This window comes from Balaenoptera physalus (assembly GCF_965194825.1).
Source record: "Balaenoptera physalus genome assembly, chromosome: 5".
NCBI classification, from domain to species: Eukaryota; Metazoa; Chordata; class Mammalia; order Artiodactyla; family Balaenopteridae; genus Balaenoptera; species Balaenoptera physalus.
In genome coordinates this window covers 87,416,428-87,664,135 of record NC_138884.1, presented here as the reverse complement: position 1 = coordinate 87,664,135, position 247,708 = coordinate 87,416,428, and the positions used below count along the sequence as shown (strand labels likewise).

The window sequence follows — 247,708 nt, the reverse complement described above, 5'->3', positions numbered from 1 at the left end:
CAAACAAACTACAAGCTTCCCAGATCCTGGACCAGCAAGTACATTTTTTTTCTAGTTCCCTTCTCACAGAGGCACAGTCCTTTTCAGGTGTCTTGTACACTAAGGAATTAAGATAGGACACCATAAATAAGAACAAGAGACTTGAAAAAAGGATCCAATAGAAATTTTAGGGGAGAAAAAATAAAAAAACAAAGACGAGTGAATCAGTTCCAACTCCCTGCCTCCTATCAGCCTGGGGCCATATTTCCAGGTGCCCATGCATGGCTGTGTGTGTGTGTGTGTGTGTGTGTGTGTGTGTGTGTGTGTGTGTGTGTGTGTGTGTGAGAGAGAGAGAGACAGAGAGAGAGAGAGAGAGAGAGATGTTAAACCCCAGTCCTTGAGGCCTACACTTGGTCTCATACCTTCCTGAGGCCACGGGGGTTCCAGCAGCTGCTTTCTGCTCTTCTCAATTTACCAAGGAAAATTTTTTTTTTAACACTTAGGAAATTTTCTTTTCTTTGGAGTTCAACTGTCCATTTAAAAACATTTTGTTCTGTTTTACCTAGCACTAATGTCCATGTGAATTCTAAGCGTCCTCCACACCTGCACAGTCTACATGCTTCCAGAACTGGCCCAGCGCTGACTGCTTTCCTGCACACCCCACTAGTTCCAGAAAAATCTCATTTTGGAAGAACAGGGTTTGAAGGAATTTTGAAAGACTTCCAAATTGTTAAATTTTAACTTGAAAAATGTTACTGGCTTTGAAGAAGCTTTCCTGTCCTTGCTGGAAAAACCTTGACCATTTAAAAGAGAAAAATGTCTCAGACTTTTTCTTTACAGCAATCATTACACTGCTTCTGAAGCAGCATAAATGCTGAATTCCTGGAGTCTTAGTTTCCAAAAAGATTGGAGTTATTTGAAATAGTCTATTAGGTTAGTATCCTGTTCTCCCTGCAAAGAGATGGAATAGGGAAGAAAGCTGTTAAGATCCAGAGAAGAAGGAAAAGGAGACAAATTGCAACACTGAAATATAGCAATAATGGCAGCTCTACTACACGCCAGATTTTAAGTATTTTACCTTTACTAACTCATTAATTCTATTGACAACATTGTAAGGTAATTACGGTTACTTTTATCCCCATCTCATGGTTGGAGACACTGAGAACCAACAGAAGTCAGGTAAGTAATTTGCCTAAGTTTACAAAGCCTAGGCAGTGATCCATGGCCACCTGAGGCTGGTCAGTGTGACAGGAATGGGGTCTTTCTTCAAAAGAGCATTCAAACCTAAAGGAGTTTCTGTGGTTATGGAACATCAAAGGGAAAATTTTAGCACAGATTTGTGGAGTCTTGTCACTGGTTATAGGAAGAAATGACTTGTGATAATTGGTAGGTGACATTGATATCCAAGTGTGATCTTGTAGCATGCCACGTGTAACTGGATTTTTGAAGCCCAGGATGGGTAACCTGACACAGAAAATACTCACAACTCGAAAGAATCTCTCTGGGTACTAAGAATAGTTGTAGATGTTATCCTGACACACAGTGTGTTAATCTTGGAGAACTCATGGAATATGGGAAAATTGCCAGGAAATATAGATTTGGAAAATACATTACCCACCTGTATTAGTTAGCTTTTGCTGCATAAGTAAACACCCCAGGGCTTCCCTGGTGACGCAGTGGTTGGGAATCCACCTGCCAGTGCAGGGGACACAGGTTCGAGCCCTGGTCCGGGAAGATCCCACATGCCGCGGAGCGGCTGGGCCCGTGCACCACGGCTGCTGAGCCTGCGCTCTAGAGCCCGCGAGCCACAGCTACTGAGGCCTGCGCGCCTGGAGCCCGTGCTCTGCAGCAAGAGAGGAAAAAAAAAAAAAAAAAAGGAAAACACCCCAAAAATGAGTGACTTAAGGCAACTGCCATTTAACTAGCCCATCCTGCCTCTTTCTTCAGTCTCTTCTTGCCCTTGTGTTTGGGAGCCATTTTGCAAACCAACATTGCCGAATCAATGCCCTTCAATTCCGCTGTCTTCTCAGCTCTGTTAAAATTGTTGCTCTCAAAGACGAGAACCTTCTAACTGCCCAATTTCCACACATTCTCCTTGACTTCCCAAGAGCTCCTAACCTGAGATCAAAGTTTCTCCAACGATTCTGTGCATAGAATGCAAAGAGTCAGTGAACTTGGATGGAAAATAAAAACACTTTTTAAGTTACTTCTAGCAGTTCTAACTAAAATTTAGAAATTCCTTCAATTATGAATGCAGGCAACAAACCACAGAAGTATCATCAGGTCCTGCAACTTTGTCATCAATAGAAATCACCTATGTTCATGTCACATTTCAGCTGCCACAGGTATCTCAGACTATCATATATCCTCATCACCACAAAATCATGGTAGTTATTAGACCCTATTAGACCCGTGGCCAGATTTTGTTATTTAATATGTTGATAATGAAGCACATATTGACCCCTTATCTGATACGTGGTTTGCAAATGTTTTCCCCATTCCATAGGTTGCCTTTTCGTTTTGTTGATGGTTTCCTCTGTTGTGCAGGAAATTTTTAGTTTGACGTAGTAATTCTTACATTTTTAAATGATTGAAAAAAGATTTTTTTTAAGAATAATAGTTCCTGATATGCAAAAATTCATGGAATTCCAATGGCAGTATCCATATTCACTAGGACACAACAATATTCATTTGCTTACTTGTTATGGCTACATTTGCACTATAATGACAAAGCTGAAAGTTGGAACAGAGATGGAATGGCCTGCAAAGGCTAAAAGCCTTACTAAATAGGCCGTTAAGAAAAGTTTGTTGACCCTGAGTTAGAAAAGCTTAAAATCCTGAAGACAGAAACGATGTCTCACATTTCTTTACATCACTTCAGTGTCTCGTCCAAGTCCATACAAAGAATCACTAATCAACAAATCTCTCTGCTGGTTGACTCTTCTAAGCCTTTTGTGGTACATACCTGCCAATCTGGGAATCTTGGTAAATTCTAACTCCATCTCAATTTTTTCTCTAAGCTTCAAATTTAAGGACTCAAGTTCCTTTCCTTTGAATAATAGGAGAACTTCATCTTACATTTTATTTTTAGCAACGGGAAAATGAGAAGAGGGCCGAATGTCTCTAGCTCGGCTTTACTAAGTAGTGAAGCAAGCTCCCACTATAATGCTGTTGCACAATAGGAAGTACTAGGCAATAGAAAAAGTGATCAAAAGGAGACTACCCTGCAGCGCATTTCTTCAGTATGCACTGATAAGGGGAACCTTGATTCAGTTCAATGGACATTCCCCCAAGCTAAAGGGGGGGAGGTCAGAGGAGCCCAGCAGAAGCACCGCCCTCCCATAGAATACCTTGCAACAAGGAAGGTTATTCTGAAAGCCAGGGAAATAACCAGATTCTCTTTATGTCTTCTTAAAACAACAACAACAACTCTGTACACTACCACCCTCAAAAACAGTCATTGTAAAAGCCAGTAATATGTTATAGAGGAAAAGAATTAGGCTTGGAGGCAGAACATCTAGGTTAAAATTCCAATTTCTCCCCCACAAGTTTTCTGCCTTAGGAGAATTCAAATGCTCTAAGCCTAAATCTCTTCATGTATGTAATGAGGGAAAGAGGGAAAATAACACTACCTTTGAGGGCCTCCAAGAAGGTTAAGTACCGCGAGATGTCAATTACAAAGCACTACACACTGCACACTTGCAGATACCATGTCAGGGGATGAGGAACGAGAGCATCTGGTACAGTGTAGAGCTGGAGGCTGTACCAAGCAAGTTGATATGTCCTTTGCCTGGCCTTTCTTTCATTCGTTCACTCATACATTCATTCATGTCTGCTAGATCCCAGAAATGATTGAAGGGGGCTTAAATGCGTGCAAGGCAACAAAAAATTTAACAATAAATAAATAAGAAAATAGGGCTAAAGGAAGAGAATGTAGGTGAAGTTGAATGAAGCTAGGAGTAAGGTAGAAAGCCAGTGCTCCCAAGACTTTGGATTTTACAAACCAGTAAAATTTCCCCCCCAAACTGGGAACTGAGAAAACATGCTATCATGTTCTTTTGCCAGGTAAAGACATTAAAAAACAAAACTAAAACAAGCAAACAGAAGCTTCTACCATTGACGCTCACCATCATTTCATAAAAGAAAGACTTTCTTTGTTAATAGCTACAAAGCAGGAAGAATGTGATCTCATAATACAGGATAGGCCAGTTTAGTCTTATGAAATTATACATTGTTATTCATATTTTGTCTTAGATGGATGAAAATTGGCACAAGCTGGCAAGGGCTTAGAACGAGTACTTGTGACTTTATACAAAATGACCTGGATACTTGCCAAGCAATGGACCCCTTGAACCCATTTGTCAGTCCAGGGATGGAAATACAACTAGTTGCTCAAGGAAAGAACAGTTATTCCTGGTGGAGCACCGTGAGAAACTACTTCCTGGATTCTCCTTGAAAGGACATTGTGTAAGGTATTAAACAATATCTCAGACTGAAAAGAGCCTTTTTATAAAATGTATCCCCCCAATATTGGCAAATGGGATCATGTCAAAGTACAACTCGATAAAAGAAAATTTTCTGGATACAGTCTAGGCAAACTGCTCTTCACTTGGGTTGATCTGATACAGGAACTGATTTTAGAGGATACAGATGCTAGAGGGCCAGTTGGACTGTATAGCTTTCAGGAAGTTTTCCAAAATGATCTTCTCCTTAACCAAATTTTTGACAAACATTGAGCGTGGATGAGTTCTCAGTTGTTCCAAGACTTTGCAATCCTTGTAGAGTATATTGGAAAATCTGATCCTCTGTTGAGGATAAACAAGGAGTCACATGCTTTAACAATAGCTCACTTTGGGGGAAGGACTGACATATCTCCTAGGACAGTTGAGAAACTTGATGAGGGTGCAAGGGGTAAACAGAGGGAAACCTAAAATGTTTCTAACCTAAGGGAAGTATTACACAGACATTCAGTGAATTCACAAATGTCATGTGTTACAAGTTATTTTCATTCATTCGGCACATATTTATTGAATGCCCATTACATGCTGGGCTCTATGCACTGGAGATACAGCTGGGAATAAAACAGGAAAAAATTTCTGCCCTCATAGAGGGGGAGCAGGGTGGAAACAGATGACAGATAAGAAATGCAAGTGACTAAAACAGTATCTTAGAGGGTGATAAATGCTCTGGAGCAATATAAAACTGGAAAGGGGGATGAGAAGTCTAAGTGTGTGTTTCCATTTTCAAAAGGTTAGTCAGAGAAGGCCTCAGAGAGAAGGTAGTATTTAAACAAAGACTAAAGAAGGTGCAGTAAGTAGGGGTGGGGTGAGGGGGGCCAATGTGAATATCTAAGGGAAGAGCATGACCAGCAGAGGGAATAGTGAGTGCAAAGGCCCTGTGGCAGGAGTGTCCCTGACAGGCCTGAGTAGCAGCAAGGCCAATATGGCTAGAGCAGAGTGAGCCAAGACTGGTAGCAGACCATAAAGTCAGAGGAAGTGGTGTGGGGATGGGGAAAGGGGAAGGTCCCATAAACTCCATAACCATTATAAGGACTTTGGTTTTGACTCTGGGAAATCTGGGAAGCCATGGGAAGATTCTAAGCAGAGCAGTGACATGGCCCAACTAATATCTTCACAGATTCACTTGGCTGCTGTATTGACAATAGACTGTAGGGGGGCAAGGGCAGCAGCAGGGAGACCAGTTAGCCGCCTACTGCATTTTCTAAATGAGATTACACATTAAGTACCAGCAAGGTCATAATGGCATCTGGAATCAAATAAAGTGGGGGTCTTGCAGTGCTGGAAGTTTAGTCATCTTACCAGTCTGGGTAAAATCCCTGAGATCCGTAACTCTGACAACTTACAAAGAGATTCTCAGAGACTTTAGACAAATGTAGATATAACAAAAGGTGGCGTGCTATCTAACAATTGCTCAGTTTGTGCTTGATGCTGCAGCCCACCAAACCAGCTCAGGTGGGAAGGGGGAAGCCCATGGAAAGGCTGGATAATGTCAGAGAGCTGTGTGGGACGGCTGCTTGTGACGAGCAATGATTTAACAAGTAGGAGCGGGAGCTGAAAAGGCAAGTGGAACCAGTGCCCAGAGTTCTATCTGCTTTGTCTATAAAAGGAGAGGAGGCTCTCACAGCAGCCACGCTGGGGCTTGAGGACGTAGCTCACTCGTTCTCACACCGCACGGATTTATGCCTTCTCATCCATTGCAAGCACAAGTGCAAGTACAAGTTCTCCCGGGCAGTAACATTTTTGTTTATTTTAATAGGTGAAATTTCAAAAATTTACATCGGTTATCTGCTTGTTTTATTTATTTACTCCACTATATTTTATCATTCTCAAGCCTTTTGGAAAGCAATTTCAAGGCCCTTGTATTGTAGGCAAGTCAATGTAATGTACTCTTCGCTCTTGACTTCATTATCTTGTCGTGAAGAATGTTTCTTACAGCTCATAAAGATACTTGGGCATGACTTATGTACTCTTTAGATGCTAATAGTCATGCCTTGGGTTGGCAGGATTGGCAAGTTACCCAGCATTGGTGCTGCAATGCTGCCTCTTCCTAGCCCCAGGCAGGCACGCTGCTTCATCTCACAGCCTTCCCCACTGAGCTCAGACTTGCCTTAGAAACCTTCTCCCCCGAGGGCTCCAGGAAGCCACCACCGAACAACCAGTGAACCACTTTACTCTCCTAGGGTTCTATCCAATACAATCTTAATATCTTGCCTGTACACCAATTTTGGAAATAGACACACTAGTTTAAAACTCTTACCTTATTTTGTATATTTGGAAGTTAGGTGAAAACATATCATAGCAATAATCAGAGTTTGGATTTCCAACTAATATGAACATTTAAATAAGTAACTGATGGATGTAATAATGATGAGTAATTTTATTTTATTTTATTTTATTTAAATTTTATTTATTTATTTATTTATTTATGGCTGTGTTGGGTCTTCGTTTCTGTGCGAGGGCTTTCTCTAGTTGTGGCAAGTGGGGGCCGCTCTTCATCGCGGTGCGCAGGCCTCTCACTATCGCGGCCTCTCTTGTTGCGGAGCACAGGCTCCAGATGCGCAGGCTCAGTAGTTGTGGCTTACGGGCCCAGCCGCTCCGCGGCATGTGGGATCTTCCCAGACCAGGGCTCGAACCCGTGTCCCCTGCATTGGCAGGCAGACTCTCAACCACTGCGCCACCAGGGAAGCCAGTAATTTTATTAAAGGTCTCTTTTCTACATTAACCAAAGGCTTTTCATTCTAGATTTATATATGGTCCCCTTAACTTTTTAAAAGTAAAGTGGCCTCTGTTTTCTTTCAGCCTCTGGGCCTCCCAACTTGATTTAATGGTGCCAGTGGTTCACAAGTTTTTAGAGCTCCGCAACCATCTTAAAGCTGATATCAGTGCTCCTGGTTTTTGGGAATGAACAACTAATTATGGGGCAAATAGCTAAATTAAGAAAGAATCTATAGGGGAAGCCCCCCCAAAATGATCCATGGCAGGATTTCAGGAGAATCAGGGGCTGGAAGCAGAGTCACAACAGTGTCTGACCCATTCCCTGTCTGGTTTTGTTAATGGTGACAAAGAACTACCATCTCGGGCCCCAGAGAGCTCTCTGTTGCCATCACCAAGGCCCTGCTGCCCCAGCCTCTGCCTTGGCGGCGTACCAGCCCTGCTGGGAGTCACACATCTGTGTGACAAGGGAAAGGAGCCACACATCTATGTGACAAGGGAAAGGAGCCACTTTCCTCCTAGAGCAATGGCGCTTGCAGGTAAGAGCTGGGTTGTCACTCTTACCTTTCTGCTCTGCACATGGATGTCCCCTTCCTGTTCAACAGTCTTTATCCTGCCGTGCCAGGAACACCATTAGTCCCAAAGCCCCCTTTGTTATTTCTTCCGGAGCTGCTAGAAATGAGTGCCAATGAGGTTGATGGCAGGCTCTCCTCTACTCTCTGAGACAATGCTTTGCAGCAAAAAAGTTTGAAAATGTTTATCCCATATTATAAAGGGAGTTCTGTTTTCAGGAAGCTAAAAGTATTATAAAATCCCTTGTTATTATCCCTAGGGCACTAACTGACCCTGGGAACTGGAAAAGTGATGCAGAAATCACTGCTTCTCACAAGGTCGTGACGCTTCCCTAACTCAGGTTACGGGGTCAGGGAAATGGTCATTTGCCACTAAATTGTAAACCTCTGAGCCACAACTTGCTAGATTACAGCAGTGGAGTGGAGGGAAGGAATATTATGAGAGACATGGGGCCTGGGCCTGCCTCTGTACCCCACCCCTTCCACTTCCTACCTTTGTGACCTGATTAGCACACCATCTGGCTGCCTACCTCTACCTAAGCTTTCCTGCACTCTGGGACTGGGGGTGTGGATGGAGTGGGTGTGGAGGGGATTAATGAGGAAACGCAAAGGGAGTAAAAGGCAGGATGGAAGGGAGTTCTGGCCAGGATGTTCTGTGTGCAGCGTCCAGTCTTGACCTGACCAGTGTTGTTAGGTAATAGTTTCAACTATCATCTGGCCGGTCGTGTATGAAAGGCAGTTTGGGGACGTCAGCGAAATGGATGAATGTGCCTGTCTTGACATCTAGCACTCTGGAGGTAAGTGTGCTCAGCAGGCTGCTGCAGAGAGGGGACGAGAACTGTACGAGTGAGTTGGAGACAAAAATGGGGAATGATTATGGTGTGATCCGAGAGGTAACAATACGTTTTAACTGGTTTACCTGGTCTTATAACCTAATGAAGAACAATTTCCATAACCCAATAAACATTCTAATCATTAGAGTATTTATGTCTGCATATATTCCTTACCTCTTTTTTTAAAATGAGGTTTTATTCACAATAAGTGATTAACCAAATTACATGCTTAGTTTTATTTTATTTATTTATGTTTATTTATTTATTTTTGGCTGTGTTGGGTCTTCGTTGCTGCACGTAGGCTTTCTCTAGTTTTGGCAAGTGGGGGCTGCTCTTCATTGCAGTGCGCAGGCTTCTCATTGCCGTGGCTTCTCTTGTCGCGGAGCACGGGCTCTAGGTGTATGGGCTTCAGTAATTGTGGCACATGGGCTTCAGTAGTTGTGGTGCATGGGCTTAGTTGCTCCGCGGCATGTGAGATCTTCCCGGACCAGGGCTCGAACCCGTGTCCTCTGCATTGGCAGGCAGATTCTTAACCACTGCGCCACCAAGGAAGTCCCCTTACCTCTTTTTTTAAAAAGATTTGAGGCTAAGTACACAAACAACTGTGCTATAACAAAGAATGAATTGAGTGCTACAAGACAGCTACACAGTGACCAGAGAGGAAGTGTTATAACAGTCTTTGGATCTAGATCCCAGAACCTACTAGTTCTGTGGTCCAAAGAGGCATTAACCTCTTAGTTTCCTCATTAGTCAAGTGGATTTAATCATCTCTGCCCTAAAGAATTTTTGTGAAGATTAGAGACAATATATATAAAGTGGCTTCCACAATGCCCCAAATAGACTAGCCCCTCAGTGAATAATAGCTACCAGTATTATAAGCTTTAAATAAAGCTGTGGATAAAACTTTTGTATCCCACTTAAATATAACTCCCTGGGATGTGAGCATCCAGCGGAATGGGATCAGGGACCATAAGGTAGTCCTAATCAAAAGGCTCCAATTGCCTGGGACTTCCCTGCTGGTCCAGTGGTTGAGACTTCCCCTGCCGGGCGTGTGGGTTCAATCCCTGGTCAGGGAGCTGGGATCCCACGTGCCTCCTGGCCAAGAAACAATATTGTAACAAATTCAATAGAGACTTTGAGATTGGCCCGCATAAAAAATAAAAAAAAAAAAAGTCTTAAAAAAAAAAAGTCTCCAAGAGCCTCCTCAGCTTCTAGCAACTCACTGTTCCTGGAGGGAGAAGGGAGGAAGGAGGGAGGGGAGAACCTTGGACCTGTATTTGCATCCTGAGCCACGGTAACAATAGCTGCTGCCATCCATTGAGGTCCATATATGTGCCACTGTGCTAAGCACTTTACGTACACTTTGCCATTGTATCCTCACAATGGTCTCATAAAGTGTGTACTGGTCCCATTTTACAGGTAAAAGAATGGAGACCAGAGGTCCAGCGGCTTGTCTAAGCCCACCAAGTGGTAGAGTTGGGACTTGGGTTCACGTCCAACCCTGCAGCTCAAATTCAGCTACTTCCCTAAAGTTAGCCTGCAGCTAACACTAAGCAAAAAATCCTGAAAGATGCCGTCGCCTTCTGCGGCTGCCTACCCCCCTCCCCACCTACCCCACGTCCATCTCCCTCTTCTTCCTGCTTTCCCCTCTCTGCTAAGTCCCCCACTTTCCTCAGATCCCTCTACCTACCCCCGGGAGTGAAAGTGCCCCCTTTTACCTGGTGGGACAGGGATTTGGGAGGTTTGCCTGTTTCCTGCACACTGCCATCTAATCCTAGGAGCCCGCTTTCTCAGATGTCTTACATCTCCCTGGTGTCTCTCCTAGGCCGCTGGGAATTTCTCCAAACCTGACTCGAGGGTTGGGAACACCGAGGTGTGTGTGTGTGTGTATGTGTGTGTGTGTGTGAGAGAGAAGAGAGAGAAACGTGCGTGCGCTAGACCAGGAGGACGGGGAAAAGCGCCCAGTCTGGCCTCTGCGTCACTCCGCAGTTGTTCGGGAATGGGTTTACTGGTGTTTAATAGGGCAGGGCACTTCAGCCTCCGGCTATTCCCTGAGTCCCCGATTTTCGACCCTTGCCTGCAAGCGCCGCGTAGGATGCCAGTGCCGAATTCACTCCCTGCCTAGGACGGGAAGAAAGGGTGATGCGGGGGAGAGTCAGGTGGCTTGATCGCCTTGCTGTGTTCTGTGCAGTTTCCACCTGGTCCATTTCTGAGAGAGAAGGCGAGAGTGCAGATGAGGCGAGGCTACTGCAGGGGAGCGAAGAGCGGGCTGGCAGTGCCACCTGCTGAGAGCCGCGCAGGCGGAGAGCGCGGCGGGCAGTGCCACCTGCTATAAATAGGCCGCCGAAGACAGGGTGTGCGACCGTACATCCCTCCTCGAGGGCCTTAATCACGCGCGGGGCTGCGCGTCCCCGGAGCCCTAGGCGTTCGGCGGCCAAGACCCTGCTCTGGGGCTGGGTGGGGGCGGCGCCCGGTACACCCTCTCCCGGGCCGGGACTGGAGGCCGGGGGGGCGGGTTGAGGATGGACCGCTGGGGAGGGGAGAGATAGCGAAGGGAGGAAGGCCGCGACGGACCCGCACTGCAGCAGCTGTTGTCCGTGTGGGACTCGCCCGTCCCGGCCATGCCGCTCGCGAGTCAAACGGCGCAGTGGAGAGGGAGGAAGCATCGCTTCTCCCTCTTAGGTCCCTGGGGACCGAGTTGGGAGATCCCGGGTTCTGCCCTCCCCTCGCCTCCCCCGCGCTCGCCCTGCAGCGGAGGAGGAAACGCGAGCCGCGCGCAGACACCTCCGCCGCCGCCGCCGTCCCCGCGCCTCGGTGCCTGTTGCTACCACCGCCGCCGCGGGACCCGCCGTGTCCTCAGCCGGCAGGAGAAGAGGCGGGAACCTTCCCGGCGCCCCGCGGCGGGAAGAGAGCGGCCCGCCGGGCGCGATGCGCGCCCCGCCCGCCCAGGCCGTCCCCGGGCTTCCCCCAGCACCTGCGCGCCGCGGCCGGGCCCCAGGCTCCGAGCGCGCCGCCGCACAGGTAGGCGCTTCCTGGGGCCTCACCCACGCCAGCCCGCCGGCTCCTCGCTGGGCATCCCGGCCGACCCCAACCCCAGCAGGCCCCTGCGCGGCCGGGCCCGCGGAAAAGCTGGAATCGAGCGCTCCAGGGGCGTTCCTGCTGTCCTTGCCGCGCGGGGGTCTCTCGGGGGGAGGAAGTTCACTGCCACCTCGTTGTCCCCTACTTGGAAGAAAGCGAAACTCGTTCTTCGTGTTAAGAACGACCCTGGAGCTCCTGCAGGCACCCTCCCTCTGCCCCGCCCTTCACTCCCGCTCGCAGTCCTCGCATCTCCCCCCTCGCCGCTCCCGCCTCGTATCTCTAGGGCTAGTGTGTTTGTTTGTAAGGCGACCAGACGGAGGAAGGGCGGTCAGAGTGACCCCAGGCCACCCTGTAAAAGTTCAGGGTACTTTGCAGTAGCAACTTTGGCAGCTCCACCAGTGCGCTCAACTTTACTTTCTATGGGCACATCCTGTACCAGGCATTTTGAAACCCTGCTTAATTGTTTCTAGCAGCTTCCTGATCGGTCTGTGATTATGAGACCCCCTCAAACTTCGCCACACGTTGTTGTTGTGGGTGTGAGTGTGTGTGTGTGTGTTTAAAAGGGATGTCATTAACTTTGAAATCCACCTAGAGGCGGCTTTACGTGTGGCGATTTCATTTAAATAGATTGTTCTCTGGTAGTTACTTAAAAAGGAAAAAAAAAATCGAAACTGATGATTGTTCCTCCCACCAAACAGTTTAGTTTTCAGAGTGCCCTACATTAATTCATGTGTATTCACTTCATAGATCGCTCGTTCTTCCTTTTAGATAATTGGGTGATTTCATTTATTAATATAATCAGACTTTGAAAGAGCATTTTTAAATGACCTGGTTTAAATGGGTCACATCCACGAAACTCAGCTATCTCTACAAGTCCAAACTTCTAAACTTTTTGCTCTGTCCTGAAACGGAACTGCAGAGGCCTTGATAAAAACCCCTTCTTTGGGAAAGCAGAAATTCATTCTCTTCCCCAGACGTGAGATGAGATTGGTGGGAGCTGAAGCACGGCCACCTCCGGGTTTTGTTGTGTTTTGGGAGCCTGCTGTGGGTGGGAGGGGTCGGGATAAGGAATGAACCGAGAGCTGTTCCAAGAGGCTGCGAATCCACCTTGCAGAATGACTCTTCATGTTTCTGAACACTTGATGTTCTGTCACTATCTTGGTCAGGGATCCCTGAAACAGCTGGGTTCCGCACCGTTTCCTAGAGCTGAGATGGCTTCTCTTGCTTGGGGAGGAGGTATGCCTCCTGCTCGTCTCCTTCCTGGGAACCTTGAAGAATGTCTTAAGGGATAAGGACATTGCATGAAAAAGTTTGCATAAAATAGGATTGACTGGGAATTCTCCTGGTCCAGTGGTTAGGCCTCTGCACCTGCACTGCAGGGGGCCTGGGTTTGATCCCTGGTGGGGGAACTAAGATCCTGAAAAGCCCGGTGTGGCCAATAAATAAATAAAAATAGAATAATTAGTAAAAATTAAAAAAAAAATAAAATAGGACTGACTGCTTTTGTAAACAGGTGTTTTACAGCTCTTTGAAGTGGAAAGCTCTGGCAGTCTTGAATCTGCCAGTTTCTTTTTTTTCCTACCAAGGTATAGGGAAATAAGGCCATAAAAAGTGCTTGCTCTCCAGATTTCTCTATTAAGTACCCATTGACAAAACATGAGCTACTGGATAGTGAGCGCAGCTGTGAATTAAAGGGCGCTGTGGAAATGTTTAGGGGAAATTTTCTGAAGTGAACACAGTGGAGTATCATGAGATTATCAGCTGAGTGCAAGGAGATATAGAAGGACTAAGTGTGGCTCAAAGTAGTAAATGAAATAAGTGATATTTAAGATAAATGCCTTTATGTGGATTTGTCCAGCCACTGGCAAACCAGTAAAATGGGGGAAATGTTCATTGGTGTAGGTATAAATTATTAGCATCAAAGTAAAGTTTTGCAAATGGAACTCTCCACTTAGTCTACCTGTATCTTTCCCACTGAGAGCTCTGGAGGTTTCTCCTTTCGCTATGGTAACATTTCTGCTTGGGTGCAGCCATGTCCGTGTTAACCTTTTGTCCCATGTGACATTGTTTGTCATAGTACCAGGCGGTTTGAGGAAGAAAAGGGCAACTCTGAAGAAATAATTCAGCTTGCCCCTCTTCCCTTATTACCAGCTGTTGATGGTCTCTGTGTCCCACTTCCCTAGGAGGCGACCTTCACCTGGGTGAAGTGGAGGGACCTGTGTTCGAATCCTGCTTCTGCCACTTGCTGCTAGTATGACCTTGGGCAAGTGACCTCGTTTTTCTGTGCCAGCAACTTCCTTCTGGTCTCTCATCTTTCAGTTGGAGCTGATAATGATCATTATAGTCCATAATAGTCCTTATTTGGATATGATCAATAATGGTCCTTATTGGCCAGGGTTGTTGTGAGAGCTAAACCTGTTAACAGACTCACAGTTAGTGGTATTATGTGTTAACAGTTAATATTATTACTTTTAGGAGAATAACTTAAAGCAGCCATGCAGCAGGGAGGGTTAGACATAACCCCTAGAGGCCAGCTAGGCCCTCCCCCCAACCCCTTTGTCCTGTGTAATACAGTAGAAGAGAATACAAGAAGTGACAGTGGCATTCTAAAGGACTAGGCTTGAATTAGCTCTGATTTATATGGGAAGGGAATCACTCAAAACAGCATTACTTTATGTGTCAAATTAGAGAGGCAAAGCCTGGTACTGGAGCATCCTTGATGATGTGAATGTTAGAAGCACTGACTCCAGGAGCTCTGCGTGATAGTGAAATAGCCGACGGCTCCAAAGATCTTTGGGACTTGTGGGCGATTCCTGGGTGAGCAGCACACTGCTCTGATTGGGTAGGATTCTGTGCAGGAAATGGACAAAGAGCTGAGCCAAGCCAGTGGTCCCACTGCATGAGATTATTCAGGTGGCAGAATAATCCTGTTCAGCCTCATGCCTACTCTATCTAGGGTAAAGAACGGAAAAATTAAGTCATTGATTCTCAAGGGGAAATGAGTGGCCACTCGGGGTTCCCTGTCTATCCTGAAGGCCCCTGACAGCTAATCAGTACTGACTGGCTCCTAACCTGGCCTGGAGCTAGAAGCTTCCAACAGCCCTCCTTCATCCATCTATCTCGCCCTTCTCCCCTCCCACCAGCATTCTGAGGAGGTGAGAGGGGAGGCTGGGCCAGGGGATGTGGTATGGTTAGCTACTGGAAAGTCCCCATCCTACTCTCTGTGATTTGCTGGGAGGGAGTGGAGGGGGGCCTGGGAAGAGAGGGGGTTCCCAGTGGTGGCCAGCTGACTCCCACCATCCCCTCTCTCTCTCTTCCTGATTAATAAACCCCACCCTTTCTTCACGTACCTCTCCCATGTTTATATTCTTGAAGGGAAGATGAGAGCAGCTTTCTATCCCCACACAATGCTGGGGACATTTGGTATTATACATTATGAAAATGAGATTCACCAGATTTTAGAGACAGAAGAAAACTTGAGGATGGTCTTGTTCCATTCTTTTATAAGAATAAACTTGAGATTTGGAGAAGTAACTTGTTTTCTCAACTTCACACTTGAAAGTGCTTTCGTAAGAAAACTGAGGTTCTCTGCAGCACGTGGATGGGAGTCAGGGGCTTGGATTGTCCTAATTCTGTCACCAAACTTGGACAAGCCATTTGGCTTCTCCAGTTTCCTCATTTCCCTCACATATGAGGGAAATTTCTGAGTGGCTTGAAAGGACCTTTCTAGCTTTAAAATTTTGTGATTCTAGGTGCATGCTTCCAGGGATACTTAGCATATTTTGTGATTCTAGGTGCATGCTTCCAGGGATACTTAGCATATTTTGTGATTCTAGGTGCATGCTTCCAGGGATACTTAGCATAGCAGGACTCACTGACAAGGTTATTGGAACTGTTCTAATAAAAGAGTATCTTTGTGTTTTGAGTTCTACCATGTTTATGGGCTGAGGTGGGTGGGAGTTGTGTGGAACGCAGACGGTCTCTGTAAGGGATAGGGCCTGTCCACAGGTGACTCTACTACTGAGAACACGACTAGATGCTCACTGGAATAACAGATCAGAGTATTTCTTTTCTCTTTTTCTTGAGGACATTACTTTTTAATGCACAGAATAATAACAGGTAGATCATGATGATATCATAATGATAATTTTGAATTAAGAAAAGGACAATTTATTTTATTTCTTCTGTGTAAAGCATGTTACTTATGTTTACCAGGTTCTACTTAAGAATTTAAACAATGAAATGCATACATATGTAATTTATTTTTTAAATTCTGTTAAAATATAGTTAAAAAATCACACACAGAGATAAATCTTATTTATTTGAAAACATTCTCTTATATGAATTATTTAGCCGTTTGTGCTGGGTACCTAAGATTTCTACCCCCAAAATTAGACAGAATTAGCGGAGAAGTAATTCTTTAAGAAGTGTGGCACTATCAGCTCTTCCTTCCCCTGAAGTCCCTAAATAATAAAATTTACAGGTTCATTTTATTCAAGACCCCTATGGCAGTGTTTGGGAAATAATCGTTTGGGTGAAATAGGACAAGCACTTAGATTCTGTTCCTCTTCTTACGTTTTCCTTGTAGTCCCTCTTACCTGTCCATGGCACTGCCCTTGCCATGCAAATCTAGTAGAAATCAGTGAAGGCTGTCTCAGATCAGAGTATTTCTTACTGAGGTCTGAGACACAAGAGGCTTCCTGGAATAAGTGGCTCTACCTGGGTCCTAAAGGATGGTCACAGATTGTGTGCAGATGATGTGGATTGAGATGGCTTAAAAAATAATCTGATGGTTTGTTAGGATTATTCGAATGGTTCTTCTGTTTCATGGAACTTTTTTTTCTTTTTTTAAATTTAATTTTATTTATGTTCTTTTTCTTTTTTTATTTTATTATTTTTAAATTTTTGGCTGCATTGGGTCTTCATTGCTTTGCGTGGGCTTTCTCTAGTTGCTGTGAGCAACTACTCTTGGTTGCGATGCACGGGGTTCTCACTGTGGTGGCTCCTCTTGTTGCAGAGCATGGGCTCTAGGCACGCGGGCTTCAGTAGTTGTGGCACGCGGGCTCAGTAGTTGTGGCTCGCGGGCTCTGGAGCACAGGCTCAGTAGTTGTGGCGCACGGGCTTAGTTGCTCGGTGGCATGTGGGATCTTCCCGGACCAGGGCTTGAACCCGTGTCCCCTGCATTGGCAGGCGGACTCTCAACCACTGCGCCACCAGGGAAGCCCTATTTATTTTCTTATACAGCAGGTTCTTATTAGTCATCCATTTTATACACATCAGTGTATACATGTCAATCCCAATCTAACAATTCATCACACCACCACCACCCCCCACCGCTTTCCCCCCTTGATGTCCATACGTTTGTTCTCTACATCTGTGTCTCAATTTCTGCCCTGCAAACTGGTTCATCTGTACCATTTTTCTAGGTTCCACATATATGCGTTAATATACGATATTTGTTTTTCTCTTTCTGACTTACTTCACTCTGTATGACAGTCTCTAGATCCATCCACGTCTCTACAAATGACCCAATTTCGTTCCTTTTTATGGCTAAGTAATATTCCGTTGTATATATGTACCACTTCTTCTTTATCCATTTGTCTGTCAATGGGCATTTAGGGTGCTTCCATGACCTGCCTATTGTAAATAGTGCTGCAGTGAACATTGGGGTGCATGTGTCTTTTTGAATTACGGTTTTCTCTGGGCATATGCCCAGTAGTGGGATTGCTGGGTCATATGGTAATTCTACTTTTAGTTTTTTAAGGGACCTCCATACTGTCCTCCATAGTGTCTGTATCAATTTACATTCCCACCAACAGTGCAAGAGGGTTCCCTTTTCTCCACACCCTCTCCAGCATTTGTTGTTTCTAGATTTTCTGATGATGCCCATTCTAACCAGTGTGAGGTGATACCTCACTGTAGTTTTGATTTGCATTTCTCTAATAATTACTGATGTTGAGCTGCTTTTCTTGTGCTTCTTGGCCACCTGTATGTCTTCTTTGGAGAAATGTCTATATAGGTCTTCTGCCCATTTTTTGGATTGGGTTGTTTGTTTCTTTAATATTGAGCTGCATGAGCTGTTTATATATTTTGGAGATTAATCCTTTGTCCGTTGATTCATTTGCAAATACTTTCTCCCATTCTGAGGGCTGTCTTTTTGTCTTGTTTGTAGTTTCCTTTGCTTTGCAAAAGCTTTTAAGTTTCATTAGGTCCCATTTGTTGATTTTTGTTTTTATTTCCATTGCTCTAGGAGGTGGATCAAAGAAGATCTTGCTGTGATTTATGTCAAAGAGTGTTCTTCCTAGTTTTCCTCTAAGAGTTTTATAGTGTCTGGTTTTACATTTAGAGCTCGAATCCATTTTGAGTTTATTTTTTGTATGGTGTTAGGGAGTGTTCTAATTTCATTCTTTTACATGTAACTGTCCAGTTTTCCCAGCACCACTTATTGAAGAGACTGTCTTTTTTCCATTGTATATCCTTGCCTTCTTTGTCATAGATTAGTTGACCGTAGGTGTGTGGGTTTATCTCTGGGCTTTCTATCCTGTTCCACTGATCTATATTTCTGTTTCTGTGCCAGTACCATACTGTCTTGATTACTGTAGCTTTGTAGTATAGCCTGAAGTCAGGGTGTCTGATTCCTCCAGCTCTGTTTTTTTCCCTCAAGACTGCTTTGGCTTATTGGGGTCTTTTGTGTCTCCATACAAATTTTAAGATTTTTCGTTCTAGTTCTGTAAAAAATGCCAATGGTAATTTGATGGGGATTGCATTGAATCTGTCAATTGCTTTGGGTAGCATAGTCATTTTCACAATATTGATTCTTCCAATCCATGAACATGGTATATCTCTACATCTGTTTGTATCATCTTTAATTTCTTTCATCAGTGTCTTATAGTTTTCTGCATACAGGTCTTTTGTCTCCCTAGGTAGGTTTATTCCTAGGTATTTTATTCTTTTTGTTGCAATGATAAATGAGAGTGTTTCCTTAATTTCTCTTTCAGATTTTTCATCATTAGTGTATGGGAATGCAAGAGATTTCTGTGCATTAATTTTGTATCCTGCAACTTTACCAAATTCATTGATTAGCTCTAGTAGTTTTCTGGTGGCATCTTTAGGATTCTCTATGTATAGTGTCATGTCATCTGCAAACAGTGACAGTTTTACTTCTTCTTTTCCAATTTGTATTCCTTTTATTTCTTTGTCTTCTCTGATTGCCGTGGCTAAGACTTCCAAAACTATGTTGAATAATAGTGGTGAGAGTGGACATCCTTGTCATGTTCCTCGTCTTAGTGGAAATGCTTTCAGTTTTTCACCATTCAGAATGATGTTTGCTGTGGGTTTTTTGTATATGGCCTTTATCATGTTGAGGTAGGTTCCCTCTATGCCCACTTTCTGGAGAGGTTTTATCATAAATGGGTGTTGAATTTTGTCAAAAGCTTTTTCTGCATCTATTGAGATGATCATATGGTTTTTATTCTTCAGTTTGTTAATACGGTGTATCACATTGATTGATTTGCGTATATTAAAGAATCCTTGCATTCCTGGGATAAACCCCGCTTGATCATGGTGTATGATCCTTTTAATGTGCTCTTGGATTCTGTTTGCTAGTATTTTGTTGAGGATTTTTGCATCTGTATTCATCAGTGATATTGGTCTGTAATTTTCTTTATTTGTGATATCTTTTTCTGGTTTTGGTATCAGGGTGATGGTGGCCTCATAGAATGAGCTTGGGAGTGTTCCTTCCTCTGCAGTTTTTTGCAAGAGTTTGAGAAGGATGGGTGTTACCTCCTCTCTAAATGTTTGATAGAATCCACCTGTGAAGCCATCTGGTCCTGGACTTTTGTTTGTTGGAAGATTTTTAATCACAGTTTCAATTTCATGACTTGTGATTGGTCTGTTCATATTTTCTATTTCTTCCTGGTTCAGTCTTGGAAGTTTATACCTTTCTAAGAATTTGTCCATTTTATTGGCATAGAGCTGCTTGTAGTAGTCTCTTAGGATGCTTTGTATTTCTGCAGTGTCTGTTTTAATTTCTCCTTTTTCATTTCTAATTTTATTGATAAATAAAATTAATTTAAAATTTTATTAAAACAAAATTTTAATTAATAAGATTTTATTACAATTAAAATTTTAATAAATAAAATTTATTAATCAATAAAATAAAATTTTATTGATTAATAAATTAATTTTATTGATTTGAATAAATCCCTCATCTTCTCCCTCTTTTTCTTGATGAGTCTGGCTAATGGTTTATCAATTTTGTTATCTTCTCAAAGAACCAGCTTTTAGTTTTATTGATCTTTGCTACTGATTTCTTTGTTTCTGTTTCTTTTATTTCTGCTCTGATCTTTATGATTTCTTTCCTTCTGCTAACTTTGGGTTTTCTTTGTTCTTCTTTCTCTAGTTACTTTAGGTGTAAGGTTAGATTGTTTATTTGATATTTTTCTTGTTTCTTGAGGTAGGCTTGTATTGCTATAAACTTCCCTCTTAGAACTGCTTTTGCTGCATCCCATAGGTTTTGGATCGTCGTGTTTTCATTATCATTTGTCTCTACATATTTTTTGATTTCCTCTTTGATTTCTTCAGTGATCTCTCGGTTATTTAGTAACGTATTGTTTAGCCTCCATGTGTTTGTGTTTTTTACCATTTTTTCCCTGTAACTGATTTCTAATCTCATAGTGTTGTGGTCAGAAAAGATGCTTGATATGATTTCAATTTTCTTAAATTTACTGAGGCTTGATTTGTGACCCAAGATGTGATCTATCCTAGAGAATGTTCTGTGCGCATTTGAGAAGAAAGTGTAATCAGCTGTTTTTGGATGGAATGTCCTATAAATATCATTTAAATCTGTCTGGTCTATTGTGTCATTTAAAGCTGTGTTTCCTTATTAATTTTCTGTCTGAATGATCTGTCCATTGGTGTAAGTGAGGTGTTAAAGTCCCCCACTATTATTGTGTTACTGTCGATTTCCTCTTTTATACCTGTTAGCAGTTGCCTTATGTATTGAGGTGCTCTATGTTGGGCGCATATATATTTATAATTCTTATATCTTCTTTTTGGATTGCTCCCTTGATCGTTATGTAGTGTCCTTCTTTGTCTCTTATAATAGTCTTTATTTTAAAGTCTATTTTATCTGACATGAGTATTGCTCTTCCAGCTTTCTTTTGAATTCCGTTTGCATGGAATATCTTTTTCCATCCGCTCACTTTCAGTCTGAATGTGTCCCTAGGTCTGAAGTGGATCTCTTGTAGACAGCATATATATGGGTCTTATTTTTGTATTCATTTAGCGAGCCTGTGTCTTTTGGTTGGAGCATTTAATCCAATCATGTTTAAGGTAATTATCGATATGTATGTTCTTATTACCATTTTCTTAATTGTAATGGGTTTGTTTTTGTAGGTCCTTTTCTCCTCTTGTGTTTCCCACTCAGAGAAGTTCCTTTAGCATTTTTTGTAGAGCTTGTTTGGTGGTGCTGAATTCTCTTAGCTTTTGCTTGTCTGTAAAGCTTTTGATTTCTCCATTGAATCTGAATGAGATCCTTGCCGGGTTGAGTAATCTTGGTTGTAGGTTCTTCCCTTTCATCACTTTAAATATGTCATGCCAGTCCCTTCTTGCTTGTAGAGTTTCTGCTGAGAAATCAGCTGTTAACCTTATGGGAGTTCCCTTGTATGTTATTTGTCGTTTTTCCCTTGTTGCTTTCAATAATTTTTCTTTGTCTTTAATTTTTGTCAATTTGATTACTATGTTCTCCGTGTGTTTCTCCTTGGGATTATCCTGCCTTTGACTCTCTGTGCTTCCTGGACTTGGGTGGCTATTTCCTTTCCCATGTTAGAGAAGCTTTCGACTATAATCTCTTCAAATATTTTCTCTGGTCCTTTCTCTCTCTCTTCTCCTTCTGGGACCTCTGTAATGCGAATGTTGTTGCGTTTAATGTTGTCCCAGAGGTCTCTTAGGCTGTCTTCATTTCTTTTCAATCTTTTTTCTTTATTCTGTTCCATGGCAGTGAATTCCACCAGTCTGTCTTCTGGGTCACTTATCGTTCTTCTGCCTCAGTTATTCTGCTATGGATTCCTTCTAGTGTATTTTTTATTTCAGTTATTGTATTGTTCATCTCTGTTTGTTTGTTCTTTAATTCTTGTAGCTATTTGTTCTTTAATTCTTCTAGGTCTTTGTTAAACATTTCTTGCATCTTGTCAATCTTTGCCTCCATTCTTTTTCCAAGGTCCTGGATCATCTTCACTATCATTATTCTGAATTCTTTTTCTAGAAGGTTGCCTATCTCCACTTCATTTAGTTGTTTTTCTGGGGTTTTATCTTGTTCCTTCATCTGGTACGTAGACCTCTGCCTTTTCATCTTGTCTATCTTTCTGTGAATGTGGTTTTTGTTCTGCAGGCTGCAGGATTGTAGTTCTTCTTGCTTCTGCTGTCTGCCCTCTGGTTGATGAGGCTATCTAAGAGGCTTGTACAAGTTTCCTGATGGGAGGGACTGGTGGTGGGTAGAGCTGGCTGTTGCTCTGGTGGGCAGAGCTCAGTAAAACTTGAATCCACTTGTCTGCTGATGGGTGGGGCTGAGTTCCCTCCCTGTTCGTTGTGTGGCCTGAGGCAACCCAGCACTTGAGTCTACCTGGGCTCTTTGGTGGGGCTAATGGCGGACTCTGGGAGGGCTCACACCAAGGAGTACTTCCCAGAACTTCTGCTGCCAGTGTCCATGTCCTCACAGTAAGACACAGCCAGCCCCTGCCTCTGCAGGAGACCCTTCAAGACTAGCAGATAGGTCTGGTTCGGTCTCCTATGGGGCCACCGCTCCTTCCCCTGGGTCCTGATGCGCACACTACTTTGTGTGTGCCCTCCAAGAGTGGAGTCTCTGTTTCCCCTAGTCCTGTCAACGTCCTGCAATCAAATCCCACTAGCCTTCAAAGTCTGATTCTCTAGGAATTCCTCCTCCCGTTGCCAGACCCCAGGGTCAGAAGCCTGATGTGGGGCTCAGAACCTTCACTCCAGTGGGTGGACTTCTGTGGTATAAGTGTTCTCCAGTTTGTGAGTCACCCACCCCGCAGTTATGGGATTTGATTTTATTGTCGTTGCGGCCCTCCTACCATCTCATTGTGGCTTCTCCTTTGTCTTTGGATGTGGGGTATCTTTTTTGGTGAGTTCCAGTGTCTTCCTGTTGATGACTGTTCAGCAGTTAGTTGTGATTCTGGTGCTCTCACAAGAGGGAGTGAAAGCACATCCTTCTACTCCGCCGTCTTGCTATCTAATCCTCATGGAACTTTTTATTGAACAGTAAATAATTACCTAGTCTAAGTTACCATGAATCTTATGTCAGCAGAATCTGAATTGTTTATAAATAATTATGACTATGTCTGAAGTAGAACTTACTATTTCATAGTTTATTAACAGTGTTAAGGTCCAATCTATTTTTTACAAAGAAACTATGATGTGCTCCAGCTGGTTGAAAAGTGAAAACTCAAGGCATCCAAATACTTTTGTCAGTGAAATGGCAGAACTAATTTGATGACTGATTATTTACCAAATGATTCAAATGATTAAATTGTGTATTTTTTTTTTTTTGCACTATGCATATATTCCCTTACAAGAAAACAAAGTAATTCTGCTACCCTTGTTGCCACCATTTTAATAACTGCCTCATCTACACTAACTGATAGATCTTGGGCCTATCCTTCGTAATAATTCTAGTACTGCTTTAAACATGTCTTGGGATTACCAGCTGTCAACAGTTAGAACTTCAAACAGATTCAGTTATAGGAGTGGAAGCTGAGCCTGACATTTAATGCCACTTTCACCTGTAGGTGAGAGAAAAAAAGGAGAGAGACAGAGACTATTATTTATGGGGTTATATGAACTTCAAGTCTGTTTTCATCATCAAGAGAAGCTGTACTTTAAAGGAAAAGAGACAGGGAATACACTTTCATGAAATACTTTAGCACTCTAAATAAAATATGGGTTTATTTCTGAACTTCTGAACATTTAAAGTTAAAAAATAAGCCCTTAACTATGTTCAAATTATATTATAAAAATTAATTCTTAGGATATATGCATATATATCACACACAGAAACATAGAGTAAAAAGAATAGACTTCAGTTCTAGTTCAGAAAAGGTTTAGAATTTGAATACTGGTTTTAGAGACCCCAAACCTTATGAGTTTAAGAAGCTTACAGACTTGTTGAGGGACACCTATTCAAACTTTTAAAAGTAAATATGATGATAGGTACAAAGTGCAGCAGGACATGGTGATGGATGCCCTAAATCACCTTGCAAGGAAGAGGTGATAGTTGCTTGAACTAGGACTTGTATATGAGTTGGGATTAGGTTAGAGGACAAGAGTGGGAGTCATTGGGAGAGTCTTCTTGGGTCTATCATGATTCTATTTTGTGAGCAGAGGCACTGACTGCTTTGTTCTGGACTACCTTTTCAATTTTTTTTTTTTTTTTTTAATAGCAACAGCCATGGAAGATAGAATTAGTGTCTCTCTCTGGAGGACACTCCAGAATTGAAGGACAGACATGCTTACTCCCCACTATAAAATATTCAGTCCCCCAAAACTCAGGTGCCTTTCCTGTAACCCACTGTGGGTCAGGGAACCAACACAAATGCTGCCTCTGTGGCTACCGCTATTGCTCTGAGTAATAAATTGTGCTTTGTCTCTGACCCGGAAGTCTCATGTCCTCTACCAGGAGGCTAACTTGGGGCAACCTAACTTGTGGCAGCCTGACTTGTTAGCTTGCAAGTAGGGTAATCTCTCAGGCCCTCTACAGTTGGTGCCAGGCATTGTGTTCCTGGGAGAGAGAACAGTATGCACTGTGGCACAGAGGTGTGAGAAATCACATCTCATATGGGGAACTGTGCCTAGTTACCTATCTTCAGAGCCAAAAAGTGCATGGAGGAGGGCATTTTAGGGGAGAATATGTAGTTGGAGATATAGACAGGACCAGATTCTGAAGAGATCCTAAATGCCTTGTAGAGGAGTTTGGATTTTATGGGGGCTGTGATTAAGGAATTTTAGCAGAGGAGTGATGTGGTCCATTTTATGGGTTAGTTGAATTACTCTAGGAAATATGTGAAGGCTGGATTGAAGATGGGGGCACCTTTTCTCCAGCTGAGAAAAGATAAGATATATTTAGATTTGAAGTCAGTTTAGAAGTAGTGATAGGGTGAAGAAGGGATCTGAATGACTATCTTAGTCCGTTCAGGCTGCTGTCACAGAACATCACAGACTGGGTAGTTTATAACAACAGAAACTTATTTCTCACTGTTCTGGAGGATGGGAAGGCCAAGGTCAAGGTGCTGGTGGATTCAGTATCTGGTGGTGGCTGGCTTCCTGGTTCATGGACTGCTATCTTTTCCCTGTGTCCTCACATGGTAGAAGGGGAAAGAGAGCTCTTTGGGTCTCTTATAAGGGCACTAATCCTATTCATATGGGTTCACCTCCCAAAGGCTCCACCTCCAAACACTATCACAATGGGGATTAGGATTTCAACATATGAATGGAGGGAGGATGGACACAAACATTCAGTCTACAGCAATGACTCCTTGGCTTTTGACTGGGCCAATAAAATAAATCGTGATGCTGTTGCAGAGATGTAGCTTATGGGAAGGAAGAGAAGTTCTGGAAAGCAGGGAGATGAGACTGAATTAGTTTTAAAACAGCTAAATTGAGGCTGAGGTGCTATCTGGGTAGGATATCCAGATAGAAATACTTAATAGACTATCCTGATCTGGAACTCAGGAAGGAGACAAACATATGGGAATCATCAGGGTTTATGTGGTAGATGCATTCTTGTGCAGCGTTTAGGAGGACAGGTTGAGAATCAGGTGCAAACTCAAATCACCTGTGATAAGCAACTCACGCTCTCTGGACCTCAGTTTCCTAGGTCGTAAAAATGGCAATAATAGTAGTCTTTAACTGAGACCAAGGTGAGAGATGAAGGGTGTTATGAAAATGAAATGAGAACACTTGCCAAGTGCCTGGTACCTAATGAAAGTAAGCTGTTATCGGTGGCAGCAGGAGTATTAGAATGTGGTCACTGGCATCAAGAGATTAGGTGAAATTGTCCAAAGGATGCAGGTGGAATGAGGGGAGAGGATGGAGTCAAGCAAGGGCGAAAAGCCATTAAGGAACTGAAAAGAAGCAACCAGAGAGGTAAGAGGAGAACCAGGAGAGTTTCAAGCAGGATGGAGTGGTCAACATTGAGAAATTCGTCAGAAGGGACAAGGCAGCTAAGGACTAAAAGTCCCCCTTTGAATTTCACAACCAGAGGATGTGGGCGACCCTAATGGGAGCAATTGCGGGGGCTCTTCATTACTTCTGGCTGCAATCTAGATTGTGGATGGGCAGGAGGGAGTAGAGACAGCAAGTGTAGACTTTACCTTGAAGACAGTTGTGTAGGGAAAGAAGAGTTGAGGCCGGGGGAGTTTTGAGGTCAAGGGAAAATATCTTTTTTTTTTGGATGGGAGAGACTTCATTCACTCTCTTAAGATATCTATTGAGCCTATTCTGAGTCAGGCTCTGTGGGTGAATAAGATGCAGTCTCCGTCTTCATAGAATTTCTTCTTAGCATGTGTATATATGATCAGGGAATACATGAGAGAATGAAGGTCCAGGGAGCAAATGAGTAAAGAATAGGGCTTGAGATCCTGTAGACAACTCAGCTTTGGACAGAAGGGTTTTGTCATCCAGTGGAGCAGGAAGGTGTTAAGATACATCAAATGTGGTTTCTGAAAATCACCCATAGAGAAGGAAAAATTACCCACTGTTGAGTTTGGGTCCTAGTACAGGAAACACCCTCTATTGATGAGGAGATGCAAGGTGTTGGGGTGCTTATAGTACATGAACGAAACAAAATATTTATGATGGTGTTCAGAACATAATAGTTGCCAAGTACATGTCAATGGAATTTGAATTGGTGATTCAGAGCCTCTGGGCTACATCAGGGAGAGCCTTTTTTTTTTTTTCTGGCCGCGGCTGGGTGGCATGTGGGATCTTAGTTCCCCGACCAGGGATGGAACCCGTGCCGTCTGCATTGGGAGTGCAGAGTCTTAACCACTGGACCGCCAGGGAAGTCAGGAAGAGCATTTTAAAACTTCAGTGGTATCATAAGTGATAAGGTCAGTTGTTGAAAACTGGACTGGTTCAATAGACTGTGATGATAGAGAGCTGATATTTTTTTCTTGCAAGATTACTTTTTTGGGGGGAGCCACCAGTACTGAATTTGATCATCTTAAAAAATTCCTTGAAAGTATGTTAAATAATGCAGCAGGGTTTAAAGCTGTCCAAGCAGCACTATATTGTTTTCTATGGTGCTGGCCTTTGTTGGCTCTATGAGGCTTATGTTTAACCGGAGTCTCCCAGGTGGGATCTTTGTAACCCATAGTGAGTGTGACAGTTACGGCATTTTCAGGTTTTATATGTAATACAATTTCAAGAAAGCTCTTTCTAGGCAGAGCAGCTTATGTGAACTAATATCTATTTCTTCCTCTATTTGGGTTTCAGCCTCTTAAGCTCTGAAATGCTGTGACTTCATTAAATTCTAATGCCTCTGTTTTTCTCCTGCAGGATTCTGCATCAGAAGCATGTAAAATAGATTGCTTGGTCTAAAATAGAAAACAGTGGCAATGTTTTGCTGAGTTTCCAGACCTTTCCCAACATGGAACCAATAACCTTCACAGCAAGGAAACATCCGTTTCCTAGCGAGGTCTCGGTGGAATATAGCCTCCAGCTGGTGGGTTTCTTGCCCGTGCATTCTCTGACCACCATGCCCATGCTGCCTTGGGTCGTGGCAGAGGTGCGAAGGCTCAGCGGGCAGTCCTCCAAAAAGGAGTCTGGTACCAAGCAAGTCCGCCTTTGTGTTTCGCCCTCCGGACTGAGATGTGAGCCTGAGCCAGGAAAAAGTCAACAATGGGATCCACTGATCTGTTCCAGCATCTTCGAGTGTAAGCCTCAGCGAGTTCACAAACTGATTCATAACAGTCACGACCCAAGTTATTTTGCTTGTCTGATTAAAGACGATGCAGCCAATCAGCAGAGTATCTGCTATGTGCTCAAAGCCGATGGTCAAACAAAAGTAAGTGGAGGTGGGGATCAAAAAGATGAAGGTGTGGCTGGATAGTTTTTGTTGTACAGGATCAGAACATTTATTTTAAGATACTGGAATTAATAAGGAGTTAATGCTGTAGTTATACATAGATTTTTTTCACTGGATTTTCGGTTCATGGGGGTAGGTTCCTTATAGTCTTGAAGAACATTTGATAATAGATATTAAAATGAGAAGTTTATGAGTTCAAAAATTCAACAGAGAAATCTTTCTAAACGTACACATAAGAGCTGAACTACTAGGATTCAGATCATTTAAGATGTGTGTTCTAAAGCAGTGCTTCTCAAACAGAAATGTGCATATGAATGACCTGGGGATCTTGTTAAAATGCAAAATCTGATCCAGTAGGTCTGGGGTGGACCTTGAGAGTCTGCATTTCTAACAAGCCTCCAGGTGACTCGGGCGCTGCTCCTTTGAAGACTGCACTTTGAGTAGCAAAGTTCTAGATCAGCGAGCTCCACATTTTTGATCTTGTTAACAAAAATATATTTATTTATAAGCCGTATGAGAGTATTATTAGGCAGTTTACCAAGGTATCATATTCACTTAGGCGGAGACCATTGGTAAAAAATAGTGGATATGAATCTAAGTTTTGATACTTTCAGGTTTTTTTTTTTTTTTGGCTAACTTCATGTCTGATCTGACCAGCTTTTTGTTATATCTTATGATACGGGTGAGAAAGATATTATATGAGAAATGGTAAAAAAAAATATCACCAGCTCTACTATTTTCCCATTTATTTGTGCTTGTATTGTTGCTAGCATTTTTTTGCAGTTCTGTGCAGGAGTCATTCAAAGACACTTGGCCATTTTGTGAGGGTTACTTTAGATACAGTTGAAAATATAATCCTGACAGTCACTTTCTCAATTCGGCCCATGTAAACTGGCTACAGAAAGCAAGCAAGCAGGCGAGGGCCTTGCTGCTAACCCCACAAGCGGAGGAATGCCCATGCTAGGGCTTGAGTGCCTCGCCGGCCTGTGTGGCTGTCTGCCCCTCGCACTGGAGCAGACTCTGAGGATGCTAATGCCAATCCTTGTGGTAAATGTCAGTAAATAGAAAGAGAAATGCTGATGTTTTCTCCCTGCACCCCACTGGGTTTTTTTTTTGCATACCCTCCATGATGCACGAACCTCATTTGGAAATTAATGTTCTTGGTGACTAAGTGGATTTGTGGAGACTCACTTTTGTTTGTTCTTTCCTTGGTTCTTTCACTCATTCAGATTGTTGCTCCAGGTACTGGGTGGGAAGATGTAATACAGGCTAGAAGGGAGACAGAGCGGCAGCAGGTAAATACCACGTGGCCTGTGGACAGGGCGTGACGGGAAGACAGAGACTGGGGCTTAACACACTGGAGTGTAAGGAAGGCTTTTTGAAATAATGGCTCATCTGGAGCTAAAAACCACTATTTTATGCACAGAATAGGATATCTTCTTAATAAAAAGCATTCGATGTTATTGTTCATGCATCTCAGGTGGGACAGCGTCCCGGTTCAGAGGGACTAACTTCCGGGATTCCAGTCCTATCTGCCACCTGTAAACTAGGTGGCCTCAGGCAACACTGAGCCTGTTTCCTTATCTGTAAAATGGGGATAAGTATAGTCTCTATCTCGTAGAGTTGCTGGGAGGACTAAATGAACTAGAATGGAACCTAAAACTAGTAAGCATTTGTGGCTATAAAAATTTTTCACTAAAGAAAGTTTTACCAGAAGCAGATTACATGCTAATTTCACTTCTAGTCTTAAGTAAAAAGAAAAAGAGACCAAGATGAGCGTCTTAAGCTCTCAGGATGAGATCCTGGTCATCCTTGAGCAACATTTTTATAAACTAGACACTTAAAAAACTGCATAAGTAAATTTAATGGCTGCTCTTATTTGGACAAATTCCAGAATGAAAATTAGAGGACTGAACAGCCTGTACTCCGTGCCAGCTCTATATAAGGACTGAGTTTCCTTGGGGGGAGTTTTTGCATGGAATAGTTGTTCAACACTTTACACTTTTGACTCCTTCCCAAAATCTTTTATAGCCATCTGAGAACAGGCTTCTAGCCAGTTATTCAGCTACCTGACAGGAGGAGAGATTTATAACTAAATTCTGGAACTGGGGCTTCGAGTCGTGCTGAAAGTAAAGAATTGGCCTTACTCTGTGTTCTAAAAAGCCACGGTAGAAATATGAATCTGTTCTTAAGTTATTTTTGGCTTGCTTACAAGTTTTACAAACAAATTGCCAGTACTCAGAGTAATAAATTACTGTCATCCCGCTGGTTTTATAAAAGAGTAATTTGTAACATAAGCATCTCAATCAGTGATTCTCCTGTTGTCGGAAACTGAATGGTAAACCAAATTGGCCCCGATTCTAGCTGACATGATATCCTTCATGTTCTTGGGACATCCTGGCACAGTATCTCATAGCAGAAAATTATCTGCTGTAGGAGCATGTTAACCTATGTCATCATTTCTCCTATTTGTAGCGTTTGCTCAGTGAAATAATTCTGTAGATTATGGCCTCTTCTAAATAAATGAGGTCAGTATCCACCTGTATTTGTCAGAAAAGATATATGCATTTACTGCCAGGGTCATAAGCGCAAAACTACTGTGCGAGAGGAAACCCTTTGAGCAGTATATAAATTAACATATTGAAGAAGATCTAGGGAGAAGAGACACGAAAAGGAATAGTTTTATAAGCACAACATGAGATTCTGTTTCCCATTGTATGTTCCATAGAATATGCTCAAGGTGTTCCACACAGAAAGGCTTCCATGATCAGAATATATTAGGGCAGCATCTCAAACTTTTTGATCTGAAGACCCTTTTCACTCTAAAAAATTATTGAGTATCCCAAAGAGTTTAATGTGTGTTATATCTATTAATACTTTTATATTAGAAATTAAAACTGAAAAATTATAAAGGTTTTAATTTATTGGAAAACAAAATAAGCCCCATATATGTTAGCCTAAATAATATTTTTTTGTGAAAAATAATTGTATTTTCCCAAAAATTTAGTGATAAGAGTGGCGTAGTTTTACTTTTTGTTTGTTTGGTTTTTTGCAAATCTTTTTCATGTCTGGATCAATAGTCAACTATTAATTCTCAGCTGCTTCTCCACTCATTCTTTTGTGATATGTTGTTTTGGTTGAGCATATGAAGAAAATTTGGCATCACACAGATTTGTAGTAGGAAAAAGGAGAAATATTTTATAACCTTTTTAGAAAATTGTGGATATTTTTCTTTAATACTATACCAAAACTCGACAAATGGTAGTTTCTTAAAGGTTTGTTGCAATATGAAATCTGAAACCATATCAAAGCACTTTTTGCACTTTGTTATATTAAAATCCATTAGTCTGTCTTGTGCTTTAATGAATCTTTTAAGCATGAAAGATTCTATAACATCATGCATTGATTATTTGGAAAATATTGGTTCACAGAGTTGTACAGACCACACTCTGAGAACTGCTGTATTAGGGAAACACTGTACTTTCTATTGCACTCTTGAATTGTACATTAGTTCATTAAATCCCCAAGTTTATTGGACCATAGATTACATTTTCTCATAACTTCCAAGAACATCCCTCAGCACACATGTGAACACAGTGGCATAAGGTTGTGGGTTGAAGTTTAGTTTTGAGTTAGGGTCTGTGGCAGGAAATGAAAAGATCCACTCTGGAAAACATATGGATGCATGGGTGACCCTGACTAGGTCTTTACCCCATCACATGGCAAAGAAATCAAGAGTTCCTCCTGGACTCAGCCCTAGAAAAAGTGTAAAGTCTTAGAAAATTATCTCAAGATTCTTTCCTTCTCCAGTTCTTCAGCTTTGTCTCTTCTAAGAAAAACATCAGATTTGCCACTTCCTTGAGTATTACTGTAGATCACTCAGAAGAGTATTTACATTTTAATCCTTTTTTTAATCTACAAAGTAAAAAGCTCTGCTTCCTTTAAGAGACTTTCCAGCAATGAGTTGCAGGCAGCAGAAGTGTTGGGCTGAGGCTTCTGACATTGTATGTTGCTGTCTTATGCCAATAAAAGGAAAGAATGGATTTTGAATGGAGAATGGCAAGGATTATTGAGCTGGTAATAAGTGGAGGAGAAGTGTAGGCTGGTGTTCAGTGGGCAGTACGTGGGACCCAGGGTAAGGCAGAAATTGGGTGTGTGGAACTAGTTTTGCTATAAGTGCCCATTCTTCTTCAGGTGACTTATCATACCTATAACCTGTCCTGGCTTTTCAAACACTGTTCCTGACTTTAGTCAGATCTGATCTTCCGGATCTGGTGTCCAGTCTGGGCACAGCGCAGGGGTTTCATAGCTGTGATGGGGTTGGTGTCATTAATGCAACCGTGCTTACAGGCCTCCCCTTCTGCACCCTCCCTAAGAGCATCTTGGACTTGTTAGAATCTTGCTAGCTTCATTCCTCCTTCTCCCAAGGAGGAAGTGTTATCTCTTGCTGGGACATAATAAAGTACTAAACCCTTAGGGATTAGGAGGAGGGAAAAGTGTGGCCAAGGAGCTTGGGCTGGGGGGTGGAGGAGCTGGAGTAACTGCATGGGAAGTAGACTTCTAGAAAGAAGTCTTCTTCTAGAAGAGGACTTTACTAAATGTTACTGAGGAAGATGTGTTTGAGAGAATGTCAATGTCCTTTGAAAGAGTGGGTTTCCTTTTCCATGATTTTTGACAACGAAACTTCATTTCTTGAGGATGATCTATATCTGAGACTGAACCCTGTGGGCTCCCATACTGCTAATTTTAAGAGTACTTAACTATTTATAGACTTAATTTAAGATCAATAAAGGTTTCCTTTTGAATTTTCAGTAAAGAACCAGTGTATTCTCTCATGAGGCCCTGGAAGCACACTGTCTTTCTCAGTAACTTATGGACAGCGACCTCACCCAGATTCTCTGGATTCGTTGTGTTGCATATCAATCGAAAAGGTGGTCTGAAGTTGTTTTCCTTTGATTAGCAGGATTAATGCTCAAGTCCCCTATATTAAAAGCCCAAGTTGCTTTGGCTGAGTTTTATGATTTAATTAACAAGTTTTAAAAAATTTGTTTTTGATCGTAGCTTTGTTTCAGTTGCATTTTACCCATTACTCATTGATCTTAATAATTCCCCATCTGCTTGGAATTTTAAGTTAATGACTTAAAATATGCACCACTTATTTAAGGATTTTCAGTAGAGGCTGGCTTCAGTGGCGTCTCTTGCTTGGCTGTTACATTTGCCGGCTGGTTACTTTCTTTCTTTGCTGGAGCAAAGATCGAAATTATAACATTGAGCTGGAGCGTTTTGTTCCTGAGGGTGATTATCCTGAAGCTCATAGTATTATTTTGCAGCTCTTCTTATCTACCACCCTTTCTGTATTGGGTCTTCATTTCTAAATATCAGACAATAGTCTTTCCTTGCTACTCAGGGAATGGTTCTGAGAAGGCTTTGTGGCGTATGTTTTGGAGGATTTTTAAATCGATGTTAAAATTGCCACTGGGCATCTTTAATCCATTCTGGTTGTTATGTAAGGTTTCATTTGGGGGCCCACTCGGCGGCTATGACTCAGTGATGGTTGCACAGAGCAGTGTGTCCATGTCAGCCCATCAGCACTTGACTGTCTGTCACACTAGACAGAAGTCGGTTGCTGGGTGCAGAGATTGGCAGGGATTCTTTTTCATCTATAAAAAGAATGTCCCGGACTGCATGAACTCCAAAGTATTTGTTGGAAGGTTTGGGTCCATGACACAGGACCGATTATGTAATTTATTTTTGACTTTGAAAAAGGAGTCTGAGGGTTTCGGAAGCATCCACCTTGTGATAAGTGCTTAGATAACTTTTTAGAAGTCTTTATTTTCAATGCATATCACTTTCTGTAGCTTTGCATTTTTCACCAAATGCTTTGCATTTGATAATTATTTTTATAATATAAATCTGTTCCTAAGAATAGACTTTACAAGTATCTTGAACCTAAAGTTGACTTGTATCTAAAAAGGATTTATTTATAGCCTAGACCTCCACTGTCCAGTACAATAATCAGTAGTCATCTATGGCTATTGAGCACTTGCAGTGTGGCTGGTCTGAATTGAGATGTACTATGTCAAAACAGTGGATTTCAAAGACTTGGTTTGAAAAAAGGAATGTAAAAATATCTTAGTAATTTTCTATATTGGTTACATGTTGAAATTATAATATTTTCTATATATTGGGTTAAATCAAATATAATACTAAAATTAATTTCACCTTTCTGAATGTGCCTACAAGAAAATTTAAAATTACATATGTAGCTTGCATCCTCCTTTTACTAGTCAGGTCTCGACTAGTTACCTAGCAAGGATTTCTGGAAATAATTTGAACACTTATCACAGAGTGACGTCAAGTTTCCCCCTTTTCTTTGCTGCCTTCTGCTTGTTAATGATAGAATTTTGCTCAAAGTTACTCTGAAAAAACCACATTAAAAACTGGGACCTGGGGACTTCCTTGGTGGTCCAGTGGTTAAGACTCCGCACTACATCAGCGGGTGTGGGTTTGATAGGACCTGTTTTTTCCTTTTTTTTTTTTTGGCCACGCCATGTGGCTTGCGGAATCTTCGCTCCCTGACCAGGGCTCGAAACTGCGGCCTAGGCAGTGAAAGCATGGAGTCCTAACCACTGGACCGCCAGGGAATTCAAGAACCTATTTTTAATTCTAGATGCATATTGCAGTGGATAATTGCTCTGTGGGCCACTAATCTGGGATATGGTTAAAGAGATAAATCTCTTGTTTCTGCTTTTTCTCTTATTTGAATATTTTTCTTTCTTCTGGATGCTTAGGGGTCCACCCCACTTACTGCTGCCTGTGATCCTGAACCAACAACCAGAGCCAGCAACTGGAGAGCTGGCCTGGCTCAGAGAAAGCCTCAGAAGAGGCTGGATTGGGGGTGGGGCTCGGGGGAGGAGCCTGATGCAGGACATACCAGAAAACTTACATGTGGCTTCAGGGCAGCCCGTTGTGCAGGAGCCCTTTTCTGGCTGCTTCAGTTCCAGCAGGACATCAGACGTCTTCCTTTCCTGTGGTCAAGTGATGTAGGTATTTGAAATGTTGCAGGTTTTTTTTTTTTTTAACATCTTTATTAGAATATAATTGCTTCACAATGGTGTGTTAGTTTCTGCTTTATAACAAAGTGAATCAGCTATACATACGCATATATCCCCGTATCTCCTCCCTCTTGCGTCTCCCTCCCACCCTCCCTATCCCACCCCTCTAGGTGGACACAAAACACAGAGCTGATCTCCCTGTGCTATGCAGCTGCTTCCCACTAGCTATCTATTTTACATTTGGTAGTGTATATATGTCCATGCCACTCTCTCACTTCGTCTCAGCTTACCCTTCCCCCTCCCGTGTCCTCAAGTCCATTCTCTATGTCTGCGTCTTTATTCCTGTCCTGCCCCTAGGTTCTTCAGAACCATTTTTTTTTTTTTAGATTCCATATGTATGTGTTAGCATACGGTATTTGTTTTTCTCCTTCTGACTTCCTTCACTCTATATGACAGACTCTAGGTCCATCCACCTCACTACCAATGACTCAGTTTTGTTCCTTTTTATGGCTGAGTAATATTCCATTGTATATATGCCACATCTTCTTTATCCATTCATCTGTCAGTGGATACTTAGGTTGCTTCCATGTCCTGGCTATTGTAAACAGAGCTACAATGAACATGAAATGTTGCAGATTTTACATTAATTCTTTCTTTGGAATGCAACCAGTGTACCATGTACTTGGTTGGGGGCTAGGGTACAAAATCAAGCTACGATTGTCCCCTTAAGAAGTAGCATGATGCTTTAGATGCTTTATATGCCAAATATAGATTCTGAATGTGGCACTGCCAGGAGTCAGCAAACATCTGTTAAGTTATGAAAGAGCAAATTTGAGTGACTGGGAGGAGGCCTAGTGTAATAAGCGTCTGCAGTTGTGAAAAGCTGCTGTGTATAAAAAGAAATAGACAAATTCTGAATTGCTCCAGAGGGTAGAACCAGGAACAAGAGAAATTTCTAGAGGCAGATTTTTGGCTCCTCCTCACAATGATAGCCATCAAATAATTAAATGGGTTCTATTGAACAGTAGACGTGGATGGAGGTTTCACCTGGCAAGACATCACCTTCCTCTGTCCACATGCCCCATTGTGAGGAAGGTACTACCTGACAACGTCTGCTTGAATTTCAGACAACTGAGTTGTTCCTAAACCTCATATGCTGAGATGAAGTTGTTTCCTGTAATGTCTAGTTGTTTGTCATAGATCTGTCTTCTGGAAGGACCCTCCGGAATGTAATGCATTTTCCATGAGACATTTGAGTGGGTTTTAAAGACCCCCTAGGAATTTTCCAGGGTGATGAGTTGGGTGCAGATTTTTTTTTTAACTTTTTATTTTATATTGGAATATAGCCGGTTAACAATGTTGTGATAGTTTCAGGCACACTGCAAAGGGACTCAGCCATACATATACATGTATCCATTTTCCCCCAAACTCCCCTCAGTTGGGTGCAGATTGAATGGATGTCCTAAGTAGAGGATATAGCATGTGCCAAGCCAGAGCGGGACAAGTGCAGAGATGTCCACTGTGGCTGGAGCTGCTGCGATTAATGTTTTGCAAATTGCATGGTCAGAGATGAGACGGGAAGGAAAGGCTGGGGTCAGATTTTACAGGGCTTGGTCTGCCTTGCTAAGGGTGTTGGGTGTTCTTCTTAAGAAGGTTGTGCTGTAAGTGTCAGTCATGAGAGGCATTAATCAGGGAAGTGAAATAACTGGATTTGTTTTTAGATTTTGGAGTGGAGGATGGAGTAGAGGGATGAGCGACAGAGGAGGGAAGCCAGTTAGGAGGCTATTGCAGTAGTCTTGTGAAAAATCAAACAGTGTCTTTTTTTTTTTTGAAATATTTATTTATTTATTTGGCTGCACTGGTTCTTAGTTGTGGCATGTAGGCTCTTAGTTGCAGCATGTGGGATCCAGTTCCCTGACCAGGGATCGAACCCGGGCCCCCTGCATTGGGAGTGTGGAGTCTTAGCCACTGCAGCACCAGGGAAGTCCCCAAGCAGTGTCTTGATCCATAATTATCATGTGAAGTGGCTTGTTCCTGATGAACCCATGTTGATGTCTTCCGATCACTTTCCCCTCTGCTCCCAGAAAGGTTTTAATAGTTTGTTTATTGGCCTCTGATGGAAGAAAAAGTCAGTCAGATTCTGATTTCCTGTCCTACTGATGCTGACCTGCTTGGTTCCTAAGGAATGATATAAAAAATAACATAGAAGTGAAATTCCTGATCTGCTTCTGCTTGGTCTTCTAAAATGTATATCCTGGTACCTCTCATCTTACAAACAAACCCTCCCCTAACCTCGTTTCCCATTCGAGCTTCCTCCAGTTACTGGCCCAAATTTCTGCTCCATTCTTCAAGAGTTGCCATGGTGGCTACCTTTGCTTCCACTCACCCATTTTCTCCTTAGGTTCACCAATTGGACTTCTGTCCTGACCATATTCCACTGATGGCTCTTATCATGTCACCCGCTGCCTCCAGCTTGTGAAATCTGGTGATCCGTTCTCTGCATTTCTCTTATCCAGTTTCTCAGTAGCTTTTGGCATAGTTGACAGGGGAGTGTTTCTTCTGTTTTAAAACACTCTCTTCTCTTGGCTTTTGGAAAACCACACCCTCCTGTTTTCCCTTTGACTACAATAGTGGTTTCTACCCAGTTTCCTTTGTTCTTCTTCTTCTTTTTTTTTTATTTTTATTTTTTATTTATTTATTTTTGGCTGTGTTGGGTCTTCGTTTCTGTGCGAGGGCTTTCTCTAGTTGCGGCAAGTGGGGGCCACTCTTCATCACGGTGCGCGGGCCTCTCACTATCGCGGCCTCTTTTGTTGCGGAGCACAGACTCCAGACGCGCAGACTCAGTAATTGTGGCTCACGGGCCCAGTTGCTCCGTGGCATGTGAGATCTTCCCAGACCAGGGCTCGAACCCATGTCCTCTGCATTGGCAGGCAGATTCTCAACCACTGCGCCACCAGGGAAGCCCTGTTCTTCTTCTTCTTAATTCTGAGTTTTATGTCCCTTGAGACTCAGCCTTCTATATTTCTCTTCTAGACACTCTTTCCAGATGAACTCGTCATAGCATTAAATACCACCTATTTGATGTTGACTCCCAAAGTTAATTTATTGCTTAGACTCACCGATGAGTTCCAGACTTGTCTACCCAGCTCCAAACTTGGCATTTCTACTTAGCTGTTAAATAGACATCTCAAACTCAACATGGTTAAAATAGAACCCTTGAATTTACTCCCCACCAACCCATGGCTTTCCCAGTCTTCTACAGCTCTTACGTGACAATGACAGTTGCTACAGCCAAAATCTAGGAGTCATCTTTCTCCTAGATTTTCTCCTAGATTTCTCTCTTTCCTTCACACTCTTATCCAAATTATTCAAGACCCATTCCAAATCTGTCACTTCTCTGATTCCGTGGCTAATCCCGAGCCCACAGCTCCACCATCTGTCATCTGGAATGCTGCAGTACTTCCTAACTTTTCTCCCTGTTTCCTTTCTTGCTTCTTCTTTCCACTAAGCAAACATCCAGGGCATCTCTAGAAAACCTATCAATTCATGCCACTCCCCTGCTCAAAACCTCTCTAGCGACTTCCCCATGTATTTAGACTAAAATCCTGGATCTTTGCTGGGGTTTCCACATGGATCTCATTTTTCACACTCTTTCCAGTACTCTCTGGACCCCAGCCACCCTGGTGTTCACTTTACTAAAAGATGACAACCTCCTTTGTCACATGGGGTCTTTGTATTTGTTGTTGCCTCTGCCTGGAAGGCTCTGCTCCCAGCTCTTCATGTGGTTAGTTCCTTAGATCATTATGAACTCAGTTCAACCTCGACCTCTGGCATCCCAGTGGAAAGTACTCCCGCACCAGTCACTGACACTTCATCCAGTTTTAATGTCTTTGTAGCACTTACCAGTATCTGGAATTATCTTGTTGGTTCATATGCTTCCTTGTTTACCGTCTCCCCACCTGCCTGAGAAACAAGAGAGCAGGGCCCTTGCATGTCTTGTTCCTGGCCAGACCCTGGCACCCAGAACCATTCCTGCTACAGAGTGGGTGCTTCATGAACGAATGAGTGGATGTTACCTTTTTGTATTCATTCTTGGGGATGTGCCCCCCTTTTTTATTTTTAGTTTTTTAGTCAAATCTCATCTGGAAACCCTCTATGCAGTCATATTAGTTTATTTCTTTGTTCTTCTTCTCCTTCCTTCCTCATCAGGACAGATTTCTCTTGTTCAGTCAGGATTTCAGTCTTAGATACCATCCCTCTCTTCCCATCCCTCCTGAGCCTCTTTCCCCTCAGAGTCTTTGCTCATAAGATAATATTCATTGGCTCTCAGCTCACAGTTCTCCTCTTTGATTTTTATGAACACAAATTTTGGGGACATTTATTGGTGATAGTTTTTTTTTTTTTTAGAATGTCTTAAATTTTATTTATCAGTTCTGAAGGAAAATGTCAAAACTATTTCAGCAGCCTTGATTCTTTTTAAGCCAAATCTTATGTCCCTACTGCCTCCACCTAACGAAATTAACTCAAGAACAGCCTCTATTGGATGCTGTCTTTGCATATTAACGCCCCAGGAGAAGAGAATCTATTTTTCAGCTGGAATAGTTGTCACTATTAACATTTACTTGGTAGCAAGTAAGAAAACTGAATTGTCCTTTAATTGGACATGCATTTGTTGACAGGATAACGCATTCGCTGGCCGTCTGCACTGGACAGCTGGTGCTTTCGTCCACTCCCATCCCTCCCGGTCTTTTGCTGGAAAGAGGACCTCCTTCCTTTGGGGAGTGTAGCCCCTCCTCTCCATGGGAGTCCAGGATGGGTCACTCCTTATTCTCTGTTCTGTCCCAAGTGGTCAACAACGGGGTGAAATAGGTCCCAGGGAGACAATCCTGTGAATTTCCTATGTGGACTCCAGGAGGAAGATTCTGTCCCTGTTCTAGATGCCTGAGGCTGAGATATTGGATATCTGAATCTTTCTAGTGGCATACCTCACTGTCCCCTGCCACAGGGAGACAGAAGATGATAATGTCCATTACCAGGGAATTATTATTGGTGATAGTTTGGGGAAATATTTCATGATTGCTGAATAGTCTTTACTACTGGTTAACTTTGTGGTGTGTAAGTTAAGTCCTTTTAGCTGTGATTTGAGCCCATATTTTTTGGCATCAACTTTGTTTTCTCCCCAAATAAATACATTTTCTGATTATAGAGGCATTTATGCTGAATATAAAAAAAATAGTACAAAGAGTTAAAATTAAAAGTTCCGTTTAATCCCACCTCCTAGAGAGAAACCAACATTAATAGATTGGTATATATCCTTATAGATTTTATTCTTTTATTATACAAACAAATGTTTCTATATGTAATCAATTTATATATTCATTTCTACGCATATCTTTTTAAACTCAGCCTCCCTTTCGATCTCTATCTATATAATAGAAAATATATGCACACACGTAGGTATAGATATAGGTATATTTTAGACATTTTTTATTGTAGTAGAGATGCATCCTTTTGAGTGACTGCACAGTTTTGTGCACCAGGAAGAAAGGAAAGGCTAGTTTCATGACTGGCAGAAGTGCTGTCAGATGACAGCATCATCTTTGTTAAGTTTTGATGAGCCATTTTGGTAATGAAAGGAGAGCATGGCCAGGATGGGTTGGAAGTGACTCAAAGATGTGTGATCTGCCTACCATAAGAAAGACACAAGATTTGGAGCAACAGAAGCAAAAATAAGCAAGTGGAACTACATCAAACTAAAAGACTTCCGCACAGCAAGGGAAACCGTTAGCAAAATGAAAAGACAACCTGTGGAATGGGAGAAAATATTTGCAAGGTGTATATCTGATAAGGGGTTAATATCTAAAGCAGCGGTCCCCAACCTTTTTGGCACCAGGGACCAGTTTTGTGGAAGACAATTTTTCCACACACTAGGGGGTGTGGGGGTGTGGTGGGGGATGGTTCACGTGGTGATGCGAGCGATGGGGAGAGATGGGGAGCGGTGGGGAGAGGTGGGGAGTGGTGGGGAGCAATGGGGAGCGGTGGGGAGCGGCAGATGAAGCTTTGCTCGTTCACCCACCGCTCACCTCCTGCTGGCAGCTGGGTTCCTAACAGGCCGCAGACCGGTACCAGTCCACAGCCTGGGATTTGGGGACCCCTGATCTAAAGTATATAAAGAACTTATACAACTCAATTTAAAAAAAAGCAATTTGATTAAAAAATGGACAGAGAAACTGAACAGACATTTTTCCAAAGAAGACATACAGATGGTCAACAGGTACGTGAAAAGGTGCTCAGTATCACTAATCATCAGCGAAATGCAAATCAAAACCACAATGAGATATCACCTCACACCTGTTAGTATGGCTGTCATCAAAAAGACAAAAGATAAGTGTTGGCTTGGATATGGAGAAAAGGAAACCCTTGTGCACTGTTGGTGGAATGTAAATTGGTGCAACCACTGTGGAAAACAGTATGGAGGTTCCTGAAAAAATTTAAAACAGTACTACTGTGTAATCCAGCAATCCCACATCTGGGTATATATACAAAAGAAATGAAAACAGGATCTCAGTATATCTGTTCTTCCATGTTCATTGCAGCATTATTCACAATAGCTAAGATATGGAAACAACCTATGTGTCCATTAGCAGATGAATGGGTAAAGAAGATGTTATATATATCCACACACACACACACACACACACACACACACACACACACACACTGGAATATTATTCAGTCATGAGAAAGAAAGAAATTCTGTAATTTGTGACAACATGGGTGGACCTTGAGGGCATGATGCTAAGTGAAACAAGTTAGACAGAGAAAGACAAATCCTGTGTGATATTACTTATATATGGAATCTAAAAATACTGAAGTCATTGAAAGAGAGAGTACAATGGTGGTTATCAGGAGCTGAAGGTGGGGGAAATGGAGAGATGGTGGTCCAAGAGTATAAACTTCCAGTTAAAAGGTGAATAAATCCTGGGGATCTAATGTACAGCATGGTGATTATAGTTACTGATGCTGTATTATATACTTGAAAGTTGCTAAGAGAATAGATCTTAAATGTTCTCACCACAAAAAAGAAATGGTAATTATGTAATGAGATAGAGGTGTTAACTAGCCTTATGGTGGTAATCATTTTGCAATATATGTGTATCAAATCAACAGGATATACTTAAACTTACACAGTGTTATATGTCAATTATACTTCAATAAAGCTGGAAAAAAGATACAAGAAGAACAATACTAAAATAAAATCCCCAATAAAAATAATAACAATAACAAAAAAAGATTTTGGAGAGAGCCAAGCCTCAACAGGATGGGATGGTGAGGCCGAAGGGCAATTCCTGTCTTTGATGGTAGAGTTGGGGGAATGATGAAGGTCTTCTAAGGACCGGAAGCTTAGTATTAGTTGTGAGTTAGTTGCTATGTTGATTATGTTGCAGTAATCTCTCTCTCTCTCTTTCTCCCACCATGGCCTTCCCTTTCTGATGTCCCCAAACAGCTATTACAGTCTATGACACATAAGAGCATAAGAGATCATGTGAGCATTGTTTGCATACATCAAAGAAAAAGGGCTATGTGGTATGTGGCACACAGTGAACAGAGAAGGGACGAGTTATAAGAGTGATAAAAAGGAAGACAGGGGAGAGAACCAGTGTTCCCTGGGGGCTGGAATCTGGAGGCAGAGGGAACAGGAGGAGCCGTGGACTCCCAGGAACCCTTGGAGAATTTGGGGTGGATGCTGGGCTTCTCTTTCCCCAGGGGAAGAGATTTTGATCCAATTTTTTAGTCTCCTAAATGGCAGAATGACCCCTGCTGCCATCTGGCCTATATATGGATGTACCATAATTTAGCCCAACCCTTATTAATGGTCATTTAGATTTTCCCCACTTTCCTATCTTTGTTATAGTTTTCTCTGCAACCAAAATCTTGCAGAGCTTTGTATCTGCTTCTAAGCAGTTATAGTTATTTAATATAGATTAATAGAAACAATGCTGCCTCCCTCGAAAAACAGACTAAGAATATTTTGAATATGATCCCCTTCGCAGCAGGCATGGCTTGTAGCCCATAGTTGCCCTGTGTTAGTTCCCTGATGTTAAATTTTAAACCAGATCACATTTTAATTATGGTGGCACGCTTTAATGGGATTCACAGCTTAAAAAAAACAACTGGAGATAATTTGCACACACATGTGCATAAATGTCACAGCCTTGTGATTTCCATTCTCAAAGCTTCATTTATAACACTTGGATTTCTGAAATCTGTTCTTGCCTTTCTCCTTCCATGATATTCTGGGTTTTCTCAGGACTGCTCATAGTAAATGAGGTGACTACCACTGACTTTTACAATGCAGAAGAAAAAAAGAAAAATCGTTTTATATTGGCAAGTTGTATTTGGCATTTGTGTTTTAAGAAGAAAATTAAATTACACTAAAGGTTTGAGGTTTTTCTTTTTTGGCTTTTATGTTTTAAATAGTGAACAAACCAATGCCATTATGGAGTGTTTCTGGCATTTTCTGTGTAAAGCTAGACTTACAATTTTTGATCAGTATCCAAAACCAGATGTACCAATGTATACTTCATCTATCAACTAACTTTAAATGATACTATTTTTAAAAATAGATATACAAATATACTATTTTAAACTTCTTATTACATATCTGGTATATATAATACTTAAAAATGTTAATTAGCATAATTCAACATAATTGTTCAATAACTTTTCCTTTAAGGTTTTAGATGATATTTTACTTCTTATTGCAAATGTCAACAACAGGGTGAAAGATGTGAAAGAAGATGATTCCTATATAGAGGCTTGAAGACTTACTCTCACTTTCTTTTTTTAAACTGGAAATGTGCATCTTGGAAATGAAAGTTTCAAAAGAAGCAATAACCCAAAGAATTTTAAGATTATAGATTTTAATTTGTCAGACAATTTCTATGCAGTTAACTACTAGGAAAAGAACAACTGCTAGGTCCTAGATGCCTTAGAATTCAACCCCTCTTTTTTCTTTCATCTGCATTGGGTCTTCGTTGTTGCACGTGGGCTTTCTCTAGTTGCGGCGAGCGGGGGCTACTCTTTGTTGAGGTGCGCGGGCTTCTCATTGCGGTGGCTTCTCTTGTTGCGGAGCACGGGCTCCAGGCGCGCGGGCTTCAGTAGTTGCAGCATGCGGGCTCAGTAGTTGTGGCTTGTGGGCTCCAGAGTGCAGGCTCAGTTGTTGTGGTGCACGGGCTTAGTTGGTCCGTGGCATGTGGGATCTTCCCGGACCAGGGATGGCAGATTCCTAACCACTGCGCCACCAGGGAAGTCCCTCTATCCCTCTTTTGATATTGAGGAAACTGAGGCGCAATGTCAATTTCACTGCTATTTGGTGTGTCCTGGCACTAGAAACCAACCTTCTGATTTTCCCTGCACGACTCTAATTACAGAGTGGGAATATTGGTGAGGTTCAGGCAACCCTGTTGAACTCAGTACAGGAGGAGCTTTGACCCATAGCCAAATATACGATCCTGTTCCTTTAAGCCCTCATGACTCATTCATGTGCTAAATGCTGGTAAGCAACAAAACCAAACCATGGACCCTAACCAAACCAGCCTCATCTGTGGTGATTGCCTAAGACTCCCTCACTTTGCTCCCACTCCTGTCCTCTGTTGGTAGACATTAATTCTTTTTGCCAAAGCAGCATCTGTTCTTAATTTATCAACATCCCTTCCTTATGGTTCACTGAGGGGACTCATGGCTAATCAGCATATTCTGTTACCTTGGCCTCAATGATTGGTTCAGGGGTGGGTTTATGATCCAAGCCAGGCAAATCAGAGTCAATTCTGGAAAAGGAGTCTCTCTGCTGGGGCTGCTGAAGATCATGTGGCCCCTGCCTGCAAAGAGCCTGGGAGAATGAAGCCAACATGGAGGCAGCACAGGGGTGGATGTGTTGCTGGATTCTGATGATATCATCTGCTCACAAGATCCAGCCTGTCTGGAGCTGGAGCTCTCCCCACACTTTCGATGCACGAGCCAATAAAGTCCCCAGTTATGTTTAATCCTTTTGAGTGGCAGTTGCAACCACAACAGCCTTAACTAACATTTTCCTTTTTGCAGCCCCATTTTCCCCCTGTGTCTTGATTTGACTCACCAAGTTTGATCCTCAGATTCTCTCGGATTTGCTTCAGCCCAGTCCTCTTACTCAAGTTTGCCGTACCTTGCTTGTTCCTGTCCCATCAGCCAGTCCTTCCCTGTCGCCCCTTACCAAACACTCTCATGGGATATTTTCTCATCACTCTGCTAGGAGTCAGAGCTTATGAGTTTATGAGCTGCCTGTGCTTTGTATGAACTGACTATTGATATTATTAATGATGACAGAAGAAATTTCTACCATTAACCCAGCACTTTTTTATTGTGATAAGATATACATAAGATTCACCATTTTAACCATTATTAGGTATATAATCCAGTGGCATTAAGTACATCTACTATGTGGTGCAACTATCACCGCTATTCATTTCCAGGACTTTTTCATCATCCCAAACAGAAATTCTGTAGCCATTAAAAATAATTCCCAATTTCTCCCTCTCCCTAATAACCTCCATTATACTTATTCTCTATGAATTTGCCTGTTCTAGGTATCTCATATAAGTGGACTCATATAATATTTTTTTCTTTTATATCTAACTTATTTCACTTAGCATAATATTTTCAAGGTTTATCTGTGTTGTAGCACGTATCAGAATTTCTTTCCTTCTTAAGGCTGAATAATATTCCATTGTGTGTATATCCCACGTTTTGTTTATCAATGCGTCTGTTGATACATACTTGGGCTATTTCTACTTCTTGACTACTTTGAGTAATGCTGCTATGAACACTGATACACAAGCGTCCCTTTGAATCCCTGATTTCAATTCTTTTGGGTATAAACCCAGAAGTGGAATCACTGGATCAACCCAGCACTTTGTATGTGCCAGGCACTGCGCTATATGTATGTTATGCTCATTATTTTATTTAACATTCACAACAACTTTATGAAGTAGTAGTATTATTCCTACTTTACAGTTAAGGAAACTGAGGCTCAGAGAAATTAACATGACCAAGGACACATCCTTTTCCATGAGCAACCAATACCTGTTGGACTCCAGAGGCTGTGCTCTTAGAATGCTGAGGCTACTATAAAATCAGCCCTCAGTCTCCTCAAGAAGCGCACGTGGAGCACATGCTGTGTGTCAGGTGCTGGATCAAATGCTGGAGTACGTAGTCACGTGTTCATCACGCCTGGAGTGCTGGTTAGTGAATCGAGAGGAGGTGCAGTCACCCTGTTCCATGTAGCCTGGCCCAGGAGGTGCCTGGCCCGTCTTTCACTCACGGCGTCTTATCTTCTCCATTCACCCAGCCAGTGACCCATTCTGCCAGACTCTTTCAGAGCTGCTTCCTTGCAAGAATCCAGTCCTGTCTGGAGGTGGAGGGAACAAGGAAACAAGCTAAGGAAAAAAGAAAATTATATATTTTTTCTGATTATAAAAACGACACATAACCGTTACAGACAACTTGGGAAAACAGTAGAAACACAGAGCAAAGAAAACAGAAATCACCCTATAATCAAGCTATTCAGAGATAATTGTTTTTAATGAAAGTTTAAAATAAATTAATAAGATGCTATATTATCCTCTATTAGAAAAGATCAAAGTAGTTTGGTATCAATTTACTCTGTAAAACAAAGGGGAGAAATCGGCCCCTGAAAGTCCCCCCCAGCTACCTCTAATATGTTTAAATTACTCAATTCCGTTACTGCAGATTTATGCCTTCCTATTTGAAGGGCATTCATCCTGCAGAATTTGCCAGATGGTGCCCTGCAAACTCTATGATTATCCATCATCATTAGGAGGAAATGCTCCATAATCTGTCAGCATTAACTTTAACTATTTGGAAGGAATGTGCGTGCTTTGGAAGAAAGGTCCCACGTGAGGAAAACATAGAAGGAGGCTTCCCTGGAGAAGACGGTGGATTCTAGCAGTAGTTTCAGGACACAGACTCCCTCCCTTCGTGCCTCTGTAGCATCCTCTCGGCCTCCTATCCCTGTAGGTCAGGTTGCAGTGACTCCTTCTTACTGCTCTCCAGAGCTGCTAAAGCCATATGGCACCTTTGTCCAAATTAGAAAAAGGCACCCCTTCCTTCCTGTGGCAGGAGGTGGCCGTGCTCTACGGTGTGGCCGGTGGAACGGTGCTGAGTTCACTTTCCACCTGCTTCCTTGGCTGGGCACCCTTGTTCAGTGAACAGCACCAAAAACTCTGTTTAATGGTCCTGGCTCTGCCCTTTTGAGTTTCATCCCTCTCTGGGGATGTGGAAGCTATAGATATTCTAGGTCTAGGTGATGCAGCACCCGCTGTAGATGAGCCCTGGTGACGTGGGCCTCAACTTGACTCGTATTTATTGAGCTCTTACTAGCCAAGCCTAGTCCCCATGGAAAGCTACCTGCTTCTCACCTTCTCTTTGGCCACTGCCACCAACTCTGTCTTTTAGAGACTAGAACTTTCAACAGAGTCCTCTGAGTCTCAGTTGAATTTATTGGAAGTTGTTTTCTCTACAGGTGCTTGAAATATCACTGCGTAATTACTGAATTCGCAGCTATTCAAATGAACAGACTCCTAATGTAGTCACAGACACATCAGCTAAATCTTCCAAAACCATGGCCCCGTCTAAAACTCTCCTCATTTCTAATTTTTTTTTCACTTGAAGCTAAAGTCCACTCTCCTTCTGCTAAAACAAATTCTGTTTCTTCTTTGGATTTTGGTTCTTAAACTTGCCAAGGCTGCTTGGTGTCAAGCCTCTCCCTCTTTTCAGCTACACCTGAAGAGTCTCTCTCTTATAACTAGTGCTGTTTAACTCATATTTTCTGTGGTCTTGGGAGCCCAGATCCATGGCTCCAGCTGTACTAAGCACCCCTAGTTTTTGCTTTACCACAGTGATGTTTGTTATTATGTCTTAGGCGTGAATGAATTTTTCATGTTAGAAACGATCTGTGTGCTATTATGCAGATGAGATGTAATTCTGTGGAGCATCTCAAATTTTGTGATACAGCATTAAGCTGAGCTGCTTAAATACAAATCCTTGTGTTTTGTCCAGTTAATGCACCCTCAAAAATATGGGTAGGATGAAATTCAGGTTATTATTGTCCCTTCACAAAAATGATAGTGATTGCTGTATGTATGGCAAATGTAATAAAAACTGCACTCTAGAGCTGAAGGATGTTGGGAAACTGTGCCTCAGTTTCCTAATCTGCAAAATGGGAATAATAACAATACCACTATCTTGAATTGTTGCAAGGATGAAATGAGTTAAACGTGAAGTGCTTAGAATAGGGCCTGGCACATAGTAAGAGCTACTAGCATGTAAATGTTAGCTATGACATAAAAACTACTGTATGATTATCTTTTGGAAGCCAGACAAAATTTAGGTATGCATTTTTATAATGTAGTATTCCTTTTTTAATGCTTTGGCCAAGCTAATTTTGATTAAATCCAACAGTGACAAATACCAAATGTTTAAATGTTTTAAAGCAGAGTGGTGTTTTGTTTTGTTTTGTTTTGCAAACGTTTGATAATTGAATTACCCTAGGAGTTTTCCTTTTCAGGTGGGATGTATTTGTCAGTGTCAACATAAGCATAATAAGTAGGACCTTAATATTTCTTCCTTTTACATCTGATTGTTGAGTCTCTGTTTCTGTTACTCTTCCTTAATCCCTGTGGCAAGATCCTCTGCTCTGTTTTGCTTCTTGCACAGTTTGTTTGGATTCTGCTCTTTCTCTTCCTCACTGCATAAGGCAGCCAGCTCTTGCAGTTGGTAAACTTTAGAAAATTTAGATCTTGATATTGCAGCTTGTCTGTGCACAATAAACAGCCAACCTATGCCAATTTTCTTCCAGGCTCTTTTTGGCCCAGGAGTGACAACTGGTCTCTCTGGTCAGGAATGCTGCATGCTCCTTGGTGGGTGGCCAGAATCTGAGCTGAAATAGAAGAAATTCAACTTTCCACTATTCCAGTCATTTCTATTGCAGAAAATAATATCATCATAACTTTGAGAAATTGATGAAAGCCAGTTAATTTCCTATTTCACACTACAGTAGTTATTTTTAACAAGTAAGTTCTTGAAATTCAAGGTCATACAAACCCTAGGCAGGATTACCTGAAGCGCTGTGAGCTCTTCCTGAACAGTCTCTAGGCTTGGTTTAGGAACTGTGGGCAGGAAACAAAGAATTTATTTCTGGACTGCTAGTTGAAACCCATCATCACCTCCCTTTATCTACTGGTGCTTTAAATTTGTCATGATGAAACTATAAGTTGGCTTAATGTAAAATGTAAAACCGTACCCAGTAATTTGTATCTTTCTAATCTTTTTTTGATAATTTCATAAGTGACTAGTGGTATCTGTAGTTAAGGGACCAGAGAAACTTTTTCTTTCTGTATATATAGTCTAGCATTTATCTATTTATCTACCAATCCAGCTCTTGAACCAGAAACGATCATGGGTGATTTATACGTGCACATAAAATACACCACTATTCCATGATTAAAAGTTGGGTGACAGAGGAAAGAAACACAATGATAAGGACGTAATATTGAGTCAGACAAGAAAGCTAAAGTGCAATATCAGGACTTCCCTGGTGGCACAGTGATTCAGAATCTGCCTGCCAATGCGGGGGACACGGGTTCAAGCCCTGGTCCAAGAAGATCCCACATGCTGTGGAGCAACTAAGCCTGTGCGCCACGGCTGCTGAGCCTGCGCTCTAGAGCTTGTGAGCCACAACTACTGAATCCCGTGCACCTAGAGCCTGTGCTCCACACGAGAGAGGCCACCGCAATGAGAAGCCTGCGCGCTGCAGGGAAGAGTAGACCCCACTCGCCGCAACTGGAGAGGCCCACGCGCAGCAACGAAGACCCAATGCAGCCAAAAAAAAAAAAAGTAAATTAAAAAAAATGCAATATCATGTAGCATTACACCAGCGGTTTCAGAGTTTAGAGGGCATTGGCCTCTCGGTGGGAGTATTTGTTTAAAATGCAGGTTCCTTGGCCTCACCGCAGGAACTCTGACACCCACGTTGTTAACACATGCCCCCAGGGGATTCTGCTGCTGTGGTGTAGCCATACTCTAGAAGCACTGACCTATTTACTTACTGCCAATGGGTAAATTTGGCTCCCACCTTTCTGACTGTCAACATGAAAAGGGAAGACTGTCTTTTCATAGTGTGCAGAAGATAACATCTCTGGCATAAGGTATAAAGGAAGGTTTAACTATACTTACATCAACTCTAATACCTGAATAGGACCTTGACTTGAATAGGAATTCAGGAAGGAAATGTCTTCTCTAGTCCTCCCTCACATGAAATAAGTCAACGAGTCTATTGTATTCAATTAAATGGTATTAACTGACCTTTTGGCAATGTGTACCAAAGTCTCTTAGGGAGAAAGGAATAGAAGGAAAAAAAAAGTGGGGCTGTGGGAGGGGGAACTGGGAAAATAGTTTGGTATTATCTACCAAAAAAGTGAATATGTTGCATACTCTATAAGCCAGCGGTTCCATTCCTAAGAATATACCCTATGAATCTGTGAACACTAATGCCAGGAAACAGGAACGGAAAGTTTATAGCAGCATAGTTTATAATAACCAAAAATTGGAAACAACTCAAATGCCCAACTCTACTGCTTCAGCAGTAGAAGGGAACAATTGTGGACGATGGAATACTAAACAGCAACAAAAATGAATCAACTCCAGTTATGTGCAGAAACATGAATGGATTTTAAAAACATATTGCTGATCAAAGGAAAACCAGATAGAAGAAAATTCCATATAAATTTCAAAGTGGGTGAATAAAGAGAACTGATACATTATTTAGGGTCGCATACTTAGAATTGGGAATCATTACCATTCCAGGGGAAGAAGGAATTGGGATCATGAAGGGACACATGGAGGTCTCGGGGCAGATGACAGTCATTTATTTCTTGTGATTTCCCCAGTTTTATTGAGCTATAACTGACGTACATTACTGTATAAATTTAAGGTGTACAGGGTAATGAGTTGACTTTCATACGTCATGAAATGACAACCACAGTAAGTTTAGTGAGCGTCCATCATCTCATATAGACACAAACAAAAGAGAAAGAGAAAACATTTTTCCCCTTGTGATGAGAACCCTTAGGACTTACTCCCTTAACTTTCCTGTATATCATATGGCAGCGTTAGCTACAGTCATCATGTTGTACACTACATCCCTAGTATTTATCTTATATCTGGAAGTTTGTATCTTTTGATCACCTTCTCCAATTTCCCCCTCCTGTCTCTACCTACCACCTCTGGTAACTACAATGGTAACTACCAATCTGATCCTTTTTCTATGAGGTTTTTTTTGTTTTTGTTTTAAGATTCCACATATAAGTAAGATCATACAGTATTTGTCTTACTCTGTGTGGCTAATTTCACTTAGCATAATGCCCTCAAGGTCCATTCATGTTGTTGCAAATGACAGGATTTCTTTGTCTTTTTAATAGCTGAATAATATTCCATTGTGTATATATAGATATACCATAGCTTCTTTATCCATTCATCCATCAATGGACCCATAGGTTTTTTCCATGTCTTGGCTATTGTAAATAATGCTTCTATGAATATGGGGGTGCAGATCTCTCTTTGACATAGTGGTTTGGGGTTTTTTGGGAGGTATTTCCAGAAGTGGAATTGCTGGTTCATATGGCAGTTCTCATTCATTTCTTTATTTGGGTGGTAATTATATATGTGCCTGTTTTAATATATTTTGATAAGCGGTTTCGTGTACTTTTCTGTATGTGTGTTATTTTTCACAATAAAGAAGTTTTTTAAATGTTGAGGGAATGTCATCAACAGGTTCATGGATAAACAAATGGTGGTATATCCATTCAGTGGGATATGACTTTGCAATAAAAAGGAGTAAAGTATTAATACATTCAACAAATGGATGATCTCAAAATCACTATGCTGAGTAAGCCACTCAAAAGAGGTTATACTGTATGATTCCATTTATATAAAATTCTAGACAATGGAAACTATTCTATAGTGACAGAAAGTAGCTCAGCTCAGTGATGACCTGGGAACTGGGTTGGGTAGGAATGGGAGGAAGAATTTACAAAGGACATGATGAAACTTTTGGGGGTGATGAAGATCTTTATTATCTTAATCATGGTGATGATTTTGCAGGTATATACAAATGTCAAAATTTATCAAATTATGCTCTTTAAATATATGCAGATTATCGTAGGTCAATTATACCTCAATAAAGCTGTTAAAAAAATGTTGAGGTGAGAAAAATAAGGTGTTAGAAATGCCAGAGAAATGGAACTAACCATTAGGACCGAAGAATTGGTCGTAACCAAGCCTTCTCACAGCTAAGGGTGGAAACCCTTCATGCCAAGCGTGAGTGAGAAGCACCATGGCCTTGGATGTGGCCAGTCACCAGGACCTGGTTACTTGATGGGGATAACCATCCGTTGACTCACTGTACCTTCATTGCTTCATTTGTAAGTTGGACATAAATACCTTTCTTCTCGTAATCTTTTATAGAGTAAGGGGAAAAGAGAAGAAATCTCACACTGGCCAATTTAGTTGCTCACAGGCAGTTTCTTCAGAGTTCAGACAAGAAGGCTTTGAAGGAGAATTGAGCAAAGTCTCTGGATCCACCTGTCTTCCACGTTTTTCTTCCATTAATGTAAATCATTCTGAGATGGCTAACAGTGTTTTGTTGTAAGCGCTGATCCACTGAGCTGTTAGACAGAAGACTGTTGTTCTCATAACACAGAGGGCTCTCCCTGTCTGCAGATTCCATATCTGCGGGTTCCAGATCCGTGGATTCAACCATGAATCTAAAAATATTCAGGAAAAAAATTCCAGAAACGTCCAAGAAGCAAAACTTGAATTTGCCATGCAGCAAACTATTCTTGAATTTGCACTGGCAACTATTTACATAGCATTTACATTGTATTAGTTATTATAAGTAATCTAGATATGATTTAAAGTATAAGGGAGGATGTGTGTAGGTTATATGGAAATACTACACCATTTTATACAAGGGATTTGAGCATCTGTGGATTTTGGTATCCAAGGAGGGCCCTGGAACCTATCGCCCACAGATACCGAGGGACGACTATATGCACACTTTTTAAAATACAAAATTTTCAAGGAAGTGTATTATATTTCTGTGTTAAATCTTTGGAAACTCACTAACATAATCTATTTGGAAGGCAGATCTATATGTTGATAGAGCATGAATATTTGTATCCACAGAGAGCACAGATATTCATGAGCTCAACAAATTCAACTGCACTGTGTATTATTCCCTTTTTATACTTTAGCTTTAATTGTTTCTCAGATAAATTTAAATAAAATCATTTCTTGGAATCATACCTAACTCAAAGTAAAATACTAAATGCCAAGTATTTTTTTTAGACTATCTTTTGTTGGGGGGGGGGCGGCAGTTTATTTATTTATTTATTTATTTATTGGCCACGCCGAGGGGCCTGCGGGATCCTCGTTCCCCGACCAGGGATTGAACTCGCGCCCTCAGCAATGAAAGCATGGGGTGCTAACTCCTGGACCGCCAGGGAATTCCCCATGCCAAGTATTTAAACTGACTAGATAAAAGATTTGGAATAAACTTTTTAAAGGTAGGATAAACTAAGTTATTAAACCTTTCCTGAAAATTCTAAGCTCTGTGGTTACAGGTTTCTAGAAGGATCAGTAACACTTTTAAGCGAATCTGCTTTAATCATCTGAAGATTTGATATTGAATGAAATAAATACAAAACATGTACTTGTTTTTCTAAAGGAATATGTGCCAGATATTAAAATAGATAATAATAAATTATTAAACTATAGGCATACCTCATTTTATTGCACTTCACTGTACTGCACTTTGCAGATATTGCATGTTTTACAAATTGAAGGATTGTGGCAACCCCCCGTCGAACAAGTCTGTTGGTACCTTTTTTCCAACAGCATTTGCTCATTTCATGTCTCTGTGTCGTATTTTGGTAATTCTCACAATATTTCAAACTTTTTCATTATTATTGTATTTGTTATGGTGATCTATGGTCAGTGATCTTTGATTTTACTGCTGTGATTTGCTGAAGGCTCAGGTGATGGTTAGCCATTTTTAGCAATAGAGTGTTTTTAAATTAAGGTATGTACATTTTTTAGACATAATGCTATTGCACACTTAATAGACTATCAGTATAGTGTAAGCATAACTTTTACATGCACTGGGAAATCAAAAAATTCGTGTGACTTGCCTTATTGTGATACTTGCTTTATTGCAGTTCAATTAGAGACCATTCAGTTTATTCAATTAGAGACCATCTAAGTTTTTTTTTTTTAAGATTTAATTTTATTTATTTTTGGCTGCGTTGGGTCTTTGTGGCTGCACGCGGGCTTTCTCTAGTTGTGGCGAGTGGGGGCTACTCTTCCTTGCGGTGCGCGGGCTTCTCCTTGCGGTGGCTTCTCTTGTTGCAGAGCACCGACTCTAGGTGTGCACGGGCTTCAGTAGTTGTGGTGCACGGGCTTAGTTGTTCCACGGCATGTGGGATCTTCCTGTACCAGGGATCGAACCCGTGTGCCCTGCATTAGCAGGCGGATTCTTGTCCCCTGCGCCACCAGAGAAGTCCCGAGACCATCTAACTGAACCTGCAGTATCTCCGAAGTATGCCTGTATATGTGATGAAAAGGTGAGAAATTAGGCACATTCACAAGATAAAAACTCCCTCTAATAAAGGCAGAGAAAACCATACTGAGTTACACTTTGAGTACTCTTCCTTTCCTACGGAGAAAGAATGTATTAGGAGACTTTGTGATACTGGTTTTATATAAGGATAATGATGGCCGTTACCATTACTTCCATGCCTACTTTATGCCATTCTCCACCACAGGTATGTAGGTATTTTATTTCCAATTGTCACACAAATTCCCGAGAATGAAGTACTGTTGTCCCCACTCGTGCCAGATGTTTTACAAACTTATCCTTTTATTTATTTATTTATTTATTTATTTATTTATTTGGCTGCACTGCCCCGCATGTGGGGTCTTAATTCCCCAACCAGGGATTGAACTCGTGCCCCCTGCAGTGGAAGCGTGGAGTCTTAACCACTGGACCGCCAGGGAAGTCCCTACAAACTCATCCTTTAATGTAAAATAACTTTTACTCTTTCCTGTGCCTCAAATCTAATTTACTTTGCCCTGATGATAGTAACTGACCAGGATAGAGAAATAATTTTTGAAATAATGAATTAGATCTAAAAGTTCTGTATCTGTTCCATTTTTTCCCCCATCAGATTCAGTCGGTAGGATTTTGACTAACAAATTTGGAATCATCTGAGAAAGTCTTAAACTCATTTGTCATTGTTTTTTCCCCAGTGGCAGCTAAAGATTGCATTCATGGGCTTTTGCCAGAATAAACAGTCTGAATCTTCAGTGAGGTCTCTGGAACCTAACTCCCAGTCATTTCTAAAGGATGTGTCAAGACTGGACCTCTTTAGTTTGCCCTTTACAGAAATAGCTTCTGTTAGGTCTCTATAACTGATTCCTTTCATGGTGCATTGTGTAGCCCACTAAACGTAGAGAGAATATACAATCTTTCTCATTTCTGAGCTTTTTTTTTTTAAATTTAATTTAATTTATTTTTTTACACAGCAGGTTCTTATTAGTCATCCATTTTATACACATCAGTGTATACATGTCAATCCCAATCTCCCAATTCAGCACACCACCACCCCCACCCGCCACTGCTTTCCCCCCTTGGTGTCCATACGTTTGTTCTCTACATCTGTGTCTCAATTTCTACCCTGCAAACCGGTTCATCTGTACCATTTTTCTAGGTTCCACATACATGTGTTAATATGCAATATTTGTTTTTCTCTTTCTGACTTACTTCACTCTGTATGACAGTCTCTAGATTCATCCATGTCTCTACAAATGACCCAATTTCATTCCTTTTTATGGCTGAGCAATATTCCATTGTATATATGTACCACTTCTTCTTTATCCATTCGTCTGTCGATGGGCATTTAGGTTGCTTCCATGACCTGCCTATTGTAAATAGTGCTGCAGTGAACACTGGGGTGCATGTGTCTTTTTGAATTACGGTTTTCTCTGGGTATATGCGCAGTAGTGGGATTGCTGGGTCATAGGGTAATTCTACTTTTAGTTTTTTAAGGAACCTCCATACTGTCCTCCATAGTGGCTGTATCAATTTACATTCCCACCAACAGTGCAAGAGGGTTCCCTTTTCTCCACGCCCTCTCCAGCATTTGTTCTTTGTAGATTTTCTGATGATGCCCATTCTAACTGGTGTGAGGTGATACCTCATTGTAGTTTTGATTTGCATTTCTCTAATAATTAGTGATGTTGAGCCGCTTTTCATGTGCTTCTTAGCCATCTGTATGTCCTCTTTGGAGAAATGTCTATATAGGTCTTCTGCCCATTTTTGATTGGGTTGTTTGTTTTTTTAATATTGAGCTGCATGAGCTGTTTATATATTTTGGAGATTAATCCTTTGTCCATTGATTCATTTGCAAATATTTTCTCCCATTCTGTGGGTTTTCTTTTCGTATTGTTTGTAGTTTCCTTTGCTTTGCAAAAGCTTTTAAGTTTCATTAAGTCCCATTTGTTTATTTTTGTTTTTATTTCCATTGCTCTAGGAGGTGGATCAAAAAAGACCTTGCTGTGATTTATGTCAAAGAGTGTTCTGCCTATGTTTTCCTCTAAGAGTTTTATAGTGTCCAGTCTTACCTTTAGGTCTCTAATCCATTTTGAGTTTATTTTTGTGTATGGTGTTAGAGAGTGTTCTAATTTCATTCTTTTACATGTAGCTGTCCAGTTTTCCCAGCACCACTTATTGAGGAGACTGTCTTTTCTCCATTGTATATCCTTGCCTCCTTTGTCATAGATTAGTTGACCATAGGTACGTGGGTTTATCTCTGGGATTTCTATCCTGTTCCATTGATCTATATTTCTGTTTTTGTGCCAGTACCATATTGTCTTGATTACTGTAGCTTTGTAGTATAGTCTGAAGTCAGGGAGTCTGATTCCTCCAGCTCCATTTATTTCCCTCAAGACTGCTTTGGCTATTCGGGGTCTTTTGTGTCTCCATACAAATTTTAAGATTTTTTTTGTTCTAGTTCTGTAAAAAATGCCATTGGTAATTTGATAGGGATTGCATTGAATCTGTAGATTGCTTTGGGTAGTATAGTCATTTTCACAATATTGATTCTTCCAATTCAAGAACATGGTATATCTCTCCATCTGTTGGTATCATCTTTAATTTCTTTCAACAGTGTCTTATAGTTTTCTGCATACAGGTCTTTTGTCTCCCTAGGTAGGTTTGTTCCTAGATATTTTATTCTTTTTGTTGCAATGGTAAATGGGAGTGTTTCCTTAATTTCTCTTTCAGATTTTTCATCATTAGTGTATAGGAATGCAAGAGATTTCTATGCATTACTTTTGTATCCTGCAACTTTACCAAATTCATTGATTAGCTCTAGTAGTTTTCTGGTGGCATCTTTAGGATTCTCTATGTATAGTATCATGTCATCTGCAAACAGTGACAGTTTTACTTCTTCTTTTCCAATTTGTATTCCTTTTATTTCTTTTTCTTCTCTGATTGCTGTGGCTAGGACTTCCAAAACTATGTTGAATAATTGTGGCGAGAGTGGACAGCCTTGTCTTGTTCCTGATCTTAGAGGGAATGCTTTCAGTTTTTCACCATTGAGAATGATGTTTGCTGTGGGTTTGTCGTATATGGTCTTTATTATGTTGAGGTAGGTTCCCTCTGTGCCCACTTTCTGGAGAGTTTTTATCATAAATGGGTGTTGAATTTTGTCAAAAGCTTTTTCTGCATCTATTGAGATGATCGTATGGTTTTTATTCTTCAATTTGTTAATATGGTGTATCACATTGATTGATTTGCATCTATTGAAGAATCCTTGCATCCCTCGGATAAATCCCACTTGATCATGGTGTATGATCCTTTTAATGTGTTGTTGGATTCTGTTTGCTAGTATTTTGTTGAGGATTTTTGCATGTATATTCATCAGTGATATTGGTGTACAATTTTCTTTGTGTTATCTTTTTCTGGTTTTGGTATCAGGGTGATGGTGGCCTCATAGAATGAGTTTGGGAGTGTTCCTTCCTCTGCAATTTTTTGGAAGAGTTTGAGCAGGATGGGTGTTAGCTCTTCTCTAAATGTTTGATAGAATTCACCAGTGAAGCCATCTGGTCCTGGACTTTTGTTTGTTGGAAGATTTTTAATCACAGTTTCAATTTCATGACTTGTGATTGGTCTGTTCATATTTTCTATTTCTTCCTGGTTCAGTCTTGGAAGTTTATACCTTTCTAAGAATTTGTCCATTTCTTCCAGGTTGTCCATTTTATTGGCATAGGGTTGCTTGTAGTAGTCTCTTAGGATGCTTTGTATTTCTGCAGTGTCTGTTGTAACTTCTCCTTTTTCATTTCTAATTTTATTGATTTGAGTCCTCTCCCTCTTTTTCTTGATGAGTCTGGCTAATGGTTTCTCAATTTTGTTTATCTTCTCAAAGAACCAGCTTTTAGTTTTATTGATCTTTGCTATTGTTTTCTTTGTTTCTATTTCATTTATTTCTGCTCTGATCTTTATGATTTCTTTCCTTCTGCTAACTTTGGGTTTTGTTTATTCTTCTTTCTCTAGTTCCTTTAGGTGTAAGGTTAGATTGTTTATTTGAGATTTTTCTTGTTTCTTGAGGTAGGCTTGTATAGCTATAAACTTCCCTCTTAGAACTGCTTTTGCTGCATCCCATAGGTTTTGGATTGTTGTGTTTTCATTGTCATTTGTCTCTAGGTTATTTTTGATTTCCTCTTTGATTTCTTCAGTGATCTCTTGGTTATTTAGTAACGTATTGTTTAGCCTCCATGTGTTTGTGTTTTTTACCATTTTTTCCCTGTAACTGATTTCTAATCTCATAGTGTTGTGGTCAGAAAAGATGCTTGATATGATTTCAATTTTCTTAAATTTACTGAGGCTTGATTTGCAACCCAAGATGTGATCTATCTTAGAGAACGTTCCATGCACACTTGAGAAGAAAGTGTAATCTGCTGTTTTTTGATGGAATGTCCTATACATACCAATTAAATCTATCTGGTCTATTGTGTCACCTAAAACTTGTGTTTCCTTATTAGTTTTCTGTCTGAATGATCTGTCCATTGGTGTAAGTGAGGTGTTAAAGTCCCCCACTATTATTATGTTACTGTCGATTTCCTCTTTTATAGCTATTAGCAGTTGACTTATGTATTGAGGTGCTCCTATGTTGGGTGCATATATATTTATAATTGTTATATCTTCTTCTTGGATTGATCCCTTGATCATTATGTAGTGTCTTTCTTTGTCTCTTGTAACATTCTTTATTTTAATGTCTATTTTATCTGATATGAGTATTGCTACTCCAGCTTTCTTTTGATTTCCGTTTGCATGGAATATCTTTTTCCATCCGCTCACTTTCAGTCTGAATGTGTCCCTAGGTCTGAAGTGGGTCTCTTGTAGACAGCATATATATGGGTCTTGTTTTTGTATCCATTCAACAAGCCTGTGTCTTTTGGTTGCAGCGTTTAATCCATTCACGTTTAAGGTAATTATCAATATGTATATTCCTATTACCATTTTCTTAATTGTAATGGGTTTGTTTTTGTAGGTCCTTTTCTTCTCTTGTGTTTCCCACTTAGAGAAGTTCCTTTAGCATTTGTTGTAGAGCTGGTTTGGTGGTGCTGAATTCTCTTAGCTTTTGCTTGTCTGTAAAGCTTTTGATTTCTCCATCGAATCTGAATGAGATCCTTGCCGGGTTGAGTAATCTTGGTTGTAGGTTCTTCCCTTTCATCTCTTTAAGTATATCATGCCACTCCCTTCTGGCTTGTAGAGTTTCTGCTGAGAAATCAGCTGTTAACCTTATGGGAGTTCCCTTGTAGGTTATTTGTCGTTTTTCCCTTGTTCCTGTCAATAATTTCTCTTTGTCTTTAATTATTACCAATTTTATTAATGTGTGTCTCTGCATGTTTCTCCTTGGGTTTATCCTGCCTGGGACTCTCTGCACATCCTGGACTTGGGTGGCTATTTCCTTTCCCATGTTAGGGAAGTTTTTGACTATAATATCTTCAAATATTTTCTCGGGTCCTTTCTCTCCCTCTTCTCCTTCTGGGACCCCTATAATGTGAAGGTTGTTGCGTTCAATGTTGTCCCAGAGGTATCTTAGGCTGTCTTCATTTCTTTTCATTCTTTTTTCTTTATTCTCTTCCACAGCAATGAAATCCACCATTCTGTCTTCCAGGTCACTTATCTGTTCGTCTGCCTCAGTCATTCTGCTATGGATGCCTTCTAGTGTATTCTTCATTTCAGTTAGTGTATTGTTCATCTCTGTTTGTTTGTTCTTTAATTCTTCTAGGTCTTTGTTAAACATTTCTTGCATGTTCTCAATGTTTGCCTCCATTCTTTTTCCGAGGTCCTGGATCATCTTCACTATCATTATTCTGAATTCTTTTTCTGGAAGGTTGCCTATCTCCACTTCATTTAGTTGTTTTTCTGGGGTTTTATCTTGTTCCTTCATCTGGTACATAGACCTTTGTCTTTTCATCTTGTCTATCTTTCTGTAAATGTGGTTTTTGTTCTGCAGGCTGCAGGATTGTAGTTCTTCTTGCTTCTGCTGTCTGCCCTCTGGTGGATAAGGCTATCTAAGAGGCTTGTGCAAGTTTCCTGATGGGAGGGACTGGTGGTGGGTAGAGCTGGGTGTTGCTCTGGTGGGCAGAGCTCAGTAAAACTTGAATCCACTTGTCTGCTGATGGGTGGGGCTGAGTTCCCTCCCTGTTGGTTGTGTGGCCTGAGGCAACCCAACACTTGAGCCTACCCGGGCTCTTTGGTGGGGCTAATGGCGGACTCTGGGAGGGCTCACACCAAGGAGTACTTCCCAGAACTTCTGCTGCCAGTGTCCATGTCCTCACAGTAAGACGCAGCCAGCCCCCGCCTCTTCAGGAGACCCTTCAAGATTAGCAGGTAGGTCTGGTTCAGTCTCCTATGGGGCCACCGCTCCTTCCCCTGGGTCCTGATGCACTCACTACTTTGCGTGTGCCCTCCAAGAGTGAAGTTTCTGTTTCCCCTAGTCCTGTCAAAGTCCTGCAATCAAATCCCACTAGCCTTCAAAGTCTGATTCTCTAGGAGTTCCTCCTCCCATTGCCAGACCCTAGGGTCAGAAGCCTGATGTGGGGCTCAGAACCTTCACTCTAGTGGGTGGACTTGTGTGGTATAAGTGTTCTCCAGTTTGTGAGTCACCCACCCAGCAGTTATGGGTTTTGATTTTATTGTGATTGCGCCCCTCCTTCCGCCTCATTGTGGCTTCTCCTTTGTCTTTGGATGTGGGGTATCTTTTTTGGTGAGTTCCAGTGTCTTCCTTTCGATGATTGTTCAGCAGTTAGTTGTGATTCTGGTGTTCTTGCAAGAGGGAGTGAGAGCACGTCCTTCTACTCTGCCATCTTGAACCAATCTCTGTGAGCTTTTAATTGATGTGGAACATTAAGAATTACCAGTGATGTTTCATAATTGTACTGCTTTAATGCATTCATCAGGCTGGAAGTCATATGAAATCAACTTTTATTGTTCTCATTGATACTTGGGAAAAAAATTTTTACAAGGCTTTCAGGATGGAAAAAGGCACTAGAAAACCAAAAGTGCAAATCTACTTGAAATATAAAGCTATTCTTTTAAGGGCGATTTGATTTGACATTTTAAGTCTTCTGAGCAGGAATTGCCCTGATAAGGTTTCAATTCAAGCTCCTTCATTTTACAGATAAGGAAACTTTGACTCAAAGAAGCTATGTGCTGCCAGGCAGTGGCAGAGTTGGGACTGGAACCCAGGACTCCAGCCTTCCAGCCCTCACAAAGCAATTTCTAAATGACTTTCACATAAAATATAATTTTAAAAGAGTTTATTTAATAACCTTAAAACTTAATAAATTTTAAAAAGTTTTAAAATTTCTGTTGGAATACTGTATTGTACTACATGTGATACCAGGTGGTTAAAACACAATATATTACCTACTTTCCAAACTGAGCTTGGAAAATTTTTATACCTACAGCTATACACACACACATATATACTCACACACACAAATATATACACGCATACACACACCTACATATATATACACCTGCACACATATTTACCTATACATATACAGTATACATAACACATATATGCCAATGCACGCACATACGTATATTTGTGTATATATACATAGACATAGACACATGTTTGTGTGTGTGTACATATACACACTCCTATATGTATACACACAAACATATATGTATCTATACACACACACATATACATAGCAGAATAGTAGAAAATAAGAGCTCTGGAATCAGGCAGACTTCCAACTCTACTCATATTGGCTTTGTTTCCTCAGACAAATATGTGAACTTTTAAAATCTAAGTTTTACCATTTGTAAAATAGGGAAAATAATACTATTCTTAGACAGACTGTGAGAAACAATATAAATAATACATTAAGTATTTAGCACATTGTCTGCCATCTAATAAACTTTCAATAAATATTAATAGCTCATGTTGTGAACAAAATGTCCAAAACGTTGCATAATGAGTAAACTTAAGAAAAGGTAGGTATGTTTCACTATCTTGACCTCCAAGTTGATCATAATCATCATGACAGGCTGGGTACCTCTGGTTTGGGGACTGGGCCTAAACCAAGAGAAGTGGCATAGTTTTATTCATTTGGGAAAAAAAGGGCTTTTAAACAGAGGGTGGCGTTCTCAGTCCTGATCTATGGTGAATGGAGAAAAACATCTCAGGAGCCTAGGAGGTGGGAGAGCAAGATGGGCTGTTGAATAGCCCTGTCCCAGGTCAAAGGTGAGCAGAAGCCACCCGTGTTGCATGTGTTCAGTGTAAATGAAGACACTACACATGTCAGTTTGTACTGTGTGAACAGTGACCCTCTGGATCAACTGGAGAAAGCTGGTGCATGAGAAGCTTTGCCAAGAGGGCTCCAGTGTGTTATGGTCTGAATTCTGAGGCTGCAGGGGTGTGAGTGTGAAAGCGAGAGGAGCCAGACTGATTGGAACCTGGAAAGGTCCACTGGCAGGACAGCTGTTGGTCTGGAAACATATCCAGGAGCCAAGACCAGAAACTCAGAATGAGTCAGAAAAGACACGGACACCACAGTGCAAGGTGTCCCCGGGCCTGTGCCAGGAGCAAATGTACATCAGGCTGCCCAGACAACCCCCAGGCTGAAGGTGGGTCCAAGACCAAGAACAAGGTTAGCCAGGAGTGAATCCAAGAATTTGGTCACAAGCCAGAGGGAATGAAGAGAGAAGTAAATCACAGGCCTGACCAGGGCAAGGACAGATTTGTAGGGAGGAGATGAAGGTGTGTTGCTTCTACTGTCATCTGTTCCCAGATATTCCCTGTACAGAGTTTGTGCCCACAGACCTGAAAGTTGATGCAAATGACTTCTGACAAAAAGAAGGCAGCAGAGTGAGCAGAAGGAAAAAAGGGTTTGTTTTTCTTAGGATGGAAACCTGAGTTAGCCAGTAGAGAGGAGTCGGACAAAGGCTAATTTGCAGAGGTTTCTCTGAGTCAGAGGCTAGGGCAGGAGTGGGCTTTCTCTGTAGGCTTCACTTTATCTACTGATAAATGTTGCTCTTCTGCAGGTTTCTGTCATAGACTTGCTTCTCTTCCCACCTATATGGGTCAGAGTAGGCTTGGTTTTGCTGCAGTAACAAATGATCCCCAAATCTCAGTGACTTGCAACAGCACGCATTTATCTCTTGCTCTAGCTACATATTCATCGTGAGCTGGCTATCACTTGGTTACTCGTAATCTTTATCCTGAGGTCCAGGCTGACTGTGCAGACTCTTTCTGGAATGTTGCTGCTCATCATAGCAAATGGAAAAGAGACCAGGCAGCACCCTGAGCTGACCTTAAAGCCTCTGCACAGAAGGGAGGTGACACATATCATTTCCATTCATTGGTCAAAGCAAGTCATGTGAGCAAGCCTGACATCAAGGCGGCAAAATTGAATCCTTCCCCAGGAAGGGGCAATGAATCTTTATAAGAATAACACAGTCTACCCCATGATTATATTGACCCCAGGGGCATCTCACTACTCCCAGACCTCAGTCACTGCTCATATGATCCTAGCTCCGGTCCCCTGGCTCAGATCACTGTGCTGAAATCCAGGCCCACATCTGCAGCTGCCAATCAGGCAGTTCTCCTTGGTCACTTTAAACTGAACACGACCAAACTAGAGTCATTTCCTCTTCAGCATTTCGTTTGATTAAAGGCCTACCATCCACCTGGTTACCCAGATCAGACACTTGGGGGTCATCTGTGACTTCTCTCTCTCCTTATTCACCTCATATCCACCCATCACACAGAAAGTCTTTTTGATTGTACCCAATACGTGTCCCTTGAATATTTCTGCTTCTTTTCATCTCTCCTACCCCTACTAGTTCAGGATGTAGTTTTTTTATTCTGGACTAGTTTGGTGAGCTCTGAAATAATCCCGATGCCTCTGTATTTCTCCTCCCCAGTTCATTCCTCCTGGCATCTGGTGATCTTTCTAATTTGCAGGACCAACAATACACCCTTCTATTGCCACCTCTGCTTGAGCTCTTAAGCAGGTGGCTTCTGACTGTTCTGAGAAAAAAGCTGTGAAGCGCTAATAAGGTTCTTCATCTGCCTCTCCACTCGCACCTTAACCAATATCCACCCCTCACAACCGCTTATGTTTCTTGCCTCCACCGTACTGAACCCCTGCCATTTGCCCTAATGTGCTGTGCCCTCTCTCACTTCTAGAATATTGTGTGTGTTGTTCCTTCTGACTTATGCTCTATATCCTCATCAGTTGGCTAACTTTAACTCACCCCTCAGATCTCAGCTTAAACATCATTTCCCCCAGGAAGCCTTCTCTGGCCCCTTCCTAAACCAGGTATGGTGTTCCTGTTATGTATTTCTATGGCACCGTACTTCCTTTTCTCTGGTACAGATCACCCTTTAGAGCTTACTTAAATGTCTGTTGTCTGTCTTTGCTGCCTCACTGTAATCTCTGAGGGCAGTGACTGCTTCAGCATTATGTCTCCAACTCCTGGCAGAGTGTCTCCAATAGTCTAGGAGCTGGCAAGTGATTTTGGAATAACCATGAATGACCGTTTGTGGTGTCAAACAGTAGGTCTGGCCTGAACTCAAGAGCAAGGCCAGGAAGACATGAAAAGGTCCTTACTTCCTTAATGTCAAGGGAAACTGAGAAAGGCCAGCTTGGCTTAGGGCTAGAGAGATAGTATCAAAGTAAAACAGACTTCCAGAGAAGGGTAAAGGAGGGACAGGGCTGGGAAGAAGTGAGATCCACTAGGCTACAACGTCCTCGAGGCGGTGGATTTTTGTTTTGTTCACGGCAGAACCCCTGGGCCTAGAACGGTGTTGGACACATATTAGGCAGTTAATAAATACTTTATTGGATGAATGAATGAACAAATTCTGGGTCAGAATTCTTGGCTCCAGGAACCAGCCCTTGCTGACCAAAGCAGAAAAAGAATTTATTGGAAGGATATAGGATAGTTCTCGGAATCAATGTAAAGACCCGAGAATCCAGCCTCGCAAATGAACAGCAACCGAGGGGAGCCTGCCAGGTGGAACCACGGCCAAGGTTGCAGCACAGGAATACCTGCTAAGGACACTACCTCTGGCACCCCTGCTACCAGACGCCACCATCCTCGGCAGTGCCACTACTGGCCACTAGCTGTGGCACTGCTGGACTCCAGTGACACTGCCCTCCTTGTGAGTCAGATCTCACTGACCCTGTGACCTGACTTTACACCTTCAAGATTCAAATCTTGGACAGGAATAAATACGTGATTGGCTGGCAGAACCAACGTTGACTGCCTGTGCATTAGTTGCCAGAAAATGAGAGAGAGTGAATATTTGTCCCCTGTCAGCAGAGGGGGCCATGCTGCCACCTGTTTTAGAATTTCTCCCTAAATAAGACAGTCATTCAATGCTGGGCAGCCTAAAAAGCTTTAAGTGTCCACTGTGGGAGGACTGGACAGAAAAATTCAGAACCAATAAAAATATTTTTCCATGTAAAACATTTTACCATAAATGCTCACTGTAAAAAACTCAATCAATTCAGAAATGTGTAAAGTATAAAGTCCCTCTCTACTTCCCAATCCTTATTCCACTCAAAACATAACCACACTTATCAGTTGGGAATAGGTTCTCATTTCTTCAAGAGACTTCTTGGATAAGAATTGTTTCTTCAACTGTGTACAGGACTGGACTTCAGAGTTATTACCGGGTGCTTAGAATTTATATGTAAGGCTTGTAGTCTGATATTTTTTACTTGGAAATAAAGTGGCTGCTTGGAGTCTCTAGGCCTGGCCACGTCTGGCATTCCTGGGGGTTCATATTCCCAGAGGGAGGCTACCTGTCCTATGAAGGGTAAGCCATTTGCTTTGCACGTACTGTGTTAAATATTACTAGGTATTTCTTGCTTGGGAGAGATCAGGGATGTGATGGCATCTGTCATTTTGATAGGTAAGCAAAATTTGGAGGGAAGGTATTCCCTCTGCCTTTGCCCAAGTTGATTTGAAGGGCCAAAGGGATAACCTCCTATTTGGGATGTCACATGTAGAGAGCTGTGTTCTTAAAAAAAACCAAAATTATCTGAAATAATATTTTGCTGAGATTTAAAAAAAATTAAAGTTCTGGAACCAACCCATTTTCAACTGACCTCCAGGGCAATTATTCTGGGTGTGTAGCTGTTAATTATCCCTGTTGTGTTGGTGGTTGCCTGGTCTGCAGCACCCAAGAAGCAGTGCTCAGGTGCCCTGCAGAGGTTGGCAGTGCAAACCTAAGGCTCTTTTATATCAGACAACTACACACAAAGACAGAGAACTGGGGCTCAAATAAGCAATTTGAATTTTAACAAAGTAAGACTGGTTGTTAAAAATCTTATTTGTAAGAAATATATGAAAAAGTACGTTAAAGTTGTAAACAGAATAAAATACTTAAGTGCATCTTAATAAATACGTCTCAGGTTGTTGCATGGCTGACCCAAATTGGTCATCGAGTTTGGCTCCAAAATAAAACCTTGGACTGGTATTCAGAGACCCCTCTCTGAAGAACCTAGGAGCAAAAGCTAGCACCCTGGTCCAGCCTACTTTGCTCTGTGTTATCACATACATCTATGGAAGATGTTACATGTGTAATTTTAGAAGTACCATGCCATGTACTTCTTCTTTACCAAACAAACAGCCCACAGTATTTCTACACAGCAGGGAGCAGATACCATGAGATTATGATGTGACATCCGGGATTCCCATACAAAGCCTTTATGTCTGAAATCAATGCCATATTAGTACCTAAACTTAGCAGTTCTGTTTTACACTTGTGAAATGAAATACATTTTAGGTCTTTTTCATAGAATCTAGTGAACGGATATGGGTTGAAATTTTAAAATGTGGATTCATTGAGACAATTTCAGGTTGGAATCACAGCCAAAATAAAAGTCAGCTGTGATTCATTCGGAAGCATGGATATTTTGAGTGTTGACAGCAGAGACGGGCCTTCATTCAAAATATTATTTTGCCACGTGTTTATAGCCAAGCTGGAACGAATACGACAGAAAGCCGTACTATTTTGTTTCTGCAAAGAAACATTGGCTCTTTAAAAGAAGGTGCCAGGTAAAGTGGTAACATTTAAAAAATAGGTGAAAGCAATACACTTTGATATCTTAATTTGAATTTAATTTGTTCTTGCTTTGGTGTCTTGACTGTTATACAGACAATCTGAATTGACTAGAAGTGTTGGAAAAGCCCATATCATATGAATCTGTTAAAATAATACCCTCGTTTTGTCTGAGCAGGAAGTGAACGATTCTGTCATATCAGCAAGGAGAGGCTAGACCGTGACTGGGGCATTGAAGGGTCAGCAGTGGCCCCAGGTAAATAATTAGAGGCATCAGCTATGGAAAGAGGAAGCTGAGTTGTGGTGGCTGCAGTGGGAGCTGTAGAGGGAGCAGCAGGGGACCAGTGTCTGGAGAGGGTGTGTGGGAGTGGAAGTTGTGATGATGCCAAAGCTATCTGTCTTTTCAGCCCGGGGACTACAAGCCAGGTGTTCTAATAGGCTTTATAAAATTTTTGTACAGCCACAGGGATCTAAGTGGAAATGAAAATACATGTGCCCACAAAGTCTTGTGTACCAATGCTCCTAGCAGCTTTATATGTAATAGCCCAAAATGGAAAATAGCCTTGAAACTGAGAACAATCCAGATGTCCAGCAACAGGTGGCAAGTAAAATGCTACTTACCAATAAAAAGGATGCACATAGCAAGGAGGAAAATCTCAAAATCATTTGCTGAGTGAGACAAGCTCTCCCCTCACCAATACAAAGAGTACACACTATATCATTCCATTTATATTCTATATAAAACTCTAGAAAATGGGATGGGGCAGAGGGAAGGATGGATTGCAATGGGGCACAAGAATTTTGGGGGGTGATGGAAATGTTTGGTAAATTGCACTGGTTTCACAGATATGTTCATATGTCAAAACATATCAAATTATGTGGTCAGCGGTGGGGGGAAGGGGCCTCATGACCCTCAGCTAGAGAAGACAAGACATGATGACACTTAGCGAGATGGCAAAGTGCACCTTATGGTTATAAATTAACAAACTTCAAAAGGGGTATTTGAAAGGAATGTTCAAAACAAATATTTGAAAGAGATCAGGGTATCTGCTCAGTAAAGCACTTAGGATCTGTAAAGTGATTATAGTATTTGTCCAAAGGGATTAAGTACTGAAGATCTAGAAAGAGGTCACAGTCTTTGCCTGGATGAGTAAGGCAGTAAGTTACAAGTTTTAGCTTTCAGAATATTACCATGAAGTTCAGGCTCAGATGATAATGGACATGTACTTTACCATGCCACCCCACTCTGCCAGTGTACAAATCTATACATTAGTACCTAAGAGTCCTCGGACTATGAATAAGCCTTTCCCTGGATTCTAATTGCTCACCATTACTGTGGTGAGATTTGAAGGAGATGGAGGAGGAGGGGGAAGATCTACCTGGAAAGCAAAAGTGAGCTACCAGCGTTGGCAAGGCTGACACCGTCACAGAACCTGTGGTCACTCATAGCCTGGAGGCTTCCAGTTCATACCAGTGGCCCTGAGATTATTTATTTATTCATACCGGTATCCTCACACTGTTCTTTGAGATTTTTGTTTTGGTTTTTACTGAATCAGTTGTGGAGGTCATAGGGTGGTTTTAGATCTTCACTTTTACAGTGTGTGACTTCAAGTTCTGCTGATTTGGCGGGGGTGGGGTGCGGGTCAGGGGGGGCGAGGGGAGGCTGATATTCTTGTGCAAAGTCGTTGTTAGAATTTGAATGAAAACCTCCATCTCTGAAGTCCTGGTTTTTCAGTTTTCCCTTATATCCTTGTTGTTTGCACAGATTTTGCGATGGTGTTGGGTTGATTGGGGCCACAGCTAAATTATGCTCATTTACAGTGGAAATCAAAGCAGTCAACACATTTGATGGATGATATGCTGATTGACGTGCAGCCTGTGACAGCTGCAGGTACTTATCGCCCACACTCATATCCTCCATCCCCCTCCCACCCTGGCCCTCGACATATCTTGCATTCAAATCCGATAATTGAGTGCCTTTTCTGGCAAGTTTGGGCTGAAAAGTATGAATGCTAAATTTCAGAGTAATATTTTTAAAAATACATGGAAATACAATGTGATATGAAAAGCACATTGTTAAGTGATGAAATAGAATCAGGTAGGAATTTCTTGAAGAGATAAGAGAGGGATGGTATAATCTTATAACCTGAGAGTGAGCATGAATAATTCTTATGAGCTCAGTTTTAAGCTGGTACGTGTTAATATCAAGCTTTATAAAAAATGTGTCAAAGTGCCATGTGCAATTAAGGGTTAATCAAGGAGAGGCACATGCATGTCATTACTGGCAAAGAACGCTGTTTATGTAGTTTTTAATTTCACATTACTGAAATGGAACACAACTATAATATAATATATAAAATCTACTAGGGAATTCAATAATTTTGCAATTAAATTTCAAGTCTTTCAAAATCATTTTGCCTGTTAAACATGTCGCTGTAATTGTTTAAGAATGACTTGAAATATCAAAAAAACAAACAACCCAATCCAAAAATGGGCAGAAGACCTAAATAGACATTTCTCCAAAGAAGATATACAGATTGCCAACAAACACATGAAAGAATGCTCAACATCATTAATCATTAGAGAAATGCAAATCAAAACTACGATGAGATATCATCTCACACCGGTCAGAATGGCCATCATCAAAAAATCTAGAAACAATAAATGCTGGAGAGGGTGTGGAGAAAAGGGAACACTCTTGCACTGTTGGTGGGAATGTAAATTGATATAGCCACTATGGAGAACAGTATGGAGGTTCCTTAAAAAACTAAAAATAGAACTACCATATGACCCAGCAATCCCACTACTGAGCATAAACCCTGAGAAAACCATAATTCAAAAAGAGTCATGTATTACAATGTTCATTGCAGCACTATTTACAATAGTCAGGACATGGAAGCAACCTAAGTGTCCATCAACAGATGAATGGATAAAGAAGATGTGGCACATATATACAATGGAATATTACTCAGCCATAAAAAGAAATGAAATTGAGTTATTTGTAGTGAGGTGGATGGACCTAGAGTCTGTCATACAGAGTGAAGTAAGTCAGAAAGAGAAAAACAAATACCGTATGCTAACACATATATATGGAATCTAAGGAAAAAAAAAAAAAGGTCATGAATAACCTAGGGGCAAGACGGGAATAAAGACACAGACTTACTAGAGAATGGACTTGAGGATATGGGGAGGGGGGAGGGTAAGCTGTGACAAAGTGAGAGAGTAGCATGGACATATATACACTACCAGACGTAAAATAGATAGCTGGTGGGAAGCAGCCGCATGGCACAGGGAGATCAGCTTGGTGCTTTGTGACCACCTAGAGGGGTGGGATAGGGAAGGAGGGAGGGAGGGAGATGCAAGAGTGAAGAGATACGGGAACATGTGTGTATGTATAACTGATTCACTTTGTTATAAGGCAGAAACTAATGCACCATTGTAAGGCAATTATACTCCAATAAAGATGTTAAAAAAAAAAAAAAAAGAACGACTTGAATAAATGATCCTAGAGAAACATATATGGGAGTAAGTGCAAATAAGTTAATGAGTGAAAAAAGTGACCCAGGTTGATGTGTAGAATAGTGGTAAAATCTACAGAAGCTCCTTCAGGAAAAGGTTGAGGGACTTCCCTGGCGGTCCAGTGGTTAAGACTCTAAGCTTCCACTGCAGGGGGCACAGGTTCGATCCCTGGTCGGGGAACTAAGATCCCGCACGCCATGCAGCACGGCCAAATAAATAAATAAAAACCACTTAAAAAAAAAAAAAAGGTTGAGCATGAGGCAGGCCCAAGAGGTTGTTCATATGCATTGAGAAGTTTGGATGGTTAGTGTGATTAGCCTGGTATGTGGGGAGCGACAGTAGGCAGTAAGGATGAGTTCCGCTGAAAGTAATGGAATGTCCAGTTTGTAGTGGTTTACATCCTCATTTCTCTAAATGTGGTCCTTGGACAGCAGCATCACCTGGGAGTCTGTTGTTTTGTTTTTTTTAATAAGTTTATTTATTTATTTTTGGCTGCGTTGGGTCTTCCTTGCTGCGCGCGGGCTTTCTCTAGTTGTGGTGAGCAGGGGCTACTCTTTGTTGTGGTGCGCAGGCTTCTCACTGCGGTGGCTTTTCTTGTTGCAGAGCACAGGCTCTAGGCGTGCGGGCTTCAGTAGTTGTGGCTCACGGGCTCTAGAGCACAGGCTCAGTAGTTGTGGCGCACGGGCTTAGTTGCTCCATGGCACGTGGGATCTTCCTGGACCAGGGCTCGAACCCGTGTCCCCTGCATTGGCAGGCGGATTCTTAAACACTGAGCCACCAGGGAAGTCCCTTTAACTCTGTTTTAATTTTTATTTATTTGAAAAATACTGTAAAGCACAAGCAAGTTAAGAGCCATATAAGAGTAATTACATAAGAGTAATCTGGTAAGTTTAAGAAATTGTAAAAAGTAAAATAGGAAAAAAGTAAATAGGCATTTATTGTTTTGTTCATTGTTTCTTTCTTCACTAGGATGTAAGTTTTGTTGAGGGCAGGGACTTTTTTGTTTGTTAACAGATATATCCTCATAGCCTACACAGTATCTGGCCCAAATAGGTGCTCAATAAATATTTGTGATAAATGAATGAATTTCCAGCAGATTATCCTCGTTGTGCTTTACTTTAACACATTTGAAATCTCCAAATGTTTTTTCCCTGTACCTCTCTTCTGTGCCTTTCCCCCTTGGCCTCATACAGTGTGTTCAAGGGGGTCAACTAGTTTTAATATTAATCTAGAGAAAAGGGAAGTACAGTAATGAATTCCCCCAGAGAGGTCACTTGATACCTGTCACAGTGAAACATAAAGGATATTGTTACCTGGTCCTTGAGGTTAGCTGCAGCACTCCCTCCCTCCCCTTGCATGCAGGCCCAAGCTGACCAAACGGACGTTTAGACTCCCTTTGTAGGTTGGGAGAACTTAGCTGTTGAGTTTGTGTAATATCACAGCAGCAGGACAATATGGCAGGCATATCCCTTCCTTTCCGAAGGAAGGAAAGAGATGACTACATATGACCCACGATATTGTGTGACACTTTCATCCCTCACAACCAGGGAGGGATAAAGTAATAAATAAAATCATCATTTTAGAAAGGAGGACATTGATCTCACCACAAGAATGTAATAAGAAAGGGAAACAGTTGAGATTCCAACACAGCTTTTCTGACTCCAAACTCCATTTTTTTTAATCCTACACCACGTTTTCGTGAAAGTTCAGAACAGATTGTTTGACGTTTCTTTTTCTTCGTCATTACTTTGAAAAGGTCAATTCTGACATTTGATTTACATTTCCCGACAAGCCACGTATCATTTTCCTCCTCCCCTTCCTTCCTCTTTTCCTGCCGTTTTCATTTCTTGCATTTATAAGGCAATAGATGATAGTTTTTCATGATGTGCTGGAGATGGTATATTGTATTGAAAATGCCATACAAATAAAATTATAAGTAGTCACCGGTGGAAACCTACACTGGAAAATATGATTTCAGCTATAGTTCTATGTTTTTTAAAATGCTATTTTTGCTAATCTCTACTTAGAGCCACAGAAACAGATGGCTACATTTGCTGGATTTGTTGCTAGTTTTTAAGCTTCCTTTTCTCATATACATTTATGGTGACTAAGTTTACTTTTAAAAACATATGCTAAGAAGAATGACATATTTTTCAGATTGAAGTTGTTTAGGAAAAAAGTATGCCTAAGAAACAGTCTGTAAAATCAAAAGAGGCGGATTTATCTCCTAGAAAACCCATTCTCTGATCAGGCTATTTCATCTCCAAAGCTTTCTGGCCTGTCTACCTCCCATTCCCAGCCAATAAATGCCAAACTCCTTAGCTTGGTGGTCAAGGGCCTTGCCCATCTGGTCTCAGATGATTTTTCAGACTTTTCCCTCTAATTCCAAGGTTTTGTGTTCTCTTCTCCAACAAAATAGGACTGTTTATTTTTACGACATAGTCAAGCTTTCCTCTTTTTGCTCACCTCTGTTTCTTTTACCCGAAGAGTTTTTTTCTTTCTTTACTTAAGTAAAGCGTTTATTCCATCTCTCCTAGCTCAAATACCACCCCTTCCAGAAAGCTTTCCTGGATTGGATTTGCTCTCACACCTCTAGACCTCACCAGTTTATCTGTTCTTTAGGACACTTATACTACATCTTTTACTTTATTCTGCCCAAATTCAGAGAACCATTTTAAGGCTATTCGTTTCTGTAAAATGAATGTGTCAAAACACTTTGAAAGAAAGCAGTAGCAATAGTTTCTGTTAACGGTATAATGGTAAAAGTTTGCAGACAGGTGGGCTGCAGACTTTTTAAATTTGTCAACCCTAGTGTTTGAAGCAAAGCAATTCCAGCTGAATGCCTGCAGCTTGGCATGTACCCTGTGTTCCCTAGCGTCCCCACTCCCTGTTGCCTTCCACCTGGCATTTCACATATATATATATATTCACTGCCTGACCTCAAGTTCAATGCTGCATGTGGCTGTTAATTACTCGATACATACCAGGTCCAAGTCATGGCTCTGTCATTTCCTAGCTAGTTGTCTCGGGTTAGAAGTAAGAGTTCTGTTAATATCTTTGAATGGCCTTTGTATTTGAGATGGGCCTTATGCAAAGAAACAGGTATGTTTTTGCACATGGACATGGGTCAGAGATTCCTGGAATGCACTGGAAAACAAGCATATTTATTATTGAACTGAAAGAACTCCCTGCAAAACTGCCTTCAACTTATCTCTAGGACTTAGTAACAGAAGTGACCCTTTGCTGCTGTGAATCAAGAGGCTGGACTGGGTTGGAGGAGGGTTGGCAAATGGATGCGGTCAGTACCACCCTCCTGTGTCCTGTGCCCATGCCAGACCTCATTACCTATGACATCACCGCTGAGCCCAGACAGGGCCTTGTGACTCTATCACCACTAAGTGCTAGATTTCTGCTCCCAACAGATGAGAGTTGGCAAAAGAGAGAAGTCAGGGTGAAAAATAATTTGGCACCTCACAGTTAGAAGAACGTTGGGGCACTGCTTTAGTCAGAAATGGAAGACTTGGCTTTACTCAAGGTTAGTAAGAAGTGAAACCGTGTATCCGAAAGTACATTATAAATTAGGAAATGCTATAAATGTTGCTCTTTGTTTATTGGTTGCCCTCCGCTTTACCTAAGTGCTTTTGATCATTTCAAATGCCTGAACGATGGGCGTTAGCTCCATTTTATGGTTGTGGAAATAGGGCTTGGATGTTAAGTAAACTGGCCCAGGTCTCCAGGTTCACAGTACGCCGTGCGCTGAGACCCCGCCCAGCTCTGTCTGACCTGGGGCTTCCCTCTTTGCAGGAGGTCACGTGGCTCCCAGATCACGCTCTAGACATGTAAGTTAGTTATTACGACAACAATTTCTGCTATAATTAACATTCTACTTAAATATAAAGTGGGTCACGTTCCTTCTTATTCTCCCGAACTGTCACCTGGTTCTACCCTCCTTCCATACTGAGGCTCCTACTCTGGGGGATGTGTGAACAAGATTTGCTCCCGCAGAGAAATCAGCAGACAGGAAGTAGCAAAGGATAAAGGAGAAAAGGCCGAGGTCAGGTCAAGAGCTTCCCACATCGTCTCTTTCCAGTCTTGCAGGAACAAGATAGAAGCCTTAAGGAGGTCCTAGAAGCCAAAGGAGATAATCAAGAGAAGGCTGAGAGTGAAGTGGAATGCTGAAAAAATAGGAAACACATTTGCAGGTTGGACTAACATTGATTATCTTAAAATGTCCGCATGGTTAAATAATACTCATGAACTCTCATCTTGCTTCTAACGTCTTATAACTTAAAGCAGCTTTATGCCCGTGTCTTGGATTCTGTACAAAGTTTTGGTAGATGTCTGATGTCAATCTAGATCACCTGCGAGGCTTAAGGAATTGCTCCGTGATTGCTGAATTCCAGGATTTAGTGAGCTTTCTAAATCAGGAATTGGTATTTATTGTATGTGTTAGTAGTTTTGCTGCTGCTACTGAAAGTGGGTGATAGTTATGTCTCCGAGCATCTTATTTCACAAAAAGTCGGCTAGATATGGCTGCTTAAGAACCATATGAGGCAGCCAGAGGCCAAGGGTCCAGAAACCTTCCCAAGCAAAGGATGCTCAAGAGTTGACCTCCAGAAGAGATACAAAGTCTCAGCCCTAGACTGCCACACTGTTCCTTATAGAAGAGTCATAATTTTGTGACCTTCTCTCCCCCTCACATTTCTCCCTGGAGGTTTGTTAAGTTCAAAAATTCGAGACAGATCATAAAATGTTTGAAAAATAATTATAAGTGGTTCTTTATTCACATTTTTTTGAATCTAAAGGTCATCCTTGATCATTCTCTCTCACTCATACTCTACCTTCCATCTATTTGTGAGTCCTGTTGGTTCTGTTTCCAAAATATGCCTTGAGTCCATCTGCTTCTACCTAATTTTCACTGTCACTATCCTGATCCAAGCCACCATCACAATGGCCTCCTAACTGGAGAACTGGTCTCTTGTTCTCACCTCTGACTCCAGTTTTCCTTTCTCTATTTAATGGTCAGAGTAACTGAGTAAAGAATTCAATCATGTAACTCCACTACCTAACCCACCAATAGTTCCCCATGACATTTAGAAGAAAGTACAGCACCTTACCATAGCCTTCAAGGCCTTGAGAAATCTGTCCCTTGCCTTTATCTTGAGCCATTTTCTACCTGACTCTCTCTGCTCTACCCAGAGATACTTTTTTCCTTCCATTCACAGAGCCTTTGCACAAGCTTTTCTCCTAACTTGTGCCATGGCTGACTCATTTGGGTCTCAGTTTTAGTGTTAATAGAGGCCTATTGACTACACATTCTAAAGTTAAGTCCCTTGCCCACGAGCCTTTCTCTCCCACATTACCTTGTTCCCTTCCTTCATGGCACTTAGCCATACTGTGTAATTACACATTTCGCTGGTTTCCTTATTTGCTTATTGCCTGTCTTCTCTACTAGACTGTGAACTCTTTGAGGGCAGAGACCGTGTCTGGTTGGTTCACCATGAAGACTAAGTACTTACTCTTTCCCAGGAGCTGACCCTCTGGTGGGTTCTCTATGTAAGTAATCTTTTTCTTTGGTCAGTGTGCCACGCAAAGATGAGTTTCTATTAGGTGTGGGCATAAGCTCCTGCCTATCCATTGCCACCTTCACCAGAACTGGGTTTCATCTATGAAAGAGGACATCATATTGTGTGAATGCCAGGGCCCTGTTCTCCTGCAGCTTTCATATCTCTGTGTTTCAAACTCAGGCCAAGCACCACAGGCATATCCTATGACAGGACTGGAAGTATTGCTGGCGTCAGAATCCCTGGGTCTTAACCCCACCTCCTCCACTGACGGGCCGTGGACTTTGTGCAAGCTATGTAACTTCCAAAATTTTACCCCTTAAAACTGTCGTTAGAGACACTAAATGTGTCTAACTTCTGTTTAAATGTTTAGATGTTTAATGTTTAAATGTTTACTATCTAAATTCAAATGAAATTCTTAGCTTAATACACAGTAAGCACCTAAATGATATTTGTTACAGTAGAAGCTGAATAAATATTTGTTCAATGAATGAATGAATAAATTTCTTAGCCTCTCAGACTTCAGTTTCATCACCTGTAAATAAAGAGGTTTTAACAGGATGATAACTTTCCAGTCTGTGGATTTAGTTATGAGGATGTTAATAGTTGTGATAATTTTTGGTTATTATTTTGATTTTTTTTCAGGATTATTATGAGGAATGATAAAAAGTCAAATTCTAAACTGAAATAAAGCAAGTTGAACAAAAAACTGAATAGAAATGAAAATGTTTTAAAAATCACCCTAAATCCAATGATAACCTGGTCTTTGATTTAAAGTATGTCTGTCTTCAGCACAGGGCTTGCAGCTTCTCTGAGGGTCTTTAACATCTCCAGGACAGTAATTAATCATTTAGTGTCGGTATCTCTTCGGCAATGAACATGAACTCTTCTTTTCAGACATCTGTTTGCATATGCTGCCCTTGGCCTTGGAATATGAAACCATTAAGAAAATACAAGCCAGGTCCTCTGCTAAAGTCAATAAAAAAGCATTTGGTTGAAGGTGTGCATATTTAAGAGACTACACTCATCTTTTAACTGATTGTCTTAATAGTATTGTTTCTAAACAATTGTTAAGTCAAAGAACAATTGGTAAGAATTAATATCCAGAATATATAGTGGATTTCTACAAATCAATTTTTTAAAAAAGACAATCCAGTAGAAAAATGGCCTGACAATGTGAATAGGCAATTTACAGAGGAGGAAACTTGAAGAGCCATTTGACATATGAAAAGATGGGCAACTCACTAGCAACTAGGGAAAGGCAGACTCTTTAATTAATTTATTTATTTTATTTTTATTTTTGGGTGCATTGGGTCTTTGTTGCTGCGCACGGGCTTTCTCTAGCTGCGGCGAACGGGGGCTACTCTTCGTTGCGGTGTGCGTGCTTCTCATTGCGGTGGCTTCTCTTTTTGCGGAGCACAGGCTCTAGGCACGGGGGCTCAGTAGTTGTGGTGCTTAGTTGCTCCGCGGCATGTGGGATCTTCCTAGACCGGGGGTCAAACCCATGTCCCCTGCATTGGCAGGCAGATTCTTAACCACTGCGCCACCAGGGAAGTCCCAGAGAAAGGCAGATTAAAGTAAGAAAAATAACATATCACACTGTAGATTAGCAAAATTTAAGAGCTTGGTAACATCAGGATTGGTGAGGATGTGAGGAAACAGGAGCATAAATATTCAGGTGGGAGTATAAATTGGCCCAGTGGCAGCAGAATGTGGCCATGTGCGTACAGCTGGAGATGTGAATACCCTTACCCCAGCAATTCCATTTCTAGGGATACATCATGGACACGTGCACGAAGAGACAAGGATGTTGCTGCTATGGCAAAAAAAAAAAAAGGTGGGGGGGGTTCTAAATTTCCATCAAAAAGGGAAGAGATAATTAAATTGTACAATAATCTTGCAACTTAATACAATTGAATACCATTCAGCAGTTAAAATAACAGTGCTGAATATAAAAAAGCAATTTCTAAAAGAATATATATACTATGACACCATGTAGGAAAAAATGTAAAAGTACAAAATGCTACTTTATATTGTTTGTGGATTGATACCTATGTGGTTAATATTTAAAAACAGAGGCAGGGGGAAGATAAACCCAGTGCAGGATGGTGGTTACCTCTGGGGATGGAGGGGAAGAGCTCTATAAGCAACATTTTACTTCTTTTAAAAAAATGTACATAATGTGCAAAATATTTAGAACTGTTAAAGCTGGGTGGTAGCTACCTGTGTATCTGTCATATTATTCTCTTTAATTTTTTTGACATATTTTATAATAAAGGAGAAAACCTTAGAAAACAAGAATGCCATACGTAATAAAAAGTCCAGTATCCGATTCTACTCCTTTGTAGATTAGTGATCATCTTTTACCCTGCAGTGGGTAATTTCTACTTGGCCTTTGGGTGTGTTCTTAAGCCCTTCAGCCTCACATGCTGCTTGCAAGTCTTAGACCACTCCCCACCTCCGGGCCACCTCCCCCAAATGCCTTCTCTGCATGCTTTCTTAGCAACCTCTCTTTTCCTTCTAGGAGCACTTCTCACTTGGTCATGCAGTTTCCTGTTTGCTTGCTGTATGGGCCCACTGGACCCTATGACGTTCCTCTGGGGGCAGGCGGCTTGTTTACTGTAGCATCCCTAGGGACGGGTGTGTGAATGTGTGCAATAGATATTTATCAAGTGACTTCGTGAATTAATGGAGATAACTTCAGTGGCTTAAGTTCCATTGCTGTGCACATGGTGGGCCAGGGTTGGATACCTGAAATCACTGCTGGTTGGATTAAAACTATAAAGCAGCATTTGTTGGCCCAGAGGCGCTCTGTGCCTCTTTCTTGGATTTGGCCAGCTGTGGGCCCTTGGAGAGGAAGAGCACGGTGATGATTTTCTCATAAGGAAAACTTGTCCTGGATCCACTGATACATCCAATCCAAGAATCAGATTCTCATTAAGCTATGCAAGGGCCATACCCCATCCAGCTGAATTTCCTGGGCACTGGGAGGTCAGGGTCCCCAGCCCATCAGCCAGGCCAGCTTTTTACAGGGAGGACCACTGCTCCCACCTCCCCAACACCCAACGGCCCAGTCCATGCTTTGTTCTGGCTTCAGGTCGGGTGTGTCTTGCCAGCCCCCAGCGTGGCCTCATTGGGGAGCCTGCTGCAGCCTCACTTCCTTCTTACTAGCCCCTGGCCCAGCTGGACCCTTGGGAAGGGCCCTGCTGCCTTAGCCTCAAAGAGAACTAACTTTTTTCCCTTCCCTTTCTCTCTTATTCATTTGTTGATTCATTAAAATTTGCTACCATTTCAAGCTCACATCCATCTAGTCTAGCTGGCACTGGCTCAGCCCCTGGCTCTAAGAGAGAGGCAGAACTTCTGCCCTGACAGAGCCCGCTGTTGGCTGCAAGCTGGTGGCTGTCTCGAGAACCTCTCCTGGCTAGACCAGGTACCTGAAATCTTAGAGCACAAAGCTCTGTGTTGATAGCACTTAGGGCCGTTTGCTTTCCTGACATTGCAGAGAGAGCCTCAGCTCTACCCAAGGAAGACCTTGGGTGAATGATTGATTTTACGTTGCTCAACCTCTGCTTCCTTGCTTGCAAAATAATAAATAACAGCTTGCAGCAGAGTTTTGAGATATTTAGGGTAGTAAAGTGGTTAAGTTGACATAGTGCTTGAGCCCGAATCCTGGTTCTGCCCCTTCAGTTTCCCCATCCTAAACAGGGTAATCCGGGTCCCAGCCTCATGCATTGTAAATGCTTAGAACAAATGCCTGATCCCTAAAGAGCGCAATTCAAAGGTTAGCTGGTGTTAGCAGTATCAGGTAGACAGTAAGCACTCGATACACATCATGTTCTATTACTATTATTAGTACTTGTCTTAGTCTGTTTGAGATGCTATAACAAAAATGTACCAAAAAAAAAATATATATATATATACAAACACACGCAGACTGGGTTGCTTATAAACAGCAGCAATTTATTTCTCACAGTTCTGGAGGCTGGGAAGTCCCAGATCAAGGTGCTGGCAGATTCGGCTTCCTAGTTCATAGGCAGCTGTCTTTTTGCTGTATCCTCACATGGTGGAAGGGAAGAAAGATCTCTCTGGAGTCTCTTTTATAAGGGCATTAATCCCATTCATGAGGGCTTCACCTTCATGACCTAATCATCCCCAAAGGCCCTGGGGGATTGGTTTGTTTTTTTTAAAATAAATTTATTTATTTATTTATTTTTGGCTGTGTTGGGTCTTCGTTGCTGCGCATGGGCTTTCTCTAGTTGCGGTGAGTGGGGGCTACTCTTTGTTGTGGTGCGCGGGCTTCTCATTGCGGTGGCTTCTCTTTTTGCGGAGCACGGGCTCTGGGCATGCGGGCTTCAGTAGTTGTGGCGCGAGGGCTCATTAGTTGTGGCTCGCTGGCTCTTGAGTGCAGGCTCAGTAGTTGTGGCGCACGGGCTTACTTGCTCCACGGCATGTGGGGTCTTCCCAGACCAGGGCTGGAACCCATGCCCCCTGCATTGGCCGGCGGATTCTTAACCACTGTGCCACCAGGGAAGTCTGGGATTGGGTTTTAACATAGGAGTTTTGGGAGGATGCAAACATTCATTCTATAGCATTCTGTCTCTGATCCCCCCAAATTCATGTCTTTCTTATATGCAAAATACATTCATTACATCCTACCATCAACTCAAAAGTCTAAAGTCCAAAGCCTCATCTAAATATCATCTAAATCAGGTATGGGTGAGAGTCAAGATATGATTCAACCTGAGGCAAATTCTCTCTAGCTGTGAACCTGTGAAATCAAACAAGTTACATATTTCTGGAGTACAATGGTGGGCCAGGTGTAGGATAGACAATCCTATTCCAAAAGAGAGAAATCAAGAGAGAAGAAGGTGATAGGGCCCAAGTAAGTCGAAACTACAAGGCAAACTCCATGAGATCTTAAGGCTTTAGAATAATCCTCTTTGGCTTGATTCTCTGCCCGTCAGCCCCACTGGGGCACAGGTCCCACCTTCTGGACACAGTGGGGCAGAAGTTCTGCCCCTACAGCTTTGCAGGGAGGGGTCTGACCCCCAGGGCTCTGGGAGGTCCAGCCCCCATGGCTTTGGAGTTGTGAGCATTAATGAGAATATATGAAAGCACTTGGCGTGTAATACGTGCTCAGTGGATGTTGTTCCTTCCTGACCCTCGATCTTGGAGAAGGAGTACCTCAAACAGGAGGCAGGTGACCCCTCCACTGTACTGTAGGCATTTGTTCTTGTCATCTTTCCCCCTGAGGCAAGAAACCAACTGTAAGTTGGAAAAGTTCCAAGTTGGCACCCTTGAGACCTTGAGACTGGGGAGCAGGTATGTTTTATTTCTACCTTGACCCTGAGCTAAGGCTGCCAGGAACAAACTCATCATGGGCATTTAATTTAGTACATATTCCATAGCGTTCCTGAGGGAAGGTTGGAAGGGACCTTGGAGATCATGAGTCTAACCTCCAAAATTTACAAGGTGAAAACAGGTCCAGAGATGCAACATGAGCCGCCTGAGGTCACACAGCCAGTCGTGGGCAAGTAGAAGCTAGCTGTGCCCACCTGGATGCCCAACCCCCTGTTCCTCCTGGGCTGTCTCTGAAGCCACGCTGCCTCCGCAGAGAGAAAGGCTCCAAAGGGCTGGGTGCAAATCAATCTGGCCGCTTTAGATAAATTCTGACCATCATCTGAAGGTTGAATTTATCTTCACCTCACTCAGAGCATAACGTCTACCATGTTTGAAAAACTCCAGGTGAGGAGAGCCGTGTTCAGGCTTCTCCACTTATAAGCAAGAAACGAAAGGTGATTCCAACACAAATGGAAAAGAAAAGCCATTTCCTCCTTCTTGTATCTTCTCAGCCTTTGCATAGCCTGTCAAAGCCAACATAAGTTATGTACCTTCTCCAGCTGTGTAGAGAGACCAGGAAGCAGGTGCTGGTTTATTTTATAACCTATGCATTCCTTTGCTAAGCGGTGAGCCCAGAGAGACTTTTTATCTGAAAGTTTTTAGAGGAGCATGGACTTAAGAACATAGCACGTGGATCTTAGCTTCCGGAAAGTATACTCGTTCGGTGCACCTGAGCATTGTGCCGAGCAGAGTCAGGCACACGCCTCTTGGGGAGGTGTGAGTGTACATGGCTTGGTGGACTTTTTATCGGAATCTCAAGCTCTGGTGAGGAAACAGATACGAACTGTTTTGCATGACTGTGCAGAGTGCGCGGCTCTGTACCAGGCACAGGTATCCGACATGGAAGAGTCACCCTGCCCCTTTCTGGGTGCTTGCTCTGCAGTTCTGATGCAAAATACGGAAGCGCACGCGCAAAATACTGAGAGCATTGACAGAGAGTTTCACTGATGTTTAAAACCTGGTTTTTTTCAAGGGTTTCTTAAGAGCAGTTTTAGGTTCACAGCAAAATTGAGCAGAAGGTATTTCCCATATATCCCGCCCCCCCAACAAATGCATAGCCTGCCGCGTTATCAACATCCCTATCCCTCACCAGAATGGTACATTTGTAACAGTTGGCAAACCTTCACTGACACATCATTATCACCCAAAGTCCATAGTTTACATTAGGATGCACTCTTGGTGTCGTACATTGTATGGGTTTGGACAGATGTATGTATATCTATACATACATCCATAATGATGGGTATGTATCTGTCATTATAATACCATACAGAGTACTGTCACTGCCCTAAAAGTCCTCTGTGCTCTGCCTACTCATCCCTTCTCTCCCACCCCCAACCCCAGGCAACCACTGATCTTTCTACTGTCTCCATAGTTTTGCCTTTTCCAGAATGCCATATATAGCTGGAATCATGCAGTATGTAGTGTCTTCAGATTGACTTCTTTCACTTAGTAATGTACACTTAAGGTTCCTCCATGTCTTTTCATGGCTGGATCACTCATTTCTTTTTAGCACTGAATCACATTCCATTGTCTCTATGTACCACAGTTTATCCATTCACCTCCTAAAGGACGTCTTGGTTTATTCCAAGCTTTTTTTTTTTTAAATTAATTAATTAATTAATTTATTTTTGGCTGTGTTGGGTCTTCGTTTCTGCGCGAGGGCTTTCTCTAGTTGCGGCAAGCGGGGGCCACTCTTCATCGCGGTGCGCGGGCCTCTCACCGTCGTGGCCTCTCTTGTTGCGGAGCACAGGCTCCAGACGCGCAGGCTCAGTAGTTGTGGCTCACGGGCCCAGCTGCTCCGCAGCATGTGGGATCTTCCCAGACCAGGGCTCGAACCCGTGTCCCCTGCATTGGCAGGCAGATTCCTAACCACTGCGCCACCAGGGAGCCCTATTCCAAGTTTTGGTAATCATGAATGAAGATGCTATAAACAGCGGTGTGCAGGTTTTTGTGTGGACATAAATTTTCAACTCAGTTGGGTAAATAACAAGGAGTGCGATTGCTGGATTGAAACATAACACATTTAAAGAACTGGATGAAATTGAACAAATAAATTGTTTTAGAAGTGAGAAATCACTCTAATCAAGCGTAAACTAGACCACCTTTTTGGGGGGAAAAAAGGAAATTATGATTTAGTATGAAAGAAGGGGAAAAGGAAGCTTTGGTCTGATTTTTATTCACTAATAGATTTGACCAGGAAACAGGAATTGACATTTTTCAGTCTAATTTTTTAAGAAAAAACATAACTTTCAGTGTAGGAAAAAAAAGTTATTTTCTGGTGAAATTAGTGCTACGCTAAGTGGTGTTTTTCATGTTCCTATTAGAAATTATAATTAAAATATCTGCGTTGAAAGCTAAGCATCTCTGTTTAGTTTTAACACAGGGTGAGGATATCAAAAATCTTTTGACTCCAAATTTTCACTGTGTTTTCTTTTATGAGCTCACTGCCACTGGGTTTTTCCATGAATTTGAAACGTGTGTGTGCAATGCTTTGGAAAGATTATTTGCTTAAACTTTATAGACTGAGCTAAAAATAGAAAAACACTGTTTCTATTTTTGGAATGTCTTACCAGCTAAAAAGTGAACACAGTTGCTGTGTATATTAAGCAAAATATTGAGATGAGAACAGATATTTCAATAGCAAAATATATTAATTTAGCTGTTTTTGAAATGTCACAGTGAAACGAATTGATTGTTATTTCTACTGAAGAGAGAAGTTTGTGTCATAAAGTAAATTTCTGTTCTAATAAGACTGCTGAGTGCAGAGAGAAAAAAAGCCATCCCCAAAATGTTCACTGGTGTGAACTTTATTTTTGGGGGGATTTGTTACTCTCTGGTTCCCTCTAGAGCTCTAGAGTTACAAGTTCAATGGCTCCCTTTTTACACTGCAGAGACTTCTCAGGATTTCTAGCTGGGCTTCATCCAGTTTTTATTTATTTATTTATTTTGGCTGTGCCTCACCACTTGCGGGACCTTAGTTCCCTGACCAGGGAATTGAACCTGGGTCCTTGGCAGTGAAAGCGCCGAGTCCTAACCACTGGACCACCAGGGAATTCCCAGCCAGCTTTTAATATTGCAATGTAGTGAAGGTGGCTGGAGCTTGAGAACACTAAAAATGTTCTTGTTAAATTTGTTTACTGTTATTCTGGCTAACAAACTACAACTTGATGCACAAAATGCAAACATGACATCAGAGACCTTAATTTAAACGTTGACACAGCTCTATCAAAGTAGAGTGTTCTTCAGCTAATTCCCTGAATTTATTGTCTACCTCCAAATAAGTCTTCACAAAATTTATCTTTCCACTCTGTACTTTCACTTATTCACCAATTTATTGAGCATCCTTTGCTCTCAGGTTGGTCTTCAAATAGTCTTGCCACCCAAAGACTCCATTTTGAATCTGGCATCATTTAAAATGTGAGTACAAGTGTGTGCTTGAGAGAAAGCAAGAGATGTAGACAGGTAATGAGACACAGTGTGTGTGGGGAAGAGAAAAGCGAGATTAGCAGTGTGAGTGAGCAGGACCCATTTCTTAGGGAGGAACATCTGAACTCTCTGAAAGTGTGACAGGCTAGTAATGCTTGTGCACACCAAGTCTCTGCCCGGAATGACAGGAATTTACCAGCGAAACTTGGATAATTCACGGCATGGCTTATAGAGTGAAAGTAACAAATGGAGCACAGTCATACCGCTAGACATAGCAACCCATAAAAAGGGAGAGGAAAATATTGAGATATGTCGGGGGGCCCACCCGTGCCAGAATTAGTTTTGGCTAACACACAATCCCTTCTTTGCTCTCAACTGTTTGTCTATAAACCCAGCCATGAACTTGAGATCTCCAGCCCATCACTTCTGTTCTGTTTCTGTATTTATAATAGTCATACTGTATTAGGAGTCTCCAGAAAACCAGAACCAATAGGATATATTAGAGAGAGATATATAAGAGGAGATTTATTATAGTAATTGGCTCATGTGGTTATGGAGACCAAGAAGTCCCATGATCTGCCGTCTGCAAGCTGGAGAACCAGGAAAGCCAGTGGTGTATTTCAGTACAAGTCTGAAGGCTTGAGAATCGGGAGGGCTGATGGTGTAAGTCTTGGTCTGAATCTAAAGGCCTGAGAACCAGGAGCACTGATGTCTGATGGCAGGAGAAGATGGCGGTCTCAGCTCAAGCAGAAAGAGAGAGAGAGAGAGAGAGAGAGCGCATTCTCTCTTCCTCCACCTTTTTGTTCTATTCAGAACTTCAATGGATTGGATAATGTCCACCAAACATTGATGAGGGCGATCTTCTTTACTCAGTTGACCAGTTCAAATGCTAATCTCTTCCAGAGATACCCTCACAGACACACCAGAAATAATGTTGACCAGCTATCTGGGCAGCCCTTAGTGACACATGAAGATTAACCATCACACATACCCATCATCAACCTACAACAATCACTGCTACTGCTGCTACTGAAGTTTCTTCTCCTTCTCCTTCTTCTTCTTCTTCTTCTCGTTCTCGTTCTCCTTCTCCTTCTCCTTCTTCTTCCCCTTCCCCTCCTCCCCCTCCTCATCCTCCTCCTTCTCCTATAGCTAACATCCCTAACATTTCCTAAGCACCTACTGTGTGCAAGGATTCAGTCTGAGTGCTTTATATGCATCCCATTTAATCCTGAAACTAGCCCTTTGAAGTGTGGGTTCCATTGTTATACAAGCTTAGGGAGATAATTTATGTAAAGTCATTAAACCATCATCACATAGAGGGATTTTAAAAATTGAGATATAATTCACATGCCATGAAATTTGGGGGTTTAGTATATTCACAAAGTTTTGTAACCATAACATAACCACTCTCTAATTCCAAAATATTTTCATCACCTCTAAAAGAAACCTCATACTCTTTAGCAGTCACTCTCCATGTTTCCTGCTCCCTAATCCCTGGAAACTACGAATCTTTCTTTCTCTTTCGATTTGTCTATTCTGGATATTTCTTATAAATGGAACTATACAATATATAGTATTTTGTGTCTGGCTTCTTTCACTTAGCATACTGTTTTCAAGGTCCATTTACGTTGTAGCATGCATTAGTACTTTATCACTTTTTATGACCAAATAATACTCTGTTGTGTGGGTACACTATCCATTCATCAGTCGATGGACATTTGGGTTGTTTCCACTTTTTAGCCATTATGGATAATGCTATTGTGAACATTCATTACAATTGTTTTCATAGACATATGTTTTCAATTTATACAGAGGGACTTTTTTCATGACTTTTCTGGATTTGATAGTATCTCAGCAAATATTTTTTCTGGGGACTTCCCTTGTGGTGCAGTGGATAAGACTCCGCGCTCCCAATGCAGGGGGCCGGGGTTCGATCCCTGGTCAGGGAACTAGATCCCATGTGCATGCCGCAACTAAGAGTTCTCATGCCACAGCTGAGGAGCCTGCCTGCCGCAACTAAGACCCGGTGCAACCAAATAAATAAATAAATATTTTAAAAAAATATTTTTTCTGGAAACAAATTTTTATGCCAGTGAGGGATGACTGCACACCCCCAAACTACCATTTACTAAAACGCTCTCTCTGCAATGTGAGCTCTGATTTCTATTCTATCTGTCCTGGTAAGGCTCGATTTTCAGAGGTGAGCACCAATCCTTCATGCCAGCTGGTCCTTCTTCCTGGAAAACCCACTCCCTCATCTCCATCTGTAAAAGTCCTGATGTCTTCCAGCCAGGATGCTGGCTCTTCCTTTGCAGCCGGAAGTTATCTTTCGTTCCTTTGGGACTCAGTGGAGCTTCACCTGGGCCCTTCTCTTGGCACTTTCCACTCTTCCCTCCTACGCTGTGTGCCTATGCTTCAGGTCTGATCATCTTTGCTATTCCTTGCTAGGACACGTGTTTGCTTTACACAATAGGTGCTAATGAATATTCATGAACTGATTCTTGATCAGTTGCTGTGATATCGTGATTTATAATAGGATATATATTTTTGGGCTTTGTCCCCCTTTCCGGCACAGAGCTCCTAAAACCCTTGGAATTTCCTGCGAAGAGAACAATGAAGGTGTCTTTTGTTATGTTAATCAGTTGACTTTTGGAAAGCCCCTAGGTCCCTTTAGCATGCAGGTTGGTTGCTAGGGGAACCAACCTTGTGATTAGAAGGTTGAAACTTTCAGTCCCACCCCCTGAACTCCGCGCGGAAGGGAGAGGGGCTGGAGAGTGAGTTCAGTCGCCAAAGGCCTATGTATGAAGCCTCCATAAAAACCCAAAAGGATGGGGTTTGGAGAGCTTCGGGGTTGGTAAACAGGTGCAGGTTTGAGGAGAGTGGTATTTGAGAAAGAGCATGGAAAGTTCCCCCCCGCCGCACCTTGTTCCCCATAACTTGCCCTGTGCATCTCTTTCATTCTGCTGTTCCTGAGTTATATCCTTTTATAATAAACTGGTGATCTAGTAAGTAAAATGTTTCCCTGAGTTCTGTGAGCTACTCTAGCAAATTAATTGAACCCAAGGATGGGGTCATTGGAACCGGTTGGTCAGAGGCACAGGTGACACCCTGGACTTGGGATTGGTGTCTGAAGTGGGGAGGGAGGGCAGTCTTGTAGGACTGAGCCCTTATTCTTTGGGATCTGATACAATCTCCAGGTAGACAGTGTCAGAATTGAGTTGAATTGTAGGACACTTAGCTGGTGTCCCGGAATAGCATGGTGATGTGGGAAGAAAAGCCAAAACAAAACACATTGTAACTGCTGTCAGAATCCTAGTTACCAAGTGCCAAGTGGTTCTGATTCACTTGAAACCAAGTCTCGAGTTTCCTTGTGGAGTTGGTGTCACAATGGCTCTATTTTTAACCAGGTCTTGTGGCGGGGAGGAACAGGTTGCAGAGTGAGGTCATGCTTCCTACCTCTGCGCCCTCCACATTTCAGTTGGTGGAGAGCTGCCTGTCAGCATCTCCTGAACTCTCAGGAGGTATTGCTGTCCTTGACCCTTGCTCCTCTTCAAAGGAGGAACCCAGAAGGGCAGGAGTGTCAAGTTTATTTGGGGAGTTATGATCAGGCTTAGTAGATGAGCACCTCTTCCAGTTCCTGGGTTTACCCCCCCTTTTTAGTCCTCCTTTAATGTCTCAGGAAAACTGATGGTGAGACATTAAAGCTTCCTTTTAAAGTTACTTAGACAGTAGTCTCAGATTTTCTGTAGAACCTACTTATTTAGATCTCTGCAGTCCTAGTCAGATAGCCTATTGCTCTCCACAGAGCAACTTTTTTTTTTTTTTTTTTTTAAACAAGGGATCTAGAACTATGCAAGCGGTTGGTTCTCAATCCTGGCTGATAATCAGAATCTCTCTCTCTCTCCCTGCCCCCCCTCACTCTCTCTCTCTCTCACACAGACACACACACACACACACACACACACACACACGATACACACTCCTCCAAGCTCACACATTTTGCTTGGCTGGGTGGAGTGTTTTAATAATTGAGCATGCATTCTCCATGGATGCATGCGACAGTTCATTCATTCCTTATTGTCTCACACCTGGCCCTCTGTACACATTTATGTGACCTACCTGCTCTTTGAGGTCTCTGAGCATTCCACCCTGCCACAGAGCAGCCAAATCATCTGCCCTCCTTCCTCACCCACTCGCCTTGTCATCACAGGTAACTCTGATAGAAAATCAGCGCTGGGAACCATCAGCATCTTTGAGCAATGATTATTCTGTCTGTAAGCGTTCTTGATTCTGGCTGAAAAAGAATCAATGGGGAGCTATTAAAAATTACCCATGCCCCCTCTACGTACAGTCCTTCCCTGGGGGAATATACAGTTTCTTAGAGAAGGATACATTTTTCGGATCAGAGAAATAGATTTTAAGGAAAATTGTTTTGAATGTGAGATCTGTTAGACTGTCTGATGTAAAAGTTTCCCTTTAATGAACTTCCAGATTATAATAGAATTTCTGTTGGCAAGCTACATGTTGGCAGGGAATGAAGAACTTTCATGTAATATTTAGTGTGAGAGCCCCAGACGTTACTATCAAGTCCACCCATTGGAAAGGTTCTTATGTTCCCATTAAATGAGTGATTCTGCCCAGATCAGGCAGGGAGACCTGGAGCAGATGGAGATGGAGACCTGAGTCTAAAATCATGTAAGGTTTAGGCAAGTGCAAACCAGAAACTGCAGGAGACTCCACATTGATGTGTATATACATGGAGAATTGGGTCCAGGTTTAGTTATTTAATTAATTAATTAATTAATTAATTTTTGGCTGTGTTGGGTCTTCATTGCTGCGCGCCGGCTTTTCTCTAATTGCGATGAGCATGGGCTACTCTTCTTTGCGGTCATTGCGGTGGCTTCTCTTGTTGCGGAGCACGGGCTTTAGGCGTGCGGGCTTCAGTAGTTGTGGCACGTGGGCTCAGTAGCTGTGGCTCGTGGGCTCTAGAGCGCAGGCTCAGTAGTTGTGGCACACGGGCTTAGTTGCTCCGTGGCATGTGGGATCTTCCCAGACCAGGGCTCAAACCCATGTCCCCTGCATTGGCAGGAGGATTCTTAACCACTGCGCCACCAGGGAAGTCCAGGGGTCCAGGTTTAAACAATGAAGCCTGGATGTCCCTATTTCACCTGTCATATTGTAACTGTCATATTCAGGATTTAGTCTTAAACTTTTTTTTTGCAAGAAGTGCAATTTTCCTTCTAAATTTAATGTAATTTCTCTTTTTTGCCTTCTTACCTCCTGCTGAAGAAGTAGAAAGTTTATCTCAGTCAGTTGGAGGTAATTCAGGTTTCTGTAGTCCATTTCGAGTTCTCCTCATCCTTTTCCCTGAGTTGCTTCTCAGTCCTGGGCATTTTCGTAGAGCTCAGGCTAGGGATTGGAGTGATGGTGTGTGGTGACATTTGTCATCCATCCAGCTTATCATGCCTGGTCCTCAGCTGCCCAGCCACTCCCATCACAACGATGTTGACTCCCCGTAGTTCTCCAGGTCTCTCTCTGCTGAGCTAGTTCACGCCATCGCAAGGATGAAGGACAGTTTTAGCTGTTCTCTCCAGGGGCTGTTGGTCACTTACATTATTTTAAGGCCAATGTCAGTGAATCTCATATACTAGTGCATTTCAAACTTTATGTATATCCTAGCCACCTGAAGTCATGGTAAAATGAAGGTTCTGACTCTGTAGGACGGGATATTAGGGCAGGGTCTGAGAGTCTGCATTTCTAACAATTGCCAGGTGATGCCAAGGCAGCTGGTCCATGGATCACACTTTGAGTAGTGAGGCTGTGGTGGCCATAAAGGCTCTTACTTTGATGGAGCTCTCAGCCTCTATCTCTTCCACTTGCTTGGGTAAGTAATGTGATAACAGAGAAAGATTTGGTTAAATGGCTGCAAATGCACTCCCATTTTCCACCTCTTAATTTCTTTTGGGAACATCACTGCTGAAAAGAATGAAAGAATAGCACTTCCCTAAGATGCTCTGAAGGCCCTTTTCAAGTACCCAGGGAGGCTTTGTTAGAATGCTATCACTCTTGACTTTCACCATGCCTTTATCATTTATCTTGTTCCCATGTACCCTACCTGGGAGGAGAAAAAAAAGATAACACCCCTCCCTCCACTGTGGTCCTCTCTTGGTATTTATGTCCTTGTGTAATCCCCTTACCTTGAGTGTGGACTAGACTGAATGCGGCAGAAGTCTTGGGATGTCACTTCTGAGATTAGTTTATAAAACCATTGACTTCCTTCTTGGACACGTGCTTTTTCTTGGATCACTTGTGCTAGGGGATGCAGGCTGCCTTACTGTGAGCAGCCCTACGGGGAGAACCACATGCTGCAGGAAGAAACTGAGGCCTTAAGTCCAAGAGCCTGCAAGGAACTGAATCCTGGGAACAACTATGAGCTTGAAAGTGGATCCTTCAGTCCCAGTCTTGAGATGACTGCAGCCCCGGCTAACAGACCTTGAGTCAGAGGGACCAGCTAAGATGCTCCCCGGATTTTTGACCCACAGAAACTGTTGTTTCCAGCTTCATAGTTTTGGGGTAATTTGTTATGCAGCAATAGATAATGAACCCACCTAACTCAGATGCCAGGCATTTGGGGAACTTCATTAAAATGTCCTACTGGCCTGTCATGAAGATAAGGCACAATTAATATGACAAGAGGAAAGAAGCAAAATTATGGGGTTAGGGTGGCTATTTGGCTTGAGGAACTCAGTGAGTGGCTCCATATGACACTTATATTTACACATCGGTTATTAATGTGTCCTTTGGCCTTTTTTATTTTTCCAATGTGCAACCCTTGGGTGTCTGAGTTCGAAACTCAGCTTAACCTCTGTACCTATAAACTGACTACACTGCTTATCATCTTGCCTTGGGAGAGAAGAAAACTGGTGAAACCAACATTTCTCACGTTGCTGAAACCTCCCAGCTGGCAGGAACTGAAGGTTCTTTTTCCACTGCCCCTTTTCTAGTCTCAACAGCTGAGTTTTCTGGCTCCAAGAAAACCACCTTTGATTATATAAAGGTATTAGGAGTTAGGGGAACACTAGCCCTTTTGTTACCAGCAATCCGGAGCGTTTAGGAAGAAACGCTGCGGGGCCGACGGTAACCCCTGGAACGCTGGGCGGGCTTTGTGTTTGCTCCAACTCTGGGGCTTTTACCGAACCTCAAGGAGAGGAATTCCTAGTTTTCTGAAAGTTGGGCGAAACGGACCCCAGAGGCCTAGAAAGCCGCGTCCCAGCCGTTAGGGCTTACGACTCCTCCCCCAGTAGCCGCGCAGCCGGGGGCGTCCCGGAGGAGGGCGACCCCCGCGGGTCCCAACTTCCCGCCGCCAGCCGAGCGTGGGGGGTGGGCGGGGGTGGGGGCGGGGCCGGCCGCGCTCCCTCCCCTCCGCTCCCCTCCCCCACTCTCCCCACCCACTTCCCTTTCTCGGCCGGGCAGCCCTGCGGGCGCGACCTCTCTGGGCAGTGACGAGCGGGGAGGAGCCCGCCGCCGCCGCAGCCGCCGCCGCCGCCGCCGCCGCCGCGGTGGGAGCCATGCCCGGGCCCAGCCGCGCCCCGAGCCCGCCCCCGGCTGCCCGCCGCCCCTCGGGCCGGCGGCGGGAGTGAGCGGGAGCTGCGGGCGACGAGCCTCCGCCCGGCCCGCGATGTCACCATTGTTCAGCTGGGTGGCCAAGGTAGGCGGCGTCGGGGCCGCGTCGGGACGGCGCCCTTTACGGTAGCTGACGGCCCGGGAGCCGGCGTCCGGGCGGGCGCGGCTTGGGGAATCTTGGTAACCGTCGGGCCGCGGGGAGTGCGGAGCGCGGAGAGCGCCCGCGGCCTTGAGGGGGAACCCGACTGCGGCGGGGGCGCCCCGCTGCCCGAGGACCGCTGCCGGAGAGCGGCCGAGGCGGCTCGGGTCTTTCACCAGGTGGTTCTCATTCATTAGCGTTTCTTCCCCGTGGGGCGAACGGGCCAGTGGCGTCACGCCCACTTCACAGGTGGGGAGAGTGAGGCTCGACGCCGGGCGGGTGGGCTTCTCCGGCTCCCGAAGTCCCCCCACCGCACGCCGCGGATTCGCCGCGAGGTGTTTCCCGGCGGCGGGACCTCGCGCGTCAGCCTCCCGGGTACAGGTTTGTGCTCGGTTGTCTGGGATAGTGCACTGAGGATTCCCGGAGGCTGAACTTGGTGCGCTTAGAGGATGTCTGTCTTTTGTTTTTAACTCGCTGGTTTCCAGGGGCAGGTTTTGGAGTCTGAATTTTAGTACATGTGCTGCCGAAGCGAGCACGGAGTCTGAATTTTAAACGTAAGTTCTTTCTATTTCCTTAAAGTTTTATTTTTAGAACATTGGCGCCTTCAGAATCACTAAGCGTTACGAGTCCGGGCCGATTCCGCTATCGCAAAGATGAAGGGATTGGAGTGGATTTCTAGAGTTCTCATCAGTTTGAGAAGGCAGTAATAGAATAATACCCTCCCGGAGTACCAGGTGTTTGTGTGTTTTGAATGATGCAGCTCTCAAAGCTTCCACAGGTCGGCGGGTTAATGGGGCACCTTCCTCGCGCCCCACGGGCTCCTCTCTTTGCCAGCCCCTTCGCGGAGCTCGCTCTTGGTGTATGGCAGGTTGGTTGAGCAATAAACTCATAGTGGGAGAACCCATTAGCCGTTCTGTGACCCTTTACAAATAATAGGTGGTGGTATCTCTAGTTATGATGCAGCGCTTTTAGAGTGTTAAAGTACATTTTTATAAATACCTATATATGAGACAGATAAAGCTTTGCCTATCATTTAAGTGGTAATAAACTGGAGACACAGAAACCGGATAACACGAGTTATTAGACGGGCACTACCCATCCTCACCAGAATCTTCATTTCCTGAAACATAGCTAGTAGTAAAGTGAAGTGACTTTCAAACAAGTTGTGAGTTGTTATAAGGTAGTTTTGTACTGAAGAAAAATTAATAATGCCCAGGTTTTCTGGCTTGAAGTGATAGCTAATTGGCTTTTATAAATAATGCTAAAATTTAAGAATGTTATATAGTTTAAAAAGTAATTCAGGGTGTGTATATTACTCATTCTCGCTTGAGGATTTGAGTCTACTTTTGTTATACACTGCAAGGCCAAAAGGAGGAAAAAAATAGACTCATTGTGTTGTTTTATTCGAAAATCAAGAGGTAAATCTAAGAAAACCTTACTGCTAGTACTGTTTTATAGTTTTATTTATTTTCCTAAAACATATTTAATAAGATCCTTTTCACTTATAGGAGTGAGGCAGACTTTTGTTTACATTGGCCTACAGAGGTGATGGTGAAAACAGCAAGCCAAAGCCTTATTTAAAAAAGAAATCAAGGATTGTCAGCTTTCTGAAACTGGCAGTACTTTTGAAAAGCTCATGTAAAAAATGAACAGCATGTTGATAACTTGATCTGAGTTCTGAATCATGTCATTCCAAATTTGTTTAAACTACAGAACAACAACAAAAAACTATGAAATTTTTTGGAGTAAAGTTATGTCAGTTGTCATCATAATTTTTAAAAATGTAGTTCTTTTGTATTTTATTTTTTCTAGGTGTTGTGCTATTGTAAATTGCATCCTGTAATTGATTTTTGTAGACAATGTGTTATTCTGTGAGAGCTTTTAGAATATGAAGTTACTCTTTGAGAGTTCATTTCTTGGGGTTATAGATTGTAAGAGTGGCTTTCTGTGGAACCTGTTTGGTGTTCAGTTCAGAGACAAGTCATTAACACACTTTGCATTTTAGACTAGGAAATGTTTTAAAAGTAGAAACAAGAGGCACAGATAATACACAGAACTGTATACTCCCAAAGTGCATTTATATTAGATTTTAGAATAACCCTTCAAGAACACATAAATGCATCTGAGCACACACCTCACACAAACACTTGCACATCTAATTCCTACTTTGACCTTTGTAAACTGCAGCCCAACACCTGTTAGGGAAGAAAGGGAGTGGGTGTCACTTGATGCAGGTGGTTACCTGAACATTAACTTGTTTTTCTTGGGTGATGCATTTAGTAGTGTGTGAATACTGAACATGTAGAGTAATTTCATGGTGTAAGAATAAAGCCAAAATAAAGAAGAATTTTATTTCAAAGAGATTATCTGTTAAAGGAAAAATTAAGATACACTTTTTAAAATTAGACATGTCCTGGAACATTAAGGCAGGTGTGCATTATATTAAAATGAGGCCAGGCTTATAGAGGTGTGGTTTCTTGATTAGTCTTTCACTGGGGACACTGGAGTTTGTTTTTTTTTTAAAAATAAATTTATCTATTTATTTATGGCTGTGTTGGGTGTTTGTTGCTGCACACGGGCTTTCTCTGGTTGTGGCGAGCGGGGGCTACTCTTCATTGCGGTGTGAGGGCTTCTGATTGCGGTGGCTTCTCTTGCTGCGGAGCACGGGCTCCAGATGCACGGGCTTCAGTAGTTGTGGCTCGCAGGCTCTAGAGCGCAGGCTCAGTAGTTGTGGCGCATGGGCTTAGTTGCTCTGCGGCGTGTGGGATCTTCCCAGGCCAGGGCTGGGAACCCATGTCCCCTGCATTGGCAGGTGGATTCTTAACCACTGCGCCACCAGGGAAGTCCCAACAGTGGAGTTTTTACATAGATTACAGTATATAAATAAAAACAAGTTTCTCTAGCTTTGTGATTTTTATACTAAGTCCACAGACATCCCTGGCAGTTCTGAGTATTTCTGTTGATTGTTTCTATGCCTCCACTTACCTATTGGTGAAGACTAACAGCAACAGAACTGCCAGGTAACTTTCTGAATTCCCTTGGATCTGCACCCGCCTGTAAAGATGATGGCTAACATTACTGCTAGTATCTCAAATTAGTGGATTTAAAAAATATATATGTCAGTTTATCAGATGAAATGGAAAATGGGACCTAAATATAGCTAAATTTGCTGTGTTCTCAAATCCAAGTCCAGTTTCATATAGCTCATGCCTTGTATTAAGCTATTTTCCAGCGCTTATATATGTATTCAGCAGATATTTAGTGGGTGCCTTCTGTGTACCAGGCACTGTTCATGCCCTGAAGGAGTTAGTTCATTTTGTGCCAAAGGTTTATCTTTTAAAAATGTGCGGGCCTTCCCTGATGGTCCACTGGTTAAGACTTGTGCTCCCAATGCAGGGGGCCCGGGTTCGATCCCTGGTCAGGGAAATAGATCCCACATGCCGCAACGAAGATCCCACGTGCCTCAACCAAGACCCGGCGCAGCCAAATAAATAAATATTTAAAAAATGTGCACACTGAAGCTTTGTAAGCCAAATATTTAAAAATGCATTAGGGAAGGAGTCCTTTTGTAAACTTGTACTCAATCACTGATTAATATTTTATGTAAAACCAGGTTTTTCATATTTTGGCTTTGCTTAAAACGTGGGTTTTATAGCCATTATTCATTCAACAAGTTATTTAACAAATGTGTTCAACACGGATACAGTTATTGAGCACCTACTATGTGCCGGGTACTGTTTGAGGAGCTGGAGTTGAGCAGTGAATAGGCAGACCAGGTGCCTGTTTTCATGGCGTTCAAATTCTAGGTGGGAGAGACAGTGAAGAAGGAAACAAGCATAAGCAAGGTAATTGCAGATGGTGGTGAGTATTAGGAAGGCAAGTTAGCAGGGTGGTTTGGTTGAGAGTGCGTGGGGCCTGGGTGGCAGGGAGGTGGCATTTCACCTGAGTGGTAAGAGGGCCCTGAAGATGTTCCAGGGGGAGGGAGCAGTGGGGAACAGGCCTGGAGGTGGGCCTGGTAGAGCAGCAGGAAGAAGGCAGGTGAAGCGTGGAGAGCTGGGCCCTGAGTCGGGGAGGGCTGATCTGGGCCAGGCTGTGGAGGGCTCTGCAGGCACTGTGCAGGGTTTGCTTGTAAGTGCTGTGGGCGTGAAAGCGAGGAGTGATGTCTGCTTTGGGTGGAAGCCAAGGGCACCGCTTAGGAGGCTGGTGTGGTCAGGCAGAAGGCGGTAGTGATACCTCAGATACATATGAAATGATTGTGACCCAGCGTCTGAGGTTGGTGCAAGTGACTGAGTAACAAACTGCTTCTTCTGTGTTGAATACAAGCACAGTTTGTGCTTTGCTTAGCTGCCTCTAACCACAGCTCGCAGGCACACTTGTGTCCTGGCGTTGGGCTTACTTACTTACCTTTGAGGTTTCCTGCAGACTGGATCAGCCCACCTTGGGTGCCTCTGACCAGTTGGACTTATTCTTCTGTCTGTTAGCGCACAGCAGCCTTCCTGGAAGGTGTGAATCTGCCTGTAGCTAGTATGTAGGCGGCAGTTCTGTTGTCTTGCTTCAAGTCATTCTGATGTCGGTTTGTTGCTGAGGTTGTGTCCTAGGTTGTGATGGAAAATTTTAAAATATGTATTAACATTTTTTTTGTCTGTAGACTTATATTACTTTTAATTAGTGCATGTTTGAGTTGAATGAAGAGGGAAGAACTTGTAGTCAAGCCACTCCTTGAATTTGAAAAATTTGCTGTGTCTGCTAAGCAGAGCTGGTGTAGCCCCGACCAGGAGGATTTCAGCGGCGCTCCTGTAGGGTGCTTGCTGGGTAGTGGCAGCAGCCTCTCTCTGCGCTTCGGGAGCTCTAGTTGCTTAGAGTGACAATAATTCGGGCACACGTTGGTTTTAGGAGTAGAGAACGGAGAAAAGCAGGGGTAGAAACCCCACCTAATCCACAACGGAACACTGCCTGGAGCAGATCTCATAATGAGAAGAAAGCAAATTATAGTTTGTTCTCCCGAGACAGATAGCTAATCCGATTTTAGCCTAAATGTGCCTCTGCAGTGATCTTCCATTTCTGACTGACTAAGCCCTTCTCGTCTTCATCCCTTCCCTGAAGCATCTCTCATTCATTCATTCACTGATTGGATGAGCATACTAAACTGGGTAGAAAATAACCCCTAGGCATTTCCTCTGCCCTGGAGGAGCTCCTCTGGCAGGGGAGGGTAGACATCAGCTAGCTGGGCTGTGCCACGGGAGAGCCGGGAGGGGCTCCTGCCCCTTCACAAGGTGGCCAAGGAGGAGGTAGCCGGGGAGGGGCAGGCAGGGTGTGCCAGGGTAGCACATGCAGAGGCCTGCAGGCGTGTTGGAGGAAGCCCAGTGACAGGCTGTTGGTCAGGCTGGCAGGAAATCTGCTGTAGGGGGTAGCAGAGGGTGAGCTGAACAGATGTGCTGGGACGAGGATGTGCATGGCACACAGACCCCTTCACAGGAGCTGGCATTTTATCTTGGGGCAGTGGGGACCCTCAGGGACCAAAGCTGATCTCTCCCCAAACTCTTGTAGCTGCGTAGTCTATCCTGTGTATCCTTCGTTGCAGTTATTTGAATATTTTATCTCCTTAGCCTGTAAGCTCTATGAAAACAGAGGTGGCGTTGCCATGTATACCAGTGCATACAGATCGCTTGGGCATCTTGTTAAAATGTAGTTCTACTTTAGTAGGTCTGGGATGGAACTCAAAATTCTGCATTTCCAACAAGCTCACAGGTGATGATGCTAATGCTGCCAGTCTGGGGACCACACTTTGAGGAGCAAGGTTCTCAGTTTAAATATTTTCTGTTATACCTACGATTAGACATGGGAGCTGCTCATAGTTTTTGGAACAAATGCCATGATTTCAGAATAGCCACTTGTATCTGGGAGGACAATAGTGGAAATAGTGTCCCATGAAATAAAACTTAAAAAAAAAAATCAACCTCTTTGAAAATTGGGTGTTTGGAGAATAGGAGTGAAAGGAAAATTTTGCATTGCATACTCTTGCACTGTTTAAAAAATTTGAACATTTTAGGTATTAACTATTCAGCTTATCAAATTAAAAAAATACTTTGATGGCCTTTCCTCTTTTTGAGGATGTTTAACTTTGCCCCAAATACCATTAGGATATTATAATAGACTAGGCATCAGATTATTATTGAAAAATAGACTCAAATTGCCCCCTTTCTTTTTTTAAATGGACTTTATTTTTTGAGCAATTTTAGGTTCATGGCAAAATTGAGCAAAAGGTACAGAGATTTCCCATACAGCCTCCGTTCCCACACATGGAAGAGCCTCCCCTATCATCAATATCCCCAATCAGTGTGGTACATTAGTCACAATTGATGAACTTGCATTGACACATCATTATCACCCAAAGTCCATGTTTTACACTGTGGTTCATTATTGGCGTTGTACATTCCACGCATTTGGACAAATGTATAATGGCATGTATCTGTAATATCACACCAAATAGTTTCCCTGCCCTAAAAATTGTCTGTGCTCTGCCTATTCATCCCTTCCTTCTTCCAACCCCTGGCAGCCGCTGATCTTTATAGTTTTGCCTTTTCCAGAACGTCATATAGTTGGAATCATAAAGTATGTATCCTTTTCAGATTGGCTTCCTTCACTTAATAATGTACATTTAAGTTTCTCCAGTGCCTTTCATGGCTGGATCACTCATTTCTTTTTAGCACTGAATAATATCCCATTGTCTGGATGGACCACAGTTTATCTGTTCATCTATAGAAGGACATTTCAGTTGCTTCCAAGTTTTGGCTGTTATGAATAAAGCTGCTATAAACATCTTTGTGTGGGTTTTTGTGTGGACATACGTTTTCAACTCCTTTGGGTAAACATCAGGGAGAACGATTGTGGGATCATATGGTGAGAGTAAGTTTAGTTTTGTAAGAAGCTGCCAAACTGCTTTCCAGAGTGGTTGTACCCTTTTGCATTTCTACCAGCAATGAATGAGAGTTCCTTTTACTCCACATCCTCATCAGCATTTGGTATTGTCGGTGTTCCAGATTGTGGCCATTTGAATAGGTGTGTAACGGTATCTCATTGTTGCTTTAATTTGCATTTTCCTAATGACATGTGATGTGGAGCCCTTCCTTTCTTTTGATAACTTTTAAAGAGTAGAAATAATAAATTAGTCTTTTTGAATTTTCTTTCATAATATATGTATTGGTATTCAGGAACATTTATAAAAGTTATAGAAAAGGAAAAAATTATTTGCTTATATTTGTGAATCTAGACTTAAGTACCTTTCATTTTTCCATTATTTCTGTTACCTCTATATTTGCTATTGGAAGAGTGATGAACCAGCAGTCTATACTGTTTGTTAGATTTACAAGAAAGATGTGGTGAAAAAGAATTTTCTTAGTTTTCATGACCTTTGGTACTTATGCAGATTATTTTTATATCTGTCACGTGTTACGATGGGATTAGACTCACAGGGCTTGTTCACTTTGGTTGAGCTGGGGGCTAAGTTAACTTTGCTGAGCCTTTCTCACCTATAAAATTAATAATGTGTTCTGTATTTATCTCTTTTTTTATAGGTCCTATTTTAAAATAAAATAATGTCAAAATTTGCTTAAGAAATTATGAAGAGCGTCTGCAAACGTAAACTATTTAAAATGTGGTTGAGTTTGCAGTTTAAGTCTGTGGTTTTTTTTGAATGCGTGGTGGTAAGTGCTGTGGATCCAGAGAAGAGTAGGACACAGGCTCAGCCTTTGAGCAGCTTGCAGTTTAGCAGGGAGAGGGCCCCTGTGAAGATAATTTAATTTAGTGGGATAATACAGTTGTATGCACAGGGGGTCACTCAGCCGGGGAGTCTGGGGAGACTTTAGAGGAGAGGCTATCTGAACTCAGTCTTTATTTATTTATTTATTTGTTTTGGCCACGCCGGGTCTTAGTTGCAGCATGCAGGCTCTTAGTTGCGGCATGCGTGCGGGATCTAGTTCCCCTACCAGGGATCAAACCTGGGCCCCCTGCATGGGGAGTGCGGAGTCTTACCCACTGGACCACCAGGGAGGACCCTGAGCTAAGTCTTTAAAGAAAGATGATTGAGTTGTAGGTCATCGATGTGATAGATTATGAAAAAGAATAGTTAGGATATACTCTTGGTAGTTTTCTAGCATGTTTTGGAATTATTCAGGGTTGCTCTCTAACTCTGTTCGCCTTTCTTTTGAGACCAATGATTTTTTAACCTTAAGGACGGCACATCCCATTAAGTAAATTACCCAGATACAGGGAGATTGAGAATTAAGAGCAACCCTTTGTTTCATCCCAGCACACCCTAGGGCATGGACACACCTGTTGGTAATTGTGGCACAGTGGTCATTCTAATGTAACCAGAATGTAATTCTATTTTCTCTTCTACATGAGGAAACTGAGACCCAGGGCAATTAGGTGACTTAATATAGATCGTATAGCTAGTTGGGGCAGAACTAAACCCAAGGTCCCAGACCCCTTGGTTTTGCACACCTTGTTAATGTTGCCCTGTTGATTTGTTTGTACTTTTCTCTAAATTATTTTTCTAAAATCAAAAGTATGCATGTCTATCAATAGGTTGTAGTTAAGAATATTTTATTTAGTCACCTGACTTTATGCATATGCATTTCAGAGTAGGTCAAGGGGCCTGCAAGGAAAAAGGCAAAGAAAAGAAGCATGAAGTGAGTAGTCTTTTGGGGTGGATGGAGATTCTCTGACGTGACACATGAAGGGTGTCATTGTCGTAAATGCTCAAGAGCCTGGGAGGCCTGACCAGCTGTGTGAACTGTGTGTAGGAAGAAACCAGGGCCTGAGTATTTCAAGAGAGTGGAAGTTGCCAAAGTCCAGTGTGGTGACATAGCTCCCCCAGTACTGGGCTCCTGTTCCCAGGAGGGCGTCCTGTGGGACATGAAGCAGGTGTGTATACCGTATCTCTTCTCCTCCAGTAAGGGAGAGTGAGTTTTCTCAGAGAAATGTCACTTGCAGAGCGGATTTATAGTGTTAATGCAACCGGGGAAAGGAAGAGATGATTACATTTTTGAGCAGTTAATATGTGCCAGCCATTGTTTTGGGAGTAGTCAGCTTCCAAGTAATCCTGGAAGTAGTGGTATTATTCCTTTCCTCCTTTTTTGGGAAAGATGTATGAAGAAACTGAAGTTCACAGAAGTTAGGCAACTTGTCATAGCCACTAAGATTAAAGCTTGAACTGTCTGGTTCTGAATTCATGTTTTATCTGTTGTACCTATGCTACTCTGTAATAAATGGATTACAGCACATGTTCAGGATACGAAACAAGGGTGGTCAGAACTTAGAAAAATATTCTTTCCCACTGAAAGACTGAACTTTTTTTTCTCCCATTGGTGAGAGGTAAAAAACATTCAAATTGGCTGCCTTTAAAAATAGGTGTATAAGATTGAAGCTATTCAAGAAGGAGCTCATATTTTTTGAATGCCCGAATTTCATGGTGTTCTTGGTTAGGGAGGGAAGAAAACAGGAAATAAGAGGAAAATCACCAATAGAAAATTGAAGATGGGTCAAAATTGGGGAATGTTAGGGCAATTAAATGAAAGACCGAAAGAGGTCAGTTTTGAGGTGACCGTAAGGCTGAGTTTTCAATTTTCTTGTTGACTTGAGTTTTGAGCTTTAGAGAAATATCACTTATTATCTGATGTTCTTTTCCAAGCACCATGGAGCCATGCTTTGTAGTTATTCAGCTTCTCTGGAAAGTGCTCTTTATGTTAGGAATGATTCCAGAGCGTCCTGCCACAGTGGCGTCTCCTCCAGCCTGCGACAGGACACCAGACGGGAAGTTAAAGGCATGGGTCGGAGGCCCAGGTTTGCCTGTGTTGCTGTTTAGCCTTGGCTCGATGCCATGGGAGTGGTGATCTTTGCCCTGCTGCCCACCACGTAGTCCTGTTTGGGTGTCACATGAGATGAGGTGAGTGAATGTAAACTGTCAAGCACTCTTTAGGGTGAGCTCGTCTAGGCAATGGGGTGGATGTAGCCGTATGTTTCCATTAAATTTCTTGACTTATACTTCAGGTTACACTTCCCTGGGCCTTTGGTCTCATAGAACATCATGTTGAAGGATCACGATGATTGTTCTCAGTTTGGAATGTCTCTGTTACTGCAAGTCAGGGCGGTCATCTTAGACTGTCCACCTTTGATACGGAAGAGAGGGCTCCTGGAGCCAGTGGCCTAGGACAGATCCCCTCTCCATCTGTTCCCAGTGGAGGTGCCACCTTGGACACGTCCCTTCTGTTTGTGCATGAATGTGTTCATCCTTAAAATTGGGGATAAGAGCCATCTTCCAGGCTGTTGAGGATTTATCCACATAACATACTTAGAACAATGTCTGGCTTAGATTAAACACTTAATAAGAGTGAGCCATCACCGTCATCTTCTTCATTGCATTTAGGGGGTGGAGATGACCTTTACAGTTGATTATTAGTTCTGTTCCCTCTTTTGAAAGATGGTAACATTGGGTCCTCCAGAGGTGAGGTGGTTTCCCCAAAGTCACAGCTGAGATTAAAACAAGGTGTTCTGACTCTTAGTCCAGAGCGCTTTGCAGCTCTTTGCATCACTTGGTACTCAGCATGATACTGAGACTTTTTCCTGTTGTTTTATCACATTCTTCATGAATTAAACATAAGCCCTGGTTCACGAGTACAGAACAAGAGCAAAATGCTTTCGTCAGACCACAAGTCATTTAGATCCGATAAGGGGATAGAGGGGCAGAGAGAATTACACAGGCCTCTGCCACCAGCCGCCTGTGTGACCGCACCCAGGGTCACAACTCTGCCTTGATTTCCCATTCCCTAAAATAGAGGTAGGGAGCAGCTGCTGCACTGTTTCTGAAGTACTTTTCATCTCTCAAAATACTGTGAAGAATTTCTTCACTGCCAGGGCTGTTGAAGTCCAGGAAATAGTGTGCCAACCAAAGATGTAGATTCTCCAATTTTGGAAAACTTTAAAAATAGGAAGGAAGTTTATTTGTTTAGCAGAGTTCATAATTGTAGGCCCGCCTAAGGCAGAGACTCAGCCAAATGAGTATTTTGCGGAAGTTCTTTTCACAGGGTGGACCCAGAGGAAATCAGTCATTAGGTGAAAATAAATCCTAAGATCTTTGAGACAGTATTTGCTTAGAGACATTTACACATGCTATTGTGGTGGTCTCTATTGTGTCAGGCTTTTTGTTTTCTTACACATGTAAGTTTCCAAACTTAAAATATTAGAGCTTTAATTGTAAAATGTGACTTCAGAAACACAAACCATAAACCTGCTTATGAGTAATGAGTTTGTGGCCCCTTGTGTTTTGATTATTACCAAATTAATTGTATAATGAGCATGAAGTTTGCTAGTGCTTTTGGTATGGTCAGAACCCTCTTTTAGTTCCCAAGATAGTCATATGACTGTTTCTAGGTGAATGGAAGGGATTCTCTTCCCACATTTGAAAATGTATGAATTTAGAGTACAGTGGAGTTTCAGTCAAGGCAGTATCACCCAATTTTAGGGTAGCTGAAAGAACATAGTACCAGGGTTTGATTTTTATAAATTCTGTAGTGTTTAAACTAGTTGAGATTGTAATCTCTGGATCTTTTCCCCCAGAGGAAGAGCTCAATGAGCTAGACCACCAGAGCACACGATACTGTTTTAATTATTTTGCGGTTACCACACTACTTAGGGGAATCCTGTGGTATTTCCAGATATTTTCGGCCAAGATATACAGCTTCTCTTTCAAGTTCAGTGTCAGTCACCACACATCGATCGTGCATCTTCTCTGTGCCAGACACTTGGGACACAGATGAGAAAGACACAATTCCTGCCTCTGGGAGGGGCAGGTGGGTGTGTGCAGTGGTCCTTACACAGAAGCTGCAGAGCCCAGTGGGCTGGGGGGGCGCTCAGCCTCTGAGTAGTCTTCTGGTCCACGGAGGTAATCGTTTCCCAAATGCAGTAAGTCCCACTTGACCGTCTCCCTGTTGACTTTAATCAGCAGGCATAGTCAGAACCGACTGTACACTGTTAGCTTAAATGTTGTCCTTCTCAAAAGGAGCCCCAGAGATGTGGTTTGGACGTAGGTGTTACGAAAAGCCTGTAGTGTCCTGGAGCGCCTCTCTCTGCAGCTTTTCGGGGCTCTGTAGATCTAACAGTTTTTTGCTTTAATCTTGATTGAATAAACAGGCAGTAGAGCGCAGCCGGCTCCCCTCTCTGGGGGAGAGGGCGAGTCTGCTCTCAAGCCCCTGGGGCCGACCCCAGGCTGGGCAACAGAGTCCTTCACATCCGCACAGTATTAGCGGTTAAACTGGGAAGTGTAACCAGTGGGGCTTGTGAGTCTAAGTCACTAGAAATGTGGGCACTGTGCTCTTTTTTTTTTTTTTTTAATTTGGTGGGCTTAGAGGTTTTAGTCTAATAAGGACATTTCAAGCCGAAGTCTCTCTTTCATCCCTGTTAAAAGCAAATCACGGGGACCTGGTGTGGTCTAGAAAAAGAGCCCTGAAGGGGGGAGGTCTGGCTCTGTCTCGCCCGGCCTATGACTGGAGGCCTGTCGTCCCAGGCCTCTGAGGCTTTGTTTCCTGAGAAGACGAACAGATTAAATGAGAGGTTTGAGAGTCCCATCCAGGGAGTGAGCAGGAACGTTTGAAGGGAAGAAGCAGTATGAGCAAAGGCATGGAGGCGGACATCCAAATGAGAAGCCCAGAATGTGTGTGAGTGGAGCCGAGTGGACCTCCCTCCCTGCCAAAGATGGTGAATTAGGGAGTTCACAGGGAAGAGGTGGTTGGAGCACCTGCATGGAGGGCTCTGCAGGTCAGGCTGGGAGGTTGGTATTTTGGTAGTGATTGGAGCCCTAGAAAGTTTGTTGAGTGGTAGGCTGATGAGATCCAAGCTGGGCTTCTGGAAGACGAGGCTGCCAGTGGAGAGTGGGTGGGTGGGTTTATGTATCGGGAGAAGCCAGAGGCAGGACTGGGGGTCTTGCTGTCGTCTGAGTTAAGTGTGGGCCTAGACCAGTGCTTGAGGTTTTGGGCTCCTAGTGAGAGACTGTACCTTGATGGCTTATTGAAAAATGGAGAAAGAGAGAAGATTAGAAGGCACTTTCCAGGCTTTCAAACTACTTGCCTGGAAGGCATTTGGGAAACAAGGAAATGAGAGAGACCTGTTTTAGGGCAAAGAGGATGAGCTTGATTTGGATGTTTTAAGGTCAAGGTGTCCAAAGTCTGGGTGATTCTTAGAGAGGTGATTAGAAATTTGAGTCAAGTTTAGGAATGAATTCAGACTTAAGATGTACACTAAATTATCTTTGTCGGCCTTGGGGAGTGGGTGAGGTCCCTGGAGATAGAGTAGAGAGAAAAGCAGAACCCTATGAAGAGTCTTCCCTGAGATGCCTGTGAAATGGAGGTGCATTTTACTAATACAGTCTAAAGGAGAGAATTACACTAACAAGATTTCCTTATCCCTTCCCTCCCCTTAGGGCTTATCTTTATTTTATTTTTTTCCTCTTACCCTTGTAAACCAAGATGAAGTCCCACTTTTGAAAATGTCTTTTGGATTCAGAGACTGCAGTTCCTGCTTGGTAGGTGGAATGTAGAGATCAGAGTTGAGTTTTAGCGAGGCACAGAGGCTTCTCGGTGCCCGTGAGCCGTCCCCTTGGCATGGGAGAAACGACAAAGCCTTGGACACGTTCCCAAGCAGCTCTTGGCCGGCGCAAGCGAGCTTTTATCTCTTGTCAGCCTTGGTTTCGGTGTTGGTTCTCTAGGAATGTTCCTGATTGTAAAATATCTGGTCTCATGAAGATGAAGTCAGTCGAGGAGCCTGGGGGAGTGGTGGTGGTGGGGGGGGGGGAGGAGCCGCGCTGTCAGACTGCCGGTTGGGAGGTGCCGCTCCGGGGCGCTTGGAGGGGGCAGGTCGCGATGCCTGTCTGTTGGAGGGCCCTAGACTCGGGGGCTTGGAGGTCTGAGCCGCCTGGCCGTGCTCCCCCACCCCCCAGGAGGCTCAGCGTCCCCAGGACGTCCCTGCCCTTCTACACAGCTCAAACGGAAAGACAGATTGTTGTATTCTGAGCAGAACTCTCTCTCACTTGTGTCTCACCTTCTTTCCTTCCCGTGAGAGACAGAGAGGGAGAGAGAGAGAGAGAGAGCGCGCGCGTGCGAGGCTGTGCCTTTTCCCTGCGACAGACTTGCAAAGGCAGTGGTGAGTTTCCGTCTTCCCTGCCCGAGCTGCAAGCCCATAGCTCCGTCCTCCAGCCTCCGTTCGTGGATTTGCAGCCACCTTGCGACTCTTATTGCCTCTGCTTTTAAAGTCTTCTGAAACCGAAAATGAAACTTGCTGTGTGGCATGATGGGCAGGGAGGACAGTGGGGCTGTGACCCCTTTAACGTGAGGATGACATTTCTCCTACTGCCATAGGCTTTTCTTTCCTTTTTCATTCTTTTGATATTCAGGCTGTTCTGTTGGCTTATCCTGGGCTTACAGTCAACTAAAATCTGTAAATCTTTTTCACATGAACTTTGGCATGCTGGGTCTACCCTGTGGGTACCTTCCCAGCTGAGAGTTTATAATATTTTATACATATCACCATGTTCCTGATGTTGGGATTTTTTTGTGTTTTTTTGGTATTTTCATTCTATTAGCCAATTTATTTGTATAGCATAGTAGGATTTTGGAACTGGAAGTGATTTAAAGAGTACTGCAGTTCATTCCTTTCAGTGTGACACATGAGTCCCTGGTCTTGGAGAAACTGCCAGTGGAGGGATGGTTGGGTGCTTGGACAAGATTGGATTTTCATTCTCACACACCAGGAGTGTAGGCGGGTCAGGGAGGAGGACAACCGTTAGCTGAGGGCTGGGCACCCTTAGGAGTTGATACTTGGACAGCTTCATTCTCTGTGCAACTTTACACTGTTTCATTTTTGTTTTGTGTTCTTTCTTTTTGATTGATTTCCTTCATCTCTAAATTCAGGAAGAAAGTATTTGCCACTTAATTCTGCTTTTGAGGTATCTTGTGCTAGGATACAGTCTGAGTTTTTTAAACATTTATTGAAGTTATCTAACGTAACTTCTGAGAAAGTCAAGGACCAGCAAATAGTATTGTTACTGTCATACTTGGTAAACATAAAGTATAAAATATGTTAGGTGGAAAATAGATCAGGCCAGTTCTAACAAGTATCCTTTACTGGCCAGAGTTCTGATGTGCCTGTTGATCAAGATGAAAGAAAGGGGATGGCCACTTGGTGAGTACAGTTTATTTCCAAAAATGGACTGAGATGATATGAGAGTAAAGACCTGTTTCTACCACTCATCTGAATGAAATTTGGGATTCTTGAACATATATGATAGGTTTTATTCAAGAATGCAGTTAATGCTGTAAAAGCTAGTGTGGTGCAGTATTTTAAAACTGTAAATAATATGGTTTATAAGTAATATTTATAAGCCATACCAGAACCCCTTCTGGCAGTTAAGTCTGGCAGTCATGCATTAGTAAGTTTAAATTTCTAACATGCTCCTGGAAACTACTATGGATCTCACAGATGTGGGTGACAGGGCTGTGAATGGGCTGCCAGGTAAGTTTGTGCAGGTTGCATACTGCACAAAAGCATCCAGCCGACAGGGCAAGCAGGGGCTGAGATCCAGCCCACACTTGGCATACCAGTCTTTTTGTTTGTGAGGCTGGGGAGGACAGGGGTTTTTGGCTTTCAGTAATTTGAACAAAGGCACCGTATATGCAGAGGGTAGCCCTATGCTATAAATTATTTTGTGTTTATAAAAATTAATATTGATGTTGTCAAGGTGGTTCTATACTCTGTCCACAAATGTTATAATTTGAATTAGATTGATTTTACTGCAAGTCCTAGGAAGTAGCAAGAGTATTTATCTAAGAGGGCTAATGGTTTATCTAAACTCAAGTTTGAACTGTCAGCTTCATAAAACAGGCCAGTTCTTACTATTATCACAATTTTTATTTAAGCTACAAATTTTTGTCTTAAGTAATTACCTATGCATATAAAAGGGCAGTCTTTTGAATATCGCTTTTAGACTGTCGTCTAAAGTTTTTAGTTTCTGTGGATATGGAAGTTTATTTTTCAGATGGTGTCCCATGACTTAAATTTTGTGTGTTATGTAGTGAAGCATTTGGGGGCACTTAGAAATGTATGCTGAAATTCTACATTGAAAATCATTTATCATATGTTTAGAATGAAGATTTTTTTCCTCCAAATAATTTTGTCCCTGGAAGTCTTTATCTAATAAAATTAGACAGTAACCTCTAACATTTCTTAAAGTTTAAGAAAAATGTACTCTTTTAAAATTAACCTTTTTGTGAGATTGCAAAAGCAATGTATGTAAATACAGAAAAATAACATGTTGATAAGCAAAAATAAGAAACGACTGAATTTCTGCTACCCAGAGATAACCATGGGCGGTCCCTTCCAGATCGTTATTGATAAGCACTGTTTAAAATTGCATCTCTTTTGCTGAAAATAAGTAGAAGAGATAGCAGCTCTTCACACATACATACTCTTAAAAAAACCTGTCAGAGTTTTGGCCCAGAATGCCAGAATGGAGTGGGTGCACGGGGTGGGCACTTGTTCTCTGGGCTGCAGCACACGCTACTTACACAACTTCCATGCTTCCTTCAGGAATAAAATGACCTTGAAAAGAGAGAGAACTCATATGCATGAATAGGGAATTGTAATTTGTATTCAGATTTCTGGATTTTTTTTTTTGGTCTCAGTGGGTGGTTCTCCCATCCAACCAGTCATCTCTCACTCACATCCAGTGAATTACTAATTCTTGCCTGTTTGACCTTCGGAATTGTGCTTTGCCTCATCGTCTTCTCTCCATTTGTACTGCCACAGCCCTAGCTGGAGGACGGTCGTTTCTTCCTCTCAGATGCTCCTTTGTTCACACGTGGATTCGTTTATTCGGTCTGATGTGAGGAAAAGGGCCAGGCACTGGGGTGACAAGGCCCTTGGTTCCGGGGCTGAGCTTCTCAGCGGGGTGAGGGCAGGGGACTAAGCCATTCCTGCTGCAGCAGCCTCCTGCCTGGCACTCTCCTCCTGCTGTTTTGTCCATCACACGCATTCTCTCCACAGCAGCCGTGGGATCTGTTGGACACTCTGCTGGCCCAGCCTCACCTGTGTCAGCCTCCCGCCATGTGCTAGGCGAGGGGAGCGCCCTCCTTGCCTCTCCTGACCAGCCTCGACTCCATGAAGACTCAGCCCGGGGCTCCTCTCCTCCTGTCCTGCCCTCTCCTCCCTTCACTGATGACCCGAGGCCCGTGCCGCTCCCGTGGCCTCCAGTGCCTGGTTTTCTAAAAAGTGCTGTGTTTCTGCCCCACTGAGATGGTCACGTTCATCGACAGCCCCAGTGCCCAGCACTGATCCGGAAGAGTCTGTGTTTCTGTAACATGGAAATAGCGTGGTTTTCCTCGGAGGGTTGGTGTGAGCATTCAGCGAGGTCATCTATGTGAAGCACGGTGTCTGGCACGCAGTTGGCTTCCATGAGTGGGGGGTTAGTGCCCGAGATATGATATTAACTTAAACTACTTGATTCGATGAAGGTCTCAGAAGTTCAGCTTTTCCCCGGACAGTGTGCGTATGATTGTATAGAATATTGGTGTCACGCTTTCTCTACCTGATATTAGGTAAGGTTCATGAAAATAGTCATTTTATTTTTTGTTTCTTTCATTTTAACCTATGCAGTTTTCCTGCCTGACTTTGGTGTATTTTCAAATAAACATATTTAAATTAAGGTTAATTAGATTACATTATTTACTTTACACTTTAAGGTAGAGAAACAGAAAAGTGCCGTTCACTTGCCTCTCACATTAAAGTGTGTGTGTTCAGTAAACACTGACACAAACCTGCAGGGTCCACAGAAATGAATCAAACGACACCCCATTCCCAGCCCCAGATGTCAGTGCTGTGACCTGTATTACCACAGCGGGCCGGGGCCCGTGGGCGTGGAGGTGCTTGAACTGTGTCTGGAAGAATCAGCAGATGGTAGTGGAGAGTCGATGGAAGAACATTCTAGAGTAAAGTCTCCGCTGCTTGCCTGCAGTTGTCAAATGTGAGCTGCAGCCTAAATGACAGTTTCTTCAGTTTCTTGAAATGGGGATTCAAAGGTATTTATTTTGTCATATTTTCCTACCCTCCCATTGGCAGGGATAACGTAAAGTTGACAGTTGAAAATTATTTTCATTTGTTTGTATATTAGACTAAATTGTCATAATCAAGGACTAGCTAGGCAATACATCACATCAGACTGAAATTGAGTACTTATGTGAAAAGAGTTGTAATGTTTTTATATTGATGAAGAATTTACATTACATAGAAATTAATTCCGTAACTCTAAGTAATGGACATTTGAGTTTTAACCCACTTAGATTTTGCTTCCCTTATGGGCTGCATCATAACATTGTAATTTCCCTTTGTAGACTTTGATGGCTAAAGCTTCTGGTCTAGTTTTCCCATTTTCAGCTAGATTTATGTGTGCATTGGGGTGGTGGGATGGCTTTGTTTTATTATTCATCTATGCGGTATATACACACCGTGGTCCTGCAAGAGATGGCTGGCGGTGGTGGTGATCTTATCTTTGAGTTAATTGTAGCTGGTCCCTCCGCTGCACCTGCCCCCCGACACCCCCACTTCCTTAAGTCTAAGAATCCTTAACCTGGAATCTGAGGATGGAAGTTGGGAGTGGGGGTCCCTGAACTTGGATGGGGAAAAAAATTCACCTTTATTTCCACTAACCTTTAACTGCAGTTTAACGTCTTCAGTTATGAGTCATCACCCTCCCCGTAGCGTTAGGAACTCCTGTGATAGTAACATCAATAAAATCACGTGTTTTCATGTTGCATTATAGTTGCTGCCCATCTCTCAGAAATACTGTATATGCTCATCATTACTTTGAATTATGGTAGATACACGATTTGCCGCTAGACCTTGTTAAGTTTGGTGATAAGCACATAATGCCTTATCGTGAGTATTTGGATAATTCCCTCTTGGTATAATTCTTTTGTATTGCTTTGTGTAAATGCCTATGGCATTTAAAAATATTACTCTGAGAAGGGTCCGTAGGAGTTTGTCAGAGGGGGTCTGTGGCACAGCGAGTTTAGGAGCCTCTGCTTTGGTCCCTGGGGTGCATTTGAGAGAGCATACCAACATTTACTTTGGGAGGACTGGTAGGAATGTGGGGTATGTAATTAAAAGCTGAGATACCATCTCTCATTCCCATACACCCTGGCCTGTTGCCTTAACCCCTGGCAGCACGGAGCTTTGCACAGCCTTGGTAGCTCTTGTGGTCATTGTAATGTACGCTCACTACAAAAAAAAAGCGTTAAAGTACATTCTCTGTAGGCTTTGAAAAAATACGCTAAATGATTCCCATCCAAAGATGGTTAAAATAAAAATAGCTTAGGTGCTTAAAGGGGCAGCCTCCAGCTGTCTAGAAAAATCTTATAATCCGAAAAGATTTAGTCTCAGTGTTTCTGGTTTGCTATTTTTACAGCATTTGTTCCTTCTGCAAATATTTGTTGCATGTATACTATGCACAGGCATTGTGCTGGAGATTCCACAGATTTATCATGGTTTCTCTTCTAAGGTCTACTTGAGATATCTCTTATCACTTAAAAACCTTGAAATCACTAAACTTTCATTTTCAATTGCAGTCATTCATACATTGAGCAAACTTACTGAATACTTGCTGTATGCCAGGCACTGTCCTAGGTACTTTGGGCTGTATCAGTGAGCAAAATAGACAATAATTTTGCTGTCTTAGAGCTGACGTTCAAGCATTTAGGTGTTTTATGCTCTGAAGTTTGTAGGGCTGTCCTGAAAGTGCCACAGAAACTGTTTGCCACTCACAGACCTGTGTAGTTTTGTAAGGTAGTGGTTTTCACTCTCTGTTCCTGTGGGCCTTGTGACACCTCAGGGCTGGCAGGAGGAAGGAGAAGGGAATGTCCTCCTTCCCCAGCTCCATTTTAATCAGAGCTTTGCTACTCTTATATTTTGGGGATTGCTGGGAAGTTGGGGGTGGGGTGAGCTGGGAGAGAGTTCTGTTGCCTACAGGATGTTTGGAAATTTGGTTACATTAAAAATGTGATTGGCATTATCTGCGGCTGGCTGATATGGAATAAATTTTTGTCACTTATTACCAGTTCTGTACTGAAAAGCAGTTGGAATAATAGCAAGCTCATTGCCTTTAGGTACTGTTACTTTAATAATGGAGAGTTGACCTTTTCTTACTCGGCAAATGTGAAGGTCACAGTTGGCATTTTTTGGAAGCTAATATGTGCTAGGCTGTACACTAACAACTTTCACATTGTTTAATTTTCTCCTCAAAACAACCTAAAAGGGTAGCTGGTAATATCCAATTGTGATATAAGAGGATGCTGAGCTTCTAAGAAGCTGGGTGTCTTGCTCAAACTTGCGCATGAAGTGGCAGAGTTTGGAGCTTATTTTGGCATTTCAGCTCCAGAATTCCCTGTAGGAACTGTCAGTGTAGTAGATTCATGGCTTCAGCTGGGGCAGGAGTTAGGGCCGACTTTTTCTATCTTTTTAAAGTTTATTCTGTTTCTGCTCCCACATGCCCTCTCCTCCCCATCTCCCTCCGCATGGAATGTTTCTCTGTGGTCTAAAAAGCAATACTGGGTTCACTCTCGTCTCTCTTACTTACCTCCCCCCCTCCTTCCCATATGCACACAAACACTTCATGCTCTAAACGTGGCTAGGGGGAGTCAAAGCGGTGTATGCAAAGTTTGGGATGCTCCTCACACGTTTGCCAGAATGGCTTCTGATGGAGCAGAGTTCATGACAGCTAGCATGAGGTTAATTGGAATTGGATCCTGAATAGGTAAAAAAAAAAAAATTTTTTTTTTTTGGTATTTCCATTGTGTACAGTGTTTGCAGTGAATGAAATTGATGCTGTGATCGGAAAGGAATGAGATGGTTCTAGAATGGGTTGACACTACGCCCATGATGATAAATGCAGAACACTGTGATCCTTCTTTTTTTTTTAAGTAAAGGAAATGACCATTTAGTATACACAAGCAACCATAGGTAAGAAAAAAACCCGCTAACTGTGCTATTTCTGGGCTTGGGATTATAGGCAACTTTAACTTTATATGTTTTTGTATTTTTCTTTTATATGGATGTGTATTAAGCTTGTTATTGAAAATAAAAGATGGCTAAAGAGTACATTCTGCTGCTGAGTTTAAAAGGGAGTCTGGGGACTTCCCTAGCAGTCCGGTGGTTAAGACTCCTTGCTTCCATTGCAGGGGACGTGGTCCGGGAACTGTGGGTTCATGAACTGTGGGTTGGGTGGGCCTGTGTGTCCCACCTAACAAGTTTAATATGTTTGGTCCTGGGTGATTTTAGGTAGAAGCAAAACGGTATTGGTGCCCAGTGCTCTAGCTGGTTTCACTGTTTTGTTTATAAATGCACACTATGTGACCAAATACTCCTTTATTGAAGATCTCAGTGAAAAAATTTCAAAAGGGCATCATTTATAGAAAGTAATTATGGCATGTGTCCTGGAGAAGGAACCAGCGCTCTGTTTAATGGTTTCTTATAGCACATTTATACGTTTTTAGTTCCCCTGCCTTGTAGAAAAGAGACCGCAGTGTCCCTTTTCAAAGATTATGTAGCATACATAACTAATACCGGGTGATTGCTATGGTTAACTGCTAGTTCATTATATTTGTGAATGTTTCGTAATCTTGGAGAGATTATTTTGAAGTAAACTTTAATCAAGATTATAGAGTAGCATTTCTTATAAGGCATTTGCTCTTATGTGTTTAATAATCTGAGACCTCTGAAATACAGTGAATTTATTTGCAAATCAAATTTGATTTGCCCTTAAATGGTATAAATAGCTTGTCAGATATCTGTGTGGCGAGTCTTGTGCTTTTGTCTTCACTAGTTTGTTCATCTGTGCTGTGAGCAGGGTCTGGATCTGTGCAGTTGGGCTGCTTTATTGCTGTTCACAGCTTGCCTAGGGTCTTAATAATCCCATGGATTTTGGGTGTGATGGTGTAGCGGGCAGGGAGAGGAGTGCATTCCTTACCTCGGGACATGACAGAGGACAGGTGGTAAGAGAGCTGAGAGCTGTCAGGTGCTTCTGAAAACTGCAGGTGCCAGGGCCCCACCTCCACAGGCTGCTTCACCTCAACTGATGGAAAGTAGTCACTCGTTTTTAAAATTATTGGCAATTCTAATGTGCGGCCACATTTGAGTTGCGAATCAGTGCATTAAATGAAGAGGGTTGGACTTTGAGGACTCATGTTCCCAGGTTGAACATCCAGTGATTTCTGTCAGTGTTTATGCTGACCACTGAAAATGTCTTGGCTTTTAAAACGTGTTCTAGAAAACTTACGAAACAACTTCATAATCTTACAGCAATGTCTTCTCCTACTCTTCCTTTCTTCTCCCACCTTCTTTTGTTAGCTCCTGCAGCTATTAAATCACTTCTTGAGTTGGATTTTAGTCTCATTGTTTTAAATGTTTGTAGAAAAGTGCCAGTTTAGCCAGAAGGTTGTAGTGAACCTTTTCAAACGATTATTTTGGAATATGACGCTGGGTTTTGTGTTTGCATTGCATCTTTCCATGGGGTTTAAAAGCTACTAAGATAAGAGTTTATCCAGTTTGCCATATCAGAACTAGAGTGGTTGAATACTACTACTTCTGTTTGACCTGGAGGAGAGAAAGATGAGGCAGTCCTGACTGAGGGTGTGAGGCCTGCGTTAGGGGCCAGCAGTCATCAGCGTTTCTGACGTGCCAGGCGCTTCCCCAGCCAGCTCACAGCACGTTTGATCTTTCTTTTGGGAAGATGTAATGCGTTCATCTGCCCTTTGGCTAATTGTAAGCGCACAGCAGGAGTGCAGGCATTGGTTCCCTTTGAGGAGCCACGACAGACCTCTCCTGGGGACCAGCCTTCTCCAGCGCGCATTGGAAATTGTACATGCAGATGTGTCTCCTCCTCCCTGCACTGTGAACCTCTACTAAGGCCAGGAGGAATCTCGTCTTATTCACTGTATGAGGTGTATTCACATCTTTATTTCCAATCTAGTCTTGACAGCCTGGACCGTTGTTGGGTAATATGAATGCTCATGCATGTCTTATATAGAGAGCATCAGACAGCTGTCTTATTCTCTTTAAATAACTTAAGTATGGAGCACTAGTTAGAAGGTATTTTCTTAGGCGTTTTGTATGAAATTCAAGGCATGTAAGATAGAGTGAGGAGACAGTTTAATTTTGTTTTCTTCCCCTATTTACCTTGTTTATGACCAACAAATACAAATAACCACTCATCAACAAAAACAAAACACAAGTCTGTTCCTTCTGGAAAATAATTATGTGGAATGATTATTTTCTGTTCGAAGTGCTTGTTTTAACTCCTTGCAGTGTAGGAACATTTAATCTAACGGACAAAACACAGTGTGGCCTGCCATGTTTTTGCAATTTTGGAATGCTTTAATCTTAAATAACAGGATGAAATGCTGGAGTTCTAAATGCAAATATGGGCTGCTTTAGATTCATTTAATATTTTATTTGTTACTAGTTGGCAGAAAAACAAAAGTGTAAACGTACAGTAAAATGGCTTTTTGTTCTAAATACTGTTTCAGGAGCTCTTTCCTAAGTCCTTGTGAATAAAATTACACTTGCCGTGTGTTTATAATCCTTTAAAATCCTCAAATCCTTACAAAGAAACTTGACCCACAGGTTTAAATAAGGGCTTTATTTACAGAAATGAATATTTCTAATTCTCTTAGAGTATCATTTTCTGGCTACTTATACAACAATATTCACTCAAGCCTGCTACAGAAACTTCATACTATACTGTGTATTTGTTAGTATGTGAATTCAAAAGAAACTTGTTTTGGCTGTGAAATAAGTGCAGACTTGCTTTAAAATTGACCTTTAGCATAAATTCAAATCGGTTGACAGAAGAGCAGTTCAGTAAATTTTTATATGTCTAAAAGAGGGCCTGTTTCTTCGTTATTGGCGATTCATTTCAATTTACATTTTTGTTGTGATTCCTGTTATTGAAAGAAAACCAAATCTCAAGCCCTCATGGAATTTATCTCAGCAAAATGCTTTTCAGATTCTTGTTTTTGCTGCAGTTAGTTGATTTACTTTATCTGCTTATCTGCAATCAGAAATGACGTAGATATTATTGCTGTGACTAAACTAAAAAAAGATTTTTTTAAAAGTACCCAGATCATATCGTGGGAATAAACTCCACTGACCTCAGCCTATTTGCCCTGAAAGGGTCTGTATATTTGCAGTAAATATTGTAACTTGAAGTATACGTTCTCATAGACTAAAGTGTCACCTTGAGACATTTTTCAGTTGCTTGCTTACTTTGGACGGTCACTGTGGGCATCCCCCCTTTACTTTATGTATGTCTGTCTGTAAGCTGCCAACTTCAGCAGACCCGTCTCAGCCCTTCGTTTATTTTCAGCCCCCTCCTCTCCCTTCCTTGAGGAAGGAGTGCTTGTTTCCTTTGCCATCTCTGTCATCATCCTTGCCTGCCTGCCTGTGCTCCTGCTTCTCTGCCTGTGATTCCTCAGTTTCTTTATACCTGAAATGTTGGTGTATCCTGAACATCTCATCTTTGCCCTCTTCCTTTACTTTCCCTTTTTCTGTTCTCAAGGCGTCAGCCACCTCCGGTCTGTGTACATGTGCTGGTGATGTCCGGTCTAGATCTCCTTTCTTGGACTCCAGGCTGGCTTGTCCAGCTGCCCACTAGATGCCTTTACTTTCAAGTCCTCCTGGTCGTACTCAGCATGGACAGGAGCAGAGCTCACTGTAATCTCTCCTCAAGCCTGCTGCTTCTGTATTCCCTACTGAAGAAGTCTAAGCCAGAGCCCTGTGAGTCCCGTGCAGTCTTCCACACCCTCAATGTCCCTGTCTGGGTAATCACCAAGTCTTGTGGGTCTGTCTTCCAGAATCTTTCACGCAGCCTTTCTCTCTGTCTTCAGTGCTTGCTGCTTAGTTCAGGTTCCCAGCAAACCCCATCTCTGTTACTGTAAAGGGTTCTAACCAAACTTCCCTCCAGGCCCCACTCCCTTCCCAGGCAGAGGGCTACCTTGTGTTCATCTCACACTTCTGAATCCCTACCTTCTGGCATCCAGTCATACCAAGGACAACGTTTGAAAATAAAATGAAGTAAGTGGCCCAGTTCCCTTACGTAACAAGCAACAGTGTAGGTGAGTCTAGGACAGAATTATAAAGAATAGAGAATTCAGGGGCTTCCCTGTGGCGCAGTGGTTAAGAATCCGCCTGCCAATGCAGGGGACACGGGTTCGATCGCTGGTCCAGAAGATCCCACATGCCGCAGAGCAGCTAAGCCTGTGCGCCACAACTGCTGAGCCTGTGCTCTAGAGCCCGTGCACTGCAACTACTGAGCCTGTGTGCCACAACTACTGAAGCCTACGCGCCTAGAGCCCGGGCTCCGCAACAAGAGAAGCCACCACCGTGAGAAGCCTGCGCACCACAACGAAGAGTAGCCCCCTCTCGCAACCAGAGAAGAGCCCATGTGCAGCAATGAAGACCCAACACAGCCAAAAATAAAATAAATAAATTTATAAAAAAAAAAAAGAATAGAGAATTCAGGATTTCATCACAAGTGGACAGTATGCCTTCGTTTTTCTTTTTAAAAAATTTTTTTATATAATTTTTGAAGGTTACTTTCCACTTACAGTTACTACAAAATATTGACTGTATTCCCTGTGTTCTACAGTACATCCTTGAGCCCATCTTACACCCAGTAGTTTGTACCTCCCGCTCCCCTACCCTTATGTTGCTACTCTCCCCACTGGTAACCACTAGTTCTCTATGTCTGTAAGTCTGCTTCTTTCTTGTTATAGTCACTAATTTGTTGTATTTTTTAGACTTCACATATAAGTGACATCATATACATATAAGTGATTTTCTCTGACTTATTTCACTTAACATAATGCCCTCCAAATCCATCCACGTTGCTGCAGATGGTAAACTTTCATTCTTTTTTATGGCTGAGTAGTATTCCATTGTATATATATACACCACCTATTCTTTATCCATTCATGTGTTGATGGACACTTAGATTTTTTCCATGTCTTGGCAATTGTAAATAATGCTGCTGTGAACATTGGGGTGCATGTATCTTTTCAAATTCATTTTTGTTTTTCTCAGATGTATACCCAGTAGTGGAATTGCTGGGTCATATGCTAGTTCTATTTTTAGCTTTTTGAGAAACCTCCATACTGTTTTCCACAGTGGCTGCACGAATTTACATTCCCACCAACAGTGTATGAGGGTTGGCTTTTCCCCACATCCTTGCCAACATTTGTTATGTGTGTTCTTTTTGATGATAGCTGTTCTGTTACAGGTGTGAGATCATTGTGGTTTTGATTTGTATTTCCCTGATGATTAGTGATGTTGAGCATCTTTTCCTGTGCCTGTTGGCCATCTGCCTTTCTTCTTTGGAAAAATGTCTATTCTTCTGCCCATTTTTAAAATTGGGTTTTTTTTTTTTGATGTTAAGTTGTATGAGCTGTTTATATATGTTAGATATTAATCCCTTATTGGTCATATCATTTGCAAATATTTTCTCCCATCTACTAGATTGTCTTTGTTTTGTCAGTGGTGTCCTTTGTTGTGCAAAAGCTTTTAAGTTTAATTAGGTCCCATTTGTTTGTCTTCACTTTTATTCCCTTTAGCAGATGGATCCAAAAAAATATTGCTTCAATTTATGTCAAAGAGTGTTCTGCCTATGTTTTCCTCTAGGAGTTTTATAGTATCCATTCTTACATTTAGGCCTTTAAGCCATTCTGAGTTTATTTTTGTATATGTGTTAGAGAATGTTCTGATTTCATTCTTTTACATGTAGTTGTCCAGTTTTCCCAGCACCACTTATTGAAGAAACTGTCTTTTCTCCATTGTATATTCTTGCCTCCTTTGTCATAGATATTGTAGATTAATTGACCATAAGTGTATGGGTTTATTTCTGGTTTTTCTATCCTGTTATTATTGATCTGTATGTCTGTTTTTGTGTCAGTACAAAATCATACTGTTTTGATTACTGTAGCTTTGTAATATAATCTGAAGTCAGGGAGCATGATTCCTCCATCTCTGTTCTTCTTTCTCAAGATTGTTTGGCTATTCGGGGTCATTTGTGTTTCCATATACATTTTAAAATTATTTGTTCTAGTTCTGTGAAAAATGCCATTGGTAGTTTGATAGGGATTGCACTGAATCTGTAGATTGCTTTGGGTAGTATAGTCATTTTAACAATATTGATTCTTCCAATCCAAAAACACGGTATGTCTTTCCATCTGTCTGTGTTGTCTTCAATTTCTTTCATCAGCATCTTAATAGTTTTTGGAGTACAGGTCTTTCGCCTCCTTAGGTATGTTTATTCCTAGGTATTTTATTCTTTTTGATGCAATGGTAAATGAGATTGTTTCCTTAATTTCTGTTTCTGATAATTTGTTGTTATTGTATAGAAATGCAACAGATTTCTGTGTATTAATTTTCTTTAATTAATTTATTTTTGGCTGCATTGGGTCTTTGTTGCTGCATGCGGGATTTCTCTAGTTGCGGTGAGCGGAGGCTACCCTTGGTTGTGGTGTGCGGGCTTCTCATTGCGGTGGTTTCTCTTGTTGCAGAGCATGGGCTCTAGGCGCATGGGCTTCAGTAGTTGTGGCACATGGGCTCAGTAGTTGTGGCACATGGGCTTAGTTGCTCTGCAGCATGTGGGATTTTCCCGGACCAGGGCTCGAACCCATGTCCCCTGCATTGGCAGGCGGATTCTTAACCACTGCGCCACCAGGGAAGTCCCCAGTGTATTAATTTTGTATCCTGAAACATTACCGAATTCATTGATGAGCTCTTGTAGTTTTCTGGTGGCATCTTTAGGATTTTCTATGTATAGTGTCATGTCATCTGCAAATATTGACAGTTTTACTTCTTCCTTTCCAATTTGGATTCTTTTATTTCTTTTTCTTTGATTGCTTGGCTAGGACTTCCAAAACTGTGTTGAATAAAAGTGACGAGAGTGGACATCCTTGTCTTGTTCCTGATCTTAGAGTGAATGCTTTCAGCTTATCACTGTTGAGTGTGATGTTAGCTGTGGGTTTGTCATATGCCTTCATTTTTCAAAAAACGGTGCTCAGGTCTGTTCTGGTTAAGGGAACTAAACTATCAAAGTTTTACAAACTTAGGCACATGTGGAGCCCACTTTTTATTTAGTCTCCTAGTATACTTGAATGACTTACAGAAATGTTTTAAAAACATTAGATTTTTAACTATTTATAATTTATTGTTGAAACTGTGTTTGGCAATATGCCTTCAAATATTCTGAAATTGTTATATTCTTGTCAGGATCCCTGAGATTTTTTTTAACCCCAATTATCTCCTTGATACCCATATTCACACAGCTCACTAGAGCAGGGAGAGGGAGGCACTTGTCTTTGACTAAAGCGTGTCTTTTGAAGGTTCTAATCAAAGGATAGGAGAGATTGGTGGTAGGACAAACGACCACAGCTCAACTCTGACCAAGGACGATGTACTCTTTAGCCTCCTCTGACCCTGTGAAGCGAGGGAACAAGCAAGTTCTCTACTTTGTGTCTTACTTGTGTTTGTACCTTTTATTACTGAGTCACCATAAATTCACATGACTTCACACATTTTCTGTCCCCTTTGATATGTAATGAAAGACACCATTCATTACTCTCTTCAGATGCAGTGGAAGACCCAGCATATAGAAATGTCAGTTATTGTTTAAAAAAAAAGCCTCAAAAGACTGAGTAAGCTTTGAATTTTCTGTTCAGAGAGTGGGGTTAATAATTAGGAAGATTCACGTGACTCCTGATAAAATAATTTTACCCACTTGCTCAGAAAAGCGGCAAGGTTTTTACTTGCATAAATCGTTTTTCTTTTTTTTTTGAAAAAGTCATTATTCTTTACCCTTACAGAAACAACTTTTACCTGAAAAATCTTGTAAGCATTTTTTTTCCCCCAGAGGAAAAACAGGCTGTTTTTGCTAAGTTCCTGTAGTGACTGGTTGGCAAAGGTGTGAATGAAATCTAGACTTTCTACTTTCTTCTCTCTGTCCTGTCTTTTATATTGATGAACAATTTTTAGGCCTCCACAGAATGTGTAATTATTTGTCAGTGGAGGAATAAGCTACAGCTCAAGCAAATACTCAGTGCACATGGTTGCTTGATGTTGAAATTCTGGCTTCCTTAGCGTCATTTAGGTCTTATGCTTCAGGAATTAATTTTTTAAAACAAAAAATCTCTGAAGATAAAACTGACTTTTTGTACGATAAAATATCTTGAAAGGATATATCTTAATCTTTATGGCAGAGATTATCTTTAAGGTGTGCTTGATACGAAATCACAAAGAGAAAAGTCTTTTGAGTCGTTGGGTCTTTGGGGATTATGTTATGAACACAGAATATAAGCTTGCTTTTTAAAATCCACTAAAACCACCCCCCTTTACTGTATGTATTGATCTTTGACTTGAATTGAAAAGGGGTTTGGTTTTCTTTTCCCTCTATAATGTCATTAAAAAGACATTGGGCCTATGGGTATTGGGTCTTAAATTGGATTTTCTTACAAAGAGAAAAGGAAAAAATGGCTTTGGGTGTTAGGGCATAACAAAAACTAGGCCCTTCCTTATGAAAATTGAATCTGTGCCTGTCTTGTGTTAGTACTGAGGCTGTACATCATCCGGATGATTGCACAGATGCTTATTCATGCGGTTGAGGTCTCATCTCGGTCTGTGGCTTCTTTGAGGGATCTTGTCAGAAGCTAATGATGAGAGGGTGTAGCAGTAGTGCCGACAGTAGCACACGAGACCCTTTTGTTCATTCTCTTGATCATGACTTTACATTAGGAATCAAAGGCTTTTAGAAGCTTAGTGGAAAGAAGCCCCAGTGTGTTGCCCTGATGATGATACTGTCATGGGTTGCTTACTCCTTGATTGAAACCTCCTAGCTGTGTAGTCAATAGTGTTCAACTATCGGGGAATATAAGACTGAGGAATAAATTGTTAGTTGTCATTAGAGAAAATAATGATGTTATGATTAGAAGAAAGGTTGTACAAGATAATTACAGTCTTGTTCTCCTCATCCCATCATTTATTTTGGAAGACTTGATGCACTGCCAAGACGCACTGCCATGAAATCTAGAATAACTGCATAATGTTTTGGTGGCAGCTTCCCGGAGAAGAACTTTGGCTTTCGAGTGGGGGGACCAGCCTGGGTTTGACTTGCCACATGTGGCTGTGTGGCTGAGAGCTCCTCACTTAAGCTTGCAGGGTGTTGGGCACATGAATCCTTTAGCATAGCCTCAGCGTGGAAGAGGTGCTTAGTAAATACTTTTCCCCTTCTTGTCTCTGTGAAGTTGCGCATTTCCCTCTCCTGGTCCCAGATTCCCAGTGGGATCCTCCTTCAGGCCGGTGCGATGGAACACGCCGTGTGCCGATGGGGAGGGGAGAGCATGGCGTTGGCTCCTGTGGATGCGGGCCCCGGGCGCGCCAACCACTGCGGGTTCCAAATAACACTCCTTCCTTGCCTGGCAGGTGCCTGAGATCATCAGCTCCATCCGGCAGGCCGGAAAGATCGCCCGCCAGGAGGAGCTCCGCTGCCCTTCCGAGTTCGATGACACGTTCGCCAAGAAGTTCGAGGTGCTGTTCTGCGGCCGCGTGGCGGTGGCGCACAGGAAGGCCCCGCCCGCCCTGATCGACGAGTGCATCGAGGGCTTCAGCCACGTGAGCGGCGGCGGCTTCTCCTCCTCGGATCAGCTCCGGGCTGCGCGGCAGCCGCCGGCGGACCAGGAGCGGGGCCCGCGGCCGATGCGCAAGTCCTTCTCCCAGCCCGGGCTGCGCTCCTTGGCTTTCAGGAAGGAGTTTCAGGATGCAGGCCTGCGGAGTAGTAGTTTTTTCAGCTCCTTTGAGGAAAACGACATCGAGAACCACCTGATTAGTGGACACAGTATTGTGCAGCCGACGGATATTGAGGAAAATCGAACTATGCTCTTCACGGTAAAATATTATCAGAGCCTCATGCGCATCCCCAGTCTGATCTGTGTGTTTAAAAGAAAATCTGCTTTATCAAGCGAAGATTCTTTGTGAATTTCTTTTGGATTTATGTGTGAATCCATATGTTTTTATACTGAATAATTCTTTTCTCGAGATAAAATCCTTATTTAGTCCCTCTTAGCCTTTGGAATTCATCAGGGGGTCACATAAAGAGACTCTTATCTTATATCCTCTATGATTTTTATCCCCCTCCCCCATGGTTGTGAAGACACCGTTTCAATGTGGAAAGAAGAGTTAATATGCGTAAAAGAGGCCCCCAAAGGAGATTTTAAAAATGGATATTAATTTCAAGTCATGTATTTCAACAAAATCTTTTTGGAAAATACCCCTTCTTTACTAGTTTTACTAATTTGTAAAATACTTACCCTTTGTTATCTGGATAATTAGATTTGGGGATAACATGATATTTGAAATCGATACCCAAGCTGAGATATTAGTTTAGCCAATTGCTTACTCACTTTTTTCCAGAAACGGTTTGGTAAACTGACAGCCAAATGCCAGAAAAGGCATGGGCAGGGAAGCTGTCCGTGGCAGTCGCCGCTCCTGGGTTCCATGCTGATCTCGGCTCTTCTGGTCAGGCTGCCCTCCCTGGGAGTCCTCTGGGTCTGAGCCAATGGGACTCAGCTGGCCCAGTAGCAAGCTGGTCTCTGACAATGTAGGGAGTGGATTGTTCCTCGGCCTCCTCTCTCTTCTTTGGCCTAAGGCTGACTGACATTCTAGAGAGAGCAACATGAGCTTAAACGTAATGTCTTGCGTCTATGCCGAATTCGGGGCAGTGGATGGCCCAGGGGTGAGGAAGCTGGCTGTGTGGATGTATGCAGGTTCAAGATCAAGATGGGGTGTCAGAGGACCGATTCCTTCCTCTTTTCATGGTTGACCTAGTATACTGAAAAGAGTGCTACGTTGGCAGTCAGACTGGTGCTGTAATGTGTGATATATATTTTAAAAAAACAAAACAAAGCAAAAAACCTCTTGGTGTCATTGGGAAAGCTGCTCAGTGCATTTATTTTCAAGTACTTATTATGTGACTGCTGTATACAGCGTCCTGTGTAATACGTTAGAAATACAGCAGTGAACAAGACAGGCATGATCTCTGCCCACGTGGAATTTAGATTCCAATGAGAGACTGACAATTGATTGTACAGGTAATTGTCTCACTAAAATTGTGATAAATGCCGTAAAGGAGAAGTAAAGGATGCTGTGAGGGCATCTGGGGAATCAGGGAAGACTTTCTTGAGGAAGTGATTTTCACTGAGCAGAGGTTTCGTTGCGGCCAGCTGGGTTCAGGGAGCAGCAGGGTGAGGGAGGGCTGCTGCACGGTTAACAGTGTGGTTATTGCAGCACAGTCCCGTGCTGTGATGGAGAGCTGTTATGCTGACCCAGGTCTGTAAGACAGTGTTAATTTGTGCTAACGCTCTAGCTTTTTTAGAAAGTCAGGTAAGCAGTAGTGAATACCTAACACAGTATGCATTCAACAAATGGTAGATTGTTTTAACAATAATTTAAGAAGACTTTTCTAATCATTAGGAAGTGTTCTAGAAATCTTGAAAGAGAAGCTCCTGTTTCCTGGGAGGTTCACTTATGTAGAAACGTCTCTTCCTCACAAAGGGGGGATGTGGGAACCTGAGGCTTAGTTGCCAACTTCTGTGTATTTGGTCCTTTCACCTCAAGACTGCTGCCTGATGTAGGTGAACACAACGATGGTTGTCTGTGCTACCCGAAATCTGTAGGGTAGATTGTGGCCTTGAAGTGATATTCTACATGAGATGGTCAGAATTCTATAGGAGCTTGACCCATTGAGTCTTTATTTTCATAGGTTATGAAATGAGAAAGTTCGTATATAAATCTGAATTCAGTGTTCACAAAAAGCTAGTTTCTTTTTTTGTTTGTCTTTTAAGATTGGGCAATCTGAAGTTTACCTCATCAGTCCTGACACCAAAAAAATAGCGTTGGAGAAAAATTTTAAGGAGATATCCTTTTGCTCTCAGGTAAATGGAGACAGGTTATCAGCTCAATTGCCATTTAATTTTTTAATGAATTCTTTACTGTCATTCAGCAGAAGTGGTTACGGTCACAAGATGTATGCTTTCTAAGTACTGGGTTTGTGATCTTGCATTTCCTTTTGTGTATTAAGGCAAACTATAAATGTAATTTTGAAATTAAGAATTTTGCTTTTAGCAACCATAACCTACTGGAGGAAATAGGTCTCCTTTTCTTTTTTTTCAGGCATTGGTAGTAATGTTGCATGGTCATGATTTCCAGGTGTGTGTGTGTCTGTGTGTGTGCGCGTGCATATTTATATATACATTCACACACAGATAATATTTTTAAATAGATACTTATTTTTACTTTATAAAAATTCATAGCTTTTGGGGTACCAAGATTATTATTTCTTCGTCCTTAAAATATAATAAATAGTGACTACTTTTGAGGATGTTTTCCTCAGAGTACAGTATCTACTTGAGTTCTTGCTTGCAAATCTCCTGGGTGTGTTTCATAGAGAGATTTTGGAGAATCTATCAATTATAATGAGCTATGCCAATTTTACTCAGGATCTTCCTAGCAAATATGAGTTATAGTTTGGCTACTTTTTAAAAGTCTGACTTATTTTCTTGCTTCCATTTTCTCAAAATTAATAAGATATAATGAAAGTCTCATTGTTTGTTGATTTATAATGTGATCTACATAAGAATGCAGCAGGGAATTTTTTCCCCCAAAAGGTGAAAATAAAGAACGTTCCTGAGTAAGATCAAATAGGGAACCACTTTTTCCAAATCATATTCCCCTGAGGAGTAACCACTAGCATATGCTGAACTTGTGTTAGAGAACATTGATGCCAGGGTATGTCAGTGATTGCCCGTTTATTGGGAAATACTTGCCCTGAAAGTGAGATTCTCCATAGATGTTTTATCTTGATTTGCTGCTATTTCTATTGTAATGTTAGTATTAAATATCTGCTTTTTCATCTGATAGTTTAGTTATTTCCTGAAGGGTACAGTTTACAAGTTTACATGATCACCTGCCCTTCAAGCTATCAGCACTCATGTCTCTTCCTGCTGGTGCTTTCAGGAGACGCTGCATATTCATGTTTATGGGTGATGTCTTATCTGTATTAAGGTGCCTCTTAGCTGATACTTTCAAAACAAGCGTACATATTAATATTTATTAAAAAGAGCTCTTAGGAAACTATGGTAGAACTTAGGCCTTCATATCTTATGTTTAAAAGAGTCTCTATTCTTTTGTGTGTATAATTTTTGACTCATTCTTCCTACCAGTTTACTTCAGTATTTACGTATTTGTTATTTTAGTAGTACGTATGTTTTAAATCTTTTAAACTTTGTGCCTGCATGTGTTTGCGTGTGTGTGCACATGTGTTTGTACATTAGTCTCTCGTCTGCTTATTCCTTGATACCGAAGAAGAATTCTCATTTTTTTGTTTCAGCTTTTCTCCACTTCCTTTTTCTACTAAAATGAGCAGTAAAAACTCCAGTTTTCAGATCCTACTTCTCTTATTGTGGGGATAATCAGAGTAACATTTTAGTAGAACTTCATATTTGAGAGATGTTTTTAGACATTTAAAATATCTGAGAAAATAATACTTTTATAGTGTCCTTTAAAATTGTGCTGTGTGAATCTTCAGTTGCATGTCTGGCAGTGGTGCCTCTTCTGGATACAACTCACCATTCATTCCTTGTTCTTGTCCCTGCCTTCAACAGGGTATTAGACATGTGGACCACTTTGGGTTTATCTGCCGAGAGTCTTCGGGAGGTGGAGGCTTTCATTTCGTCTGTTACGTGTTTCAGTGCACAAATGAAGCTCTGGTAAGTGAGAAGGGGCCGTTCTCACCTTAAAGTCTCCTTTACAAGGGATTTCAACCTCACTGATATCTTTACTTAGCAAAGCCATATGGCCTCATTGACATATTATTTGGCTTTAATTATTCTTTCGTGACTATTTGATAACCAGCTAGTACATACCCGAGACTTAATTGGATGTACATTTTCAATTTTCATCGTTCTTAAAGGCCTGCTCACTTTCACCGTCTGCTTTAGCATTTTTCAAATGTCATTTTGGACTTTTGATCAGAAGAGTTGGTTTTCGTTCAGTATTTAATTTGCGTCTAGTTTTTACCTTATCTCCTTGAAGAGCTTCGAGCATTTGTAGTGTTTCTAGGCTACGTGTAATCCTAGCAGGTATTATGATTATTATCCATTAACCTGTGACTAATAGTCCAGAAGAATCTTAAAGTACTGAGTCTTTCCACAGAGTCCTGAAATCTCTGCCCAGCTCTTTTTTTTTTTTTTTTTTAATAAATTTATTTATTTATTTTTGGCTGCGCTGGGTCTTTGTTGCTGCACACGGGCTTTCTCTAGTTGCGGTGAGCGGAGGCTACTCTTCCTTGCGGTGCGCAGGCTTTCTCATTGCGGTGGCTTCTCTTGTTGCGGAGCACGGGATCTAGGCGTGTGGGCTTCAGTACATGTGGCTCGCGGGCTGAGTAGTTGTGGCTCACAGGCTCTAGAGCTCAGACTCAGTAGTCGTGGCACACGGGCTTAGTTGCTCCGCAGCATGTGGGATCTTCCCGGACCAGGGCTGGAACCTGTGTCCCCTGCATTAGCAGGCGGATTCTTAACCACTGCGCCACCAGGGAAGTCCCGTCTGCCCAGCTCATTTTAAATGGACTTTTTGCTGACTATAGTCTCCTCTCTTCGATCAGGTGGATGAGATCATGATGACCCTGAAGCAGGCCTTCACAGTGGCCGCGGTGCAGCAGACAGCGAAGGCGACGGCCCAGCTGTGTGAGGGCTGCCCCCTGCAGGGCCTGCACAAGCTCTGTGAGCGGATTGAGGGTGAGCCGGGGTGGGAGGGCGGCAGGGTGGGCAGGGGGCAGTTAAGGGTCCTGGGCAAATTCGTTGGAAGGTTCTGCCCGGTGGAGGCTTGTGTTAGTTACAGGGCTCATAGGTGGTTGTCTTCTGTATGTCAGGCACTGTGCCTAGACCATCTCCCCTCAAGGGGCTCTGAGGGCGGTGGAGGAGTAAGGGGACCACAGGGAACATTGTTATCAAGGTGGCGTGAGTGGTCAGTCACTTCAGCTGCCGTGGAGGGGTCTCGTAACAAGAGAGCTAAGAATTTCCACCGGGTAAGTCAGTTACAGGGTCATCGATAACCTCTGCCGGGACAGTTTTAGTGGAGGGAGCGGCCGTAAGGTAGGTTGCAGTTGAGGAGCCCATGAGAAGGAGCACAGGAAGTGATGCTGCGAGTATGGACTACGATTTCTAGAAACTGGGCTTCGGGAGAAACTGCAGTACCTGTTACGGTTTGCATACTTAAGATGCGCCTGGCACTGTACTAAGTGTTTTCTTTAACGTGTATTATCATCCACTTAATCCTCACCACTTCGTGGGAGGAAAAGGGATTATTTGCACATTTCAGGGATAAGCAGACTTAGTTTCTGGGATTTTGGGCTGATAACCATCCTGATGGGTTTGAGGTCGTATCTGATTTCCCTTTTTAAAGACAAATTGACATCATCTTAAGGTCTTTGAAGTTTCATTTGCTGGCATTCCAGTGCTCTTTAAAATGAATCAAAATGATTAGCATTTTCAACCGTGTTTTCCTAGTTGTTACTCTTTGCTGACATTATACAAAATATATTTGGGAACAAGAAAACGTGTGCTTTAACAAGAGATCCCATCTGAGAGGATCACTAACCCTTTCCTTAGTGGTTGTCAAGATAAGGTAAATGATGACAGAAATGTCTCTTATGAGCTTATTAAGAAGCCAGCAATGACTTTGGCCTTGAAGATGAAGCAGATCCTGATCTGCAGGAACTGGAAGGGTTCCAGAGTTCCACTTGATAAATTTTTCTTTGGTCTGGCTTAGCTTTCAGAAAAATATAGCTGAAAAGTTTAATTGTGGTGGGGATTTTGCTGCTATAGTTTCGGAATTATCATTTCATTTATCTTTTTACTGGATAAAATCCAAGCAAAGCAGAAAGCTATGCTAATGTAAAAACATCCAATAAATAGCACAATTAGAAGGCTAGTGAGGGTTATGTTTTGCCTACATGATGGGAAGCATTTCTAAAGTATAGATGGCACATTATTAGAGCCATCCTTAGTAGGGGAGATGCTGATTATTTTATGAACATTTCAAGGTTCTTGCTTTTTGCTATATTGCATCCCTAATAAGTAGAATGAAGTCGTTTATTAAAGCTCATTGTATGTTCCCATAGGAGTAGTTCTAATAGGAAGTTATGATCTGGCCAGGAACTCCATAAATGTGGAGAGGACCAATGACATGGCAACAAAAAGAAAGACTTAAAGACTGTTTTTTTTGTTTTTTTAAAATTTATTTATTTATTTATTTATTTTGGCTGCGTTGGGTCTTCGTTGCTGTGCGCGGGCTTTATTTGCGGTGAGCAGGGGCTACTCTTCGTTGCAGTGTGAGGGCTTCTCATTGCGGTGGCTTCTGTTGTTGCAGAGCACGGGCTCTAGGCGCGTGGGCTTCAGTAGTTGTGGCACGCGGGCTCAGTAGTTGTCGCTCGCGGGCTGTAGAGCGCAGGCTCAGTAGTTGTGGCGCATGGGCTTAGCTGCTCCACGACCTGTGGGATCTTCCCGGACCAGGGCTCGAACCTGTGTCCCCTGCATTGGCAGGTGGATTCTTAACCACTGTACCACCAGGGAAGTCCCAAGACTGTTTTCGTAATTGATATAGTCAGTATGCTCTGGAATCTGTAAAATAGAATAAATACACTGTACGTATGGGTGCTGTTGGACACTTACAACATGTAAGGGGTGCAGCTGTGCTGATTCAGTGTTTGAACTATGTACAACTGCTAGTATTTATATAGTGTTTTGCTTATTTTAAAGTTTAGAGGAGCATTTTGGGAATTCTTGGAATGAATTATACTTTCACTAAAAAGAAAAAAAAAGTTTTACTGAGGTTTCCTTTTGCTCTCTAAGTAAATTTGTCTTCAGCAAAGCAAAGGCATTCATCAGAGCTCCCTTTAGTAAGAGCCATTTCAACCAGACAGCATGAAGGCGGGCTCACTTGCCTCGCTTCTCCCCTCTAAAACCTTTTGGCATCACGTGGGGAGTGCCGCCTTCTTGCTGCAGAAACCCCTGTCCCTCCCCGCCCCAGGCTGAAGGCAGTGAGAAGCCCTGTGGAGGGTGCACCGTGGAGAGCAGGCGCTGGGACCGCAAAGACCACCTCTGGTTTGAGATGGGGCAGGAAGGACCTAATGAATTGAGGCACCCTGAAGACAAGGATAGAACTGTCTAAGGATCTCTCCAGACCTGCTGAATATGAAGAGTAGTCTGTATGATTTCACCTGAGATTGTTAGAAGTATATATAATTAGTCTGACTCTTCTTGGGGTTTTTCTCCACATGTGAATGTCTCATCAAGCAGTACAGTGTGTCCAAGAGAGGATGTTTGCATTGTGTCATTGACATCCATATGCAGGGAGGATTTTTATTTAATGATTTCTGAATGCTAATTTTACTCGTAAATTTAAACACTGTTTTGATTCAACATGTAAGTAGTTAGTGCAGTAAAGACATCTCTGTTTGCCTGGCTTGTGTGACCTGACAGCTTGCCTGAGGAGTACCTGAGCTGTGCTCTGATAAAATTCATCTGTCCTTTCTGCACTTTTACTGACCTCTTTTTTTTCTAATTGAAGAATAGTTGATTTACAATATTATTAGTTTCAGATGTATAACATAGTGAGTCAGTATTTTTATATCTTATGTACCATACAATATCATTATGGCATTATTGACTGTATTCCCTGTGCTGTACATTATATCCCTGTGACTTATTTATTTTATAACTGGTAGTTTAATCCCCTGGTGCATCTTAATCCCCTTCACCTCTTTCACCCTTCCCCCCTTTCCCTCCCCCCTGCGACCACTCGTTCTTTGTTAAGTCTGTTTCTGTTTTGTTATATTTGTTTGTTTTTTAGATTCCACGTATAAGTGAAAACATGCAGTACTTATCTTTCTCTGGCTGACTTATTTCACTTAGCAGTTCACTTCAGTGTTGAAGGCAGTGGCGTCAGGTGACTTGACTGCCTGGGTAAAGGTGCAGTGGAGTGTCCTAGGGTGGTCTCTGGGGGCAGACAGATGTGGGTCAGATTCTGACTCTGTCCCTTCCTTAGCTGATGACCTTGGGCAAGACATTTGACTTCACTGTGCCTCAGTTTCTTCATCTATAGACCTTGGGATTGCTAAAAATAGTGCCCACTCCAAGGATTATGTTGAGGATCAGATGAGATTATTTATGTAGTGTTGCATGAAGTGGCACAGCAATCACTTAAGAAATATTGCCTTTTATTTTTATGGTGGCCTCTTAGGGTTTTCTTGGCCAAAAAAAAAAAAACACAAAACACGGTGGTGGAAAGAGGAAGCACTTCTGGGAGCTGCAGTGGTTTGAGTAGGGGCAGCGGCCTCGCCACCGCCTGTTAGGAGGGTGAGGGCCCTGCCTTCTGCTGCAGGGGGCGGGGTGGGCGAGCGAGCAGCACTGGCGCTGGGGCAGGCTCGGCTGCTGATTGGCTTCCTGACCTGTCAGTCGCCTGGCTTCTCCGGACCTCAGCAAACTCATCTGTAAAACAGAGGCCTGATTTCCAAGTCCCTGTTCTAGATTTCAGAGCTGTCCCCTCTGGCCATCCTAGTAATGTAGATAAATCTGGCCCAGAGACTTGGCCAAGGCCCTGCCCAGTGGCTCACCCTCAGGAGGAGGAGACGGGGTGGCATGTGGATGGGGACAGGACTGCCCTTGGAATAAAAGTAATCAGCAGCAGGTTTTTTTCCACGATAGTTAGGTCAGCAAATCCTTTCATCCCAAATCTTTTCATCATGGGTAGCATTTATCTCTGGCACCAAGAAAAGGCAAAACAGGGTCTGAGCCATATATGTATGGAGAAGGAACTTCCTGAAATACCAGATTCTAATGGACATTAAAATTGCAACTTTATTTTAATGACTTTCCCTCAGAATCCTTTGTCATGTTATTTAAGTGGACATAAGACTATTACTAAGCATGTGGTGGTAAAGGGAAAGTTGTTTGCCACACAACTCACTTTCTTGTGAAGGAGCCTAACCTGTAAGAGAAGAATGTTGGTCAGTTTGCAAATGGGGCAGTAGTTGTTTTTCCTTAAGGGAGATTGTCTAGTTTACATATAAATACTCCCTGAGAATTTATCGTTTTCTGCGGACAATGTTCTGGTTGTGTGAGGTGTTTTAACATGGAGTAGTGGCGGAAAAAAAGCAATTTGGAACCACACAAAGCTGACGTAGAGTCCAGTATGGGGTCTGGAGGAATTAAGTGAGCTCTCTGGGTCTCAGTTTCCTTATCTGTAAAATGGGGCTCATCGAGTCCTCTTTACCAGATTGTTCTGAGTATTAAATGAAATGATACAGGCCTGATGTTTAAGTCGGTGCCTGCCACGTGAGGGCTCTTTACCAGATTGTTCTGAGTATTAAATGAAATGATACAGGCCTGATGTTTAAGTCGGTGCCTGCCACGTGAGGGCTCTTTACCAGATTGTTCTGAGTATTAAATGAAATGATACAGGCCTGATGTTTAAGTCGGTGCCTGCCACGTGAGGGCTCTTTACCAGATTGTTCTGAGTATTAAATGAAATGATACAGGCCTGATGTTTAAGTCGGTGCCTGCCACGTGAGGGCTCTTTACCAGATTGTTCTGAGTATTAAATGAAATGATACAGGCCTGATGATTAAGTCGGTGCCTGCCACGTGAGGGCTCTTTACCAGATTGTTCTGAGTATTAAATGAAATGATACAGGCCTGATGTTTAAGTCGGTGCCTGCCACGTGAGGGCTCTTTACCAGATTGTTCTGAGTATTAAATGAAATGATACAGGCCTGATGTTTAAGTCGGTGCCTGCCACGTGAGGGCTCTTTACCAGATTGTTCTGCCACGTGAGGGCTCAAGCAAAGAATGTTGTTTGTTGTCGGGGTCATCACCGTCACCGACATTATTGATTGGAATTTCCATAAAACCTCAGAAGCCTGAAGAAGGTGGTTAAGTGGTTAAGCCACGTAAGAGGGGGGAGTGAGCATGGAAAGTGTTAACTCTACCTCGTAACTGTTACCTAGAGTGTTCTCATGTCTCTTTTTTTCTCTTAATAGGAATGAATTCTTCCAAAACCAAACTAGAACTCCAGAAGCACCTGACAACATTAACTAATCAGGAGCAAGCAACTATTTTTGAGGAGGTTCAGGTACAGTACTGGTTTTAAATTTCCAGAAGGAAGAAAGGAAGCAGCTTCTCTGTGAAATTTTATTTATAAAAAATAGCAAAGCAAACCTGTCAGATCCTCAAGGCAGTGGGCCTGAGTTCCTCTTGGTTTAAGCTTTAACAGCCTCGGGACAGGGGCCAGGTCAGAATTGCAGATTGGTATCAGGGCTTGGTTTTTCATGTGAAAACTACTAAACCAGGGGAACTCTCCCTTAAGGAACGAGAGAAAGGAAATAATAAAGTGGGGGGAGCCTCAGCCTGGGAGACAGGGGAACTGGATTTTGGTCCCTGAGCACTGCTCTCCCTGGGAGACCTCTGCTAGCTCCTTCCCGCTTGGGATTTCAGCCCTAAGTGTGAGAGTCTTAAGGATATAACATTTGGTCCATGAAATTGAACATAACTTTTCTTCCTCGTTCTTTTTTTTCAGTTTTGAAAATAAATTTAGGTGTTACCTACTATACGGTATATCAGCTCTAAACATAAAAACAAAATACAGAAGAAAACCCAAGCTCATCGGTTTTCTGCATTAAGCCCGGAAACGCACTGTCGTCCTTGCATTTAGATGCACTTATCTCGGGAAACCACACTGTGTGTGCTGGCATGCCTGTAGTCTGTTCATTATGAATCTTTAATGAGCTCATCAAAACTTTCATGTCTGCTTTAGCCGAGGGGCATTTTCTGTGGTTTTGTGGCACTTTCCTAGGGAGGAGAGTACATGAGAACAAAGCGTAAGTCTCTAGTGGGGAGGAGAGTGCCAGGGGTTCTGCACATAGAGAAGTCTTTAAACAAAACAAGACGGCCAGCAAGTCTAGACTGTAGGTTCTCTCTCCCTCTTCACTGAGGGAAAGGCTACAGACAGGGCCCGTGATCTGTTTTCTGTTAGAGTGAAAAATTAAAGAATTGTCTTTGTGTTTTTAATCACATGTTCGAGTTCCCCTTCCCTTGATCTTCTGCAGTAGGGTTGGCATTTGTTTGTTTGAAGGAGAGCATAGGAAGAGCTTTTTAATTTCATAAATAGCTTAGAATGTAACTTTCACAATTTCCGGTTGCCTTTCAGTTTTCTTATTTTCTTTTGAATTGACCTGAGACACACTACTTTGTTATTTCTTAAAGGATCTTTAGCGTTCTAAGTACACAGTACTCTCAGACAAATTTAATGTGATTTGTACTTGGAATTCATAAATGGATGGACAATTGCTTCTGATTGTTATTGCATTTGTGATGGGAGCTGGGTCCTTTTTCTTTTTTTTTTAAATTTATTTTTGGCTGTGTTGGGTCTTCGTTGCTGCATGCAGGCTTTCTGTAGTTGCAGCGAGTGGGGGCTACTCTTCGTTACGGTGCGGTGCGTCGGCTTCTCATTGCAGTGGCTTCTCTTGTTGCAGAGCATGGGCTCTAGGTGCGTGGGCTTCAGTAGTTGTGGCACACGGGCTCAGTAGTTGTGGCTCACGGGCTCCAGAGCTCAGGCTCAGTAGTTGTGGCGCATGGGCTTAGTTGCTCCGCGGCATGTGGGATCTTCCTGGACCAGGGCTCGAACCCGTGTCCCCTGCATTGGCAGGTGGATTCTTAACCACTGCGCCACCAGGGAAGCCCAGAGCTGGGTCCTTTTTCATCTGATGCTAGCCCACTTTGCTGTTTTAGTGCCATCAAGTCACATTGGGGAATATCCTTCTAGCAAGCATAGAAGATGCACCTTCCTCCCCTAATGTGAGTTTGTTTTCTTTTTTATTTAGATAGCACTGTGTAGCTTTCCCCAAAACAGTGTGGTGAATCAGGGTAGGTAATACCCGAGATACCCTTCTGCAGCAATGACTATGTTCCTGACGGATGTGATTTTGAAATTCTCTTTGATCCATGTGAGTGTGAGACACTCAATACATAAAGTGGCAAAGAGACTTTAGAGAAAATCAGTGACAAAAGTTTGCTTTAAAAAAATGGATTCAGTTAATATCCTGGGATCCCTGTGTGGTGTTGTAGAAGGCTCTGTAATTTTTTGATTGGTTTAAAGACCGAAGGGAAATCATTGTTCATTGGCTTTGAAAGGCCAGCTCGTACTTTTTCCTCCATCATTGTAGGTGTGGCTCTTTTTTGAATAATACAAATTTAACATGGATCTCTTCTTCTGATGGCTTATTGGTAGTCTTATTAAATTATTTCCTCAATGACTGTTCTTGTTTTTTATAAAATATTTTATAAACCAAGTCACTAGTTTCTTTTTAGGTAGTAGTGCCTGCTAATGCATTTGAAAATCATGCATTTCAAACAGATCATAAGGAAAAAGGTGGCTTTGCAGTGTCATGATACCTCTTTTAAACAGAATGGTTAATATTTTCCTTTGTACGGTTTTTTTCCTGGAGAATGATTTGTTTCTAAGGAAATTCTCCAAGGGCAAATTTTTATAAAACAAATGCAATTACTATTGTACATTGTACATGTACTATTGTACATGATTGCTTAGTTATTAAAACATACATACTCAGTGTTTTTGTAAATAAATGTTTCATGCACAAAAAATAAAAGTGCAACCCAAACAGAACCATGAAGAAAAAGAAATCATTAATTACTGTGCAGATGATGCTGGGGAATTAGGACTGCTGCAAATAAGCCAGCTTTGAGTTTGATCTCTGTGAGGAGAACTTGGTGCCAGGTGGGCGTGTGGGTGTGCTAACCCTTCTAAGAGGACTCAAGACACTGCAGAGCCACTTTTTAGTTTAGGACCTTTATGAAGTGTACATTTTTCAAACATGTCGAAGTGGGCGAATGAGAAGGTGACCCTCGGGGGGGCTCTGGCTCTGTCCAGGTGCTGTCCCCGCTGGCTGAGTGTGCCGAGTCCCCCTGCTGGCTGAGTGTGCCGCGTCGCCCGCTGGCTGAGTGTGCCGAGGCCCCCCGCTGGCTGAGTGTGCCGAGTCCCCCCGCTGGCTGAGTGTGCCGAGGCCCCCCGCTGGCTGAGTGTGCCGCGTCCCCCGCTGGCTGAGTGTGCCGAGGCCCCCCGCTGGCTGAGTGTGCCGCGTCCCCCGCTGGCTGAGTGCGCCGCGTCCCCCGCTGGCTGAGTGTGCCGAGGCCCCCCGCTGGCTGAGTGTGCCGCGTCCCCCGCTGGCTGAGTGTGCCGAGGCCCCCCGCTGGCTGAGTGTGCCGAGTCCCCCCGCTGGCTGAGTGTGCCGAGTCCCCCCGCTGGCTGAGTGTGCCGAGGCCCCCCGCTGGCTGAGTGTGCCGCGTCCCCCGCTGGCTGAGTGTGCCGAGGCCCCCGCTGGCTGAGTGTGCCGCGTCCCCCGCTGGCTGAGTGTGCCGCGTCCCCCGCTGGCTGAGTGTGCCGAGGCCCCCCGCTGGCTGAGTGTGCCGCGTCCCCCGCTGGCTGAGTGTGCCGAGGCCCCCCGCTGGCTGAGTGTGCCGAGTCCCCCCGCTGGCTGAGTGTGCCGCGTCCCCCGCTGGCTGAGTGTGCCGAGGCCCCCCGCTGGCTGAGTGTGCCGCGTCCCCCGCTGGCTGAGTGTGCCGAGGCCCCCCGCTGGCTGAGTGTGCCGAGTCCCCTGCTGGCTGAGTGTGCCGAGGCCCCCCGCTGGCTGAGTGTGCCGCGTCCCCCCGCTGGCTGAGTGTGCCGAGGCCCCCCGCTGGCTGAGTGTGCCGAGCCTACATCGGTCGTCCTCAGGGAGAAGTTGCTTTCAATCTGAGTTGGGCTAGTAAAGAAACTGTCTCAAAGTAGAATTCTCTTCATCTGAATGAGTGTATTTCAGGGAATGACTTAATTAATGCTCAGTAGGTAAATCAAGTAGATTTATAGTCAGTAGATGTCGATAACGGATTAAATAATGTGACTTTTCACAAGTTAAAGATAAGTGGTTGGAGGAATTTTTTTTTACTTTGTACAGAATATAGAGCAGCTTAATTGGATTTTTCCATGGTTTTAAAATTATTTCTTACAAGATTTCATTATACTTTTTTAAAAAGATGTCAGGCCGCAGTCCAGGTGAGCACTGCTGTTTTCAGTAGACTCCTCAGAAGACCGTAGGCTTTCTCAGCATTCTGGTATTCATTAGGCAGTGTTAGAAATTGATTTCAAATTGATTTTACAAACAATTTATAGGCCCGCCCTCATAGAAATGAGGTTAAGAAACACGTAACAACATTGGCTTTGTTGCTTGTAACAGGCAATTAATTGTTTTATGTTGTTCTTTTTCAAAAAATGAAATATAACTATAGAAAAGCACACAAATCAGTGGTATATAGTTCAATGAAATAAAAAAATTTTTGAAATATAGTTGATTTATAATATTACATAAGTTTCAGGTGTGCAACGTAGTGATTCACAATTTTTAAAGGTTATACTCTATAGTTATTATAAAATATTGGCTGTATGTCGGTGAATTTTTATAAGATGAATACACCTGTGCAGCAGCACGCAGATTAGGAAATAGAGCGTTTCCAGTCCCTCCGAACCCCCCTTGGTCCTGCCCCAGGTGACCACCATCCTGACTCCATAGGTTAACTTTGAGTAATAAGCAAGTTAATTTTTGACTGCAAAGGGATGTTATCCAACTTCATTCCCCATTATTTTCCTCAGACCTGTCTCTCTGACTCATGAATGTTTATAAAGTTAAGTCACCTTCAGGAAATAATGATTTGTCCCTTTGCAGGATGGTGAAGTTCCCTGGGAGGCGCTCAGGAGATGACACCTTGCTAATCGTTTTCACTCAATGGCAGGGTAGCCCCTAGTCATGTTTCAGTTATTTTAAGAAAGGGTTTATTTCTTGACCTTGTATGACACCACAGACATGGTCTTCTCAGCCTCACTGACTCTCCCCTGTGATGTTTAACGAGCTCCGTGATGCAGTGTCTGGGCAGCAGCTGTGGTAGTACATTGTGCTGTTTGGTCTCATTTTCTGCCCATTCAAGTAGTTTCTTTCATTTATATGTTGAGGAAAAGAGAATGTATTAATGATGCTCCTCTCCTGTTACTGCATTCTTAGCCTTTTTTGATATGTTGAAATAAGTGATTGCGAAGAATTTCTCCAAGAAAAATACAAATTTCCTTGTGAGAGCAGCTCAAAGGTTTGATTGAAGAACAGGAGAAGAAAGAGTGGGTCAGCTCTTGGGTGCCTGCTCAGAGGCTTCGTAATTCCTGCCTGCTTCTCTTTCCTGGACTTTAAAAAATATATATACTTTATTTTTTAGAGTAGTTTTAGTTTTACAGAAAAAGTGGGTGGAAGTACAGAGAGTTCCCATAAAACTTCTCATGCCCCTCCCCCAAGCCAGTTTCCCCTATTAATATCTTGTCTTAGTGTGGTACCTTTATTACAATGGATCAGCCAATATTGATACATCTTTAGTAATTAAAGTCTGTAGTTTACATTAAGGTTAACTCTTGGTGTGGTACGTTCTGTGGGTTCTGACACGTGTTTGATGGCATGTATGCACCATTATAGTATCGTACAGAATTGTTTCACTGCCTAAAGATTCTCTATGCTCCACCTTTTCACTATCCCCCAACCCCTCACCTCCGTTCCAAACCCCAGGCAACCACTGATCTTTTACTGTCTCCATAGTTTGTCTTTTCCAGAATGTCACATAGTTGGAATCATACTGTTTGTGTAGCCTTTTCAGTTGGGCTTCTTTCCCTTAACAATATGCATTTAAGCTTCCTCCATGTCTTTTTATGGTTTGATAGCTCTTTTTAGTGCTGAGTAATATTTCATTGGATGTACCACAGTTTATCCATTCACCTGTTTAAAGACACCTGGTTGCTTCTAAATTTTGGCAATTATGAATAAAGCTGCTATACACATTCTTGTGCAGGCTTTTGTATGGGCATAAATTTTCAATTCATTCAAGTGAATACTAAGCAGTACGATTGTTGGATCACATGGTGGGAACATGGTTAGTTTTGTAAGAAGCTGCCAAACTGGCTCCTAGAGTGGCTGTAACCACATCATGTTCCCACCAGCAATGAGTGAGAGTTCCTGTTGCCTCTGGGGGCTTTTAGACTCACAGTACATCTGTAACCGTCCCAAGGTCAGCAGAATTAAGTTGGGATTGTGGTACGTGACTACCACTTTCCTCTTTTGAAGATCTGATGGAAACATTCTCTGGAACAACCCACGTGTTGCATAAAACATGTAAAAATTTATAACATCAAGGTTCATGGCTTGGCATCCAGATTGAGAGCATCTATTCTGACCTTTAAAATATTTAATCCTTAAATCTGAAATTTGAAAGAACAGGAAGTCCTCATTGAAAACAACCTCTTCTAATCATTTACTATCGTTTCCTTGAGTAACAGGAACAACTTATTTAAAATGATCTTTGTCTTTAAGAGAGGAATGTTAGAAGGTCTCGGTTAGTGTTACCTCTGCTTCTAGTCTGTGACATGAGGGGTAAAATTGTTCCTTAGTCAGCTGTGGGCTGCCAAGAACGGCATTGACCCGGACTCGGATGCTTGTGTAATTGATCCGTTTATTAGACACCCTGACTTTGATTTAAAGGGCAGGCTAGAGGTTTGGAGTAGGGAGGGAGGAGGAGGAGCAGGGGCAATGGATAACTGTCATTATAAAAAAAAGATATTTTTCTAAAGTTTATAGACCAGAAACTTTGTGAATCTCCAGAGTAATTCAGTTTTGTTTTCTTCATATTCAGGGAAAATAATTGAATACATTAAATTAGATGGTCTTCTAAACATGAACTCTGGTATTTCAAATCCAAAGTATTTGGCCCTGGAAAAGACCTTGGAGTGTATTTCGTGCATAATCTTCATTTGAACAGACAGAGAAGCTAAGCTTAAATGACAAGCCTTTGGTCTCACTTCTAGGCAGCACCTTGAACTTACATGACCTGATTTCTAGTCCAGTGTGCTTTGCCACTGCCTTGCGTGAAAAATAAAAGGCATACAAATAATTTTTTAAAAACCAGAGGAAAAAAATTGAGTCCATGCCATGAAATTTTGTGTGCAAGTGTATGCCTTGTGGGGCTTCCAGAAAGTGCTTCATGATGAACATGTTTGACATGTGGAAGGAACCATGGCCCTGGATCCCGTTGCTGGTTTCCTTTCCAGTTCTCCAACCATAAGAGGTTATAAATAAGTAACCATTGTGGCTCTTGACCTCTGGGTGTTTACACAGATTTTTGTCCTTTTCTTACGTTTTTAAGACTGTTTATTAAATATTTTGACTATGCCTCTATCTGATGTGAAATGTTTATTTTAGGTATAAGGACATCAGAGGTCAGAGGCTAAATCTGGCCCACTGGCTTCGTTATCTGTTTCTTTTTAAAAATTATCTCCAGTTGTAGGATCATTGGTGCCCCCTAGTGAGGTCATTGGGTAAAAGCACTAGTTGATGAATGGAAGCTTGTTAGCATTTTCAAAGGGATGGGTTAGCAGTTTTGGCGACAATTAAAAATTAATGTAATATATTCTTTTTTTTTCATTAAGAAATTGAGACCAAGAAATGAGCAGCGAGAGAATGAATTGATTGTTTCTTTCCTGAGATGTTTATATGAAGAGAAACAAAAAGTTCACGTCCATGTTGGGGAGATGAAGCAGGTATGGCATTTTTCTCTCTTCTTAAAATTTTACCAGGACACTGTGTAAAACAGAGTGTTGAGGATTTTCTGAAGCTCTGAAACTTCTTTTTCTCCCTGAATTTTATTTTCATTTGTTACACATGTAGGGGAAACTGGGGAATATTTAGATTGTGCTTAAAAAAGGTGAGGAGAGTTTCTGTCTGCATTGTGGTGGGAGCAGAGTAGTTGCTCTGATGAGGGGACTGGTGTAGAGCATCGAGAGTGAAGTTTACGAGTGGATGCTAACACGGAAAGCTCCTTGACCTGCAGGGAGCCAGTCCCTGTCACCTCACCTTCCTCCTTGATAAAATAGGACTGACATTCAGAATTACATAAAGTGCCCGGAAGCTCTTTGTAATAAAAATGCAATGTGAATGTAAGATAGCACTACTGATAAATCCCATACAGTATGAGCCTGGTTTACGTGCTATTCAGATATGGAGCGTCCGTTAATTCCACTTCATATGCTGGAGGTGCAGAGTTGGCCTCCTGTCCTCTCTTTCCACGGCTCTATTCAGCTTTTCTGTGTGAGGGGTGCTATCTCAGAGGCTGGGGCTGCCCTGCAGGGCTCTGTCTTTGAAGAGCTTTGAGTTTGGGATTCAGGACCATTTTCCTATTTCTTTTGGACTCTCTGTAAGTCAATTTATAATAACCATTATAGCTTCTAAACATGCATTTTATATTTGTTTAAGTTACTGCTAGGCCAGAAAGCCTAGAGAAAAATCAGTGAAGGATGTTCAAAAAGTCTTTAATTTCCAGAAGTATATTGCCTTTTTTTAAAAAGAATACTTCCTGAGTGCTTATTCTCAAGGTGTTTTAATGCTCAGTTGTGTGCTCTTCTCTTGCTATTTTCCCTGTAAACAGCCTCTGCTTTTCTGGTAACGTAACCGTGATGCAGTTTTACTTGGATGCACACACAGCAACTCTCCCCATTTGCTTTCTGCTTTCCAGCTGGCTTTGGCAATTGTGTGCCTTTCCTGAACTCCTGGTCACATACAGTGGCCAACATTGTTTTTAATTTCATCGGCCAACTCTAGGGCCCCTTAACTGTGACCCTAATATCAGTACACTGTGTTTTTGGCCTTTGTGTGTTGACCTTCCTCCCTTCTCAGCCGGTACCCTTAAGAGAGTGGGCAAGTTCTGTTATCCTCCTGTTCACTTTTGGATGGGCCACCCAGTCTAAGTTTTCAGTTAATTCCCTAGTTCACTTTTCAACACATTTCTTTTCTCATTTTCTTTCCTTTTTTCTCTTGTGCCACTGATAGTTATTCTATGTTTTGATTTTCTCTTTCCTGAGTCACTCTAACTTGTTCCAACAGGAAATTGATAATTTTGAAATAATTTATAACGGCTAGAAAGGAGAATGAAATGTTTATGGTGGATGGAAAGTTTTGCCCTAAATGCAATCTCATTTTTGTGGAACAGGGTAGTATCTTTATGATTTGGGCATAGACTAGTACAGTAAAGAAATATATTAATTTTTTTTTTTTCATTTGAAAACAGAATTTAATGTAAAGAAGACCAAGTCTCACAAAGTGGAACTGGTGTCTGGGCAGTAGTTGGGTGTCCCCTAGGCTGGACACCCTCTTGGGCTCCGAGTTCGGCTTTTTGGAGCCGCAGCTGCTTTATAGATCGATCAGATGAACTTTTGAGAGTTCACCAATAGATTCCTGCTCTCACTTTCTGCTACCAGATAATTTAACCACATGGATTTCATTATCTTCTTATTGCTCCTAAAAATTCCTGTAACCTTTGAAAATGTGTTTTGACTTGACCTAGAGAGAGGTAGAAGTGTGGTCTGTGTCCAGCAGCCTTCAAAAGTAGATGGAAGACAAGGAGCACAGTCTCAGGGCTGTACTTCTCAGAGCTGTGGTGATGCCACACTGTACATGCTTTTCAGACTGAAGTGTTAGTGTTGGACACCTGTCCGAGGAATCATTCCATAAAGTGGAAAACAAAGTGAATGAATCCTTTGATCTTATGGGAAAGGATTCAGTTTGGGCAAAGACCTATAAATTAATAAAGTTTAGAGAGTATCATGTTTGAATCAATGGACATGTCATTTCTGCTTGTATTCACTGAGCTGGTACAAAAATTAATAATATTAAATCAACTGCCATTGATTGAATGTTTCCCATGTACTAGGTATAGTTTTAATTCTCTCCATGAATTATTCCATTTTTTTCTACAACAACTTTTTTGAGATAGGTGGTATAATACCCATGTTAGAGACAAGGACATGAGGAACAGAGGTCAAGTCATTTGCTAGACAGTGTGGAGCCCACGTGTCTGAGGTCCAAGGACATTATCTTAAGCTCCTAAGGGGCATAATGATTAACTGACAAAGTCTAATGTTATGTAACCACTCATCGATTTGTCTGGGTCCGTTATCCAGTAGATAATTTTTTCTTTTTTTCTTTTTTTTTTTCTGACATTTTATTACAAAAAATTTCAAACATACAGAAAAGTTGAAAGAATCACACAGTGAACACTCACATACCCACCATCTGGGTGAAACCATTTTAAACGTTTTGTTATGTTTGCTTTCCCATATAGCTATCCATCTATTACTCCACCTTATTTTTGATGCTTTTCAAAGTAAGTTTCTGATGCTAGTACTCTTGATCCCTAAACACTTCAGTATGCATATCATTAATTAGAATTTAGTATTTATTTACAGTTTTTTGGAGATAACATTTACATATAGTAAGTTGCACAAATCTTGAGTGTACCATTTGTTGAGTTTTGAGGATTTCATATATTTAGGTAGCCCAGACCCGTATCAAGGTATAGAACATCTCCATCATGCCAGAAAGTACCCCCATACCCACTCAGTCTTCACTCCCTCCCTCCCCCAGGCAACCACTGTTTTGATTTTTTTTCTGCCACAGATTCGTTTTGCCTGTTTTAGAACTTTCTATAAATGGAATCATTACAGTATGTTCTCTTTTAGTTCTGGCTTCTTTCGCTTAGCATAATGTTTTTGATATTGTTTTTGATATTCGTCCTTGTTGCTTCATAAATCAGTAATTATGTTCCTTTTTATTCCATTGTGTCAATAGCACAGTTTGTTTCTCCATTCTCCTTTTGATGGGCACCTTAGCTATTTCTAGGTGCTGGTTATTCTGAATAAGGCTGATGGTGGATACATTGTGACACTACTGGATGGTGGGTTCTGAACTGGATGGTGGGTTCTGAACTGGGTTCATTGTAGCTTCAGAATTTAAAACTTGGCTCCAAACGTTCATGCTTAGAGTTTACCCATCTGTCTTGGGATGGGCAATGTGAGGACTGCAGTACAAATTCACTCTAGAGCCCCAAACTAGAAACTTATCCAAGAACCAGCATCATCTTCAAAGGAGAAACTTCTAGATGCTTAGTTTAAAATAAACAAGGAATATGTTATTTTCTAAATGCAAATTATTTTCTAAATGTGAATTATTTTCAGATTACATTTGAATTATGGTGATAGACATAGAAAAGAACCTTTTTAGATGGTAGAGGAGAGCAGAAGAAGCATTGAATTAAGTACATAGACATTCTTACGGCCTGGTTTATAAAAAGAAAAACACAAGTGCAGTTTTTTTTCTATGTAGGATCTACTACGTTCTACTAGTCTTTTAGCCAGTATTTTCTGTATATATCAGAACAATTCAAAATGCTTCTTTTTTATGAAAACTTTGGTTTTGAGTTTGAAAGCAGGTCTACAGTTTCTTAACTTCTTGAGTGAGCTGGTATTGAGTCAAATGCAGGCCCCTGAGGGTTCTTTGTGGGTAATTCCTTTGGCTGTAGAGGCTGACTCGAGTCTGGATAGGCTCTTACTCTTGGGAAATGATTGCACAGGACCAAATTGCAACTAGTAAGGCATCCACCCATGCTACATAACTTAGTCAGTATTTGTTGAGTGACTGCCAGAGCCTGTGCTCATCACTGTTCTTCTCAACACCTGCACAATGTTAACTTGGCCAAAGCTGGAGGTGGTATGAAGGCATTTACTGTATTAATCTGCACATTTTTCTGTATGCTTGACATATGTAACGACAGCAAAGAATAGTTGGTGTTTAGAGTAATGGAGGATGCGGTTGAGTATTTTTCTAACAAAATCATCATCTAGCAGGAAGCATTCAGGTAAGAATCCATAGAAGAAACAATTTAATCTAGAGTAGAGGTTTTTTGTTTTTCTTTTTAAGCATACCTCTTTGTTAATAAGTAACATTAAACTTCGTTTTGTGATTGGCAAACAAACTTTTATGTTGTCAGTTTCATGTTACTGGTCAGTTAAGGGAGAGACTTGGTTGCAGAGGAGAATGAATGGGATGATGGAAACAATAGGTGGGAGAGAGGAAAAAGACAGAACTCTGTAGAAGGGGATGAAGGGATTAGTGTAGGTAGAGAGGATGGATTCTTCAGTTGATTAGATTTATTCTGTCTCACCCTCTGAAATGCCCCCAAAAGTAAGTTGTTACTTTACTTTGAAAAGCTAATCATAGCTACCTTTGTACCAGAAGCTGTGCCCAACATTTTACATGCTTTACCTGTTTTAATCTCACAACATAGCACTATGGTTAGATCGTGAGGTTGATCTCAATTTACAGAAGACCAAATTGTGGCTCAGAGAAAGTAAGTGACTTGCTCGAGGCCACAGCTAGTGAATGACATATCTCTGATCCAGCCGCAGAGCCCAAGCTCTAAACTGCTTTGTTAACTGATTAGTTTCTAAGCACTTTTCCTTATTTTGTTTGGAGTAGGCAAAGCAACTCTTTGAGGCAAAATTATTTCCTGGACTTGAAGTCATGTCTCCAAGGAGCAGATGAGAAGAGGTCACAGAAAGAATATGACCTGAGGTCAAAAAGATGCATTCTAGAGATTTTTCAGTCCTTTAAAAAGGAAGGAAAGAAGGAGGGAAGGAAGATCTAAGTGACTTAATTTTCCATTGTTTCACTTTTTAGACATCACAGATTGCAGCGGAGAATATTGCAAGTGAATTACCATCTAGTGCCACTCGATTTAGGCTAGATATGCTGAAAAACAAAGCGAAGAGATCTTTAACGGAGTCTTTAGAAAGTATTTTGTCCCGGGTAAGTGGCATAATTCCTCCTAGTTTAAGTTAAATCACTTTTTTTGAGAGAACATGAAATTCAGTTCTTTGCTTTCGTTCCATCAGTGTTCATCATAAAGTTTAGAAGGGTAAAACCTTTTTTGGTGTCTTCTCAGTGTTAGAAAAATGTTATCTACACTGAAAATTCAGTTTTTAACTTGGTCCAGGTTAAAAAATGTTCTCTACTCTTTTGTATTCTATGGAATTTTTGTCTCCCAAAAGAATGTTATTTGTTGGCCAGTCCCTGTAAAGAGCATGGATTAGATACACCTAGGTGTGGGTTCCATTCTCCCTAGTGTCACTAGGTACAGTTTAAAAATTGTTATTGTGAGACTTCCCTGGTGGTGCAGTGGCTAAGAATCTGCCTGCCAATGCAGGGGACACGGGTTCGAGCCCTGGTCCGGGAAGATCCCACATGCCGGGGAGCAACTAAGCCCGTGCGCCACGACTACTGAGCCTGCGCTCTAGAGCCTGCGAGCCACAACGACTGAGGCGGCGAGCCACAACTACTGAAGCCCGTGCGCCTAGAGCCCATGCTCCGCAACAAGAGAAGCCACTGCAATGAGAAACCTGAGCACCGCAACGAAGAGTAGCCCCCGCTCGCCTCAACTAGAGAAAGCCCGCGTGCACCAGCAAAGACCCAACGCAGCCAAAAATAAAATACATAAATAAATAAACAAATTTAAATAAATAAATAAAAATTCTGATTACATCATAAAAAAATTGTTATCGTTAGCTGCTATTGTTATGTGTCTGAAACTGTTTATAGCAGGATCTGCAAACTGTGGCCCTTGGGTCAAATACCATTCACCTCCTGTTTTTGTAAATAGAGTTTTATTGAAACACAGACACATCAATTCATTCACCTGTTGTCTAAGGCTGCTTTTCTGCAGAGTTGAGTACTTGCCACGGATACCATATGGTCCACAAAGCATAAGAGATTTATTATCTGGCCCTTTACGGAAAAAGTTTGTGGCCTGCAGCTCTATAGGGAGAACAGAGTATACGTATGTACTGATCTGGGAGTTCTTTAAGAAATTACTACCAACCCCCACATCCCCCCACGCCAACCCCAGCGTGAGTGTAAATACCTTGATGGCACTTCGAAGAAATAGAAGTTCTGTTTTCTCTCAAAGTTTCACACCTTTCTGGAGCTTGCAGTATCTTCTTATAGTTATCTTTTATTTCATGAACCACCCCATTTGAAACATTTTTTTTTTGTTATAAATTTTATTTTGTATGAAGCTGTTTCTGAGAATTTCACAGCAGCCTTACAGATAATTAAAAGCAGTTCATTTACAAAACCAGAACTGGGGTGGGGCTGCCTTTGAGAGCTCCCGGACCGAGAGATTGTGGTTTGTGTGTCATAGGCTGGCGGGTCATGACACCGTGTGACTCAGAGGGGGGACTCTGTTGTTGAGTGTGCGCACTTCAGCGCTTGCTTTTCTTCTAGACACGTTGTCTCTTCTGCCCATCATCCCTGCCAAATGACTAACCCACAAGGTGCTTTGGAACATTTAGTTTGGTTAAAAAAAAAAAAAAAAAAAAAGACAGAAATGTTGATTGTCTTCATGCACATATGTGCTCAGCAGAGTTTCTCAGTAGATGCACTTTTCCTGAACTTATTTAAATAGACCAGGTTGCTTCTAGCAGATGCCTTTACAAAAGCCTCAGGGGTCATAACTCGACTGCTTTTCTTTCCCTAGGGTAATAAAGCCAGAGGCCTCCAGGAGCACTCCGCCAGTCTGGGTCTGGACAGCTCCGTGTCTAGCACGTTAAGTAACACCAGCAAAGTAAGCACATTGTTTTTTATATGACACCCTGAAGAAACCAGCAAGTGGGTCTTGCTCATCTCCTATATACCGGGCCTATCAGAAGGAACAAAAGAAGCCTTATAGCTGCAATCATGAAAAATTTGGTGCTTCCGGACTTCATAATGCAGGCGGAGGGCTGGTTGTGCAGTTCTACTCTAGCCAAAAAGTTGTACATACCAAAACAGAGGGCTATTCCATAAGCAAAGAGGTAAAAGCACAATTTCAGGCCACTGAGATCTAATTAATCACAAGTGATCAATGGATTTCTTTCTTTAGTAGGTTTTCCAATGAAATCTAAATGAAATATTAAAAATAATTTAAATTGGGAAAACCTCAAACGTGGGTTTACGAATTATGAGAAGTATGCACCTTAAATTCCTGAAACTTACTCTGTCCTCTGCCTGACTCTATGATTATAATTAAACATCACTATTTTTATAAATAGGCCTCACCCCTCGCATCTGCCACCAAGCACAGTTTTGTGCTGGTGAGCAAGCCAGCAGTTCTCTTTGGTAGCAGACCTGTGTCTATGTCCTTGTTTTAATTTCTTGCTTGCTAAACATAGAACTGTACTTAAACCTAGTTAGTTCAACTTTTTAACCACCAGAAAAGTGGATTTCGGGTTTTGTGCTGGGGATGTCAGAGTGCCCTGGGATGGAAAGAAGGGGAGTTGTCGTGGAGGCCAGCTCCTTACCACAGGAATCAAAGTTCTTCTGTGCTTCCTCCTGGGCATGTGGCTTTCAAAGTTTTTAGACCAGAACCAACAGTAATTTACACATTTAACATTGCAAACTAGTTCAGAAACACACATACCTACATGCTCACAGATAAAATGAAAATAAGATTTCACAAAATGATGTTTACTGTAAACATGTGATACATACTGGTATTTGCTATTGCTTTAAAAAGTTTGTGGCAGACCACGAAATTGATATCACTGCCTACCAATGTGTTACAGCCTATAGTGTGAGAAACACTGCCTCAGTTGAGTGCTTTCTCAATTTCTAAGGTGCATGTTTAATGGGATCTGGTTAAAATGCAGATTCTGATTCAGTAGGCCTGGGGTGATTCCTGAAATGGCCAATTTCTGACAAGCTCCAAGGTGATGTTGATGCCGCTGGTCTGTGGACCCACTTAGGGGAGCAAGTCCCTAGACCCCAGTCTTCTGAATATGATTTTTTTTTGGGGGGGGGGCGGGGCGTCCGTGCTGTGTGGCTTGCGGGATCTTAGTTCCCTGACCAGGGATTGAACCCACGCCCTAGGCAGTGGAAGTGTGGAGTCCTAACCACTGGACCACCAGGGAATGCCCTGAATATGATTTTCTAAGTTAGAATTTAGTGAAATGTAGCGTCATCTGCCCTCCATCTCCTCCATACTGATTCTACCCACAATTCATTTGAAGTTTGGAAGTGTTTTGGTTTTTTTTTATCTGCTGGATACAGATGAAAAAGACAGAGCTTCTACCCTGCAGGAAGGAACTCATCTGGTAGGAGAGGCGACAGATATACCAGCATCGAATAGAGTAGCTGTGAGCCTGAGTTCAAATAAGAGCCATGGTAGCTTAGCTGTCACAGGAGCAAGAGGAAGGGGAGCTATTTTTGGTCAGTGGAACCAGAGAAAGCTTGGAGAGGGGAGCAGTAGTGCTTTTGATAGATCTTGGAGAAAGTATAGGAATTGCACCCGTGGAAGTGGACAGGGAAGAGGGTGTTCCAGATTAGTTCCAATAAAGATGCTGTGAAGAAATTCATGTCACTCAAGTGACTTTTCCAGTAAGTCTTACTGCTTTTTTTTTTTTATTCTTCTTCAAATCACAGATCTAGGAATATACACATGGTTTGAATTTCTAGGGTAATTCTAAGGGAAATGCAGCTTTTCAGAACCTATTTGTGTATATTGTATGTGTGGCTACATGCACTGCTTTACATCGTTTGTTCATCCTGACATTGAGAAACTGTTGTAAAAGTGTGCTTTTATGTAATTGGATCTCTTCCAATAAATTGATCATCTGGAAGCAAAGAAGCTGAACATCCAGTGGCCCTTTCAGGTGTTAGATGAAGCTAAGGGTTAGCTCTTCCACATAATTGGGAAGGACGTTAATGAGAGTTGAGATGAACAGGTTTGCCTGATGGAGATTGCTTGATGAATTGTCTTAAACACATTTTTGAATCCTTAAATTAAAAGAATCTTGGTAACTGTAGAGTCCTGAAGAATGAAAAATTTAAGTTACTGTTTAATTAACATTTCAAAATGTGTTGGGAATTAAGCTTTTTAAATCTAATTCCTACAAAATTAAGTGTATATAACCTTTCTCCTCAATAAACATAAATTTAATTTTTTAAAATTAAAATCCTTAATACCTATCATCTAAGAGACACTCAACTGCAGGTCAAATGAACAGGTGGAATTTAGATTTTCCAGTCCACCGTTATTAGATGCATTCATTCCTTTTTGCTCTTTTCATGTTGATTTATTCATCCCTTCTAGTAATTTCAGTAGGGACAAGCTGGTACACTTCTTATGTTATATATATATATATATATATAATTTTTTTTTTTTTAATACAGCAGGTTCTTATTAGTCATCAATTTTATACACATCAGTTATTTTATATTTTTTGATTTGAGAAAAATATATTGACCCCCACCACGTCCTGGGCGTGCAGTGCTAAGCATGAGTGGTGGTAGTTCATTCCTTTGAAAAAGTATGCATCTTGAGAGCCTACGATATTAGAATATTGTCATGATTCTCAACAAATGTTTGAGTACCCACTCAGGAAATTCACTGAGTGCCTAATAAGACAATAACATATTTATATAACATTTAACATCAGACAAGTACTTTTAGTTGTATTAGCTTGCTTAATTCTGAAACCTGGTGAGATAAATTTTCACTCTACCCTTTTACAGATGAGGAAATTGAGGTGCAGGAAGAAGTTAAGTGATTTGCCCTGAATCATGTCAATAAGTGCCTAGAGAGAGATTTTCCATATCTAAGAATAATATAGGATGTAATTTTTAACACTCAAGATTACCAAGTTAAATCCAAACATTAGATCAAATTCAGAGAGAGCCATAAAATGTGGCTATCACATGTATGAACACACTTTGCCAAGATAAAGAACTTGATTTGTTTAAACTGTGCAGACAAGTTACACAGCACTCGCTATACTTGTTATAGGCAGTAGTAAAGAGCTCTCTTTTCTAGAAAGAGAACTATTTCAGCTTTGCTTAGGGCAGTTACTGGTTATAATTTATGTGCTTCACACTTGCACTTGGACAGTTTCCCCATTTGTCCTGCACACTAACGTTTTGTCTCCGGGGAGCAGGCATTTAGTGGGCCTTTATCGCCGTATACTCTTGGTGGCCTCTAGATGGCACTGCGATCAGAAGATGTGCCTACATTTTGAAATGTTTTCCTGCAGCTGGAATTAGAGATCTGTAAGTCCCACAAGTGCCTTGCCTTGTGTCTGATCTGCTGTCTGCCTGCTGCCAGGAGCCGTCTGTGTGTGAAAAGGAGGCCTTGCCCATCTCTGAGAGCTCCTTCAGACTCCTTGGCTCCTCGGATGACCTGTCCAGTGACTCAGAGAGCCACCCCGCGGAAGAGCCAGCCCTGCTCTCACCCCAGCAGGGCTTCAGAAGGCGCGCCAACACTCTGAGTCACGTCCCCGTGGAACGCCAGGAACCTCTGCAGCCGGCACGGGGGTCTCCAGGGGTCTCGCAAAGGAAACTTGTGAGGTATCACTCAGTGAGCACAGAGACGCCTCATGAACGAAAGTAAGATTTGTTGAAAATGTAGATTTGTTGTCTAAATGGCTGGGGCATGTCTGTTACTAACCAGGTATGTGCATCCCAGGCATGTCTGTTGGGTGAAAAGAGAAACCTGAGTCAGGTTTCACTCTTGGCTTAAAAAGGTAAAACTCGAAGCAGTGACGTGTTCCTCCCGTCTTCCTCCCTTGGGAAATATGTAGATGTAAGAGATGCTTGTTACCTGTTCAAGTGCAAGTACGGTGAGGAAGCAGGTAAGACGAGCAGAAATGGCCCCTAAGATGCAGAATGGTTCCTCCTCACACAGTGAGAGGCAGCCCTGACCGTGCGCTCTGCCTCTGGCCTGGAGGGAAGTAGCGAGTGAGCAGTCAGGTGAGTCTGCTCATTTGGAGGCCCCGGCGAGAAGCGCAGTGATGCCGGGGCCTCTGTCCTAGCTCTGTCCCAAGCCGTCTGTGACCCGGGCAAAGTTACTTCACTTCACTGTATGACACAGTTGACACTGTATGACACAATAGGTGGTCTCTAAAACCTCCTCCAATGTGAGAGTTCTGGATTCTTCGAACAAGATTTACTAATTTTAATAATTGGGCTCCAGTGAGCAGTTGGGATTTCCTGGCTGTAGAGCTGGGTAAGCAGTACTAGAAGTTCTCCCGCCTCCTCCTGGGGTCCCTTGGCAATTAATTTGACTCCAAGTGTCAGAGACCATGAATGGACACAGAGGTATGTTTAAAAATCACTTTAGGGGCTTCCCTGGTGGCGCAATGGTTGAGAATCTGCCTGCCAATGCAGGGGACACGGGTTCGAGCCCTGGTCTGGGAAGATCCCACATGCCGCCGAGCAACTAAGCCCGTGCGCCACAACTACTGAGCCTGTGCGTCTGGAGCCTGTGCTCTGCAACAGGAGAGGCCGCGATAGTGACAGGCCCACGCACCACGATGAAGAGTGGCCCCTGCTCGCCGCAACTAGAGAAAGCCCTCGCACAGAAACGAAGACCCAACGCAGCCAAAAAATAAATAAACAAATAAATAAAATTTTAAAAAAAATCACTTTAAAAATATTTTAAAACTCCTCACTGTAGAAGGATGAAGTAGGCCACACCTGTGTGCAGCTGCTGCCTGATTTTGGTGACAACAGAAGCCAGGACGTGTGTCTCGGTGCAGGCCCTGCACAGATGAGGGAGAGTCCACATGGGGGTGGGTGTTGGGGTGTTGCTGGTGAAGCAGTGACACGTGCTAGCGATCTCAAACGAGCTAGTAGAGCCGCTCAGCTCTGTTTTCCGTACGCCATTGAAAATAGTTAATGATGGTTCTTTGGAATTTGGCTGGATAACTGTGATCCCAAAGCAGGACATGCTTCAGAAGCTAATATTCAATTCTGTGATGTTTTGGAGGCAAGCATAGTTTGTTTGAGGCTTTGTGGGTTCTTGTCATGTTTCTTAAAACCCTGCGCGCACACTCGTTTTATTCTGCCTCTGCACTGGCTCCCACCTCTCTTTTTCTGGCATATTAGTGATATTGGAACTTTTCCTGTCTGGAGATTTCTAGTCCTCTTGCTAATAAGCCCACTGTTTCACACAAGCCAGAGGTGGCAGGAAATGAGAAGTCCCTGACAGTCCATTTCCCTTCTCTCCTAAGAAAGCAGCTTTCTAAAGGGTCCTGCGGGGCGCGGGTGATGGGGGGGCGTGGTACCGTCCTCCCCCTCCTCCCCCGCCCCCCAGCATGCCTCTTTTGCTTTGCTCCCCCCTCATGAACTCTGCTCACTTATGCACAGGAAATGGAACTTGGACATTCAAGGCAGGTTATTGTTCATTTTGAAGAGAGATGTATTTCTAAAACTCTGGATTTTGTTTTGCTTTCCTTTGCTTTTGTTTTAATTAAAAAAAATTTTCCCCTGTCAGATCCTAAGAAAGGAGTAGAGGAAACGGGTCTCTTGCGCACATAGGCACGTGGGAAGTGATCAAGAGGGACCTTTCACAGTGCCCTCTTGACTGAGAGCTGCCTTTGCCAGCAGGAATTGGGGCGCAGAAGAGGAGGGCACCCTCTAACTGTGACAGTTCCTGTTTCCTCCGTGTGCCCTCTGCGATTCCTGCGCGGTGCCGTCCCCCGCTTTTACTCTAACTCCCCTGCTTTCTCTCTAATTGCTATTTAGTGGGAATCATCCACCTGTTGGCGAGTCTAAAAGTGGCTCAGGTCAGTCTTCAGCTCCTGCTCCTCCACCTCGTCTTACCCCCTCTGCCTCCTCGCCCAATTTTTTTAAGTACCTCAAACATTACCCAAGTGGAGAACAGAGTGGCATTGCTGTGCCGAAGAGGTGAGCCACCCGCATGGCAAGTTCAGTGTCGTTCGTCTTCCCGGGATGCTCACGCAGAGAGAGTGTGCTGAATGTCTACACAAGGACCCCGGGGCCACCGCTTGTGTGTGTGTGTGTGTGTGTGTGTGTGTGTGTGTGTGTGTGTGTGTGTGTGCGCTTGTCTGGTTTTGGTTTTCCTATTTTCAGTCTATCATTTGAATCTACTTAATTTTACTATTGATTAATTCCCTCAAAATTATTATGAAAACAGTCTTGATGGCAAATTATTTTTTATATACTTATTTTCACATTCCCCTGCGCTAGTGTACACACACACACACACACACACACACACACGTTAACAGCAATGTGCTTGATCATATACATTGCGATTTGTGCCATATCAGAAACTTCCTCATTAATTTAGGCAAATTATTTTTCTACTTTGGAAGGAAGGAGTCATTTTGGATGATGGACTGAATTTTTTATTGTTGTGGTTTTGTTTTTATTTTGGTCAGAACGCTTAACATGAGGTCTACCCTCTTAACAAATTTTTTGCGTGTTCACGGTATTACTAACTATGGGCAGAGTGTTGTAACTGTAGACACAGTGTTGCACAGCACATCTTTAGAATTTATTCATCTTGTGTAACTGGACTGATGTTTGTTAATTAGTTCATTGATTCCATTCATTTAAAATAATAGAATTTTATTGACTGAAAATGAAAGTTAAATCTCATTTGTAAACTATTTTTGACTTCTTACCTGCTTTAATTTCCTTAGCCTTAGAACTATAAAATGTTTCTTCTGTTTTGAAGGTTATGTTTTATACTTTGTGTGTTTTTGTTTCTTTATCCTAAACTCTTTTTTCAACCACACTCTCAGCATCTCCTACCGTAATGCCCTGCGGAAAAAACTTCATTCTTCTTCCTCTGTGCCAAATTTTCTAAAATTTCTGGCTCCTGTAGATGAAAATAACACCTCTGACTTTATGAACACAAAAAGGTAGAGTTTAATTTAGATATATCAATCTGGGTAGAAGTGTTGATTGTTAGACATATAGGGATTTTTCATCTGTACTTTTGCCATATAAAAAATCATTTTCGCTAGATCTATTGTATCTTCTTTCTTATAATTTTTTCTTACTGATGATGTGATTTAAAAAAATGTGGAGTCAACCTGTTATCCAGTTTTGACTAGGATTAGTTTATTAATATATTGTTATTTTCAGCAAATTAAAGAAAGTCTTAACCATTGTCTCTAAGTGATAGAAGTGTTTCTGGATAATGAGCATATATGGCTGCCAGTAAATCAGTCAGGATGTTTGATCTCTAAGTTCAGATGATTGTTCAGTTGTTGGTATATATTCAGGTGTAAGTTACAAGGGGTTCCCCAAGTTGTCCTGTGAATAGAAAGGAAATTAGTGATTGTGTTTATGTATATTGAAAACTATATTTTATTTTGCAGTTTAAAACATACAGATGTTAAAACAGTCATCATTAGCAAGTGACTGCATAATTATTGCCCTTGCTGGTTCTGTGTAATTTAATGTTTTTCTTTCTTTTTTTTTTTTTTTGTGATGATCCTTGGAGACACAGGCCTATGCTAAGAAAATCTCCCCTCACACAGACTAGGGGAGATTGTGGCCCGGGTGACAGCGCCCCCTTTAGGCCGTCTCTCTTTTCTGAAGTGGCACCAAGAGAGGCCCAATTGGAAGCCAAGATCCATGGAGTGTAGTTCTTAATATCTTTTACCATAAAAATAAATTAAGGACATGTAACCTTACTCTTTCCATAAAAAGCACCCTGTCAGAAAGCAGTCCTGTGGGAGTGTTGCCCCACTGCGAGTTTGATTTGATGTCTCTGATTATCTAGTTATGTTTGCTGGTACAAAGATAATTTATAATTTAGTGCTCTGTTTAAAAAACAACAAAAAGTCAAGCTAAAATACCTGCTTATATCTCCTCACCAGTCATAAATCATTGTCTCGTAATTTTAGGGACTTTGAGTCCAAAGCCAGCCATCTTGGTGACGCCAGCGGGACCCCCGTAAAGACACGGAGACACTCGTGGAGGCAGCAGATCTTCCTTCGAGTGGCCACCCCGCAGAAAGCCTGCGATTCTCCCGGCAGACACGAAGGTAAGGCCCATCCCCGACGTAAAGCTAGATCCTGGCTTCAGTTTCATCTGTAGCAAAAGCACATTTGGTGGAAGAAGAGGGGAAGTGAGATTTCAAGTCAAAATCATCCCCGGATTTTAAAGTTCCCTGGTTGAGAAGCTCAAATGGCAACGCCTATCACTGTTTCCAGCGGATCTGTCTTCCCTCTCTGCAACTGAAGTGTCGGTTTCCACCCTACCTCAGCATGGTGTGGTTTTAGAGCTACCTCTATCCCACTGGTCACACCTGTGATGATCTGTGCCTTGTCAGTTGCTGTCACTCAGTCTGGTGTCACAGGAGGACTCTCTCTCTCATCGTTCTTGTGCCGCCTAAAGAAATACAGGCAGACCTCAGAGATATTATGGGTTAGGGTTCCAGACCAGCACAATAAGAAGAATATTGCAATAAGGTGAATCACACAAATTTTGTGATTTCCCAGTGCACATAAAAGTTATGTTTACACTATAGTATAGACACTATAATGTAGTCTTTTAAGTGTGCAATAGCATTATGTCTAAAAGAGACATACATACCTTACCTAAAAAAACCTTGATTGCTAAAAAATGCTAACCATCATCTGACAATTCAGGGTTGCCACAGACATTCAGTTTCTAAAAAATGCAGTGTCTGTGAAGTACAATAAAGCTAATAAGCACAATAAAACAAGATATGCCTGTAGAGGATGTGCTAAAGTTTATCTTTAGGCCTTTGTATGTTGAGTTATAATGTAAAAGAGGAGTTTAAATGCAGTTCCTCTGAGTAAAATTAAGATTTTTCTCTGCCCAGTGATGTCATAAACTTTCAACAGTAGATATTTATTTTCCTTAGTGTTCCTTAATCAGAAAACATTTTTTCCTTATAAAAGCACAGCAAAACAGACCTCCAAAGATTACTTGAATTCCTCAGATTGCAAGACTGCACGTAGTGGAGACTCACTCTTGTCCCTCGACACACTTCTTCATGTCTCTTAGGAAGCAGCCAAGGCTAACCCAAGAGTGTTCAGACTAGGTTTCATGCAGCTGTCGGGGGGAGGCGGTGCTGTTGGAGGAACCCTCCCTTCCTGCTCCCCTCCCCCCACTGTTGTTTCTTCTCTCTCCCTCCCCGCCTCTCTCCCCCAGAGTTCTTAATATTTGATTCGGATAATGAGTCCTCTGCCAAATTAAACAAGAGTCTGGTTTGGGCTCAGCTCGCTTTGTGATATAAATCATAGAACTTCATTTGTGCTTAGTTCCTTTGGTTCTAAAATGGTTACAGTAGTGTTGGCTCTTCACATCTCATGGAATTACATTAAATGATAAATGTGAAAGTGCTTTGAAAACCTAAAGACATATCACATGTCAAGTGGTAACACTTTTGTTGCCGTTACTGCGTTTGGAGCAGTGGTGTGTTTAGCTTCCTATACCCATGTTCCCTAGCAGGAGCAGTGTAAAGGAGCGCTGGATTGATTCATTCAGTGTGATGAAAAAATTTTTTTTAGTAAATTGAGTTATTTCAATTTGTATCATTTTAGACACTTTTGTTTTAAAGATTTCATTTTCATGTTGTAGATTGCCTACTAATGTCCAACAGCCAGATTGTGTAACCTAGTTCCCTCCTTTTTAAACTTGTAAAATTCTAAGCCAAAGGGGTTGCTGCGGTCGTGGCTGTAGAAAACAGCAGGCTCGTAAAATGCACAGCTCCCGGTTGGAGCTCTGGCCTCTGAGGAAATGGCTGGTGTCTACAGGCCCCACCCTGGTGCCACTCTTTTCCCATACTTCCTGGAAGTACGGTGAGTTTCTAGACGGGACCCGCACTGGTATCTCCTGGTCAGCGTCTGGGGGACCTGAGTCAGAAGATTAGTCAGTGCTGGCAAATGCTCGATTCTCTGGAGAACCCCAAGATAAAATGGGCAAGGAGATGGCGCTGTGGACGGCGTGAGACAATGTGATCTTGTGTCACCCCAGCAGGTAGAAAGGGAATGGGGAAGAACGCCATAGTTTGTGTCTGAATTCTCTTTTTGAAAGTTAAGCAGGAAACTTCTCTTTTTAATTGGGTTAGTCTGGGAATATTGTAAGAAATGGATATTTAACTCCAGGTTGCATTGTTATTGATAATGTTTGCAATGGACAGGGTTCTTTGGTGAATCCTGTGCCCTCTGACCCAGCTGGGCAGAAGTTTGCAGGGAATGAGATGGGATAAGTTGTTATTGCCCCAGAGGTCAGAGCACTGAGCAGATCCATCCAGTACCCTGCAGGCCGGGCGGCATGGTCTCCAGGAAACTGGGAACCCAGGACTTGGTGTGTCCATCTCCCCTGCTGGAAATGGTACTAAAAATAGCACCCCAATGTCTGCCTAACAGGCCCCCCAGGATCACCTACTTGTTTGCAGGAAAGCAGAGAGCTGACCTCTTCATCGTGGCCTGAGGTGGTCATGAAGATGAGCTTTGGGAAAGAATTTAGAGCTCATTCAGGGAAACCTCCTCTGAAAGCAGGAGCGGAGTGCCTGCATCCGAATCCCAGCTTTTCCCCTTAGGAGCCGTGATCTGGAACCAGCTGTCTAATTCCTCACCTATGATATAGGACTAATTATGCCTCTTGCCACACTGATTGAGATAGGGGAGCGTGATGTTTTTATTGACATTTTATTTAAGAATTGAAGAATTCATAAGATTAGAAAGACTGATCAGTGGTGCACACGTTTCTGGTATAAAGTCACCTTCCCTGTGTGGAAGTCCTTCTGGTGCTCCCGCTGGAAGCTTCTCTGGCCTCGGCCCCTCTGCAGGGGTTGCCGTGGAGCCGCTGGCCCGCGCCGTCCTGCCTCTGGGGCCCCGGAGGAGCTGCTGTGCTGATCGGCCAGGGTTTTGATTCTCTGGCAGCCAGTGTGAGCCATGGTCGTGCCATTCCATGGCCATGCCTGGAATGCTCTTCCACTGGTATAACCATGACTGAGTCCCTCACCTGCTTCAGATTATTGCTGAAAATCACCTTTTCACTGAAGCTGCACTGGCCACTCTATTTCAAGTGGCACCCCACCCCATCAGACGTTCCTACTCTTACTCTGATTTTTCCTATAGCATTTCTCTCTTTGAAACATACTCTAGTTACTTACTTATTCATTATCTCTATCACCAGGTTCCTGCAGTCCACAGGCTATATGACTTTTAAGGGAAGGCAAGTAAATTGCTCAGATTCTTACAAGCTTAATATTTGGTCCTTAGTGATTTCTCAACTCCCTCCTCCTTCCTCTTCTTCCTGCTTATGTCCTTTCTGCTCTTACTTAAGAAATGCTGCCTGAATTTTTAAATTATGTGGTAGGTACTCTGTATGAAAGAGAGAGGTAAGAGAAAATAGAAGCATTTACAACTCTGAATTGGTATAATAATAATAACTTATCATGCCCTTATTTTTGCCAAGTGCTTTACATGAGTTATTTCCTTTAATCCCCAGTCAACCTTATGAAGGTCGGCATTTTTGTTACACCAGTTTCACAGATGAGGGAGCAGAAGCTTGGAGTGGCTGAAGTCATTTTCCCCAAACCACAGAGCTGGTCAGCAGGACCAGAGCTTGTGGGTCTGTGCCCCGCAGTTCCTGCTGAACTGCACATAGGCCCTGCGGGCCTGCTCCCTCCTCTGGAGCCTCCCTGTGTCGGGCATTTGTTCTCAGTCTATTCCTGTGTCCCGTTGCCAGCCAGGCAGCAACACGTTTCAGAGCATTTTAACATACAGACTTGCCTTCAGTTAATCGTACCCCTCCCTGCATGTTAGCACTGGGACTGGAGTGTGCCGGGAGGGAGGTTGATTCCTTAACATCTGTCTAAATTTTCTTCTCCCAAATCAGACATCTTCATTCTCTGCCGCTGTTTGCTTCCCATCCTTAGGGCGCAGAGAGCAGCACCTTCCACTGTGGTCTGGGGCCACTTGGACCAACATGCTTTCTGCATGTTCCCCTCCAGCTGTGAGACCTCCAGATCCTCAGGCAGCTGAGGGTCCCAGAGGTCCCTTCGTCAGCCGGGCTGTCCCAGGCAGAGTGTGCTGCTAGAGGCGCCTCTAGGCCTCTGTGCGGCTCTGCCTCAGGGCTGGGACCCATGGGCGGCCCAGGTGTCTGCAGCCGGTGGCATGAGGGACTTAAAAGTCTGCTTGTAAGGAACACTTCAGCAGTTCCTTTAAAAGTTTAAGGAACTTTTAAAATGTTCCAGGTACTCGGAGTGGCTCTTTGTGACTATTTTGCATTTGTATTCTGGCACTGCAAACTTCAGTGAAACAAGTCTAATCTTTCTTCAAGGTAAAAAAGTGAGACAGGGATATTTGTACTGTCCCATCCATTTCATCCTCTTTGGAAAAAACTAATAAAGGAAACTAGAAATTTAAAAACCATGGTGTTTGCAGAGCTGTAAGGATACAAGGGAAGGAGAAATAGAATTTTCTGTAATTTGGGGGTTCTGGTTTTCATAGATGGGCTAAATTCTAGAGAGAAACGTGTTAGTGAGTAGGGAGTGTGACTCCAATTAAATAGAGTGTGAAAGAGAGGAAAGTCCAAAGCCAGGCAGTGTGGACAGAAATGGAGAGATGAGACTGCACAGATACTGTCTCCAGGTCAGCTTGTCCCTTCCTCAGGGGTGTGTGGCTTTCTCTGTGCACAATTCCTGTGAAATAATTGAGTTGTAAGAATCTGAATTTCATGTTTTGGAGACCTAACTGGTAGGCAGTTAATTTCCATTTAGAAATTTACTTATAAACGTTTAGTAGAACAAGCGCAAACATTCCCAAATCCCAGGCTGGTTTGTTTGTTTGTTTGTTTGTTTTAACTCAACAGAGACCAGTTGGTCCCTTCTAGGGATTCCCACTTGAAGTTAGGTTACCAGAGTCCAGCAGGGTGGTTTCCACTGTGACCCCTGGAGAAAGGGGGGTGTCTGCTTCTCCGCTGGTAGGTCAGGTGCACGGCATCGCCGCATCGCCGGGAAACTGTGTGATAAATAGGGCAGCCACTTGCTTGGAGACTTGGCAAGGCAAGTTTATTTTTGTGATAAAGCAAACATAAGTAGATCGTAAAGTAGAATACTAAGAGTTGCATGGTGGTTTAAATTTAAAGCAGAGTCTTCAGTGATGCTTTAAGTTTGTGGCCACTTAGGACTGGTGCCCCAGAAACCCCAGGGAAAGGCATTCTCTCTCCTTTGTGTTACCGGTTCTTTGGGTGAAAGGTTTGTGAGAGACTGACTGTGTGAAAGGTACGTACTTGGTAAACTATAAACTCGACAGAGGGTGGTGTTACGGGGGTTCAGTTAAATCTGTCCCAGGGCAGAGCCCTGAAGGTCGGGTGTGTTGGAGACTGCGCTCGGAGAGCGGGCTGCAGGCAGATGTTATTGCTCCTGATAACCGCCCTTGGTCGTTCTCAAGCCTTCCCGCCGTGGATCCCCACCACAGGCCTGCTGTGAAGGTAAAGGCGGTAGAGGTACGCTCATCCCTCAGATGGAGGGTGAACACACCTGAGGATTAAAGGGCTTTCTCCGGGTCCTCATCTGGAGCAGCCCTTCACAGACTGCCCTGTGCTCAGACTCCTCTGGCTATCTCGGTGAAGGCAGATTCTGGTGCTGTGGGTCTGGGTGGGTCCAGACGGTCTCCGTTTCTGATGGGCTCCCCAGCGATGCTGACGATACTGGCCCACTGTGAGTGGCAAGGGCTTGGAATGAGTGACCAGGGTCCATCCAGCCCAGACCATCTGGTCCTAGGTTTAGGACTCCTGTGTGTCTCTCTGCTGTTGTAGATAACCTAAGGCGTCACCCATGTGTGTCAGACCTCAGAGAAATCTGGGTCATCAGTGACATTTTTTGAGAGGATTTGTGCTCCCTGGAGAAGCAAAGAGTTGGTCTGGTGGGGAAAATGCAGTGATACAAAACACATGGCAATAGGGATAAAGAAGAATCTGACAATGTGCCAAGTGAAACCAAACATCTGGCCTCTGCCTCGTTCCTGCCGCTTTGTTTTTTAGGGAAGCTTTGTCTCCTGGGTGGCAGCAGGGCACAGAGAGTGTGCAGGTGTTTGTTTTCTTAGCTGTGGGCTCAGACCTAATTGTCAGGCCTGCAAAAAATGCTGAAAATCAACTTCTGACTTAGATGTTTGGTAGTAGAAATACTCCACAGTTTTTCCTCGTAGTGTTTCATACAAAAAATAATTCTTTGTTGTTAAGAAATAATTTTTTAGGTAACTCCCAACCGTGGAATGGGGGAAAATTCTTTTACTTACCTCTGTGCCAAGGAACAGTTTTAGTCTTGGTCTAATGCCTTTCATTTAAGCATTTCAGATTACATTGTGCATTTACCGATTTCGCCAACAATAGAAGCATTCAGGCTTTACATGTCTTGTTTAAAAAAGGAAAACCCATCTAATATAGATAAGATTTATTGATTTGAAACCCATTGTATAAGTAAATAGTCCACTGAAACTAACGTTCAAAGGGTTTTTGTGTTGAGTATAGCTGTGTCAATATGCCTAATTTATGGTACAGTTAAGTCGATTGGATTAGATATTAGATGTAAATAATGGCAAAACCAAGGAATATAACCTGAATCTTTATAATGACTATTTTATATTATTGTGAAAAATGTAGCAACTGCTGTGTGACTATGATTTATTTGTATTGTTCATGGCCAAATTTTCAAAACTTTATATACCATTGGGAAATTGTAATGGATGGTATAAACAGAATAACTGCAAGTAGGACTTTACTGGAACCTGTAAGCATCACAGTGACGTCTGTATGACCCTTTGTTTTGACCCATGGTTCTCAGCGTTCACTGTGTATCAGTCACGTGGGGAGACTTATAATATGGGCTGCACCTGGCCCTCTGCTCTCACTGTGTCAGGAGGGTGGGGTTGGGCCTGCGCTTGAACTCTTCTTTCTTTTTAAACCCACCCAAAGCATTCTGATTGTGACCCTGAGTGAAACCGCTGGTTTAGTTAGATGTCAGAGGGTGACTTGAGGCACTGTCACCACTTGGTGGCAATGTTGCTCCCTGTGTCTTGATCGCCCTCCTTTCTTTTTCCAATCCCAGAGAAGTGTGCTTTCTTTTTTTCCCTTGTTTTTGGTTTTGGTCTTCTTTTGGTTATAGTGTGTACCTTCCTCGCTCATTTGCAACTTCATTGAATGGGGAGAGCTACCTTCTGAAATCAGGATGTTTTTCTTTTCTTTTTCTACAAGGTTTTAGGGAGTGGGCAAAATAAGGAAGAAAAAAATGGTCTCTGATTGCCAGATACATGACTTTTTAAGATTGTTCTTAACTTACTTTCCATATAATTTTGCTTTTCTGTGGCCAAGAAAGACCAGGTTCAAGATAAAGTATTGCAAGCCAGGGATTGATTGTTCATGGATTTCAGTAGTTTGAAGCTACTAGATTTTTCTCCTTTATTGTGCTTCTTGGCACGTCATTACAGATGGGGAAGCCACAGTGAATGGCAAGATTCTACCTCAGTTTGCTGTTTGTGTGCCTGATAACAGTTGTAAGTTAGCGTTGATTGAACCTTTCCTAATTAACCATTGGCATTTAAACAGTCAGTCCTTATGCTTTGTGCAGTGGCTGGGGTCAAGGGTTGATGGTGATACAGAGACGAAATTTTAACCTCTGCTGTTGGTAGGAAGGCTGCAGGGGCCGAGAGCTTGGGCACTGGAGGTTCTGGAGCCCAAAGGCCTGGGTGTGAATCCTGCTTACGGCACCCTGGCTGGCAGGGAATTCCTCCTTAGGGCTCATCTAACTCCATAGCCTGTGCGCCTGCAGGATTAGAGTGCAAAGTCGAAGATCTAGATTTGTCACACTTGAGCTGTAATCTGTAGAGACTGGGGCAAGCCACTGAAGTTTGTAAAGCAAGGAAATGAATGGGAGGTAGTTTGAAACTATTCTCAGGGGGATAGAATCTGTAGACATATCTGAACTTGAAGCAGTCTCAAAATCGGAGCAGAACTAGGGTGAGGCAAGCAGGCACCCTGAGTGCAAAATTTAAGGAGGCACTCAACTTTTAGGGCCCTGCAAGTATGGACCCTTCACTTACATGGCCCTGAGAATGATGGTACCCTACAGCCTGGACAGCACTGCCAGGGGAGTGTAGATTAACTCAAAGGAGGAGTCCTTGGCAGGAAGCTCGTGTTTTGTTTTAAAAAACAGCTTTATTGAGCTAAAATTCACGTATTATACAATTCACCCGTTTAAAGTATACAGTGTACTTTTCTGTATTTACACGGTTATGGAACCATAACCACAATCTAATTTTAAAATATTTTTGTCCCCCAGAAAGAAACCCATAGCTGTCACTTCCCAAAACCAACCCCCCCTCCCCCCAAACCCTAGACAACCACTAATCATCTTTCTGTCTCTATAGATTTGCCTATTCTGGACATTTTATATAAACGGAATCATGCGATATGTGGTTCCATGAGTGGGGCTGCTTTCGCTTCGCCTGATGTTTTCAAGGCTCATCGTGTTGTAGCGCGTATCAGTGCTTCATTCCTTTTTATGGTCAATCAAAACTCCAGTGTATGGATAGACCTCAAATATAGTCATTTACCAGTCGATGGACATTTGGGTTGTTTCCACCTCTTGGCCATTTATGAATAGTGCTGCTGCGAACTTTCATTTACACGGTTTTGTGTGGTCATGTGCTAAGAAAGGGTTTTAAGGGTGAGTGTGGAACCTCGTTCTCTGGGGGGCTTTGCGTTGCCACACATGATTCTGACCATGGGGATGGTTAGGCCAGTGGGGGTGGGTGAGCCTCCCTGCTGCTGGCCGTGTTTGCCTTTCTTCCCCTCTAGGCTGAGAGGGTGAGTGCGGGGGATTTTGGTGTTTCCCCCAGAAGCTCCTGGGAAGGCGAGGGGTGGGGAACCTCCGTCAGGGCTTCCACAGCTCTCCCATTCTGGGAGGCAGGGGAGATAGTCCCAGGACTGCAGGTTAGTGACACTGGCCCAGGGCTACATTTCTTTCAGCTGTTCTCAAAACTGTGTGCCCAGAATCCCTTGGAGAATTTGTGGAAACACAGATTGCTGTTCCTCATCCCTAAAGTTTCCGATTCTGAATTCTTGGTGGAGCCTGAGAATGTGCAGTGCTTACAAGTTCCCGGGTGATGCTGACATTGCAGATTTGGGGACCACACTTTGAGGTCCTCTGAATTTCTTAAGCTGATGGGCAAGGAAGGGTACGTCCTATTCTGATTTAAACTCCAGCCAAAAAAGCCCTGAGTGGTTGTTAGTAAAAAAAAAAAAAAAAAAAAAAAAAAAAAAAAAGATTGAAAATTAGAAATGTATTTTATGGCAGATTATGAAACAGCCAACAAATTCTATCTTCTTTGCAGTAAAACTAACTGAACATTAATAATAGCCATTGTCGTTATCCTTATCATGTATGGAGCGTTTAGTGTTTGCACTCTCACACAGTTAGCTGATAATCCTCACATCAACTCCATGCAGTCGGTACTGTGCCCGTTAGTTTGGAGAGGAGGCTAGAAATATTGAATAACGTGCCCATAGTTATTCACAGTTATCCCACGGCGCTTAGTTCACCCAGTTACTTTTCCAATCGGGTCAGTTCTGCTGTAGATCCAGCATCTTAATCACAGTAATGAGCTGTTGACAGTTTTAGGAATAAATTATCAGGAGTTTTGACTGGTTTACTCACTAAAGTTAGTGTTTGTGTGGTGATAAGCTGCGTTAGAGTGAAAAAACAATTCTTATGTTGGAAGTGTTCTAGAATTGAATGTTAACTCCTGCTAATATAGCACATGTTTGGGACATTATTTACTGGTAATTCTAATTTTTTAAAAACAGAATTAGAATCTTCCTAGTTGAATGGCTTCTATTAAATTCATTCATTTAAATGAAAAATGTACTGTGCCTCCTGGAGGGGCAAGGCCGGGCGTTGCATCGGATGTGAGCAAGCGGCCCCAGAATTACAGCTGCTGGCACACTTATCGCCCTCGTGGTTTTGTAAAATCCGTAGATAAAGCAAAGGGACACATTAAACTGCTTTCTGAATGGATGTTTTTCCAAGTAAATGCGTTTTATCACTTTCATATAAATGAAAATATTTGCAGAATAAGTACTAACAAGACTTTAAACATCATTTACCAAAGTAGGAATAATGTGATTATGGTCTTATACAATTCTGAAAATAACTTGTAGTCCCAAGTATGCATTTTATACCTGAGAGAATAATGGGTTTTCCACAGTAAGTTTAAGTATTGTGCTTCATTTCCTCTCCCTCTCCAGGTGTGTTAGCTTGAGAACTTTTTTTTTTTTAATAGATTTATTTATTTTTTTAAATTTATTTTTGGCTGTGTTGGGTCTTTGTTGCTGTGAGAGGGCTTTCTCTGGTTGTGGTGAGCGGGGCTACTCTTCGTTGCGGTGTGCAGGCTTCTCACTGCGGTGGCTTCTCGTTGCGGAGCACGGGCTCTAGGCACGTGGGCTTCAGTAGTTGTGGCATGTGGGCTCAGTAGTTGTGGCACGCGGGCTCAGTAGTTGTGGCTCACGGGCTCTAGAGCACAGGCTCAGTAGTTGTGGCACATGGGCTTAGTTGCTCCGCAGCATGTGGGATCTTCCCCGACCAGGGATCAAACCCGTGTCCACTGCATTGGCAGGCGGATTCTCAATCACTGCACCACCAGGGCAGCCCCGCTTGAGAACTTTTGATTAAGGACAGCTCTGGCGATGAGAGGTAGGTTACAGCCTTACCTCTGCGGTTTGGTGTTTGGAATTGTCTTTTGCGGCAGCATCTTCCCCAGTTGCCAAGGCGAGGTTTTTCTTTTTTCCTGTTAGCACCAGCCTTGTCTCCTGCCAAGCCTTGTGTTGGGGGCGGGATATAGAAACAGTGGGCTTTTTCTGCCCTGCAAGGCTCATTAGATTGTGGGGCTTAGATTAGAGGCCATAGGCGGGGATACCTGCCTTAACAAAGGGGTATTTCTTCTATCTCTGCAAAATGGCTAGTGTGGTTTGAGTTCATCATTCTGCCTGAGAGAAATCTGTGCGCCACGTCCTGGAAGTGTTCTTCCATTGTCCTTAACGCTCCTGTCTCAGTCACACCTGGTGTATGTCCCAGCGTACAGCAGGCTACATACCGTTAGGCCAGATGTTCCACCAGCACATGGCAAAGTCACCGGGTTTCCATTCATTTGCCTAATTTCCTCTGTGCGGCCCCTTCCACCTTTTTCAGCCCCTCACTTCCAGGTACCAGATTTTTGACATCATTTAGAGATTGTGTCTGACTGAATGTACTGGAAATCCTGCCACACTGGTGTAACTGGAGAGGGATTAGCTTTTCTCACATAACAAGAAGTCTGGATGATGATAAGGCAAGGTCATTCACTGGCCCCGTGATGTTCCCAGTGAGCTGGGGTCCTTTTTACTTTTCTGTTTCATCCTCTTGGATGCTTCCTGGTCACAACATGGCTCCTTCACCTTCAGCTTCCCCTACAGCTCTGAGCAGAATGACGGAGGAGGCAACAAGGAGCGGGGCGGGGGCGTGACCCCTCTACACCAAGAGAGCGAACTGTTGCAAGAAGTCCCTAGACGAGCATTACTTGTGTCTCATCATCCGGAACTCTGTCACCTGGTCACTCATGGCTGTAGGGAGGCTGGGCGACACTGTTTCTTGGCTGAGCACACGGCCACCTTGTACGAGGGGCGCCCAGCCGTGGGGATGAAGGGGAGAGTGGACGTGGGGCGGGACCCAGGCGCTGCAGCCCTGCCCAGGCAGAGTGTCTCTCCGCCCCGTCGTGTGCTGTGCTGCTTCCCTGTGCCCAGAAAGCTCCTCCCCTCTACACCCAGCCCAGCACACTCTAACACTGACAGACTCCTTATCTTTCAGCCCACTTCCCTGTTGCCATTTCTTCCTCCTTTCTCTCGGGCGTGGTCAGCCTCTCCATTCCTGATGTTCCTTAGGGTTTTCGTTTGTCCCTGTTGGACCGCTGCTGCTTTGTCTTGCGGTTCTTTGTCCTGACCTTCAGATCTGTACCGCCTAACATGGTAGCCACTAGCTACCTAGAGCTATTTAAAGTCAAATGTGAAAATTTAGTTCCACGCCCTGGACTCATTTCAGGTGCTCAAGAGCACAGCTCTGGGCCATTCCCCTCATTCATGTTCTCCTGGACACACTGCTCTGGGTGGTGGACTCTCTGAGGTTCCCCTTCGTCCTGACTCGACTCAGGATCACAAGCACAGCACATTGCAGGTGGCGCTTGTGCTGTGTTCCCTCCTACCCGAAGTGGTGGACTTTGGGCAGAGGCAAGATACTCTGTGACCCACCCGGCTTCTAAAATGATCGCTACTGGATATGTGCAAGGTGAGTCCACTGCTTTCGAGGAATCCTACAAGTAACTGGGAACTTTGAAAGTTATCTGTTCCACATTCCTTATTTTGCAGATGAAGAAACTGAGGCTCAGAGAGAGAAAGGGACCCACTTAAGGTCAAACAGGTAGTCAGTGGTAGAATGAACTAGAATTGTGGTTCTCCTTCCATTAAACCAGACCTGATAGAGTATCACCAGCCTGTTTGTTTTCCCAAATTAAGTTCCATTCTTGCTTATTCAACCAGTTTCCAGCTTCTTGAGAGAGGAAGTTGTTTCTTGCTCTTGGCTGTCCTCAAATGCCCACCGCATGGAGGCAGTGCTCAGAGGACGCTCCGGAGACAGATGAGCGTAAGCCTGCCTTAGTCAGTCAACGATCACTTAGTTGCAGGAATCAGAATATGACTCAAGCAAGCTTAATCAGAAGGAGGCTCGTAAAATTCAAGATAAGAGCAAGAGTCAGGAACTAGGAGGTTGCCAGGAACCCAGGAAGTCTCTCTGGCTCCCTCTCTTTTGTATCATGTAATTTTTCTTTTCTCCTTTTTTTTCCCTGTCTCCTCTTCATCCTACACACCAGCCTTCCCAGCTTGCTCATCATTGTATACGGTCTGCCAGCCCCCGAGTCCGTATGATCTTTTAGCTCCAGAGGCATCCAGTTACCTGTACCTGACTGCCAGGTTTTTGGGAGCTGATTGGCCCAAGTCATGGTAGCTCATCCAGGGAGGGATGGGAGAAGCGTGGTACCAGCATGGCAGAGGGGACCCACCCAAGATATTATCTGGGCTGTGAGGAGGAGAGGAGCAGGGCCAGTGCTGGGAAGAAAAGGGCATAGCCTCCGGCCACCACACGTCAGTGTGTTCTCATTAATTCTATTGCTAACCAACCAAAGGCAGAACCAGGAGAGTGAAAGTAACTGGGGCTCACAAGCTTTTTAACAGTTGGTGGTTATCCAAAAGTAGGTGAAAATGTGTGTGGGTAAGTATGTATGTAAATTTCTTATTACCAGGAGTACTTGGATAGAAGTTGAGTGACCTGTTAAAGATTCCTCTGGTGGGAATGAAGCTCGATTGATATATTTACCCAGTAACAAGAACTTGGAATTCTTAGAGCAAACAGATGTCACGCAGCTCAGCAGCCAGAGGTGGTCAAGGTCCCTGGAAGAGGAAAGGCTGGCCACTCTGGGCTTCCCGTGGACCTAGGGCACAGCCGTGTGTGTGTGTGTGTGTGAGCTGGCCTTGGGGCCCTCTCACACGGCTGTGTCTGCTTAGCTCTTGCCCGACCACTGCACGCACTGGGAGCCCATTTCCTAAACCCATTTCCAGCTCCGTGAGTCAGGGACACCGTCTTGTTATGGTTCTGCGACCTGGCACAGGGCTTGGTTTATAGATGGTGCTTGGTTTCTGTTGGAGGCGGGGGTATATGATTTTGGAATATTAACCAAACATGGGTATTCTATTGTTAACTACTCAGACTGTACTGTGTAAAAAATAACATATACCTGAAAAAAAATACAAAGAAAACATTGATATTCTATGGAAGTTTTGATAAGTTGTAGTCAGAGGTGGTATTTTCCTGTTTCTCTTTTTCAGTTTTACAGTGTAGTTACATTTTGATAGTAGGAAAAACTATTTTTCATTAAGAAACATTCAATACATGTTTAGCCTTATGGAGGTTAAAATGGAAGCACATTTCTGTCACAAATCATGATGCTACCAGGTATTCAGTCAGGTTTATTGGAAATGAACCCAGTTGTAAAATCACTTCTCTTTTGTGGGCTTAAACTACAGGTGATCACTTGGTGATTCCCGCTTCTTCTATTATTAAACTTGGCGTGACCAGTAATTTGAGTTGCAAAAATGACAGCCTTAATTTGCAGAAATCAAGCCCAAAGGTTAGAGATACACGGTCTTCGTTTGAAGGGTTCTTCTTCTTGGCCTCCCGCCACTGCTGTTACCTGTCTCAAAAACCTTTGCTCCCAAGGGCCACTTACCACCTGCTCACCCGCCCCGGGAAGGAGCCTCAGAGGTCCCAAAGCACTTTGTTGCCTAATGCTTATTGAGATTCCAAATTTCTCTGGTTCCAGCAGAAATAAGATTTCAGGATGTTGATAGTTTGAGAGAATAGTTTGGGAATTGAGTTAATAAAAAATTTTTTTAAAAAGCTAAATTAAGAAATATAAAAGCCCATGGAACCCTTTTCTCTATTTCTGGTAACTTAAAAGATACCATGTTGGGGACTTCCCTGGTGGTCCAGTGGTAAAGAATCTGCTTTCCAATGCAGGGGATGCAAGTTCGATCCCTGGTCAGGGAACTAAGATCCCACATGACGTGGGGCAACTAAGCCTGCGTGCCACAACTACTGAGCTCACATGCCTCAACTAGAGCCCGCGTGCTCTGGAACCTGCACGCTACAACTAGAGAGAAGCCCGCGCACCACAACGAAGAGCCCGCGCACCACAGTGAAGAGCCCGTGCGCCACAGCAAAAGACCCCGCATGCCTCAACGAACATCCCATGTGCCGCAACGAAGACCCGACGCAGCCAAAAATGAAATGAAATAAATAAAATAAAAATCTAATTGTTTATTTTTGGCTGCGTCGGGTCTTCGTTGCTGCGTGCGGCTTTCCCTAGATGCAGCAAGCGGGGGCTAAGCTATTTGCGGTGCGCGGGCTTCTCATCGTGGTGGCTTCTCTTGTTGCGGGGCACGGGCTCTAGGCACGTGGGCTTCAGTAGTTGTGGCACGTGGGTTTCAGTAGTTGTGGCACGTGGGCTCAGTAGTTGTGGCTCGCGGGCTCTAGAGCACAGGCTCAGTAGTTGGTGGCGCACGGGCTTAGTTGCTCCACGGCATGTGGAATCTTCCCAGACAAGGGCTCGAACCCGTGTCCCCTGCTTTGGCAGGTGGATTCTTAACCACTGCGCCACCAAGGAAGCCTCATAAATAAATCTTTAAAAAAAAAAAAAAAAGTACCGTGTTCTATCATCTCTGATTGCTCTTTCCATACAACTAAATACTTTTTCTGAAATTGTAATCAATAGGTTAGTCCAAATCAGTATGTTCTATTTCTAAAATAACATAGTTTGTTAAAGTTTAAACTCTGTGGTTGAAGTCATTTTAAGGTTCCTGATAATATAATGTTTTGGTTTTTTCTGAAGAGGTAACGTGAATGATACGAAAAAAGCAAACATATCATGGTGTCTATTTGTGGTGGCACAGTGACCCGGGTCATCTCCCCCCTAGAAGCCTCTCAGTGGAGGCTTTTGGCTTTTGCCTTCTTGGTCACCCGTATTAATATCAACTCCAGTCCACTGCCACAGTCCCTGGCTGTCCCACCTTCAACCTCTCACAGCTCCTTTGGTTGTGATCTGTAACTTTGCTACCAGCTGTGGGTCAGAAATGGTTTCATTATCATCCTTTTGCTACTTCATTCTTTCTGGAACGGTATAGTTCTGTCCCCATTGTCTTTGGCATGTGTGTCTGCACTGGTTTTTAGCTGAGACTACAGACTCTTGGATGGTGGGTAAAAGGGCTCTTTTGTTCACTTAAATACTTCATATTCCAATTATGATACCCTGAATCTGTGGAGCTCAATAAAGTCTCCTTGATATTGTTTGCAGCTTAAATTATTTGGAGCTTTTCATGTTAGAAAGAAAAGGGGTTCTTAATCCAATACTCATTTTACAGATGGGAAGACTGAGGCTCCAAGACCATAATACCCACAGGAGCCTTCGTCTGCGTGGTATTTAGGAATCGTGTGCAGGGTCAGCGCCCTGGAGTTGGCCGGCCTCAGAGCATCCTGGTTACAGCCCTGGAGGGGGGTGGGTCTGGGCTGCGGGCTGCTGTGTTGCTTCCCACCTCTAGGATCTTGGGCCTACTACCTCACCTCCTTCCTTCCTTTGTCAGAGAGGTGAGCTTTAACTGTCTCCTTCCACGAGAGGCAGTACTGCATAATGAATGTGAGCTTGGGCCTAAATGAGGCAAAAGTGCACGCCCTGGGAAACGCTCACGTGTCTGCCGGGCGGAGAGACAGGACTTGGGAATGTGATTTCATGTTTTGAATCGGAGTGACCTTTGGGAGGATATCCTGGAATCTCAGGTCTTCATTTATATCAAGACTCCTTCCTTGCACACCTGCCCTTTATGAGTTGCCAGAGTTTTAAAAATGGGCCCTGTGGTCCTTTGTTTTCTTGTTGTGTCACGAGGCAGAATAAAGTGAAACTCAGTGCTGGCGGGTGACTCCCGTTGTAATGAATATGCCTGCAAATGGCTCCTGGCCGCTTGAGGGAAAAAGGGTTGTGTATAACTTCAGAGAGAGATGATTGACTGGGTAGTCACTGTAGCATCCTGCTTAAGTGTGGCTTTTTGAAAAATGGTTGTAAATTTTTAATTGTGGTAAAAAACACATAACATAAAATTTATCATAATCATTTTAAAGTGTTTTAGTTCAGTAGTGTTAAGTATATTCACATTGTTGTGTGATGGGTCTGCAGGACTTTTTAATCTTGCAAAACTGAAATTCTTTACCCATTAAACAGTAGCCCTCCATTCCTCCTCCCCCCACCCCTGCCAGCCATCATTCTACTTTCTGTTTCTAAGAGTTTGACTACTTCAGTTACCTCATATAAGTGAAATCATACAGTAATTGTCCTTCTGTGACTGGCTTATTTCACTTAGCGTAGTGTCCCCAAGGTTCATCACTGTTAGAGTATATGATAGGATTCTTTCCTTTTCACTATTCCACTGTATGTATAGGGTACATTTTGTTTATCTGTCAGTGGCTATTTAGGTTGTTTATGTCTCTTGCCTGTTGTGAATAATGATGCATTGAACATGGGTGTGCAGATATCTTTCCAAGAGCCTGCTTTCAGTTCTTTTGGATATGTACCTAGAAATGGAATTGCTGGATCATAGAGTAGTTCTCTTTTTAATTTTTTGGGCACCTGCCATACTGTTTTCCATAGCAGGTGCACCATTTTCCATTCCCACTAGCCAGTGCCCAAGAATTCTAATTTCTCTATATCCTCACCAACACTTGTATTTTCTGGTTTTTTTTTTTTTGAAGTGGACTTCCTAATGAGTGCAAAGTGATATCTCATGGCGGTTTTGATGGGCATTTCTCTAATGATCAGCGATGTTGAACATCTTTTCATATGCTTGTTGGTCATTTTTATATCACCTTTTGAGAAAAGTCTATTCAAACCCTTTGCCCATTTTTAAGTTGAGTTATTTGGTTTTTTGTTGTTGTTGAGTTGAAAAGTATGGATTTGAAAATCAGACTGTTCTGGGCTTTAGTCCTGGCTCCTCCATTTATGAGCTGTTTGACTAGAGGCGGTTGCCCCAGAATCCTCAGCGGTCTCTTGGAGGTAGTAGTGGCACCCACCTCATAGAGTTACGGATGTTGGTCAACCACTGAGGAAGGACCCAAGAAATGAGAGCTAGAGTGAAGGCAGTCTGTTCCAAACAGAGTTTTGAAGGAAATAAAAATAGCTGCCTTCTCAGTCCCCTCCACAAATGGCAGCCGCTCTTCAATTCCACACCCCACCCACCGCCTTCCCTTTGATCACACCAGACTTTCAGGACAAGCGAAAGGGTGTGCTTGAACAGTCAGAGGCTCGGTGGCATATGGAAGACACTCATGTTGCCAAAAAGAACCTCTCTGGGCCTCCTGGGCGGCGAGCTGGTGGTTTGCAGGATGGCTTCAGCTTTTCGGCGAAGTGCGTGTCATTGTCACAGCCAGAGGAAACTTGAGTCCTCAGGCAGCAGTTTGATGTTCCTGCTCCACCCCAGGTGCACGCCTGTGGGGACAGGCCCCGCCTCACTGAGGGGCCCTGTGCTCTGAATTCAGAGGTGGAAAAACTGCAGGCCAAGAGTGCTGACAGATGCAGGGGTCTGGTTCCTTTTCAAACTCTCTTGATGGGAGAGACAAAAAGACCGGGAGTCATTGTAAAGAAATTAGTCATAGATGTTTCACTCTTTAAAATCGTCCCAGCAAAAGGTTAGACAACATGCAGCTTTCAAGTTGTCCTGGAGGTTGGCAAGTGCAGTGAGGTGCGACCTGGCCAACTAAGCCCACAATTGCCAGCCTCCAGAGGGTAGATTTCCCCCCTGTGTTGAAACCTTCCTTGGAGTTTAAGGCGCCACTTTTAAGCAGAGTGTGCTGTGCTTGGTTTATCTGTGCTGTGCCAGGATGTTTAAAAAAGTATCTGCCCTTTGGAGTGGCAGGTAGTAACTCTTTACCAAATTACTTGGTTTTTTTTCAATCAGTCAGTTTCTCCCCTCTTTATATTGTCCTGGGCCCATGTAACACCTCTCATTTCTTACTAACTGAAGCTCACTCAGTGTGCTGGGATTTGTCATGTTCAGTTATGGTCAGTTAGAGAATTTCAGATTGTTGCCTCCTTTAATGAGTTTTTTGGGCAAAGTAAATTATGGTAATATTTAAGAAATTTGCTTACTACAAAATCAGCTTTCAAAGACCGTTTGAACTTGACATGTCCCCTTTAAGTTATATTATTTATAAACACTTAGATTAAGTGTTTGAAATCTGCTGAAGTTTTGAATGAGTATCAGTGCACTGACTTCTAAGGGACAGAAGGCTTCTCAGTGATCATGTAGTTTGCTTCCGTTTTCTAGTTGAAGACATCAAAGCTCGAAACTTTACTAACGCTGAAACCCAGGTTTCCCAACTGCGCAAGGTGTGTGGATCCCCGAGGAGAATGCTGCTTCCCAAGTTGATTTCTTTCAGGATATGGGCCCTTATCCAGGCAGTGAGGCTGGGGTTTTCCAGGTGGAAAGGTCACATTTCCACATGTAACCCAAAGAGCATTGTGTTGAGTTGGGGGAAGAATTGGGTTCACTATTTTAAACCTCTTATTTCATAGTGTGGACTTCCCCATCCCCTCTCCCCAGTAAAGCACAAAAGTATTTCCTAACTTTTAAGTCAGTGAGCTTCCTTTCATGGATTCCGACCTTAGATCATATCCAGATAAGCATTGTGTAATGGGATGGGTGGGGTTAGTTTTTTTTTTAGTCACAGATGCCTGAGAGGCAGGAGGGAGGTTAGCAGACTTAGTAATGGGGCTTTTATCGGTTCATCCCGTTGGTGACTAGGTCAGAGTTCACTGCAGGACTGTTGTGTCCCTTCATGGACCACCTGTCCTGCCTTTGGGACCTTTCCTCCCACTCTCCTTCTGACCTTTTTCCTTAGTCACACATTCCTCTCTCCCCGGGCCCCTTTTAAAGACCTCTGCTTCCCATTCCCACTTTCTTCCCCTTTCCCAGCGATTCCCACCGAATGTTTTGCCAGCTCTTCTCGGGGATCACGGGACTGTGATGTGACCTTCTCATTTCTGATTATTTCTAGTTGAGTAGCTTCAAATGCTCCTCCGGTGCCCGCCCCGCCTGACCCCTTCACATGGGCCCGGGGTCGGGATCCCACCGTCTTGCTCCTACTGGGCGTGCCTCAGGGCTTTAGACCCTGGCCCCATTGTGATGCTTGCAAAGGGTGGTTGTGGACCCAGGCGGCGACAGTGCGGTACTGACAACAGTCCGGAATCCACGTTTACATCTTCAGTGAAAATCCAAGCAAAGACCCCTATGAGCACTTATCTTTGGGAGGTGGGGTTATAGGTAAGTTTTTCTTTTTTTTTTTTTTTTTCATATTTTTAGTGTCTCTAATTTCTCTGCAGATCAGTTAAGATATTACTCTTTTCATGGGGAAAGAAAAAAAAACCAGTCACCATTCCTGAAAACCCTCGCCTGAGCTGGAGGGTAAAAAGTAGGGCTTCCCTTCTTGAAAATCAGCATCTTGTCATCTTACCGGTCCCTCTGAGACTGGACGCCGTGGAGGCGGCTCTCGGCCTCCTCTCTCCTTCCACGGCTCCTCTTAACCGTCCCCCCCGCCCCCCTCCACTGCCCCTCACAGTCGGCTCTCAGGCCTCCGTGGCTGCGGCGGCTGCTCCTTCTGCCTCCAGAACAGCTCTCTCTGTACCTCAGTCTTTGTCATCATGTCGTCAAGGACAATAACGTTGTTTTCAGCGAAAGTGCAAAATTTACATACGGGATCCATCCCCTGCCAGTGACAGGAGGAAGGAGATTTAGTGTGTGTCATTTAACTAGCTTGCAGAGATCCTGAGTGCCGAGTCGTACAAGGAATTGATCTGAAAGTGGATTTAATGCTAGATACAGGAGCGTGAAGTGTAGTCAGGGAGACAAATACATACCGAGGGAGAAAAAAGGATGGGAACTGCTGAGTATGACTATAGCCAAGTTCAGGTTTGCATTGGAAAGCTGTGGCTGCCAAGGGGAAGAGCCTTTTAAACTCCCCGGAGGATTTCTCTTATTGTCTTGGGTTGATGCAGTGCTGTTTTATGGCATAAGCCTTAATGATTTGGGGGTTATAACTTTATCAGGATAAAGTGATCCTTTTCCACCCCAAGCTTTATAAGTATTAAGTACAAATTAAATACACAAAATCTATCCATCTATATTATAAATGTGTGACAGAAACTATGTCTTGACTCTTGATTCTTTCACAAAACCTTAATGCTTTCTTGCCTTGACTGTATTTTCTCCGATCTTATATTGAAAACCTGTGTTTGTCTCATGTCTTGAGTCTACGGAGTTGTTGTTCTTTTTATCTCCATCGTCTTCTGGGTTGTTCAAGCGATTTTAATAGGAAGGTGGGCTCATAAAGCAGGCACTGGCATACACTCCGAGATCGTCTGAGGGCTTGGAAGCACGTGTTTGTTGAGTGTGTGCCCAGGTGGTGCCCTGCAGCTTGTTGGTTGGAAGAAGCATTCTAGATCTGCTTCTTGCAGCAGGGTAGGTCAGGTCCTGCATTGACAAGGAAGTAGACAAGGTGAGGAAGCAGGATAAAAGGTAGCCTAGGTGACACCTTTTCATTTTTTTCTTAGCTACTGACCTCTTTTTTAAGGAAACTTCACAGAGGCCCTGTAAAACATTAACTCAGACCTGCTATGCTGAAATGGAGTGGAGGAGTAATTTAGAACCACGTTTGCTCCTGCTGTGGACTGAGTGTTTACGTCTCCCCTAAATTCATATGTTGAAGCCCTAATACCCTGCGTGTTGGTATTTGGAGGTGGGTCCCCCTCGGCGAGGTAACTAAGTTTAGATGAGGCCATGAGGGTAGAGCTTCCATGATGGGATTAGTGTCTTCCTTCCTGATAAGGAGACCAAAAAAAAAAAAGAAAAAGGAAGAGACCACAGTTCTTTCTCTGCCATGTGAGGGTGCAGCAGACCGGAGAGAGGGCCTTCCCCAGGCCCCTGACCGTGCAGGTGCCCTGATTCTGGACTCCCAGCCTCCAGAACTGTGAGAAACGAATGTTTGTTGTTCAAGCCACCCAGTCGATGGTATGTTGTTTTAGCGGCCTCAGCTAAGCCCACTCTGCCCCCCGCCTCTCTCCTGGCCCCCCGTGTGGCCTGTGCTAGCAGAGCGTCCTGGGATACAGTTTGGAAGCCAGCGCTCCGTAGTGCAGCCACGTCACTCTCCCCAGGCCGCACTGTGACCCGCCTAACACCCTGTGCTGTGGTCGGGGGGGATTTGAGGGTGAGGACGGCGGTTTCCTCTGTAGGCTTCTTTTCACCTGCCCAGTAGAACTGAAGCACAGAAAAGCCCCGGAGACCGAGCACACCTTGCTCGCGGGTGGGGTGCCTGGGGCTGTCCTGCTGGGAGGCCAGGAGGTCCTGGAAGCCGTGCGGTAAACAGATGAGTTGCTTTTGTGCAGGTGGTTAAAAAACACGAGCTGAGAAATCGTGATCTTAGCTTTTAGTATTTTTCTGTTTGTGTTGAGTGACTCCTGGGTCTATGTTTCTGACTATTTATGTTCATATCTGGAAGTTTTCTGGAAGGAAATTTATTATCACTGTGGGTAGTCTATCTGGGTCAGCAGGGAGGGACCATTTTCTGAATGCAGTTCTTAAGAAATGGTATTAATTTTAGTTTAAACAGTTGCCTTCGACAAAGAGAAAAACAAGATTTGGCTAGTGTTTGAAAAGCAAGGTATGTTACATTTAAAATTTTTATTTAATGGTCAGATCATCTACAATGGATGGAGTCATTGCTGAATTAATTTGAAATAATTTATTTAAAAAGGATCCCTGTTCCCAAGTGTTATATAATGTGAAACCACCAATTAAGGTAAACCTAAATAGTATAACCTGTTAGGTTATACTAAAGTAAGTGTTCCAGTCGTCGAAAACCCAGGATACCGGGTCCCACCCCAGAGTTTGTGATCTAGTAGGTCTAAGGCGAGGCCAAGAATTTGCAGTTCTAACAAGTGACCAGGTGATAGGGTTGTTACTGGTCTGCAGACCTCACTTTGAGAACTACTCCCGTGGACTGAACCCGTGGCCTGGGTTCTGGTGATGGTGACCCCATGTGCTGGTGTGGGCAGTGGGGTCAGGAAGACATTTCACCCTCGACACCCACAACGAGGTCCAAGCAGGGTGGGCTTGACCAGCAGCTGTCGTCACGAAGAGTCAATCATGTAAGTGACGAACGTTGGGTGGTCTGACCCCTTTAAAAAAAAATCCATGTGGATGAGATCGAAGGGCTGAGGTAGCAGTTGGGGCAGATCTCCATGTGGTTAATGCTCTCGGGCTCTCGGAAACAGAACTTACTGACTGGTCCTTTTTTCACCTCTTCTCTAGAGCTTCTGTAGGATGGCGGTCTTGCTTCACTAGCACAGGAGGCCTTCACTGTCTGACCAGACTTGTTTCTCACTCTCTGCGTGCTCTCCCCCCACCTCACCCCACCCGCACTTTCCCAGGGTCATGTGGAACTGCTCGAAACTCCCCAGGAACTCACCACGATGGGCTGTTTCAATTCCCTCCCTTCATAGGGGGTGGCCTTCCTGGGCACGCTGCAGGACTTAGGACGTGACCAGTCCCTCCACCACTGCCCCTTACCCACTCCCCACGGAAGGGGCAGACTAGGTGGGTCTTCCATCATGGCCCTCTGCACTTAATTTGGCCACCCCTGTGGGCTCCTGTCCTGCCACTTGTCACACTGTCACCCCTGTCATGGTGGCCTACTCAGCTGTCCCCTTGGGGGACAGAGGTTGGTTTCATTTCACCATTGTTCTCGGGATGAACTAAATGATTGTTTGGTCCGAGAGGTGATCAACACCTTAATGTGTAATGTGTCCTATAAAGCTTTATATATAAAACGTTGTGTATCTACCTAAATGTCAGATATCCACATATCTCCATATAGATAGATGTATGTAAAGTTTATATAAAGTTTTAAAATAGTTTTTCATGAACTTGAGAATAGAACTGTCGGAAAGAGCTGAGCCCCGGTCACTTGGGCCTGGAATTGTATGCCGCATGGAGGCACCACTTGTTCCTTCCTCCTTCGGTGCCTGGCTTTCCTTGTTCCCTTCGCCTAGACCGTCCCCCTCGACTTCTCTCCCTTGTGCTTCACCTTTCCCAAGATGCTCCGGGGCTGCCCTGACCTCCTGTTCCTCTGAGCTGCTCTGGCGTTATCGTCTGTGCTCAGGGCAGTGATTGCCAGCCCCAGGGATGCCGGTCTCAGACTCTGAGAGGCTCGGCTGAGGTTTGCCACGGTGCCGAGGGAGCATAAAGGACCTGGCAGGGAGTGACAGGAGCAGACTTCCCCGACGCGACCTTGGAGCTGAGCTCTGGAGGAGGAAGTCAGCCACACAAAGAAAGGCCAGAAGGGCAGCCCAGCCGCTGTAAGAGTGGCTGGGCCTCTCCAGTGCTTCCTGCCTCTTGGGACCACAGGTCCTGGACACACTAAGGTGGTGACCAGGACAACACTGTTATTTTCTTCATAGAGTACATGTCTGTCTTCCCCAGTATCCTTCAGCAAACCAGTTTTCTTTCTTATCCCCAGCCCCAGTCTGACTGTGGAGAAGTCTAAACAGCACAAAGATTTTGCCAGGTTTAGATTAAAATAGATAGAATAATGAGGAGAAGAGCAATTCAGCACATACCCCTGTTCGAGGACCCCTGGCCGAGCGCCGCTGTCAGCGCTCTCAAGCGTTCTCATTTAATCCCTGCATCAGAGCGGTGGGAGGTGGGTGCTGTCATCGACTGTGGTCTCTGGATGAGGAGGCCGAGGCAGGAGCGGTCAGGGCCGTGCTGCTTTCCGGGTTGCTGAGTGGCAGCACAGGTGGAATCAGGGCCTTCTTCCCCTCTTCTGTGTTCATTCCTGTCGCCCCGAGGCCCTGGGATGAGCCAGTCTGGCTCCACCAGCAAACCAGCTCCACGTCTCAGGCCTTGGTCACCGAGGCTGTCACAGCAGTCATCGCTTACTGGGCGGTGGTGAGGGTGAGATGTGTGGGTACTAGGAAAGCACGCTGCCAGGCACAAGTAAGCGCTCGGGGTGAACTATGCGGGCCTCACTTTCCCCATTGGGAAGGGAAGGGGGGTTGAGCTGAGTCACCTTCCAGTGCCCGGTTCAGCCCTATGTCTCCGTGCCCCTCTGAGTGCTGACGATTTCCCTCACAGGCCAGGGGAAGGAAGCAGAGTGAGCAGGGGGGGTCCTCTGGGGGCAGGCCTGGGTCCTGGACTCACCCCCTCACCTGTCCTGGTGGCCCTGACCCAAGGGCCTTTGGTGGTGGTGGCTCTTTTCCACCTCAACGTGTCTCATAAAACTGCAGGAACCACAATTTGAAATTCAAGGTTATATAAGCGGTAATAGAAGAGATCAAATTGTGACGAAGATCAGCATTTCGTATGCCGACTGAGGCTGGATGTTTGTTCCTCTTTATAGTTTTATTGTCTTTAATCAAGAAACGAGAGCCCCGACCTTCGGCCCTCCCAAAAAGTACAATATTATCCCCTTTGCAGATACAAAAACAAATGCCATTCATTTCAAAGGATAATTTTTTTTTTTTTTTTAATTTATTTTGGCTGCCAGGGGTCTTCATTGTGGCACGTGGGATCTTTAGTTGCGGCATGTAGACTCTTGGTTGCAGCATGCGTGCGGGATCTAGTTCCCCCACCAGGGATCGAACCCGGGCCCCCTGCATTGGGAGCGTGGAGTCTTACCCACTGGACCACCAGGGAAGTCCCTCTCAAAGGGTAATTTTATCCAGTGCACTAAATAAAACTTCATGTGTCTACAGCCTTTTCTTGATTGTTTTCAAGCTTATGTAGGCCTTGACTTTCCCAGGCCCTACCTCCCCCCACGGGGGTGCTTCTTGCCTGTGCTCCCAGCTCAGCTCCGGAGGGAGGGAGGAAGCCGGGGGCGCTGTCGGCTGGCCCCCCGGCTCCCCAGGAGCGCCCGCTGTGCGCCTTCCCTTCAGTCATCTTCTCCGTGCCTCTGTCTGGCTCTCCCCCCGCCCCCCATCCCGCCCTGCGCCTTCCTGCTTCCCCTCGAGCTGTGAGCTGTTGTCACAGCTCCTTGCCAGGCTGAGTCCAAAACGCATCTTAATAGAGCCTTGGAAACTCACCCCAGATGGCTGATTTGGGAGGGCATAGGGATAAAGATCTGCAGGGCTCTTGCTGCTGTTTTTAGTTTCTGCATTTCTTGTCTGTTTTCTTAAAAAAAATAACTTGTGTGCCTGCCTCCCCATTACATCCCCTCACCACCACCACCCCGCTGCACCCCGTCTCAGGCAGAGTTTGGCTCGCTCTTCTGTCTTCAGAGCTTACCCCCCAACCCTAGCACTTTTTCACATTGTTTCATAATAGCCCTTCATTTGTCGGATCTGCCAAGCTCTCCATTCCCTGCTGGCTGGGATATCTTTCCAAAGCTAAAGAATGCATAAATGAAATAAATTTTCTTTTGAAAACTGTAAAAACCCCAAATCTTCCATGATTCCCACTAATTAATACCTAAAGTAACCAGGCAGTCAATGCTGTCTGTAATCTGGGCCTGACCATATTCTTCTCTTCTGTTTGCACGTGCACCATCTGGTCATTAGCAGAATGGGTCCGTCGTGCATGATAACTGATATTCGCCTGCATGCCTTGTGATGCAGCTCCCTGTACCAGACGTGGCGCCCGTCATTTCCACCTGTCTGAATTTTACTTGTCCTTAAAGAACAGCTACCAGTTCCTAAAACCTGATGCCGATAAGAAGAAGGATAGCTGACATTTTATCGAATGCTTGCTATGTGCCAGGCTTATCTTTTTTTCCACATGTTTGCCTAATTAATGCTCACACTAATCCTCTGAGAGGCGCTAGAATGCAGATTTTGCAGATGAGGATACAGGTATAAGGTGTTCAAACCACCTGTTTGAGGTTAAGTAGCTAGATGAGTGGCGGAGCAGGGATTTGATCGCAGGTATCTGGCTCCAGGGCCTATGCCCTTGACCTGATACACAGGAGAAATTCATTTTCTTTGCTGAACTTCTAGAATATTTTCTTTGTATTTCTCAGCAGTTGTGTACTTCTCCCAATCACCCTGTTTGAAATTTGAGGGACTGTGACATATTCATATCTGGATTTCTAGCAGCAGGTGAAAAAACTTAAAAATATTTCTTTTAAAAAAAGAATGTTATTATTTAAAAGTTCTGTTTTCCTATAGCTAGACCATCATATAATGCAACTGTAGAAAAATAGCAAGGTTCTTGTTTTTGGGTTATTTTCCATAAAACATCCAAAGTAGTCAGAGTAGAGTGTAGAGAGATCTCGGGTAAATGAATCTGTTTGTTCGTGACTTTTCCATGTGCCTCTGCTGTTTCCCAGGCACGGGATACGGCAGGGACTGCAGAAATCTCTGCTCTCCTGGCATCTGTGTTCCATTGTAGTATAGGTAAAGTTTGCACTTTGTAAACAGTTTGACAGCATTCGTTAGAGGACTGCCTGTTTCTTTCTTAAATCGACACATTCATTTTACTTTGTTTTTTTAAGAAATTTTCTTCAGCTGTTGGTAACAACAGATGCTGCAGATGTTAATCCCTGCTGTTGTTCACTTTTCTCCAGAGATTTAATGTTCAGTTTTAATTCTTGTTTCCAAGGTCTATTCATGTCGTTCAAACAGAAGTTTGAGAATAACTGGAATTTTAAACATTTTCTTTTTCTTTTGGCATGGGAGACCAGGATTTTTCAGGAGGGATGGCGAGAGTTATAAACTGCTCTGTTGTGGGATAACAGAAAAAAGCGGAATATTGGAGAATAAGGGTCTGTCTTTTCATTTTCTTCCTGGGGTTCCTCTTTCTTACGGGGCAGCTGATGCGTGATTTAATGTCATGTCTTTAAAGGGAGGAGAACTGCAGTTCAACCTTGGTATCAGTGTCTTGTGAAAGCATAGGAAAGGAGCCCTGTATTCCAGACTTTGCAGAGCCGGAGGCTGGACAGATGTGAGGCCGTGTGCATGTTCCTTTTCCTCCTGCCCTATCACGCCAACAGTGTGATGTCACGCTCTTCCCTACACACGTGTGTGCAGAGAGGACACAGCAGCACAGAGCAGTCGGAGAACAGTTCGGCATCTACGATATTGACACACCAGCAGAGATCATATTTATGACTCTATTGAGAATGTCACAGCAGTGATTTAGACGCAGGCAGTTGTCTCTTAGGGCCCCTGAATTATGGCTGGTTTTAAAATTCTTAGAACCCACTGAAGGCCATTGTTTCTGAGAGTCTACATAGTTTAAGCCTTCTACATCCTGTCATTACAGGAGATGTCAGAATAGTAAAAGCCAATCCCAGGCTGACCTGTTCCTGCAACCCTGTGGTTTTGTGGCTTTGCAGACTTTATAAAGCTGTCTGTCGGTGCCTGTGGTCCCCGCAGTTGGGGCAGTTGGCGGTGAATGTCATCTCTCACATCTTGCCCCGAGGGACTGGAACCCAAAAGGTGTACGCATTTACAGAGGTTTACAGAGAGGGGTGGGGCAGCCCCCTGTTCAGTCTCAGGTGCACTGAGGCGCGCTCTTCCACCTGAGCCTCTAGCCGGCTGCCTCTCAGCAAGAATAGAAGTCAAGGAGAGAAGCCAGATCCCCACTGTTGTTCTGGAGAATATTAGAAACAGCAAAGCCTTTCTTAGACCACTGAGCACATCACATCCTGGGTACATATAAGAGACTCAACAAATACTAGTGTAAATGGCTTAGGAATGATCCAAGTTAAAACAGTGAACATATTTATTATTAGAACAAGGTTCTCAGTCAACAGCTGTCCAACATTTTCACGTTGGTATCCTCCCCCTGCCGCTCCATTCAACCCCCTGTGTACATGAGTACACATCTCATAAGACTGCACCCCAAACACGTAGGCACACGCACGTGTGAAAGAGGACTGATCACAAAGCTATAGCCTTGTCCCAAATCTGGGTCTTTTGGCATTGATAAGATTAGCCAGGCCACATTTAGAATAAACAGATATTTATCTATCGCCCTTTTGTAAATTACTGACTACTTTGTAACTAGGCTACTCTTTTTATTTATTTATTTATTTATTTATTTATTTATTTATTTATTTATTTATTTATTTATTTATTTATTTATTTATTTATTTATTTATGGCTGTGTTTGGTCTTCGTTTCTGTGCGAGGGCTTTCTCTAGTTGTGGCAGGCGGGGGCCACTCTTCATCGCGGTGCGCGGGCCTCTCACTATCGCGGCCTCTCTTGTTGCGGAGCACAGGCTCCAGACGCGCAGGCTCAGTAATTGTGGCTCACGGGCCTAGTTGCTCCGCGGCATGTGGGATCTTCCCAGACCAGGGCTCAAACCCGTGTCCCTTGCATTGGCAGGCAGATTCTCAACCACTGCGCCACCAGGGAAGCCCTAGGCTACTCTTAATATGAACAAAAGATAGTATATTTTCTTAAATTGTTAATTATAGACTATAACATCTGTAATTGTTACCACATAAAATAAACTTGGGCAAAGGGGATATATTTTACCCCTTCCCAGGGTTTAGGAGAGAGTAAGTGATGGGTATTTTATTCTGATTCAGGTTCTCACTGGGGATGATTTTGTTCCCCCTTCTCCCCAGGGGACATTTAGCAATGTCTGGGCATTTTTGATGGTCGCTGCTGGCATGGGCGGATATTATTGTCATCTAGTAGGTAGTGCCCAGGGGTGCTGATAAACATGCTACAATGCACAGAACAGTCCCCCATGACAAAGAATTAGCCAGCCCAAAGTGTCAGTAGTGCTGGGATAGAGAAACCCTGCTGTAAGTTGTTAGGTTTATTTGCTGACCTTTACAGTGGATTAGCCTTTATTTAGTGAATTCAGAGGTGAAATTAACACCAGTGCACCTAACCCATCCTTGTATTCTGCAAGGGGCCTTGGTACCCTGACCAAGATTGGGATGAGCTCTGACCATGTGTGAAGGCCCGAATTCAGGCAGCTGACAGCAGCATTTGGACTGGGTTCTAGCAGTCACAGCGAAAGAAAACGAAGAGCTGTCATGATAATAAGTACCTAAGGTTACGTGAGGGAGTGAAGAGTAAAAATGTGATGCGGAGCCCGCCGTTCGGAGTATGTTTTGAGACCAGCAATGGTGGCATCACCTGGGAACTTATTGGAAATTCAGACTCTCAGGCTCCCCTCAGACCGAGTCAAAAATCTGCATTTCAGCACGATACCCACGTGATGTTTGTGCATCTGGAAGTTAGAGGCACTGGGTAAGCATTTTTTACTTTGGAGGAAAACATACCTTGGTTCAAATTGAGGGTCTGGCTCTTAGCAGAGGTGTGACCTTGGCCGTGTTACAAAACCTCACTGCACCTTAGTTATTTCGGCTGTAGAAAGGGGATAACATCACCTCTCTCGTGAGGTGGTTGTGACGGTCAGACAGGCTTATCTGTGCCGAGGACCCATCACACGGTAAGAGCTCAACGAACTGAGCCGTGATCAGTAATAAGAAAAAGAAGGCGAAAGTAGAGAACCCTAGGGAGGCAGTTTACGTCCTAAGCCTCGCAGGCGTCATCACCAAACAATGCTTGGACTCCTTGCAGATCTAATTTCTCTGAATAGGAAAACAGCAAAACCTGGAGCTTCATAAGCTTCTATAGACTGTGGTTCTTGTCATCAGCTTAGTTGGCAGAGAGTGAGTAGATCCGGGGACCAAACAGCCAGAACTCCTAGACGTGTTCCATCAGCCCAGCCTGAGGCACAGCTGCTCTGTTTATTGCTCCGCAGTTTGAAAGTTAACATGGTAGGAATTTTCAAGACACTCGGGAGGAGAAAGGCTGAGGCAGACAGGAAAGGTGCAGTTTGAGGAAGGAGACTAGGAGAGATGAGCCCTCGTCTTACTGGCAGGGTTTAAGAATGGGAAGGAGTCTCCAGATTAAGTCCACCCGATGCTCTGTTGACGGGACGGTCCCTGCGTTCTTTCCGTTATACACGTGAAGGTCCGTTGAAATGCTTCTCTAACCACCACTCCTGCGCCTGCCACATTGGCCCCGACAGCTCACAAGAATCACTTTTTGGGAACAAGAATCTTTTACGAACCAGAGGGAGTGTAAATACTTCCAGTATGAGATAAAGCAGAACTTGAATCATAACTGCAGGGTCCAGCAGAGTTTCAACAGCCAAGATGGTAAAAGAAGAAAACAAAACAAAAACAAAATAAAGGGAAAGGGCTCAAGTAGAAGACTTCAAGCTGCAGAGTAAGATTAAATAAGAATACTGACTAAAGTTCCTTTTGAAAAAGGGATTAATTTAGACTATATTGTGTTCAATAGTGAGTAATCCTGAGTATACAGGTTGTGAGGGGTGATTTGTCTTCTGAGTGTTTTGCAAGAGAACATTTTTCAATCTTTGATTTAAATCAGAACAGGTTTGCATTTTCTTTAGTTTTTTGATTATAAAAATGTTTATTATCACACATTTAGAAAATACAGGAAATACAAAGAAGAACTTCAAGCACACCAAACCCAGTACCTACCTATCTCTTCTTTTATTCAACAATTATTTATCAAGCATCTGCTGGGTGCCAGGGACTGCTTGGTGTTGGACAGACCCCCGTCGACAAGGTGGCAAGGTTCTAGCCTTCTCAGAGCTTACAATGTTGAGTGACTAAATTTTGATGCGTTTCCTTCCAGTATTTTTTTCTGTGCCCTTAATGAATATGTGTTAGCAAACAATAAGAGCTAATGTTCACTGTATTACTGTGTGTTGGACCCTGTTTTGGGTGGGTTGTATGGTATGTATTAACTCAATCCCTATAACACCACTATGAGGGAGGTGCTGTTATTCCCACTTAACAGATTGGGAAATTGAGGCACAAAGAGGTTAAGCAACTTGCTAAAGATCACAAAATCCATAAATGCAGAGTCTCGATTAAAAACCAGGCAGCCAGGCTCCAGAGCCTGACCTATTAATCACGGAACTGTACTGCCTCTCATAATACTTATAAAATTGAGATCATACAATATAGACAATTTTAGTTCTTGCTTTTATATTGACCATTACACGTGAGCATCCTCCTGTAACGAGCATAAACGGTCTGTTTCTTACCTCCAAAAGAAGTAGAATTTTAATTCATTTGTTTAACAGGGTCATAATGAAATAAACATAAATAAAAATGTGATGATAAGCATTTAAATGCTTACAGAGATTATAAGGCATTCTTAATGTCTTATCATTTGTTTAAAAATCCTGTACTTTCAAGAGGAGTTAAGATGGACAAGTTACATTAGGAAATTAAACACTTTGTAGCTTGTACTTGATTTCATAGCAGGAAAACAAACCCAGCTTTAGATAAAGAGCAATGGTGATGACTGTTCTATAGATTAGCCATAACATGGAATTGTGTTGGAGCTGTTGAATGGAAGAGGTAGTGTATTGTCTTACAGGGGAGTTGTGAGACTCAGGTTGCCTGCGCGGGGCTTTTCACGGCATGTGTTAAGAATGCACTGTGTCAGATGAGGTCCACTTGTATGGGAACTTCTCTAGTTTCATAGTGAACTAGTGGGGTGGTCTCTGTGCGTGTCCGTAAGGTATTAGTGAGATACAACAACACTGTACCAGCAGCAGAGTGTCTGCAGTTGGGAAAGGCACAAATTCCTGAACTGTAAAGAGATTTCAACTAAGAAATAGAAATTTGAAAATTGATGGCATAGGAGACATTTGAATAGTAGGCATATCTAAATTGGAGGGGTATCTACAGAAAGCATGAACTTATTCATTGTCTCACCCTGGGCAAATTACTTGGCTTCTCTGAACCGTAGTTTTCTCTTCAGGCTAATACTTGCCTTCTGGAGTTGGCATCAGGATGAAATGAGTCTGTCCATATAAAACACCTGGCGTGGTGCCCAGCACTTGGTAGAGGATTTATTAATGGTCACTGTTACTCTTGGCTGTTAAGTAAGTTTTAATCTTTTTAAAAAACACCTAGCCTTATATACAACACAGTGGTTAATAATGTACATAAAAGCCAGACTGCTTGGGTTCCAACCCTGGCTTTACGATTTTCCAGCTTTGTGGCATTGGGCAAGGCACGTAAACTCCTGTGCTTTAGTTTGCTTCTCTTTAAAACTGAATAGTTACCGTACCTACATGTTAGGGTGGTTGAGTGTTAAATAAACGATTATATATAAAACCCTCAGAACATTCTGGTATAAAGTACTGTATGAATGTTTGCTGTTGTTATCAATAATACACTCATTAACTCAGAAGAAGATAAAGTATTATACCTTACAAAGTGGATATCTTTGAACATTTCCTCAGCTGATGCGACTTTTGCTTACTATTTGATGTATAATTTGTTTGATGTTCGTGGCTCAGGTGTAGTTTTTTCAATGCATATTAAAACTTGATTTTTAAATTTGGTGATATCATTGTGTAATATCTGAATGAGCAGAATTTTCTGATCAGGCACTATGTTTAAATATAAATTTTTATTGAAAAATGACCATTCTGGATGTGGTATATATGTGTACAATGGAATACTCTTCAGTCATAAAAAAGAATGAATTTTTGCCATTTGCAGCAACACGGATGGACTTGGAGGGCATTATGCTAAGTGAAATAAGTCAGACAGAGAAAGACAAATACTGTATGATCTCACTTATATAGAATCCAGAAAATACAACAAACAAGTGAATATAACAAAAATGAAGCAGACACACAGATAGAGAACAAACTAGTGGTTATCAGCGGGGAGGGGGAATGAGGGGGAAGAGGAATAAGGGCTACAAACTATTATGTATAAAATAAGCTACAAGGATATATTATACAACACAGGGAATATAGCCGATATTTTATATTAACTATAAATGGAGTATAAGCTTTAAAAATTGTGAATCACACAGATTAGAAAACAAACTTATGGTTACCAAGGTGGGGAGGAAGAGTGGGATGAATTGGGAGATTGGGATTGACATATATACACTAATATGTATAAAATAGATAACTAATGAGAACCTACTGTACAGCACAGGGAACTCTACTCAGTGCTCTGTGGTGACCTAAATGGGAAGGAAATCTAAAAAAGAGGGGATATATATATGTATAACTGATTCACTTTGCTGTAGAGCAGAAACTAACACAACACTGTAAAGCAATTATACTCCAATAAAAAATAATTTTTAAAAAATTATAAAAATTGTGAATCACTATATTATACACCTGTAACTTATATAATATTGTACAGCAACAGTACTTCACTTACAAAAAGAAAACAAAATAAAGAGGAAGAAAAGGAAAAAAAAGAAAAATGACCATTCTGAAATGTCCTTTTTCCTCCCCAGATTATTCAGAGCTAGGAGAGCTTCCCCCACGATCTCCTCTAGAACCAGTTTGTGAGGATGGACCCTTTGGCCCTGTCCCAGAGGAAAGGAAAAGGACATCTCGTGAACTTCGAGAGCTGTGGCAAAAGGCCATTCTACAACAGATACTGCTTCTCAGGATGGAGAAGGAAAATCAGAAGCTGCAAGGTTGGTTTGCCATTTTTTATATTTAACAGGCCTGATGATGATTTAATTTGTCCTGACTCTAAAGTGAAGCATATCAGACATAAGCGTGTTACTCTTTTAAAAAAAAAAAAAAGAAAAAGGCAAGATACTCTAACATACATACATACACACATGCATATTAAATACCTGTTACTTTTCCAAAGCAAAGTTAGTACTTTTCACTTTCTGGAGATTTAATGATAATCTCGCCAATTATATTAAATTAAATCTTCTGAGAGACATCCTTCAAATGTAAGCTTTAACTCTCTGAAAAGTGTTTTTGTTTTCCTCTTTCTTTCTCTCCCCCTGCTTTGTCCTCAACCGTAGTCTTTGCCTGGTACTAGGTATGAACTGATCCTACCTAAATCATTAAAGTTCATAACCTCACTCTATGTGCGTTTTTAGTGAGTGGCAGGTAACCTGAAAAATAGAGAACTAGACTTCATGTTAGCTGAGCTCTACCTGTACTGATATCAAGGTTTTATAAGGACAGACTCATTTAATCCTGGTGACAACTCTAGAAGGCAGGTATAGCCTGAAGAGGAAACTAATGCTCAGAGAAGTCCAGGGTTATGTTAGTGTCAAAATAAGCCATGAACTTTGAAAGTTTAGATTCTGTTCATTTCCTGTTTGCATAGTCATTTGAACCAATAAATATTATTTGCAAATAACTAAGGAGCTGAGTTTCACGTACCCTGGGTGGTATACTGCAAAGAGCACGGGTCTTGGAGTGCAGAGAGCTGCCTGGATATAAAATAAGGAGGATTTTGGTTGGGAAATCTGGACATACTCTTTAAAAGGGAGGCTATATAAGTAGTACTTGCTGGCCCTGTGCAGAACAATTGTGGAATTAACTTCCTCCTTGATTGCAGATCTTCATCTTTGATTGTGATGTTTGTATAGAGCTGAAAGTTAAGACACCAAATCTGGTGAATAAGGTTCATTGTCCATATACGTATGTCATCTTTGACCAAAAACAAGAGTCAAGTACAAAGTAATAAGACCTTTTGATAAGAGAGTAGTTGAGCACTTGGAATTGTCTACTTATGGGTGTAGTGGGCTCTCCAGTGCCCAGTATTGAAGCTGAGAGAGACAGCTTATCCCATGAGGCTGCTATGGAAAGGGATGCCATGGTGAGGGGAGTTTAGAGCAGTGAATGCTAAGTTTTCTTCCAAGTCTATTTTTCTACCATTTTCTTGTATGTTCTTGAAGGTAATTCTAAAAGCAGATGTCTAGAAGAGATTTAATAGTGATGGCATCGCTGAGTGTTCTATCGACTAAATGACAGCTTTGGAGCACAGCGCTTATAATCATGTGTATGTTGGTGGGGATTTTTGTTGAAAAGTAAAAAGGCACTTATATTCATCATGTAGGTCATAAACCTTAATGCTTTTCCTGGCCAGTCTTCTTGCAGATGGCAGCTACAGAAAATCAGGGCGTAGTTCTAAAATGGGAAGGATGCTGGCTGGCTTCTTGAGACTGTTGGGAGGAATCGTGACTGTAACTGATGAGACAAGATCAGATTGCCACAGTGGCAAAGCTTTTGTAAAGCCGTGTAAATGGTGACCAGGCAGACTAGAATGGGCAGGGAAGGGTTTCCTAAGGTACCTGGAACACCTTGCCCTTGTTCACTAGCCCTTGCCAGCATCCTCATTTGCTGCTTCCTTGTTTCATCCAGCAGGGTTCTGTCCTGTGTGGTCTCTTATTTTTACTGTTTGAATTTATTCCTCTCCTTAGTTCTGTAAAGTCCAACATATGCTTATCTTGGTGGTGAAAGCATAATAAACTTGCTAAATATCATTTAGGAAGCATTGCGTCAGTGCGTACAGTACCTGTATTGCTGAGAAAAATAATCAACAATAAGAGCCTGATCATGAATGGCCTAAAAACATTTAGTTAGTTTTGTTGGGGTGGCATGGGAGGCACAGAATCATTAAATACAGAAGCAAGATTTGATAAGAACCAACCAGGAGTGCCCTAGAGAGGCAGTCATTTTATCGCTTTTTTTTTTTTTTTTTTTTTCAGTTACTTTTAAAGGAAGGTTAAATTGCAGCTGGAAGTGGCTCTTGCAGTTGATCAGGAATTCAGGCTGAATTGCGTGCTTTTTGGGAAAGAAATGAGAGGAGCATATAGGAGGAGGTTCTTACTATGGATAAGCCTTTTTCCTGGCATTTGAATATATGGATCAAATATTTATTACTATTCCGGGAGCACTGCGTTCAAGAAAGAATCAAACCACGTCATCTAAATCTGCTTCACTTCATTGTAGACCATTGGAAGCTGAATTGTGATTTCCTCAAAAGTTAAACAGCTAATTTTCAGTGGTGTTGGGACTGAAATGCATGGCCTCTCTCCCGGGCCCTCAGTCCTCTGCAGCACCCTCTGCAAGGCCATTTCCCCCGTTATAAATGATGATGGAGCAGCCTGATGCAGGACAGCAGGGTGACTCACCTCAACCATGGGTTTTGGTCAGCACTATATTGCTTATTGGACTGAGTCATATAATTTAATGTTGCAGATACTACATCGGCATAATGATAACACAGTGAATTTTGAATTTTAATTGATTATCATTGAAGATATTTTTAAAAGATATTTTCCTAGTTAAACAAATACTACATGTTGGTTATAAAAAAAAAAATTAGATATTGAGTGCAGTTTTTCTAAAATCTCTACAAGTTTGGGCGTCATTTAATTACTGAGACTCCCAGCCTCTTAGCCTTCCTTCCCTTTCTAAGTTTTCAAGAGATGGTGGCAGCTGGAAGAGCATTTTGTCCGTGAAGGCAGTTGCTAATAGAGCAGAACTGGGGCAGGCAGCCACAGCACGCCCTGTGCGGTGACATAATCAGACCTGAACGTTATTAGTCTGCAGTCCAGGTTGTAGCTCACATCCACGTTAAATGGCGATTAGATGACTCTTCTGCAAAATTACATTTTGATCTCATTTAGTCCTGGTTTCTCCTAGCCCCAGAAACTCTTAAACATGGATTTGCAGACACTTATTTAATAAAAAAAAGTTTGGTCTTGTATCTCAAGTTCTTGCCTTAGAGCCTTGATGTTTGTTGTGGGGTTGTACCATCTGCCTTGCTTGATAAGGCATTTTGGAGGCCACTGGTTTTATTTATTTATTTATTTATTTTTAAAATTTTATTTATTTATTTATTTATTTATGGCTGTGTTGGGTCTTCGTTTCTGTGCGAGGGCTTTCTCTAGTTGCGGCGAGCGGGGGCCACTCTTCATCGCGGTGCGCGGGCCTCTCACTATCGCGGCCTCTCTTGTTGCGGAGCACAGGCTCCAGACGCGCAGGCTCAGTAGTTGTGGCTCACGGGCCTAGTTGCTCCGCGGCATGTGGGATCTTCCCAGACCAGGGCTCGAACCCGTGTCCCCTGCATTGGCAGGCAGATTCTCAACCACTGCGCCACCAGGGAAGCCCAAGGCCACTGGTTTTAGGGAGCAGTGTTGTCAGGATACTGAAACGGCAGGCTGTTGCTTGGGCCAACAGCAAAATACATAGCTTAATAAGCCTTTTCAGCTGCATTTTCTGGCCAGATATTTCTGTTCTGTTGACTTCAGAGTAGGTTCCTCTTGTTGCTTTCTGGGCTCTTTAGTATCCGGACGTGCTCACAGCAGAACTCACTGCCAGAGAAATGTACATTTGGCCCCAAGAGCCTTGCACTGCTTGCAGTCGCTGTTCGGCAGGGCTGGCCCTGAACCTTATGTGCTCAGCTTACAGCTCAGCTCTCATGGCGTCTACTATGTGTAGATGAGAAGCTGAGAGAAATTGAGGGTTGACACTTTTAAAAAATTTGAACTCCGCACACACACAGGGAATTATTTAGCAGGACCTTGAAAATGTGTTCTTCAAAGTAAGAAGGAAAAGAATATAAACAGAAGATGAAAAATCACAGAAGATGAGAAGGAGGCAGCAGTAGGCCTAGAGTCTCCTGGCCACCCACCAGCTAGTAAATCACCTTGGGCAAGTCCCTTGCTCACTTTGAACTTCAGTTTTTGTGTCCATGAAGTGGGAGGCTGGATGAGGGATCTCTGCAGCCCTTTTCAGCGCCATCTTTTGACACGTTTGTACTCTTAAAGGCGGTAACTGGGTCAGTTAAGTACAGAAAGCATGCATAAGATGACTAAGATCTTACTGTCAGGTTAGCATTAGCCAGATTCTTTGAGTTATTATCATTCGCTCAATTTCTAATGGGGAAAAAGAAAATATTTCATGTTATATCAGCACTTGGTTTGTAAAGCAACATTATTTCGATTTTTTTGCTTTTATATTTTTGGTAATTTGTGGAGCGCTTGCTAATTAGCAGACATCTTGTAGATGGTTAGTATATTTCATCTCACTTAATCCTCACAGGAGCAACTCAATGAAATAGCTGTAATTCCTATTTAAAAAATAATCCAGGGTGCAAAAATCCTGCACCCAGCACATCCTACTTCTGCGGCCCTGGACAAAGTAATGGACCTGTTCAGCCTCAGTCTCCTCCAGAATAAAAGTTGAGGCGGGGGAGTGTGTATTTGTGGGATGGGGGGAGAGCAGATTGTGCGAGGTGTGCACTGACTTAGTGTCTCTGGGACTAAGAACAACTCTTCGCCAATAAACTTAACAACTTAGATGAAATGGACAAACTTATTGGAAGGTACAATTTATCAAAAATGAAATAAGAAGAAAAAGAAGTCTGAATGGCCCTATATCTGTTAAAGAGAAAAAATTTGTATTGAGACCCTTTCACACAAAGAAAAGTCTAGGTCCAGATAGCTCCACTGGATTCTATCAAACATTTAAGGCCCCTAATTGATACCTGCCTAGTCTCAGAAAATGTGTAAGTAATCACAGCAAGTTCTGCAGTGTGGTGGAGAAAGGCAACGGGCCCAGGCCCACTCTGCCTCCTGCTTGGGCCTTGGGGGAGGGGCTCAGTCTTCTCATCCAGAGAAACCTGCCTCACAGTGTCCTGAAGATTAGAAAAATGCTACAGATGAACCTATTTGCAGGGCAGGACTAGAGACGCAGACTTAGAAAACGGACACGTGGACACCGGGGTTGGGGGTGGGGAGGGAGTTGGGAAGAATTGGGAGATTAGGATCGACATATATACACTACCATGCGTAAAATAGCTAGTGGGAACCTGCTGTATAACACAGGGAGCTCAGCTCGGTGCTCTGTGATGACCTAGGTGGGCGGGATGGGGGGTGAGGTGGGAGGGAGGTCTAAGAGGGAGGGTATATATGTATACAGGTAGCTGATTCACTTCGTTGTACGGCAGAAACTAACACAACATTGTAAAGCGACTATACCCCAATAAAAAAGAAAAGAAAGAAAGGAAAAGAGCAAAAAAAAGATTAAATGTTACTAAATATAAACTACTTAAGACATACAGTAAGTATTTATTATTATCATAAAGAAGACAAGTTTATCAGCTCTGTGGAAGCCTGTATGTTGGCTTATGCTTAGCTATGTATCCTACCTGCTTTCCCAATAAACTCACAGTCTAGATCGGAGATATGCTGTGGAGTGGATATGGGGGCTGACAATGTTACCACCTTGTCTGAATAGGATTTAGTGCGTTTTCGGTGGGAGTGAGGTTGTCAGTTTTAATCCTTCCTAGATCCCCTGCCCCTGCCCCCCCACCCCCCACCCTCCACCCCCCACCCCCAGTTTGGTAATTTAGGTATAATTCTTCTTAATGCAGCTGTAAGCTGAATAAGGTTGGTAGGAAATAATAGCTATCTTCATATATCTGAGGAGATGCCACATGAAAAGGGTAGATTTATTCTGTTCAGCCCCAGGCAGCAGAGATGTGACGAAGGGTAGAAGCTACTTAAAGGAGGTTTGGCTCTAAATAAGAAGGAACTATCCTCGGAGAGCCTCTCCTAGTTTAGATGAAGTTTTGTTGAGAGCTCATCGTGCCAGGCGCTGGGAATTCTAACACGTAGTTCCCTGCCCTTGAGATGTCTCTGGTTAATAGGGCAGCTGTGGAAATGGATAGAATTGGATCGGTGTGGGGTGTATTTTAGCAGTAGAGCCAGCAGAATCCATTGGGGGTGAAGGACTAAGAGGAATCAAGGATGCCTCCTAGGTGTTTAGCTTCTTCCAAGATAAGGGAGCTGTGGTGGGGCAGGAGCCGTGTCTTTACCTTGGACCTGTTCAGCTGGCTTGTAGCTGCTTGACGTCTCAGCAGTGGTGACGAGCTGGCAGCCGTGCTGTGAAATAGGAGACGCGGGGCCATGGCGTTCACTAACGTGCTCTTAAATTGTCTGTCCTAGCCTCTGAGAATGATTTGCTGAACAAGCGCCTAAAGCTCGATTATGAAGAAATCACTCCTTGTCTTAAAGAAGTAACTACAGTGTGGGAAAAGATGCTTACCACTCCAGGAAGATCAAAAATTAAGTTTGACATGGAAAAAATGCACTCGGCTGTTGGGCAAGGTAAGCTTAACTGGGAATCAGTCCAGCCGGCCTCACCCCTCACTGATGACTGGGGAGAAGTATGGAATAAAAAAAAAATTTTTAAGTCCAATTTCAGTGGCCATCTCTCTTCTATTTATCATGTCTTTACCTAATCTGTTTCCAGATGTCTTAGTTCATTGATGTGAGTTTCATTACCTTTCATGATTCCTCTTAATTAAATTAACTAAGGAAACAGGAAGAAGACAAAAGAACACCTAAGGGCTTAGTTGCCTACAAACTGGGTAATGATGGGATGATACGCTGAGTGAAAGAGTAAACTGACAGTGAATCGTGTGCCTTCTGTCTGGGTGTCCGGCCCGGACTTCAGGCAGGTAGGCTCGGGTTTGGATTCCAGCTCTCCAGTTACTTTGCAGCCCTTGAAATAAAAGATGCTGTGTGGGTAAGAAGGCCTCTCCTCTTAATGAGACCCCTAAGTGACGGAAATAAAGAGATTTATAAACATCCCAAGTTAAAGTTCGATCAAGGTGGCAGGATTTTAGGGTGTCAACTTGGGAGAAGGAGGAATAATTCTAGGGAATTTTAAATAATTCAAAGTTTACTTTGGCTTTAAACGATTTCTCTGAAGGTGTCAAGGTGCAGAACTTGATAATCTGGAGCGTACTTTTCTAGGAGTGGGATTGCAAAGAGGCTACCTGAGCAGTTGGCAGTTTGGGCCAGAAGCAAACTCTGCTCACCTTTGACCCAGCACTGCCACGTATAGAAACCCGTTCTAGAAATTAATCAGTCAAAAATGTACTGCAGTGGGAAGAGTGCGGATTGTGGCAGTGTTTAATGGCCAAAGAACAAAGCAGAACCCGAAAAACCCCAACCGCGTGACCACACCCATGTCATATTCCTTGAAAATAATGCAGTAGATTTATATTGACTGCAGTAAAACGTGTCTGAGGTCAGTCGTTAAATGAGAAAGGACAGCGTGGCCTCATGTACAGCTGTGTATCTCCATACGTGTATATGTAGAAAGACATCCTTGATGTGTTTGCAGATACCTGAGTTGTAGACAGGATGGCCATACCTCCGGGTTACCCGGCATAGCCCTGCTTCACAAGCTGTCCAGTCATTAATAGCCTTCCTCCCCTTCGCTTTCAAAAGCTTCCCGCTTTGGGTGGTGAATTATATGTTCCCTCTAGTTATGAATGGTTTTTCACTTTCTTCTTTATACCTTCTGTATCTTCAGAAGGTTTGTTTGTTTTTCTCATGTTTAAATAGTGAGCATATAGCGAGTAAAAATTTTAAAGTATTTACATCTGGGGGGAGGGTGGCTTCCTGCCTGCAGGCCCAATCCACTGCCAGGTTTCTTTCTGGGGTTAGGATTGGAGGCAAAACTGAGCGTGCGGAAGGCTGTTCCAGGTCATTCTTAGCAAACACATTGGCACCGATTTGCATGACCCTTTGTTTTTAAATCGTAAAATCTAAGCTTTCTCTTAAACACCAGAATATGTGGTACTGTCCAGGGACGGCCAGTATTTTTTTCCTCCCAAAAATAAAGGTTTGATAAGATAATGGGAATGATTTAGTAATAAGGGGAAATTGGTCATCTCATAACTTGGGAAATTTCCCAGTTTGACAAAAATATTTTGTGAAAAGCCCCACTATTAATCACTTAACATGCTGACTGTTTTTCAGCCCACGTTTGTTTCTGATACGGTGTGAAGTATGAGGTGTGTATGTGTCTGTACATCGCCCCACCCCTCCAGATGCATCTCTGAGCAGGAAGAGTAGGGAGAAAAGAGACAGAACAGTATGGAAAGGCAGATATCAGGGTGGATTAGTTTCCTGTTGCTGCCATAACAAATGATAACAAAATTGGTGGCTAAAACAACAGAAAGTTTTCTTAGTTCTGGAGGCCAGAAGTCTGAAGTCAGGGTGTGCACAGGGTCGCCCTCGGCCCCTCCCAGCTTCTGGTGGCTGTCGGCACTCCTTGACCGCGGCTGCGGCACTTCAGTCTCTGCCTCTGTCTCTGTGGGCACATCGCCTCCTCTTCTTGTCTTCTCCTGTGTGTGACTCTTTTCTAAAGACATTGTCATTCTGGGTTATGGCCTCATTTCAAGGTCTTTACCTAACTTAATTATCTCTGCAAAGCCCGTTTTCCCAAATAAGGTAACAGTCACAGCTTCAGGCGATCAGGACGTTGACATACCTTTTTGGAGGTCACCACTCAACCCACCACACAGGGTCATCCAGTTGACTCCGAGTTAAACATTCAGAGAAGGTGTAGGATGTGGTCACAGTTAAGTGTGGCCCTGTGTTTCTCCCATAGTGTAAAACCAAATTACTGACTATACTGTAAGTATTTCCAAGAGATGGCTGAGTGATGCTTTCTAAACAGCTCCTGTGAATCTGTAATAAATGAAATTGACTTTCTGGTTCAAATCCACAAATGATGATTTTATTATTAATTGCCAGGTAGGAACATAAGATATTTTCCCCAGTGCCCATCTGAGTAGCAGCTTGTGTGACAGTGAGAACTTTGAGAGAAAATGGCAGTCACTTTCCCTGGGTTGCCAGCAACTAGCTGGGGCACCTCTCCTCAGCAAGGGGCCTCTGTTTCCCCATCTGCACCACGTGGAGTCGCATTTCCCTCCGCAGGTTGTGGGGATGATGTAACGTGTTTAGAGTGGTGCCGGCGCCGGGTCACCTCGCGGGGAGCGTTACCTGCTGCTCTTTCCCGGAGTAGGGTCTGCTCTCAGAGACGGCCGGGGGACACTGGCAAACGACCTTCCTGGGTGGGCTCTCCGAGTGGCAGGGAAGGGTACAAAGCGCTCACGTTTTTTTTTCTGGATGGAAAGGAAGATTAATCCCTGATTACGAGGCCCCTTTTCTCTGAAGAGCACTCCTCAGAGGTGAGGAGGGTTTGGTGTCTTATCCGGCCGTTTTCTTTGTCCCCCCATTTCCACGTTCGGGCCTTGAAACAGCGGAATCATGAACCCAAGAATTTTGATCCAAAACAGTCACTTTTTCTAATGATGTTTGACCTGAGTAACATCATTGACTTTAAGAGGACTTTTCTTAGTTTTAGACAACATTTTAAAATTACTTTGAGTATTTAAGTTAATCATGTCTGAAACATTAGGTAGAGGCTCTTAGATCATTTTTCTTGTTTGTAGGTTCATGTTGAATGCCCACCAGGGCATGTTCATGCAGACCATCCCCTGGGCAGCCTCTTGGCCCCTTCCTCCAGCTCACGCTTGCAGAAAGATGTCCAATCAGTATTCCAGAATCTCAGCTTTGATTTGGCTACTCCTTCCCCAGCTCAAAAACATTCAGTGGTTCCCTTCAGCTACCAAATAAAGTGCAGGTTTCCTGCCCTCAGTTTTGCCTCTAGTAAAGCCCTTCCAGCCTGACTGCCACCTGCTCCCTCCTGCACGTGCCGTGTGCCCAGGGAGGTCTGCGGAAACGCTCTTGGTTCCCTTCCTCTGACTTGGCTTCTCTCTTCTTTCTCCCACTCTTGAGTCTTGGCACAAGTGAAGGAGTCCAGGAAACCTTGATCTCCTTTGTCCAAACTCACCTCTTTGCATCTATCCCTTCTCTGAGTTCACTTTGTTTTCTTAAACTTTAAAAAAAATTTTTTTAGTTATTTATTTTTTATTTTTGGCTGCGTCAGGTCTTAGTTGTGGCACGCGGGATCTTCGTTGGGATCTTTGTTGCGGCATGTGAGATCCTCTGCTGCAGCACACGGGCTCTGTAGTTGCGGCACGTGGGCCTAGTTGCCCCACGGCCTGTGGGATCTTAGTTCCCCGACCAGGAATCGAACCCACGTCCCCTGCATTGGAAGGTGGATTCTTAACCACTGGGCCACCAAGGAAGTTCCTGAGATCACATTTTGCTGTGTCATTTTACATGCTTGCAGTTATTTCCCAAGGACGTTATTAATTGGCACCAGTTATAGGGGTTCATGTCATTCATCAGTTTATCGCAGAGTCTAGCACAGTCTGCACATAGCACGTAGATATGTACTACGAAAGGTGGGAGGGGGTCAGGGAGGTGAGGGAAGAATGGCGGGGAGTGTGGAGGAAGGAAGGAAGGGAGCAAATACGACAGAATTCTGGTTGCTTTATTTCCATTCCTATGCAGTTAATTCACAGTGGAACTAGAAGTTGGATCAGTGGAATGAAGCACAACTCGTTTTTATTGTTAAGTTGAATTCTGTACATGAAGCCCCTCTCTCTCTTTTCCACCCCCGCTTTTGAAGGTGTGCCGCGACATCACCGGGGCGAAATCTGGAAATTCCTAGCAGAGCAATACCACCTAAAACACCCGTTTCCCAGTAAACAGCAGCCAAAGGACACGCCATACAAAGAGCTCTTAAAGCAGCTCACCTCCCAGCAGCACGCCATTCTCATCGACCTCGGTAAGCCTGCAGTCGATTGGACATGAAAATGGAAGTTTCACTCACTTGAAAAATCTGAAGAGACTGTCCGAGTTATTTAGTGCTCTGCCTTGAGGTTTAGCAATCAGAATTTGCCGCTGAGACTTTCAATTAACAAAGCCCTGGAGTCATCACAAATGTCTTCTCAGGTCTATAAAAAAACCTCCGTCTGCGCCGGGTGGCTTGTTACCTCTGCTCAGCATGGGGGCTTGGCTGGCGTGGGGCTCCAGTTCTGAGCACGGTTCAGTTCAGTAACTCAGATATTGATGGGAGGTTTTGCAGTCAACCCAAGGAACATCCTGGAAATGCAGGTGTCAGAGCTGAGGCTGCGTTTAATTACAGGAGCCACTCCCTAGTCTTTACGGTTTACAAACAGGGTTTATTAGAAAAATTGTAGAAAGCAGTCTGTGAGTGCACCCTGGGTGATTTTATTCTGGGAACAGGGAGGCGCCTCGTCTCTCGAGCAGTTTTAAAAACGCTAAGGTGGAAACGGTGTCTTGGGTACGTTTGCAGTTGCCACAGTGGAGAAGTTGTGGAGGCAGGCTGTAGCCATGGTGACAGAAGGCCTTCTGTCTTGTCAGCGGCCCCAGGTGGGGACATCCTTTCCTGCCTGCTCCGCCCCCAGCGGCCTCCATCTCTGGCTCTGCTGGCAGCAGGGCTCCTGGGCAACCCCGTGGGCTCCCAGCCCTGCCGCTTCTAGGGCACGTGGTCCTGCTTCCAGAACATCCACCCTGGCTGCCGCTGCCCCGGGGCTCCCCAGTCCGTGTCCTGGGCCCACCGGGTTCCTGCAGCCGGGAGGGGGCAGCACAGTTCCCAGCCGTGTGAGGCGCGAGCCGGGTCAGGCAGCACTGAGGCTTTTCTGTCCAGCCACACGGCACTTCGTCAGGGTAGATTTCATAAATGTCCCTCTCCTCTTCAGGTCTAAGTTGAAATGTCATCCCTGAGAAGCTGTCCCTGATGTAGCCTCTTCTCCCACCTTCAGGCTGGGTTAGGTGCCTCTGCTAGGCCTTGTCCCACGCTCTACACTCCGCTCAGCGTACTTATCACATTTATCATTATGACAATTATCATTAGTATTTAAAGCTAGTACTTAACTTTACCTTGGACCGAATGTTGGGTGAAGTTACTTGAACTCCTTTCTTTAGTCCTCACAGCACGATCAGGGAGATGTTGTTCTATCCTTGTTTGGAGCTGAGAATATTGAAATGCAGAGAGGTTAAGTCACTTGTCCAAAGTAACATGGCTGGTGTGCCACTGAACAGTGTGACTCTAGGCCTGTGCTTTTAACCCCCCCCCCCCCACCACACTGTCCTTAGTTATGTGGCGGTGCCTTTTTATTGCCTTTCTCCCCAGTAGGATGCAGCCCTCCCTCTGTGGGCTGGACTGGGGCCATTTGCCATTGCACCCTAGCTCCTAGGACAGAACCTGTCACATAGTAGGTGCTCACTAAATCTCTTGACGTTGACTGTGAGGCACTGCACTAGCATCCCAATCTCACGTGACCCTCACAGCAGCCGTGGAAAATTGGCCCTGTATCCTCTTTAAGAAATGAGAAAAGTCTCTGAAGCGCAGCGAGATCAGGTGTTGACCGTGGTCACACAGCTGAGTGCCAGGACCTAAACCCCCTCCGGCTCTGTGCTGCAGTAGGCCCCTCCATCCCTGAGGCCCTCTGCCCAGGAGCCCCAGGCCTTCCTAGGAGACGGCTGGCTGGGTGCAGGGTGATGCTGACAGGCCGTGATTGCGCCTTGGGGACAGTGAAAATGTGAGGCCTGGGGCTGGAGCCCATTTGGCCCGCTGACCCTAAGGAAGCAGTTTTGTGAATTGGCAGTAGCTGTGTTTGCTCATGTGGTGAGTAACAGAAAAAGTGACATCATGTTCCTATCATGTGAAATGAAGAAAAAAATAAATTTCGGGTAGGAGGTTGAAAGGGAGGAAGGAGCACACATGGTCTCTGCCCCCGACCGGGGATGGGAGGAGGAGGAGGGGACGACGTTTCCTCCTAACTCCTCTCTTCTCTCAGTTTTCTTTCAGTAAATATTCCTCATTGTTCCACGCGCAGGACTGGGCCTCTGCCTCCCGTAGCTCAGATGCAGTTACTCTTCTGCAGAGGGAGGAAAAGGCCAGGTCAGCACGACGGCCTCGGCGGGGCTGTCCCCCGGGGACCTGTGTTTGCGCGGCCACCTTCAGGCACCTCCCTGCCCAGGGGCCCGCGGCTGCCACTCCTCTAGTTGGCCCGGGGTCTGCAAGAGCCGAGATTCGGCCTTTCCTCCTTCCCAGGCAGGGCCAGGCTGCACTCACGTCCTGTCTGTCCCTGCCCATCTCCCGCCCTCACCCTCTGCAACCCCGAAGGCCAGCTGCAGCCCCACGCCACACCCAGACTGCGCCAGCCTTGTCTCTCCACCTCACTTCTTTCCCAGTCACGGCCCCCAGTTCGGATGCCTTCTCAGTGCCTTCCCAAGGTCCCAAAGAAGCTCTGTTTCCAACAGTGCGTTTCCCAGGTGACATCTGTGCGTCTCTCCAGGCTTCCTCCAGGGCCAGCCTTCCCTCCTCCCTTGAACTGGGAGAGCCGAGTATTGACCCAGGTCCAGTGGTGGACCAGGTGCCCTCCCTGCCAGGCTCTGGCTCTGCTGGGTTCACGGAGGCCTCGCCTAGAAGTTCCTCCAGACTTTTCCCGTTGCTTCCCCCTCACCTCTCACCAAGGTGGTATTTGCCAAGTCAGTTGTTTTGTCTGCACTTTTTTATTTAGTCTACAGTGTGACTCACTCAAGGCCCAACAGAGGTGTGTAGGGCAGAGCAAAAACAAATCATGTTTCAGTTTTTCGTAAAAAAGTGACATCCATATCCTGGCCAGAAGAACAGAATGCTTATTGGTTGGATGTATTTTGGGTTTGCAAGGATTTTTGTTTTCCTGGCTTTTGCTTTACTTTCTGAAATTAGCTGTTAATCTAATCAGGTTTGCAATATTTTTTCCTCCAAGGAGTGAGAATAATAGACTTTGTAGTTGGGCAGTGTTTTACAGTTTGTGAACCATATTCTCTAGCTTTGTTGGATTTCAGCTTTACACAGCCCTGTATGAACTTGGACACATTATTTCCACTTCGGAGGTGATGTGGTTTGCCCAAGTTACAGGCTACTACTCAGTGGCAGAAAGTTCTAGAACCTTGCTCTTCTTAGTCTCTGTATATCATGTCCCCTCTAGGACACTGTATGGCTTCTGTCTGTCTTGGCTTTGTCCACTGCAGACCAACACAGCCTTCCCCTCCTCTGGTTAGGTGGAGAAATGCTGTCAGAGTTGGCCCCATTGAGCCAGGAGGAAACAGTGTACCAGATGACACTTAGCAAGTCATGCTGGGGCCTTAGTTCCAGAACCTGCCCCACCCTCTAGGTGTGGTTCCAGCACATCCATTTGTGCTGCCCTCAGGTAATTGTAACTTTTCCCTTCTCCGGCTCTCCCTCCTGGGTGGACAACCTGTATTGCCCAGTATCCTGCCTTCTGGCTGTGCCTCCCATCTAGTCGTGGCCACACGAAAGGCCAGGGGGACACTGAGCAGCGAGCTGGAGACCCCCTTCAGGCTCCAGGTCACCCTCCGCCCTGTCAGCTGCTGCCCTCCTGGGTATCCCGTTGTCAGTGCCTCCCCTGGGACGCTGTCCGGCCTCTCCCACGGTAGGCAGGTTGGCCAGGACACTGGAACAGGTCCAGAAATGGAGGGACACCATTGAATCAGAGAGCAGACTTAGAAACTGCTCCCCATGGCTTTCCAGCAGTGGGGTGACTTGTGCGGGGTGAGTATAGGAAGGTTTGTTGCGGGGAGAGGTAGAGCAGCAAGAGAGAAATGAACACAGGACAAGAAATCAGGAAAAGAGTATTGCTGCCCTTCTAAGTCAAGTTCAGGTAAACTGATCTGGATTGATTCAGTGCTTTCTCACGGGGCTGAGGAAGAACACACGAATGTATCCTCCTCCCTTTGCTGAGACCACATAATTAAGGTGAATGTTTCCCTCGTGGCCTCCATGCACTTCTGCCTTTGCTGATCCAGACGAGGCCGTAATTGTCAGTCCAGGCGTGGCCCCGGCTGAGCATCTCTTTAATCAGGCATTTTTCTGCTCCCTAGAAACACACTTCCCCATCAGTCACATTCCAAAAGGAGAGGGGGAGGTGGGATTTGACAGGTATCGACCACACAAGCCTCCTGGACGGAAGAAGTCTTTTTAAACTTTGAGTACCAGCTTTTTGTGAAAATCGGGGTGTCAAGAGCGTTTTATTTCAACCTCTTTCTGAGAGGTAATTGTTTTGTATAAGAGAAAACACCTACTGCTCCCCACTGTGCTTCAAAGCACTGCCTATGGTTTAAAGGAAGAGAAATGTGTGTGCGGTGTGAAGCACTTGCAGGGAAAGGAGCAGTCTGGGCAGAGCTGATCGGGGCGTGTGCTGGCCTGGGACTGGGTAGAGAACCACAGCTGACCGCTCCTCTGGACAGTAGACTCCTGTTTAGAGGATAGACACTCTTCTTCCTGTTTTAGATGGAAATCCAGGTAACTGCAGGCCCGAAGGCGGTTCTCATTTCTTTCACCTGAAAGCATGATTAATTGCTGATTTTTTAATTGCAAACATTATTCCAAGAACAACCAGCTGACCTTGTTTATAGAGCTGATTTATGACGTAATACCACTTGTAAAGATCTGTTGCTTTAACCTAAAGCACATCAGATTTCTGGTTCAGTAGGCTTTCTTTTTTTCGAAGTACAGCAAATGTCTTTTGTTTTCACAGGGCGAACCTTTCCAACACATCCGTACTTCTCTGCTCAGCTAGGAGCGGGGCAGCTGTCACTTTACAACATTTTGAAGGCCTACTCGCTTCTAGACCAAGAAGTAGGCTATTGCCAAGGTCTCAGCTTTGTAGCAGGCATTCTGCTGCTTCATATGGGTGAAGAAGAGGCATTCAACATGCTCAAGTTTCTGATGTTTGACATGGGTCTGCGGAAACAGTATCGGCCAGACATGATTATTTTACAGGTAGAGAGCGTTCCTTAAGTCTTTGATAAAGATGAACTCTAAAATGTTTATGTTCCCTTTCCAGGTATATCTAAGGAACTTTCCCACCATCAGTTAACACCGTAACACCTGTCACTGCTGAGAACTTACTCTGTGCTAGGCCTTACATCAAACGTTGCATGTGCACTTACCTCCTCAAACTTCAGGAAGACATTGTTGATCAGCTCAGTTTATAGATGGGAAAGCTAAGGCTCAGAGAGGTTATGTAATTTGAGCAGGTCACACAGCTAGCAGGTGGCAGAGCTGGAATTTAAACCTAGGCCTGTCTGACTCCAGGGCACCCTCCCTTTTACCCTTTATCAGACCACCTTCAGGTGGTCTGATTCCTAACCTCCCAGTGTATTTGCTCCTTCCTCTGCCGGGGATCCCATCCCTACCCCTCAACCCCTGCCATCCCAGGTCCAGCTCAGATATCACCTGTTCACGCAGGTGCCGTGTCCCCCCTCTTCCACCCACCCCGGCTCGCTGTGTCACGTGATCCTGTCTCATTCCTTTTGCGTAACACACTTACTGCCTGAAATTATCTTGTTTCCTTGTTTATTTACTTGTTTATTTTCTGGCTCTCCTTAGCATATATCATGAGAGGGCAGGGAATCTTACCTGTCTTGGGGCTGAGTCCCTAGTTCCTAGGCCAGTGCCTGGGATGAAGTGGGCACCTCGTCCGTATTTGTTGAATGAATGAGTGACAGGTGGCAGGTCATGTCAGAAGAAAACCCCATACAACAGTGTGTTCCATTGCTGCTACCACCGCCTTTCAGAGGTGGGGAGAACTCTGGATCCTGCTTTGAGGATATTCCTAAATGTTGGAACATGTGTTTACGTGTTTGTTTACCAGCAAGATACTCTGATATCAGAGCCTTAGAAAGTGTACGTTAGAGCCAAGGACTTTTCCAGAGCACTGAACAACATGGCTAGAAATCCTTTCACCTCCACCTGCGTGTGTGGACCACGTGAACATAAATCCCATAGAAGGAAGCCATCCCGTTCACTAGGAGATTTGGGCCTGTATAACACTTTCCACACATGCTGTCGGGTTCTTCCTACATACCCCCGTTAGCGTATTTAATGTAGGTGCGCCTGCCATCGCAGAGGGTGGAATGTTTCAGATTTGTATAGTATAGTATACAACAGTATATACTGATACAGTATATTACACAAGTCGTATGTAGTATAGTGTACACACGGCTGTGTTTGGGCTGGTGGCCTAGAGATTAGATTTCTTTTTGATACAAAAGAGCCGCAGCTGGTACCTGAGAGAGCTATGTCATCTGGCCTCCCGGAAACAGTTTCTCCCATTGTGGGCAGTACATATCCAGCTGTAGCGCCCTCTCCAGGTCACTGGTCCTCTGGGCTCGGGCCAGGGACTGCTCAGTCAGGGCTGGCTGTAGGCCAGCTGTGAGCCCCGGGACCCTCATGGGCTCCCTGCCAGAGCCGCGTCACTCTGAAGAGGGCGCCCCCTGAGCTCACGTCCAGCCCACTCGGAAAACTTTTCTCCGTCTCGAGATAAACGCTTGTCAGCTTATTTGAACTTTCCTGTGTTGTAAACCTGAAGAAGTCACACCTGTCCTGCCTCTGGAGTGGTTTGGGGGTTCAGCGGGAACTTAGGGGACAGGTACAGTAGCATGCTTCTGCAGGCTGTGCTCTCACTCCGCTGTTGGCGAGAGGCTGGCTTTTTACTTCAGGTTCCCCTGGCTTTGGGTTTTGCTAAGAATGTGTATCTGAGAACTTACGAAACGTTGCCACAAGACAGACGCGTAGCTTCTCCCAGCCGAGGAGCGCGAGGGAACAGTAAGAAGAAAGGCCGTGGCCGGAGGAGCCCCGCCGTGAGCGCCCCGGGCCCAGCCCGGCCCCCGCCTCGCCACAGCAGCCCCAGCGAGCGCTCGCTGGATGACGGAGGGCGAGAGCAAGGGTCTCAGGAGCCACGAGGAGAGTTCCGTGGTCCTTCCGCCTCCGAGTGGGGTGGGTGCTGATCTCCCGCGGTGACCCTGTGTGCGTGTCCCTGCAGATCCAGATGTACCAGCTCTCGAGGCTGCTCCACGACTACCACAGAGACCTCTACAATCACCTGGAGGAGCACGAGATCGGCCCCAGCCTCTACGCCGCGCCCTGGTTCCTCACAGTGTTCGCCTCGCAGTTCCCCCTGGGGTTCGTAGCCAGAGTCTTTGGTGAGTGTGTGTGGGTCTGTTCGCCGGGACCCGCATCCTCGAGTTAGATGGGAGCCGTGTGTCGTCACTCCGCGGTGATTCTTCTCATTTTTATACCTGCGTCTTCTACAAGAGACAGGCTGTTATTTGTCACTCTCAGTTTAGTGAGGATCGGGCTTTGGGAGGTGCAGGACCTGCTTAACTTCTGATGGTCAGGGCCTCGCCTCCATGCCTTCTCGCGGGCTTAGATCCGATTCCCTCCCCCCAGGCTCCCCCTGGAGCAGGCTTGCTGCAGGCTGGGCCGAGGTGCCTGGCGTGGGGCCCAGAGATGTTTCTCCTGAGCCTCTTCCTCGACCTCTCTGGCCCGGGACTTGCTCGCTGAGCTCCCTGAGACTTCTCCACCGGGAGTCCTGGGCCACTGCTCTTTCTAGATCTCCCCTGCGTCTTCTCCTCTCGCTTCGCTTCCCCTACCCTTGGCTCTTCGCTTCCTCTGCCGGCGCGCTCTCGAAGGCACGTCTGTGTCGCCGACCCACGGTCCGTCCTCATGCGCCCCCTGCGTCAGCTTCCCACTGCTGTGCCCCCGTAGCTGTGGGTGGGTCACATTTCAAACCATCTCCCGTTTACTTGATTTACTTTTCGGGAAGATTGTCAGAGTTTTAAATGAATGTTCATGTGCAAAGTCTCAAAACTGCCTTGTCAATTAGACGTCAATTTAAAAAACTAAAAATTAAAAAAATGTAAAACGTTGCCTTGACCTGGCAGGGATAGGAGCCGAGTGACATGCTGTGAGCAGTCAGCTCTTGTACAGTGTGCTTTCCCTGCTTCAGGATGAAGTAATAATTCTGACAATTCAGGTTCTTTTTATCTTTTTACTGTGGAGGAAGAGGTTATTAAAAAATTGATTGTCATCACATACCAAGTGGTTTTAAAGTACCATTTATGTTGAGTCACTTGATAGCTTAAAAACCTGTGCTCTTATACTTTTTTAGATTCGTTTTTAGAATTAGAGACCATCTTAAAGGGATTGTTCACAAAAGAGAGAGTCACTTTAGGCAGCTTTGGGCAGACCACTTGTATATCTAGATTCTAGAAATCCTAAAATTTGCTTTTTTTTTTTTTTAAATAAATTTATTTATTTTAGGCTGCATTGGGTCTTTGCTGCTGTGCGCGGCTTTCTCTAGTTGTGGAGAGCGGGGGCTACTCTTTGTTGCGATGCGCAGGCTTCTCATTGCGGTGGCTTCTCTTGTTGCGGAGCACCGGCTCTAGGCGTGTGGGCTTCAGTAGTTGTGGCACACGGGCTCAGTACTTGTGGCTCACGGGCTCTAGAGCGCAGGCTCAGTTGTTGTGGCGCACGGGCTTAGTTGCTCTGTGGCATGTGGGATCTTCCCGGACCAGGGCCCGAACCCATGTCCCCTGCATTGGCAGGTAGATTCCTAGCCACTGCGCCACCTGGGAAGCCCGCCTAAAATTTGCTTTTTAAGTGGGCATTGAGTCATCGTCTCTCCTCCTCTTCCCCCGCAAAGTACTAGATTTTTATTATCATTTACTTCTGTCTGCAAGAACTTTTAAAGAATTTCCCATTTGGCTTTACTAGGAGAATCTAGGTTCTTAAAATATTCACTACTCTCCCCATTTTTGCATAGCTACCTCCCCAAATTGATTTTTATTTTCCGTCCCTAAAAAAAAAATAAGCACTGAAAATAATTGATACTAAACATTCTTTCCCTGGTTAAGCAAATCATTAGTGAGATTTCATGAAGGTTTTATACCATAGTTTTTTAAAGAAGTCCTCAAAATTATCTGCTTAGTTGACCCAAAAAGAGTCACAGAAACTACAAGATGTTTAGCTGTAGGCTTCAGTCTTTCTTGCCAAACATTTCTGTGTGTTCTACCTTTCTTACTCTGGAAATGAAAAGAAAATCATTAGTCTGCTTCACTTTTTCTCCTGATTCTTTACTGTGTTTTTTCAGAAGGGTAATGGAGAGCAGTGAAGATTGAAAGGGGGAGGAGGGAGTGTTATTAGATGGTTTGAAAACAGCTCAAGCATTGAATTACACTGTTTGTGAAGAAAACTCTACAGAGGGGGCTGAGCAGGAAGGGCCGAAGGGTCAGCGCCGAGTGTCACTGCCCCAGCCGCAGGCACGGAAGCCGCTGCTGCCCAGAGTTCTGGGCTCTAGGGCCGTAAAGCTCTGGGGGAAGAGCTCTTTCCTCACTGCAGAAGTGGGTAAGAGGCATTAACAGCAACCAAACAGACAGACAAAATCTGCTTTGGAAATGACAGCCCTTCTGCTGCAGAATATTCAGAACTCTCTGAAGCTCATCCTCATGACGTCATAAGTACAGCTGAAGCCAGTGAAAGCAGGGTCTTCTTCTCGATATTATGTAGTCAGAGGTGTTGGAGTTGGAGTTTCTTGTACATTATGCTTAACGATGCCAGTCTCTATGAGTCCTGGAGCCCACAGACCCCCGCTGCACTGAGTGGGTTCGTGTTCAGCTGGCTAAGGGCTCAGGGCTCAGGGCTCCTGAGATTATAGGTAGGAAGTGGGGACTTAAGACAGCACTGTGTTGTGATGTCATTCCATCTATCAGTAGTTAAAAGTGAACCATTTTATTGGTAAGGTGAAACCATAGAAAAGATAGGTTTTTTAAAAAACCATTTCTATATTTAGCATCGGTGACTTAGCTCCGCATTGGTGGGTAGCTTCATTTTAAATCCCAAAGCCTGCCATTCATATATATACTGCAGGCTTTTTTGGCCTGGGGTCCATTTCATTATAGGCCTTTAGGCCTGGATAAAACCTAAAAACAAGAGGACTTTTGTTAACTCTTCACTATTTTATATGTAAGTAACAGATTCTCAGCTTGCAGTCAGCGTAGCTCATACATAGATTAATAGCTTACCTCGAACTAAGTATACGCTACTTGGAGGGACAGCTGCCAGTGATGCCCGAGCCTCGACCTTTACATGGTAATTAACCACACTCTTCTGGATGTCAGGTGTCACATAATGTAAAATCGCCTCCTCCTGTATTTTTCCAGTCTGGTAGTAGAGGGGTCCTGGGAGAGATGCTTGTTCTGTTCACCTCCTGATGTCTACCTTTGGGGGAAAAAAGTCTGAAAAATAGGACCTGCCTTGCTCCTGCTGGAGGTGATGGCTGTGCTATTATTAGGCTCCTGACGTTTTCTATAGGATGTGCTGCCAAGTGGATGAGAGAGGAGGTGGAATCTAAAGATCAGGGTTTGGCCAAACGCAGAAGCCACCTGTAATGTAGGGAGGGGTTCTGAGAGGCTTCAGGACTAAACTAGACTGGGAAACAAGACTGTTTGGGTGGCCAGGGAAAAGGGCTCTTCCGGGTAACGCGATACAGCGGTGATGAAGTGAGTCTTTGCCCAGTCTGCGCTGTCATCTTACTGCAAGGCTGTCAGCATCCTTCATCTCTCTCCTGCCTGTTCCTGGTGAAATGTGGGGATATCACAGCTGGAGGACCGCAGCCTCCCAGAGAAAGTTCAGGAGAGGGCTGGCCCACGACAGAGACAAAGGTGGCTGGAAAAGGGATGTAGGATAAGTTCACCTCCTGGCCGTGTGCTTTGCCTTGATCATTTCCCCCCCATAGGAAAGTGGCACTTGTAATGTCGTGGGGAGTTTCAGATAGAGTTCCCATACACGTTACCACGATAGCGGGGCTGCCGAAGTGTCTTCAAAGCAAAGTAGTTATTTGTGGTGTTCTCAGCAAACAGTTTGCAAGGTGGTGGAGTCAGCTGAATTTAAGGTTCCCTCTGCTGCCTGCCCGATGAACCGCTTTGCCTGTTTCTAGGTGGGCTTAAAAAAGGAGAGAAGGAAAGTCGGCCACAGGGTTTTGAGCTGGGCTCCTGCCGCGCTGCTGAAAGACTTAGCAGCTCACTTCCTTGTGCAGTGATTTTCAAATGTGGGAAATCAACTCACTTTTCCAAGGAGACTATTGTTTAAAAAAAAAAAAAAAATCTAGTATGTAAATGTATAGGGACTGGGAAATGGGCAAAAATGACAGTAATTGGGTTGGGGCAGTGGGTTTATAGGTAACCTTTTTCTTTACTATTATTTAAAAATTACTTAATTTTTAAAACTTGCAGAGGGAGAAAAAGGTGTGCTAATTGTCTCTGAGGGATACAGATGTTGCCCCTAAGTGTAGCCAGATAAATATAGGAGCCCCTTCTTCTCAGCAAAGCTTTGAGGGGTCCTTCCTTCAACCCTTCATACATTCCTCAGTCGTGTCCCGAAAGGAAATCCTTATTTGAAGCCTCCTTAGTCTAACAGAGGCTTCTGGGGCTGAGCTCTCCCAGCCTCACTCGTGCAGACCACTGGCCAGCTTGTCGTCAGAAGGATGGGCACCTGGGGTGGGCCTCCAGGAGTGCTGGTGAGTCAGGCATCTTGAGGCATCTGGCAGCATGCACAGGGGCGTCTGCTGCTGGGAATCAGCATGGTCTTGTCAGTGGCTCTTAAAAGGTGGCTTTTCTCCGTCTAAAGTTAACTGGCCCTTCCTTGCAAGGCTCAGACCCATAACCGGGGTCTCATTGGCATCATCTCCTAACCAGGGAATACGCTGACCTACTGAGGAAAGAGGAAGAGAAGGCCTTCTGTGCCCCTGGTGTGTGCACGCTGGTAAAGGTAGAATGGCCTGGGCCCTCACAGTCTGGCCCCACGACCAGGGCTCCTGCCTTACCTACTCTTTCGGGCTCCTGCACATGCTGTGTGCTTTCACACCTCAGCATTTCCACCTTCTTTTCCTTCTGCTCGGAGTATTACTCCCTGACTTCTTGACTGGGGAGTTTCTGTTGGTTCTTTAAGGCTGGGTTCGGCAGCCACCTTTCCTTGGGGCATTTTCTTCCCTTTTGTATTCTGTTTTGTTTTGGTTTTAAGATAACCAAAAAAGAGTTAAGTAAAAAAACCACCTCTCCAGATTTCCCTTTGTTTTCTTCATACAGTTTGGAAAAGTTCAGAATCACAGGAAGCACTCTACTAGTAAGTAGATTTGTTATAAAAACCAAGATCCTAAAGGAATAAAACTTGGAAGACCGTTGTTAATCTTAAGACTGCTGATGTGGATTGTGTATTTGATTATGCTCATAAAAGTTTCCCAGTTGTTATTTATTTTAACTGGCTTAGATGTGGGACTATATCTAAATTTAAGGTACTTGCCCCAGAGACTGAAGATGCTGAGCTATAGCACGTCATTGGTCTGGTAGTGCAGTCCACTCCCCCAGAAGCCCTGCAGAGAATGCCTTGATATTGATTCTGATAGATGCCATCAGTTTTTATTCAGCTATAAGTGTTCATATATTGAAAGGAAGTCTTACTGTCTAAACCAAAGAAACTTCAAATTTACTTTGTTTTTGAAAACGTCATTTCTGCTTAAAAATATGTCTTAGTTATAGCGCAATCTTATTTTATTTTATTTTATTAAAAAAAATTTTTTTTGCTTGCGTTGGGTCTTTATTGCTGCGTGAGGGCTTTTTTCTAGTTGCGGTGAGCGGGGGCTACTCTTCGTTGCAGTTCGCGGGCTTCTCACTGCGGTGGCTTCTCTTGTTGCGGAGCACGGGCTCTAGGCGCAGGGGCTTCAGTAGTTGTGGCTCGCGGGCTCTAGAGCACGGGCTCTAGAACGCAGGCTCAGTAGCTGTGGCGCACGGGCTTAGTTGCTCTGCGGCATGTGGGATCTTCCCGGACCAGGGCTCGAACCCGTGTCCCCTGCATTGGCAGGCGGATTCTTAACCACTGCGCCACCAGGGAAGCCCCTGTAGCACAATTTTAGATCTTTATGTTTTCTGTAGTGGTGAATTACATGGGTAGACTGCATATTTTTTAAATCAGACGTTTCACGGGACTATTCGACCACAGCACTGCCTCGATACATGTACTCCTCCCCCTAAGAAGTTCAGATTTCAAAGATGTGATCTCTTCTCCAGTTTATCTTCCCAGCCCCTACAGCCAGACTTGAGGAGGCAGCATCTGTCCTTTTCAGTTGTCTGGAGCTGCCCTGAACCAGGAGCAGTGTGAAGTTGAGGGAGCAGTGTGGCGCCGGGCTCTCTGGGAGCGGCTGCCTGCAGGGCTGCACCCAGCCGGGCGCCAGGTCTGCTCACGTGATGGTCTCGCAGCATCTCCGGGGCTGACCCAGCCAGCCGGTGCTTGGGTGTCTCCCTTATGCCATCCACAAACCACCCTGGGACACCTCCAGCCTGCGCTCAGTGGCTTGTTTCTTAATGGCTTTCACTTCTCACCACCCTAAACCACCCAGAGAGGCAGAGGCTAGGAATTCTCCCTCTCACCTGCTTCTGTCTTCCTTGACTTGATGGAAAGTACAGCTTCTTTGTCCCTTCCATTCTTCTGCAGCACCCCCAGAAAAAAAAAAAAGAATATTGACAGTTGCCTCTAATTAGATTTATGCTCCCATCTTTTAAAATTATATTTCTTCTTACATTATTATTCCAGTTGTTAGGTAACTTTCCCAAATTTAGTCACCCAGCATTTAGTTACTAGGGCTGTGCTCGAGCCCCAGGACATTGGAGTCTCTTTCTGAATGGCTTCAACTCTGGGGAGGGTGGAGCCAGGGCTGGGCTGGGCTGGGCTGGGCTGGGCTGGGCTGGGCTGGGCTGGGCTGGGCTGGGCTGGGCTGCGCTGGGCTGGGCTGGGCTGGCTCGGGGCCCACTTGCCCTCCCTCTCCTTGTACACAGTACGTGTGGGGATTGTTAACATTCGCCAGCCATTCTAAGGGAAAAAATGGCAAGAACTAGAAAATAACCCTGATAAAGTTCTTTGAATTCTTCAGAGGGAAAAAATTTTTATTCCATTATTATGCTAAAATTCAGTATACTTGTTAAGTATTTAATAATGTACTTTTGCAATGGTGCAGGCTTTTTACAGTTTTTAGAGATCTTTTAATTCAACCCCTTATTTCAAAGCAGAGGAAGCAGAGGCATTTTCTTCACTTACAGCAGCAGAAATTAGGATAGAGTATTTATACACATCTTTGTTTTACTCATAAAAATATATGTTTTAGTAATAACTCCTTTGAAATCCAGAGAATTCCTGAAAAAATAGACTAATGAAAAGTTTTCTTTTTCACAGTTTCAACTTTTGAGGTATGTTTGAACTTAATATATTTTTGGAGTGAAAAACAGATTTATCTGAACCTGTGAAAAAATTTTAGCAGTAGTTTCGCATATATACTGTATGTATATTTACATATATATATATATTTACATATATTATTTATTTATTTATTATTAGCTATATTGTCTTGACAACCCTATCTGAAATACCAGGATCTTATAATTTGGGGTTGCATTTCCCACTGTCCTGCTCTTCGATGTGTGTGAAGGGGAATGGAGTGCCATTTCATCAGAATCTGGTCTGGCTTAACTTTCTGCTTTTCTGTGTTTTCCCAGATATGATCTTTCTTCAGGGATCAGAGGTCATATTTAAAGTGGCTTTAAGTCTGTTGGGAAGCCATAAGCCCTTGATTCTGCAACATGAAAACCTAGAAACTATAGTTGACTTTATAAAAAGCACGCTACCCAACCTGGGCTTGGTGCAGATGGAAAAGACCATCAGTCAGGTATGGTTCAGTCTGGACCTTCCAAATGTTCCAGCGATTCTGGATATGCAGAAGCTGAATTTCCTTTTTTTTTTTTTGAGCAGGAGCTGTTTCCTACCTCTTTGTGTCCTGAGCAGCAGTGCTCAGCTCGTGGGAGGCACATCTCGAATCCCTGTTCCATGATCAAACGTGTGTCTGTGTGTGCGTGTGCTGAGAGTGTGTAGGTGTGATAACCAGCACAAACTATCGGTAGTTTCTTACAATTAAAAGGCATTTGTCACCCCTCGGTGTTTGTTCTTCTGAAATACATACATTTTTATTCAACGTAGGCTTTTGTAAAATGAGTGCTTTGATTTTTGTGCTGAAATGGCATTAATTGGAATTTTCTAAAAATTTAACTTGATACGAAGTTGTGATAGAGTGTATACTGTATAACTTTGTTCTGGAGAGTGTGTGTGTGTGTGTGTGTGTGTGTGTGTGTTTTATAGAGTTCAGTTCCACATTCATCTGTGGTTCTGGTCCCTCTGATTTCTGTGTGCAGTAGAACTGCATTGCATATATGCATGTATCACTCTCTGAAATGTTACGGGTTGAGGGTGAGGTGATCCTGGAATTGCAGCTCGACCAGTTGTTAATGGCCTGGGTTAGGAGTGGGAGCAGATTTTGACTCTGTATCAGGAAGAATTTTCCAGTAATGATTGCTGACCATGCAGGACTGAGCTGCCTGGCAGAGGGTGAGGTCACCCTTGGAAGTGTTCAGAGGCTGGATGGCTGAGTGCTCCAGAAGGTGCCCAACGCAGAGTTCCCACAGACTCAGCAGTCGGGGCCTCTCATTAGCCTAGAACTTACCTCACCTGCTAATGTAATGAAAACATAGAGCAATTAGGTAAAAGCAAATAGTGAAATAAAGCTGTGTTTTAAAAAATCCTTCTTCTGAGGGTTTCTGATAGTCCGAGAGTGGTGGGTTGCACCCAGTTGCAGCAGTTTGCTTTCATTTGCTGCCCCTCCTTAGGTGCTGAGCCCAGAAAAGGAGGCAAGTCTGGGCTGGAAGAGGGAGACGGTTTCGTCCAGGTGCCACTTTGGGTCTCTGCACATTTCATTTGCCTACGTGAAGGAGCAGCTCTTTTCGTCTCTGCACTTTCTTCTTCAGTTAATTGAGAGGCTTTTACTTCCCTGGTGCCTTCCTCTCAGTGTGAATAGCTCTGGCCTGTTGACGCCCTGCTTTTTGCCAGGTTGTGTGTGACTCTGCATATACACACATGATCTCATTCAGTCATAACCAAATTCCTGAGGGGACAAGTGGTTTTAACCCACGAGCAACCTAGGGTTCAAAGTGGTTGATTAGCTGGCCCACCGTCATGCTGCTGAGAAGTGGAAAGGTAGGGTTTCAGACTCAGGCCCTCTCACTTCAAACGCTTTCGCAGCTACTCGGCTCCACCAAGTGTCTGTGGGTGTCATTTAATCAGAGATTTTCTGTACTGTACCTGTATATTAAGACTGAATTCTCCACCCTTGGATTCTTTACTTTCTGACATTTCCATGCATTTCCTCCCTTTTAGAGCTTTCATTGCACATATGTATGTTTTTTGGCTGCAGGGGCGAATGCAAGAGCCTTGGTTCCCTAAACCCAAGTCTGTGCCAGTGAGCGCCTTGACCTGCTGCCTGGGGCCTGGCTAAAAGGCAGGCAGCCTCGTCGATGTGGTTACCTTCTGGATATTGAGCCCCAGGGAAAAAAAAACCATTTTCCTCCCCTCGTCTGTAAAGGATACTTACTGAGGGTGTGAAGGTACTCTTTAATGTTGGGAGAATAGAAATGGACACAGTGTGGAGAGAGGACAGTTGTGTGTGTGCCTGAGTTGTTTCAGGCATCCGTTTTGAACTTGGCATGCTTTATTTCATTGGCTCCTTTAACAGCTCTGGGGCCCGGAGGGAGTAAATGCCCAGCACCCTGTACGAGGTGGCAGAGCCAAGAGTGTAACGTGCGCTGGGACACCAGAGCCCATTCTGTGTAGAAAAGGAGCGTGTAACCAGTAATTGCAAGAGTGGTGGGAGCTCCAGTGGTGCTGTGCAAGGGCTGCCGGAGCAGCGGGCTGTGCAGGGAGTGAGCAGTGAGTGGGGAGCGGGGACCGGGGAGCTGAGGGAGTTGAGTTCAGCTGGGCCTTTTCTGCAGAGGGCCAGGGAGGAAGTGTTTCAGCCTTTGTGGACCATAAAGTCACGTGAGGTCAGCTCAGCCTCTGCAGCATGAAGGCCACCAGAGCCAGTATTTGTCGGAATGAAGCGGCTGTGTTGCAGTAAAGCTTTATTTGCAAAGCATGTGGCGGGACAGCCTTGGTCCACGGGCTGTAGTCAGCTAACCCCCCATTATAGTACGTGCAAAGGCACGGGAGCGAGAGAGAAGTTCTAGGCGCAGGTTCAGCTTTCCCGGTGCGGGGGGAGGCGCGGGGATTGGAAGTAGGGACACAGCATCTGCATCTGAGGTCCAGGTTTTCAGCCTGCCACAGGTCTCGCTGGGAAACAAGACTCAATGCCAGGCAGCTCTCCGCCCTCCTTCCCTCCAGCGTGTTCCATCTGGAACTTGACCTCTGCAGGCTGTCAAGCTTTCTGCCTGCTCGCTGCCCCCTCCCATCCCCTCCCTGCAGAGGGTGCTCTAGTCTCAGGTTCTACTCAGAGGGGAGACCCGAGGGGCAGCGCGATTTCTCTGCAGCCTTGGAGAGCCCACAGGGTGGAAGTGATATTGCGTTCTTTGCATGCTGCTGTCCTGTGTGTGGGAGGATGGAGCTGGGCTGGATCTCTGTGATAGCCAGGCTCCGTTTCATTAAATACCGTCTCTGTGGAAGCTCAGCTCGAGCAGCTGGGACACAGTCTGCATCCAGGGTGGGGAGAGTCCCCAAGGACAGGGCCCTGGGCTCCCGCTCAGCGCAGACAGGCTGGGAGCCGCCACCGAGGGGCAGGCCCAGAGTTGACAGAGTCCAGCGCGTGGGGACAAGGGTCTCAGGCTCTGTGGCAGCTCCTCAGTGTGACTTCACTGTCAGTTGAACGTGAGCCATAAAAATCGCCTCACAAGAAGGGAGAAGCCCTGGGAATAAACAGAAAGGAGGAGAAGGGAGGTCAGGGGTTTCATCTCATCACAGCGAGTGCCGTGTGCCTGTGCAGCCTCAGGTCAGTGTAAGGAAGAGAGCAGGTGAAGGGGGGCTTTGGAGGACAGGGCAAATAGCCTGTTTTCCACGTCCTTTGGGCCCTGCTCCAAGTGCGGCCCCAGACCAGCACCATCACGTAGGAACTTATGCAGAATCTGGGCCCCCCACTTCAGACCTGCTGAGTCAGAATATGCATTTCAGCAAGATGCCCAGGAGATATGCGCGTGCACACACACACACACACATGCACACACACACACACACACAACACAGGGGCACCTTGGAAAGCTCTGCTGTGGGCGACTTCATTGTAAGCACACCAGACAAGTCTCTGTTCTAGTTGAGCTTGTAGGAGAGAAACCAGAATCTTAACAAAGTTCCTTTGTTCAAAAGATGCTCTTCAAAATCACAGTGGTGAGACTGCCCCTTCTGCCTTGGGAGGAGCCCTTAACTGCTTGGGCAGCTTGCGCTATTGAAAATTAGTTTTTTAAAAGGCCAGTCAGTGCCGTACCAAGAGGGTGCGGTTCGGCAGGGAGGAGTACTTTACTACTGACATTGTTTAGAATTGCTTGCATGTGGTGATAATAAAAAGCAGACCAACTTTTAGTTGGGTTTATTTTTGTTTTTAAATTCACTACAGACACTGCGCCCCCTTATTTTTGATACCCAGGCAGAGGCTCCCCCATCCAGCTCTTGGTATGCCACTGAGACCACCAGGCTGGGGGGAAGGGTCTGGGGGTGGGGAGGGTGGAAAGTATGTGACTAATTCTGCAGCCATCAGGGTTGATGGCTTCATTACAGAGTGTCCACAGACAGCAAAGAGAAACACCAAGTCTCCAAGAACAGGCGCGCCAAGAACAGAAACGAGTTCTCTAAAGGAGGAGACACGTCTAGCAAACAGATATCTGGGGAAATATTTAGCTTCATTCTCTAAAGGAGGAGACTCGTCTAGCAAACAGATATCTGGGGAAATATTTAGCTTCGTGCATAATTTAAATTTAAATAGCATATAATGCTTTACCTTCCTAGAATAACAAAATGAAACATTTTAATCCCAATACCCAGTGCCAAGGGTATACTGTATCTGGCACATTCTTACGTTGCTAATGGCACTGTATGTGGATTTTTCCCGTTTGGGAAGCAATTTGGCAATACGTATCACGAGCCAGTAAAATATTTGTACCCTTTGACTCAGTAATCCCATTTCTTGGAATGTATGCTTAGGAAATAATCCAAAATATGGGAAAAGCCATACATATGAGGATGTTTAAAGTTGTCGTTTATAACAAAAACTTACAAGTAACTAGATATCCAGCATTTGATGACTGGATTAACATGGTTATTGATACGTCGAGTTGGTAGAATACCATGAAGCCATTTATAATTAGGGTTATGAAGACTATACAGCAATGTGAGAAAGCGTCATTTGAGGACCAGGGCGCTCCTGTCACCGCCAGCCATATGCTGCCATGGTCGGAAATAAATTCCCAGGCACGGCTGCAAGGGCCGTGTGTGTGTTTTGGCAGCCAGGAGGTAATGATGCAGTTGAGCAGAGATGATTGTGACCCAGGATGGTTCCTGGGGATTAATAAATCCCTCCGCTCTGTGCACAGCTGAGAACCATTAACCATAGCTGCCCATCCATCTGGATCAAAGGCCAGAGGTTTTGTCCCCAGGCTTTCCAGGTTAGGAGCTCATTTAAAAACCTCTGTGGAAGAAAAAAAGTGTGTGTGTGACATTTATCCCGCACCGTGTTTATCATTACACACTAATGCCACAGCAATCTCGGTTTTAATGTGTGGTCTTTACTCTGAGCTGTTCAGAAGTTCCATGGTGTGGCATCCTTTGTCATTTTGCTGCAGCACAAGGTTGGATGGGAGGGGTTTTGTGACAGCTGTGTGGGAGCCGATCCCTTAGCTAAGTTAGGGCACCAACTCAGCTTGCCAGGCCTGTGTCTCATGATTCCCCACAGCTGTGCTGTCAGGTAGGTGTTACCACCTCCATGTGGTGGAGGCCGGGAACTGAGGCCAGGAAAGGTCAAGTAACTTGCTCAGGGTCATTCGGGGAGTCGCCAGCCGAGCCCCCATTCAAGGGCTGACTGAAAGCTTCTGAGTCAGTTTTCTTGACTGTGGAATAGAGATGATAATCCCTGCCAGCTCACGGTCGCTCTGAGGGACAGCAGAGAGTCTGATCAATGCAGTCAACTCCACACACAAACACGCACGCACGTCACAAATACAACGTGTATTCCTTTTTTGGCCTATAGTGACTTTTGTGCCTAATTAGTATTAGTCATTGAATTAAATTGAAAACCAGGAAGCTGAAAAATTAATCTCAAGGAAGAGAAAATAAGATTGGAAGAGAAAATAAGATTTCTGGGAATGGTGAGAAAGTAAACATGGTTTTTGAAAATTGACTTCAGGAAAGATGGGACTCATTCGTGTTTGAATGCTAATAGGGTACCATCAAGGGAAATGAGTTTTTCATTGATTTTAACTGTGTTGGAATTTCTTTCTTAAGGAAATGCTGTGAAGAGTTAGTTTCTGCTCTTATAGAGACTAATTTCATTCTTTAAATGTGTGTTCTGATCTGGCTTTTTTTATGTGGTGACTGAATTCTCAGATCCACGCCGGGGCTTCACGCCTGGGGCAGCAGCAGCCTCTGCCTTCTGACCCCTCATCGTCCCAGCCTCCATCCAGCTCACTTCACTCATCAAGAGAAAGTACAGATATGAACAGCTCACTCACTTGTGCACGTTGGGGTTGTTTTTCACACGAGTGGTTTTTTTTCATGACTGTTACTATTATGGAAAGGAAGGCAACTCAGGCATTGTTTTGTATTCACTCATCTATGTGGGTGACATTTGGGTTTTGGCTCATTTCTGCATATCTTATGTGCAGAATAGGGTTTTTTAGTAAACAGTTCCATTACTTAGCTGTTCTTGTAACTCTGAAAATCCAACTGAACTATAATTAAACTTTGACCTGGTGACTGGGCAAATGGGGCTGTGATTCTTTTGTTTTGTTTTATTCTCTCTTTGACCCATAGTTGTGTATCTAATCTAATAGAATTTTCAGAGAAAAATGATCTAAGTACTGAAATAAGAAGTAAAAATAAACTCTTATAAGCATTTTAAAAAAGAAGGTTTTGGCTTTTGAAAAATGAGTATCAGAGACCTACACTTACTGTTACCTTTGGTTTATTTCCAAATGCTTCTTTTTTTAAAAATTTATTATATTATTTATTTATTTAATTTATTTTTGGCTGCATTGGGTCTTGGTTGTGGCACACGGGATCTTTCGTTGCGGCGCATGGGCTCTTCATTGTGGTGCGTGGGCTCCTCTCTAGCTGTGGCGTGCGGGTTTTCTCTCTCTAGTTGTGGCGCGTGGGCTCCAGAGCGTGTGGGCTTCTGTAGTTTGCGTCACACAGGCTCTCTAGTTGAGGCGTGCCAGCTCAGTAGTTGAGGTAGGCGGGCTTAGTTGCCCCGCGGCCTGTGGGATCTTATTTCCCCAACCAGGGATCGAACCCGCATCCCCTGCATTGTAAGGCGGATTCTTTACCACTGGGCCACCAGGGAAGTCCCCCCAAATGCTTCTTAAATCCTCTCTTCCCAAGTAAAATTATTCCCTTCTCAGTGCAGAGAGTTTTCCTTGTTTATCACTAATAGTATCAGGCACAGAGTAGGTGCTTCGTGGGCACCCGTCGACGTGGTCACGTGTGTGTGTGTGTGTGTGTGTGTGTGATTTTTCTCATTTTCAGTGCCTGATGGCTTTTCTGTGTGTCACAGGTGTTTGTGATGGACATCTCTAAACAGTTACAAGCTTATGAAGTTGAGTACCACGTGCTTCAGGAAGAACTTATCGATTCCTCTCCTCTCAGTGACAACCAAAGAATGGACAGATTAGAGAAAACCAACAGCAGCTTACGCAAACAGAACCTTGACCTCCTTGAACAACTGCAGGTAGGGCATATTTACAAGGCAGCCTCCCGAACCTTGAGTGTGTGGTAGTTCATTAACTCACCAGAGGCACCAGCGGGCTGGGTTTTCCCATGGCCGTAGGCCCTTTCTCTTCTGGTTGTTTGTAGTTGGGATCAAAGGTAGCCCAGGAGAATTGTTCCTTTTTGTTAGGAAGCAGACAGATTATCCTTTGCTAAGGTCAGACTGTCCTGGAACTTTCTGAGAGGCTATTTCTGCACTTAACCCTTTCAGGAGACAGACCCAGAGCTGAACTTGGGTTCAGGGTGCCGTCGTACAATTAGCCGAATAGCCAGCGATTGCGCTTTGAGTAATGATGAGACAATCAAAGGCATGAGCTTTCAGGAGCAAAACCCAGCTAGGTCCACGGAGTGATATCAAGTGAGGAAGTGCCACAGGATCTCCCTAACAGAGTAAACCAGAGCCTGTGATCAGGACTTGTGAGTCCCTGGTGCAAATGCAAAAATTCAGTTCATGAAGGGACACAGTTCTCCCCTCTGGAAGCTTCCATCTTACCATGGATAAATGCGGATGAGGACATACAGTAAGTAGAAAGGCAAACCCAGACCTTGCATGCAGGAGGGCGAGATGGAGCAAGCACGGAGGCGCAGTCCAGAGACCCAGATCTTGCTAGGTCCAGTGTCACCCACACTGTCACCTGCTCTGCTCTGATTCCCTCATCTGTGTGACAGGGACAGAAAGATGCCTTTTCGTTGGGGTAGGGGGTAGCACTCCTCTACCAATAAGATAGAATAAACTAACCACACAGCCTGCTTTTTAAATGTCAATATGGGTGGTAAAGCTGTCATTGTTAAGGAATTGTGTGTGGAGGGGGGGAAGGGGGTGTTTTAAAAAATTATTTTTGAGCTTGCTGTGGAGAAAAATTTGTATTTTTTCCAAAATGTGTATTCTGTGGTATTCCTCGGCTGTCCTGAGAGTAAGCTTTCCATCCTGATCCAAGCCTCTTACTTTTCTCCATAGAAAGTTGCTGCTTTGCAGACACAAGCTTGGCAGTGATGGGAGAAAGGCCAGCCTTTGGAGCTTAATAAATCAACCCCTGTCTAAAATGTATTCCCCCCAGCAGGGATTTTTACCCCAGTAGAAACCTAGTAGATATTTGCTGTAGAGGAACAAAGAAAAGTCTATCCTTACCCAGGCCTGACTACCAGTCACATTCCGAAAGTTAGCTTTTTTTCCCTCTAAGATTGAGCTGTCCTAACTGAAACTATGCCTGAGTACGATTTCTCCAGGGTGTCTTAGCTGTAACCTGAAGGGGAGGTGCCGGGGAACGAAGAGCCTTATCTTGCACGTAAGGGTCTGCAGTGTAGCTGGTAATCTTAAATGCCTTCCAAACAAACAGGTCCCTGAAGTATGGCAGGATGGAAACATTTCTAACAAAGCTCAGAGTTGAAGTTGAAGCATTTGTCTCGTTAGGATAGTGCTCAAATAAAAGGTTCATTTTATTGGGCTGATACCATGTGGGTTTTTTTGCGATGAAGAGGGGAAGTAATTTTGCGCTGCTCCTGTGATACTGTACCCCTTTTGTGAAGAGAGGGGGTTGTGAAAAGCTGCTCAGACATCTACGTTCTGAAGAAACGCATCAAGAGGTAATTGGTAACAACAGAGGTTCTCCTTGGAATGATCTTTCCCTTGACCACGTGGCTGTGTGCTTCTGGAGATATGCCGGTCCCAGCTGTGCTGGGTGCCAGAGGCCACCAAAATTTGTAAGACACTGCTGCTCTCAAAGAGTGAGTTGGGCTAGGGATTGTGGTGTGTCAGTTTGTGGGTGCCTGCATATAGTTTTCCCATTACCCTCTGAGTCATGTGGAATTACTTTCAGCCAGACCACATAAGTTCTGTGAGACTCACACCTCTTTTCCCTTTTTTCTTTTTTTTAAAATAGTTTTCAGAGTCCAGGGATAGCTGTTCAATGCAATACTTAATTTTCCAACATAAATCTTTGCTTTTTTGCCCAAGTATCAAAATTGACCTGTTTCCTGGCTTTGTTCCATTCATACAGTTGTTGGACATACCAAAGCCCCATCTATTTTCTTGTTGAACACTTAAGAATGTCGTCTAGCTGCTGGAGACTAAACTGTCTAACCTCATTTGTCCAGCAGCGTACTTATGACGATTGCTTAGACGTGTCTGATGTTGCCAAATGCTAAGGGACGCGCATTTTTTGGAATAATCCACTACCAGTCACTGAGTGCCCGTGAGCTGGGTGCTTTGGGAGGCCAGACCCACGTGCAGGGCGAGGTGTGTTTTTTTCCGTGAGACGGCTTCGGTCTCACTGAGGAGGAGCCCTGGCGTTCATGCTGCCCAGTAAATGACCATGCGCATCAGCTCACTGCTAAGCTGGGAGGGGCCTCTGGGAGTGTGTGGGATGAGGTGGGACCCGTCCCAGGCCTTGACCGTGGGAGGAGTGTGAGGGTCGGAGAGGACTGCTCGGACATACCCACTGAGCGTGACCGCCCCCTGCCCGGTAAGCCGGCAGACCTAGGATCTCAGTCCTTTCTTCTTTCTGTTTTGAGTGTTCCAGTGTCACAGCCAGACCTAGGCTTTGAGTCATAGAATTGTCTGTCTAGCACAAGTGTTGTCTTGTTCAAGAAGCTGTTGCTGTTGTTTTGAAAATGAGGGAAAAAATACGTACCGTTTTTCCCACCTAAAATCTCTGGGGACACGTAGACGGCCGGGCAGATGAGCGAGCCAGTGCGGTGCCTTACTGACCCCGGGCCTGAGCCCTCGAGAATGCAGCGGAGAGCTGGAATCGGCCAGGAGGCCCGGGGACAGCAACATAGGCGGGTGCTTTTCTCAGGAGGCTCCTCCGCTTCACTGGAGCCAACTCCCTGGTTGCCTGGGAAGCCAGCCCGAGGGGACTAGAGAGAAGAGGAGGGTCCGTTGCAAGAGAGAAGCACCTGGAAGGTCGGCCTGACACTGATTGTGTGCCAAGGACGCAGACGGGTGGGAGTGGGGGCACTGCTGGCGTCTGTGGCCAGTGAGGCCATGCACGCGACCCTCTTAGCAGAGCTCGGCCACCCTGAGCGCTCCACACACGTCCCCGGGGAAGTGCCCGTCCTTGTTACTGTAGGGCGTATTAACGGTTCAGAGTAGAGAGCTGTTACTACACGGGCCTTCACACAGAAACCATTCTGATGGTCTGTCTGAAATCAGTTTGTACCTGTAAATACGTGTATTTGTCAAAGTGGGCCGGACTGTGCTGCAGTAACAACGCTCCAGACCCCAGGGCTCAGCACCGCGGACGCTCCACCGTGTCTCCACGAAGCATTCTCGGGCCGTCTCACAGCTGTCCTCCGGTAGCGGGTGACTCGGGAATCGGGCTCCCTCTGCACTGGGAAGCCGCCATCTCCACAGGCGGCTTCCAGAGTAGCCACGACAGGGGAAGAGGGTGCTGGAGCGTCTCGGGGCGGCCCAGCCCGCCTGCGAGGGAGTCTGAGAAATGGAGTCTTCCCCTGTGGCCAGAACTGAGAGTAAACGCGGAGAGATGTGTCTCTGCCAGAACAGGTCTCCAGAGTGCCTTCGAGGCTGGACGGTGGAGCGCAGAGTGGATCTCCCATGTTCTCCCCGGGCAGTTGCATTCTCATTTCTTTTGTTCTCTAGGTGGCTAATGGGAGGATCCAGAGCCTGGAAGCCACCATTGAGAAGCTCCTGACCCGTGAAAGCAAGCTGAAGCAAGCGACCCTGGCCTTGGAGCTGGAGAGGTCAGCGCTGCTGCAGACAGTGGAGCGGCTCCAGGGGCAGACGGCAGAGCTGGGCGGCCCGGAGCCCGGCCCCGCACCGCCCGAGCCTGCGGGCCGCTGACGGCCGGAGCCCAGCCCCCGCCAGAGCACAGCTCCAGAACCGGGGTCGCCACCGCCCTGACGCTGTCCAGGCCTTAACTGAGAGAGATGAAGATGCCGGAGGGAGAACGGAGCGTGAAGCGTGCTTCTCAGGGAGGAGACTGGCTTGCTAGCGCACGGGTTCTTCTGAACTAAGATTCGCAGTGCAGGGGGCGAACGTCCCGGTGTCGTCGTCGTTGTTTAGGTTCTAATACGTCCCCTCTCCGGTCCCGGTTACTGTACTCAGTAGATTTAGGTGGCATGGACTTGAAATAAAGCACCTTCGTGTTTCTTTATTGTTTCCTTTTTCAGTATCCCTGTGTCTGTAAAGGGCATTCATAATACTGTGGGATTTCAAAAGCCAGCGAAGCCGGAGGTGATGATTCCTCTGGCCAACATGTGGCCCTTCGTTCTTCCAAGGAGGGTTTGTGTGACTTACACCTTCAGTGTCACCGGCAGGGGTGCGGTTGGCCCTTGGCCATTCTTGTTGTGGAAGCCCTGGATTACCACTGGGAAAAATCGGAAGCGATTTATTTAAATTTGACATCTTCCGTTTGATCACTGTGCTTGGTATTTAATGAAGTTTGTCTTTTAAGAAGAATAGTTTTCATATACTTTTTGCTTAGCCCTTAAGTATTGATCACAGTCATTGTAGATAAACGTTTTATGGGAAAATCACCAATTTTTAGACTCTGCCAGGTATTGCTAGCGTGCGACCTGCAGTTGTAGAGTCTGAGAGGTTTACTTTGTTGTGGTGTTTCATATCCATATTTCAGAGTCGTGTATTCATTTTTGCTGTTGTGTGATGTAATGCAGCCGTGTGTCCCTTTGAGTCTCCACCCCTTGGGAATCGGATTCCTTGCGGAAGTCGCCCTGCATGTCAGGACTTTCAGGGGTCCCAGACATTCTGGGGCTTTCAAAGTCTTCAGACTTTCGGCCTGAAATTGCATCAACTGTACAGCAGCTGAGAGCAGTTTTTTGTGTTGGGACGTGCGTTTTGAACGTAACTCACAACCCAGCGACCCCCTCCCTCAGGATGATGAGGACCCGGTGCCTTCAGCCAGCAAAAGGCTGCTCTCAGTGGCCCTAGTGTCATCTGGTCACCGTGTGAGGCTCTTCCCCATGACCTCCTGGAGCGGGTGGTGGGTTAGAGAGGGGCCATGTCGGCAAGTGCACTTCCAAGACAGCAGAACCATTTCTTTACTATATCATCGTAACTACTTCCATTCCACAGGAGTTCTTCGACACCCTCCGTGGTGGGTGTCTCTTTCAAGCCTGAGGTGAAAGGAAGGGCTTTCATATCTGGAGTCTTTCTAGATCTCCCAAGACATTTCCAAGGGAGGCACATGTGCTGCCCCTGGTGCCTAAACAGTTGGTTGACAGTGGGGACTCTTTGCTGTTCCCCATGTCATCAACCATGATGACAAGCCCAGTAGCCTTTATCCTGTGTTGTTCCACCAGCTACAACTTAAAGGAGTTAACATGTGAGGGCTTCTTTCTGCATACTTTACTGTTTAAATGTTCAATAATGTTGAATTTTGGGCATCTTATTACCATTACTCAAAAACATCGACTCTGCATTAAGTAAAAAACAATAAAACAAATAATTCATGCCCGCACTTTTACGGTGTTCTTTTTCTTTTTTTTAAACGTTGGGTTTCTGCTTTTCAGCCCAGGAGTGAAGGACTGCCCGGTGAACGCCTGTGGGTCAGGGTATGAATGTTGCCTGACCAGCAGTGAGATCTCTGAGGGATTGGCGTCTTGCATACCCAGTATTGCTACCCAAGTGCAACACACCTCTGCGCGGGTGTGCGTAGTAGGGCTGCTGAGCCCAGCCACATCCGTGGTGAGTGCCAGCGGGCACTGCTGTGAGACCGCGCTGGGCGGAGAGGACGGTGGACGCAGGCCTGTGATTACAGGTGGGACAGTCCGCCTGTGCCTGAGCTGGGGACAGAGTCATAGTTCACACCACTGCCTGCAGATTCGCAGAGGCAAGGTTTTAAACTAAGAAAGTTTCCTGTTTTCCTCCAACACACAACTGTATGCACACGTGTGTGTGCACTTGGAGGTTGTCTGTCTTTTGGTACAATTTATACCCTCTTAGACAAAGATATTGAGCCCCCGGGAAGCACGCTGTGACATAGAACACATAGAAAAACAGCTTCTATGCAGAGCACTCGGTTTGGGGCCCTCTGAGGAGTTACACGTAGATAGAACCACAGTGTCCGTTTGGGGATTTGTGTTTGTTTTGGTTGGGGAATCTGGGGAGAAGAATCGCTCTGAGGGCTATGGGATGCAGGAGCTGTTTCAGGAATGAGAGCAGACACCGCTGTGTGAGGAGCTGCAGAGGGGAGGGTGCGGGAGGAGGTGTGCAGACCAAGAGAAGTCCCCAGGTGGCCCATGTGAGCGGCGGAACACACACAGATGCTGACGTGGGCCGGGGCGGGGGGCATGCGGGGCTCTAGGCAGCTGCAGCCGCCACGTAGTAACCATCTCCGCGTCGATGGCCAGTGTCTGGTGGTGGGCCTGGAGCCACCCTAGGCCATCCCTCAAGGTCAGAACTTGGGAAGAAGAACCTGGAGGTAGAGTGAAGGAGGATGAGGACGAGCTGGGACCTTCAGCACCTCGTGTGTATCTGTCGCCACACTTGACTTTGATGACCCATAGAGAAGAGTGTCCCTTGCATCACTTTACCTTCCAAAAAATCACACAAGCGTATCTTTGAGCCGATTCTCATTTAGAACCACTAGGGAAGGGGACGCAAGGAAAGGTAGTCCTGGCTTAACCAAGCTGACATAAAACAAACCACCATAATTTTGGAACCTGCCTAACCCGAATGATAGCATGCGTATGTGAGTTATTTGACAGGGGCCTTCCAGCTAAGTATATATGATGAGTGATCCATAGGGCTCGGATTCACAGATTGATTTTGACTTTGTCACCGATGGTGCGACACTGAAGACCAAAAACTGGAGCAGCCACAGCTGACACCCGGGACCACCCCCAACCCTCCACCTGCTTCCCTCTGTCAAAGTGTTACCAAACATTCTACAAGTTAAGATCCAGACTCTTTCTGTGTGGGAAGATAATTTACAGGCCACATTGTCTTAAACTGAAACTGCTCTAAGGGTTTGGAATAGCTCCAGATGATCTTGGATTGGAGGGAACCTACTATTTCATGCTAGAAAACTACCTTCCACCTCATCTTACAGAGGGAAGAACTGAGAAGAGGTTCAGAAACCGCCTAATGGTTGCCTGCAGGGTCAGGGTGGGGCTTCAGCCTCCTGATGGCCAGGTAGTTGACACCACCCAGCTTGCATTCCAGTGAGTTTGGGGAATCATTTCTGACGGCATTAAGGTTCAAGGCAAGGAAAGTTCCGCTTCGCTTTCCAGGAAGGTGACCTGTATAGTCAGGAGCCCAGCTCAGCTTCTCTCCTGAGATGTAGGGTCTCCAGGGACCTTGATCTGTCATGAGTTAGAACCAGGGCAGGGGAACGCTACTGCGACAGGGTCTGAATTGACTGGGGACAGTTTTGCTCTTGACAGTCATTTCTTTTTTTACTTTGAGATGTCTGAAAACCCTTGCATTGTCATGTTAAAAAAAAATCAACCCAGAATTAATTGCCTTTGGTTTTATAGAAGTGAAACTTCCCACTGTGTAAAGTTTTTTTGTTGCCGTCTTTAGAAATGATCAGAAGGGTGAGGGAGATGTAAGAGCTAGGATATGAAGCAGCCACAGCAGTCATTATTTGAGATGGATAACAAAAGATGAAAAGGAATGTTCTGAGAACCTAGGCTGCATAGATAACTGCCTTCATACCTCTAAAGTGAATAATCAACTGTTTTGGTGGTAAACCCTTATGAGCAAAGCTTTTGAATAACTATGTGTATAGTTATTTAAAAATTTTCACTAAATTTTATCATAAGATAGAAGTTTTAAATGAGGTGAAACAAAATAGTTTAAAAATACTGATGATTAAAAAGTTGATATCCAGTGTTTCTGAGGAGAACAATAAACACTTCATTCTAAATATTGTTTTAAGACTGTGATACAGTAATTCAGATGTGAATTTCCAAGTTCAGCCTAGTATGATGGTTAGTTTGCATGCACTGCCATGGCTGAAAACAGGATGGCTTCCAACCTCTAAATGCAGAAAGGGCACTGCTGGTCACATTGAGTCATGCTGCTCATTAATTCACATGTAATTCACCAATTGTGCAAAGGTTTTTGTTGAAATCTGGCTAGTAAATTTCCATTTTCTCTAAGGGCAGACTAATGTAAACTAATCAAAATGTGTTAAGAGTTTTATATTTTTAACCAAGGACTTTAAAGCACTCAAAACTCTTCATTTGGAAAGCTTTGAACAAGTTATAAAAGGATTTCCAAGATCGCTTGAGTAGCCCGTTCACATAGTTTTTGGCTAAGAGGTGACCTAAACAGTAGCAACGCTTCAAACATCCTTTCCGCAAAAGCCCTCTCCATCGTGCATTCTCAGTAGGCTTTCCTCGGGCTCCCTCCTCAGAGCCCTGTGCTCTCCGTAATGGGGAGGGGGAGGGTGGAGGAGGCGCTGGTGTGGGACTCTTCCTCCTCCACGTGGCTGCCTGCTCACCTGCCCCTGTGCCCGCTGGGCCCCTTTCCTGCTGTCCTCCAGGGGCTTGCAGAGGGCCGGGCCGAGCAGAGCAGAGAGGAGCTGCACAACGTGCGCGGTACCAGCAGCCCCCGTGAGTCACTGCGCTTGCTGACTGCAGGGCTGCCCTCAGAACCGCTGGCTTAGCCTGAACAGTCTGACAGGGGGATGGGGAGACAGCTTTGTCTTGTTCTTTCTCTCAGTCAGATTCATCTGCTTTTCCTCACTCTTCTGGCTGCATCCTCCTGCCGTTGTTTTTGTCTTATTCCGTATTTGGATCTGTGTTTTGGGTGTCTTCTTCCTGCTCTTCTAGACAGCACTTCTTTCTAAACCTCTGTGTTCCTCATTTCTTCCAACTGCAGGAAAAGCTGACGCTGGCCACTGTTACACTATGGCTTTGGTTCTTAGCCCCTGCAGGGTGACATCCTGCGGTACCATCTTGGGGAATCTGGGCAGAGGGTAAAGCAGCACATGAGGGACGTAGAGGCAGGCGTGCTTGGTGGTGGGAAGAGGGAGGACCGATATAAGTAATGATGTTCTGCCCACTTCAGCTCTTCCTGTACTTTCCACCAAGGATTTCATGATCCATTTTCCTTCCTTTGCGGTACATGGCAATCAACTTTGCTCGTAAATTTCATATGCTCTAATCATCTCTTCGTCTTGGTTATTAGAAAGGATAAAACGAGTTTTTTCACTCAGGATCCCTCTTTTTTCCCCCATATGCTTCTGTGATCACTCCTAATACTGCAACAGCCCCATTGTCTTCTCATGATGTAGAATTGGACCCAGCTGCCCCTCAGAGCCCAACTCCACAGTCACTGATGTTCACCTGCTTGACGGTTTTCACTCTTTCCAGCAGGTGGTTTTGGTGCCCCTACTATGAACCAAGCCCTGATCTAGGTCCTGAGACCACAGGGTAAATGCCTGCTGTCCTTTTGTCTAGCAGGGGAGATAGGTAATGGACATAAGTAAACAAAAATCCATCATGGGGTGGGAGCTGCCTGCACAGGGTGGTCAGAGAAGGCTCAGCTGAGGAACCGGTGCTCAAGGTGGGATCCAAAGGATAAGAAAAGGAACGAGCTAAGGAGGAGATGGGTGGCTTAATGTTAGAAGATAGCAGAGTACTTTGCAAAGGATGCATAATTCTATCCTATCCGTGAATCTTGTGTCAAGAGATCTCCTTTCAAAAACCCCATCACTTTTAACACCATGTCTTTCTCAGATGACAAGAAAATACTAATATCTTTCAAGATAAAACTCCCATTATTGTTTAGTCTCATACATATAAATGATAAATTATTGGCTTCATCACTGATTGTTTCACCTGACACAAGGGGATCTGCTATTCTTTTTTTTTTTTTTTTTTTAAATTTTTGGCTGTGTTGGGTCTTTGTTGCTGTGCATGGACTTTCTCTAGTTGCGGCGAGCGGGGGCTGCTCTTCGTTGCGGTGCGCCGGCTTCTCATTGTGGTGGCTTCTCTTGTTGCGGAGCACGGGCTCCAGGTGCGCGGGCTTCGGTAGTTGCCACATGCGGGCTCAGTAGTTGTGGTGCATAGGCTTAGTTGCTCCATGGCATGTGGGATCTTCCCGGACCAGGGCTCGAACCCACATCCCCTGCATTGGCAGGTGGATTCTTAACCACTGCGCCACCAGGGAAGCCCCTGGATCTGCTATTCTTTACTTTGCATCATCAAGCTACAAGGAGGGGTGAGTTAGTGCAGTGGGCATTGTGATGGGCACCTGATGGGGAGTGACATTGTTATTTCCATTTATGCTAACCTCACCTGCAGACCTGAGAGCCAGCCTGTGGACACGGCCACATCAACTTCATGCAAAGGGAAACCTCATTCCTTAAAATTAGGTGTGATTTGATGCATGAGAGTCCAAAAGGGAAGGCGAGTCAAGAAACTTTGTGTAACTCTCCAAAAGGCAGTCTTGACTGCTCAAATTACATTCCGGGGTACTGAGAAAATGTGAGCAAAGACTTGCTCAGTTGGTGTTAATATTCTTTTGGAGTGAGTTGCCAGTGGTGGAAGGGGTACTGGAAATTGGAATGCAGAAATCTTTGAAGAATTATAAAGCTAGCCAAAATTCCCACTTTTTGGTTTTTTGGGTTTTTTTTTAATAAGGGAGGAAACGGATGGTGTAAATTATGGTTTATTGAGTCCTGTGACACTCTTGTCTCTATGGACCATGAGGATATTCTTGCAGACATTCCTTTAATCCTCAGTGTCTTTAAGAAACCCCAGGGCTTCCCAGGTACTTCTGAGCAATGTTTGTGTTCAATCCAATGTCAATTGTGCAATTGAACATGTGATCCTATTTTGACTTGACATTTCCAGAACACTCAAAGCCAGACCCGGTGACCCTTCAGCTAGCAAATGTGCAAGAATTTTGTTCTGACCCATGACTCATTTTGAGCTTTTCTGGTCTGTCTTTATTCCAGTTCTTTCATGCCTCCTCATATCTTTAACATCCTTGTAAGACATCATAAAACATTTGAAGAACGAGATGGAGCCTGGCAATTATAAATAGAAGCAACACTAGTGGTTATGAGCATGGGCCCCGGAGTCGGCTAGAATCCAACCCTGATTTTGCGTCTGTAAAATAGAAATAATAAAAGCTATTTCATAGGATTGTTTGAATATTTTTGAAGAGCACTGAGCACTGTGGCTGAGACAAAGTTAGTAAGCAATAAATGTTAGCTGTCATTACACTGGGATTATATAGACTAAATGGATCCAATTCTGTGAGCTTGAAATCAACCCCAGGCAAAATTCCTCAACAAACTGTAAACATATTTAAAAGGTGATCTTTAAAATTAGTACGATTCCCTAAAACTATGTCATGGTAGGCCAATATAATTTTATGGTTTTGAAAGGGTAGGAAAACATACCTTGATGTCAGCAAAACTTTTGACAACATCCCTCACAATAACTTAAATAAAGTTACATGGGCAGGACAGTTCATTTGGGTTGATTTAACAGGTTAAACTGGTAAGACCTCTAGATGGTGGTTCTCAGCCCTAGCTGCACATTAGAATCACCTGGAGAGGTTCTTTTTTTTTTAAGTTTTTTTTTTTTTTTGGTTGTTTTTTAAGCTTCCCCTGCGATTTTAAAGTTTAATCAGGATTGAGAACTATGGCTGTAATTATAGTGAATTGACGTGAGCCTAAAAGCTAGGGGTTTAATTAACCTGACCTGGATTTTGTCCTTAGCCAGCCTAGTCCACATTTGCATCAGTGACCTGTACAAGGACCTGTCGAAGGGAGCATGCCTCTCAGATGCGAGGATGCTGCAAAGCAAACACGATGAATGACAGGACCTTGATTGATGTTGACAAGCTGGACCCATGACCTGATTCAAGCAAAAGGCATGTTTAAATGCCAGGGTCTAGGTTCACCTGAAGGGCAGTGGTTCCCAAAGTACAGTCCTGAGACCAATAACATCAGCAGCATCTGAAAACTTGTTAAAAATGCAAATTCTTTGGCTCTACCCCAACCTACTAATTCAGAAACTCTAGAGGGTGGAGCTAGTGTTCTTTTTTAACAAGCCCTCCAAGGGATTCCGAGGGATTCTGATCTGTGCTAAAATTTGAGAACCACTTGTATGTGTGTGTGGGGGGTGGGGGGGGGAGTCTCACTGGACGAGTACAGAATTGAAGACACCTGCGTTAGCATCCGTGGCTGTGAAGAGAATCTCTTTATCTACAGTTCTGTGGATATATAGTTCTATTTTACTCTCACTTTCCCATCGCTGTAGAGATCTTTCTTACTTTGTGGGTCATGCCACTTGCTTATCTCTTCATTCCACATTCACGGTATAATTCTGTTCATTGAAAATCTGGATAATTCCAGAGGCTGTTAAATAGTGAGAAATGTTGAGTGTAGCGTATGATGATATAATAATGGCTAAACAAAACAAAATAAAACCAGCAGTCACCACATGCCAGGCAGGCCCTGTTATGAGCCCCTTAGATGACTATCAACTCATTTAATGAGGAAAGAAATGATTAGGATTTGACGTTTGCAGCTACAGAATGATCACCGTTGTTGATTGGGTAGCAAGGGTTGAAGGCTGGGCTTGGTTAACTTCCAGTGTGTTTAATAGACCACTAGGTGTGCTGTGTGCCTGAGGAACTTCGGGATAAATAGTGGAAAAGATCAGAAATGAATGATCACCAGGGTTTAAAATTTCATCCTCCCTTACCTCCCTCTTCCCCATCCGCTGAAAAGGGGCAGGTTGAGGAGGAGGAGGAGGAGAATCTGCCTCAACACCTGGAGGGAATAGGAGAAGGCAAAGCATTCGGGAGGGAGCCTGCAGGGCCGATGGCTAGCTCGGTCCAGGGGCCGTGGGCCGTGTGGGGAATGGGGTCCAGAGGGCGGTGGAGCCCCCAGACCCCCACTCCTCCAGCTCCTGGGGAACTTGCAGGTGGTTCATCCACAAAGTGAGGTACAAACCAGAGAGACCAAGACTACCTGTGGGACTCCTCTCAAGAATGAACTGCCCAGGGGCCAGTGCAAAGTTGCTGAAAGAACTGTCATATCTCAGAGCGCATGTCTCGCCCAAGTGGAAGCACCAGCCTGCGTCCAGTGAAATGCCCAGCCTTGGCCACCTTCAGCTGTTTCCTGCACTGAGGAGGCTCAAGGCATCAGTGTTGGCCAGATGGGTGCTTCCGGAAGTGTTTTGAGGCACAGCATTTCCAGGATTCGGCTCCCCTTGGAGATTAAAAATGTGTTAGCACATGTTACGGATGCTGAGAAGCTCTATAGGAAGTGTGATTTTGTGATTTATAATAAGAAATATATATTTGATCTCCGAGCAGAGCTCCTAAAACCCTTGGAATTTCCTGTGATAAAGCTGATAAAAGTGTCATTTGTTATGAGCTGAATTTTGGAAAGCACCTAAGGGGGGCTGGTTGCCAGGGGAACCAACCAGGAATAGAGGGTTAGAACTTTCAGTCCCACCCCCTGATTGCCAGGGAGGGGAGAGGGGCTGGAGTTTGAGTCAATCACCAATGGCCAATGATGTAACCGATCAGGCCTCTGTGATGAAGCCTCCATAAAAACGCCAAAGGACTGGATTCTGAGAGCTTCTGGTTGGGTGACCACACGGGCATTCAGGGAGAGTGGAGTGCTGAGAGAGGGCTGGGATCTCCTAACCCTTTCCCCGCACCTTGCCCTATGCACCTCTCCCATCTGGCTCTGTTCCTGAGTTATATCCTTTAGTAATAAATCAGTAATCTAGTAAGAAAACTGGTTTCCTGAATTCTGTGAGCCGCTCTAGTAAATTGATTGAACCCAAGTTGGGAGTCATGGGAACCTCCAATCTACAGCCAGTCAGAAGCGCAGGTGACAACCTGGACTGACAGTTGGCATCTGAAGTGGTGGGAGGGTCGGGGGTGGTCTGGTGGGGCTGAGCCCTTAACCTGCGGGGTCTGACGCTCTCTCCAGGTAGTGTCAGAATTGAGTTGAACTGTAGGACACCCTGCAGGCGTCCGAGAATTGCTTGGTGCTGTGGGAAAACCCACACACGCTGGAGTTGGTGTCAGAACGGTGGTAAAGAAACCTAGTTTCCACTCTTTCAATATGTAGTCTTTCTAAAACATTTCTTCCCCATTATTGTTACATCCTGTTGAAAAAAGATTAAAGAAGACAAGTTTGATGATACAAACTTGATTTAACACTGCATGAAATGAATAATCTGCTTTCAGAGAACTGAAAAAATGGGGCAGACGGCAAGAAGCTTTTATAGGATAAAGAATAAAGAACGAGCAAGAGACAAACAGAAAACATCTGATTGGCTGGGGCCACATAGCCACCCTCGATGGGGTTGAGGAGACCTGGAGCTGGCTTGGCCTTCGGGAACTGGCTGACTGGACACGCTGCGTGTCTGGTCAAGCGGAGCATTTATGGGACGCGGATGTTAGATCTAAGTTTCGGTTTGCTGACACGGCACCCTGGGAAGGAGCGGACTCATCTTGGGCCTAGAGATTTATTTCAGCAATACACATGGTAAAAACTCGAGCATGCAACAGAAATATGCAAAAGAAAAGCGAAGCCCTCCAAAGCCCCCTCCACCCTGTCCTACTACCCGAAGGTAATCACTTTATTAGTTTCTTATCTCTTCTTCCAAAAGAAGATATACATACTAGAGGAAATGTGTACGGAAACATTTTAGGTGGTAACAAGTAGGGGGAGGAAGGGTGTGTGCTGCTGGTTCTAGTGGGTAGAGGCCAGAGCTGCTGCTAAACATCCCACAGGGCACAGACAGACCCCTACAACAAAGAAGTTTGTGCCCGCAGTGTCGGTACTGCCAGTGGTGAGAAAGCCTGCGGTGGTTCTGAGACCCGAGGTTATCAGAATCCTCTGGAGGCTGTGTTAAAACACGGATTGCTGCGCCCCGCCCCCAAAGTTTCTAATTTAGTAGGTCTGGAGGGCGCCCCCCCAATTTGCATTTCTACAGGATTCCAGGGGATGCTGATGTCGCAGGCCCAGGGACCCCGCTTTCCGAACCTCTGCCTGGGCCTCCCCCCTGGTCTGCATGGACCAGGTGGCTCCCTAGCACCAGGTCTGGGTTCCACCTGTGAGACAGGATGAAAGAGAGGGAGGAACACTCCCCACGCTGTGAGCACTGAACCGCGATGCAGCAGAACCCATTTCCATTCACGGTCCAACGGCAAGAACTTAATGACGTGGCCACACTCCATTGCACTCGAGGCTGGAAGATGTAGTCGCTAGCAGAGGCCCACGAGCCCCGCCGAGACGGCGGGCGATTTCATTATTGAAAAGAGGCAGAAAGAGTGGACGTCAGGACAGTCTGTGGCTCTGCTGAGAGGCTCTCCAGCTCCGCACCCTCCCCGCTCTCTCCCTCCTTCCTGTCTCTTCCTCACCTCCTGCTCTCCAGACACACCATCTCTCTGCTCTTCCAGAGGCCAGCACACTCCCTCCCCAGGGCATCTGCACCCCTGCTCCCTCCGCTTTGGAAGCACTGAATTTCTTCTCTCCATTCAGGTCACTCCTCAGAGAGGCCACCCTGCCCGCCCTGCCTGACAGGTACCCACTGCCCCCTCTTCCCCTTTACCTCCTCTCCCCTTATCCTGCCTTCTCTGTCCTTGTTACTTAGCCCTCAACAGCAGATTGCGTATTTATTTCCTTCTCGATTTGTCCCCGTCACAGGAAAGTAAGTTTTGCGAGGGCAAGGCCTGTCTTCAAATAGATTTGTGCTGAGGATTTAAATCCGTGAGCCTCTTCCATGTTCATTAATTTGGAATATTTTCTTCTGGCTTCTTGTGCCCAGCGTGGTTGCAAACGGGCCCTGTGGCCGTGGAACATTCCTGACTGACCCTCTGCCTCTCTGGGGTGGCCTCGTCTCTCCGGGTCCTTGGGTGTGAGCCAGAGGAAACAGAGCGAGCTGGCAGCAGATCTTCCTAAGGAGGCAGCACCATTTCTCAAAGGAGCATGTGACGGTCACACACATTTAAGATAATAGCCCAATCAAGGGAGAGGCCTTGATTCATCTGATTTACCCCCCACCAGAAAAATCATCTATCGAAACAATCTCAACTTACAAGATTCTTAATGGCTCAAAAGTGCCTTATCAGCTTAAGCTGATCTAAGAAAATAAACATTTCATAACTGTGATCGTATAAATGGCTCCAGAAACAGAATAGCTCAGCTCCGATTGATAGTTCTTACAAATAAACCAGGCAATCACACATTACAGAAATAACTAGAATTTCGGTGACTTCATGGGGAGCCAAATGGAAATGCCCTTGCCAAGTGAATGCTAAAATCATCCCGTAGTCAAAATGTGGTCAGGGGCTAGATGTGAGCCTAAAACATTTTGCTCTGACTAGAGCCACTTCTCACGTGGAACCCAGTTAACTTGGGCCCTCAAATTGAAGGGTTATGCTTAGATTTTAGGGTAAAGCGACATAACTACAATAAAATGAGCTCATCTAAAGGGTCTGGCTAACACCAAACAGAAACAAAATGCCAGAAGCCAGTGGCAGGCCTGGAATCAGGGTTGACTCAGTGTGTTCTACGTCGACGGCCCGTGCTGTCTAGAAGCATCAAGCCCTGGAGCCCGGCAGGGTCCTGTATGATTAAAAACAGGCCAGGCCCTGGTCCAGGGTACAGAGATTTTCAGCATCGCTGGTTAAAATCAAACCAGTTTCCTGTTAACCAGAAAACGCCAGTTATCAGGAGAACCTCATTTTCTCAGCATTTTAATCGTTGAGATTTCATGGTGATAAGAAGAAAGGAAATTATTTTTCAGGAGAGTGTGATGTAGCAATCTCTCTGGGACTTTATATCTTCTGGGACCAGGTGTCCGTGTGGTCTTTTTTTGGAGGGACATAAGAGTAGCCCAGACAAAATCAGGGGAGGCCCAGCTCTGCGCACTGGCTCAATTTGGGGGCAAGAGGTGCTTCTGGAAGGGCAGGGCTGCACTACAGCCAGGTTGCCTGGAAGGGGTCATTTTGTTCAGACTATTCCCATAAATTCCCCTAGAGCATAGGTGGTGATTTTTCTTACTCCTCAGATTCCAAATCCTTTCAGTAACTGGCTTGGCAGTCTGCATTATGAGCAGTCAACAGAGAGGGCAAATGCCTCGGAAAGCTAGGCCAAATCAGGGCTTGGGAGGCCGCCAGGGCTGTGCCAGGAAACAGCGGCTCCGGCAGGGTGGGGACCCGTGCAAAACCACGGGTTGCCTCCACGGCTTCAGGACTGGTAGCCACCAGCCGCAAAGTCCCATCTTGGCCCCTTCCAGAGTTTTCCAGAAGGTTCTCACATTTTCTGCACAAGACAGGCATCGTAATCCTGTAGTTTAATGGGGGTGAGTGTGGCTGCTAGCAGCTCACCAGTCAGGGAGTGCCTTCCTCGGCATTCACTGGTAGGAGGAGACCTCAGTGAGCTCAGGTCCTCAGAGCACCAAAAGAAAATATTTTTCATGTGATGTCTTGGAAACTATTTCTAACAGGCAGAGGCTCACTGAGCCTTCAGAGGCCACAAGCCTAAAAATGTTGCAGACTCTTTGGAAACCAAAGAGACTTTTCTGAGGCTGTGTGAAAAGGCTGCCAATGTCCTTGCAGCTGGTGATCTGAAGATTCTTCCCTTTCACTCTTTTTTCTTCCTGTTCCTTCCCCCATGGGACCCCTTCCCTGGGAGGTTCCTTTTATTCTTCAACAGTGATAACCTGCTCCCGACTGCAACCTTCACTCCAGCTGCAAGAGCTTGGAGGGAGGGGAAGAACCCAACTCCTCAGAAGCGGTGAGGGCTGTTCAAAGCTCAGCTCCCTAGCTCCTCTGGGGGCAAATGCTTTTTTGGGGAGGGGCGGGGGGGGCCGCGCCACGAGGCTTGCAGGATCTTAGTTCCCCGACCAGGGGTTGAACCCCGGGCCCTCCGAGTCCTAACCCCTGGACTGCCAGGGGATTCCCAGCTTTTTATGTTTTATTCACAGTGCCCATGACCCATCTCCACCCCAAGACTAATACCCAAACTGTTGAGGGACTGGCTAGGAGAAGGCAGAAGGCAGTCTCTCCTGACTCTTCACACTGGCCTGCTACACAACGCTGCTTGTCTCCCGACATCCCTACCCTTGTCAGAACCTCAGAACAGGCGGCATCAAAGACTCAAGCTGGAGGCCCCCCAACGGTAAACCAACAGTAAATCAAGCAAACGCTGTAGGATGTGCCATCCAATATAGTCACCACTGGCCACATGTGCAGACCAAGCACTTGAGATGTAACTAGAGCAAACTGAGATGTACCATAAAATACACACCAGATTTTGTAAAACATCTCCTTACTAATGTTTGTATTGATTACATTTTGAAATGATACTATTTTTGATATACTGGGTTAAATAAAATCTGTTATTAAAATTAGTTTCACCTGTTTCTTTTTACTTTCATTCATGGGGCTAGTAGAACACTTAAAATGACCTACGTGGTCGGCATTATATTTTCATAGGACAGCACTGCTTTAGAAACTCTGAAAGAAACTTCAGACTGGTCTCAATGTCAGGAACGTTCCTAGAGAAAAGCAGAGTGGAGCTACACTGAGATAGGAGGGAGGAGTTCATCAGAGAATGAGAGAAGGGCTTTTCGTTTTGGAAGAAACAATTTTCACTGGCTAGCCGACCAGCGGGCCAGGGCAGCAGGGGCAGCAGGATACTAACCGGATTTTATTCAGGTGCCTATTTAGCTCAGGCCAGCCTTCCGGTCTGCATTGGCGCATCAGGGGCAGGAACTGGGAAGCTGTGATGTGATCCGTCTCCAAGGCTGTCAGCCCTCCAGGAGGAGAGGGACCTGCGTTTGCCCTGTAAGTCACACAGAGGCATTTTTGTATCTGGGCAAAAAATCCAATAGGAACAGCTGCCGTTTCAATGCTACGGAACTATCCTAAGCGCTTACTGTCTATTCAGTGTTCTCAGATATCCCATTCAGTTGATGTAATTACTGCCTGCGTTTCACAAATAAGGAAGCAGAGTCCCCCAGGGGTTAATAAGAGGCAGAAAATCACACCGGGTAAGAGAGGAAATCAGGGCTTGCCTCACGTCCCCCCTTTGCACCCTGCTCTACCTTGTTCCAGCCTCTGCTTGGACCCGAGGCCCCACCCCAGCTGCTGGGTCTGGCCTGCTCCACAGCCGGCTGCTGGCCCCGGGCGAGCTTTCTGGCCTCTGCTGGCTGCTCCTGATCCAACAGGTAGAGCCCCAGTCCCTGCCCAGCACCCAGCCCTGTGCCACGGGCTGTGGGATGTAGGAGAAGCATCGACAGCGTGCTCTCTGCTGGCCGGGGGAGCGCCACTCGGGCAGGAGGGTCACCCCGGCCCCAGGTCCTCAGGGCCCTGCCCCTCAGCCAGGCCCCAGGCGCTCCCTCGGGGTGGGCATCTGCTCCCGGGCCCCACCGGGCTTGAGGGGACTTTGTCGTCCAGCTCTCTGTTTTCTGTTTCACACCGGCAGGTTCCATCTGGCATTTAGATATTATAAATAGCAGCTGCTAGGGTGTGACTTGGGTGGAAACCTGGAGGCTGTACTCCACCCTGAAAGGGGAAAAAAAGCTTATTTAATTCATTTCTGAGCTTGGAAGCTTCTAGCTGTTTAGAATGCCAATTAGGTGGCAGCTGCGTGGTGTTTTCCTTTCTCTATCCCAAGAAGGCCCGTTTGCTTTTCTGGGCCTGTCGACTGGAGCTCTTACAGGAGGTTGGGTGGGGCAGGCTTGGCAGGACCAGGGCGGCTCTGAACGTGGGCTGGCTGAGTTTTGCTGACTTTCTGCCTGTGGGTGGGGAGTGGGCAAGTTTCCACAGAGGGCCCCAGCCCTTCCCAGTTTCTTCTGCGATGCAGGAGCTTGGGGTAAGAGGAGAGATGTTCCCCTGAGAGAGCAGCCGGCCGGTGCCTGAGGAAGACCCCACTCTAGTGCCCTAACAGACGCCCTCAGAAGGGCATCCAGTAGACCTCGTGGTTCCAGTACAACTTGGGTCTCTGCACAAGGCATCTGGCATCGACCGTGCTGCCTTGTAGACGACATCAACTCCGCCCAGGCGCTGTTCCCCTATCGCTGTGCTGGCGGTTACAGTGCCCGCCAGGGTTCCGGGGAGGGTGGCGTGGCCCAGTGCGTGGAAAGCGCCTTCGGCACGGCGCCTGGCACGCAGTGAGGGCCCACAGATGCCAGCTCTCACCAGCTTCCGTGTTAGGTTGAAACACTAAGCCAGATAACACACAAAGAGCAGTTCCTAAAGGGTTCAGTGCGACTTACAGGAAGACCAGAATAAACTGGAGGGCTTCCAGTTATCAGCCAAATGTTAATATCTAAAACGATATTTAAAAATGAAAGCACTACATAATAAAATACAAAATGTTCCTTAATACAAAATAAAAAGAGCATTACAAAGCGAAATGATGGTAAGAAAGCAAAGCAAGCGGATATGTCAGCAGACAAAAGTGAGAAACACCTAGACACGCATGCCCCGGGAGTCTTCACCGTTATGAAAAGTCCTTGGTGTGTGACCTTTTGGCTCCTTTTCCATGCATATAATAATTTGCATTTGTGTGTGTGTGTGTGTGTGTATCTGGGCGGGGGCTGAGGCTCTGATGTAGTTAGTGAAAGGAATAAATGAGTAACACTTCTCTGTGGATAAGCCTGGGGCGGGGCTCCTGACAATCTCAGCACCGTCAGCAGTGGTGACAGGGAGGTTTCCTTAAGGGTCTTCTTTGTGGACTTTTTCTGCAGAAAAAGCCAATGGACAGCCCTGTGCAGTTCCTGTGGCCAAGAGACCAGCACCCCTTTGGGACCGTCCAAGAAGAATGGGAAAATTCTAAAGGAGGGCTCAGGTCCTGCCATTTGGCAAGGGGAGCTCAAAGTCATTGGAATTTGGGCAAAAATGTGAATATGATGTTATTATTAAACAAATATTGAGTCATCTGTTCACTTCATAAGTAGCTTTTGTTGTGTGGTTAATTAGGATGAAAACATAGTATTCATTTTAAATTAAACCCAGAGTCCATTCCAGCATCTATTGAACAATAGTAAGAGGGTAAGATTTGAAGCAATTCCCCCATATTCTTCAGATTCTACCAGCTGTGAGACACTTTGGGTGTTCAAAGACGGCTGGCTGCCTTTCATTCCTCCAATCTCCATCCTTCCCTGGCACGATGGAGGACGAAAAGGAATACCAGGCCCACCTAGTGCAGCGTCTTAGGTACCCAACTGAGTGAATAATCTGAACCCAACACATCGCAAGTTGCAGAAGCTGGCCAGGTCCCTCGTCATTCAGGACTCCCGCTTTGCCTCCTTCAGGTGCGGGGAATCCGATGGTTGGGAGAACTTCAGGTGTGTGCCACGCCCCTGGGAAGAAGCACACCCTCTCTTGCCGTGCAAAAGCCATAGTCTGGACTCCATTCTCATCCCCCATGTCCAGAGTTTAAGTGCAACAAAGGAGTTAAATCTGACTATAGAAACTTTGGTGCTTTCTAGGTGACGACACTGCCTTGCAGGGTGCTTCAGGGGAGCTCAACTGTACGTTATGTTCCCTCTGAACACGGTGCCTGTAAGTCATGCTCCTTGGGGAGCATCAGATGAGAGAAGCTTACTGGCTGGCAGGTAAGGTAGGGACCGCTTTCTTCAGATAAGTCCTTGCCTTGGGTCCTCCATGGCCTCCGAAAATCTTCAGGGGTCCAACCTCTTGTTCTCTCTTCTTCCCTTTCCCCTACTGGAGAGAGTCTCACCATCTCCCAGAACGCCATTTAATGTCCCCTTCTTCATAGACTGAGTCGTCATTATCAGATGTCAAGACGTTTCATATGGAGACATCAATGTCACTTTTCAGAGAGACAGTGTTTTAAAACCTGAAGACAGAGAAGAATATGGAATAGCTGCAGATAAAGACCATTGGTTTCATTCATTCATTTATTTTTTTCCCCTTCACTGAGTACCTAGAGAAACACTTCTTAAATCCACCTTCTCCACTGCCACCACCTTGTTCAAGAGACCATCTGCTCTGGGCTGGACAAGTGCAAGAATTTCTTAATGGTTCCGTTTGCTTCCATTCTTGACTTTCTCCCACTATTCTCATCAAGCTGATCTAAACAAAAACAACAACAAAACCCCCGAATCAGATCTTGTCTGTTGGCACCCCTGCTGAAATTCACTGACTGCATCTCCCTTCCATCCGTCACTTGTAGGATGAAGACTAAACCCTTCCAGGTCCTTTGAGCCGTGGCTGCTGCCTGTTTCCAGCATCAGCTGTCCCTCCCTTTCTGTCCTGCAGTGACACTGGCTGTCTTTCAGATCCTCAAATCTGCACGAGCCACCCTTCCCCCCTTCACTTCCTCAAAAACGCTTTCACAGCCTTCAGGCTTGAACAACTTCCTTGCAATATGTTCTCTTAACACTTGGTAATTGCCTTTCATATCGTTTATCCGAGTGATGCTTACGTATTTTTCTGGGTGGTTATTTGTATTCACAGAAATTAGTCTGTCTCTCCGTCAGATTATCCGTTGCATGACAGCAGGGGCTGTGCCGGTTTTGCTCACCATTCTATTCTCAGAGCCTAGCACAGAGCCCAACACAAAGTGCTGAATAAATATTTGTCAAATACTTGAATAGATTAGTAGACTGGGCTCCCAGGAGTTCATCATCAACTAAGAGACAAAAAGATTCTTCAAAGCCCTCTTCAAATGTCATCTTCATCGTGAAGCTTCCCTGTTCAATCCCCTTTTCTCCTCTCCATCCTGGGCAGAATAAATCTCTTCCAGCATATGCCCCAGTGTGCTCTGTGTCCTTAGTAATCTCTTCTTGGGCTTTTTTTTTTTTAATAGCTAAATTATTTTTATTGAAGTATAGTTGATGTCCAATGTTGTATTAGTTTCAGGTGTGTCTCCTTGGGCTTTTGGAAGAAGACTGGTCTGACCTCATCCATACCTTTCAACCTGGATGCCTGTATCCATTTCTCAGGGATGCTTTAACCGAGTACCACAAACTACAAGTCTGAAATCAAGGTGTCGGCAGGGCCATGCTCGCTCTGAAACATGTGGAGAGGAATCCTTTCTTGCCTCTTCTAGCTTCTGGTGTTTCCTGGATGTCCCCTCCACCTGTCCAACCCTGTTCAGCTGCCTGGGAAAGTCCTACTGACCCTTCCAGCTCCTTGGTGTTCTCTTCTGTGCAGCTGATCTGACCCATTGCCAAGGAGAGTCAATTACTCCCTCCTGTGCTCCCACTGCACCTTGCCTGTAACGCCAACATTGTCCTTATCACCTGTTATCACAATGATATCATATCCACTGAATCATGGAATAGTAGATGGTAGGTGCCTTGAGGGCAGGGACTGTGTATCGTTCAGTTTTCAAGTTTATGTCTCCAGCACCCCACAGGGTGATTGGCATGAAGAAGGTACCCAATCCAACAAATGATGAATGAGTGAACAAATGAATAAATAAGTGAACTGACGAAGTGGAATGTGAACAGGCCGTCAGTGGAGGGTGATGGGGAGGACCTTGAGGACCATGGAAACACTGTGTGGGACTCTATGGTCCAGAGACGTTAGGAGTCAATGATCGCAATTTAAGCTTAAGTCGAG

At 43.9% G+C, this 247,708-nt stretch overlaps 1 protein-coding gene and 3 long non-coding RNA genes across 12 annotated transcripts; all 4 read left to right on the top strand.

Moving 5' to 3' along the window:
• The first annotated feature begins 11,424 nt into the window (after positions 1-11,424).
• Positions 11,425-228,298, top strand: TBC1D1 (TBC1 domain family member 1). Of its 9 annotated transcripts, none has more exons than XM_082464150.1 (22): positions 11,425-11,637; positions 27,268-27,775; positions 123,873-124,334; positions 126,290-126,379; positions 128,108-128,212; positions 129,106-129,238; positions 134,541-134,632; positions 142,064-142,174; positions 147,144-147,272; positions 148,999-149,085; positions 152,599-152,840; positions 155,019-155,180; positions 156,044-156,163; positions 157,157-157,296; positions 191,244-191,429; positions 197,721-197,882; positions 202,114-202,272; positions 207,059-207,303; positions 209,348-209,507; positions 216,906-217,075; positions 223,979-224,152; positions 227,789-228,298. In XM_082464150.1, exons 2-22 carry the CDS (start codon positions 27,359-27,361, stop codon positions 227,987-227,989), a joined length of 3,747 nt encoding a protein of 1,248 aa, XP_082320276.1. In that variant the 5' UTR covers positions 11,425-11,637; positions 27,268-27,358; the 3' UTR covers positions 227,990-228,298. The 9 variants fall into 9 exon arrangements, with proteins under 9 accessions (XP_082320276.1, XP_082320275.1, XP_082320277.1 ...); XM_082464149.1 differs by having other exon boundaries at positions 152,599-152,879; XM_082464151.1 differs by lacking the exon at positions 156,044-156,163 and having other exon boundaries at positions 11,426-11,637; positions 152,599-152,879.
• Positions 137,092-142,057, top strand: LOC309662017. Its single transcript, XR_014264428.1, has 3 exons — positions 137,092-137,451; positions 137,887-137,910; positions 138,244-142,057. It is a non-coding gene; the product is annotated as an uncharacterized lncRNA (long non-coding RNA).
• LOC309662008 lies at positions 183,023-191,081 on the top strand. Its single transcript, XR_014264419.1, has 2 exons — positions 183,023-185,969; positions 186,329-191,081. It is a non-coding gene; the product is annotated as an uncharacterized lncRNA (long non-coding RNA).
• A 4,436-nt stretch (positions 228,299-232,734) lies between the features above and the next one.
• Positions 232,735-242,520, top strand: LOC309662014. The gene is made up of 2 exons (XR_014264425.1): positions 232,735-239,687; positions 242,095-242,520. It is a non-coding gene; the product is annotated as an uncharacterized lncRNA (long non-coding RNA).
• Positions 242,521-247,708: the final 5,188 nt, after the last annotated feature.

Excerpts from the sequence above, each read along its gene's own strand:
- TBC1D1 (XM_082464149.1), top strand. The coding sequence starts at position 27,359 with ATGGAACCAATAACCTTCACAGCAAGGAAACATCCGTTTCCTAGCGAG. Across the intron at positions 202,273-207,058 it reads CGCCATTCTCATCGACCTCG|GGCGAACCTTTCCAACACAT; the intron begins GTAAGCCTGCAG and ends TTGTTTTCACAG. Across the intron at positions 217,076-223,978 it reads TGGAAAAGACCATCAGTCAG|GTGTTTGTGATGGACATCTC; the intron begins GTATGGTTCAGT and ends TGTGTGTCACAG.